We start from the raw sequence: 288,358 nt of genomic DNA, 5'->3' as shown, positions 1-288,358 counted from the left end.
GAGCCTCTAGTCAGCTCTGCACTTCTCTTGGCTTCTATTTGATTTTTAGACTGTTTCTAATTGATTTCCATTAATAAGGTAAAAACATAGGCTGGTGGTTTCTTTTTATTTCTTGAGCAGAAAGAAACAAGAAATATAAAACATAAAGTTTATTTGGATTTTATCCAAACAGTTAACTCAGTTTATCCCCAGTAGAGGTTCCTTTGGGATGCACTATTATTTCATCAGTGGTTCCTCTTCTGTTTCTGTATTTCTTCAATTAAAACTCTGACCATAGGGTGTATTTTGCTGCCTTTTCATGTTAAAAGAGTACCCCATTGTCATGGTTTAAGTGCAGTCAGCAACCCATGAAGCCCACTCACTCACTCCCCCCAAAGGAAGAGAATACAATACCACCCTTCGATACCCAGCCTGACAGAGCAGTGATCTAGCCCTTCCGGGTAACTCTCAGTTTACATCCTGGGCATGATGTGTTGTGGTATGAAATACCTCTTTGGCTAGTTTGGGTCAGGTGTCCTGTTTCTGCTTCCTCCCGGCTTCCCCTCCTCCCTGGCAGAGCATGAGGCTCAGAAAGTCCTTGGACAGACTAAACATTACTGAGCAGCAACCAAAAACATTGGTGCTATCAGCACTGTTCCCAGGAGGAAAGTCAAAAACACAGCACTGCATCAGCTACGAAGAAGGAGAAAAAATGACTGCTACTGCTGAACCCAGGACAGTATCCACCCCTTATTCCATCCCATTCACATCATGCTCAGATCCCACATTTTCAATATACCATCATTCTTATATCAGTGCACTCTTATCTTAGTGCATGAACCATATAAACTTAGTGCATGAACCTATAAAGCTACTGAGTCCATCTGTTCCATGATGTCAGGCTCCATCTCTTGTAACAGTCTTTCAGAGCAGGAGAGACTGTGTGCAGTGTTCACACCTGTGAATAACCTGGGCAATGGAGTACATTGCTAAGTTCACCCCTCAATCATGAGTCCATCTCTATGTTGCAACTCTGCCCAGATGGCCTGAAGTGCCATGGGCCCACCAGGCTCAAAATAATTCACTGTCCCCTTAAGCAGTCTCTGCAACTTGTTGTTGGGGACTCCACACAGCTGCCTTCCATCTCTGATGTTTCCAAAGCACTGGAGGGGCCCAGTGGACTAGATACTTGCCCATATGTCCCAAACACCCTGCCACTCATGACTGTCCAGCCCTAGGGAAAACCTCTTGGTCCTCCTACATCATCATCTAACCTCAGGCAAGACCAAACCCAACCTTGTTTAATTTTTGAGATCAGACAAAATGGTCGTGGGTAAAACACAGTCTGCGTGTGCGCCAACATGCTGATCCCCATCACAGTCAGCAGGCAGGTCTCAAGGACACCCAAAGGCCATTCAAAACCTTCAGCACTCTCAAACGATGTTGCTGTACTTGTCACTGGGGCTGGTGTAGCTGCTGTGCTTGCCGGCTCTCCCACCGCCAGCTTCTCTTTTTCTGAGTCCAGCTCTTCCTCCTCTGCCTTGCTGGGAAATGCTGCGTGGTCTCCTGCATCCTCCACTTGTCCTGGGTGCCCAAGGCTGGACCCAGCAGAGGCTCCCAAGGTGGAATCTTGCTCTCTGCACCCTTCTGGGGCTCGGGCTGGCATTGCTTGGCAGGTGTCTGCCAGGGGATGCTCTCGGCTGCTGCTGGGCTGGGCTCGGCTCCTCCGCTGCCTTCTTCCGCTGCTTGGCAGCCGCCTCCTTCTGCTCCTCAACCGCCCCGACCTCCTCCACTGGCAGCCACTCTCTGCCGGCCTCTGGCCCCACTCCTGCCACCGCTTGCTCCCTGGGGCCGCTCTCCTGGGACACTCCCGGGGCCGCTCCCCTCAGCTCCCCACAGCCTCACAAAGATGGAGGCGAGGACAAGAGCCAGGACAGCGAAGAGCAGTGGGATGGCCAGGTACAAGTCCATGGCCATGTCCATCTCGCCCTGCCGGAGCCCACCCATATTACAAGCCATTGACATAAAGCACAATGAAACAAGAACCTTAGCCCAAGGCCCCCAGCCGATAAACACTAACACAGCAAATGCCGGCTGTAAATAAGGTACAACATGCTGAAACTGTGAGATCAAGAGAAACAACTTCAAGAGCGAATAAGTCAGCATTGTGATGAGTGACTATTAATCTGAAACAATGAATGCTTATCACAAATAGGATTAGACACACTCTGGTCAGATCTGTCGTTATCTCAACCCTTCGAGCCCCATGTTGGGCGCCAAAAAGAACTGTCGTGGTTTAAGTGCAGTCAGTAACCCACGCAGCCTGCTTGCTCAGTCCCCACACCTTTCTTCCCCCACCCCCACAGGGGCAGGGAGGGGAATCGAAAGAATGTAACTCCCACGGGCTGAGATAAGAGCAGTCCAGTAACTAAGGTATAACACAAATCACTGCTGCTACCACCAACAATAATAATGATAAAGGAAATAACAAGGGAAGAGAATACAATACCACCCGTCAATACCCAGCCTTGACAGAGCAGTGATCTGGCCCTTCCGAGTAACTCTCAGTTTACATCCTGGGCACGACGTGCTGTGGTATGGAATACCTCTTTGGTCAGTTTGGGTCAGGTGTCCTGTCTCTGCTTCTTCCCGGCTTCCCCTCCTCCCTGGCAGAGCATGAGGCTCACAAAGTCCTTGGTCAGAGTAAACATTACTTAGCAACAACTAAAAACATCAGTATTGTTAGCACTGTTCCCAGGATGAAAGTCAAAAACACAGCACTGCACCAGCTACTAAGAAGGAGAAGAAATGACTGCTACTGCTGAACCCAGGACACTCATTTACCTTGATAACACTCCAGGGTTATGCTATGAACAGAAATTATGCTGCATTTTGCATTCTGAGCGCATTTTCTCCTTCTTGTAAATCATACATGTATGTATTTATTTGTAACTTAGTCCATGGTAATTTCCAGATATCTGCATAGCCACAGAATCTTAATTTTATTCTTGATACCAAATCATCCTTTTTTCTTGACTGCTAGAGAGGGGAAATTAGAAAGTGGACATGATCATAAGTGTTGTTTCTCGGCAGAACTCAATTAGAGCAAATGATGAAACATGACGTTATAAAGAAAGGATTGCAAACATGGTGTCCTGTTGATTTCTATATATTTTTAAGCTGCTGTTCACTTTCATGCTTCAAAGATTATTTTACTAGATATTTCTCATCTGGCACCTTGAGTTAGCACTTGCAACAGATAGGTTTGCTCCAGCATTACTCCTGCTTTACTCAAGACTAGAGGAAAATCAGGTTTATTTGGGGAAATAAGTTTAGATAAAACCAATTTTCTCTTCTATGTATGAAATCCTATCTCTGGCCCTGGATCATTCCGATTTTAACCTCTGAATTATGTGAGACAGGCCTAGTGGAAAAGTATTTCCATCAGTAAACAAAATGTTTTCCTAAGTGTGGATATTTGAATGCTTTCTCACTTCAGTGGTGCACCATGCTCTTTTTTTGCAGACTGTCCACTCCAGTTTCACCACAGTGCTAACGCAGGCAGCATCCACACCGGATCAGTGCTGCGTGCAGAGTGGCAGAGCTCAGCAGGCAGACAGGTCTCCTGCTGCACCACTATCCCATCACCAGGAAGTGAACATGTCGCTGACTGCAGACAGACAAATCCTTCCCCCGCCAGTCACTGCAGTGCCAATCCCCCAGCCTCAGCGTCCTCTTTCAGGATCCCCAGTTCAGTGCCTGTGAGTACCTCTGCTCCACGCAAACACCACCCACCACCTTTTTTAACCCCGAGAAGGCATTTGTTACTTCTCTGCACTTGTGGAGGGAGATCATTTGGCAGCAGCACAGCACCATCAAAAGCTCACTTGTGAGTGCCCTCTGTGCCTTTCCTTGTAACAGTAGGAGCTGGGAGAGAAACAGATTTCAGCCGTGCTGGCACAGCATGTTCAACCTGGCTGCCTGCTCCTCGCTGACCTATTCATTAACAACAGGCACTCAAACTCATGAAGCTCGGGTGCTGTAATTCATTGCTAGCCTAGCAGAAATGTTTGTTTACTAGTGCATGGTGATTTTAAGCTGAGAAATAATGCGAGCACTGGGCATCAGCTTACCTGGTCATGTCCTTGAGGACTATCCTGGCTGACACATTGAACGTGGACAGGAATCATTTGCATTGCCACCGACCATTTGGTGGAGGATATCCATAACTGTGCCAGACACGGTGAGGCTGCAACATGCCTTCTCTCAGCATGCATCGGGACACAGCCTTTTTCTCTCTCCAGCATGGGCTGCTTGTCTCCTGATCATCAAAACCCCTTCTGCACATCCCTACTGTTCCCTGCTGAAGTCCCTCATTTGGCAAATACTAATACTGTTTGACAATGGGGTATTCTGATTTTAAAGCCACACAGCAAGCTTCTCATTTCTTCTCTGGTTTATTTCCCAGAGCGGTTTATTTATTTATTTTTTTATTTATTTTTAAATGCTGATGGTAATTTTGTGTTTATAAGGTTTTTATAGCCTTTGTGATGTATCATGTGGGACCCCACAGCAAGGCTATGTGTGCTGTTCCTCAGTGTGATTAATTATATTAATAGAGGAAGGAGAGAGAAAACGGGGAATTTGTGGATAGTGGTCTGCTTTTCTTGGTGCAGGGAATTTTTTCATTGTGGGTCATTAACATTCACTGTAGCATAACTCAGGAATAATGTGGTTAAAAAGTCATGTGTTTTTGTAGGTTGTGTGAAGTGAAACCAGAAGCCATGTCCCAAACTCTGAGTCACCTGCGCTGCTTCCCAGCACAGCCGAGTGCCAGGCAGGAAGCTCCAACTGAGCTAACACAATGCTTAAAGCCATCTATTCCAGACCTCTCACTGTGTGCGCTCCTTGGAAAACTGTCCATAAGCAATTTTAGATGGGTAGATTTAATGAATGGGTTGAGAAAGGCATCTATTTTTCCCCCAACTGACACTCCTCAACCCTGGATGCTTGCTTCAGGCTTGGGAGCAATTTCTTGCTAATCCCTGCTGTGCCTGCATCCACCCCTGGCTTTTTACTGTCTACACTGATGGAGTCATTTCCACATACAAACTGCAACTCACTCTGTCACCTTCTGGCTTGAAGGCTGCAATAATCTGTAGCTTCAGAATAGCTTTTGCCCATCCCTATACTACTACGATAGAAGTAGTAGTATTGCCTACTACAATTGCCTGTGTTAAACTTTGCTACTATAGTGGTGACTATGGGCAAGGCTGAAGGATGCTCATCAGCATTACACTTCTAACATGCTGTGCTGTGGAGACACAAAGGACCAAGTTCAGCTCTGAGTTACTTATACTTACAGAATATTCATAAAAGTGTGAGCGTAGGAAAATATCTGAATGCAGAAATGGTGTATGGATCAAATGAATAATGATATCAGTCTCAAAACTGATCTGGTCGTTAGCACTCTGCTGTAAAATATAATGCCAGAAAATCCACTCTCCAGGGTTCCCATAATTCATCTGCGCAGCGCTACCTAAAAGAAGCTGAACTTTTATTGAACAAAAAATTGGCATTGCTCTGGCAAGGAAATGAAGAATGTAATTTAAAATAAAATAATATAAAATAAAGAAAACAAAGCAAAACAAAGAAACAAACAAAGAAACAAACAAACAAAACAAGCGACAAAAAAAACCACAACACAACCAACAACAAACCAACACCAAAACAGCTACCAATGTTTCTAGAGAATTTGTTACTGTTACCTCTGTTCCTAATTCACAAAGTGTGTGTGTTTGATATATGGCCAAACTACAGAGCTTTTCAACAATTTGGACCCCAGCAACCACTTTTTTTGCCACATACATCCTGTCATCAGCCAGGCTAATGGCCTTCCATGCATGGGCTTCTGGGCACAAAACATCCCACTGTTACTCCCATTCATAGCAGAAGAACATACCTGTATACTGAGGCAATGACCTGCAAAGCCATTGTTTTTGGTGACTGTCACCAAATTAAGTTTCTCAGCCATGGTCTTGCGCAGGTACACTGAAAAAGTGCATTGTACTTCTTGTTTTTCCTGGGCCATTGCTTTCAGGAGACTAGATGTTAGGCAAGGTGAAGTGGTGGTCTGATAAAACAGGGCTGTTCTTACAGAAGGATGTACATGGGCAGCTTAGTCTGTGATAGGAAGGGAGCTCCAACATCTTATAAGAAAGCTTGGCCCAAGGGCAGTTGCTAGACACTGAAGAGACACTAGCTCCTGTTTTCAGTGCAGGTTTTATACAGCAGTGGCACTAAGGTCTAGAGAAGATCTAATTTTAGATCACTGAAGGCAAGGCTGAATGCACAAACGTAAACATCGTCTCACCAAACAGCATCTCTGCTGAGTATTGTCATGCTGGGTATGAAATTTAGTTGCTATATCCATACCAGATCTGTTAAATACCTAGAAATTATTCATCTGTGGTAACTAATGAGGAAAATAAGATAATTAATTTCAGTATTTTTTTTGCAACAGGGAAGCTGTCTGGCAAATATGCCAGACAAAACATCCATACAGAACCATGTCAGTAACTTACGTTTAGTTCATTTACATTCTTAACCATGAATAAAAGGGAGAAATTAAATGAGAATCTTTAATTGTCTGTATAATTCTTCTTAATGAGTACATTCTGGAGAACCATAATGATGGTGTAGGTTTATGAAAGAGAGATCTATCTTCCCTTAATAAGAAAGAACGAAACAATACTGTAATACTGGCTAATTATTGGATACCCTTTCAATGTGAATTAAAGGTCTGTACTAACTCAAACTTGAAGAAGCAAAAAACCATAATACTTAAAAATACATATATTATCAGCAAACTGAGAGGGTTAGGGGAAAAGGCTGGGAAGTGAAGGGAAAACAGAGGTGAAAAGTAATAGCGGTAAGTGTGGTAACAGTAGATCCATTAAAGAATATATTGTACGAGAATTATGAAGATAGTGGGACTTCTGGCCTGCTTAAAAACAAACACAGAGAAGTGCTTTCCTGGGTCAGGGCAGAGTGCTTAAGCCTGGCAGAGTCAAACTTATGGCCAGTGGAGATAACAGAATCCAAGTCAGTGAGAGTCCTTAACTCTGAATAAAAACAGAGATGAGAAAAAGTATGCTTAGAAGCTGAAAACTAAAATGTTGTGAGATCTCAGTGATACCTTTTACTCCAGTTTGTATCACTATAGGCCAAAAAGCCTTGCCAAAGTTCTTCAGCCACTGCCTAACTTGAGGCATGCAGAGAATTGCACTGACTTGAGGCTTAATCTTCCTTTCCCCCACCTATGCATCCTTCCATTAATTTTGTGGCTGTGTGTTTTCATGCTGCTTCTCTGCTGATAAGGATTTCTCCCCATGTATCTGCAAAATTCCACTTACTGCCTCCTTCAGACTGTGCACTGGGGTGTCTCAGACAGGCTATGAACGTGCTGAGGCCATTGCTCATTGGATTCATCTATAGGGTTCATTGCTTATGTGTCCTCACCTCTTTGTCTCTTGTTTTACGCTTGGATGCAAAGATCTCCAGGAGAGGGCTGGTAGAGAACAATGAGCAGTGAGGATCAGAGTCCTTAAGGCTCAAATGCAAGTAAAACAGTGGATTGAGTGCCTTGTTAAGTTTGAAGCCTAGGTGACTGCACAAAGTGATTCAGTGAAAAATTATGGCCAGTGTGCTCCCAGGCTTGTTTAATATGATGCTTTAAACTTAGACAAATAGCTGTTTCATTAAGAATAAACCAGGAGTCAGCAGGATAGCAGAGATGCTTGATTTCTTAGGGAAAGGTGGGTGAAGAGGTTCTTCTATCTGTGTCATAGATTTGTACACACTTCTCAGACCCCAGCTTTTACTTAGCTCATAGTGGCAAACCCAACAGATGAGTTGTGAAGGGGCTTCAGTTCCTCATGGAACCTTGAGCACCTCTGGGATGGTTCATCTCAAGTGATATCTGTGCTGCCCAGTTTACATGCCAGTTTCACCAGTGTGGAGTTACAGCCACACAGTGATAGCTTGTCTTGCTGGACTTGTCCAAAACACCTTTCACTGAAACATCTTTTGCAGGTGCTGGAAAGCTGTAAGGCATTTTAATCTAAAACGGAGGAGAATAGAGCAAGGATTTCACAACTGGAAATAATTTTGCAAAACTTCTATTTTCGCACACATTATTCCCCTCCTTCTGTGTTTTGAATCAGGCTATGGGCTAATGTTTTTGGTATAACCCCAGCCAGCAGCTTATCACCGCACAGCTGCTCACTCACTGCCCTCCACAGCAGGACTTGGAGGGGGGAAGAGAATTGGAAGAGTGAAGGTGAGGAAACTCACGGGTTGGGATAAGAACAGTTTAATAATTGAAATAAAATGCAATAATGATAATAACAGCATTAATGGTAGCAATGATGATAATAATAATTTGAACTTGAAAAGAAAATTAAAAAGAAAAAAAAAAAAGGAAAGAGAAATAAAGCCCAAGAAAAAGAAGTGATGCAAATGAAAAAAAGTTGCTTACCACCAACTGATCAATGCCCAGCCGGTCCCCAAGCAGTGACCCTCCAGCCAATTTTCCCCCAAGTTGATATATGTGCTGAGCATGACACTTTATGATCTGGAATAGCCCTTTGATCAGTTGGGGCCATCTGTCCCCTCCCAGCTTCCTGTGCACCCCCAGCCTACTCGCTGGTGGGGTGATGTGAGAAGCAGAAAAGACTTTGGCTCTGTATAAGCATTGCTCAACAACTGCTAAAACATCTCCGAATAATCAACATAATCCCATACATACACACTAGCTACTATAAAACAAATGAACTTTATCCTGATGAAACCAGCACAGTAAAACTGTGGCCTCTCTGAAGTCAGTAGAAGCTTTACCATTGTCTTGACCAGGACCAGAACATCCCACAGTATCTTCTTTGCTGGCAATGTTTTGAACAGGACTGGGGAGGGAAAATGAGGAAGTGAAAAGTAAAAAAAATTGAAAGTGTTCAAGCACTGTTCCTATGACCTGGGAGAAATCACCACTCTTCTGCTATGTGGCACTTTTTATGTGCTTTTTGTTATTTTGGAATGTAATATTTCAGTGGGAATTAAGTGGGAACAGGACATAAGGAAATAATCACAAGGCAGGAGGACATTATTTAAGAGTACATTCTGGTGACATTTCTGCTTCATTAATAAAAGAATAAGTGCAGCCTGACTCAAACTAACATTTCATGCTTTCAGCAAATACAGGTACCACTGCAATCCCACCACAGAAAAGAGACAGGGCTGAGTGACCCAATACGTAGTCTCTCGTCTTCTCATTTCTGCTTCTTCACCACTTATGGCTTATTGATCCTTAGGGATGATGTAGATGGAGTAAGCAGGCTTGTGGGCCGGAGTGGCCACACAGACACACATATGTGTAGGTCCTTGGGAAGACACCCTGAAGGTCAGTGCTCTATATAAAGATTTTCACTGCAGTGCTATGATGACTCTAAAACTCAAAGCTGGTTTCAGGCTTGGCGCTGAGCCTGGCTGAAAACTTCTAACTCAGTTTCTCCTTCCAAGCTATGCAGTGTCCTACTCTTGCTGGAGGTTTTGCTTGAACAGATCCAAGCTACTGCTGACAGGTATAATTTCAATAATTTAGAATTTAGTCAGATAAAAGTTTTGTGACATACTTTGAAAATAAAAGAGAAAGTGAAAAAATGGTGTTTTCTTTATTGCTGAGAAGCCAGCTCAGGATTGCTTCCAGAAGGGCACAGTGTTCTACTCACTTTGCTGAAGCAGCAATATATTTTGTTGAGGTCTGAGCTGACTCCCTGCAGCTTTGCACCATTACTGAATTAGAGCTGATAAAGACCATGCCCTCTTTCCTTTGCCTGCAAGTCAAATCCTGGGGTGGCTCAGTAGGACACCCAAGTAATCTCTGATCAAATTAGATTTCTCTGAACAGAACAGTCAGGATGTAGCGGATGGCACAAACCCACCCTCTGAACAGTCAAATACCACTTCCTAGGAAAATCATAGGCAGTAAACAATGGATTGCCACAGAAACTTGAGAGGCAAAAGGCCCTGTTATCAATTTTCACTTACAAATGCTTCACCCACATTAGTAACTAGGAGGAATGGCTATCTGGAGGAAAGTAGTGCAATTTAATGAGCATATTATGAATGCGCCCCTATAAGACTGGCTTTCTGACCAGCCTCCTTGTGTGCCATGTACCACAGCAGCACCCAGCCTGCTTGCTGAAGCTTATTAATGTTCAAAGGAAGCAGTTCCTAGTGTTTATGTTCCACATTCTTCCACTGCTCAAAGTCCAAATATTTCACAATGTAGATCCAGTTTCAAAAGTTCATTTAAGAGAGAATTCTTGTTCCAAGCTGAGTTTCCTGTTGCAGCCTAAATCCCAGAGCGGGTCATGTGCAGCAGTTGGCTCATATCTCTCTGGACATGCTGTACTTATGATTTTATAAACAATGCAAAGTAGGGAATGGATGAATATGTTTCTTATTTTAATAAATTAAATCCGGCAAACGTAATTCCCTCCGAAAGAATGCCTACTGCTCATGGTTTCCAGAGCTTGCTGTGCAGCTCTCCCCAGGGGAACCTGGGGACAAATCTGTCCCTACATGAGCAAAACTCCCTGCATGTCTGCTGGAGTAGTGCCAAATACAGACAAGTGTCTGAAGTCTGTTTCCCCACCGACCAGAGAGCAAACTCTGATCTGAACAATAGGTAGCAGCCATACTGCATGTGGGGAGCCTCTGGTGTGGTAAAAGCATAAACTTTCAGTCCTGTCAGGAGCTGCTGCCTGGTTTGTCTGGTATGCGGGAGAGAGGCGCGCAGCTGCACTAGTGATGGTTCAGGGGAAGTTCGCATCCCTGCTCCTCGCGGGAAGGCAGAATTAATTCCTGCCAGGAACTGCCCCCAGCAGCATTGGAAAGCTGTGGCCAGAGTGTGGGATTACGCGTGTACATACATCCCTGAGCATGCTTTGCTGGATCTGGGCCTCTGGCCAGCATTGCACTCAAATGGTACTGCAGTTAACAGGGATGTGCTCAAGGGCTCAGAAGGGTAAATCTTCTTGTTGGCCTAAGCAATACGTAAACCACAATTCAAAGGGCTGTATTCAAATTTCCTTTTGGGGATGTGAGCACATTGGTCCATAATGACTAGCTCACTGCCATTTCTCCAGCACCTGAAGATGACTGTGGAAGTATCCAAGTGCAGCATGAGCCATTTGGCAGCCACATTTTGGAAGAGCGTGATCACTCTTGGCTTTTGCAAGGCTCCTCCATGTGATAAAGTGTAGCAAAATTGAGATTTTTTTTTTATCATTACCTGGTCAAAAGAAAAACGTATTTGTGCTCCAGGACCTGGTGCTCCAGTCCTGCTCCTGCCCAGGCTCCCATTTGCCCACTCTGCTTTCTTTCCAGGACACAAGCAGTTTGCTCCCCATCAGTGTGTCTCATTGCCTGCAGGTCTGAACATTGTCCTGGCCTGTGAAAGTTAGGAAATCTCCACAGGCTGTGAATGCCCCCAGACCCAAGTCTCCTACATCCACAGTGAGTGCACAAGCAGTGAATGCATGGCTGGCACCAACAGTTTCATGTCAATGGAGATGCCTTGCAGCAAACCCAGAGATGCCTCTTCTTCTACCAACTTAGTTGATTTTAATTTAATTTCCTGGCTCTGCCTTGCTTCACCCTCAATATATGACTGAACTACATTGCTTTAAAAGAGGTATTTGACTCCTTATATCGTCAGTGAGGAGATGTATGCTTCTTGCCAGCTTCTTTAGAGATTTCAGCTGTAAAGGGAGTTTGTGTTGTTTCAAAGTTTGAATTTAGCATTAAAAATAGTAGCTAGTATTAAAAAGTGTTCATCTGAAACTTGGGCATGGTTGTGCTGTGGTTAACCCAGCTTGGCTTTGCTGGGGAGCTTGGATGAATGTGTCAGTGCTGGAACTCCAGTGACCCTGGGGGACTTTATCCTGAAACAACTGGGTGTAAAGGTGGTCAAAATGATGATGATGTCCTACAGCAGCCTTGTGCCAACCAAAGATCCTCCTGCTACCAACAGTTTCAGTCCTCTGACTTTCCCAGGACTGCTTATACAGTCATGGGTCTTGTGTGACCACTGCAACCTTGTGATCAGCTTTTAGTGAGATGCTGCAACTCCCAGCACTGGGAAGGGTGAGGAGAAACCTGGAACCAGCAGCTGGACAGAGTGGCAGGCCACCACTTTTGGTGGCAGACTGCTCCAAAAGCAGCTTCACTTTTCAATAGCTCCTACAGCTTTCTTCTTGTTAATTTTCTATTTTTAAATCACCAATACAACATTCTGTGTGTGTGCCTGTGTGTGCAGCTGTGTGTGTGCAGCTGTTTGTGTGCAGGAGGGGGGTTCTAGCTGTGTAGTTTGTGCACGCACAAACACGCACACACACAAACACATACACACACACCCCCCTGACCCTAATTATGCCTCAGGACACATCCATTCACCCCCATGAGCCCAGCTTCTCTCTAACTCCCATGAACACAAATCCAAAGCAATTCCACTCATAAACTGTGACTTCAAATAAGCTGCACAAAGTTGAACTGGGCAAAACAAGACCCAGTGGAGTCTTGTTTCTTGAAGATTGTCTGAAATAGAATAACTCTTTAATCTTTTAACAACCCAGCTTTCGGCCTTTGAGCACTGTAGCCTGTGCAAATGCACCACCTCCACTGGCAAATTTAACTTGCAACAATTTTCTACTCTTTCCCAATTTTTTTTTTTAGGCATTGAATAATATAGACTTAGGGAATGGAAGAAAGAAAAGCCAAGTATCTCAGTTAGCATGGCCAGTTGTCTTCTCCATCTACAGAAAGCTGTTGCCTACAGATAGTGGTGGCTTGCAGCCAGTGTTAACATGACCTTTTGGCTCACAAGCCTATGGAAAGCTTCTTCCGTCTTTCCCAGGAGGTGTCACTATAAAGTATCACTTTGCTGCCATGCAGTTCACAGGCATATAAGGCTTGGCTCATGGATGAAACTGGCTGCCAGGGATCTGGCATGTAATTTTTCCCCAGCTTTCTTTCTGATGCTCAGAGAATGAGGGAAAGACTGAGAGATGAGAAGTCCTAAATATTTATCTTTCATCTTGGCTTACATGGGTTTGCAGTTCAGCTGGGTTTCCCAGATCCAACAGCCTCTCTGCACTAGGGAAGTTCTCTGATTATTTAAGAGAAAAGGAGAAAACTGCTCAGTGTCTGAGACAGCATACAGAATCCCCACAAAAAGTGATGCAAGTGCAAACCCATGCTCCAGTTCTCTATTGCAAACTTGGGCTCTCTTACCCATGCTTCCTATTAACTTGTTATTGAACTTCACCTCTGCTTCCCTATTGCCCCTGTTTCTGTTGAAACCTGGAGTACTGCAAGTACGCATGCCATTGAAACAGGAAAACAGGGCCATGACTGTGATTGAGATACTAACTAGCCCAAGTGGTTCCTAGCAATAATGCCTTTAGGTCTGCATCTGCAACACCTGAGGAGCGTAGCTCAGCAAAAGACATCTTCCTCCAGGCAAAATTGAGTCCCCTTTCCAGCACTGAACAAGGGACCTACTTTCCCTCACACAAAAGAATGAGGATTTGCTGCTCTGCTTCCTTTTTTGGTTCCTATAAGCCCACTGCAGGAAAGTTCTGTTGTATTTGAATACACCATTGTTTATTTATAATTTTGTTCTAGATGTGTGACAGATTCAGCATGTACAACCCAGCAGGGAAACAGTAGTAGGCTGGAGAGTTAACAAATGCACTGCAGTGAAGCCAGATGGCCTGTTTTCATAAGGAGCCTCTGAAAGATGCTCTGTTGCATAGATTTTTTGTTCTTTCTTTGGTGCCCAAGATTCTCAAGAGCATTGTACTGCATATTAACTCATCTGCCAAAGCATCATGGGGCTGTGCTCCACTCTGTATTTCGTTTAACAGCCTCTGTGATCGGAAAAACATACAAAATGATGCACTAAATCAACCCATCATCCTTTGTCCAGGAGTGGAGTCAATAAACAAAGGGCTCCCAAGTACCCTCTCAGTTTCAGTGTGCCTGGGGTACTGAGGTGAGGGTTCAGGGTGCTTGTGTTCACCATGGATACCCACAGCCTGTCTGGGGGTCCCTTGCACAACCAGGTCCCTGCCTCTGTAGTCAGCAGTAGTGGAGTGCAGCCCTGGGTGTCTGGAGGGTCCTGCTTGATTCCCTGGGAGCACCTGTGCTTGTTAAAACATCCCCACACATCAAGGGGCCTTTACACAATGCTTAGCTCCTGGGAAGCAGTTCACTTGAAAGCAATCTCAGAGAGTGTATTAATAAAGAAGACGTTTGCTGACAGAGTATGTAGCTGTGCTTACATTTTTCTCAAAGGACCGTATCTTAAGAAGCAGAATTTTTCCTTTTTTTCTTTTTTTTTCCCCAGCATATCATTAAAGAATGCTCCATCTTCTTCCTTATTCTCTCATTTTTTTCCTCCCTCCAGTTCCCTGTTGGGATGTTTCCCAGTTTCAGAGAGCTTCATGCAGTTTCCTTTGGAAGCTGCTGGTGCCAATTTCAAGTCCTAGCCTTGACCTGAATAAGATGGGGAAGAGTCTGTCTTTCACAGACACTTTTCAGGCTTGTGAAAAATAGGTCAAGATCTGAGCTGATCAGTTGCTTGCAGTATCAGCATACTGGAAAGCTAGGGTATCAAAAAAGAGATGGTCAAACAGATTGCTATTATACATGATATAGCAGCATTTGTTATGATCAGCAACAAAAATGTAGACGTTATTCAACAGGAATTGTATTAGAGATGGCTTTTTTTTCTCTGCCCAGTTTTGAATTGCCTGTCTGAACACAAAGGATTAAATAAAAGGAGACTATAAGTGGCTTTTTACAGAATAAAACAGCTAAGGATAAGTGATTTATTACATTGATATTAATCACATAGGTTTGAGGGAGATTTTGTCATCTTTTTCCCATCTCTGCTTCAGGGGAGAAGCTATCCACCCACCCAGCTAGCCTGAGTCACTCTAGAAAGTATTATTCCTTGCAAGGCTAGGCATAGCCAGCTAAAACTGAAATTACCGTGAAAAGGGAGAGTTTTGAGGCAACCAAAAGGGGTTATCCACTCCAGGTGTTGGAGAGCCTGAGACACAGGACAGCAGGAGGTTGTAGGGATGGCTTCAGTGAGATGCAGAGATACCAGAGTTAACTTAAAAGGGCTTAGCCACTCCAGGTGTTGGAGAGCCTGAGACACAGGACAGCAGGAGGTTGTAGGGATGGCTTCAGTGAGATGCAGAGATGATACCAGAGTTAACTTTAAAGGGCTTAGCCAACACTTTAAACAGGCAGCCTAGAAATGGAAATAGCTCTCTGCATCAAAGATTACTACTGTGGTGTCAGCTCAGGGCCTCGTAGGGCATCTCAATCTGTGGAGCACAGGCACTACAGGCACTATAAGCCACTTCCACTTGTCAGAGGTGAGTTTAGAGAAGCCCAGAGCAGCACATGTGTAAGAAGTCTGTGCTATGGATTTAAACTTCATTTTAAATGTTTTGAGGAAAAACAAGTAAGGTGTTGTTTTGAAGATGTGGGCTCTACGTGTACACAAACAGACTGTCACAGGTTCTTGATGAAAGGTCTTTGAGGGAAAGGACTGTGTAAGTCAGTAATTATTTCTTATTTTTTAATTTTTTGAGTTTTACAGATAAACAAAAAAGTGTGTGTAAATATATATATGTACAGATATGGAGATATATATGAAGCATGGAGATATGTATGAAACTTCAGTCTGAAATACTGGCCAAACCAATTTGAGGAGATACATTTGAAATCTGGAACCACTTATTAGAAACAGGCTTTTGCTCATTTTCAACTTTTAAAAAGAAAAGCAAAGGACTAAATTCAAAAGGAATTTAGCTGTCATGAACAGAACAAGTAAGGAGGACACAGTGGCTCTCCATAGTGATGAAGAGAAAAAGGCCAGAACTGATCCTAATCACTAAAGTTTAGTACCACCAATTGTCTTCAGTCCACACTGTTTAGGGTTACCCTTTAAGTAGATTTATCTTAGAGAGACCATTGGAGACAAAATGAACCCAGGAAGCAAGATAGCTACTTAGCATTGTGGATGATCGTAGCTTTCCTAGGTCTTATTGTATTTGGCTGTGTAGTTGCCATTGTTACCTTGCTTCCACTTGAAGCCTTATAGTAAATATATTTAAATTATTTAAGTTAATTTAAATAATTATATTTAAATATTTAAATACTTTTAAATTTATTAATTTAATTTTATATCAAATAGTATACATTTGAGTATATCCTAGGTATTCAGAAAATGCCCCAGATCCCTATTGTGGGGTGAACCATTATTTCTTTCCTGTTGAGTCTGCTGCTGCTTGCATTGCAGACCTAGGTATTTGATCTCAAAATAAATCCCAACAAAACAAGCAAATAAAAAAAATACATCAACAAAAAACAAACAAACCAAAAAGAATGATACAGTATGACCAAATGGGGAAAGCAAAATGTTGAGTAACACGAGTTCTTGGTAGGAAAACCGCCTTAGGCACAGAAAACTATTGCACTTCAGGTAAAGATCTTGAACATGGGACTATCAAAACCAGACATGGGAATGGCTAAAACAGGTCTTCAAACATTTTCAAAATGTTAAGGGGGTGAAGGTTTTTTTTTTTCTTATTTGGGGTTTTGTTAGTTTTCTTTTTGTGAGAATTCATTCTAGATTCCTTGGCAATTTCATCTCAGTTTAAAAGGCATTTAAAAATCAAAATGGCATTGTTTCAATAGTTTAGTTATTCACTCTGTTCCCTCTTCTACTACATATTGCCCAAACTTGTTGCAGGATCCCTGATAGCCTACAGTTTTCCACTCTAAAATACAGGGACAGGACTTTAGCCAAGGTTTTGCTCCAGGCAGAGGAGAATACATGATTGCACTATAAGAAATGGAAGACCCTAAGGGAAAGATCCCATGTACCCATGTGTGGGAGAATCTATGATGATACATCCAGATCTACAGACACTTATCCATCAATATGGATACAAAATCACCAGAGTGGAAGTTATGTGATCCTTTCTTCCCCTGAGGGTGATGTAATCCATATGCTTCTTGATAGTTTATCTAGCTGATAGTTAAGTACTCTTTACTTCCATTAGCAATAGTGATTCTGCAAGCTATTCCTGTTCCTCTATCTTCTCTTCTCTGGGTTTAATTTGATTCAGACCAGAGGTCTGTGCTTGTAGGTCTACTTTTCATTCACCCTTGGTCATTCCCAGTGTTTCTTCCTCAACAGTCTTCTCTTCGATCACCACTTTCACAGTGTGTGGCACCCAACACTGGGCATTGTACACCTTGCCAGGGGTAATGAGAGTGGAAGAAATCCTGGAAGTATTCTCCATCCCTGTGTGCTATTTTCCTTTTCTGCACAACACTGTGGCCTGTGTTCAAAGCCTTCTATAAACTTAAAGATACTACTCATATAGCCCAACTTCAAACATAAATACTTAAGCTTTGAAAAGATAAATGTTTAGGTGAGCTTTGAAACAGATGTTTCCCTTAAAGTACACATGTTTATGTTGATCTGGTCTATGTAATTGTCAAAGCGGTTTGGAAATGTCTTGAGGTCATTTGCATATATAGGTAAAAATAATAGAAGATGATAGTTCCTAAATTTTTCAGCAAGCTCACCTCTGTTTCTATCTCTGGCTGGGAGGCAGAGGTGCAAGAAAATGTGTATTAAGGAGAAAAATAAAACCAAACCTTTAGGTGTTTATCATAGGTATGTGAGCTTGTGTACATATTCAGAGACATATGAATTTCTGATGCTGTCAGAGCCAGATGATCAGTTTCTAGTTTGTCTTAAAAATAGGCAGCTGCTAGATTACAATGAAGAGAGAAAACCTAAAGTGATTATTTCTTTTTTTGTTCCTTTACATATAGATATATACTTACATGTATATACATACGTATAAAAATGCACACGTGTTAACGGAAAGGACTTGGGCTATTCTGTAATGTGCGTTAGTTCATTCAATAGCAATAGCAGGTATTTGGTTTAGCACACAGATGTGCAGAAGTCTTTCTGCATCTTCGCTGTAGGCAGTCAGACAAAAAGTAAATGTATCACAGGTGTGCTGATATTGTAGACCATAAGAGTATTGTAAAAGCTGCTGTAGTGTTTCAGGATAGTGTTTCAGGCATGAAATAACCTTAGTCTAATTTAGTTGTATGCTTAGCTGAGTAGAAGAGCTCTGAAAAACTGCATTTCTAAGAACCAAGGATCTTCCTGGGAAACATGAAAAAAATACTGTTCAGACTGTTGATCAGGTTTACATTTACATGACTTCTGTGAGTCATTCTGCAACACCACAGTCATAAAATTATCCACAGAAAGGTAGGAAGACAGAAGTCTTTGGACAGTATGTATTAATATGTATCCCTGAGGAAAAACCCAAGTGTTTATGATCATGTCCGTTCTGTACTAACTATGCTATTGTATTGGCTCCTTGTAACACTAGGACACACGATTGAAACAGTGGCAGGCAGTCTTACCTGCTGCCTAGTTTCCCCTAGTTTCTTATGGTTTTCGTAAGAGCAGAGGCTCACAGTTTTACACAAAATGATGCAGAACATGCAGTAGAGCAACTTTCAAGGATCCACTGTATTGCATAGCCAGCTGCATGTCTCTGAAAGGCATGTAGGGTGCATCCAAAGGCTGAGACAGGCCACTTGAAAGCACAGAGGTGATCCCATATGTACCAGTATTCCTGCAAATGAATTGTGAAAGAAGTAGTCAAGATGTCTTCCTTCCTTCTCATGCTTAATTGCTCAAAGTAGAGATTCTGCACAGAGTTTGGCTGTGTCTAGTACATTTGCAGTTGAAGTAAAGCCATAGAGAGAAACAGAAGTTTAACTTCTGTTATCTAAGTTACCATGTAAGTATCTATAGTAGGTGCTTAAACATAGCTTCAGCTGATACTAAAATGCACAACAGAGAAGATATACCTTTTCCTCTTCTTGAAAATCTGTGAAATGAAAGGCTGAGACAAGCAAGGACAACCCATCTCCTTGATGTCACTGAAGCCACCAGTTCCTTTGCCTCCAAAGGGAGCCTGATATCTGTAACCAAGCCTGGTTCCTCTCTTTTTGCATGAGTTTATTAGACTGTGATCTTTTTCTGCCTTTTTTTTTTTTTTTGCTTTTAAGATTGCTTTCTTAAAATTATTAGGAAAGAGGCAATTGGAAGGCAGTCAACTGCTTCCCTCTTTTAGCTTGTACAGTCAAGTGCAAAGGAAATGTCTAATTGCTCTGGGACTTTACTAGGCTCTGGATAAGTTTGTCATGACTATAGACTGCAAAACTTCCCCTTACACCTCTGCAGGAGACCAGAAGGTGTGTACATACTGTACCAACAAATAGTCTGGTTTATAACTGGTCAAAGGTGGACACCAAATTGCTGCTCACTGCAGGGAGGACAATCACCAGTGTGGGAATTTCCAGCCTGGAAATTCTTTAGTTTTGATGTACCTGTCTTTGCTTCATTATTCCCCCTTATCCCATGGGCCTGGAAAGTATATGTAGTAAAAAAAAAGGATTCCAAGTCAAAATGGCATTTGATACCATACGGATATTTTGTGCTAGCATATAACAGTTTGTTTATTTCATTTACTCCCTGTAGGTAGCACAGAATTGCCATGTAGAGCCAGTCTGCATCTCAAACAGGACACAGGATAGTGTACGATGCCTGTATATGATGTTTCAGCAGATAGTGCAAGAAATCTTCATAGTAGGTAACTGGAGAATACTGGTATGGTCTCAAAGTTCTATAGTCAGCTTGTATACTTACTCAGAGATTCCAACTAAAAGCAAATTCTGGAGGTGAAGGTGTGTAGTTCAATCCAAATGTGGTGGTGTAATTTAAAGAGAGAACTCTGTCATTAAGGAACAGCTTCCTGCGGTCTTATCTTTTCCCTGTTCTTATGTTAAACCAATACATTTCCACCTAATATAAAATACAGAATAAATATTATATCAAGCTAGTACATATACTCTGCCTATTAGAATTTGATGGCAATCATTGTTTTCAAAAACTCACCTTTTTATGAGAAATTTCTTTTTTCGGATGGTATTTTTTCTAAACACAGAACTGTGAGTGCATTGTGTGAAAGAGTAGGGAAGGATAGGCAGAAATTATTCAGTTAAATAGTTTTTCTTTAGAAACAGCCATACATGTCTGATGTTCATTTCATTCCCTCCAACTAGAGGAGTTCTACTTTCTGTAAATAAATCAGTAATATTTACTTGGTAAGAAAGCAGCTGTCTCTAGAACCTGGAGGTTAAGGCACACATATGAGTTGAGGAAAATGTCCCTATGTCAGTGAATATTTAATTGGTTATGCAAAGTGAAATAAGTTTGAAACAGATTAAAGTTGCTCTGCAGGATGGGAAAAAAAAAACAAAGCAGGAAAATATTAATGAGGTACGAAATCTGCTTTCTACATTCCTTGCAATACAGCTGTTCCCTAATGGCTTTTGAAGCTCACAGGTGCTTATAATAATAGCCACTTTCTGAACCCGGAACCTGAAAAGATCTTATTTTAGATATAACAGTTGCTTTAGAAGTGCTAAGTTATGCACAGGCACAGGCAAAAAGGATGTACTTCACAGCATGTTTTGTATTTCCATGCCCTGACACTGTGAGCTGAAATAAAAGGTAAACACAACAACTTGAACAGTTTTAAACACTGCAACTTTCTTCAAGCCTCTCCACTCTACCACAGTCCTAATATTTATTGTTACCTCCATTTGAATGCAATCATTAGTCTGTACTCTAAAGCCATCTTCTGTTCACCTGAGATGTGTGGATTGCAGCAAGTAGTGTTGAGGGAACAATGAGCAATCTGAGACTGCAAGCCTGGAGCTCCTACCAGAACATTGCAGGACTTCACTGCCCAATGCTGTCTTGAGAGAGGGAGGACAAAGTTATTGGTGAATGTTTCTTTCTCTTGCAAAAATGTAAGTTTTACCTTAATGGTACTCAGTGGTGGAGGTTTTACTCTCAACAGAAAAAAAATGACACACTATGCTTCCCAGAAAAACTGCTCTCTCTCAGACTATTGTACCTGCAAAATGGCTTTCTGCTCAAAATAACATGTTTAGGGGGGTTTATTGAGTACTATGGCAGTCTGGAGCCATAATATCTGTTTTCCAGGTTCAATCTAGGCACATGGTGTAACTACAAGATTTTTCAAACTGTTAGCCCTGTAATGCAGCACGTCAGGCTGGATTCCTTCCTTTTGTACCTAATTAACCATAGCAGAGGCTCTATAGGGAGCTCTGTTGCATGTGTGAGAAACCAGTCCTGTCTTGTAGCAGACTAAAGCCAAAGAACAAAACACAGGTAAACTCTGGGCATCATTTGTGTCTTCAGTTGCCACCCAAATAAGTTTTCATCCGTATAGTCTGGCAAATGGTGCAGTGCTCTGGTTGCCATATAACCAAGACACTTAAGACACAAAAGATATAATGTTAGGTGCCTAGATAAGTAATTTTCTGTATTATCAAGAGGAAAAGACAGGTTTCACCAGAAGGCAATTCGGAAGAGCCTAGTATTCCACACTGCCATCCAGAGAATTGCAGACTAGCCTTCTAGGCTTTATCATTAGGTACATACAGATAGGCAGTATGGAAATATTTTCCCCACTGGGAATTTGGCACCACCTGCTATAAGTAACTGAGGTTCTTCCATAACATACAAACATACAAGCAATGCATAGGCAGGCTTATCCCATGCTTCAAAATTGTCTTCAAGTTAGGCGGATGTCCAGCCTTCTGAAAATACCTATTTCTCTAAATCACATGGAGAAAACACCCAAGTTACTACCAGAGATCAGATGCAGAATTTTTCCATGGCTAAACTGAAAAGAGATGAATCTCCCTAAAAGACAGCTTTGTTATACAATTCAAATTAGGTGGGCAGCCAGCTGAATATTCAGGGTAAGACTATTCAGATTGCAAAGGCGTATTTTCCATATGGGAATTCCTACCTCCTCACAAGTCACTACTGAAGTTTGAGTATGTTGTATGTTTATCATGGAGATCTGTTGTGCATTGGACTTAAAATGATGTAAACATTAGTGGGAGAGGAGTGTTTTGTCTTCCAAAGAGAATCTAAATAATTCTAGGGCCAGTGCTCTCTAATGTTTTTATAAGGGGTCTGGGAATCGAATGTACATAAAGTAAGTTTGCTGACCATACTAAACTAGGAGGTCTACTACTGCAAGGGTAGACAGTCCTTACAGAGACAACTGAATAGACTAGAGAGCTGGGCAATCACCAACGATACAAAGTTTAACAAGGGCAAGTGCTGGATTCTCCAGCTGGGGTGGGATATTCTTGGTTATACATACATACTGGGGGATAAGAGGCTGGAGAGCAGCCCCATGGAAACAGATCTAGGGATCTGAGTTGATGGCAAGTTGAATCTGAGTCAACAGTGTGCCCTGACAGCCAAAAGGATTTGCTGTGTCCTGGGGTGCATCAACAGGAATAGGTAGCTGATTGAGGAAACTAGTGTTCCACTCTGTACAGTGCACTGGTGCCTCAAGCATTATATGCAGTTTTGGGGCCCTCAGAATAAGGATACCAAACTATTAGAGTGTGTCTGGAGGAGGGCAACTGCGATAGTGAAAGGTCTCAAGGGCAAGAATCACGAGGAGGGGCTGAGGTCACTAGATTTGTTCAGCTTGGAGAATAGAAGGCTGAGGGGTGATCACATTGCAGCCTACAATTTCCTCAAGGGCAGCAGCTGATCTCCTCTCTCTGGTAACCAGCAATAGGACATGAAGAAATGGAATGAAGCTGCATCAGGGAAGGTTCAAATTGGGCATTAGGAAAAGGATCTTCACTGAGAGGGTGGCCAGCCACTGAAGCAGGCTCCCCAGGTAAGTGGTCATGGTACCAAGCCTGTCAGAGTCTGAGGATGATGCTCTTAGTCATGTGACTTAGTTTTAGGTAGTCCTGTGAGAAGCAGGAAGTTGGACCTGATGATACTTATGGGTTCTTTCCAACTCAAGATATTCTATGATTTATATAGTTCTATGAACAGGTGTTCTTTTATACCTAGGAAGCTGAGGAGAAGCTGTGCCTATGTGGACATGCTGGGGTTCAGCATGGAGGGAATAAAAGGGTGTTCAGTTGCTTGGGGAGGAATAGGAAACAAAGAAGGGGATTGGGCAAAGGCGTGTGTGGTTTGGGTTTTCTTGCAAAGGTGTCATTCATCGTACTTCCACAAACAAGAGGTACAAGTCATATCTCTGAAGAACTGTCTTCTGGACAGCAGAGACTCCAAAGAAGTGGGGTCACAAAGGGCAAACAACATTAGTCTCCAAAACTAATGGAAAACAAAATGAATGCAATATTTAAATGCATAACTTCAGCAGAGGAAGACAATTTTATCTCTGTATAAGAGCTTTAAGCTCTGGCTTCATATTTATGTTCCTTCTAATGCCAAAGTTTTCCGCATCACTGTGTTTAAACAAGACTTACACTCAACATTCAGGAACTGTGATATAAGGCATGTGAGTTCCCCTCATCCATGTTATGAAGAAATGCTTGGCAAGTAATCTCTAAGTGTCACTAAATTCCTGATAAGCTGCCATACTTAGCCCAAGGACAAGAAACTGTACAGACATATGCATATCAATTTTCTTACTGATGGCTTTTACAATAGGAGCTAGAGTTGGGCAGCCGCAGCATACATTTATAAAGCTTACAGCTGTGCTTGGTGATAAGAGATTCTTTTGTAGAGACCACAGCAAAAGCTTTGTCAGTGACAGAAATGACACTTTTATCCCATCATGAAAGATGCACCTTCCAGTGGAAGTTTAGCTGGCATGACATTATCATTTGAACTGTTTCTTTTTCCATAGAAATGAGAAGGAAGGATCTTGCTGATTTATGAAGTAGTCTGGCCTTTTTTATAATTATTTGTAACATTAAAAGAAAATTAACTGCAGCAGAAAGGTTTTACATCCATCTATAAACTTAGTTATGAGCATTCCACAATTATCCAATAAATAAATAAAACAAATAACTCCAAAGCTGGAAATGGAATACTTAACATCATGGTGCTACAGTGGAGATTCTTTGGTAATGGCTGAGCAGAAAATTGCATTTTAAAGCTATTTTTTAATATTATTTTGATGTTTGTAATTTTATGAAGCAGAGTTTTTCCAGGTTTTCTCTAAACCCACAGGCACCTTTGGGTGTTAATTTGTTAAAAGTATATAATCTATTTCTCAGTTGCTTAATACCAAAGGGAAGGACTGAGAAGTCACCCCATAAATGCAAAGTCATCCATTAAGGAAGGATTTTGTGGTTTTGATAAACCATACAAATTTGTTCTCACGTAGCTTTAATCAGGCACCTAGTTAAAGCCCATCATGTAGCTCTACCACCAGTGAAATCCTAAGAATCTTTTCTCCCATGCTGACACCTATTTTCCATTCACTTTTGAAATCTCAGTGTCCAATTTAGATGAGCTAGTGACTTAATACATAGTTTGAATTAAATGAGATGAATTCCAAGCAGAATATAAAGAATGGCTTTAGTCTTAACTTGTGGGCAGAGGGTGCAGGATTCCTGTCTACATAGTCTATTGAAGATAAGGCAAACAGTGATACAATCAAAGTTTATATGGGCTCTTAGGGGATGTAACCTTTGGTATGTTCGCTTCAGCCTGTCAAACTAACATCTAATGGCTGGAGGGGGAAGCTGAGGTACAGTTTTTAATTGTAAGTAAGGAATGGAATGACTTATCAAGGGTGGTGATCAGTTCTTTACTACTGACATTTTACATTGAGTTCTAATTGGGGTGGGGTTTTGTCTGTTTTGTGTTGTAGGTTTGTTCTTTCTTTTAACTGAAACAATTAACCCCAGGAAGCCCTTTGGTCTTTTTTTTATACTCTCTTCCAGGTTTTATCAACCTACCTTAGCATACACATTAACATCCAAGTTTATCTCAGCTTCAGCAGCTTAAGGGTTGGACAATCTATGTTATCTATAGGCAACAGAGCAAAATAGGTACTTCCATATAGACATTCTGAATATAATTCTTGATATAGGCGACTGCTAATGAGGGTGACTGGGCTTATCTGCATGGGTATCTGTGGAAATAATAATTCATATGGGTAAACTTTATAATGGCAGGGATCCTAAATAAATGTTAAAGCTTATGGTCATGTAAAGTGCTGAGAGTCATTCCCAGAGCACTTTCACCTACTGGCAGATCAGCTGGACCTCTCCTCTGTGCTGCTTTCCAAGACTGCATTCCCTTCATGTTATTATGAAATTCAACATATGATCCAAGAAACAAAACTTACCTGTGACACTACAAAGCAAATCATGATAAACTCAATCAAATCCTGTCAGTGCAATTCAGACAAAATTTCTGCTGAAATCCACATGAGAAATGACTAAGGAAAGGTTATGTGCAAAAAGTAGTAGAGTATTCTGATACACAAGTCAAAGATTCTGATTTTTTTTAAATCCATGTTAATTCATATTCCTTGCAGTAAACACAGCACTTGCAGCCATTAGTCAAGTGCAAAAACAAAGGTGATAAGAACTGTGCAAATCTTTTCTTTTAAATGAGTTAAAGATATTATTCACTTCCAGATTATTAAAAGTACTTTGCCTAAGTAAAAATATAATATTGCAGGATATGCAGCTAACAATTGTGTAATTCAAATGACAAGTAACAGCGTGCCTCATTATTATGTTCTTACATTTGGTAACAAGATAATTTACCAGCTGTGCTCTTCTGCTGTGGTCCTCAGACTGTAATTAATCTATGCATCAGAGATCAGACCAGACATCCTGCCCTCTAATTTTGAAATCTTGGAATTCTGTTCAGGTAACTAATATCTCATTGGGGCAGGTACTGACATTTCATCCGTAGGTATACAGGAAGAAAAAAATCCATCTTTGCAACTTATCCAACAGCATAGCTCTGTGTGGCACAGATTTGACCTCCTTTACGCTGAAAGTAGGGAGAATCATTCTTCTCAAAACAATGAGATTAATATTGTTGAGACCTAGAACTCATACTGCAGCTAACAACTGTTTTTCAGAAAGTCATCTGTGAGCAATTTCAAGATTTCTTCCATTTCCCCCATGAGTGCTCTTCCTTATGTATAAAACAACTGCAGTCCAACATAGCATATCAGTGGGATTTTATGTTATACTCACATGGTCAACATCCTACAGCATTTTCTTCACCAAAACTCCCAAAATACTGTGTAGATTTTGTTAGGATAAGGACAGTGAGGTTGGCAAGCAATGACACCTTAAAACAGACACTGAACTAGAGCTTGAACAAAATTCAGAATTCCTTTTCTACCAGTTCTGACACTTTTTTCCCTTTTAAATCAGGTAAAAAAGCTGAAAGAGAATAAACAGCTCTGAAAATTATAAAATTTTGGATTTGGCTGGGGTCTTTTTGTTTGTTTTATGCTTATAAGGGAAAGGTTCTGCTGTGCCCAAATTAAAAGCTTTTATTTAAAATTAAGGTGACATTGAAATACACCTACCCAAGGAGCCATGACACACATTGCAATTGCATTTACAATGCTTGAGATCCTCATTCTTCCCTTGTATGAAGCTACTGGGCAGATTATGAGAGCCCTATCTACTAAGATCAGACACAGAGCTCAGTTAAAAAGAAGATTTACATTGCGATTTTACCTCAAACTGCTCACATCAAAACATTTAAGTGTTTGACAGAGTTTTATTTTTGAGTATAATCAATTTTGACTAAACCCAGTATATCTGGGATGTATTTTTTTTGGAAGAAAATGAAGAAGGCAGAAGGGTGTAACAAGGAAAGCCAGACTTTCACAGGAAATCTATTATTTTTCTGAAACAGCATTATCACTAGAAAAATCATTTCAGTGGAAAGTTCACGATATTCAGAATGACACAGAATTTTTTGATGCTCCCTTTCCACAAAGAAATGAGATACTAATTCATTCTCAAGAGAACTGGAGGGATTTGTTGTTCACTTTGTTTTGAAAGGAGAATGTATATTCAGTCCCATTGGAATTGAAAGAACATCTCAGACCTGAATAAAAATGCATTCCAAAAGATGTCAAGAGGAAAGGTTTTGCAGAGCCAGCCTGTTCAAGAGCTTGTTACAGCCAGTGCTTTCAACCAACAGCTGTAATAAGAGCTGAATTTATACACAAACATTTAGAAAACAAATACATAAATAATGGGGGGGAGGGGGGGGCATGTGGTTAGGGGGAGAGAAGAGAACTTCACAGCATTTGGTGTAATATTATGAGCACAGCATTAGAGAAAACCATGCTTTTGTTTTATAGTTGGTTTATATTCTTCTCTTGCGTGTGCATTTTATGCACATAAAAATTAACAACCTTTGGCTATCCATTTGTATTTATAACATCTGCAGTACCAATGGGTGCACTTCTAGTTTCTCTGTCTCAGGCTTGCTAAGCATCCTAATTCAGAAAGAAAATGCCAGATAACTCTCCAGAGGAACATTCACAATGTCAATGTCTCTTAATTCCTAGACATCCTAATGTCACCAATGGGAAGTCTATAATGAAGGAAATCCCACTGGCAGTGAAGCAGGGTACAGATAGAATTGCTGGTCTTTGTTTTTTCTGTTTGAATCCATCAAGGTGTAACTAACTACAGTCTGAAGCTGGAGTGGTCTTTCTGCCTTGGGGTAAACAACATATTTTCACTATGTAAATGGAAAATATCATTGAAAAAGATGAGCACGGAAAACTATATTCATACTATGACTGATCCCTCAGTAGCCCTAATCAGAGTTGTCTGGATTACCCTAGAGGCCTGTTGTCCATGAGTACATGGACAGTAAGTGCTTTCTACCCAAGTTTCTTCTCTGAGGCCTCTGGAGTTCACCACTGCCGTACAGAAAAAAAAAAAACAAAAACCAACAAAACAAATACTCAAGCAAAAACCAAAGAACACAACAAAACCACAAGGCATCCAGAGGGCCACTGGTACAAATCTCTGAATTCAGCTCAGAGACTATTTTTGACTTTTAAGAGAGAAATAAAAGAAAGATCATTTTCTCCTCTGCTACGTATTGCTGCAGTGAAAATGCTCCAGGTGATGTGCAGCTGGTTCAATTCAACTATTTCCATTTGCAGATAGATTCTCTAGCTGTGAGGAAGCTGCTAGGTTTTTCTGCTGATAAATTCAAGATTTCTTTTGAGTCAGCTGCACTGTGGGGAAGCAGGGGAGTATCTCCAGAGGGAAAAAAAAATAAAAGTTTTTGATGAACTGCATCCAGTAACACAGTGAAACTGCATCTGCCTGGGATTGCCTGTGTGTACTTTTGATGTTAGCCCTTCCTCACCAAGAACAGGCAGAAGTGAGATAGTGGATTATAATGGAAAGCTTTTTTCAGAGAATTATTGGTGAGGAAAAGGCCATGTCACAATCTTCAGGTAAACACTGAGTCAGTTGAGGTGGGAGATCCTCTTCCCAGTCTGTGGGGAAGTCCTGTTTACTCAAAAAGTGCATTGCACAAAACAGAACATTTGAGAAGGGTGTCTTTGAGACTGCTGTCAAGACTGGCTATGCCCGAGCCCTGTGCCCGTACCCAGGCATCAGAGAGCACATTGGGGCTGTTCATGGAGCACAGAACACTGTGAACATGGAACGCTCCAGAGGAAAAGCCAATCTGGAGGCAGATCTTCACGAACAATGAGGGTATAGCCAAGGCATCCATGCAGCAGAGAAATAGGAATTTGTGCAGAATTTCCTTCCCTTTAGTCCTTGTCAGCCATGAAAACCCTGTAGTCTACTTAGTTGTTATAGAAACTCTCCTCCACAACACCGATGGCTCCTTTGCAGATTTTATGTTACAGAAAAAAGAACTGTATTTCAGCTTGAAAATGTGTTTTGCCAAGCGGGGGGTTCTGATTGTTTGTTTGTTCCAGCAAGATGAATAGCACCCAACTTAAAAAAAGCCATAAGCTTCATACATTTGTTTTGTTCATGTTTGCTGTGCTGTGGGGTGAGTTTGCCTTGGCTAACACATGATCACAGGAAACGAAATAAAAACTGCATGGAGAGGAATATCTCTAAAATGAACAAAGCTATAGAGATTGTTCTTAACGATCAATACTTGTGCACAAGAATGGAAACGACATAGGGTTTGGTGCTACTGTGTTATTTCTTGTCTTGGTCTGACTTACCAATAAGTTACAGGAAAAAAATACTAAAGGAAAATAGTAAAGGAAAGGCATTTTTCTCAGGAAAAATGGAAATGTTTTTTCTGTAGAAGTTAAATCTCCCCAAATATTAAAAAGCAAAGAGAAATGGCTGCCAAAGAGACAGCTGACAGGCAATATAAATTGTCAGGAGCTGAAGTTAGAGCCCACAAATGCTTTCTAAGAGCTCTGTCAGTAAAAGCTGCACTCTCATCAAAACTACCAAGCCCCTCGTTCTCCTCCCCACGCTTCCTCATAGCAAATTAATCAATTTTTTTTTCCTTTCCTTTTTGCCACATTAATTTTAATTTGGAGCAGTTCCTCCCACCCGCTTCGGACCCAGGCTGTTGCAGGGATGGAAGAGCTGCAGGGCTGGGAACGAGCAGCAAGGGGCTAGTGAAAGCCAAAGGCTGCTTTTTGAGCTGGACCCATTTATGCTCAAAGTGTTTGTCAAACACAGCTTTACTTCCAAAGTCTCACAGGCTTGCAGTGACTCTTAATTAGCCTGAGTTTCTTTCATACTTCTGCAGCAGCACAGGGCTCCTTTACAGAGTGAGAAAGTTATAAGGAGCAGTTTATCCTATGACAGAGACATAGAATTTATTTTTTTTTCCATCAGTATTGGAGAATTCATGTTTTTCATTACAATAGTGTTCTCCAGATAACAGTGCAGAGATCTATGTGCATAGGAACACTAGTTTCTGACTAGACCTTGGAGAATACTAAATGTGTTACTTTACAATAATCTTCAGCAAGCAGGAAACTGTTGCCAATACAATACTTCATTTTTTACAGTGATTTTAGCAGTTAGCAAAATGGATATATTAACAAAATTACGAATATGTTATCAAAATGAGTAACTATCAGAAAGAATCTTCTTTGTGTTACTCAATACATCTTTGGAGGGTGCCATTCAAATAACCTGAGAGAAATTCCATGCTCATTTTTCTATTGAAGTAGACAAACTCAGACTGTACCTGGTCTGATTTGTGTTGCAGAATTCTGGGAGTCCCATTGAGAAAACTTTTGCAACCTTGAAGAAGTATTATACACAGTTACATGGCATAACAGCTCTGCTTTTGCACTTACTGCATTTCTGCAACTGGCTGTTACAGAAGTGCAAAGTTGCATTAAGTAACAAGAAAGTCTGGTCATATGCATGCAGCTATTTCACTGTAATTATAATTTGTTGTCTTCAAGATGTTTACTTTAAAATGTAAGATTCTGTATTCTGGTCACTAATACATCCAGACACCCAAAGTCTGCTTTTGGTCCCAGATTTGAAACTACTTAATTCTTTTTTCTATCCCTTTTATACCAACTTTAGCTTCCTGACAACAGATTTGAAAAGACTAAAAAAGTTGCAAAACACAAACATACCTGCAGGGCCATCCTGTGCCACTAAACTTTGTCTCAGCTTCAGGGTATTTTGCCTCTCATGTATAATAGCATATACAATAGCCTGCACCAGTAGCCTGGGATTAACAGTTAAAGACAAAAGCTCCTGAAAGCAGAATCCAGCATGTTATAGAAAAGAAATACCACTAAACCAGCTTCAGAAATTTATTTTTTGAAAACAAGAACTTCTCCTAGGCTTTCCTATATATATACACTCATGCTTTTGAAAATTCATGCTGTCAGATTTTCTTATTCCAATGCAAAGTTGATTAACTTTGCCAGACTAGAGTTGGCAACTTCAGCAATTTTCTCCATCCACTGAAACCAGAAAGTGTGAAAGCAGGGGAACTGGTTCCTTTTAAAGTCTGTTTTTGACAATTCACATATGTGGTGTCAAGATATGGGCAGAAATCTGCTTCGCTTAGCTGAATATCAGCGCTGTGCCTCCTGCCACCATCGCATCCCCATAAACAGGTTTGGCTCAAGGTGTAGCACTGCTGAAATGGAGGAAAACAAACCTACTTTTACGTCTTGTGAATTAACACTTGACCCTGTGTCTTGCTTATACTACCCAAGGCTGCAACCCGTTTAAATCATGCAGAAAATCCATTAAGTAAATTATAATTCCTCAATAGTAATTCTAATGTGGCATATTCTTCTTCATTTGGCTGAAGGCAGAAAGTCCAGTGACGGTCTTGAAAAGCAAGGTTTTGCCAGTTCTATCACATGCTTCTCACATTTTTGATGACTGTACTGTACATGTGTCAGAAATAAGCACAAGGAATGTGAGTACCTCAGGCAATAAAAGAAAAGTTTTCAGGGGGACCTACAGTAGCTTTTGGAACAGAACCATAATTCTAGTTGTGTGCCAGCTAGCAAAAGTTAGTTCACCCTTCTCCCAAACAAGGGTTTTAATTACACCACGCTGTAGCAGATTCAGCTGAAGTTTTTGAGAAGACAAAACTCTCACGCTTTAAATAAGAAAGGCTCAGCTTGGAGGCTGAAGCCTTGCTGGAATTTACGCCTGGTGTAGACTGAGATCCTGATTCCATACAATTTGGAAAAAACTTTTGACATGATGCTTCAAAGGTCTCCTCTGTTCTGGCAGCATGTCAGATAAAAGAGTCCATTAAAATGACTGTGCAGTTCTTTGCATGCTCTGCAACGGGGAGTTTACTGTAGAGTTGGTTCTTGGTATACAAAAAAATCTGTCTTAAAACAGTAATTAAGATTGAATCTAATTCCTTTCAGTACTAAATTCCAGGGAAGGTCCTTCCAGGGAAGTCATGTTTTGCTAGAGGAATGAAAAATAAATAAACAGAATTTTTTAAGTATTAAAAAAACAAAACCAGGGGCTAGCATGACAAGGTGGCATGTGGCACAGATGGGTATCTCAGCCCCAAAGGCTGCTCTTACATTTGCCAGCAGGTCCATGGCTGTCCCATGCTTCACCCACAGAAGGCCCAAGTAAACTCATCCTTCCTTAGCATGATACTTAATGGCTGCGTTTTCAGCCCCTTCTCCTGAAAAATGTAAGTAGTTTCTCTACTCTAATAAAATAATAATTTTGAATTAAATTCAAGTGTGGACACAAACTAGGTTGCAGTTGTACTTCCTTTCCATCTGCCTTCCAGGCCCCTCTCCACTTCAGAGCACCTGGGATTGTAGTTGTTTTTTTTGTAGTAGTCATCCTGCTGTTGATTCAGCTTCAGCTTCATTTGTTTAGAACCCTCAGACCATTCTGCAAGAAAAACTGCCTGCTGTTCCTGTTCCAGGATTTGCAACTTTTATTGCTTGAGTGATACTTGTCCTTACTGCAATCCATCCATTCTATTTATTTGATATCTTCAAGCACAATTGTCAGGATTTTTTGGATGTTAATATCTTCCAAAAATTTTGCAGCCCTTCTCAGCTCATCTACAAAATGTCACAGTCCTATTTTATAGTCCATTATACAGGTCACCAATGAAACCTTTGAGCAACTCCTGAGACGCTTCACTGCAGAGCCCTGATCATCCTTCCTGACAGTGAACCATTAAAAATACTGTCCACGGATCATTGTATGGTTCTGCTCCCAACCTGTAGAAGGGTCTTCTAGGTCATATTCATTAGGTTTTATTTTATGGTTGAAAACAGGAAGCTCTGATACCCCAGACCCTTTCTTATATTTACTGATCTTGAGGCCATGATAAAGCTTTTACTTCTATCTGTCTCACCCAATGTCAGAGAAATGCGGGTAATGCTATCTTATCTGGTGCCTCACAGATGTGCTATAGGGCTTCATGTGCAGCAGTGCAGAATATGAGATGCTCTGAAAAGAAGAACTTCAGCTGTAAGTGCCCCAGATTGATATGAATCCTAGTGGAAAGCATCCATCAATACAGAAGGAAAGAACATTTCATCTCCTATGAAAGCTGAACTATCTAATTTCATTACTTCAGGGAATACCATCAAGAAAACAAACATGAAAAAAATTCTTAAATCAAGACAATATTCATCCCCTCCCTACCAGCCACAACTCAGGTCAATTGCTGAGTTTGCAGGAACTCTAAACGCTTTCCTTTGCCTCAAAACATCACTTCAATTTTATCTCTCACAATTTTAAGATACTCCTCCTCAGTGCATTTGCAAACACCTTGCAATGGACTTCCCTGCCACCCTCTGTCTCTGATTTAGAGCATAATTTTATGAATGATAAGAGATGACCTCTCACTTGCTTCCTTTGTGGGCTGTTCTCAGCTGGCTTGCTCAACACAGTTCTGGTCTTTATTGCATAGTGCTTCATCTTTATAGCTGTTATTAGACATTTATATCACTTTTTTCTTATGCCAGATATTATTGGCAGAAGGTCCATTCTACAATGCAAACATTACTGGAAAATGCTTTTGGCAATGATTATGGGTTTTCTTGTGTTGTTTTGTTCAGCAAACAGGCTGTACCACACATCATTTGAACTTGTTGCTTTGCTTGGGCTCGGGACTCGAAATGCAGAAAGGCAACTATGCCTTTCAAAACACAAGTCTCCAGTCTTAGACTGGTATGACTCAGAATGGGATCAGATGTGCCATAGAAACATCTGATACCCCCCAAATATCTGCTATATAGATTATAGTTTTCATGCACACAGGGAAACTTTCTTTAAATGTAAGTCCTCGCCATCTTGTAAATCAAAAATAAAACCACTGAAATTGTACCTGCTCCTTCAGCACAGCTATCACCCTCACAAAAGTACTTGCTGTCCTGTTCTTTCCTGCTCCCTTTGTGCCACTGCGGATGAAGAGAACACATTGTACATAACATAACCCTGAATATCTTGGGCACTTGAAAACACTTTCAGCATAGATTGGACTGCTTCCTCTCAAACCCTGTGTCTTCCCTGTGGCAGAAAACCTTGCCAGAGTCTTAGACTGTGAGGTTGGAGGGAATCTAGGAGATGATGCAGCTAAACTTTCTGATTAAGGTATGATTGTCCCCTACTTCCCCTCCCATGTGAAGTCTACCACACAGTCTTACTGAGAGTTGCTTTAGAACAAAACAGCCTTTTAAGAAGTCTAAGGCAGATGTTCCCATGTTAGTTTGTCCTAGCAGTTAATAATTTTACTGCTGAAAATCCATGTTTTACTCCTAACTTGAATTTGATTGGCATTAACTGACTCACATTGTTTTTTTATTATGTTTTTCTCTGACAGGTTAAGAAAAATAATAACTGGAACATTTTCTTGTCATATTAGTATGTAGGTTGCCTCTTGGCATTGTATGCAATGAGCAAAGGGATGCCCTTGCTTCTTTCATTATAAGACATTTCCCTATTCCTCAAAAGTTATCACTATTCTCTGCATTGTTTCCAAGTTTTCACAGCTTCTTTAATGTATAAGCTGCCTATATGGCTGTTTTTGAGAAGCATTTTTCACAACTCAAGCAACGTTTCACATTCATTGTCCATCCTCATTGTGTTGACTGAAGACAGTACTAACTGTTAAGGAGATGGTCACAAATTATAGTAGTTCGGAGACTGTGCATCTAGGTTATTATGAACTGCACAGAAGCATTAGGAGGAACAAGGATGTCTGTCCATAGGTCTTTCTCATCTTTGTTCCAACGAGTCAGGCACATCATAGGAAGAAATGAGTCACTGATACATTTCCCCTTACCTGCGCCTTTTCCTCATGAGGGAAAGAGCCTTGGATCCCTGCCTCACCTGGGAAGGAGATTAGCTGCTATGCTTAAAGGGTAGGGAGTCACAAACCACCATCAGGAAAGACCAGTACCCACCTAGATCAAGAAATCACAGATAATAATACTTGCTTTCCAGGTACTGCACTCCACGAAAGGTGCATTGTATCAGCACAATTTGGTTTCACACATTACATCACAAAAAGTGAATAAAGGCAATACATTTAAAATATTCTACTAAGTGGTGTCCCAACCTGCTCCCTATTGCTTTTTCTCTCTTTCCCCTGCTACTTCCATTACTTTGCCTACTCTAAATTTTGGTTGCAAAGTCTTTTGGAGAGGTGCTTTTTTTGTAGAGTAGCTAGCACAATAGATGTCTCTGATCTAAACAAGGCCTTTGAGTGATACTGCAAGGCTCATGAATAGTGATTATTGCTTCCAAGCACTAGAGAACTCCACAGCTTTTTCAGAGAAGTTGACCTACTTAAATTCTATTTCCAGGTAGTGCTTGCAGCATTTTGTTAAATTGTTCTAACAGTCAGAGAAAGAAATGTGGAGGATACCCAGCTATCCTGCAGGTCAAGATGTGTACCAAGAAATGAGACCCTGCAGTTACAGCACAGGTTTTGTACTGAGACACATTAGTGAGAGCCTGAGACTATCCTTATGGGAGTTGAGGTATCAAATGTGGAGTACTAACGCTGGATTTTTTGCTCAAGACAGGGACTGGTTTGATGGACTAAAATAGCTGGGAAATTTACTATTCAGAGCATGTCGAAATTATCAAGCATTGTTAATGTGGCCCAGATTTAGCACAGACCCACATGGTTTGACAAGGATTTGGCTTCAGCTCAGTATTTCTCTGACCCTCTGTCATTCATTTCAAGGATTTAAGATTTTCAGTTCATCTTCAAGGCCCTGGAAGGAGCTTCTGAGATTTTTGGAAAAATTATACAGTGGTCCAGATCTAGGGTTTAAGATGCTGATAGACAGAAAATCTACTTACTTTCAATCTGCTTTTCTGATCCTGAATTTTTTTGGAAGACATGGGAAAAAAAAACCTATAAATAGTAACCAGTAAAAAGCAAGATGCTAAAGACCTCCAGTCTATGAATGAGTAAATTTTCAGAAAGGTAGAGGTAAAAAACAAGTAAGAAAAGGAATAGTCAAACACCTGTTTTCCCTCAAAAAATTGAATATAGATTAATCATTCTTGTGCATGTTATAGAAACTCAATGGAAGAAAGAAATGAGTCAGATGACATACTGAAAAATAAACCATTACGGTGCTTATCAAAAGTGACAATAATCCTACAGAAAAATGTTGCTGCTTTTCTGCAACAGACATTAGACAATGTTCCATAAGCAAAAATAATTGTCTTGATATTTAACATCATCAATTTACCACCTCCTACAGAGATGTCAGCAAATTTATACCTAATCCAAAACATTTTACATACGAAAACAAAAATCCAAGTTAGGAAAAGAAGTATTTAACCAGATGAAATGTAATGAATAAAACACTGTACTAGAAAAGAATTGTTATTGAACCAAACAATTACATTTATATTTACAGGATGGGACACCTGGGCTACATCTATGCTAGCAAATAAAACAGAGCAGGAAGATACGGTCATGGGACGAAAGGGATTACACCCTTGACATTCATATCATTACAATCTCTTCCTCTTCCAAAACAGAAAGTTCTATCCACTCCACCTGTTGGGAACAATCCTTGCTATGTACTGTTTCCTGAGATGTGACTCAACACTGCTTGGGAGGGTGAGTTGGTAGGGCTGAAGATGGGTGAAGGAGTGTGGTATCCATTAACAGCACAGATGTTCTTGTGCAGACATTCCTGACCTTCTAAACCTAATGTTGAATTCATAATCAAGGCCAGAGCTCGACACTGATGTCTGCATTGTTATTCAGTAAAAAGTGTCTGTGCAAAAGACCTACAAGTGTAAAAGTGAAAAGGTCATACGAGAGCTACCTCTTAGACTGCAGAAGTATAATGTAGATGTCCATCTTTGTGCTAGTCCTTCAGTGTTCCCTTCATAGTCAATGGAGTATCTGCAGATAGCTGCAATGCAAGATCAAGTCAGGGTCTGGTGGTAACTGGGGCTACTGGTAAAAATTAAATAGTATACTACATGCTCAGCTACAGATCTGAGTGTATCATCACAGAATTGTAGAAAGGTCTGGTTTAGAAGGGACCTTAGAGATCATGTAGTTCCACACCACTGCCACAGGTAGGAACTCCTTCCACTAGACCAGGCAGCTCCAAGCCAGGCCCAGCCTGGCCTGGAACACTGCCAGGGATGGACCAGCCACAGCTTCTCTGGGCAACCTGTGCCAGTGCCTCACCACCCTCATAGTGAAGAAGTTCTTCCTAATGTCTGATCTAAGTCGGTCAGTTTAAAGCCATTCCTCTTTGTCTTGTCACTGCATGCCCTTGTAAAAAGTCCCTCTCCCCCTTTAGGTACTGGAAGGTCACAATAAGGTCTCCCTGGAACTTTCTCTTCTCCAGGCTGAACAAGCCTAACTCTTAGGCCAGTATCTATAATAACAATTTTGTCACTCTCTCTTCTTTAGTGTCCAATGTTTGCTTTTACAGGAGTGGGAATTTTAATGAGTTTTTGCTCATTAGCAAAAACCTGAGAGATAAAACATGAAAAAATTGTTGCTTGTTTCTGCAAATCTTACTTCAAAACTGTAAGTGAAATGCCTTTTTTGTGTATAACAGTGCTCCTCTGTTTCCATAATGTGATAAAATGTCAGCCCTATCTTTCTATTTACAATAGTTTGACTCTATTAAATATGTAGCGATATGTCTGAGCCTTTTTGTTACAGAAAAAATGTAAAACCATAATCAGCAGCAAGTGATGGAAAAAAGTTAGCAGAAGGGGATCAGCAGAAGGGGAATTTTCTACCTTCTAAATATGCAGCTAACATATTAATCACAAGGCTACGTAACCTCTGGCCAGGATCCAAGGATGGAAGATGCATTGCTTTAGCCAACAGGGGACTCAACCTCCCCTGGGCATGAATGCTACAAAAAGATGCCGAGGATGGCTCAAAAAATATTAAAAGCAACACGGCTGTAATAGATTTAATGTATAAACATGAACATCCATAGCACACATCACATCTTAACAGTAAATATTACAGTTTACTTTCAGAAAGCAATTGAAGTCTTTAACTATGTGCAGATCATTCTTACTAAACAAAGATTGTTAACTGTTGGGAGTGCAGTGATCTATTTTGCACATAGACAATAAAAGATATGGAAAATTTCCAATAACATTGTAGTTTTCAGTGAAGTTTGAATTTGCTTTAACAGCGCACAGTTTAAACACTGGTGCTGGAAGGTCAGGTGCTGCTCTTCTTAGAAAGAAATTTATCAGAGTAAATGGAATTACTCTGGATTTGCCTCAGTGTCCTGGGTTCAGCAGTAGCAGTCATGTTTTTCCTTTGTGTTAACTGGTGCAGGGCTGTGTTTTGACTTCCAGCTTGAGAACAGTGTTGGTGAAGTCGATATTTTCAGTTGTTGCTAAGTGATGTTTACCCTGACCAAGGACTTTGTGAGGCTCATGCTCTGCCAGGGAGGAGGGGAGGCTGTGAGGAAGCAGAGACGGGGCGCCTGACCCGGGCTAGCCGGGGAGGTATTCCATACCACAGCACGTCATGCCCGGGGTGAGGGGTGACTGGGAGTTACCCGGAAGGACAGGGGCTTCCGGGTGGAACTCGTTTTCTTGGCCGGTGGTATCGTATTCTCTTCCCTTGTTATTTTCCCTTATCATTGTTGTAGCTGATAGTAGCGGTGGTGATTTGTTGCTGGACTGCTCTTGTCTCAACCCGTAGGAGTTGCACTCTCTCGATCCTCCTCCCTGTTCCTCCGGGAGCGGGGAAGGGGAGAGCCCCAGTGCGGAGAGGCGGGGGGGAGACGGACACGAACCTCGATTGTTGTCAGCTCGGCACCACTCACTGGGAGTGAGTGAACAAGCTACCTGACTGGGTTTAAACCACGACAGTTCGTTTTGGCGCCCAACGTGGGGCACGAGGGGTTGAGATAAGAACAGATCTGACTGGATTGATAGTCACTCATCACAATGCTGATTTATTGGCTCTCAAGGTTGTTCCTCTTGATCTCACAGTTTCAGTATATGATATCTTACGTCCATCCGGTACTTGCTGTATTAGTGTTTTTCAAGTGTGGGGCTTGGGCTAAGGTTTTTATCCCATTGTACTTTATGGTAATGACTTGTAATACAATAGAATCATTGATTATGAAACTGATCTGGCTTATGTTCCCAGTGTGGTCACCACCTTTATACTTTGGGAGGTATATGATGGAGGTGCTTAGCAATTACACATCTTTTTTCTCCTTCTCAGGTGCTCAACCTGTGAAGGAGACATTCTTTTACCCTCCCAGTTGTCCCCCCAGACCATTTACATTTGAGAGTTTTGAATTTTTTGAATGGCCTTTTAATGCTGTTGAGACTTGTTTGCTGATGGTGATGGGAATCACCATGCTAACACGCATACAGAGTGTGTTTTACCCACTACTGATTTCAAGAGTTAAGCAGATTCAGGTTTGGGTCTTGTCTGGGGTCAAACGACGATGTAGGAGGACCGAGAGATTTTCCCTGAGGCTGGACAGCCATGAGTGGCAGGGTGTGTGGGATAGTATGGGCAAGTATCTAGGTCAGTGGGCCCCACCAGTACTTTGGAATTTCACTACCGAACAACTGCAAAATCCAGAAGAATTAGTAAAACACTTAAATGAGGTGTGTGGTCATTCTGGCCATACCAGAGATGGACAAATCACGGCAACGTGCTGGGGCTTGGCCTATGCTTACAGGGCCTTGTTCAACACTATCCAGCACCTTCAAAAGGAAAAGAATGTCGGCGGATCTGAGGGCAAAGCGACAGTTGCTACTCAAACTTTGGCTGCAATGAACAGCACAGCTACCCCAGTGACAAGTACAGCAGCTGCTCAAACTTCAACTGCAACAGACAGCGCGGTTACCCCAGCTCCAAGCACAGCAGCTGCACCAACCCCAGCGACAAGTACAACCGCTACTCAAACTTTGGCCTCAATGAACAGAGCAGCTACCCCAGGGGCAAGTACAGCAGCTGCTCAAACTTCAACTGCAACAGACAGTGCGGTTACCCCAGCTCCAAGCACAGCAGCTACACCACCCCCAGCAACAAGTACAGTTGCTACTCAAACCACAGTGATAATCACTGCAGCCAAACCAGAGGACCAATTCGTACCAATATCAGTTGCCCCTGTACGCAAGAGAACAAGCAAAAAGGAGGCAAAAAGGGTGAAGCCAGATGAAGAACCAATGAATTCACCACCCGGTCCAGAATCTGATCAGGAGTCATCATCACATGACAAAGAAGAAGAAGAAGAGGTAACTTCTCGACCTCGGACCTCAACCGAGCTGCGGAATATGCGAAAAGATTTTACCCGTCAACCAGGGGAGCACATCATCACCTGGTTACTCCGATGCTGGGACAATAGGGCCGATGGTCACGAACTAGAAGGTACAGAAGCCAAGCAGCTGGGATCACTTGCTAGAGAAGGGGGAATTGACAAAGCAATTGCAAGAGAGAAAAAGTCCCTCGGCCTTTGGAGGAGGCTCTTGGCAGCTGTGGAAAGATATTGCTGCCAGGGTGCAGAACCTGGTGGTGAAGGTACGTCATGTAGATGCCCATGTACCCAAGAGTCGGGCCACTGAGGAACACCAGAACAACCAACAAGTGGATAAAGCGGCTAAGATTGAAGTGGCTCAGATGGACTTAGATTGGCAACGTAAAGGTGAATTATTTTTTGCCCGGTGGGCCCATGACACTTCAGGCCATCAGGGCAGAGATGCAACATATAGATGGGCCCGTGACCGAGGGGTGGACTTAACAATGGACAGTATTGCCCAGGTTATTCATGAGTGTGAAACATGTGCTGCAATTAAACAAGCCAAGCGGTTAAAGCCTCTTTGGTATGGAGGACGATGGTTGAAGTATAAATATGGGGAGGCCTGGCAGATTGACTATATCACACTGCCACCAACCCGCCAAGGCAAGCGCCATGTGCTTACCATGGTGGAAGCAACCACCGGGTGGCTGGAAACATACGCCGTGCCCCATGCCACTGCCCGGAACACCATCCTGGGCCTTGAGAAACAGATTTTGTGGCGACACGGCACCCCAGAGAGAATTGAGTCAGACAATGGGACTCATTTCCGGAATAACCTTATAGATATTTGGGCCAAAGAGCATGGCATTGAGTGGGTATATCACATCCCCTACCATGCACCAGCCTCTGGGAAAATCGAACGGTACAATGGGCTGTTAAAAACTACACTGACAGCAGTGGGTGGGGGAACTTTCAAGCATTGGGATACACACTTACCAAAGGCCACCTGGTTGGTCAACACCAGAGGATCTGCCAACAGGGCTGGCCCAGCCCAGTCAGAACTTTTACATATTGTAGAGGGGGACAAAGTTCCCGTGGTGCATATGAAGAATTTGCTGGGGAAGACAGTCTGGGTAATTCCTGCTTCAGGTAAAGGCAAACCCACTCGTGGGATTGCTTTTGCTCAGGGACCTGAATATACTTGGTGGGTAATGCGGGAAGATGGGGAAGTCCGATGTATACCTCAAGGGGATTTGATTTTAGGGGAAAACAGCCAGTGAACTCAATTGTATGCTGTTGCCTGCTGTGTAATGCTTTTATAGCCCATCAACTAGATGTCTCCAGGTCACCAGCGACTGGCCCTGACTTCCCTCCAGCCATCATCCCAACAGAGAATGAACTTTGAACATCATGGACCGAATGGACTCGGCAGCATTATAGGGATTGGTCCATGCACTAAGAAAATGATTTTTCCTCTTGGTCTGTATGTATATGGATGTATATATGTGGGAGAGGGATGGTGTATTGAAAATGTGGGATCTGAGCACGACGTGAATGGTATGGAATAAGGGGTGGATAATGTCCTGGGTTCCGCAGTAGCAGTCATGTTTTTCCTTTGTGTTAACTGGTGCAGGGCTGTGTTTTGACTTCCAGCTTGAGAACAGTGTTGGTGAAGTCAATATTTTCAGTTGCTGCTAAGTGATGTTTACCCTGACCAAGGACTCTGTGAGGCTCATGCTCTGCCAGGGAGGAGGGGAGGCTGTGAGGAAGGAGAGACGGGGCGCCTGACCCGGGCTAGCCGGGAAGGTATTTCATACCACAGCACGTCATGCCCGGGGTGAGGGGTAACTGGGAGTTCCGGGTGGAACTCGTTTTCTTGGCCGGTGGTAGGTTATTTTCCCTTATCATTGTTTTAGCTGATAGTAGCTTGATTTGTTGCTGGACTGTTCTTGGTAGGAGTTGCACTCTCTCGTTTTCTTGGCCGGTGGTATCCTATTCTCTTGGGAGTGAGTGAACAAGCCTTGTTATTTTCCCTTATCATTGTTTTAGCTGATAGTAGCGGTGGTGATTTGTTGCTGGACTGTTCTTGTCTTCTTCTAGATTTCATCAACCAACAAAGCAAAACCAACACTGGTTTAAAATCTCTCCAGACTTATCCTTCCACTCAGGTCAATATCCATTTTCCTCCAAAGACAAGGACAGTGGGGAAAAGCCAAACCAGTGTCTAGAATTTTCCAGCCTTTAGATTCTGATTAAAATCCCCTTGGTCCACTTTTAACCCTTGTTTGAAGAAGACAAAGGATGCAAAGCTGCTTATTGATAGCCAGTGACTTCCTTAAGTTCTTTCTGCTTCTGCCCAGGGAGGTGCTCAGCCAGGCCCTAGCTTCTTTAGGAGAAGACTTTCTCTTGTTCAGAAAACCAGACACTTACAGGATATACTCTTGAATAGTGCAATGTGATGAAATGAAAAGAGGAAGACCTTCTTTTTGAGATACAAATGCTAGTCTCTCCAATTCTGTTTATTTGTGATGACTGTCACTCAAATATAGAGGGAGGGATCCTAGTGAACACTTGGCCAGTTCCTTCAGCTGAGGATAATTGTTATTCATATCCTGTTAACTGTGGCATGTATCCTAGGAACTACCTACTGGAGTGTTACAGAAAATGTATTCAAACATTTTAAATATATTGATCAGATTTGGCTCTAAAGCTCTTTTGAAATGGATCTGGATGTCAGTGTGATATGACACCGTCTGGACTTTTCTGCTGTTTGGATATAGAGTGGGCGGATGTTTTGGCACTGGCAAAGTAAGAATGTTATTGGAGCAGTCCATGTTGATGCTTCCCCAGTGAAGCTGATGCCAAGTTTCTTTGGGTGAAATCTTGTCCCTTCTGACATCAACAGGAGCTTTGCCATCAACTTCAAAAGGCACACATTTTCAGTCTATCTTGAGTTAGCAGAAACTCAAGCCTCATATCTGGAATAATCTCAGAGGACAGAATCAATAAGGAATGGATCATGATACAGCTTTTTATGTGGTCTTCTGGCACAGATAAGACAGCACGAAGCAGTATTCTCTGAAAACATACAAGTGTAAAACACTTATTTGAAATAGGCTTATTGTACAGACTTTCTGCAAGCAGTTAATTGTGTGCACTACCTTGAAAACTATTGAAAATGGTCATAACTGGCTGAAATGTAAAAGTTTGTGTTAAAGTCCTTTAGAACATGGGAACTTGATGATCTTAAGGTCCTTTCCAACCCTAACTATTCTATGATTCTATGATTCTATGACTAGGAAGACAACAAAACAAAAGAAAAAAATGCTCTTACATTTCATGACTGATGACAGAGTGATCTCCAAAAAAGATGAAACTGACAAATACTACAGTGTGTTCTGCTTCTCCAGTGTCCTGGGTTCAGCAGTAGCAGTCATGCTTCTCCTTCTTGGTAGCTGGTGCAGTGCAGTGTTTTGACTTTCGGCCTGGGAACAGAACTGATAGCGATGTTTTGGTTTGGCCAAGGACTTTGTGAGCCTCATGCTCTGCCAGGGAGGAGGGGAAGCCGGGAGAAAGCAGAGACAGGACACCTGACCCAAACTGACCAAAGAGGTATTCCATACCACAGCACGTCATGCCCAGGATGTAACGGGGAGCTAGCCGGAAGGGCTGGGAGACTGCAGGGTTGGAGGAGGTATCGGTCAGAGCTTGGTCGGGCTGGGGGGGTGAGTTATCGGTTGGCTGGTGGTGAGATGATGTATTCTCTTCCCTTGTGATTTCCTTTATCATTATTATCATTGGTGGTAGCAGTAGTGATTTGTGTTATACCTTAGTTACTAAACTGTTCTTATCTCAACCCGTGGGAGTTGCATTCTTTTCGATTCTCCTCTCCGTCCCTCCGAGAGCAGGGGGAGGGCAAGAAAAGGGGGGGAAGTGAGCAAACGAATTACCTGACTGGGTTTAAACCACGACATCCAGTTACATTTTCTATTTACTTTGGCTATCGTCACCTAGCACCAAGGAACTTGTGGCAGACAAACAGTAATGATTAATGGATGCTAAAGCAGGTGGTATCCATTTGAACTTTCCAGGCATCAGATCTTAAATAGAGTTGTAGAAAATATGATAAATATAAAAAAAATCTGGAAGGTCCAAACATCTATTAGAAGAAAAATAACTATTAGGTGAAGCAAGAAGCTCATGTAGAATTCACAAATCAAGTAGATAGAAAGGAGCAACTAAATAAAAGGAGATTGATGAGAGTGAGAATGGTTATCTGCCTCAGTTTTAATCACCAGAACAGCAAGCAGTTCCCCCCATCTGCTCCCTGATAGCCACAGTGAGGTACTCCTGAATAAGGAGACAACAGAACAGGGAATGGAATAAACTCAATATTTGCATGCCCTCCAAAAGGAGAAGCCACTTCTACAGAGGACAGGAAAGTAGTAGACATTGCATACATGTTAAAGTTGGTTTTAGAAGTGATTCAAGGAACTACAGTTAATGACTTAGATGGGAGAATTTGGTCAAGCTGATCATGAATCACCTGGCAGCATCTGCACTCCACATCACCCAGGTTATGGGAAGTTCAAGAAAGGATGGTAGAAGACCATCTTTTCTTGGACAAGGATGTGCATGGTCTGAAATACCCCCTCACAGGGATGTAGTGTTCCGTGTATCAAACCAGATCAGATGGAGAGCTGCTACAATTTTAGATGTGTTTTCAAGAAATCCAAGTACATAAAAAGCCTCTTCTAGGCCCATAAATGAAACTGGCCAGAAGTATATACAGGCTCTTAGTCCAAGTGAGCTGCTATGCCCACGTCCATGCAGGTTCACCCTCTGCTTCACTACGCTTCTCTTATCACCATTTGAATCCTCCCAGTGACATCCCCATGACCATGTCAGTCCCAGAACCATGCCTGAGCAAAGTCTACTGCAAAGTCAGCCTGCTGACAAAGGGTACGGGCAACCACATATCAGTGACTGGAGACATGGCCTGGCCTAGATTTCTTCATGTGTGCAGATGGAAGGGCTGTGACAAGGTACAGTTAATCTGACAAACACAGACAAACACATGTTTTTTTCAGAAGCATGCACTTCCAAGGAGAATAGATCAGGTATAATTTAATCTCATCCTAGAGTAAGGACCTAAATTAAGATCAAGCCCTTGAAAAGCCTATTTCTCTTCACCCACATCTAAGAAAATAAGCTAAGGAGTAAACGTCTGTAACTCAGACACTTACTGTTAAGTGACATGAATCTTACAATGAGGCATCTGAATCTGACTGCATGAATCAAAAGCATGAATTTCCAGAACTGGCTGCCATGCTGATCAGTATGCATTGCCTCCTCAGTTTATTTACCCATAGTTGTAGTTAGGAGCTATTACATCCTTTGCAGCACTGAACCATAACAAAGATTAGCTAGTGCATGTGGCTAATAATAGTTTTGGAGAGAAAAGAGATTATTAATCAAGCCTGATTCTTAAACCACATCTTTCTATTGTGTTTTAGCTATAGGAAAGTACTTAAAGCAACAAAAGGTAGGGAAGCTGCAGACATGCCATCAGCAACTACCAGTACATTTGCTCTATGTGCCGTGGCAACCTTGTTATTGTGAGTGTTTCTACCTCTCATGTGTGCCTGTTGTTTCAAGGTTTACATTGTCACCAGTATTTGATTGCCAAGCTTCAGGTTCCTGCCTCTAAGTGAAGGCATCCACTCTTTTTAACCTGACCTCTCCCATCCAAGTACTTGTTGGTTCTTCCTAATGAGCCCATCCATCTCTGTTTGGTGACAATTCAAACATGTCCATTCTTTGAGGAGAGAGGAAGGATCTTTAAAACACTAGGAGTGATTACAAAGCACTATGGTATTTTATATGAGCTAATAAATACCCAACTAATTTTACAAAAGAATCAGAAGAAAAGGAAATGTGTATACACAGTCAGTGATGTCTCTAATTTTTTTTCATCTGTGGGTAAAAATGGTTTTAGTTTTTTAGAATTTTAGTTCCAATCAAGAAGTATTCTAAAATGTTTTTGGAAAGTGGAAAAAGTGATTAATCTTGGAGAGAAATTTATGGAATATATCTGCTTGGTAGGAAACGGGAAACCATCCTTATGTGCCTCTCACCACACGTGGCCCATAAACATGAGAAAGGTGGTAACAATTGGGAGGAGTGGCAGAGGCATTGCATTTTTCAAGTCCTCTGAAAGTTCCAGCTGCTTGGATGTGGGAGGGTGTTTGTTCATGGCTATTTGCAGAATGCTGCCACTTGTCTCATGATGATTTGCCTGCCTTTTTATGAAAAGAAAGACCCTCAGTCGAGAAGCAGAGGAGAAATGAGCCTGAGTCCAAGTGGCCTGGTTCATTTATGTTGATAAAATAATAAAATTTTTGGAAAAGCTTCACTGAGGAAAGGCAGGAGAAAGACAGCTCTGGTTTAGAGGTGAAACAGGAAGAAGAAATGTTTTCACATAAAATTATTTGTAGAAGTTTTTTAGAAGCACTGGCTAAAGAAGTTGTGCAAACAAGGTTTGGTGTTTTGTTTTGAGCATGGATCAGTTAGGCACAACCCTCAAGGAGATTCAACTTGTCCAGGAAAAGGAAAGTCCTACCTATAGTCACCACAATGTAGATATGTTCTTCCACAGGTTGCTTACATTACCACTGAAACTTCTGTGCCAGGAGTTTCCTCTTAAGAGACCTCTAATAGACCTCTAATATACTGCATTATTAAAGAGATATTTTCTTCTGCAGGATGCTGTTTTAATGTACAGAATCTTCAACAAAATGAAAAACACACATCTAACTACCTCTTTTCATATAAAATCATTCTTCTGATTGCTCAGAAGAAAATGTGATTTGTCTGTGTCTTAAAATACTGCAGGAATTGTAAACCTTATTGATATTTCTGAAGCCATAAAGAATAAAGACAGTATTATATTAAAGAATTTGCAAGCTAAAAATACCTTTTCTTTATCAAGTACTTGCAGAGAGAAGGAACCTTTGTGAATATATTCTTTGTGAATTCATTATTATTATTGCCATTGTTGTTTTCATTGTTGTTGCTGTCATATTGTTATTCCTGTGTCTATTTTAAACCACAGTCAGGTCTGAGGTTTCACTGTAATTTGTATAAGTGATCCATAAAATCTACATAATAGATTACTGTTACTGCAAAACATTAGGGTTTGCATGAAGGGGGAGCCTTTTTGCAGTGGATATTTTCTCAAAGGAAAGAAATTAAAGGATTATGGAAGTGATCACAGGAATAAAGTGTGAGCAAGCCTCCTCATGTGGCACAGCTGTGTGGCTGCACAGAGGCCATGTGGGACAGCTTGTGAGGCAACACTTTCTCCCAAAGTTTTTCAGTCATTAAAAAGTCTGTGTTTGTTGTAGGCTTGTACGGAGGTGGAAAAACAGAAATCTTCTCTGCCTGCCTGAGCACACATCAAGATATTAGAGCCTGGGATTTCAGCAGGAGAAGGATCTTCTAAAGGGCTCAACTCAAAGAAGAGTACTGACTGAATTCCCCTTTCATCAAGATGTGTCTTCCAACTTGGACTGCTGCCACATGCACCTGAGTCCTGCTGTCTCAGTCTAGGCTGGCATGTGGTCAGTGTGTGCTGTCACTCCTTTCGAAGGTGGGGTGTGAATTCATTTGAAGAGGTAGTTATAATACATAGAAAAGGGAGGAATGTGCCTGGCCTTTCTGGGCCCAGTATGAGTTCAAGACATGGTTTGAACAGCTACGTGGAAGGGAAGGAGCTCCCAAACATGCAGGCTGCAGTGTAGGCAGCCATTTCAACGCTAATCATTCACTGAAAGCGTTAAGATAGAGAACTTCTCCCAGAAATCCATTTCCTTCTATGAGAGTCAGACCAGACCAAACCCAAAGCTAATCAAACCAAACCACTTGGCTCTGACCTTGCTGCCAAACTTTTGACACCAGTGCATTGAGCATGTTGCATTCTCCAGTGGGAGGCTATAGATCAACCAAATTCCTTTGCTCAGGGATAGGCCAGGGCCCTGGCAGTGTTACAGCCCTTCAGGCTTCATTGCAAGAAAAACATGAAGAGAAAAAACAATCTGGTGCTAATATATCTGTGATGCAAATATTTCAAATGGGAGCATATACTAAGGCCAGTTTTATTTCATGTATTGCTCAGTCTTAGGTCATATAAAACCCCTCACACCTAGGCCATATAAAAGCCCCAGATTCTCATGAACACTTCTCTGAGACAGGTGAACAGCATTTCTAGTTCCTAGGTGGAAAAAGCTATTGTATGGAGATTAATCCCTAACCATGCAGACAGAGTGAGGAAGGATTAAAATTGCTGGGACTTTGCCAGCCTACCCATTTCTTTGAAGTCCAGAATCTCTGGGTTACTTACTGCTATGAATCCGAATGTCTTCAGTGTTGATTTAGCTCCTAAGGGGGGCAAAAGAAGCTCTACTCCCTCTACGATGCTTCTGAATGAGAATCTCTGTGTTTTATCTCCAAGCTAGTATAGAGGCCTCCATGGCACTTTCTACAGTTACCTGCTTCACCCAGATCTCACTCCCCTCTGTGTGCATCAAAAGGGCAGAAAAACCTGAGACAAATTGAAAGACCCTCGCTAACTTGCCAAGGCTAGAGATGGAGGTGAATCCTACCTGCAGCTGCAGAGCTTCACACAGAGGCAGGATGTGCCCTGCCATGGTGTCACATAAACTTATAAATTGAGACAAATGCTATACTCAAATGAGATTGATTTTATAAAGCAGTTAAAGCTCTGTCAACATTGATTGATTACAAATTCAAGATGTTAAGTGGAATTGCTAATAAACAGCTGGCTTAGAAATTCCTAAGTTTTCAAAGGGTAACCAAGAACGTGTAATCATTCACCCAATAAGGCGAGGGCTCTCTACCTCTAGGAGTTATCTTGGGCAGCCTCCCAACTAATGGGAGAGTCCCCTACTGCAGACCAGCTGCTCCAAGGAGGGACAATTCATCTGGCCCTCAGGTGGGGCTCCATGTATACCCTAGTTTAATCTCATCTGTGGTCAAATACAGTCACAGTAGTCCTCATAGGCTGAGGGTCTTATCTTCCACATGGCAACAGTGGGAAAATGGCCTGCACAGGATGAGTACATCTGCAGTCAGCGTTTGTTACGGTTCAGTGCTTGGAGGATTTCAATCGTTGCCACGTGACCACACAAATCTGTGCTTACCTTATTTCAAAGCACAATGGAAAGTGTGTGGTGCTCTCCGAGTACAAACCCATGCATGATCACAAAAGGAGCTGTTGCTGCTTTCTTGGGTGACCAGGGACAGAAAGGAAATAAAAAATTAAGAAATGGCAAGAATCATCCATAGGGGTTTTCTTAACAATATGCTCCTCACAAAGCTTCAGCAAATTCATGCTGAAGCTGAGGACAGAGATACGTTTCCCAAGGCAGAGAAAATATTTAGAGCACAGACCAGTGTCCAGCTGGTATATCGGAAATGTTTGAAAAACATCACTGTCACATCCTTCTGGTTTCATTGTGAGGTCTTGGCAATGTTGTTATTGTCTAAAATACTGCCTGTGTCCTAAGAAAGGAAAAGCCCTTTAGGGGCTTTTAGGAATTCCTTTGAGGAATGACAGTCCCCACTTCAGCCATTTTTAAAGGTGTTTCTTTTTTCAGTCCCCTGGACACTATTCCCAGATCAGACACCAAAAGCTGTTTTCCTTCATAGCTACATCCCCATGCTCTTTTCAGGTCTGCATCTCACTTCCTCGCCAGGCATCTTCCAGTAGCTTTTCCTCCTGGGTGTTCAAACAGTTTCTGACAGGTAAAAATACTGTGAGACCCAATCTGACAATGAAACTCTGCTGACCTGGGAGCACTCACCTCAACCAATGACACAGGAAATATTCAGGAAACAACCTATGAATCTGTTGTTGGTAATCTGGATCACACTTACAGGCTTAGCATTCCGTCTTCACGAAGATGGTACATTGGCTCTGATCCTTACCAGCCCCAGAAGCAAAGAAACATGATCAGCAATGTTCAAACAGATTTAATTAAACATATCAGCTGAGGGATGATCAGAAAGACTTGTCTTCGCTTGGGAGCCAGCCACCAGAAGCAAGAACTCCATGGAAGTTTTGCTCTGTTTGAAACCTGGCTGGAGCAGACATGGGAAATAGTTGCCAGTGACACCTGAATTGCAGTGAGTTCTGAGCAAAAGCATGATCTGAGAAAGAGCTGCCAGTGGATGGATGGAAGGGCAAAGAATCTAATCCTTGTATTTGCTGGCAGCTGAAAAGGCAGCAGACGTCTTCATAAAACAGCTTTCCCCCTCCTGAGTTGACACAGTGCTGTCAGCTCCAAAGGGCACAAACACCAATTGCACTGCCTGACATGCTTCAGCAGGGAGAAATGTTGCAGCCTGCATTTGGCAGGGTGATTTGCTGTCAGAGAATTTGATAGCCTTGGGGTGCAATTACCAAAAGCTCTGGTGCCTGCTGCATTCAATCTGTGTTTAGGTTCAGTCAATAGATGAGTACCCAAGGGGTATTGAGAGAGAGGCAGGAGGGCAACAAGGCAAGAAGAGCATGTGCCCACCATCCTGCCCCACACAGAGGGAGCAAAGTCAACACTGGGGTTTGGACTTAATGCAGTGGCCATGGAGCAGGCAGGGGAATTGGTGGGGTCAGGTTTGGCCCAGGTGGCTGCTAAGCCTCACCAGCTGCATGCAGGGCTGGGAGATAGGGGCTAAACAAAGACCATACGCAAAAAGGCTAGCCTGAAGGTGAAAGAGGAATAGGAGAGCAGAATGGGGGATGGCAACCTTCCAAGGGAAGGGGTTTTAATCTGGGGCTTTTGTTTTATTCAAAGGACTTTGATCCTCTGGTGGGAAACAGATAAGGGGATTGCAAGGTTTCCTGTGGGTGCTATGCATGTGGAGCAAGTTGTCATCCATAACAGCTGCTGGGCTTGACAGGTTTGGCACCTACTGCTCACCAAGACAGTGAAGAGGCTTGGAAGTGAAAGCTGGAGCTGTGCTTGCCTTAAACTGGGATATCACTGGGTTGTAACCACATGAGGCTTGTCAAAGCATCTCTATTTTAGGCTAGTCTGATACAGCTGATCCGCTAAAGTTCTATCAATTATCTTGGCCTTTTACAGGTGTAGAGAACTGCCAGGAAGATATGAAGACAATGCTGGTTTACTTCACTGTAAAGCTACAGTGAGACTTGGCTTTCTTTTGCATCTTGCAAAGGGGCCTCAGGATAGAGCTAATTCCACTCTGTCCTCTGTTTAAGTTCTCAGGTCTAGTATGCAAAATCCAGAGCTCATTTAAAAGCACACAGCAAATAACTTACCAGAGTATGTGTCAGATACTTTTTAACCTGAGAGTTTGGGAAATGTATGCAAAATCAAAATGAAAAAAAAATATCACATAATTCAGTTTGCTTGCTTATGAAACCTCAGTAGAATATTTTTCTCTGAAGTTTGTGCAGAGAAAACACACAGGAACAGCTGAGGAGCTTTTTTTTAGACTTCCTTTACTGAAAAAATCCTGCACTGATGAGTGATGTTACTAAATATAAAAGCAGATCTCTACAGTGGCCACATTAACAGATTGCTAAGTATTATGAGGCAAAAGTGTCTGTGCAGAACTGCAAAGAGCAGAAGATCCTGAAACTTTGGAATCAAATAGAGGTGACCAGCAGGACCTTGAGTCAGTAGTCACAGTACATGGATTCAGAGCCAGCACAATCTGGAAAAATAAAACAAACACTGCAGTATTTTGGAAGGGGAAGGCTGGCAAGCATAGCTTTACCTGGGCAAGATGAAATGCACCAGATGGGAAGATCCTGAGAGGGACAGAACTCAAAGGTGGGAAATTAAGCCTCATGGTCTTTGGCAGTCAACCAGGAAGTTGAGAAAACTCAGTTAAAACTCTATGACAGCAGCAGTCACTTTCCCCCACACATGCACACCCTGAAGTCGTGCCCCAAGCTGATGTAGCAGTGTGCAGAGATGCAAGGGACCAGATTTGATGGACCAGAAGCTGTGTGTTGCTCACAGAACTTGCTGGGAGATAGGGGGGGCAGCCATCCCTCTCCTCCTTGGCAATGGAAAGATTCTTCCTAAAAGGAGCTTTGCTCACTGAGATACAATGAGAAAGTCGGACTCCAAAAGAGAGAGTCATGGAAGAGATTTTTGTTTTTCTTTCAAAGACTTAGGCCATCCACCCAAGTTGCCAGCAGTTAGGGAGAAAGATCCTTGAGCAGCTGACTCTGGTTCCTGGCAGGGCAAGCTGTTGGTTTAAAGGAGCCAGATTTGTCTTAAAACTTCTGAAAGGGATAGAAGTGGGTGAATGGCTGCTCCTACTGTTGGCCATTATCTCAGCTGACTTTCTCAGTAAAGATAGGGTGATATTTATCCTGAAAGCTAACCTGTCCTGAGAATGAAAACAGGAGAGTTGCAGAACTGGGGTGGCCATGAAAGTTCACGAATGAGCAAAACATCAATCAGCAAGGAAGGTACCTGAGTCAGGTATCCAAAACAAGGGATCTGGAAAGGGAGGATGAGTGGAGCATTGTCCATTGCACCCTGGTGGGCATCCAAGGAGATAGTCAGCTTTGTCCAGCATGGCTTTGCCCAACAGTAGTGAAAGCAAAGTCACCAGAGTCACTGGGATGGACTCTCTACTCCCCTGAATCCACCTTGCATCGATTTCCTCCCTTTTCTGTGAGTTGAGGGCAAGGAACTCAGAATTACCATGGAGACTGTGGAGACCAAATCAAGAAGAAGGCAGAACAAACTTAGAGAAGTTATTAACATGCAGATCAATGCAGATAAGTCAGGGGGCAAGGGGAATCTGAGTTTAATTCGTTTAACAGAGTGGAGATGCTAGAACTAGATCTGACAAGAATTTTAACAGAGATAATGCCTATGTGAGCGTTATGTGTGTGCTTCAAAATGGCATCGGGGACAGTGAAAGAATATATATCCCTGTGGGCTATAACATTTGCTAAAATAAGTTTTCTCAAAACCTTTAAGTGGCCACTCCTGCACACACATGCACTTTCCCAGCCCATCCAGCACCCCAGCTCACATCATTGGAAAATTACCCAGCAGATTTTTTAGGAGGAAGGTTTATTGTGACTACTTTCACTTAAGAGCACTTAAGCTGCATTTATTTGCCAAGTAATGTTAACTTCCTGGGTTTTATGTGAAAGAGTTTTTATTTGAAAGGCTAGCTACAAAAGTAGATTCCCCAGTCTCCCTTCTCAGTAGCCCAAGCAATACAGCACTCCAAATCTGTCATAGACTGAGGTGGGGTTATTTTTATTGAAAACCTGTTGTTAAAATATTGGCAGCACAAGGCTGCTTTAACATCACTGATTCCAAACAAAAGGAGACACAGAAATGAGAAGATTAAAGGACTAAAACCAGAAACATATTTTGATTTACCAGAGAATACAGGATATGCAAGAGTTGTGTTTGTGGAGGATTGGCAGGATGAGGATTTGCAGAACTAGGAGCAGCTGTCATAGCAACCGCATCCTGGCAGAGAACCCATGTCAAGTCAGACATCACCTGGAAGGAAATTTCCCTGCTCAGAGGAACATTGTTATAGAAGGAAAACTTTGGAAACTGTTGGTTACATCACTTTCATAAATCCTGAATGATGCAGTAGAAGAAGTCCCTACCAGAAGGCAGTGGTGCTTCATGAGAAGTGAATAGTTTGAGACAGAAACCTGGGTCACATGCCTGGTTCTGTCTTTGACTTGCACAGACAGCTCTCAGCAAGACTTCATAGCTCCCAAATGAGGAGACCCATTAACCACCTTTGCAAAGTCCACTGAGAACTTCCAATGGAAAGATGCCATATATGGTGACATAAGCACCAGGAAAGATGCTCAAGCTTCTATAACTTCCAGTTTTCTAGAAGATGCATACACAGACGTATATTCAGCAGGCTCCTTTGCATCTCTTGATGGGTAGCTTTTGCACAGTCCCACAGTGTAGCAATGCTAACAGCTGCTCAGCAATGACTGCAAAGTGGGGTGCCTTGCTACACATCCTCTTTTATATGTTTAATGGCATAGGGCATCTCCAGAGCTCCAGCAGACCTGCTTTCAGTATGAAGTGCCTGGGCTAAGTGAGACAGAAGGAAAACAGTAAGATGGATGCCACTCCCCAGCACCCATCTGCACCAAACCCACTACAGTCCCACACCCTGGAAGAGAATAGGGCAGGAGCTGGGTGGCTCTGGTGACACATGCTGTTGTGAAGCTTTCCTCATGGCAAGAGAGGCTGGCATTGTGCTCACCACATGGGAGACAGCACCTGCTGGGTATGCCTGGCTACCCTGGGAACAAAACCAGCCCCAAATCAGCCTGTGTCTGTAGCTTCAGCCATCCATGGTCTCACATTTGTGTACACTGCCCTGGCTATGCCTGGCTAGTGGTGTGTAGATCCTGATACTGCTGTGGGTTGTATCAGCCTGGCTCACTTTGAATTTGCATGCTCTGGTCCTCTTGCAATGCCAAACAACAAATAAGTATCTGAATGGTGATTTCTCCAGGCTACATTATCTCACTTCCCAGAGTGCACGTACCCGAGGCCATGATTCACTATTCAGGGATGTCTTAGTATTGTTCATTTAGTGTCTGTAATTTAGTATAACTGAGTGTATAATATATATTCTTATGAGAAATCTGGTTGCTTCCCTTTAAGTTCAGCCCTTTCACACTGAGAACAAAAATGTTGTCATTGTGCTGAATAAGTGGGCACTTTGTCACCAGCAGTAACACTGTGGAAGGCAGTTCAATTTTCTTCTTGCCTCCCTCAGGTTCCTCCTCCATTGCTAAAGCTCCCCAGTGTGTCCCTTCATCATGTTCAGCTATTTTAAGATGCCCCTTCTTCACAGGCAATTGATCAACAAAACAAACAAAGCTATGGAGTCTCCCAGTGTTACAGAGATTTTTGGATGGTTAGTCCTGATTTCAGATGACATTTGAGAATTCCTTAACTTTTTTCCATTAGGCATGACTCACAAGACAAAGCCTATGTAATCCAAAGCCTCCTTAAACCTCAAGTTCTGTCAGGTCCCAGAAAAGAAACATCTGCAGACCTAAGGGGTAATAATTCTATGGGACCCATCATCCTGAAGCCAGCTCTAATATACTGCACACAAAGTGCAGGTTTCTACTAGATTCTGGTTTTAATATTGGCAAAGTTAACCACGACATCCTTGAAATGCAGTAGCATGTTTAACATGTTTTCAGCAATTTTCTCTTTCCCTTGTATTAATTTTCAATACAGCAGGTGCTAAGAAGCCAAGAGATAAAATGGAACACTGACAGTGTGGGAAAGTCATATGATATCCTTCAGCTGCTTGAGGTGACATTGTTTTCATACAAAACAAATTGCTTATCACAGACCCCATTACTCAGGATACAGTAAACAGTTTCTACAATGTATTCCTCTGAGGCACAAAAAGAATCTTTAGGACATCTGTCAGCCTCATTTGATTTTCTGGGGAAACCTTTTTTATGCAAATAAGATTAACTTCATGGAACATAATGAGCAATATAAACGGGTTTCTTTTTCCTTTTTTAACTCATGAAGAAAACATAGGTGGCTGTAGATGCTGGTGGGGATTCAGATGATTGAATTAGTAATGAGGTTGGTGAGGGGTAAACAGATGCAAAGCTAGAGGTAAGCAGACTGGGAAAAAAATAGTATTGATATGGAAAACAATATTTCCGTATTTGGAGGAAGATCTCTTTTTGCATTATCCTGAAGATCGGGTGATACTCAGGGAAGTTAGAATGGCATTCAGGGTCCAAGTCCATTGCCTTAATGGCTTAGCTGTTGGCATTGTCAGAAATGCTGTCCAAGTTGTACAGAAAAGTTCTCAATCACGTCTTTTTAAATGCTCATCTCATATGTGCCATGGTTCAACAGTCTGCAGTCATCAGGTGCCAGGTACTTGGCCTCTCTTCAAGCCCATGATGTAAAGGAGAAAAAAAAAATCTCTATTTACCACTGTTCCGGACATCTGTCCCCAGCCACAGTGTTACAGCTAGTTAAAGCATCATCACAAGGTGATCACAAGGAAGCAATACCTGTGCTACCTAAACCACTGGACATCTTAAAACCACCTGGCCCAGAAGCTAGGTTATGAATTGTTGTATACCCTGAGCAATGCATTTAAGGACTGTCAGTGCCTTCACTCTGCATTGCTATGACAGGAAATAAATGTTCAGATTGACTGAAATGGCTCCAAGCAGCTCAGAACATTTAATAATTGTGCTCAGGCAGCTCTGAATAGTTCTCCTGTCTTAGAGGCAATGAAAAAGGAACAGCGTGCTTTGCTGCTAAGTACATTCACTTGGCTGTTGAAATCATCTGTCTGAACAAGGCTCAGGCAGCAATGTTTCCTAATTATGAAGGCCAGTGAAGTACCCTGCACTGAGTGCAGCATTCACAGAAGTTTTACTGTGGCTCCCAAAGGGAACTGCATAAAAACTAGACTGCTGAGTCTTTTGTGAAAAGAAATTGCCTATTTCAAAAATACAGTCCTGAAATGTCTCTGTATGGAGTGAGAGCATTTGCACCAGTGAATGTGATGGCTTACACCAAGAAGATCAATATCTTATAAGAGTAAAATTAGAGGGGGGAGGGAAAAAGGGAGAATTGTGAGGCTTAATGAGACTTAATTAGACCTCAATTTTGCTAACATTGCATAAGCTGGAGACAAAACCAGCTCCATTGCCTGGAACAGAAGTTGCTGAAAAAACAAGCAGCAGCAATCTTTTACTTACGTACATGAGCCTTCTGATGCAGTTATCAATTATTCAATACTAATTATTTTCATTCAAATGTGTTATCAATATTGCTTAAAAACAAGTTTTCAACTTATTTTATTTGCAGATCCCTATAATTTTTCAGCAGTTTCTATGTAGTCATCTGTTAGGTTTCTCTGACTGCTTTTTTGATACCTGCAAGTTAAGCATAGCTACATTGCAGACTGCAGGTCACACAAAATCAGGTGTGCTTCAGTGATCTGACACAACTAGCTAAAATCTCTTTCAGATTCCACTTGAGAGACAGACTGGCCCCAAAACCTGCCCTATAATTCACATTCCTTGATGTTGGCAGTATGTGCAGGTGGAACAACCTAAAGACTGAGAGGCGTTGAAACAGCTCACCAGTTCATGATGAATCCAGAGTCACTCTTCAGAGATGAATTCCACTTCTACACACATTGACAACAAATGCAGGTTTCTTAATATTTCATTGCAGTTCTAAACATTTAGGTCCTCTTTGAAATGTCACTGTATATCTGGGCATGGCTGTCTTTATTTTCTACATGCTACTTGTAAAAAGTCAACTTCTTCCCTCTTACCACAGACAGGTCTGTCGCCTGTGGTATAACTTCTGGTACAGTTGCCTCCAGGACCTGGAAAAGAAAATTAGTGATGGCTAACTACCACATTAACATTGTTGAATGATCTGCAAGTGAGTAAGATGTAACAACAAACTTGGAAATGAAACAATTTGCTGTGGTGTACTGTGGTATCTTTTCGTAACAGATTCTCCTGAAATGAGTACTCTAATCAGTTAATAAGAAACAGCTTGAAAACTTCCAGAAGTGACAGCTGTACTCTGCAGCAGCAAGTTGTAGCAAAGAGTTGGAAAGTGTGATATGGAGAACAGCAGCAGATATCTCTCACACAACAGGCTTTTGAAAAGAGACAAGGTCAGGGACTTCCTGTGGTGGCTGTAAGGTGCACAGAGTTGCTGAAGTCAACATGGAAGAGCACGGTGAAACAGATTCTGTGGAAAGGAGTTCTGATTTTAGCCAGAGAGATATGTGTAGTAATGCACTCAATCTTCTTAATTCATGTGTGCACCATAATTAGGTATTAATCCCAGAAGTAAAGAAAACAAATTACATGTTGACAGCTACTAAAAACAAATATCTCACACTTCAATTCTTAATATGGCTTCTGAGCTCCAGGCAAGAAGTATTTCATCATTTCAAATGTATTGTCCTAATTGTAGCTTGTGTTTTAACTGAGATTTCCCTTATCTATTTCCCTACCAAATGATACTACAATTCAATAAAAGAAAACCCTTTACTAACCCTTTTTCTTCCTATATAAAGTGGAGTTATTTCACTTTAGGAGAGGACCCAGGGGCTCTGCTGATACACTGGGAAATATGTCCCCTATGTGCTGTACAAACAGGAAGTTTACTGATATTTTTAGATAAATAAGATGCAGGAGAATAACCCATGAAGAGTTACCAAACCACACTGAATCATAGGTGTGGAGCATCTGCTACCACCCTGTAGTGGAGTCCATTGTAAACCCCCAGTATAAGGCTACATTTCTACTTTCTGTTCTTTTTCCATTCCATCTGGCAGTAGAAAGAGTCTCTTCGGACCCACCTGGCCTAGCAATATCAGCTAAGAAACGCAGCTTTACATCATATAACAGATTTTACTTTATATCCTTTGAAACATTCATTATGTTAGTTAATCCACTTTCAGTTTCCTTCCTCTGGAACAGGCAAGATAAGGACACAGAGCTGGCTTGCTTCAAAAAATAGGTGTTTTACTATCCAGATCCAGCAGCTTGTTTGCCTGTAAAATAAATGCAAAACTTTTTTTTTTTTAAGTTTCTGATCTTTGAAGACATAACTCCTAAATAAACACTAATTGACGGTATTAAGTGCCGTATAGATTTTGTATTTGTAGTATCTTGTTTCAGTTAATTCTCAGATGACAAGGAACATTTAGATGAGTACAAAGCCAAGAAAGATATAGGGATTTTTGTGCTTGCAAAATGTATTTTGTGCATGTGTGTGTATTTTGTTCACAGGAAAAAATAAGATAGACAGTTTACCAGAACATAATACAAAGCCAGATATAAAATAGTTATGGCATTTTGCCCATTGTTTCTGTGCCTAAGTTAAGCCAGTGGATTACTTGCCATTGGCTCCTATAGTTTTTGGATCAGGGTCATTGCGTTTGGTCCAAGCCCATTGAAATGATTGGAATCCTTAACAGAAAACAAAGTACTCACATGAAATATTTGCTTTCTCTTTAGCAAATACCATGCTTTCAAAAGCCCAAGGTTTTGAAAAGTGGTCACATCTGGCAGAGGTTTAGGGAACAGAATAAAACCATTGGGCTGAGGGGCAGAGGAGTTTGCACAAAACCACCCGTGCAGGAGTCCTCTGTAGGAAGCTGCTGTCCATTACTTGATGAAGCATTCAGTTCTTTGGTGACAGGCTGGAGCAAAAGTTCTTTGCAAAGTGACCCTCTGCGCAGCCCAACAACCTTTCTTTATTAAGTGTACTTCAATATTGATTTTGCTGGCTGGTGTGAAGAAAGTCAAAACTACCTTTAGCTCCTGAGAATCAAGAAAGGATGAAGACATTTACGTATGCAGGAGGGCTGCATGCAGTTTTCAAAAGCACATGGATCACCTTGGTTGTTGCCATTGTCTTTACCTCTGATGGTGGAGCTGAAACTTGCTTGGTGCAGGGGTCTCACAGGACCTGTACTGCAGGAGCTGTACATGAGCATTTCCTTCTGACCCAGGTGGAACTGCATCTGAGATGGACTAGAAAGATGGGGTCACTCTTTATCTTTAATATGTTCTCTTGGGAACTCAGGCAGTGGCTTCCATGCGTGTCCTGTAAGAAAAATATCTGGAAAGTTACCTGAGTGGTTACAGATTCACAGACTCACTCCTTGGGCTTCTAAGTCTTGCTGCAGACAGGGACTAACAGCTGCTTTCCATGGTGACAGCAAACTTTCCTCCCATCTCTATGGATGGTGTGAGGCAAAAGCTTTCTGTCTGCTGATGTAGAGCTGTATTTGCTTTTGGCTTCAGGTAAGAGGCAGCTTTTCTGTGCTCTATCATTGCTCTACCATTCCCACTCTGACAAGCCAAACTGTTTCATAACCACTGGGGTGACAGTCATGCATGAGGCATGTTCAGATATGATCATACTTCTAGTGATGCTCAGTATGGTCCATAGTGCCTGTTGAGGACCACAAGATATCCCTATGTGATGGAGGATGCTTAAAGCAGTGTAACATATAGATTGCATAGTTCATTCACTCTTAGGTACTCAGGAAAGCAGGCAACAATAAGCTGGGCCCTGGTGATGTAGATAATGAAGCTGTGTCACATGTTCCATTCTGATTATAGTTTTCCTTGTGATAGCTTAATTTAATATACGTGGCATAACATAGTGTCATGGTTTAAACCCCGTCAGGTAACTTGTTCACTCACTCCCAGTGAGTGGTGCCGAGCTGACAACAATCGAGGTCCGTGTCCGTCTCCCCCACCCCCGCACCGGGGCTCTCCCCTTCCCCACTCCCGGAGGAACGGGGAGGAGGATCGAGAGAGTGCAACTCCTACGGGTTGAGACAAGAACAGTCCAGCAACCAATGTACAACACAAATCACCACCGCTACTATCAGCTAAAACAATGATAAGGGAAAATAACAAGGGAAGAGAATACGATACCACCGGCCAAGAAAACGAGTTCCACCCGGAAGCCCCTGTCCTTCCGGGTAACTCCCAGTCACCCCCCACCCCAGCCATGACGTGCTGTGGTATGGAATACCTTCCCGGCTAGCCCGGGTCAGGCGCCCCGTCTCTGCTTCCTCACAGCTTCCCCTCCTCCCTGGCAGAGCATGAGCCTCACAGAGTCCTTGGTCAGGGTAAACATCACTTAGCAACAACCGAAAACATCGGCTTCACCAACACTGTTCTCAGGCTGGAAGTCAAAACACAGCACTGCACCAGTTAACACAAAGGAAAAACATGACTGCTACTGCTGAACCCAGGACACATAGAATACCCCTAACATACTGATGTTCTTAGCAAATACTGCTAGCAGACTAAAAGGTCGTAAAATTGTCCATGAAAAGAGCCAGAGTCTGTCTTTACTTGGCTAAAATATCTACATAAATTTCAATGAACATTCTGTTTCTTGGTGAGGAACATGAAACATGGTCACCTATTTATATGTCATCTATTAACCATCCTTCTTACCACTAAGAGAACTGAACTTAAAACTTTTTCCAAAATGTCATTTTCTCTGATCCCTCATTATTTAAATAATAATAATTAAAACACTTAATACTCGAAAGCATATATTTAAAATCCCGTCTGCTTAAGGGATTACACTAAAATGTCACTTCTAAAAAAAGACATATCTAATTTCACCATTGTCTCTCTGAAAGGTTAAGTATGTAGAGTAGAATTAATGCTTATGTTCATGTACAGATTATTTGTCATGCCGTTCAGTTTGACATTTTTCGTAGACTATTTGAAACTCTAGAATGACAGATAAATTGCAGTTGCAACTGATTTCTGAATTTTCTATCAAGTAAAAAAGAAATAAAGAGGTTAAATCACCTCAGGAGCTATCTAAATCTCATTTCAAAACATTTTTAAAGTTTTTTTTTTCATATACACATATTTGCATTTTGGGGAGGGAGCAAACTCTACAGCAGGCAATGAAAATCTGACTAATTTGTTAACATGTAGGTCTTGGAAAGTAATGACTTTTGTTTTTTTTTTGGTTTTTATTTTACAGAAAGAGCATAATGCCCTCTCAAACTCCAGACAGGGCCTTCACAAGCCTCATATTTATGCAGAAAAGCTTCTCCCTGACTTAATGCTTGAATGGTAGTATTTGCATTTTCCCTCTCAATAAATACTGTGTTAACGCTCAGGCCAAGAGTCTTGGCACTGTACACGGTGCTACACAGGCAAAGAAAGTCTCCAGCTCTCTGGGGTTTGGGTGGGAGAATTTCAACATGTGTTCTCCTGAAGTCATTCCCAAGACCAAATTTATGTAAATAAGATACTGCATCAAATTCTTTGACCTTGACTTGCCTCAGTCAAATTTATGTCTGAAGTAAATTTCCGACTTCCAGTGCTCAGGTTTTTTTTGCTACTCTTTGTATTTCTAGATTTGTTGTTGACTGCTTTTTTGTTTTTTTTTCTGTATTTAGCCATGCTAAGCAAACATTAGCCACACAAAGGCATCAGTAAGTATCCCAACACCTTATTTCCACTGGTAGTTGCATATAGCTAGATATCATTTCAGTGACTGCTAGCAGTTAGCACACATTTATCAAGAACAAACTATGCCTGACCCACCCGTTGGTTTTCCATGGTAAAATGACTGGATTTGTGACTGTGGGAAGAGCAGTGGTTGTCCTTGTGATTGTATCACAGTATCACAGTATGCTAGAGATTGGAAGGGACCTCAAAAGATCATCTAGTCCAATCCCCCTGCCGAGCAGGAACACCTAGATAATGTTACACAGGAATGTGTCCAGGCGGGTTTTGAATGACTCCAGGGAAGGAGACTCCACAACCTCCCTGGGCAGCCTGTTCCAGTGTTCCGTCACCCTCACTGAGAAGAAGTTTCTTCTCAAGTTTAAGTGGAACCTCTTGTGTTCCAGTTTGTACCCATTACCCCTTGTCCTATCATTGTTTGCCACTGAGTAGAGCCTGGCTCCATCCTCGTGACACTCCCCCTTTATATATTTATATACACTAATAAGGTCACCCCTCAGTCTCCTCTTCTCCAAACTATAGAGACCCAGCTCCCTCAGTCTTTCCTCATAAGGGAGATGCTCCACTCCCTTAATCATCTTAGTTGCCCTGTGCTGGACTCTCTCCAGCAGCTCCCTGTCCTTCTTGAACTGAGGGGCCCAGAACTGGACACAATATTCCAGATGGGGTCTCACCAGGGCAGAGTAGAGGGGAAGGAGGACCTCTCTCGACCTACTAACCACCGCCCTTCTAATACACCCCAGGATGCCATTGGCCTTCTTAGCCACAAGGGCACAGTGTTGGCTCATGGTCATCCTGTCGTCCACTAGGACCCCCAGGTCCCTCTCCCCTACACTGCTCTCTAACAGGTCGTTTCCCAACCTATACTGGAACCTGGGGTTGTTCCTGCCCAGATGCAGGACTCTACACTTTCCCTTGTTATATTTCATCCAGTTATTCCCTGCCCAACTCTCCAGCCTGTCCAGGTCTCACTGGATGGCAGCACAGCCTTCTGGCGTGTCACCCACTCCTCCCAGCTTAGTGTCATCAGCAAACTTGCTGATAGTACACTCAATTCCCTCATCTAAGTCATTGATGAATATATTAAATAATACCGGTACCAGTACTGACCCTTGAGGCACTCCACTAGTTACAGGCCTCCAACTAGACTCCGCCCCATAGACTACAACTCTCTGGCTTCTCTCCTTCAGCCAGTTCGCAGTCCACCTCACTACCTGATCATCCAGTCCACACTTCCTCAATTTAGCCGTGAGGATGCTGTGGGAGACTGTGTCAAATGCTTTGCTGAAGTCAAGGTAGACCACATCCACCGCTCTGCCATCATCCATGCACCGTGTTATTTCCTCATAAAAGGCTAAGAGATTGGTCAAACATGATTTCCCCCTGGTGAAGCCATGTTGACTGCCCCTCATAACCCTCTTATCCTTGATATGCCTTAAGATGGCACCAAGGACAAGGTGTTCCATCATTTTCCCAGGGATGGAGGTGAGGCTGACCGGTCTATAGTTACCCGGGTCCTCCTTCTTGCCCTTTTTGAAGACTGGAGTGACATTCGCTTTCCTCCAGTCCTCAGGCACCTCTCCCGTCTCCCAAGACTTGGTAAAGATGATGGAGAGTGGTCTAGCAATGACTTCCGCCAGTTCCCTCAGCACCCGCGGGTGCATCCCATCTGGACCCATGGATTTATGGATGTCCAGATTGCTCAACTGATCTCTAATCCATTCCTCATCGACTAAGGCAAATCGCTCCGTCGACCTGACTTCATCTAAGGTCTCAGGGGTACAGAGCTCTTCAGGACTGCCTGCAGCAGAGTAGACAGAGACAAAGAAGGCATTCAGTAACTCTGCCATCTCTGCATCTTCTGTCACCAGGGCACCCATCCCGTTCATCAGTGGGCCTACATTGCCTCTGGTGTTAGTTTTGTCTGCCATATATTTGAAAAAGCTCTTTCTGCTGTCCTTGACCCTTCTTGCCAGGTTTAATTCTAAGGATGCCTTAGTCCTCCTAGCTGCCTTCCTACATCCTCTAGCAGCAGCCTTATATTCCTCCCAAGTGGCCAGCCCCTCCTTCCATGACCTGTAAACTCTCCTCTTCCACTTGAGCATACCCAGCAATTCCCTATTTAGCCACACAGGTCTCTTGGCCCTCTTCCTTGACTTCCTACGTGTCGGGATGCTCTGATCTTGAGCACGGAAAAAGCAGTCCTTGAATATCAACCAACTATCTTGGGCCCCTTTACCTTCAAGCAGCCTTGCCCGTGGGATTTCCCCTAGCAATTGCTTGAAAAGGCCAAAGTTTGCCCTGCTAAAGTCCAGGGTTGCAATTCTACTTGGTATTCTACTAGTCCTACCACACAAGATCCTGAACTTCACCATCTCGTGGTTGCTGCAACCAAGGCAGCCCTCAACCCTTACTGCTTTGACCAGACCCTCCTTGTTAGTGAGGATGAGATCCAGCAGCGCTCCTCTCCTGGTCGGCTCATCCACCATTTGCAGGAGGAAGTTATCATCCATACACTGGAGGAACCTCCTGGACTGCGGCTGGGTTGCCGAGTGGCCCTTCCAGCAAACATCAGGGAAGTTAAAATCCCCCACGATGACCACGGCCTGTGACTGTGAGGCCGCTCTCAGCTGCCTGTAGAAGGCCTCGTCAACTTCCTCACCCTGATCCGGTGGTCTGTAGCAGACACCTACAACAGTAGGCTTTTTGCACAGGCTCCTATGGGTTTTTTGTGCTCAGGCTGGGACTTTATGGCCTGGATGGGTAGGCAAAGAGATGGGTAAAAGCCTGGCAGAGGCTCAGAGGATCATGGCTCCTGGCCAGCCCCTGCCGGGGTGCCTGTAGTGAGCAGGGTATCGCAGATCTATCCTGGAACCTGTCCTGTTCAATGGCTTTATCAATGACCCAGAAGGGCTGGAGAAGTGTGCTCTCATCAAGTTTGCAGATGACACCAAGCTGGGGGGCACCAGTCAATGTACTGAGGGGCAGGAATGCCATTCAGAGGGTTTGAGACAGGCTGGAAGAATGGACAGCAGGAACTTTATGACAAATGCCAAGTTCCACACCTGAATTAGCCTGTGGTCCTAAGATATCTTCTGATAATGAACAGTAGTCTGTCACCATACAATTTATTTCTATGCAACTCCTGTGTTAGCTAAGTGTGACAGGCAAAACTTTCTGCTTCCAGAGTATTTGTTGGAAGTGAACTGTGACCTCTGACATCTGTGAGCTCCAGAACACAAGGTGGTCTGTAACTTAGAAGTGTCTAACCACCCAAAGAGTGAGATTTTGGAATAAATTTCCCATTGTACTTGTCAGAGGAAAACTGCTTAAATGGTTTCAAAATACAGCTTGACAAATATATGAACAAGATTATGTGGTATGATTGCCAGCAATGGGAACGACAGAATTCAGTGACCTAGGAGCCTGTGCAAGTTCATGCCTTTTGTTTTGATAAATGCAAGGCCAAGCTCCTCATCTTCAAGAATAAATAAATGGAAAATTAAATATAGTAAATATTGTAAATATTTCATTGACACTTCATTGTGTGCAATTGAAAGCAATATTTTACCCGTTTCGAAGTTATTAGAGTTTGCAACTGTGAAGCTTGATAACCATGATAATAAATGGTATTTATATTCTAGTGCAAAATGGGTATCAGAACCAAAATGCACAAAATACGGACAAATCTAATTAAGCTGCAATTGGTTTATTCATATGAGAGCAGCTGAAGGCTATATGATAAACAGCTACAAAGCAGGTGCAGCATATATCATTGGCTCGTTTATTAAAAATTGACACTTTATTAAAGCCCAAATTAAAAAAAGATTGTTTACAAAATCAGAGAGTCAGTCATGCTGTAATTGTACCGCATTGTAACAAAAACCTAATTTACTTCATGAAGTAATTGCATAGTTCCAGTTTATCATGATAAATCAAGCCCAAACCTGAGCGCAGGAAGAGCTAAAAAAGTGAAAATGTTGTCCATGGTGCATAGCCCAGGATGTAATCTGAGGAGGGTCAAATTTAGAATAGTAACACTCATATTTCTATAGCCAAGTCACTGAAATTTTGTATAGCAAAACTGCAGTTTCAGTGGAGGGAAAGGCATATTCCCACATCAGCATACTGTACAAAGGCAGCATTTTTCTATTGAGATATCTGCCAAAGTTCTTACTGAAACCATGGGGAACCACAGCCAAAGCTGTGTTTTCATCTCCTTCAGTTTTAATAAAGCAGCAATCCACAAAACTAACAGGCATATTAATATTTACTGTGAGGGTATATGGAATGCCACTGACCTCCTGCAGCAGGTTTGGGTACGTTCCTCAGTGCTCACAAGAAGGGATGAGACCTGAAAGCTGAAGGCAGAAGAGCTCCATGTTCCACTGCTGCTGGTGCCACTGGAAAAGCGTGCAGGAGGGAAAGTCCCCAGGGGATGATTGGTGTGCTTCTCAGAAGTGCAGTTGGATGTGATAGGGCTATTATGGGAGGGGTAAGGTACAATTTTATTTTCACTGCACAGCAGCATAAAGCAAATAAATAGTGCTTAACCTATAATGAAACTTCATAAAATTCAGTTCAGCAGTATCAGGATTAATCACTGCAAGCTGACATTGCTATTTCCTACATACCTCCAAAAAGCCGCCCAGCATAAGTTACAAAGCAACTGAACGATTTCAGAGTTGCAACAGCTACAAATGTTAATAACCAGCAGAACTGCAACGAGAACATAGGCTGCAACTTAGAAATACACAACAGAAATATATTGGGAAAACAAGAGCAGAAAAACAGGTCTGAAAGGGAATAATGTTAACTAATGTCGTGATTGAAAACCCTGTGCAAGTTCCCATGCTCTAACCTCCCACTGTTTTTGTTAAAGAAAACAGAAGATTGTTTTGCAGTTTTGTGTAGTTTTGCAGTATCTTGTGCAGTTTTACAGTATCTTGTGCAGGGAAAACTGCCTGGTAGGTATGTAATAAATGTCCGTGCTATTAAGAAAGTAAGGGCTTGTTTTAGTCGCTTAAACCATGGCATGCAGTGATGTGTGAAATTCCTAGTCCACAGCAGTCAGGACAGAATGGGGAAAACCTCATTGAAGTCCTGCAGGACATCTGACAGCACCAGGCAAAAATGTGGCACATGTCAGAATGCCTCTAGTGGCAATAGATGTCTGTCCTCAGGCAGTGTAACTGAACCCTAAATGTATGTGGTTTACAGGGAAAAAGGATGCAGCATGGTTGTAAAAGTCATGGTTATTTCCAAGGATTTTTCCAATGGGGATCTGGGAAGGAACTTCTTAATCCATTGACATGACCACGTGTTGCAAGTATTGATCAAGGAAATATTTATTTACAGGGATTTTTCAAATACAAACATAAAATAGCACATATAATATATATATATATTTTACAAAAATGAATATGGAAATAATAAACATGGTACAGCACAATACAACATCAATGAGCTAAACATAACTGCAACAGAAATCTATGTCTGGAAGAAGTTTCCTGTTAGTTGTATATAACCAACAGAGCTCTACAGTACCGTGAGTGGAATTTCCAATGGACGGAAAAACGTCCATTTACTTCACTCCCTAAAAGTACTATAGGGAAACGCTACATATGCCAAGTGATTATGTTGCATTTTTGTAATAATGCTGAAAACACAGGCTTAGTAAAAGTTATATAGGGCTGAATAAGCAATGGCTAAATGTTTGGGGAGAAAAAATGCGTAGAGAATATACAAAATACTGATAAAGTGGCTTACTGGTCCTTTTATTAAGTTTTATGTACAGATTAAAAAGTGTTGCAACACTGAATTTTAAACCACCAGAGAGAAGTGTAAAAAAAAAAATAAAAAATGGAAAAGAAAGGAGAATCACACCAAAAGATCCTCTCTGCTCATTTTGTGCCATGGTCAATGTCTGTGCGTGCATGTGTGCTTTTGGGAGCGCCGCACCAAGGGGCTGATACCCCAGCCTCTGGGCACCGCCATCCCACCTCTCAATTAATTGGTGCACGCAGGATTTCACCATTTACCAAAGCGGAGTTTTCCTTGCAGAGCAAACCACAAGCATGGGTGAGAAAGCCCATCCCTGTCCAGCCCGGATGGGTGGCTCTGCAGTGCCAGTAACCTCCCTGCCCTCCCTGGGGCCACCCGCCACCCTGCCCATACCCACTCCAGAGAGAAAGCACTTGAAAACGTCTTGTCCACTGTGGTTATCCAGAGGAGTCAGCAAGCCCCTGTGGCGCCTGGTAGCGCCTGCGGCTGGGGCTGCTCAGTAGGGGTACTGCTTCTGCTTCTTACCCGAGAAGCAGGCCAGCCAGGTGCACACCAGCATGGCTGCCGCCGCACCACCACCCGTGCAGTAGTAGGCCCAGCCGATGTGGCAGGTCCCTGCAAGGGAAACACAGCAACATGGCACAGTGTTAGCCAGGGGAGGAAGTACCACCACCACCCTCCTTGATGCCCACCCAGCGGAAAACACTTGTCTAGGTTTCTGCTCGCTTGTATGTCCACCTCAGACAAGGAATGCAGGGTATAATTCAAGCAATTAGAGAAGCCAAGCTCGTTAAATGGCTCCCCTTAATTTGTTATATACTGGTTAAGCAGACAGGCCTCTGGGATGACTTCCTTGGCCAGTTACCATTTCCACAAGGGGGGAATGACATTTGAGAGCCAAAGCTGAGGCTGCTGGCTCAGCCATGGGACAGGCAGGGCTCAGCTATGGGCAGGCATCCCTCTGCCCGCCTGGCCCAGGGAGCACCCATGGCACTGCTCTCCACAGTGGCTGTGGTCTAAACTGGATTTTCCCCACACTTCTCTTTCTTCCCCTCCTCCAGGCAGTATTTGAGCATATTTTAATTATTTTTGACTGAGATTTTGAGGGTTTGCAGGTAACTTGGGCCAGGACCTGCTCCCTTCACAAAGAGCTAAGTAGGCCCAGCTCCACCACTGCAGTGACAGGGCTCGAAACCAGATCTGGCTGCAAGCTGCTAGAAAACAATAATCCAGGTCATAGCTGTGACGAACATGTCTCCCTCAAATAGGCACCAACCCTGAACATCCACAAAGCAGTGTGGTGGCAAGGGACCACCTGCATGGTGGCTGCTGTGGGAACAGAGTCCAGAAATATGAAAATACAGAAATTTTCCTAACCCCACCAAGGTCATAACTCATTACTGAAAACTTCACTGATCTTTTGTCTAATGTGTTTAACAGTGTCACATTATGCCTTGAATATATTTAATGGCCTCAGTATCTTTTATTGGTATGAGCCAAATTCATCACTAGTGAATGGTCCTGGGGATTCCCATGGTAGACCATGAAGTGATTGTTCCCCTTACAGGCACCACTGTGCCTTAAGTACAGGAGGAGATCAGGAAAACAGCAGCTGCAGTAGGGAGGAAGCTTCCTCCCAGAGATCTCCAAAAGCAGGGAGATGGCTGCTGTTAATCCTCAGGGTTTCAGCCTATCTCAAAAATAATTTTCACTTGGGCTGCATGACCTTGGTCATTGTGATCTTGAGTGTTTGGGACTCCTTTACCACTGAGGCTCTTGTGTTATAATCTTGGGTGATATCACCCTGCTTTGAGCAGTAAGTATTCTCAGTAACACACAAGCAGCAATACACTTCCTTCCCACCCTCTGGAAAAAGCAGCAGAAACCATTCTTCCCTCTGGAGAACAGAAGGTAACAACAGAGTTTCCATCCAGGAAGACAGAGTTGAAACAGGTGGCATGTCCGTACTTTGTTCCAGTGGCATCCCTGAGGGCCAGTCTTTGGGTTCAGCTAATCCTGCCTTAGGCACAAGACACACAAGATGTCTGTACATCTCAACATGTCCAAAGCATTAGCATTCTTCAAGGCAGACAGAATGTCTCTTGACTGTCTTCAGGGTATTATCAGGCCAGCTTTGTAAGGAGACATTAGGGAGAGTCAAGACTTAGGTTCTTGGCTGCTCTGAAGATACCAGTTTGACACCACAACAGGAAGTATAGTACTTGTTGAATTTTTTTCTTCACAACCCTTAAAGCTTTTTATTTAAAAAAAGTGTCCAATAAAACAAAAATCCTAATGTGACGAGAGGACTTGAAGAGCTGTGGTGTTGGCTTGAGCTCATTAGCCCCTCTCTTCAATGTGCTGGAGCAGGCAGGGAGATTTACTTGGTTTTGTAATCTAGTTATGCTCTGTAGATCAACACTTTTCTTGGCTTCATTACAGAAGACCACCCAGAGTCTGATTTCCTAAAGAGTAGACCATTGGAAACCATAGAGAACTGCCAAGTGCCTGTCAATGTCTCTGATGTTCAGAGACCTGTGTCCAGGCCATCTACTGCTTTGCCTGTGTACACACACTGTCTATAGGTTCTGCTGGGAATTTCAAAACCAGAGATAAGCATACACAAGATATTTAAACTAGATTGCTTTGAATATGATCACATTTATACAAAGGTGGGGTGTGCTAAAGCAAGTCTTATGATACGATTGACTCTATTTGATTGGTCTTTTTAAGTTGCTAAGTATTCATAAAGCTATTAGCGTATTGTAGGTGCAGCTTGAAAAAGTAAACCTTTCTCTACATAATGCTTCCAGGTAGAGAAAATAAATGTCAAAATGACACCTTTAAGAAGAGTTTAAATATTCACCTGCTAGCATTGCCCAAAGCTGTGATCTAAGTGGGACAAAATGAAGTAAATTTGAACTTTTGCATGGCATGATTTCAACTTTTATGCCTTGGCAGTGAGAGAGGGGGAGAAGGTACGTGATATACTTCTTAAGAAGAAAGAACTGTTAAATCGGTGTCAGAGATGCGCTCAACAGGTATACAACATGCATGTTCAGTCTTGGCTGAAGAGAATAACGTTTATTTCTCCATACCATGCTCCATTTACCCTAAGGACCAGTGCCCTACTTAATGCTCTGAGGCATGGCAGGCAGTCTCTTGATCTAACAAATGCAATGTAGTTCAGAAGTGTGAGTTGTGTCAAGATGAACAAATGAAAGAATGGGAGAGTGAAGGAGAATGGATGAAAGAGCCAGGAGCCTGACCGTACAGCTATAATAACACAGCAATAAACCTGGCCATTATTTTGTGCCTGTGTCAGAAGCAATGGGAGGCCTTGGATAGAATAGCCTGATCTGTACTCAGATGATGCTGAGCAGAACAGCATTTCAAGCTACTGTGATGAAGAGCCTCCAGCAGAGAAGGTGTCTCAGAGTAAAGGACTTAGCTATACTTTTCATTGTCAGTATAGGTAAGTCCTAGGTCCGTAGCTAAGTATAGCTATAAGGCCAGAGATAATCAATCTCAAGGTACCTGTTGCAATGAATGATTGCCTGCAGTGCATAGCCCCGTGTCAAAATGAAACAACACCGCTCCTTTTATAATTCTGTATTGCACAAGGAGAAAAAACATTTTAGGAGTTAACATTTTTGCTCTGGTGTTCTTATTTTACTACATATATGACCTATTTTATTCCACTATACCCTAAAGAAAGATTTTTCGTTGTCAATAATTGGGTAACAGTTGCACTTTAAATTGTAAAATGACTTCTGCTTCACTTTGATATTAAACACAGATTTTAAGAGGAACAGGAAGCTTTATAAAAAGCAGGGTTGATGAGTAATTAAATGTAACATCAAATGAAAAGAAAAACATCTTTAGAAACGTTATAAGTTAGAGAAGACAGATTTTGCTTTCTAGCTTTAGATTTTTTATTTTATAATAATGGGTCACAGAAGGACCCTTTTCATGTTCTAATTTTATTGCACTAACATCAGTGGGAGTAGCTGTATTCAGAGCTTAGCACACAGTTAAGAACTCTGCAGAGCTGGGGCTTAAATTTAACCATCAGGTAGAGCAGCTCTCCTTCATGGAGCCCATCATACCAAAGATTAGAAATGCTGCATTGCAGTTTCTGATATTTTTAACATCAAAACTCTAAAATGAAGAGCAGGACCAACTAATTACTTGATTGAATTAAAACAATTACTAAGAACACGTCAACTTTCACACACACATAAAGGCACAAAAAATTGTTGTTTTCTTAAGGACGCACAGGAATACATGTATGCTGGTAGAAGTGTGCTAGTCCACTGAAAGTGTGGAAATGCATCCGAGAATATGTACATGTTCTTGCTCATAAGAAGGGCTGGATCTGGTTTCATGCCAAAGAAAATTCCCCAGCAGCTGAAGTACACTTTTAGCTGATGGAGATGACATGCATCACAGCAACTTCTTTCTCTGCACACAATTGGTGTTGCTTTTAACAATACAGTCTTTACTTGAAAGGTCAGTATGGTGGGAGAAGCTATGGCTTCAGCATTTTGTTAGTTATGAATCTTTGGGGGGATTATTTTGGTAAAGGAGAGCATAAATAATTTGAGCTCTTGGTTGCTCAGTGAAGCAAGACTGTCCAAGTCAGCTCAGGTAAATTTGTAGTCAGCCATCAAGAACTTTGTTTTCACATTTGTTTTACTGGGATTGGCAGCAAGAGAGTGTCAGGATGAACACTGAAATCATAGAATAACAGACCTTGCAGCTGTATGGATGGATGGCCACTTTCCAAGCAAATAAAAGAAGGAAAGCATGGAAACATTATACTCCTCTGTTTTGTAAAAGGACTGAGAGAAATTGCGGTTCCTGAAGATAAAGGACAAAAACATGGTGATTGAGGACACAGTAGAAAGAAAATTCAGGAGAAAAGAGTCTTATCGAATATAAAACAACATTTCCTAAATTGAAAGATCAAAGATTGTATAATGGTAGTTTTGCAGTGATGAACGGGCTTATCAAAAAACACTTCCTGTTTTCTAGCCTTTTCCTGATTCTAACGTCATCTTCAAGGCATGATGTATGTCTCTTAGCTTCCCCCTCCTCTTCAATATGTAAATCAGATAAAGATTAAGACAAATTTGGGAGTGAGTGAAATTTGGCAACACAAAATCTGTGGATACTTGATCTATTGTGGAGCTGTGCCAGGATCCAGTTGCTGAAACAGAATTCTACTAGGACTTCTACTCATGATGTCTTACAAATAATTATCACAGAGTTATCAAGGTCCTCAAAATAACATATGATTTTAATCTAAAATAACTAATAATTGACACTTAAGAAAAAATATCCAGAATATTAAAGTGTCTTGGATGCAAACTTGTTAACTGCAAGACTTCGGATCCTAAATATTTGTGCCTTCTTTGCTGTTAAGACTATCCTGGGCTTGAAGCCTGGAGTATTTGGCAAACTGATCATTTAACCTTATGTACAGCCTACTTTAAAAGATGAAGGAAAAAAGGTTTCAGAATTAGCTGGGCTGAAAAATACAAATTACATACCTTCAAAAATAAAAACTACAATTCCTACTTGCAAAAACATTGTGCAGAAAATCTAATTAAGAGCTTCACATGAGAGTCCAGTACTACAGGGAATGTGAATTCACATAATCAATCAGGGTGTTGGAAAAGTAATCAGAGAAAAAAAGGAGTGTGCTGTTAAGGGATATAGAGGGATTTGGAAATATGAAAGCCACAGATGAATGTTAATCACCTAATTAATAAGAAGGCACAATTATTTTGAAACAAAGTCAAGATAAATTAAATAGCTGAAGATTTTTTTTCCTTGACAAACTTACAATGAAAAACCATCATGTGAAATCACCTACAAAAGCACGAAAAGAAGTTAAAACTTGGAATGCACCCGGAAAGGATTAAAGTAGTTAGGTGAAACACAGAAAGAACACTGTATAAGGTAAAACTGCAGCCAAACAAACAGTTGGATATCAAATAAGGCGTTTAGTGAAGCTGGTTTCTTTGTCTGCTGCATGGCTACGACTTTCTTAATAGATTCATTGGTTTTTAAAACATATGATTTTTTATGCATGCACAGATCAAGCTATTTTGGTTATTTATAATTGGTCAAAGAAAGTGTATGAGCATTTCGGCTTGCAATTAAATGCATAAAATATCATAAAATTCAGAAGTGTAAAAAAGCAGAAAAGTGCCAACTTGAAATTCTTCAGTTCTACTGCATGCAGACACTTACTTATATGACCAAATCCTCCTTCCTTTGGAGGATCACATTATTTTGTTTAATTGAACCTCATATTTGCTTAGGTGTGCATTTACCACGGAACAATGAAGAAGAAACCAATACCTTATGTCAATTAAAATGCTGAAATTCCTAACAGCTTATGTCCTGTTAATAAGGAGCTTTCCCAGACTCCTGGAAGAAGTCAGCAGAAAGCCCACCTATTACAGGAAGTGAAACTAATTTCACCTCTTTTTGGACATCCACAGTACAGAGATTTACACTGGACTAGTCTCTCAGACTCCCTCTGGAGACAAGGAGAAAAAGTCACAGGAGTGTGTTGCATTTCATCTTAAAGTAAAGTATAACAGGTGAACCCTGCTCTAGTAGCATTTAATTCTCTCCCCCTAACTACGAAGGGATTCCAAACAACCAGTTTAGCTGCCCTTTGCAGGCAATAAAGAGCATCAGGTACTTGCTTCCAGGTGGTCTGAGTCCCTTTCTGGATGTTCCTGGTTATCTCTATTGACTGCAGAGGGTCCTTGCATATCCATGTTCTAACTCTAGCAATAAAGGCAAGTGCCTTGTGTTAGAGGAAATATATGTTGACCTTGATGTAGTCACCAAAGGCTTACAAAGATTTAATAATGGAAGCTATCCAGGTGGCACTAAAGAGGAAATGTTCCTTGATGAAACACTTTTTACTAGCACGTAGACTGACTCATTCATTTATCTAAGAACTCAGCAGCTGAAGCTCAGGTGTGCTTGTAAAGACTGTGCTTAGCCGCACTCAAAAAAACTGAGCTGGTAAAATATCTGAGCTGTTTGCAGAAGATCTGCAAACAAGAAAACTGGCTTTGTCAGATAGATTGCTCATCGAAAAATACGCCTTTGAAGCCTTTGCCTTTAATAGGATTCTAATAAATTGTCCTACCCTCTAAATCCTTTTCTTGATTGTTTTGGCACTGTATGTCAACACTCAGCCAGATGCTGAAATGATGCCACCTAAGGCAAATTAACTAGCTGATAAAGCTTTTTTTTTTTTTTTATATCCACTGCTTTCTGTGGGGGTTTTATGTTGTTTTAGTAACTGCACTGTTTGCTTTTAAAGTGCTTTAAAGATAATTGACTCTAATATTTCTACAGCAGAAGTAACTATCAAGTCAACAGTTCTCTTTAAGATGCTTCAAGCCCTCTAAAAGTGGCAAAGAGGAACCTTAAGAATAATGATCTTTGGAAACAAATACCCCTCAACAGAGAAGTTTCTGAGGGCTTTTGAGGGCAATTCAGCGGCTTGTTTAGCTCAGGATGGGAGCCAGCCTTTTAAATTGCTCTCCAGATGGCCACATTGGCTAGGAGAGCCCTTCCACAGTAGTTCACAGATAGACGGACCACCACAGAGGGCAAGCAAAGGTGTGCATTTGGAGCCACCTGCTTTGACTGCTGCTGCAGCTGGGCCCCCAGACCTAGAACGTCTCTGTGTACGACAGGTAGCAATAGAGCATGACAGCCAGACAACATGAAACAACTGCAGAGGTTCTAGGAGGATGTGTGGAAGAAACAGGGCAGGAGACTGCTCCCAGCCTTATAAGGATGGCATGAACTCAAACAAGCATAGAATGTATTTTTGGGCAGGCTGTGGCAGCAGCTGCCAGATAGGTAGGCAGGGCACAGTGCGCCAGTGGCCATACCTGAGCCACATGAGTCCTCACTTCCAGACCTGTGATTTTCACTGCCTTTAATAGCAGTTAAAAGCATAACGAAACTCAAAGATGAGCTCTTAAGATAGTTACAGCAAACACCAAGTCACATTTGTAGGATGCTTCTTAGCACAAATGATCATCCTGGAGAATAAAAAAGTAAGCCCTAGGCAGGAAATGCATGACATAAAAAGTAACCTCTCACAAAAAGCAGCAGGATGTAAAAAGTTCTTGAGCACTGATGATCCAGACTGAGTCCTGACTGCTCAAACACACCATATTTCTTCAAAGAAAGACAAGTTTATTTTCCAAGCAGTTCAATTAAAAAAAAAATATTATTCTTTCAGGTTAATAAGGTACATAATATAATTTATAAGTAATAAGTAATAATATTAGGTAATAAGTACATATTATCATTTCATACATCTTGTGGTAGGAAATGGCAACTGGAGTTTCCTCTAGGGCACCTACAATGGCATGAATCATCTACATTTAGGTAAATGTATCTTACTCTAGATAATAATTTTGCTGTTTGGACTCAGGTATTGGTCTGGTAGCGTTTCTGGAGCTTATTCACTAGGTGCCAACTGAGGCTTGATTTTAGGAGTTAAACTGAGCATGCACTCTACTCTCTGGTGCCTTTTGTGGGATTTAACTGCCCTTGCGACCACCGCAACAGAAATGAGCATGCAACAACTAAGCAGTCTCCACATGTACATCAATGCCTAAAAATGAAATTGATGACCTAAAATGAAGTCTCATTTGATATTAGACATTTATTGCTCAAGGACAGGCTGGACAAAGCCTTAGGTGGCATGGTTTAGTGGGAGGTGTGCCTGCCAATGGCAGAGGGGTTGGAACTAGATGATTTTAAGGTCCTTTCCAACCCTAACTATTCTATGATCCAAAACCAATACTAATGTATTCATATGTATATGCTCACATTGCCCTTAAAAAAAAGGCATGCAAGTTCAGAATATTTCTTCATACAATTCAAGTTTTGCAAAATGTGGTTTTTTTTTCATATGTCTGATGGTTGCAACCTTTAATGCATGTTCTCACCTTAATGAAGGGCTCCTCAGTCTAATGAATTTCCTGCTAAACCCCTTATTTTTCAGCTGTTATTCTTGTAGGGTAGATTTAGAAATGAAAACAAAATGGTATTAGTGCCTCTAGCTCAGCAAAACTGAATGTGTGGTATGTGCTTATATGTGTGATACGCTATAAAGATGCTTGCTTTGGGGAAATTGCCTGTTAATTCCTTTTTCAGACCACGGGATTGTGTAGATCTGACTCACTTTCACACTCTCAGTGGCTCAGTTCTCCTGTGCCACATCAGTGCTGTCAGGAGGCTCACAGGCAACTCCAGGGTGTAAATAATGCATCATAACAGCAACAGCTTGTGTGATGACAAGAGATTAACATGATTTTGATCCATCCTCAGACATCTGGTAAAAGTGAAAGGCAGTCCCTTTGAGCACTGCTGGTTTATAACTCCAGTCTCCACCTCAAGCATTAGCCTGTGGCCAAATTAGACTAAGCACTTTGGGTCACTGAGCTTGGTCACTGAGCAAACTGGTGGCTTAAATCATAAAAATCACTTTTCTCTTGCCCCATTTATTTATATCACTGTACTTCTAGGAGTTACCACCCTAAAAACAGCAGCAGAAGACTGCTCCAGTTCACAGTCTGGTGTTTCAGTAGGAACGGTGTTCCATCTATGATCTGAGATGGGGTGCTGCAATGTGAGTTTATACATGTGAACACATTAGTATTCACTGGGTATTCTTTTCTAGAAAATCCAAGCCAATATTATGAAATGACCAGCACTTTGCTTCTCTCTTTAAAATTGGGTATTTATTTGTCATTTATTAAGTGAACTATGCTCAAACGGTTTACCTAAACATTTATGCATTGAATTGGGCTAATTTTTTTCGATCAAATGAAAGCAGTTGAGCAACTCCATCTCTGCAAAGAGGTGTCATTCTTTAACTGATGATGCCCTGCTAAGGGTAGTACATGATGATCTTAAAAGTCTTTTCCAACTCAGTTGATTCTGTGATTCCATGAACAGAGAGCAGGACCTCAAGACCTCCATACAGGTCCTGCTGACCACAAGCAGAGGAACACGACAGAGATCTATCACTGCCTTAACCCCTCAACAACATTTGCAAAGGTCATTTGTCAAAGCCCCAATATATCGTTCTGTTTCCTTTTCATGATGACAAAATTAGATTGCTAAAGAAAAGCAGAGAGCAGCCCCCTTTACAGGTGTATCAGCCTCTCTCTCTGTCTATTTACAGAGGTTACTCCCCATCCTCATTAGCAAAACAGCTCATCCATTGAATGTAACTTAACTGACAAATGGTGTTGTCCTTGGCAGGGTATCTTCAGTTGAAGAATGATGCCTCTTTGTAGAGATAGAGTTGCACAACCACTTTCATTTGATTGGAAAAAAATTATCTTGATTCAATACATAAATGTTTAAGTAAAAACCCTTTGGACATAGTTCACTTGCTTAATAAAAAACAAATAAATATCCAATTTTAAAGATAGCAGAGAGCTGCTGGGCATTTCACAAAGATGGCTTAGGTTTTTGTCCTGGGTTCAGCTGTAGCAGCCATTTTTCTCCCTCTTAGTAGCCGGTGCAGTGCTGTGGTTTTGACTTTCAGCCTGGGAACAGCGCTGATAACACCAATGTTTTTAGTTGCTGCTCAGTAATGTTTAGTCTGACCAAGGACTTTCTGAGTCTCATGCTCTGCCAGGGAGGAGGGGAAGCTGGGACGAAGCAGAGACAGGACACCTGACTCAAACTGACCAAAGAGGTATTTCATACCACAGCATGTCATGCCCACTATATAAACTGGGGGCAGTTACCCAGAAGGGGTAGATCACTGTTTGGATCGGGCTGGGTATTGGTTGGTGGGTGGTGAGCAGTTGTATTCTCTCCCCTTGTTATTTCCCTTATCATTATTATTACTGGTGGTAGCAGTAGTGGTTTTGTGTTATACCTTAGTTACTGGACTGCTCTTATCTCAGCCCGTGGGAGTTACATTCTTTCGATTCTCCTCCCAGGCCCTCCGGGAGTGGGGGGAGGAAGGAGCGGGGAGTGAGCAAGCGGCTGCATGGTTCTGGGTTGCCGGGCTGGGCTTAAACCATGACAGTTTTCTAGAAAAGAATACTCAAATCCACTTATAGATAAATTCAAGGCATGGTTATTTTTCCTGCAGCCTTTTTAAATATTGCTTTGGAATGCACACAGAAATGTGTGTGTTTGGTGGGGGTGGAAGGAGGAGGCTCCCTCTTCACAGTATGGGCTATCTCAGCACTATTTGGAGTACCTGTTAGTTTAATGCCTTTTCAGAGACCCTGAAGACATGGAGAAGCACTTCTTGTCTAACACACCCAATAAGGATTAAGCTTTTTTTTAATGGTTTCTTAGCGTTGCTATTTATTTACTCTATCTAGTTACAAGCATGTTACAGGGAGTGGGGGTTTTTCTTGTTTTGGTAAAGCAAAACTTTTCATTCAAATGCTAATCCTGGAATACTCCTGGTTAACACTGCATTTCACAGTGCACAATTCAGCTGTTTCTCAATTGAGTTCTTGCAGTCCCTCCTCTGCATCTGCCTCTTGTCCTCCGCATCCTCCTATAATGCATATTGAAGCAGCTGGCTTATCTTTTCTACCTTCAACCTCAACCATTTTTCCCCCCTCACCTTTTGTAAGTCCAGAGCAAATCTCAGCGTTGAACCTCCACCTCTGCTGGCTCTCTGGTCCACTCATTCCTAACTGCATGTGTATGTTGCCTGTGGTTCACGCTGCAGCAGTTACTCTGTCATCCTCATAAAAGAGGCTGTACACTGTGTGCTGATCAGCATCCCTTTGAACACCAAACATACTCCTTTGAGAGTAACCACATGTGCTAAGTTAGACTCTCAGTGTCATACTCACTAGCACCCACCACAGCAGAATGTGAAGGACCAGCACTCCCACTGCCAGCATTTCTCCCATCAGCAAACGCGTACAGGGCTCACGGCAGTTCAGCTTTTCTGAGGGCAGAATGCAGCCTGTATATATGTGGTTCTTGAGACAACTCATTTCACAGATTCACGAACAGAAAGCATATCATTGTGGCTTAATCAAATTAAATATTTAAATGAAAGCAATAATTACTTAAATTTGTCTTGAGACTTAGCAAGATTAAGTCTTTGAAACATCATTTTTGGCCTGTAGGCTATAATAAGTAAGCCAGTCTCTAATGATTCAGAAAAGACTAGAGGGTTTGGGTTATCACCAACCAAGAGGTATTTATGAAAGACGATGAGCCCGGTGGTTATTAAATGGCCCTCAGACAGTACCTCTTCTTTACAGATAACTTTGCTAACACAGCATCAACCAGGCATTGACATTAAGTAAAAGAAAAATCCTAGCCAAGCATTTAAATTGCCTGCCAATGTATCTGGAAAAGAGATGTTTAGTGACAGTGGAAATCACTACAGCAAATTTCAGCTCTCGTTATAATCTGTTAATTAATGTGTTAACATATGATTGCAGCAGATCAGTGAGACCAGCACTCGTGTCAAGTCTACGCATGCATAACACATGGCCGGCATACTCTGGGTCCAGAAAATATAGTAAAGGCACACGCCTTCACAGTTAATGTAATAAATCTCATGGTCCTTATGTGTACCTGGAAGGAATGCTGTCAGCTGAAATTTTTTACATGGGTTTCCTCGCTGATGTCAATGACAGGGTGATCGAATTTATGCAGGTATGACTCACGAGTCATGAGATGGTGAAGGTGGTCTCAGAGACTCTGCCTGATTGCGGACACAACTATGTTTAAGGTCATAGCTTGTAACTGCCTAAGTGCTGTCTTCAAGGAGCTCAGGCTGGCATGACACCCAGCTTCTTCTTAGTTTGCAGAGAAATAACCTGGAAAGGTCACGCTTTTCTGCACTCTGGGGAGAGCAACGACTGAAACCTGGGAACAAGCAGGCTGTCAGGAGACAAACAGGGACCACAGGAGCAGAACTGCATGCTTGGTGTGGAAGAGCAGCATCAGTATGCACCCACAAGGGGCTAGCCACCCCTTCAAATGAGGGAGCTGCTAAATGGAATACCTAGGAACTACTTCAGGCACAAGACTGATCATGGGCAGTGATGAACCAGACTGTTCCCTGCAGCAGTTACTGCTGTGTTTTATCTAGTCTTTCTCTTACATCCTTTGAGACACCCTTCCATGGGGTTGGGAATCTTAGTTCTGAGACACGATTTTTCTGCTAGTTAACTTTCTGTTAAATTTCTGTTCTCATTGCTCTGTCTCCTTCATGTTCAGTCTTTCAATTATTAGGTGAATAAAAAATTTGCAAGAACTTTTTATACTTCACTGAAAAGAAAATCTAATATCAATAGCACAGAAGGATATTAGAGTTCAAAATAATAAGGTAAAGCTTCTAGAGCATGTTGCACACCCCTTGGGCAACACCGTTAGTGGCTGCTGATAATAAAATCACTGGTAGGGGTAGAGATGGGGCTGATATTGGTAAAGATAATTTCTGGTCATATGCCAGATGAAAAGCACTCCAAAATGCCACAGGAATTGGCATAAGGGAGGGTGACCTGGAGCATCTCTCCTAAACCAATATTTTTAACTTTCAACCTCAATTTATTTGCATATATTTGTAAGAAACATCTCTGAAACAGAAACATAATTCCTTATTCTTGAAGCTTGACAGAAATATCAGTGCAAAAATAAAAGATAATGCAGCAAGTTTGTGGTTAACCCTGGGACACCATTTACATCCACTGTTCTTTGCACTGGGATTGATGCCAGGCTACCAGAAGCCCTGCACACACAGCTAAGGAAAGGATTTCTAACACCAACCATAAGGCTTAGCACACAGGGGCTGGAAATAGGAAGCTCTGTGTGTCAGTGCTTGAGAGTGGGAATTCTCACACCGGTGGAGGGTCAGTCTTGCCTGCTGAGCACTGAGGGTGCTCAGTCTTGCCTGCTCCTTCAGAAGGAGACTTCCCTCTTCCTCAAATGACACATGGTCAGAAAGCACTTATAGAATAAGGTATCAGCAGCTGCATCAATCCTTCTAGCTAAGAAAGAACCAGGATGTGCATTCACACATCAGATCCTGATTATCTACATTGCTTAATCCTTAGGTCACTGATGGGCTTTTGTTTTCTAGAGACCATTGTACAGGCAGCTTGCCCCATACAGCATGGATATGAATCCGGCTTGGCCACATCGCTGACTCTCATTCAGTGCTTAGTGCAGCCACCAACAGTAAAACCAGTAGCTTCTTTGTGAGAAAGCTGACATAAGGAACAAGTGTTATTTACCAGCTTCCCAAGGATGTAAGTAACCAAAGCCATACTCTCCAGGCTTGGGTTAGAAAGCCATAAACATGCCAGACTTCAAAGACAGCTAATTGCACTCACTGTGATTTGCCTTGATCTGTGTTGTGATGTGATGCCTCTGCCTACCCTGCCAAGATCTCCAGGAATGTTAGCTCCCATATTGCAAGACTATTAAATACCATGTCTTAAATTTATACATACATTCCTTCATTTTCTTTTATAATGTTCTTTTGGAAAACATTTCCAGAAAGCCTATCTGAAATCCCTTGCCTTAGCACCATACCAGAATGATGCACTATGAATACGCCCACCACACACAACTGGGTTGCTTCTCCAAGCCTGCACTTATGTCCTTTTTTACTTTTATGGACAACACATAGAAGAGTATAATGTGGCTGAGGTGATCTGATGATGACTCACCTAGTTCAAACTGGTTGGAAAGGTTACCACAGGTTTGTCTGACTTCTTCACTGTCCCAGCCAAGAGGATAGAGGGCACAACCAGAGCCAATCAACAAACCTATGGAGAAAAAAGAAAATAGAAGTTTATACAATTGGCTTAAACACAGGCTGCCACTTGCAAGTGTCAAACTGACATTTGGGAATCTCAGAGAAAAAAAAGTACATCTTTTTTTTTCTCCTAAAACCAGTAGAACGTCATTTGGACTCCTACTGCTGCATTCTGCTATACTGCTTTTACATATGGTCTGTGGCCTGGAGGCAGCTTTGGTGGTTAAGCACCAGAAGCCATCCTCATCTTCTAGAGCTTCTACCTCAGAGCTTTTAGACTTCCCTTCTACTCTACATAACTACTATATACTCTGTTTGGAAAACTCAGCCAGGGTTAAGTAGAAGATGTGTTAATCACAGCAATTACAAGCTGATTGCTTCTGATTAATTAAAACAACAGTCAACCAGGGTCTATCAGGGTTCTAGCAGGAAAAGTAAACTGACAGTTGTGTTAATCTGTTGTCATCTTCCTTTGGTTTTCGCCCTTTTGAAAGCCAAGGAAGAAAGGTTTCATGTCACACCACAGGCACACACTCCACAATGTTTTCTGAAACATTTCAGCCAAAACAACCAAGCCGTTTTCCTATTGTCATGTTTGACTTAACACTCACAACATTTTTTGCTTTCTCGAGCCCTCATGCTACCCCAAGCAGATGTGTTTTGGCTAAGTCCTTCCCTTCACAAGATCTTGCTGAGAATCACCCGATGGGCCATGATTATTTTGCAGAAGTGGCATTTTTTATCAAACTGCATTCTCAGCTGTCACTGCAGCAGCTGCCAAAAAGCAGGGTGTTGCTGGCAAAGCTTCTTACACAGGCAGACTGTGCTACAGCATTTAAATGTACCTCCTTTGTGCCAGATCTTATTTATAAGATTGGAAACAAATCACTATGTAGAAAATGGGCTCGTTGCACCTGAGTTACCTGCAGGCTGTAAAGGCAAACAGGTCCTCAGAAAGTTTGGAGTGTGGTTTTGCAGTGTTGCCTTTTACCTGTTAGGTAGAGCACAGGACTGGGACAAGGTTTCAAGCCCTACAGCTGTCACTCTGGGCAAGTCCCTTGACTTGACACCACCTCACTTTTCCTCTCTTGACAATGAGAATAAGGACAATGTGCTCCCTGGCAAAGCACTTCTGCTGCCGTGTTCCTAGTGCAGAAAAGCCCTGGGTGTGATGACAGGCACTATGGACATCACACCAGTTGAAGAGGAGTCCTGGGAGTCGTAGGAATGATCCTGACTCAGGGCTTGGAGCTAGCTATGCCAGCTATTTCTACTATGTCCTCAAGATGCCTAAGTTTCTTATATTTCTGATGCTACTGTAAGATACAGATATCACCTTATTATGTCTTTGACTTGCTCAAAGACACACCTGAACAAGGCACTGAAGTCCAGAAACGTATCTCATCTTCTTCCAAAAGACGTTTAATGATCTTAGCATCTTAGCTCTTAGCAAAGTACCACAGCCATTCCTTTGCTGGTCCTCTGAGCACATCTGCCCCTGTTTTGGCCAAATCTTCATTCCTTAGATTTTCACCCACTAAGTTCAAATATCTTCTTGCTGCTCAAGTCTACTTCTTCCTTTCTTTGTTGAGCAGTAATTGCTATCTCCTCTCTCCATATCTACAACACATAATGGAAAACAAATCCCTAAGGCAGCCCCCTCTCAGATGGGGTATTCACCCAACAGCTGTAAAGGGGGAAAAGCAATAAAGGACTGAGACAAGGAGGCAAAAAAGTACAAAATGTAATCAGTTCTAAGTAATGTTAAGTTTGATGGCTTTGTAATGGAAAATAACTGCGGTGCTTGGAGGTAGTTGACATAGTTTCAGGCTCTAAGGGCCTCAGTGCAAAAGATGTGAGAAAAGCAGAATAAAAGGACAGGACCTGGGATGGGGAGTATCCCGGACTAGCAGATGTCCAGGATGAGAGCAGTTAAACTAACTGGTAAGTAGAAGGCCAGGATGATTGCTATGTCTGTAATGTTAATTAAGCTTGTTGGGAAAAGTAAACGACCCTTAAAGACCACCACATTTTTGTATGCATGCCGGAAACCTTTTGGAAAATGATGTAATATACTCAGTAACCATATAAGGATGACCTGTACAGCAATTCGGAGACACGTTAGGAGGAACTATCCCCCGTGTCTCCCGTCGCCGAAATAAAGAACACCTGCTTGTCAACTTGAAACTCTGTTGGCAAGTTTGTTCCTGGAGTTTTCTCCGAATCAGGACACATGAATGCTAGGTATTTTCAGAACTTTGTCTGACCTGGATATAGCTGCTTCTAACATCCTCGCTAACGGCTTTCGTAGTATCATCTGATTTTTTTTCGCCCAGGGCCACGGAGACAACACCAGCTCGTAGAATCCATGTAAATAAGAGTCCCTTCTAATTAAATTCTCAGAAAGGATGTATCTCAGACAAGAGAACTTAGGACAAAACTGGGTCTACATTTGTTAAAGATAACTTCAGACTCTGAAAAAACCTGACTGATTCTCACTTGAATTGTTAAAGCAAGAAGGGCATTGTGAAGTGCTGACAGCACAGGTGATGTGCTTGGGATCAGCAGGACCCAATGGGGCAAGAAGGAACATCACCACTGATGATGAGAATGGCTGGGAAAGGGAGGGAGATCGCCTAGATGCCAGAGAGGACAGTGGCAGCCCCAGGCAGTCCTGATGTGGATCTGACTATTTCCCACACTGGCCATGGTTCCCATGACCTGCCTGGTGCCAGCCCAGGCAGACAACAGCTCAGAAGCTGCTCTGACTAAAAGTGAACTGGACTGCCTGTGCTGGTTTCAATCAACTTGTGTCCTTGAACAGACTCTCTGGAGACCTTGCAAATGCTCAAAGGGCCCCACTGCAAGGGTTAGGGAGATGCAGGGGGTAGGAGGGAAGGCAGACTTGCAGCTGCCTGCACTGGACCAGATGAAACAGCAGCCAGCCCTTCCTCACAAGTAGGTCCTGGGAAAGCCTCTTGCCCAGTTCTTCCAGGAGAGCACAACAGCAGCACTGCAGGCAAGTGAAAGGACTATTAGCATAACAATGCTGCCCCTCCAAACCCAGAACAAGCTCTTGCCAATTACTCTCCTCAGGTGGTAATAGTATCTGGTGGCCACTGCATTCACAGAGGACTGTTTATTTAGGTTTTGTTGCAGTAACCAGGTTGTTGTTTGTTTTTTTTTTTCCCACGAACGCCACTCACAGCACTTTCCACTGCCACCTTCCAAGCAAAGCCCATCCTCTTCCAAACATGGGTACCTGTTCACTCTGTCTGCCTCTGATGCTACACTGAATACAGTGACCGCAAGCCTCGATAACTTATTTCCTTCCTTAGCCAGACCTTTTCATCCCCCCGTCACACCTTCTTTCACATTTCTGCAAATCCATCTCTGTAAGTCCAAAGCCCAGTTTCAGTGAAAATAAATTATCGGGCTCAGTCAAAAATTCATTAGCAATGCAATATTCTGTAAAGTTAAATTGCTCCAAAGGAGCAACTGCTTCACTTAAACATAGTGCTTGTCCTTAAAGCCATTCTGCACTGTTCAGCTCACAGCACCCCCCAGTGTGCCTCACCATTACCTGTGCCTCCTAGAAATAAATAAACCAAATAAGGGAAGTCTAGCATGCTATGTTAGAAAACCTCCCTACCCCAGCAACATCTGGCTCTCCAGTTAGCTATGGGCTTTAGCAGTGCTGTTTCGGTTATGGAGTAACAGACATTGAGCACTGCAGCTTTTTTTCTACTCACAGCCTGCACTGACTGTGATGATGAAATCAAATGGGAAACTGCTACCTAACGCCAGTGCTGATGCCCCATGGCCCCAAAGCACCAACAGCAGCATGTTTATGTGTCAAGGACAAGGTATAAAACCACTGGCAAGCTCACATACTTCGTTTAGTGAACACAAAACCTGCCAGAGACCAAAGGTGCAGCCAGGAGAACAAGGTACATTCCCATCTGGGAAAAAGGTTTTGCCACAGGTACCAACTGGACACAAGTCTTAAAGCTGTTGTTTTGATATCTCCTTTGATGGTCACTGGTTTTCAGCTGGTTTTGGATCACCTTCAAATGTTTTCCCTGTAGTGGCACATAAGTGCCTGTTGTTGATTTAGGTCTATTGGCAAACCAGTTGTGTTCCCCAGTACTTCTTGAAGGCAACAAGCAGGCCAAACTCAAAGACTTACCTAGTGTAATGCTTCCACAAGGACTGCTAGACAGTAAGAAAAAAATAACAAGTTTTGGTTTATGCCCTGAGGTAAGTATGAGTGTGTGTGTCTAATGTCCCATTGCTTTCAGGAGGATTCTTCATGATTTTAACACGGCTGATGCTGCCTTGGTCTTCACGGACAGTGAAGTCAGAAACTGGCATTTCAGCTCCCTTATTTTATGCACTAGAAGTGTGGAGTATGCCTCAAAGCCCATGGTGCAAATGGAACCTGGACAAAAGCCCCGCAGCCCCTTCTTTCTCTTCTGATCAATACAACCCCTGTTTGTAAGCAACTGAATGTGTGGATCAGACCCTGCAAAGCAAAAAGACTGCACACTATTACAGCTAATAATTCATATACCAATGTGTTTTATCACAGAGAATGTAGATCCTGCTGAACAGCTGCAACCTCCATTTAAAAATCTAAGCTAAATTCAAGGGCTGCAAACCCAATGGAAATCTTTAAGCTAATTTTGCAGTTTCAGTAAAGAGCAGTTATTTGTTGAGCTCTAGAGTCACATCCTGGCCTGCCCAACAGTTATTGTATTTAGCCAGCTACACTACCCAGGACACCATACTCATATTGACAGCTGCTTGAAACACTTAGGATGCCTGTAACATTTCTTAAGGAAAGTAAGAAAAAACAAAAAACCAACAAACCCAACCACCCTGCTGTAATTGCGATCATCTGTCATCTTTCATTATCCAGTACAGACATTAAAAGAAATAGGGGAAGGAAACATGCAAGTCCATAAACAGCACCCTCACAAAAGGGGCTGTGGCTTCCAGGTGCAAGGGACCCAGGCAGTGGGACAGAGCCAGCCAGCAGTAAAGGTGCTGGTGACATTTGGCTGCTGTTTTGGGCTATGTGCCATGCACCAGCGTAGGTGTTGGCACTTCCAGAGACCAGCTCTTCTGGAGCAGTCCTGCATTTGGGATTGAAACAGTCTCCTTGCCCTGATCCATGAAATATGGCTATTGCAAATGCTGAGGCTGACTCGATGTGATGGTGAGGCATGTGGGAGAGAGCCACAAGGCTTACATAATGCAGCCAGCTTCAGCAGTGCAAAACTGGAATGAAGTGCTTGGCTTTAATACTCAATAGGGTCTCATTTAGCCACTACACTCTTTGTATAGTCCACGCAGAGAGCTGGATACCTTTAAAAAGTGAGTTAAAACCAGCCCGTTTGCTAAGTGAGGAGCTGCCCAGACCTACAAGTTGCAAAACTATGAGCTAGAGGATGGATGCCTCAATAGTAAACTACCCAGAGTAATCCTTGTCCATCCCACAATGCCTTCTCTTTCACCCTTGCTGCAGGTAACATGCGACCATATTTCAGTAACACCTAGTGCTTGCAAGATGATCTTGTCTGTCTGGAGCGGAGCTTGTGATTGAAAGTAATTGCATATAACAGGTTCTGCGTATGGTGGATGCAGCAGAGAAGGGACAGTAATTACATTAGCGGCTTGGCACAGATCTAGGGTTCCTCTTTGAAGTGATAAATGATTTGTGGCATGCAGCAATCAGCTTATTCCAAGATGTAAAATATTAATCACTGTTACTATCTCCAAGAATAGCTTGGATATAGGCAAGTCTCAAACAACAAACACAGAAGGATTAATAAGCCAAGAGATATTAACCAAATTTTGCCATGGGCAAAATGACTGCACTCAGAAAGACCAAGACTCATTGGCAAAAGTCAATGCACAAAAAGATAAGCTTGAAAATCCCTGTGGAGGGCAGTCCTCAGACTGCTGAGTTATTGGCCACTGAATATGGGACATTTGACTGATTCCTTATTGCTGTGGCTTTAATGGGAGCCTCCACCCATAGATCTGATGTGCCTTAAATAACCAACATAGACATCACACCATAAATTAATTGTCTGTAGCTGTTCTGACAGCTCATAGCTAGCAAGTCCTGTTTTACAGACTCAGCTTTTCCTCTCACTAGAGGTCACAGTGTGCCCCTGATTGCTATATGGCTCACTCTTGTTTTTGTTGTCGGCCCATTTGATCATTGCATCCTCAAAAGCCTGTTAAATAAAGCCAAACCTTCCCCAGTGTCCTTCCTTTTCCTTTGAATAGGGTAAACCTAAACAGATTATTCAGATAAATACAATGGGGAAAACCATCAGTTTGGTCAATAAAGAGAGGTAGTGATGGCAGTGAATTAGGCACTTAACTTTGGATTCAGTCTCAGAGTCTTGCTGCTAGAAAATGCATTTTCATTTGAACAAAACCCATGGTGGCTTTCCTTGATTATGGCCTTTTTAGGAGCCTTCTAAATGGGCACTGGAAATTGTATTCCTTTTTTTGTATGTCCTCAGCTCCAGTCAGAGTTATACCCCATGAATGCCGGAAGGAGCCCAGTATCATTGTGAAAACTCAGTTTGTATTTCCATCTAGAAAAGTAATAGGAACAGGTCAGACTTCATATATGTACTGCAGAGTGAAAATAAAACCAGAATCAAATGTTGCTTTTTGTACAGTTACGTTTAGTAAGAAAAATCTTCAAACTATCTTCCTCCTCACTTTCCCCCCATCTTCTACTGTTTCCCCTTTAATTTTCTGACCTGACCAAAAAGAAACCTTGCCCTTTTTATTTTTTTTTATTTTTTTTCTAGGCATGTCTAATGAACACTGCTCATCTGACAGATATTCAGACCATCTGGAGAAGCTGACAGACAATAACTTGGAAGTCATCCCTTTGAAGACCATTTTAATGATGATTTTTCTTTTCACATTTTTTCTCTATCAGCCCATTTGAATCTTCAAGGATGATAGAAAGTTTTCACATTCCCATCTGTCACTTGAAGGTACAATAATCTCCACATGCAAAACAAAACCAATTTTAAATGCAGCACAGACTTTGACTTCCACTTCTTGTGATTTAAAAACTCTCCTTGATGTAATGGTCTTAAAGCGTTTACCTGATATCAAAGTGAGCCTACGGTATGAAAGTAAAACTGAACTGGCACAAGAAGTTGTCTGCTGCTTTCACACATACCTTGGCCAACGAACAATGGGGTTAAAGAAGAATTGGTTAAAAAAAAATGTTGTGAAATACTTCAGAAGACACAGCTTCTGAAGTGTGTGTTCAAGAAACTCTCCAGGAGCTTCAACCAAGCAACTGCTGAGTGATAGAAATGGGTCAGAGCAGGTTCAGACAAACTTCAGAGGCTGGGCAAAGCAGCAGGACCCAATGGAGCAAAGACGGGGATGGCGGGACCAGGGCCATGCTGGCTGCAGTCAGCCCGGCTCCCATACCCGTGGAGTCCAGCCTCATTTCAGTGAGCGAGGGACAATGTCTTTATACTGGCAGCTCCCAGATCATCCAGAAGCCTTCCTTCTTTAAGGTCACATTCCTACTGTTTTTTTTTTTAACACCATCACTCTGTTCTTCGGTTCCTCTGTTGTTCTGTTAGAGAAACATTACCATACTGGTCCCTTCACACTGCTGTTAGTACTTGTCCCTCAGGAAAACCAGATAGGCACCTGAGCTGGGATTTTATCAGGCTTAAACATGAGATCAACACTTTGGGCAAAAGTTCTCTGTTGATTTAGTAGTCACTGAACAATTGCCTAGAAAGCGAATGAATGCAATAAAGCACTCCCCCTTGTCTGGGTGTCCAAGCAGAAGTCCTCAGAGGCACACAGATAGAAACTGCATTTATGTTGTACCAAATTTCCTCCTACTCCTTCTCACAGGGGTGAGAAGGGGAGACAGCTAGTCAGTTCAGGGCTTTACTCAGGTCAAGTATTTCTGTCATAGACTTTGCTATAGCAGGACGTTAGAGCGAATGTAGACACAAAGCAAAACGAAACACAAGAACAAAAAAAAACCTCAGAGAATAAAATGCTACAGCCTTCAGTTTCTTAAATCCTGCCTCCAGTAAAACTTTCATCTTGAGTGTGATGGAAATAGTACTCATGGGATTTCAGACAGTGGCAAAACCCCACCACACTTCCCTTCTGATTCTGATCTCCAGGTTTAATTCAATACATTTGGCTTTGCTTAGCTCCCCTCCACTTGACTGTCAAGCCCCATCCCTCAAATGAGACTTTTTCTGTTATTTTAGGTTACTCCACACCATGAGCACTCACTGTCTGGCAGCTGCTCTGCTCTGAACCTCGTCAAACAGCCACAGTAAAGAGCTGCCACCTGCCTGCTACCACTTCCCAGAGAAAGTAGGAAAGTAGGGCTAGTGGCAGAGGAAGCCTAAAAAAGGCATTACAAATGCCTGCCAGCATCCAGCACAGCAAAATGCTATGTCATGGGAGAGTCACAGCTCTTTCTCCCTGACTGCAGGCACAGGGCAATGGAGGGTGCAGATGGGAGTCTTCTGACTGATGAAACATCACTTTGCTTTGATCTTCATTTGATCAAAGGTAGTGTGCTCATTACTACAGAGGTGCTTCAGAGGTGCTTCAGGCTCAGAGGGCGAAATCTCCCCACCCAGAGATGCTACACTGCTACCCTAAAAGCTAATGGCTTTGCTCTGTTTGGCCCTGGGCATTTTTAAAGCAATTCTGAAAGCTGCAGGAAATGGGGCTGAGGGCTGAGAGAAACCCAAAAGAAACACTGAAGTAGTAAGAGTGGAGAAATCACAGAGCTGCCACTAAATGGAAAGTGACTTAATAAGAGCCATTTGGTAAAAGGACAAGTGACAGGACCATGGCAGTTGCTGTGAGGAAAGGAAAGGTTCAGCACCAATTTCAAAGCCCTGCAAAAATCGGTGGTGGTGCAAGGGACTGCAGCTCCCAAAATTCAACCCCCTCAGAAACATTGAAAGTACTTCTTTTAACAAGATTTTATAAAGCAGCAGTAAACAGGCTTGACAGTCTGTGAAGGCTGGCACTAGATATTAAGAAATCCAAGAGTTTAATCCTATTCTATGTACACAGTAGGAGGAGTAATATGATGTTTGAGAACTAGTTGAATTACAGTGTGTAGCTGGGTATTTCACTGAAAACTCCTTTATTACCATTTATTATACAGCACCATTCACATGCAGGGACAGAGAAAGAGGTACCTGCTTGTGCAATTTATATCTTATTGGTTATGGTTAAGGGAGGCTAAGGCTGGCCAGAGTCAAGGTGGTGTTTATCTGGAAGATGTACCAATTGATTAAAGAATGAATATTCACTGAAGCAGAGGCTCCAGGATAATTCCCTTACCACCAGATTACATAGTCCCTCTAACATTTTAGTTCTCTCAGCCAGTGATGACGCAAGTATTTGGCACAAAGTACAGCACCCTTCAAACAGAAGCTCCTGAGAGACCAAGGTTCAAATCAGGCCAAAAAGAAAAAAAAAAGGCTTTCGCCACAGCTATTTCTCCCAGGCATGAGTGTTGGGTGCAGACAGTTGGATATGAGAGATTCCAGCATCACTGGGTTTTCTCCTTTGGGTCTCCTGCAATACATACCTGTTGTGTGCCCATGGACGAGGCAAGTCGGGAAGTATGGAGATCGTGAATCCTCCAGTGTTCAGATACAAAGCATAGCACTAAGCAGTCTGGATAAGCCCACACCTGGCTGCTTTTGTTTGCCTAAGGGGATATTTGGAGGCATGAAAGTAATTATTGTAGTCATGATTCAGGGTTGGTCCTGCTTGAAGCACAAGGTTAGACTATATGACCTCTCAACATCCCTCCCAACATGAAAGACTTCATGAATCTCTTTTCCATCATTCAGGAACCTCAGCTGAGGGCAGCTACAGCTCAAGTCACATGCATGCACATAGGACTACTTGCATTTCAGCTGGGCAGCCCACCTGGAGACCAGGTCCTGTTCCAGAACAGCATGGGTCTTCCTTTCTAGGTGCTCAGATGGCACAGGACATATCATACCTATGGAGATGCCTCTGTAGCAGCAACTGAATTGAGACCCTTGCCAGTAGAATTAATGGAGTCCAGAAGATATTTTTCTCACCCTGAAGAATACAGACACACAGGTCTATGACTAGGACACATCTAAGTTCACCTAACTCTAAGATAGCAAAGACATTCATATGAGACTAGCAGACATGGCACATTGCCAGTAGGGAAAGACAAATGTTCCTGGGCTAGCAGCTGGAGGTGGGATAGCTGAGAGCATCTCAAATGGCACTGGACACTTGTAGGTCAGTGACTGAACTGTGCTCCACTGGCAGTATTGATTTAGAGTGGAATTTAGCCCCCCAAACATGTCACCTTCTGTCAGGTTAAGTGCTGTTCATTATCCTGCTTGGCCTCTCCAGAGTAATGCAAGATTCCTGTAAGTCCTCTGTCATACTTGCCAGCCCATACAGAGGTCTTGATGACCTCTAACAGTGTAAAGCATCTAGATTCAGGCTAATGAGTTTCACCCTAGATATGTATTGATCTTAATATGAGCTTAGAAACCTACCTCAAGGGGCAATTTCTGTATTGTAAACACCTTTAAAAAGTATATGAATCTGTAGTTGAATCAGCCAAAGCTACCTACACTTTATTTTATCCCTCATCTTCTATCCTTCTGCCCTCATTCTGCCCTTAAGATGCAAGTGTCTCAACTCCTCTAATGAAGTCTACCTTCCTTTATGGGAAATGGCCTGAATGTTAGGGAAGAAAAGAAGATGAAAGAAAAAATCATCTTGCTCCTGAGTGCAAGCCTGTATGCTCTACCTTAAAAAGAAATTATCTGTATGCTGCTTTAAAATGGCTTCGGTCTGCCTCAGTTGCTACCACAGAGCTAGATACCTCAGGACTAGCTTTGTGAGTCTCTGTGTCATTCCTCCCAGAGTTTGTCACACAACAAAATGATTGACATCACTTGTTCTGAAAGGGATGTGACATGGTCCAGTTAAAGGCAGACTGAATCTGCAGAGTGGAACTGAAATGCTTGAAGAATTCCACAGAACATGGTGGAGTTTGACTGTCAGCTCATTTTTGTTTGGCAAGCCATGATCACTGCTACTACAGTGTACGCTTTATGAGAAAAAAAAAAAAAAGAAAAAGAAAAAGAAAAAAGCCTAAGCGTTATCACATGCCATCAGACTTCTTTATGTGACAACCCATCTGTGTGCTCACCCCATCGTTTTGTGGCTCAGAATCAAATGCTTGACAGTTCAAAGAGTCTAGAGCAGCATATGGCATATGACATGGTGTATTTAAATAGAAATCACTCTATTAGAAACACAAGGGCACCTACTATAATTAATAAAAGATAGTTTAATAACTAGCTTCCCAAAATACCTAATTCGCATAGTAGTCATAGTAGATAAGGCATATTCCCTTCTGTTAATACGAATTTCAATAGCAACTGAAGACCGGACAAAACTAGCCAGAGCTTTTGCAGAAGCTCCATATTCAAAGCATTTCCCAGTATGTGAACTTATCTCACGAAGGACTATGAGGGGCGAATGAAGGAGATATATCCTATGTTGGTGAAGATGCCTAAGCAGACAAATGGATAAATGGACAGGCATTGCCATATCTTTTCAACACAAACTGGGCAGAGCATGGTTGTTATAAGCATTAATGAAAACTCTGCAGCAGCCCGACTCCTGAGACTCCTGAGCACCACTCCAGTCATTTTGCCTCAAGATTGTCCCAGCCTTTGGAAATATTCAGACATGGATTAAATACCAAGGAATTGCTTTTCTATGTCTATTAGTTCACTGAACTGTGAAAAACAGTAGTTTATAAATGCTGGATAAAACAACAAAATTATCCATCCAACTCCTTCACTTTGATAACATATCCCCAAAGTGACAGGGGAACGGGAAGTGATGCAAAGCGTATATCCTGTGGGGAATACTACACCTCAGGCTTTTGCCATTTATTTATTTCTTTTAGTTTGTTTCATGTCAGTTGAGCTGTCCAAGGACTGATGCAAGACCAGCCACTGCGTATCTCAGTACAACTTCAGCCATACTCAAAGTTTCAAAGTAACATTTTCAGTACATGGTCTGCAGACCCTCCGGCAAATCAAGGAGTACTTCCAAGCAAATTTCATACACGCTACTAGACAATCTATAACTTGAAAAAAAAGATTGAAAAGGTGTGCATTTCTACTGAAGAGTCTGCAATACTCCTCAAATCAAAGAAGTTTGGAAACCACTTCTCCAGATAGGAAATATGGCGAGATAAACTGCTATAACGCTGTAAATGTCAGCGGCAGTCACCAAAGCTGAGAATCACTTTTCCCTTTAACCTATTCTTACTGGTGCTTCCCAGGTTTAAGCCTCCCTCTACTCTGCTGAAATATACACACCAGCTTTATTGATACACCGGCCTACAGCCATCAAACACATCTCCCTCTCTACAGTTTAGAGCTCTCTGATAGGTGAGTCATAGACAGCTAAGTGTTATGAAATAAATGGGAACTAGTAAAGGAGAAGTCAGTTTAATGTATAGTTTGCTGCTGTAGCTGCATCACTTTTTAGCAGCTTTTAAAATGCCCTCCACCTTCACAAGGATCTTTGCCGATCATACAGCTAAGCACACAAATTAATCTATGCATGGATAAAGTATATTCAGTGGAGTTTGCTTTTGTGCTGAATTACAGTATAAAATCAAAAGAAATGGAGTAAAATCTAAGCAATAATAGACTCCATGTGGAATTGATTCTTTGCATGGCTTCCTCAAGCTGAAAAACAACTATTAACCTATTCTCAGCTACTTTGTTTTCAGTAAGAAAGATGGTAAGGTTCAGCACAGCTCCAGTGTGAACAATGTGACCCTCAGAATACTGTTTCTATGCTGTCAGACTGTCTGTGTTTTGTTTTGCATGATTTTTACATGCTCTAAAGTTTGTTTTCTGTGACATACCCAACAAAAGGATACTTTTTATAAAAAAAATTAAAAAATGGAACTTTCTGTGCTTTGTATCCAAAGACATTCCAACTCACTGACCCAATTTGCAGAGGAAAAAGCACTCTATCAAGTTAATTTCCCTCAAATAGGTCCCACTTTTCAGTTCGCCACAAAATGTGATAAATCATAATATTGGATTGGAGCTGCAGTTTGTTACAAATACATTGCACATCTGCCGCTCAGAAAATTTTGGCACTGCTGCTTATCCTCTCCAGAGAAAATCCATATGGACAACCTTACCAACACGTCAAACAGACTTAACCCTTACTGGTAATGAAAACCAGTGTGTAGAGGGTATGCTTCTCCCATGATGAGCTCATGAGCCCACCTATGAACTCATTTTGAAATCTTCTTCTCCCCACCCATCTGTGAGTTAACCCAAGGCAATGAAGGGATGTCTCAGCACTGTCCAGCTCTTTATATTGAGAGTTTTTTGCTTCCCATAATTTATTAAATTCTTTTATTCAGAGAGCATACTTAAAACACAAAAAAAAACATTTTGGAAACAGGTTGGAAGGGACATCAATGTATCTTATCCATCCTTCAGCCTCAAAGTGAGGATAAGCTGTACCTGTACCTTCCAATAAAATTATTTGAGCTGTCTTAAAAATCCTCTCACAATGGAGATCACACCAGCTTTTAAGACAATGCATTCTTCTGGCTCTGTGTCTCAAACAGGAGCATTTCATATTGTCTAACATGTATCTTCCCTTAAGTTCACTCCTTAAATCCTGGACTTTGCTAAACCACTACCAGGGCTCCAAGACAGCATTTTATTTTCTCCCCTCCTTTGAGTATTTTTCTCTCCAATGGATTAACCACTCCCAATTTATTCAGTTTTTCCTGACAGAATTGGCCATTTCATGCAGCCTTCTCTTTCCAGAGGATTTCTGTGGCTTCTGGTTTTGACAATGTGTTGGAATTTTTCCTTTAAAATAGAAAAAAAAAAAACAATAAAACATGGCAATGAATGAATCAAACTCATTTTCAATGGAGAGAAACCAAAAGGAGGGTTAAATCAAGTTAAATGAAGACCTTGGAGGTGATGGCAATACTAACAGAGGTTTCTGGCGTGCAGGCTGACCCAAGCTACCTACAGAGGCTGCTCTTAGTTCATGCAGTTTGCTCCTGCTTTTTGTAGTTTTCACACAACTCTGTACATACAAAATGCTGTTTTACTCATGCATTTCAAAGCATTTTCACTTTATGGCTTTGGGCAGTGGCTGGTGGACAGGGGCTGGTGGAGATATTCAAGGCTGAACGGAGTGTGACTCTGAGCAATGTGAAGATGTCCCTGCTCATTGCAGGAGGATTGGACTAGATGACCTTTGAAGGTCCCTTCCAGCTCAAACTATTATATGATTCTATGGTGTAACTAGGGCACCATAAAGGCTATGGGATACATTTTTAGACTTGTGAAAGTATTACATTTAACATACAAAAGGATGCTTGACCTTTCAGGCCCAGTCTTGCAACCTTACATTCAAAGAGATCTAATGGGGGGCAACTGGCCCATGTGAAATCAACCAGTTTTGCCACTAATTTCAGTGAAGCCAGAGCTCTAGCCACAGCCTTCAGGTTGCTATTTTCACGGGTAGTTTCCACTGCTGGAAATAGTTTAGAACCAAGCATATTGTGACACGAGAGAAACTGTCCTTCCTTGGCTTTCTAAAACTAGAATAATACCTAGTAACTTCTTTAAGGGAAGAGTTATTCCCTTCTTCCTGGATCTGAAAGACTCTCCCTTGTCTAACTCCAGGGGCACCTCCACTGTTGCACAAATTATATCCAGAAGCATCAGAAAAGCCCCACAACTAAGTCAGAAACATGGCGACCCCTTTTCTCCTGACTTTTCTGAAACGTCAATGTTCATTTTAAAATGATACCATCATAGCTTCCAGGCCCAGCTGTTCATCCTCTTTTTCTTTGTATTTTACTGTCACCAAGTCCTTGTTCTCAATTATGGGAATAATAATTAGATTCAGGAAGGAAACGAGGATGGGGGGTGGGGGGGAAGGTGGGAGCCATTCATATCCCCTGAGAAGAAGAGATAAAAGTTTCATTTCTGTAAGCTGATGTGCCAGTGGTGGATAGTGGGGAACTGGGATTCCTTCTTAACTGCATGGGAGAGTTCAGTAAAGTTTATGAATAAAATACTTTAGATAAACTCCATTTATGCATTATTTGTACAAGTATCCTGGCAACTGCTTACTTAGCATCTTGAACACATCAGGAATTTTAAAGAGGAGGACTGAAATCTTCCCTCAAACTGTAAAAACTTCGATAGAAGTGGGTCTGGGAAGCACTGAGGGGTTTTTCTTTTTCTGCCTCTCCTTTTTCTTCCTCTTAACTAAAAAAAAATTTCTAATATCCTTGGCATAACTACTATAATGAAGCATAATTTATTTGATCCTCACACAGACCCCTCAGGATTACTTCTTGTAGATAGCCAATTATAAACTCTCACATACTTTATAGCCCTCATTATGTGTGACAGAGGCACACTAATAAATAATGCAAAACCCCTTTTATACCCAGTTACCTTGTGAGAATACAGGGGTTTGGTGTGGAGGGAAAAAGCAAATTGTGATGCATTCTTATTTCCAAATGGACTGAAAAACTTTCCAGCTTCAGCTTGCTTCTTTGGGACATTCTTTTTTTCCCAGACTGGACTCCCATGGCTTGATTCATTACTAGATAAAAATCAAGTTCAAACAGAAGTGGACCATGACACACAAACTGTCACTGCCCTGTCACTTCCTTGTGACATCCTGTCAGCTGCAGACAAGAAAGGAGTTATGGAAGCAGAACAGCCAGGTTGAATACAAATGAATTGATATTCAGTTGTAGGCTTTTCATGGTAATGAAGCAGAAAGGGCCAAGGCCCAAAAAGCACATTTCACCCTGCCTGCCCTGCCCTGCCCTGCCTTTCTGCTGCAACTTCCAGATACCACCAGTGCTCAGGTCAAGGCTCTGACTGTCCCTCAGCTGGCAGGACTCAAAGAGTAGAGTGAGGAGCTTAGGAAAGATGTGGGGTCAAATATACACATTTAAGGCCCTGGTGAACTGCTGCAGTTTTGTCTTTAATTGACATGAGGCTGCTTTTTGAAGCAAAAAAGCTGCAACTATAATGACTGAGAAATGTTATCAAGATCACTACAGAGACCTGGGGAGTCACAAAGGCTATATCTGTCCTCACCAGGGAATTCTGTGTAACTAGTACGTTATTCATACTGTCCCTTGAAGTTTTCTTTTCCCTATATGAAGAAGAGGGGATAATAGTTCCAAAAGGCTCAGGCATTTCTTGCCACAGTGTGGTGTTTGAAGACCTTGAGGGGCAGAATGGGGAGGGAGGAAAGTGTTCACACGAGTTTTGCAACCTGCATCAAGAGTAAAATGAACAATGGGCTGAATCATATAATTTTATTGTTGGACTTGGGCTTGACTCAAACTCATTCAAATTTCTTTTCTTCTATCCTCCTGTTTAACAGGGAAGAGGAACACTTTCAAAAATCAAACCAACAAGCAAACAAACCAGCCCAACTTTTTCAAGGGCAGAGCCCACCACAGCCCTTGTTCCCGGAGTGGGAACAGCTATTTTCACAGCCTATGACATGGTCTGTAGAAGCCTGAACGTAAAACTCTTGGCACCAAAACTAAGCATTATCCACTAAATGACACATCTCTTCAGCTAGTGTCTAGATGTCCACAGCTAATTACACAGTCTGAGATTCCAGCAGACATCTGGGTCTACAGCATCTTCCAATATCCCCATGTGGCTTAACACAGATACAGAATGAGTGCATATAGAGAAGGAAGAAGAAAGAGTGGCTGTGTAACACAGATACCTTAGATACAGTTATGTTAAAGCCCTGCCACTGAGTCCCTCAAGATTATGCTCTACATAGCTGGCTGTGGGGATGGCAGCAGACAAAAGAAACAGAGACATTTGCCTTTGTGTGCAGCTACAAAGAAATTATCTGACATTTTAACTACAGGGTTTGACTAATGTACACTAGAGCACTCACCTACAATTAGCCATTTAACCTAGCAGATCACGCTGTGATCTGAAGAGGCTGAGATACGTTTAAGTGTTCCTCTTGCAGAAGCCATACAACTGGCCAGAGCATGTGATAAGCAGGTACAATCCAATAGGCTGACAAATCCAGCCTTTACAGGAATGAACAAAAGCAACAGTATCTATCTTTTCCATTTTGTACACTCCTCCACTTACGATAACCTCAGTGGCTACCTACCTCAGTTAGGAATAACACACCCGTGGGAAAACATGCAAAGCTGTTAAAGATATGATACTCTACCTCACAGTTTATGAATGCATTTTTGTTTGCTTTAAATAAGTGAAATAAGCATAAATTAAATATGAGATCATTTTTGCACTTTGCAGGCAGCAACAACAAACCTGATAGAGTGAACATCTGCTGTTCTTGGTTAAAATATCACCGAAAATCAGCTTTTACATAAAAAGTAATCAAGACAAGGTTTTGGTGTCTACAGTCTGGGTCTGATTCTGGTCCCTGAAAAGCATGTTAGCAGTGCCAGGATAACTTCAGCAGGGTCAGCAACACGAACCAGAATAATGCTATCAAAAAAGAAAAGAATTGTGCCACTGTACCCTGCAGCAGGTCACTGTGTTCCAGGCCTCTAACAGACTCATCAGAGCTGCACAGATTTAAGATGGAAAAGGACAATTTGCACCCAGTTCCCCCCTCCCCAGGGGCAGTTCACTCCCTGAGGTAGTCTGCTGTGCTTTGCTTTAATCTGTGCTGAACATCATGGTATGTCCAAAGTTCCAAAGGTCTCTAAGTAATAAAGGCTTATGGCTTTCCTGGAGCAATTTTTCCACAGCCAAATGGATCGCTCTGGTTTGACTGCAGGGGTGCAACTAAATGGAGGCTTTTCCTCCTGTTTCACCAGGAACACTTAAGAGGTCTCCTAGAACAATTTTTTAAATATACATATAGGGGTAGTCAGACACGGTATACATTCCCAGGTATGCCTTCTTGCCCGCTTCTTGCCCCTTCCTACGTGCAATTTCAGGCTAACATGAACCAGTTGAGAGAGTAGCATAGGCAAATAAATAAATAAATCACTGGTTTCTACAGGTTTATTATTCTGTTGGCATTAACTCTCCAAATGGGCATACTGATGGATAACATAAGTGCCATGCCAAGGGCAAAGGGCCACCTCCTCCCAAGTAGCCAGCAAATCAGGTTGGGCAAATAATCAAACCTTGGTTCAGGTCAGTTTGTTTTGAGCCCTCCATGCAATGACCCAAACACGTCAGGAGTCCAGCCTAGATACATCAAGGGAATAAGAGGTGTCCAAAGAGCGGTCTGGCACCTGACCAAGTCCTGGAAAGGTGGGCAGAGCCAAAGGGACCTGCAGTGCTGCCCATGGCTGAGAGCGGCTGTGGCGCAATCAGATTAAGTGGGGCTGAGGAAAAAGGCTTGGAGACAACTGCATAGAAATGAGAGAAAGAGCAATGCGAACGTGACATTGAGGGATATTCCAAGACACATGAAATAGGAGCAGGTTGAAAGCTGAAGGAGCAAAAACTTTCAATACGAGAATAGCTTCTATATTAAAGGCAGTTAAAAGGCCAAGGAGGAAAAGATCGTGATAGAAGCCATAAACTTGGATTACTTGCATCAATAAGAGAGAATAAAGTGTTGTGTAATACGAAGGGGCCTTGCAGTCAAAAGCAGTTGGAGCTGGAAAGAGGTTTCTTAAGAGATAATCCCTTCTCAGTTCCCTGATATACAGCCTTGCTACTGTACTTCTCGCGTTCATTTGTTACAATAATCTGCCTACCTGCCTAATAAGCATCATTCCATCTGTCATTGGAAAGGAGTACATGACTGGCAATAAAAAGCTTGGATACAATTCAGCAGTCCAAAACACCATGGCTCCAATTTATTCATTCATTTAGTTTTCAGTGGTGCGATGACACTGGCCACAATAGTATCGCATGAGGCTGGTTTAAGTATCCAGGAGAGCTCAGGGAGCGGAAAATTCAATTCCCATTGCCATGGTGAGCAATGTATAGCACTGAAGAGAACTTAACTCCCAGGGTAAGAAGGGTGGTCTCCCTGCAATACTCCTTTTGAGCTCACAAAGAGCATTATCAAAACTCTGAACTCATTACTCTGACTGGGGGTGAAGATCCCTCCGAATCTCATTTGGGTGGAAGATCCTCCCAGCAAGTGGCAGTACTGAAAATGTGCTGCTGACAATCATCAAACAGATTTACTGCATCTCACATCAAAAAAGTCCCCTGCAAAGCTGTGCAAGGGCAGTATTTTCTACTTATGAACTGTCACAAGGTGAGCCTTCTGAGGACTCCTCTGTCACTACCTTGCCACTCAGCTGGCACTAATTCATCTGATTTTGAATATTTCCCAAAGGCAGAACACAAACAACTTCCTTTATTGACTCTTAACACCATAAAAAGTAATTAGGTGGACAGTTTGCAACTTAAAGTCCCTGGTGTAGGTACACCTTGTCTTTCCTCTGCAGAGCCTTGGTAAAGGCATCTTTAACACCCACCCTCTAGTGCTGGCCATAACATGGTCTGTCAAAGCAGGGGTGCACAAAGCACCACACAGCACTGCTACTATGCCCAGAGCGTGTGATGCGGTCAATTAGGGGGAGATGCTTTGTACCCAGCTTTGCAGAGCTCCTGACAGGCCTCTGAGCAAGACTCAGGACAATGTTATTCATATAATTGTAAAACTAACACTGGCTTGCAAATGTTTACACGTTCAATTATATATAAGCCCTCTCCAGTGAGTACATCTGTCTCTTTTGGCTTTTCTTTGTCACTAAGAATGCCTCCTGAATGCAGAAGGTGAATGCTGCAAATGAATGATGAAGATGAATGTCAGTAAAAATCTGCTGCCTGTATGATCCACAAAAGTGAGAACAGAGAAATTGGGATTTGTATTTTCTTCTGAAGGGTTCTCCAGGCTGGAACTGGCTCAGCTTGCAGCCTGCCCTTTTTAAGAAGTCCTTTTGCTTTCATAAATGCTGTGCAATTATTTTTTTTCCTCCAGCATTTGAAATCAGGGACACTCCTTCGTCTGTTACCAAAACCAGAGCAAATCTGGCAGCCAGACCTCTTTCCTCAGACAGATGATGCTTTTACAGGCAGAGCCATAATACTGATACTTCTGAAGGGAGTAAAAAGAGAGAAAGGTGGCATTATAATTTACTAAAATACCAGTCTGAATCAGAAGGTAGGAATGAGCTGCCTGCAGGAAAAATCTGCCTCATACCAGTGGGAGAGACAACAAGAGAAGGTCAAGAAGGTAAGTCAAAGTGTCTTGCATTTGTAGTGCAGTGCTTGCCATGGGGCTACCACAGCTCAGTTGATATTGAGCAACTAAAGCCTTGCATATCTGATGGTCAGTCTTATTCCTGCATCTCATGGGTATTTCCAGAGAGTCCACTCTGCAGCCTCTGGGGTCGTCACAGAGGGGCTGACTACATGCACAGCCCTTGCTAGACAAGAGCAATTTCTATGTTCCGTCTTTGTACCTACCCAGTCTTCACTCATCCTCCCCTGCTATTAAAGGGGAGACAGGAAACTGGATGATCTATGTAACAGTATTTTTCAGATGAAATGTCAAGGTGGATGCGTCCAGAAACAGGCTGACTCAGTCCTTGCACAGGGGGGGTGGTATTAGGCACTGGTGGCTGCTACTTGTCAGCAAGAAATAAAATGCTTAAGACATTTGCTTAGCAGAGGGTCACGAAAAACTCCAGTTTTGCCCACAGAAGAAGAAAAAGAAAATCACCACAAGGTTTCCTGCCTTAACCTGTCATTTTAAGTTTAATAAGACTATTTTTTTCTGAGTTTCAGTGCAGGAAGATCTTAGCTGACACATTTCAGGTGAGCCAGTGTGACTGATTTAATACAGATGAAAGAGGCTAGGGAGGAAAAGTAGAAAATAATAAGACATTAATATACAGTAAATCCTATTTCAGTTCCTCAGAAGAATATTGCTTTCTCCAGGGATGTTGTGGTTTAACCCCAGCCACCAACTAAGTACCACACAGCTGCTCACTCACTCTGTCCCTGCCCTGGTGGGATGGGAAGGAGAATTGGGAAATGGTAAAACCCATGGGTTGAGATAAGAACAGGTTAAGAACTGAAATAAACTAAAACATCATAAGAAGAAAAAGTGAGAAAAATAAAAGCCAATGAACACAGGTGATGCAAAATCCAATTGTTCATCACCTGCTGACTGATACCCAGCCTGACCCAAGCAGTGACTGGTCCCTTCTGGGTGACTCCCCACAGTTTATATACTGGGCATGATGAGCTGTGGTATGGAATACCCCTTTGATTACTTTGCATCAGGTGTCCTGTCTCTGCTTCCTCCCAGCTTTCCGTGCCCCTGCTCATCGGCAGAGCATGAGACTGAAAAGTCCTTGATCAGGATAAGTGCTACTGAGCAACAACAAAACCATCAGTGTGTTAATCAGCATTGCTCTCAGACTAAAGCCAAAACACAGCACTGCACCAGCTACTAAGAAGAAAATGAACTCTATCCCAGCAGAAACCAGGACAAAGCAAATTAAAGGATTATATAAGGAAAAAAAAAGGTCCACAGTTTATTTGTGGGTCTCCTTCCTCACCTCACCAGCCAAAAAGAGTTAATGCTGCTGGTTGGTATCAATTTTATAGTCAAGAAAATTATCATGATCCTCTTACAGATGTGGAGCACAGTAGCGCCTCTCCTAAAAGGCATCAGCCTGCAGGCAGTGCCGGGGATGGGACAGGCTTGGTGAGCAGCCCTGCTCTCTGTCTTGTGAAACTGTGGGTAGCCATTTGATGGACAGGGCTAAATTAGGTCAAATCACTGCATCAGTGCCAGTGCAGCTGAGGAGCAATTGTTATGTGACCAGTTTTAGGGGATGTTGCGGTGTGTGTGGGGGTTGGGTTAGATTTTTGCCCAAGCTCTTGAGAGAAATGCATTATTTATTGGCATTATTTTGCTAATTATTATAATGCAATATTTATTACTACATTAAACAATAAGCCTAAGATCTTTGTAACAGAAGAGGATGACATTTGCTTGCTCTCATGCAGAACACCCAAGCACAGCCAGCTCCCACTTGTCCTCCCCTGGAAGTTCATTACTGAATGAACTGCTCCCAAGAGCTCACTCTCTCTTCCCTGCCCTCCCCCTTTCCTGTCTTGAACTTCCAGTAGAGAATTGAGTCTTTGTTATCACTCAGGCATTGATGAACTATAACCCCCCCCCAGCAGCCTCATGTGCCCCCATGGATGCTCCAGTCCAGCAGTGGGTGGAAATGGCCCTCTCCATCCCACAAGCAGGATCAGGCCCACTTCTGTGTGGATATGTTTCAAGGCTCTTCAGCACAGGAACATGATGTGGATTTGCAGCCATTGAGATGGTATTATCAGAGGACTTAGAGCGTTACTAGGAGGAAGAACAGGTTTAATGGATGTTCCTTCACTTCTAGGTTCTCTCCAACATATGTAGCCCAGTCTAGGTGATACACTGACAACAAAACTGTGGGAAGAAGCAGAAGAAGGCTAGGTGACACTGAAGTTTCTCATTAATAGAGTTTATTTTTTCTTTCTGATCTTCTCTAAGGACATTAAGATATTGCATTGGATCATAATCTCCTTTTCTAGACATGAAAAATGCTGTGAGGGGTACCTGCTATGCAACCCAATTACACTACTAAAGCATCTGTGAAGTCTAATTTACAGGCACATTTTCAAATACAAGCCAGAAGGACCAAAATGCAGTTTATTCAACCTGTAAGGGGAACATACTGTGCAGTCAGGTTTTACACTGTGGTAGCTTCAAGTGTTCAGTAGCAATAAGGTGGACTACAAGGATGGAGAAGCTTTTGTCAAATGTTACTGTGCTTTGGATCATGCTTGTGTTAAGAAAGAGATCACAGTGTTTCTTATCAATGGTTGCGGAAACCAGATGCCACTGTTTGGTTATTACAGCTTTATTTCCAGGAAGCATGTAAATCCTCTATTTTATCAATGCATCTCCATTTTATAATGTGAGTGGCAGATGGAGTAAGTGGAAATTGCATAATAAAATGAGCAGAAGCTGATATCAGTTTGAATTTGTTCAGACACTGATGATTATCTTGTGCTTTGAATAACAGACATCTGCATGTCTCTCATCAAATCAGGAGGCTTTGACCTACCATGTCACAGCTGCGGGTTTTCCTAAGTTTTCCAAATGAAATAACTGCTTTAACCACTGAAACCTCAGTTGTGTGGTATGTCAATAAAATTAAACAGCCTTGACTCTTCAGGACCCACAGGCTACTTTGCATTAACATCAAAGTCCCACAAAGGCAAAACCCACTGTGGGATTTATAGTATGTAAACAGACAAATTAACCCAGAGCTTGGTAAGAGATGAGCAGAAAAAAGCAGAAAGGTGCAAAGCACAGTTTAATTAGATCATTATATTCCACAATGACCAGCACATAGATTATGAAGATTCAGCTTTATAAAAGCCCTGGACTATGGTTATTTTGGTAGAGAGCTGATATTCCCATGTAATACCAAGTTCACTGAATAATAATTATAATTGCATGGCACAGATCCAGTGTGATCACCTTATGGGGGAAACACCCATGTTTTACTTTTCCAGCGCTTAAAAGCACCGAGTAGAACTAATTTAGTTAAAGTAAGAGGTAGTGTTTTGAGACTGTGGAGAGAGAAAGAAACACACCTGAACATCACCAGACTCATTCAGTCCTAAATCAGATCGGCTTACACTGGATCTTGGCCTAAGTTATCATCACCCATGAAGTCCAGCTGTGATCAGTGGCTGATAAGCAATGAGCTTCATTACAATTTCTTCATCTCTTGAGGTCTACAGGCTGATGGGGCTGGGCAGTCAGGCCAGCCCACAAGCTAGGTGGGCTTGCTGGGCAATTCTAAGAAAGCTGTTCTTCAAAACAGCCTTAACCAAATGTATCAAAAGTCACAAAGAACAGATAACAGTTTGAGAAGGAGTAATGGGGACAAAAGCCAAAGTAATGGCTGAAATAGGAACACTTGTAAACCAGAAAATACAGCTTTTGTGAGCTGAATAGCAATGAGATGTGAGATTACTGTTGTGCGTTAGGAAGGACAGGTAGTGATGGAGAGGAGAGCTCATATGGGAATGGCAGTGCGTATGCAGGAACAAGGGATCAGCACAAAGTGTCTATTCAGTAGATTAATGAAGAATCAAGAAAGTAAAAAGAAAATGATGTCTTTTTGCTCAGAGGGATAAGTAAAATGTTGTTGTCCCATGGAAGTATTCACAGGCTTAACTGTGCTGTCTAATAAACCCCACGTCAGGATGCAGGGGCACTGCATGGTGGGTGTCCACATCATCCACCACTCCAAAGCTTTAAGCCTGCCCACCTGGGCTATGTTGCTGTGCTTAGCACGAACTCAGCACAGTCTGGAGGATAGCCATCTATTCAGAAGCCTGCACAACAATTCTGTTGGCTCAGGAGCAATTTTAACTGATCGTAGAGGCTCTTTCTGCCTAACTTGCTGCTCCTCAAAATGGAGGAAAATACTCCTAATGCATGTAAAATTCAGACCTGAGCTTCTTCAAAGACCCCGACAGCTTAGCTGCTATGAATCACTCTGTTACGAGTCATTATGAAACATGTAAGGCTGCTTTTTGTGTATCTAAGAACAATCAAAACCTTCATCATAGGACTCCCTTTGCGCAAGATCAGTTGGCGTATTGAGCGGCTGCATATTGTCACACAAAAAGATTTTCTGAGAATGCTTTTGTCTTGTAATAGAGTATCAGCTGCATTTATACAACACAGAAGCACATTATTTTCTGCATGGTTTTGTTTTCCAGCCACATTACTAGGCAGAAAAAAATGCTTATCATTCACAAATGTCAGTTCTGAAAAATAATTCTAAGGCATGATAAATCATACAAGAATGCTCCAAGAAGGCCTCTTACTGCTCCATTCATGCCCTAGAGCTGCTGATCATTACATACAAAACACATGGATATTCTAATAAAATGCATTAAGATTTTACGACACTGTCTTGAAATCACTCAGAAACAAGCCAGAAATGTCATTAGTGGGTGACTGTGCCATGTGAATTATAGCTTTTGGCCACTATATTATTTCATACTTTGAGAAATTTGATGTACTCAGATCATAATTATTTTGTTTTCATCTGAACATTAACCCTGCTCCATCTATGGGTGAGTGACTAACCTGGCTGCAAGTTCATTCCCCTTGGAGAGCAGAGCACACGCCAGCAAATTACGAAAACAAAGAGCCAGTCTCTGTTTCATGTTAAGCTGAAAACATCTGGTAAAATAGTTCTTTTTATATTTGGTACACCCTGAGAGGCTACTTTGAGATAGCAGGGCAAGCACCAGTATTTTAGAAGAAAAAGGGTAACAATGTGTTATTTTCTCACTTGGCAAAGAAGATGCTAAATAAATCATGTGAATTATTCAGTGCTGAAGGACAAGTTATATTTTCTATTTCTGCTCTTTGCTCAGTCTGACATGACTTTAGTACATGCAGAGGTGAGAAGAAAAGGTCTTTCTTAATCTCTGAAGTATGGCTTCCTCGATATTGATTGTAAATTGCGTTTTTCTAGGCGAATGGTCAGAATCTGGGGCAGCTGGAGCAACTGCGAGGAATAACAACACAAGGTTAGATCAACATCTCTGTCATGCTAAAGCTTCCTCTACAGCCACCAGGTCTTCCCCATTTTCTTCCTTTTCCTTTCTGCACCTTTCCAATGGTGTGCTGAGACAAATGCTTGTGTTGGTAAATCTCTCTGCATCTTTATGTCACCCCAGAAGTCCCAGGGGGAGGATGTTCACCAATGCTATGTATACATTCAGGCAAATCCTGCTGCAGAGAGCATGTGCCGTGTAAGCAGTCTTCCCCTGGATATTTATGCCTCCCTGCTTGCAGCTCAGGTCTGACAAAAGTTATGATACCTGAAAGTACTCTATCAGAACAGCGATAGACATTCACTAATGCAACAGAGTGCCTGACTTTCATGAAGCCTTTCTTCACAGGCACTTTAAACAGAGGATTACAGTCCCCTTGATGTAGCATAAATCCTAGGTGACATGTTGGATTGCCATGAATCAAATCTACATTCTAAGGGCTGCAGCCAGACAGTGGCTGGCTCCTGATGGCAACGGGAGAGGACCACAAGAGGAATACTCTTCTCTGCCTTGCCATGCTCATTTTGTGTAAGAGCTATGAGGCCATCAAACTAATCAGCGTCGGAAAAACCTGATTTCAATGTCTCTAATGTGTGGCAGCAATCTTTGTGATGCTGCCCTGCTGATTCGTCTCAGCTGTCTTCAGCCTTCCACACTGTGATACTAGATTGGTGCTCAGCATCTCAGGTAAATCAAACCTGCCAGGATACCTGCCTTTTGTCCTGGGACATGTGTCCATCACCAGATGAACCAACCCAGCAACTCCATTCATATCTATCTGCAGATCTACGCTTTGACTGTGGGACTGCAAGGACCTTCCAGCCTTCCCCTCCTCTCTATGTGATTTTTTCTGTGTCCTGACTATTTGCTGGGATGAAGATGGGATTGAGCACCCCCTGGTTTAACCCTGGAACACATGCAGGGAGGGTTAGCTGTGGGACAAGGACCTTACACTGCATTGGAAATACTGCTGGTCTGCCCATCAGAGAGGATAATCCCAGAGAACTGGGAGGGCAGGAAGTGGATATTTTTATTGTTTCACTGATCTTTATTGTTTTCTCATAATTTTCCAACCACATTCACAAATGCAGGCTTGCATCTGGGGAAGAGGAAGACCTCAATCCCTCTCTCAAAGGTAAGCATTTTGTCTTACATGCAGCATGCACTAAGAAATGGATGTTTTGAATTGCAAAGTTAGACCCAGATGTAAACTTGGACCAGAGACTGCAACTTCAGCTGAGAAACATTCTCTTCAGGTGTTCTGAGCACACCTGATTTGGCTAGCTGGATAGCTATGAAATCCTAACAAACGAAAGTTCAGCACTTAGAAATATGCATCTGTTCAAACTGTCACGTAAAATCTTTTGCCTTTAACTTCTGTTATATCAAAGTTTCCACTTAGAGCTAGTGCTACAAAGTCAGATTGAGTGACAGTGTTAGAAATGGATGAATCCTTTAAAAGCTTCTGCTTTAAAATCATTTTACGTAGTCTTCAAAGCAATAACATCAGAGATACTAACAGCCCTGAAGGTTTTATTTTAAAGACCACATAGAAAAAAGGAAATATTTTAATATTAAAAAGTCTTTTATATAACCTCCCCCCCTCCCATCAGGAAGACAGGGAGAACTCTGCTAAACCTCTTCAAAATACATGAGTCAGCTTTTGCTGCAGATCCTGGACTGTCTCAGGCTGAGTGTCAAATTGTATTAGCTACCCTTCCGTTGCTCCATCCACGAGACAGGAAGCTGAGGGTGCTACTGCTGATGGTATATGGACTGTGACAGCACCAGTATGGGAAGGTATATCTTGGAATGTGCAGCAGTCAGTATGCAAAATATAAATTGATTACATTTCTTTGTAGCTTTAATAGCTGTTGCCTGCCAGACTGAAGCTGTTCAGTCTTGGTTACACATTCCTGATAGTGCTTGGATGATGTATGAGGACTTGCTTTCAATAGACATTACGTATCTTCTGTCAAATCAGCATCCACATGAGAGGGCCTCCTCACATGCCCAGTGATAATGTGGAAACTAGCTCTCTGCTGGTTTGTAGCCCCTTAATCTCATACTAGGTATCTCAAAGACATGGAAATTGAACAGGATGGCACTGGTCTGCTTTACTGCAATGCTCCAGTAATTTCTGTCCTGGTTTTCCTGACTGAAGCCACCCCTGCACAGATTTATTTCTCCTGTCCTTATTTATTGTTGGTTCACCTTGCTTGAAAAATGGATGCTACCCCTCTTTGAAAGGTGCTTAATGTTTTCTAATATAATCTAATGGAAGTTCTTATCAACTGCTGTAATATATTTGGCTTCTCCATAAAAAAGCATACCTTGCTGGACCAAAAGAGGAAACTACAGACTTGTAAATATGCCTGTCTTCTTGTGATTCTGCATTCGAAGGATGCATCTCAGAGGCACAGTGAAGGCAAGAAGCTTGCCTAGGTCTGGACATATGCTGGGAGGTGGGGAAAGAAGCAGGGAAAGATAACTGTGCTACCTCTGGGGTCTTCTTGTCAGAGCTGTCATACATTCAACCCCAATTTCAAGTGCATATGAGACAAATGTGAGTGCTTAGTTGTGCTCCTTAAGCAAGCCATGTGTTACATGGGTTTGTTTTGAACTGGAAGAGAAAAACTGGGTGCTAGGCATCTGGGGCTTTCCCACTGATATAGCAATGCATCACCTGGGTCCTTCCCTGATTCATTTTGTTTTAATTCTGCTGCAAAATCTGAAAGAAAAGTTCTAGTACATTTCTGATAGATGCATCAGAAGAACTCCCAGTTCCACCACCTGACCATCAGATATTGAAAGATTAAGCTTCTTCCCTTTTCCTCCCATTTCCAAGGCTTTATTTGTGCCAGAGAACGTCACAAAACACCCACAAATCAGTCACGGCAAAGAAACTTGTGCGAATGCTCAAAGCTCTTCTCTAGCAGGTTAACAGGTTACTACTGAAGTAGAGTATCTCCTCCCTCTCACCCCACTTGGGCTTTAATAGAGGTATAGCTCATGTGCTGGGAGCAGATGCCACAGAAATGGTAGGAGCTGTAGCCAAGGTGAGTAAAATGCTTTGTCATGCATTTTCCCAAAAGAGAGGGAAAATATGGCTCCCAATTGCCTGAAAGGAACTTTCAGACCTTCACAGATTCCTAAACTTTGTTCCAGATGCAAAGAGTACTCTCAAATATCATACTCTAAGAAGAAGGACTTGAAATATAATAAGCTTCTATGAACAGCTTTAAACTCAGGAACTACATTTATGACACTTTAAATACAACAGATGGATCCACATAATTAGCATTTTATCTGCATATATTTGTAGATAAGAAAAGAATACTCTTAATTAGCAGGTGGGGAGCCTGTATTTCCTAATATTCCGAAGTCTTTGGGCTCTCTCTTTGCACCAAATATGCAATTTCTATTGGAATCACAAGGAGCAGTGCAGGTGGAGGATGCCTTTGAAAGTGAAGAAGGCTTTTAGACACCCTGCCTTCCCACAGCCACAGTTTCTATAATTCAAGATATGAAAGGAAGAAAAAGAACAACTTTAGGGAAGAACTAACACTGTTAGACCATCTAGACTTAACTTTTTAAGACCTCCACTAATTACATGGAGCTCCTGCTATGAAAAGTCATACTCAGGTTTCTACTGTAGCCAGTAGTTTTCAGAAAAGATAAACCATTTTTGGTTGTGTCATGCTGGAAGCTCCAGGCACAAGAAATACCAAGGACAGATCATCTTATTTCTTTTACAGAGATCAAAATTAATCTTACAAAAAAGGAAGAGAAGTCAAGAGATTATACAGGCTTATAAAAAATGTATAAAGGAGAACTTATCCTTGATTTTTGAACATTCAACTTCTGTGCTTTAAACTGCCCAGAGTTTGGGCTCCAGTATTAACATCATTCATTCACTGACTAAAATGAGCCTACAGTTAATCGACTTTCATTTATCCTTCCCTGAACTATTTAAGCAACTGAACCAAATGTCATACATCAATAAACAGTAAGTCAGTGGACAAGTAAGAAAATAGTTATAATGTTGTCTTACCCTTCTCAGATAGAAAGAATATCCATCTGAATGTTGGTTTAGGTCACTGTTGCTGAAACATCTCCCCATGAGCACTGTAAAAGAAGTAAGTATTGAGGAGACACCAGAGGAGTTGAGAGCTGTGGACTGGTGAGCAGCTTCCATGAGTGAAAGGTGTGAAGGAAACACTTCTGATAGTTGGAAAAAGACATGGGAAGATACAAGTGGAACCAATTAAAAAATGAGGCCTATCACTCTTGTAAATCCTTTTAAGTTGTTTTTGTTGTTGGTTTTGTGGTTTTTTTTTCTGTACTGGCCCTGTATACAGCAGAAAAAATCTGAATTATTTTTGTATTTTAACCTGGAAACTAAGCCAATGTCTTTAATTGATGTTTTAGGGAAAAAAAAAAACAACAAACAACAACAAAAAAAAAAAACAACCCACAAAATTGTGAATTTGATGGTTTCTGACAAACTTTAGAAGTAAATTCAGATATGAAGTTCAGATTTAAATAACGCAAGTACTGAGCAGCAGGGACAAGCAGTTACAGACATAATGTGTTGAAGATGATTAAAGTCATAAAGACGTGTCTGCAGCTTCAGCATAGCAATTCTTCTGCCATTTTTTTAATTTGAAGAAACTTAAAGTTGGCACTGTATGCCAGCAAGAGGAACCACAATAGACCTATGGCCAAAACACAGTTTCATTTCCTTCTTCCCTTCCTCCCTTTTTCTCCTGCTTCCCTCCCTCCTCTTCTTATCCTCTCTCCCTCTTCTGCTCCTGTCTTTCTCAAAAATCCCTTTTGTTAAGAAATTTCACAAAAGAAACAACTGAACAAAAGAAACCACCATGCCAAAACTATATTAATAACAAGATAGATGGGTGGCATGGTTTAGTGTGAGGTGTCCCTGCCCATGGCAGGGGGGGTTGGAACTAGATGATCTTAAGGTCCTTTCCAACCCTAACTATTCTATGATTCTATGATAGATAGTTTTTGTTATTGATTCAGCAGAATTTGAACCTGTTAAAAATATGATGTATTCAGATTTTATAAGTTTAATAAATCTTTCTTTTGTAATTGTTTCATCTCAGTATTTTTCATCCCTGATACTGTTCTAAGACAGAAGTGATCATGACTATCTTTTGCATACTGAATGATTTAGCGACTGTACTGACATATTGTCAACATATTGCCAAGGATATACCCTTCCAAAAGAACATTAAAACCTACAGCTAATCCACCACAGGAAACTACTACTGAGCTTAAGAGGGGCATTAGCTAATACATTATAGTACAGAGACTGCTGCTTCTGCTGAAATAAAATTAAAGCACCTATTTTGAATGGGAGCTTTTTGACAAAACCAGACTTATTTCAGGCCTGTGCTGTGCTCTGCTGGTCCCTTGGTGCAGGACAGACTCAGCTGGGTGATGGTAATGGATGAGCCCACAGGCAGCCCCCACTTGGTACCAACAATTACACATCTGTGTGGTCTTGATTTTATCTAACAGTGCAGAAACAAGTTCTCATGTGGATATCCTCTCTGTTTGGCAGTAGAAGTGATTAATGAAGTTGTTTTCTTGTAACAAAACCCTTTAAGAGCTTAACTGACCAAAATGGGGTAACCACTGCAGAGATGGGGTGTGTGTAGAGTACTGCACCCAGACCAGAGCTCCATACCACACTACACAACTCATCATCCCCAGCTTCTCACAGCAGGCAAGATTATTTATGCTATTACCTTTCTCTTTCTAGTGCTGGATCCAGCAAATGGCACCTGCATATTATGCAGAGCCTGAGTGCCTTCCTTACCAGGGTCATAATGAACCAGTGCTCCCAGTTCAGCACAGGTGCCCATTTCTATGCCACCAAGGACATTCTCCCCAAAAGATCTATCTTTAAAAAACTGGGTTTGAATGAAGCTATAGTGGGTCAGTACCAAAATGCAGAAAGGACAAAACTGTTCAGTGGTCTTATACACACAGATGCTGTTAATGTTACAAACCTTATTTCAAAGTGAAAAGATCACATTTACCATTTTACCCTCTGCTCTAAATTCCTATCATTTTTTCTTATCTGTCTTTTCACAAACAAAAGAAAAAAAAAGTGTGATGAAAACTAGTGTAAAGAAAATAAAGGGAAAATAGCAGAGATCAAGCTGCTGGAAAAAAAACATCTGCTGCTGCTGGAAAAAAACATCTGCTGCTGGATTTCATGTTGACGTTTCTCCCCACAGGGAAAGTCAAACTCTTTTCGCCAAGTCTCGGTGAGACACAAATAACGGTTAGAGGAAAACAGAGAGTCCATGTGTTATTTCATTTGGCAGTAACAATTGTGTTACCCTCCGCAGGGACAGTAAGACACCTGGAGGGAGGTTCAGCACAAGAACTACCTGAGCTGAGCCAGCCTGCAGCTGCATGCATGGCTTGTTAGGGTTCAGGAAGGGGTGGATTTAGTGGTAATTCCTTCGGATTGGGTTACAGCCTCCCCAGTTTCACTCACCTCGGGGGATCTCAAACCAAAAAATGTCCATGGCTTAAGTGGAGAGCTGACCCTCCTGCCTGATTTCACTTGGTAGGTTTGCCAGGGTAAGTAAATAAACGTGACCAAACTTTACAAGGTGGTTCATTCTGCTGGTGGATGTTCAAATAGGAACCCAGAGCATACGCCTCAAGCCTACAGCACTCATTGCTGCCCCTCAGCTGCCTTGGACTCCACCTCTAAGCCTTGGACCTCATTTTTAGGCCCAGATATTCCCATTCTCTTAGGCATGGACAGGATACAACACAGAAAGTAACATCTGGTGAACTTCCCAGCTGATGGCTGTGTGCTTGAATTAGGTCTTCTTGTGACTTTGTGTAGCTCTCAGCTTCCCAGTCTACTACCATGCAAATGAGAGCTGACTATTTGAGGGCAGTTCCAGGACAGTCCAGTCCAAGCAATGCCAAATGCCACTGAGGATATTCTGGTCTTTATGAGGCCTACTGACATCTTCAGACACTGCCAAGTCCATTAAAGAAGTGTCATAATTAACCGGGCTCAAATCCACCTATAGCTAGACTTATCTAAAACCTTCCCTTTACTTCAGAGATAACTCTCTGCCCCAACAGTGACTGAATGACAGTACAGCATTTACTGTACTGTCATGTACATACTGTACTGATGGAGCACTTCCACAAAATCTCCATCATTCATGGCAAATCTAATTGTGAAAATTTTGCCATTAAAACTGGAAAGAAGTTAGAATCACCTGATATTTCATCTATGACACAGATGAGCTACATCTACGAAGGAGAGCTCAAATGAGATAGAGTAAGCAGTTTCCAGAGTTTCCATGTTTCATTCCATTTTCCAGCTGGTCCTAGTCAAGTTCAAATCAAATAATTTGTCAAAAGGGATCAGACATGAAGGAAATCAGTAACTCAGGTGAGGCTGAGAACCAGCTCCTGGAGAATCAGAGTATTTCTCTCTGTTGAGTAAAGAACTGGCTAGTGAAATAGTGATGTAGGAGTCATGAAGAAAGAGGAGCTGCTACATGAAATACACCTAATAGAGATTTTTCCAGGCTATAAAGAGTATTGTCCAGAATATTTAGCATGTATAAGCTCCCAAAAGCCAGAGATGCTGACAATGATGTTTGAAGGAGTACAGAGTTTTAGCATTCCCTTGCTGACTGATGTATTTTCCTTTCAGCATTCAGTTTCAACACAGGCTGGAGAGTCATTAAATGTCAGGAGAGATCCTGTTTTGGAAATGAAGATGTCTGTGTGGGTGTAAGATTAAACGTTCCCCCATCTTTCAAATGACTCAATGTCTGAAAGACCCAAATGCAGTATTTTGGATGAAATGCTGCTTAACCCAAGCCTAGCCATAACCATTCATAAAGATCTGCAAAAGGGCAGAGTATGCTATCCATCATTATGCTGAATTAGAAGATTTCACATCCCTTCTGTTCACTGCTTGGTTCTCTTGGCTGTGTTGTGAAGATTAAGCAAAGTGACACCGACAGCAGGATTTTATAACATCCTTGACGTGGCTGCTATCACCTCTCATTATTGGAAAGCTCTTTGTCTGAAGTTACAATCTGTTTAGCAAATGGCAAAAACATAAAGTTGGGAGAGAGGAGAGAAGGAGAGAATTTTCAACTAAGAGAGTGAATTGTGGCTTTCGGATGCAACTTGCATATTCAGAATATGAAGTATTCTGTGGAATTAAATGTGGGCACACGTCCACAAGATTCTGTAGACAGTTTTAGGGTGTCTTCTATCACAGCAAAAATTGCAATACACACAGAATGTAAAGTACTGAACAGGCAAAAAATCACTACAAAGTTGATAAAAATTTTGAAAGCATTGACCTTGTTTCAAAGGACTTAAAGTACTCTAACTTCAGGCTGGACCGTGTCATCTGTACCCAACAGCAGGCACAAAACTCAGCATGGACCTTGGCAAATTCAACAGGAATATGACCATGGCTTAGTGCCTGTCCTGGATCCTTCTGGTACAGTCAGGTGATTTTGCAGTGCAAAGATCCATAATTAATGAACACAGAATGATGGCCTGATTTCTGTTCCAATAACTGATTGGTGACAAGCGGAGCTGTTCCCCCAGAGCTCCTCTGGAAGCACACTCTCCAGCAGACATCACTAATGAAAAGAGGGGAGCTTAACTCACTTCAGCTGAGTCTATCCCTGGCATTAAGCGCTCAGCCTCTGAAATTTAGCCTTCTGTAAGATCCCCACCAGCAGTGAGGCAACATAATCACTGGTTACTTTTGAAATCATTGACCATGGGTTATGTTCCCTGGATTTCAGAAGAGAACACCTGTGACTGTGATTTGTGGTGAGCTTCCTTCACCGAAACCACTGCAACCCATGAAGATTAAAACAGCATGCCTCAGAGACTTAGCAATTCAGCCTCAAGGTATTTGATGGATAGAGTCCATTCTTGTGACTACAGCCTGGTGTTGAGTCCCATCCACCAAACTCCAGCAGCTACTAACATGAAGTTGCGGAGAAGGGCTATGGAGGTGGGAAGAGACTTTCCCCAGACTGGAGGAAAGCCATGAAGATGACATCCCAAACTCTTGACATTGACAGCTCTGAATGAACATATAGGGATTTCAGGCAATGTTTCTGCACAAAGAGAGACACAGGAAGTTAGGATCTTCATCACAGCATGCTCTGGTGGGTGTACCAGCTCTGGGGTGGAGCTGTGCTCCCCTTTCCCCATCAGAGCACAGGGTTGTGCTCCAGACCTTTCTACCTGCTGTGGGAACGCAGTGGAGAGAAGGAGCTCAGCCCCACAGACTGTGAAGCTCAAAAGTCATCAGGCAGATGCATTATGGAAACAATTACCATTTCCTTTCACTGCGGAACAAGGCTCTCAAATATTGTATTACCTTTCTCCTGGCAAACCCCACGGTATTTATTTTCTGTTACACAGTGTGTACATTATCTGCATGAATCATTAGTCCTAAAGAGTGCTACAAATTGAGAAAGCAGATGATAGTGCTGTTTAACAGCATTAAGATACAATATCAAGGCTGCTTGTCAAGTGAGCAAAACATCAGAGTTGTTCAACAGTTCAACAATGCAAATGCAGAGAGAAACAATTATTGAGTAATCCACTATATAATTTTGAGCAGGGTTATGTCATAACTGGCCTCTGAATTGAAAATGAAAACAGCACTGTCTTGTTAAAAAAAAAAAAAAGAAAAATCTGAAAAAGCCAAAAATATGTTTCATTTTTTTTTAAGTATTTGTCAGTGAAACAAAAATCCCAAACAGATTCATTTCTATGTCAGCACTTTGAACAACAGCAAACGCCATGAGAAGCTCATTTTTGGCACACTCACACCAGGGCTGTGCCAATAGCCCTCAGCTCATGCATCCACCCAGGGCACTTCAGCAGCAGATTTTGTCTCCTCCTGGCCACCCATGCCCCACATCAGGGTCAGCCCAGCTGAGTCCCAGTGCTTGCACTTGCCCCCCTTTGCATGGAAGAAATAATTATTCGATGAGACAAAGAGTGAAAGAGCCTGTTGGGAAGGGAAACTCCTATTTTTGCATCCTAGGACAATGACTATTTAAATACTTTATACTTATTAAAACAGCTTCCACAAGTAGGACTGAAACCAGCCCCTTGGGAGTATTTTAGATTCCCTGAGGACAGGGGCTTTAACCCCCTCCTGCAGAGAGGGTGCCAGCTCAAGCTCTCAAGTCCTCTTAGAGACCTCCTGCTCCTCACCATCTCCCTTAGTGATCCTCATCCTGAAAACATCATCAACAGTCTCAGGGCAAGATCCCAAATACTTTCAGGATGACTAAAAGCCATGCTTCTCAACACAGCAACTACTCAGAACAGGGGAAGAGGTAAGAGGAACACTGCTTGGTGCAGAGGCTTGCACAAACCGGTGAGTGCTTTACATGCCTGGTTTTGTCATCCTCTGGTTCACCAGCTGTGGGGTTCCACTAATCAACGGGAAACACCGTCCTTGAATAATTAGGAAAAGTCAATCTGTTATGAGCTTTCGCTTGCTAGAAATGATCCTGGATGAAGAGATCAGCATGGTGAGAGAGAGGTTTTTAAATAGGCTTTCAGCAGTAACCTGTGTTGTCAGGTGTCAGACAGCAGAGGAGTCCCTTGCTAATGTATTTTACAAGTAAATCCTTTTCCCACACAGCCCTTGCTGTAGTATCTATCACACTATTATTGTTTTCCTGACAATTCCTCTAGCTATCCAAAAGGAAATGTCCTTCTGTTCCTCTGAGTTTCCTTCTGAAATGTCCTTCTGTTCCTCTGAGTTTGTCCTTTGAAGCCAATTAAATCTTATTCAGCTATGTATACCTTAGAGAAAATAAACTGCTATGCCATGATTAATCATCTCAGATCCAGATATATTTGAGAGGTGGAGATGCACTGAGAATGACTGAAGACACTGAAGGCTATTAGAGCAAATTGAAGAAGAAAGTGAAAAATGAAAGCTCCCGTGCACTAACTAGAGGGGGGAGGGGAACAACAGAAAAACAGGATTAAGGAAAAAACAGAATGACAACCCAAACAGAACCTCTTCCTACTACTTGCAAAATGATGTCACTGAACATCCCACTGCTATTAGAGAGAGGGTGAAAACACATGACATAGATTAGTCGCGCGGAGGAAGACACTTGGATACTACAGTGATGAATACTGTGTTGGGAAAGGAAGATGATCTATAAGGGAAAGCAGAGCTTCTGGGTAAGAAAGGAAAGGAGAAAATGATATAAAATTCTGGTACTTAAAATGAAGAAGGAATAGTATCTATAAAGATTGGATTCTTTTCCTTACAAAAAAAATAAAAATCTTGGTTTAATTGTGCCTTTCTTTTAAATACCCTGGGTGCAGACCGCTATCATCCTAATTGACTTTGAAACTGAATTTTCCAAGTGAAAACCACTCTTGTAACAGCTGCTTCTGAAAAATTTATGTGCCTGGAATGGCATATACCTACTATGCAGTTCCAGTGGCAGTGATCTAGCAGGGAAGCCACCGTGGAGTGAGACCAGATGGTAAGACAGAAATAGGAAGTTTCTGCAGGTTTCTTTATTTTTTTTATTTTTTATAAGGAACAACTGGAGAAAAAGCAGAGAAAGTAAAAGGGAAACTGCAGAGTAAAAAAGAAAAGAAAAGGGAGTAAAGCTTGGAGTAAAGGTGGAGAGTGAAAGGGGATGCAACTTCAAATCAGCGTGAGACAACCACTCCTGGTCTGCACACAATTAAAACATTCCCTACAGATAACACAGACATCAAAGGCAATCTCTGCTTTTTGCAGTTTACATGTGCTTGTTAACACAGGTTTCGTCATTCAGCGACTTTTCCTCAGTTTGACTCTTAGAAGACACCATCCTATTATGGCTTTAGTACCAGATATTTGAAATGAGAAAATATTAAATCCTACCTTTTACTTATAAGGTTCCTCTCACCCTGCTTTCCTTGTTAGGCAGTTTTGATACACGTTTTACCCCCACAAGGGGTGCTGCCGCCAACTGATTTAAAAGGGGTTTCTATGTGACCAAGCCCTGAATATATGATCACACAAACACTGGCAGTGCTATGGTGTTGCCCCAGAAGGAGATGCAGTTCATGTTAGGCCAAAAAGCCAAGAAAGAGTTCAGAAGTCCAACACAAACCTCCTCTGAGGTGGCACGACCTGGTCTTTTTAAATCTTGTTGGTTTGCCTCCTCTTTAGGGAGAGATGGCCACAGCCTCTTGTTTTTATAGTCACTTTTTCAACAGTGTGCAGTGGCGCCAAGGAATCCGAACTCCAATCAAAACTATGCTGCCACTGCTCCCAGAGCGGATGGCAGCAGGGAGGATCAGTGGCAGACGCTGACCACACAGTGTCTGGCACAGCACCAGCTCCATTTGTCTCATTTTGTTATCTTCACAAAGGGCTTGGGTGCCTTTCAGCGAGAGTCACGTCACAAAGTAAGATCAGATTAAAAGGCTCAGGACTGGTGTCAAAGTGATATTTGAACTATGCTGAAAACCTGCAATCAGCTTAAATATTATAAAACAGCAAGCTGCATCCCAATCTCCATCCCCTCTCCCACATCATTTATTTTACATAAAGCAGTAAATTCCTTAAGTAACTACTGAAACCCTTTCTCTGAGCACCCTAACTAATTAATCCCTCTGGAAACGGATAGTGTTGTTCCAGAGGAACTGCAACTACGGTGCTTGTCAGTTCATTTGATAGTGCTCAATACATGTGGCAAAGTCTCAACTTTGTGATCAAAGTTGCATCAACACTTACCCAAATTAAACCCCTCTTAGATCTACAGGGGAAATATGTCAAGGCTATAAACAAGCATATGAAAATTACTCTGATTTTATTGATTCTCTGTGCTGGCACTCAGTCCCATGTCTTTCACAGATACACTGCCATTTTACATTACAAAGACTTCTTTGGTTTCACCTTCCCCTCAACAACAGCTTTCTTGGCAGTAAAGAGAGGATGTAAACATGAATCCTATCACACAGTGAATGCACATCAGCAAAAAGGCATTGTCCCCACTGGCCATCATGTCACAACTTTCAAGAAGTTCTAGGAACAACAACAGCATTTTGAGGCCAAGAATTGCTAAATGATTAAAACTCAAACAGATGCAGTGTGTAGCAGCAGCAGCCTCTACAGAAAATTCACGAAGGTTATCCTTTGAAACTGCTAATCAAAAGAAAAATGATTCGCTTTGGTACCAGCCACTCTCTAAAATAACAAAGAGTGTGCTCATTTGGATTGCAAGACTATCTGTGTAAAGACAGGAAGAACATCGGTTTAGCATAATGATGAGGTCATGTTGTCAGAAGCCAACCCAGGCGAATGCATCCCCAGGGGCCACCAGTTTAAGGCAACAGAGAGAATCAACACGCTGGACTGCAGGGATTGTTTTTCACTCTGCAAACAGCATGCTTCACTCTGACTTAGCAAAAATGAAGGTAGAGAGTGCTTTTTCACCATTCAGCAGCACATGGGCTTTGGCACTGCACTGTCCATGTCCTTCTCTAAAACCCAATGAATAATAGGTATTGATGAGCATTACAAGATATACACGCACACAGTTTCAACCAAATGCGGTTGGTTTTGAGATCCAGGACTCTAGTGGAGAATAAGTCCCAAAGCAGAGAAGAAATCTTACTTTTCTAGCAGTTCATCAAGAAATTCCCAGCTTCCTTCCTGCTTGTCACTCTTAGAGCTGCTACCAGCAATTGGAAGAGAAAGAAGATGCTTCTCACACAGATCAGAGCTTGACAAATATTTGGAAGTTACTTTTAACACAGCGCTGCTGTAGAGAGCACACATTGGTAATATCTTAGGATGTGCACAGGGCATGATACAGCCAGAGCCTGACTTCACCGATTGTCCAAGGAGACAAAGCAGGTTTAAGTGCAAAGCTCTTAAAGTATGTTGCTGTATGAAAAAGTATTGCTGGGAGAGTGCAGTCCTCAGAATACATCTCTGCAGAGATGAAGCAGTGCCAGCTCAAGCTGCAGGCTTGCTCCATTCCTGGCGGTTTTCAAAACTGACCTGGGCACAGCCTGCACAACTTGCAGGATCTGCTTTGAGCAGGGGCTTGGACTAGAGACCTCCAGAGGTCATTTCCTATCCACATGAGCCTGTGACCCTCTTAAGCCAGCTTGGAGCACAAGCAGAACTGTCTGCAAGTACATGTACTTGTGCAGACACATCTGTTTAACAGAGGAAAAGAAAAAGAGGAGAAGGTGCCATTTCAAACAGGAAAACACTCACCCCTTAACCTTTCTGATTCCATGCGAGCAAGGTAGGCATTAACTGCACTTTACAAATCAGGGAAATGAGCCACAGAGGGATGCACTACAGTATCCAAACCCACACAGTAAATCAGTGCACAGTCCTGGGTCTTGGGGCATTTCAGTCACTTATCTTGCCCTTAATCCTTTATTCCATACTATATATCGGAAAAATGAGGGACTATCACCATATATCAGTTAAACAGAAAATGGTTCATATTTTGACCTCATTCAAAAGAGTTCTTTGCAGTGATTGTTTGTTCATTGTAATTTCATTTACACACAGTTCAAAGGTGGAGTGTTCTCCTTTTTTATGGAAGCAATTAGAGCCTGTCCTTTTTTCCAATTAAGTGACCCCCTGTCTTCTTCTAAGTGGTTGTAAACCAGAATTAAGACAATTCTAGGGGGGGGTGGAAATCTATAATAGTAATTCATACTAGTTGGCCCAGATGAAGTACTGAATTCAGATGATGAAGTGAATTCCTCTATCAAAGGGTCTTATTCAGCTGAGGTGTGGGAATACCCTCCTGTGATAAAAGCACATATTAGTCAAGAAATAGCTTTCAAGGATGGCTGCTGCCAACCAGCATAAATCAAGGACTGCAATTGATTAACTAATTTAAACACTAAAGACAGCTTTGGTTGCTATGGCGATAAAAGAACGGTCAAAACCCTGATGACCTTGGAGGCTCATGATCCCCTGGAGATTTCAGAAACTAAAGTCTGGAAATATATTAAAAGATATAATGCTAGCCAGATTGCCTTCTAATGGCTTGGCTGTTTTGTCAGCTGGAAGACAGACTTCTCAGCATGCTTCACACTAGTCTCCAGTGTGCAGCTAGCTCTGACTATATGATATCTTTTCATCATCAAAAATCAGCTGGGACATCTTAAAGCCTCAAACATTTCCTTTGAGCTTCATTGTTGGCCTGTTACTTTCAAATATCAGTTCTCTTTCTCATCGGCACTTTATTAGCAAGTTCTTATCTCTAAGTTAGCTTCCCGGGTAGCTGCTCCTAAATTCATTGTACTTTTCATCTTACATACTCCTTACAGGTTTGATTCAGAGCCTTTAGATGCATAAAGAGCCACTTCACAAAGTGGCAGAAAAGCAGTGACTGAATGTCCCAGGAGAAACCCACATGGCCCACAGAGCTCATTGGAGCCCCACCAATTTTGCAGCACTTGAGGATGTGGTTGGTGATACCTACGAAGTACCTGGCCAGGTGTTATACCCAATTGCTGTTTGATCTCAACTGCCTCCAGTACAGCTTCATTGGGATCCTCCTTTTACCTACCCGACTCTTGAGAGAAGCAGGGAACTTGGAAACTCTGTATCAGGTCCAAATTCAGCCGTCATGTTTTATTAACAGACATCTGTGAGAGGCGAGCAAAGACAAGATGACTGTGTGACCATAACAGCCTTCCTGTGTGAAGCTTTTGCCAAAAATGCCTTGAATTTCAATAATTACAGAGGGCAGCTTATTAGCCTTTTTTGGAAAACATGCTTTTCTCTTCAAGACATACAAAATAGTCATATGTCTTGTGTTTGAGTACAAACACTGATTTCTTTTGTCAACATGGCAGGCAGTTATTCTGAAAACAGGATTACTTCTGTGCAGAAGGGCTTTGCTGTTTGAAAATAAAAGCTGTTTCCAAGAGAAAAGCCTCAGAACATCAAGATTATCTGTTATTCCCCACTGCATTCATAAAGATTCAGATTACATTCCAATCTTACTTTCTAGAAAATATCTAAGCATGCTTTCCTCAGTTTTTAATTAAGATGTTTATCTATAATTGGCATTACATTAGTATTGTATTGTACATTAACCAGGGTAGCATCCACACTTGTTCTGCCTAAAACCACAGCCACCAAAATTACCACTGCAGTTGCAAACTGGCAAACCCCCTGAAATAAATGCATTCTTGAGCACTTAATTTGTCTTTAGATTAGCCACTTCAGATTATGTGTCTGTTTACTGGCTTTAACATATTTTGACTAATATATGGGAGGTGTTTGCTTCTTACCCACCAGGGGATTTTAAAGACTTCAGGAAGAGCACAGTAAAAGAAAGAAGGACAAGAAGGAATCACTCCGTTCATTGGCTTAGGGAAGATGATAAGATTCATGGTGGGAGGACAATGCTTGAGGTTTTGTGTTATAATGATATTCCAGACAGTGACTGATTTACCTTCAATATAGCAGATATAGGGTGTTAGAGAGCAACAGTTCAGCTGCGGCGGTCTCTTCCTTTGTGGAAGGGAAAGCATCCAGTTGGCTGGCTTTACTTTTCCTAACAAGAAATCACTCTGGGTCAGCTCCATAGGACATCAGGCTCATTTGAATATTAAATATTTTAATTGCCGCATATCTTTATCCTCTCTTTTTTCTGCCCTGAATCCATGAAAGCTTTTGTGACAGCTGTATGCTGCTTATTTATGTGAGAGCAGATTATGACCCCCTTGGGAATGTCAGTCTTGATGCACAGAGCTCCTGCAGCGTTGCTCCAGCAAGGGTAGTGGGACTCATCCTTCTGAAGGGTGCTTGGGAGGGGTTCACCTGTAAACTTTATAGCTGTCAGCGTATCTACAACCTTCAACCTTACTTCAGGGTACTCATATGTTACAAACCTCCACCTCCATCCACAGGAGAGCTGCTGTGACAAAATGAATTAAGTTTTCTCTGATGTCCACCCAGATATCCACCTCTTTTTCCTCCTGGATAAGAGGGTTTCTGAGGAGGAACAGTAGTCACTGCCTCTGGTCCATCTCTGCACACACATCCCCAAACTAAGCCTCACTTCACTGCCAGGCTGTGGCCATAACAAGCCTTTGCACCATGAAAGCTGAAGTTTTCACAAGGAGAATGGGAAAGCCCTGGGGAGCTGGATCCCTAAATTCCTCATGCTCTTCCAAGGTATTAGCCACAATTCCTTCTCCCTATAACACTTCACAATCTCCAGCTAAAGAAAATACCTAAACCAAACCAAACCAAACCACTCAACACAAAATAGCCTGAGTCTTCTTTTACAACATCAAAAACCTTGCCTTGTATTTCCCATTGAAAGGAATATGGAGCAAAGGCAGGGGAATCAATTTCAGGGTAGAGAACCACTGCTGACCCCATGCCTGTGCCTCCCCAAGTGCCTGGTGATGCCTGCCCCACACGGGGCTGTTTAAGATGCCTTTGGCCCTTCGAGATGAAGTCTTCCTTAGGCTGCAGCACCAGGATGTGGTGCAGTGTATCACCCCCATGAGTGACTGTATCCACAATGGGGAAGGAATACAGTGACAGAAAACATAAACACACCAACAGTTATCTGTGTTTCTCTAGCATTCCCCCTCTCCTGCTTTTTCTCTCCATCCAATTTCCTACTCTTGCCGTTGCTCTCTTTTTCTACCAGCAGCAGATGATTTCCCTGCCACCATACACTGATGTCCTATCATGGAAATAATCCCTGGGTTTCCCCCTCCCTTTCCCCACCCGCTCCCAGCTGTGTGGCACTTGCCCAAAGTTTACAATGGAGGAATTTTAATAGGAAAACCCAACTGAACCAGGCAGACATGCAGCAGATTTTCCACCCTGTGCTGCTGGCAGAACTGAACATGGAGCTGGTGGAGCATGGGCTGTCGATGGGGGTTCACTGATGCCTGGACAGCCTAAATGGGGTGTATTTTATCTTCTTGCCAAGGCACATCATGGCAGGAAGCAATTGCTGTTGCCTGGCTGCTGCCCACACACACTGTTCCTGTGACCCAGGACTTTCCTACCTGCCCACTATTGTGCACTCTGCATCTTGTGGCTGTGGAAGTGCTATAACAAGTTTAAAGAGTGAGGTTTTACAAAATGAAGGGTGAGTTTCTATACCCTTTATAGCCTTACTCATGTTCTTCAAACTTTTTCTTCCAACACATGTGGTCACTGTAACTGTGAACCTGCAGATCACCCAGTTTCACAGAGCCTTTGGTTGTCATTTAGTTGATCTTACTGAATTTCAGATTCCAGAAGCCTCCCCTCAACCAAAGTTTGCACCCAGTTCTGTGAGTGCATCACCAGAGGGCTGAAGCCCCCCTGCAATCCCAGCCAGTCCAGTGTCTCTTCTGTGGTGGCCTCAGTGAGGATAGACATTCAAAGCCACCTCTTGCCAAGTGCTTAAAGAAATGGGGAAGAAAGTCCACCCCACACCTCATGCACCCTTCTCTGACTCATTCCTATGAAGCCAGGATGGGTTGAGAGCCATCCTACGTCACCTGACCCTTTCCCTGAACTTGGCACAAACAAGATGCTTTGCACAGGCCCCAAGAGGAAACACTGAGGAACAACTGGAAGCTGCTTCTTACAGTGAACTCTGATTGAACTGTTTTTCCTAAGCATTTTTTTATTTTTCTTTCATTTTTATTCCCCTCTCATTCTTTTGTATCCTGTATGGAAATGTTAAAGACACTACTTATTACCATGGACCACCTGATCGCTTTTATTTGACAAACATTGCTTTCTGAAGAAGTCAGTCCCAGGAGGGAGTAATACTCAGTTGTTCCCAAGTGTTGAAAACAGTCTCTGGTTTGATGAAGGAAATACCAGTGCCACAAGCTTGCTTTTGTCCAGCACATGCCTCAATCCCACCAGCAAAAGTGGCTCATGCATATTATCCTCCACTCCTTAATTTCTTGACATGATTCAGTAACCCTAAGCAAGGGCAAAATGTTATAATCCGTTACTTAGCCCTTTTCCTGTCAATGCCAAACTGTTATAAATTATCACTCACCCCAGGCATTCCAAGTTTATCCCATTTGATATGCAGACTGACATTCACAGTCCTGGGATATTTGATGGGTTTCGCCTGACTTTTCCATTTTCAGAATATGTTTGGGCTATATATTCAGCTGACAAATACAGTAGTAATATTAAGACAGAAGTCATATACAGTTTGGGCACAGTCCAGTTTATACAGCAGAATCTGATGTGTCTAAGCCTTGATTGATCCCACCACATAAATTCCCCTAGTAATTAACCTGGACTAATAACTCCCAGCCATGCTTAGGAGACCACCCTTTTGCCCTCGCCAGCTATAGACTCATCATTTAAAGCCCCATGCCTTAGTGGCTGCTCCTGGTCACTTTCTGACAGAAAGAGAGAAAGCGGTGAGGAGGGAAACCACACATCAGTGAGTTCCCAGTTGATATTTTATTTTGGGGAGGATGCTTTGTCTTGCTCACTTTGCTGATGTCAATTAGGGAAATGGATGTGGGATGCAGAGGGTGAGATGATGATGAGGATGGAGGAATTCCAAGTGACAGAGACAAAGCAGCTCTGAAAATGTCTGGTCCAATGTTTGATTTGCCTGCAGCAGTATAGCAGGCTTGATTCCCCATTATACTAGAAATGTTGTCCTACAAACCAAAGGGAGCTTAGCTCACTAGCATGAGTTGTATTTTCAGAAATCCAAGAAAATAGAAAATCACAAAGGTATTTACACCCAGGAGAAACAACCCTCCTGCCACCTCGGCAGGACTCCCCTCCCTTCCTCCCTCTCTGCCTTTTGCTGTGCCTCCTTAAGGAGCAGGCAGAATAAAGGGTGTCACGCTTATGGTCCTCAGGATAAGGAGTGTATCAAGGGCATAACTGGAGTGTGCTGCTCTCCTGTTACTTGTTTCCCAAAACTTGTAGGAAGATAAGCATAAATTAGAGGAGCTATGAAGTAGCTATCTTCATATCAGGAGCTGGCAGGACTTGCAATACACCCTGGAAAACACTGGACCCAGTAATTCCCCGCAGTAGCTTATGCTATCTTTACCTTTCCATGCCTTTCCCTAGTACAGAAACAGACAATTAAACCCAGTGCACTTAGCTCATCAGTGTACAGCTGTGTTTTTATGATTGGGGGGGGGGAAGAAAGCAAAAACATGCTTTAAAAAGCACTCCAAACACACTTTAAAAGAATAAACATAGGATTTCGCTCCTTTCGCACACCAGTCTCCGTGTCACCTATTCTGACTTTTAGCAAATGTTACAATTTTTATTAACCTCTCTTTTTAGGGAAGGAGTGGAAAAAAGAACCAATTTTAACAGTACCGTGTGCCCATATAGTTAAACCTGCAAGCAGCAATATGTGCACGTGGAAGATTAAGAAAATCTTTCAAAAGGTTCCAAGCTGATCCTCCTTCAGATGGGTCTTTGAAAGAGATGCAGAGGGACAGAACTCTTCCTGAACTTTAGGACCACAATTACGGATTTACCAAGTCAGATTAAGGAACCATCTAGTTCCCTATCTGGCCATCTGAAGAATAGACTAAGCATGTACAGACGCTTCTCCAGATCATTCCTCCAGGCTTGCAGACTTTGCGGCTCAAGGACTTCCCAGGCAGAGGCAATGTCCTTATACTCAAAGGCCCTTGGGGAATTTTTCTGTCATGAATTGTCTTACAAAAGAAGCAGTTCAGCATTTTCAACAATTGCTATGGATGTTGCTTACTAACTGTGTGAAGAACACCTCCTTTTGCTTTTTTTTTGTTTGAACTCACTGCCTGCTAATATCCTTTGATGCCCTTCAGTTTCATAATGAAGAGTCTGCTATTCACTTCTCTTTGTAACTCAGTATTTTATCAGTTTTTCACATAACCTTTTCAGTAACCTCTTTTCCAGGCTGAGTAGTCCTACCTACTTAGCCCTTACATAGAAGCGATTCTGTAACTTTTAGCAAAAGTTACAATTTTTATTAAACTCTCCTTTTAGGAAAAAGAACCAGCCTTAAACATAATATCCACAACCTCTGGAAACAACAGCGTGAGGGCCTGTTGTGCCCTGGAGTCTTGTTACTAATAAATCAGGAAGGGGCTGCCCAGCCCCTTCATCGTAAATATGTTCCCAGCACCTCACCAGGTAATAGCTCTTAACGAAAAGGAATACACTCAGCTCTTGCAGAGGTTTAATCCATCTCCTTCTTGGGTTCAAACAGCTTTCCCACCAGGTACCCCTCCCCACAGGCCTTGGGTTCTTCCACCAGTTGTGGTCTCCTCAGCACAGCTCTGAATGTACCTCCAGGAAGCCTTAATACTTCTCCAGGTTCGTGTCACAGCCAACGACCTACTGGGTAAGCTCTGTGGTGCAGTGGAGCCATCTCTCCTCCAGACACCAACCACACAGCTTGTGTCCCCTCCATACATGTCTTCCATCCAGGCACATTTGCAGTGCTTATGGGGTGAGGAAAATGAAACAGAAAGAAGGAGCCATGTCTTTGGACTTCCAGGTCAATTTATCAGTAAGCATGAAGAGGAAGCCAAAGTCCCTGCTAAACACTGAACTCAAAGTAAAAAGGGAAGATCACCCTCAAAGAGTGTTTCATGGCTCTGCACCAGAATGTAAGGCCAGAGCTGTCAAGAGCATGCCACTTCTCATGAATGTCACCTAGGGAAGCTGCTGAAGCGTGCCCGATGCAGAAGCAGCACAGACCCTCTAAGCAGAGGCAAACACACCGGGCACTGTGGAGTGTCTGTGAGCCCATCCACAGGACCTGCCTCCTCTCTTTTTGTAGGCATTTGAAAAACAATGATTTTTCTGCCTGAAAAATCTGCTCAGCTAAAAAGAGATTCCCACTGCTGCCCACACATTGTCCCCCTCTCACCTTCAATTAGTACAGGTGGAATTGCTAAGACAACTGAATGTGTGAGCGTCTGCTGGAGCTGTTCCACAGCATTATGGAGAATCAGGGATTAATGAAAACAAGAAAGTGCAATAAAACAATATAGATGGCATATCAAAAGGGAGTATTGGTTGTGCAGCTGAGGTTAAAATATTTTAAAACTATGGGTATTTTCTATGCTTGAAATTGCCCGTCACCTAATTTTGAACACAGCTTTTATTAAAGATCTTAGCTGAACATTCTTTTTGCTGTTTGTGATCAGCTATTTCTGCTTGTGTTTGCCTTAGTGCTGGCTTTCAACAACAGGGGTAAAAGCCAGTCAGAGCATTAAGTATTATTAGTTATTGCTGTGGCTGTGTAAAGAGATTTGGGGGCTGAGGTTTGTTAGGGTTTTTACATTTAATTGTGTTCACCTTGAGAAGGAGAGTTATACAACCTCTCCACTTCCAGGCAGGTGGGATTCCTAACTTATGAGCAGGAAGTGACACTTTTTGGGGCTGCATTTGCATAAAGGCTAATTAATAAAATCATTTGATCAGAAAACTGACAATCTAATGAAAGTAAATTCAGGTGCTGTGAGCAGTGTGGATTCCACCTTGATAAATCACCCAGCTCCTTTCTCATTGATTTAGCACTGTAATAAAAGAAAATGGGCTACTTTTTTTTTTCTCCCACTGGGTTGTAATGATTTACAACTGCTTTTTTATTTCCTTTCACACAGTACCCTGGAGCTGCCTCCAGCCTTTTCCCCATAAGCACTAAGAATTTGGATCCTTTGTTCCAGGAGAATAAAAGGAGAAAAAAACTGCTGGGAGGCCATTTGGACTTCAGGCATTTGTTGCCTTTCCTGCTCATGTCATCAGCAGTTTGCACTGTCCTTCATGAGACTGGGAATAAAATCATCCCTGCCTCATAGGGACTGCTTTTTCCCTTTCACAAAGAAACCAGGAGGTGCTGGGATGTGCCCTGGGAGATGCCCTGTTGTTAACTAATAATAATTTAGCTGCCCTGTTTTTAACTAATTTGCAGGAGTGGGGAACCCATAGTGGATGGGCACAGGCATCTAGAAGCCCTCTTCTATAGTTTGCCAATGACACCAAGCTGTGTGGTTTGGTTGATAAGCTGGAGGGAAGGAATGCCATCCAGAGGGACCCTGATACACTTGTGAGGTGGGCTGATGCCAACCTCATGAAGTTTAACCATGACAAGTGCAAGGTCCTGCACCTGGGTCAGAGCAATCCCAGGCACAGCAGAGAAGAGATTCAGAGCAGCCCTGCGGAGAAGGACTTGGGGGTGCTGGTTGATGAGAAAATGAACATGAGCTGCTTCAGTGTGCGCTTGCAGCCCAGAAAGCCAACTGTGTCCTGGGCTGCATCAAAAGGAGCGTGACCAGCAGGTTGAAGGAGGTGATCCTGCCCCTCTACTCTGCTCTTGTGAGACCTCACTTGGAGTATTGTGTGCAGTTCTGGTGTCCTCAACATAAAAAGGACATGGAACTCTTGGAACAAGTCCAGAGAAGGGCCACGAGGATGATCAGGGGACTGGAGCATCTCCTGTATGAAGACAGGCTGAGGAAGTTGAGGCTGTTCAGCCTGGAGAAGAGAAGGCTGCGTGGAGCCTCATAGCAGCCTTCCAGTATCTGAAGGGGGCCTATAGGGATGCTGGGGAGGGACTCTTCATTAGGGACTGTAGTGACAGGACAAGGGGTAACGGGTTAAAACTTAAACAGGGGAAGTTTAGATTGGATGTAAGGAGGAAATTCTTTCCTGTTAGGGTGGTGAGGCACTGGAATGGGTTGCCCAGGGAGGTTGTGAATGCTCCATCCCTGGCAGTGTTCAAGGCCAGGTCGGATATTGCCTTGGATGGCATAGTTTAGTGTGAGGTGTCCCTGCCCATGGCAGGGGGGTTGGAACTGGATCATCTTAAGGTCCCTTCCAGCCCTAACTATTCTATGATTCCTTGCAGCAGCTGAGGGAAAAGCAACATGTTCCCCAGGGGCCTCTTCAGAGATCTAAGCCCCAAAATGACCTGCTGCTACGACATCCTGCTGCCAGGGATCCACAGTGACACAGCTGGTAAGTGAACACTGATCAAACCCATTGATGTCTTTGGGGCATGACTTCTGGAAGAGGTCCACCTGGAAGTTAGATGGCATATCCCAACCCAAATGCCTAAAGATAGCAGTGAAGCTCTTCCCCCTCCTTTTCATATGCACCTCTCCATGTCTCACTTTTAGAGAGAATTTCTTTAAGCACTAAACAAAACAAGACTTCCATCACAGCATTGTACCAGACAAGGCAGAATAAGTTATCACTTTCATTTGCATCAGTCCTTTGTCCCATATTTCCATCCTGTCATTGAAGTCAACCAACCTACCACTGTTAGAAGCCAAAGGGTTAACAAGATCACCCATTTTTGACACCCAAATGAAGAGACTTGACTTTGCAATAGGAGCAAGAATCAGAAGGGGTTAAGCAGATTCCACAGCTCTAAATATCAAGTGGCTTTGATTTAGAGTTTGAGGCAGTATCGGATTTTGGATTAAAGCTGCCTAAGTCCATAAACTCTGCAGGTGAAATATTCTCACTGGCAAACAAAATAGAGCCAATGGAAAAGAGCAAAGAGCATGCGCTGCTCGCATAGTGAAAAGAGCTTGCGTTCTCCTATGTTTAAAGCTTGATACACCATCCCAGTTGTAAATAACTGTAAAATCTCAAAAGCCTACTGCTCAAGACAGGAAAACCCTGCACTTCTACAGAAGGGAAAATCATATTCAGCTCTCAAATGACTGAGTACGGAATTGTTCCATAACATGAATTTGCAAAGTTGAAAACAAGTTAATCTCACAAACAAAAGACAAGGCTATGGGAAAGCAACTCATCCCTGTGCTGTTACTAATGATAAATGTGTGTGCTCTCAGCCTTGGTAATACAATGCACTCTCACCAGATGAGTTATGTGCTGAAACAACCAGCCTTAGAGACAGGAAATGGGACAATTTATTTCATCTTTACTTACTGGTCAGCTAACAACACATTATAATTAAAGCAAGCCCCATCTTCCATGGCATGCCCAGGTTTTTTAATCAAAGGGGCCTTCCACGGATACACTGCAAAGCAAGCGAGAAATGTCTAGGAAAGGTCATTAGTAAATATGTCCTTTTGCAAATGAATTAAAATGTATGTGTACAGACTACGACTATTGCTTGGACCACACACTCCTCCACTCCCTATTTCCCTCTTGTGGCTTATGCAGTCACAGAATAAAAGATACCCCCTTCCTTTACAGGACTGGTAAACAGCCAGGAATGGAACAGGTGAAGCCTTCAAATACACTGGTCAGTAACACAAGATGCTTTACTGCTAGTTCAGAGCAGCAGCAAATTGCTTCCCAGGTGCACAAGCAGACTAATTGCTCTTTCTGGGGATGCCTATAGAAGCCACAAATGCATGCTCACATCACAGATTATGTTCAAACTAAGGGTAGCAATGAGAAGAGAGGTGCAAATCCATGAGTCCTCCCTCAGCACTTTTGGAGTCTATGTCTCCCTTAGAAGTTGTCCTTTTTTTTATTGTACAGCCACTAAAAAGTAACTTCATTCAAGGATAATTTAAGCTATTTTTCATTTTTTCCAGCCACTGGAACAAAAAATAGGGGTGGGTTATCAGTTGCCCCTAGCTGCACTGGTTCTAATTTGGGTTTTGGATTCTGCTCCCCATTACTCCCTAGTAAATAGTCACTGAGCCCTCCTGTGCCCAGCTCCAGACCACGTGATATAGGCTAAGATACAAAGTCCACATGTGTGGTCTTTGCATGTACACACTGACAAGAGACCTTCACATACTGAGTTAAACAAAATTAGATGTAAGTGTCTAAAGTTGAACTTTTAAAGCAATTCAGGTGCTCAAACACACACATCTAGTGCCATTTTAAACATTTTCCAGACTCAAGATACCTGTACAGGCCTGGCAGGAATGACACAGAGCTTACCCTCCAGAGTGTCAGTCAAAGGCCAAGAATGCCCTAAAGCACATGATGGGCATTAGGCACCTATGTTTTGGCACCTGAATGGCTTCCTTCATCTCAGTTAGCTGATAAGCCTGTATGTATGGCCAACAGGAGAGAGACAGGCACCTCTGGAATGTGAATCATCCCATGTTATGAGATTCGTACCTGAAACATCAGTTTACAGTTTTGGCAGTGGCAGCACACAGTATATCCATCCCTGGGGTAATGGTTGGACTTGATGATCTTAAAGGTCTTTTCCAACTTAGTTGATTCTGTGATTCTATGGTTCTATGACATTGCTATTTATCAATGAAAACATAAGCTTCTCTACAGTGATTCCTCAGAAATCCCAATTCCTTCAGCTCCAGAGGCTGATGTAGTCAGACCACATCACCTTGGGGTCTACCTACTTTGCTTCCTAACAGTATACATTTCTCTTCTCACTCCATATGTCTGAAAATGTGCATAAACAGGATGTACACACCTAATGTTTTATCATAAATTAAAATTACATCAGCAGTTATTGACAGGCTTGGAGCTTTTTAGAGAATACTTCATCAGTCTTTGACAAAATGCAGATGATTTTGTTAACCTGCTGTACCACAGTGCTTATGGATTGTTTTCCTACAGAGGTAAATGATGGGAGAAGAAAATTAGATTTCTTACAATGACATTTTTCATAGGAAGTTTACACACAGCAAAACTATAGGCACAAGGTTCAAGAGACTCTGCCCAGGAGTATGACTTTGGGGTTTTTTGGTCACCAGCTCCTCTGCCATAGGAAAAAGTCAGGAGATAGATAAGGACCCTCGGGGCTTCCCGCATCAACAGTAAAAATACACAGAGTAGTTAAACATATTTGTTTGCTATGGGAGCCTGAAAGCAGAAAGCCTTGCCTGAAAATCTCCATGGTCTGTGAAAGCACAGAAGACCAGATAAAAAACCAGTCACTTGATATATTTTTTTTTTCCTGCTGATTTTCTTGGACGTTGCTAGGTATTCATACAAACTGCAACATTTCTAGTGCTGGTGCATAACAACTGGTCCTTCAAAATCCCACAGAAACTAAAACGTTTATCATCTCCTCTGGTTTTGTTTATTACAAGTTCACTTTTACTCAGATACCGATGTAGCATAACAATGAAGACTAAATGAACAAAACAGGTATAGTGATATTTACAGCAGAAAAGAACCCAGTAGCAAAGTTCAAATCTCCTTTAAGGAGTGAGCATAGGACTTTGGCACTGGGCCATGACAAATGACAGAGAAAGTAGACTTCATCACACTAATGGTGGTTTTCATTTAGTTCTTTTGAACAACACTCAACAGGATAAAAATAAATAAATTGTGTGATATCTCTAACAGATTTCTCAGTCCAGTTCAGTAGATGCCTTCATTTCTGATGTCTCCATCTCTCCAAGCCAGTCAGATATAATCTGGAGGCTGTGTAGTCCCATTAGTCTGGCACAGTGCTTGAACTATTTATGTACAGAGACATGGCAGTTGTGCAACTTCCAAGTACAGATGGAGAATCTTCAGCTGGCTCAAGGCTGCACCTACTGACCTTTCTGCACACTGGTAAGATACTTCAAACAAGTGGAAAATGTTGCAACATATACAAATAGCAGAGAGGAGTATTAGTTTGATTGGCTTCACATTACGCAGAAACTTAAAAGCAAATATCTTACCTGGCAAGGGTTTGCATTTTTTAGTGAAATGCTCATAGGAACAACAGACTGGACCTATTTTCCAGGAATCTGAAGAACAGGCCAGCAGTTTTATATTTGTCTTGGTGCTTTTAAAACTGTGAAGTTTCCTCCTCTATGTTCTTCCTCCAGCCACACACTGATTTTCTCATTTCCTGAAAACTAGTTGAATTCAAGTTTTTACTAAATTTGCTGGGTGGTAACACTGATTTCTATGGAAAAGAATCACTTTTCCCTCACACACAGAAAGGTAGACTACACATGTGTATGTGTGCTGTGGCTGATGTACACTAGGAGAGGATGCATTTTACCTCCATCTGGATGTCCTCATCTGATCAGCTCACCCAGTCTTCTCTTACAGTCAGATGAGAGAAAAAGAAGTTTCTGTACCAAAGCAAGATGATTAAAGTCGGCCAGAGGATTTATAGCCCAGAAGTGACCTATTCTTCCCCTTGGGTATAAAGGGTGTCTAGGTAACTATTTCAGACACAATTATTACACTGTGAGCAATCAAACCCAGGATGATGAATCCCAACCGTAATATTTTTGCCCTATATTTTTGTAACTTACTTACACTGTTTCTAGGACCACTGATTACTAGTTTGACTCTACCCCATAAATGCATGACACATTACACCTCCTTCTGATGTTAGGTATTCTGAGTGTAAGAAAGGAAATTTGTGAGTAGGTTTATGTCAGACAGCAACACATTGGTCAAATTCTGATACATACTGTGACTATTTTGGAAATACCCTGAGGATCAGCAAATTGTGGAGGTGCTCTGCTGCTTTAGATCCTGTTCTGTCCTAGACACTAGGTCATGTTGTCTCCTAGACACTGATCTAGGGATGCAGTTCATCCCTAAAGACATAATGAAAGGTAGGTTATGTAGAAGGTAGGTTAGCTGCCTTCTGGCCTTCCTCATTCAAGATGTACAACATCTGGGCATCTAAGGATATAGAGGAATTTGCATGGCTTCTTGGTGCTATCTGAAAATAGCTTTTCATCCATCTTAGAGCTTTCAAAGCAATTCTTTCAAAGCTGTCAAAGCTTGAAAACTTTTCCTTTTGAAAGACGCTTTAAAACAATCTTTAGAACTTGTCATCCACAAACTTTAATTGCTCAATCACATGATATGTTCATTTGCACCAGCATCTACCACAGTGCTTTCTTAAATGCTATCAATAAATAATGGATAACTTAGCCATTGCCTTTGTTCTTTTTAAATAAGTGAAGAGGCTCCGAGCATATCAAATTACCACATCATTTGTGATGTCCTAATGGAGTCCCCAACCGGCCAGAGAAAGGAAACCAGAAAAGTGCAGTGATCAGCTGAGGTTTCCTAGCATAACATTAACATTAAAAAACAGGCCCAGGAGTGAAATGGCTTTATCATATCATAAAAGGCTTTCCCTGAGCCTTTTGAGGCTACACTAGCCAAGCCTTCACAATTGCTGCATTCCGAGCTTTGAGCAGCACTGATAGGTAGCAGCTTACAGCAACACTCATGTTGTCAGATTTTAGTCATCTGAAAGTTAGTCATTTAATCTAAGCTACTCATCAAGTCTCCCCTACAGTCAGCGAAGTGAAATAGTTGCCTGGAGTGAACAAAATTGCTCCAAACTATATAAAGGTTGCTCAGCAAGATGCTGACTGCAGCAGCAAAAGTGGTTTATAAAATTTTCATTCTCTACCACTCTCAATCAAGTTTTCACCCTCTCATGGTTCAGTTTGCCACTTCTCAATTGTGCCATTTCAACTGTTTATGGGACCAGGCTTTAAAGCCTACCGCTGACCTTACGAGCATAGAAACAGCCTTTACGGAGGGAACAGTCCCTAATCATGATCACAGTACTGTTGAGGTTGTAAGGTACCACTTGAGATCATTTAAGTGCAAATGCTCTATTCAATCTGGGCCAGCTACACAAAGTTGCCCAGGTCTGTGTCCTGTAAGGTTTTGAATATCTGGACCCAGTCTGGGGCAACCTGCTTTAAAGCATGACATAACCTTACCTCTCACCCAGTGACTTACATACTGTCTGGTTTCTGAGTTATTTTGCATCCATGGAAATACACACTACTACCAAGTGGTCTGGCTCAACCTCCTCCACACTCTCTTCCCTCCCCATCAGTGCTACCATTCTGGTAGGTGCAACAACAGCAAGATCAAGGACATAATGTAGCTAAAAAAAATGCTATGCTTGGCAGTGCTTACTTTCTGTTTCATGATTTCTCTACAAGTTCATTCTGCAAGTACAGGAGCTTGTAGCAACACAGAGAAAGACTGGAAACATGCTGCTGGGAATGTAAGGGAGGACCAGACCATCCTGTCAGAAAGAAGGAAAGAAGACAACTCAAACCTTCACTTTTTAGTGTTAATTAGCAATTAAATCACCTCAGCTGAAATCATATCCTTAATTTGCATTAAAGTCTCTTGTGAGGTTAAAAATGAGCCAAATTTACTCAGTTTCCCTGTTCTAGCATGGTCCCAGCAACAGCTGTACCACCACATCGAAAGGGAAGGAATTGCAAATTCAGGAGCAGAAGCTACTTAAGCCAGACTTGCCATTGAAGTCAGCATCTCAGGAAATGAAACCTTTAAATGCATCTTTTTGGGATTAAATGTATTGCCCTTTGGAAGTAGTTCTCTCTATAGTGAATGAAGACATAGCCTTGATAACTAACTTGGATTACACAGCTGGCATGTAGACAGCTAAAGGCAGCTGAGATGAATCCCCCTCCTGTGGTTGTACCTTGCTGGTAAGAAAGCCTGGCCTTCAAATATTCTTGCATTTCACACATTTCACATGGAGAGCTGAAATACCCTGTCCCTTAGCAACCACCAGAGGGCATTTAAACTTGGAAAAGCTTTTGACCAAGTCCCTTGCTATATGCTCTTACAAAAAATGAGTAGTCATGGGATGAGAGGTACGCATTAGAAAGTGGCTAAGAGACTGAGATCAAAGATAGTCGGGTTGCTTTTACTGTGGCAAAAGATTAACAGCAGGATGCCCACAAATTCCATGCTAGAGCTGCTGCTTATTGAATTTATTTATGATAAAGAGGCAAAAGCAACAGTTAGCATGGATGAAATTATTCATGCTTAACCTTTCAGCAGCAAACAAGGCATGGGGAGGAAAAGCATAAAGGATTTCGTATCACATACATGTGCCCAGCTGATGCAGTTTTTAAAGTGATCTTCCCATAAGCACCTATATGGAGCATCCAGAACTGTTTTTAGATGCACTGACTGTTACTAGTGAGAGGATACTAGATTAAATTCACTTACAGCATCAGAACTAACAGTTCTTTGCTCCTGCATAATGTTGAAATGGGCCTCTAGACAGAAACATAAGACTTTGGCATGGGAAAGATATCAAGAAACACCCCATAAGCTCTCATTCTACTATTCATTATTTAATGGAGTACCACTAAATTAAGTAACATTGTGAAGCCTCCTGTGAAAGCCAAACTGCTTTGCCTTCTGCTGGTTTGCCATCTAATCTAGGTGATCGTCATTTGAGTCTTCCACTACAGCCAGCACCTTTTTCTTTTAGTGTTCCCTAAGGTTTATCTGCTCTGGGGGAAATAATTAAGTGTTGCATGTAGTGGTGTTCATAGGCTGGCCTAGTCTCTAAAGCTCATAATATGCCTGGGACCCCAGGAATGAAATTTTTACAGATGAAATAGCCCACTACAAGGAAAAATTCACATGCAGTTCCTGAAGCTAAAGAGCAATCACAACATAGCAATGGCCAGTCTATTGCTGAAAAATGGCTAAGTAATAATATAGAGAATGTTTTTCCCCCTTAACATGGATGGACACCTCTAACGCATTCTTTTCAGAGGCAAAGACAAAGCTGCAGAGCTGCCTATAAAGTATAATTAATCCTACATCATATTAAGCCACAGGCGTAACAAAGTTATCCCAGAACAAAAAATTAACAGGCTTTTTAAAATACAGTCTGTAGGTGGCTACATGAAACCTTTGCACTAAAATGACAGGGCTTTGCACCCTGAAATGCATAAGCCTATACAAAATCTAACTACCTGCTGTAAATTGAAGCACTACAAAAATAAAATTGAACAATTAACTTTTGTGGGCAGTGTAGACTGAGCTATATGTCAGCTTTAACATGACTCCAAGAGCAGTAAGCTCCCACCAATTAAAGCTGACAGGGTCCCAGTCAATGCCCTATTTAAACTTTGGGCTGGGGGTACAGATGGGGTTCAGGGGACCATTATCAGAGGGATCATGGAAGTAGCAGGAGGCAAGGAAATCCACTGTGTCACCACATCTATTCAAAGGTTTAAAATGACTGGAGGAGTTGAAAATGGAAAAAAAAAAAAGAAAAAAAAAAAGGGAAGCCACAAATAATGAGACCCAATGCTGCTGCAAGAAACACGCACAAGACTCTACAGATTTCAGTGCTCTGGATGAAGGGAAATGAAGCTGCTCATGCTTTACAATAGCTCTTTTTTCTTTCACTTCTTCCTTTGATATCTCTCCTTAAGCTAAACTGGGACTGGACAAAATCATTCTTCTTGAGAACAATACCAGGACTTTAGAGATAGTTCTCTATTGTTAGGCAGTTCTCCACTGATTCAGAAGGTGCCTCAGTTTGTTCTTTTTCCTGGTTTGTAAATTATATTGACAATCCTGCTTAAGTAGAGACAGTAGTGGCAGAAAGTGGTAGAGTTTAGATGGGATAGTTCTGGGGAATTCCCTGTGGGCTCTCACCTGGCTAGAAAGAGTATTTTGTCACTGCAGGGGCACACATCTCCCAAGACAATGATGTTAGGTGCAATCTTGTCTAATCTTGCAGCAGAGTGAGATGTTTAGTGCACATCTAACAGACAAGTAGTCATACCCCTGAGAGCTCCACCCACTACTTCTGTTATGAGCTGAGAAAACTACTATTGCTCTGGTCTGAAAGCCCTTACAGCCACATTACTGAAGTAATGTGCTTAAACCTCAATCTTCTTGCAGGCCTTTGAGTTAATATGCAATCAAAGAAGGCATGTTAGACTCAACCTGGCACTAGAGCAGCTTTACAGATCCTGAAGCCACGATGAGATTATGCATCTGGCCAAACCAGAGTGAAGGCACAAGACCTTGTGTCAGCCTGCTCCCACTTCCATGAAAATGTTCTTCCTGTCCATTGAAATCCAATGAGACAATTAGCCCAAGGAAGGCTTCCTCACAGGAGTAAAGCTTGGCAGAAACATCCTTTGTGAAGCTGAGATGACAGCATCCCTATCACATGCCAATGTGGAATAATTCTCATGTTGGCCCTTGATAGTCTACTTCCAGCTGGGAAAGTCCCTGATCCCCAAAGCGCTTTGTCTAAGACAGCATCACAAAATGAACACAAGCTACCACCCATAGTCAGCTGCAGGCAACTCCAGTTTTGGCCCACATTTACGAAAATATTTTCATGCCAAAGTATGCAGTAGACTTTTTGTGTTGTATCTCTTGGCCAAAGATAATCAAAGAGGGGGGAAATAAAATCCATGTGTGCATGTTACCACTTATTATCACTTACATTCCTCACGGCACCTAAAATTCCTATCCCTCCCCAGCCTTTTGGCTGTTCAGGAGTAAGCTGACCTGGAAACATGTTTTTTCATTCTCAAAAATTTCTGGGATTTCAAAAATGCTTCCTGTTCTTTAGAACTACCTCAATATTGTTTCCTGAAAAAAAAACAACATGAAATGCCCACACCAAACCCCTAAACACTCTTTCCTTACAGCAGACAGCAGACAGGTTGGTTGGAGCTTCTGTCTTGGTTAGGAGGTTGCAATTGATGGTCCAAAATCAAAATCTCATGTCTGATTCTGATGAAACAAATGAAAGCCCCCAGCCACTTCTGCTTTCTATGTATGTCTCTCATGTCATGACAGAGACAGGCAAGTGTTTTTACATCTATTTCATGAACAATCTGCCAAGATGCAAGATTCAAGGTTTAACTTCTCTAGAGTCATCTTGGAAGATAATGGTAAGGAGTTTTCTCAGCTAGAAAGATGCTAAACATGACTTTGTGACCCTTTTAGAGACCATTGCTGCTGGTGAGCACTCATATGACAGTGACCTCCAACTGACTTGTCATCAAGCAGTTTGACTAGGTCTCCATGACTGCAGAAGCTCTGTTCAAGGCCACTTTAGCAAGACAATGAAGACTGTGACAACATTGAAGGGCTTCACCCTGAGGCTGGGGCTAGTCAACCTGTAGCAATGTCATTTAAGCCAATGTCCACCTTCTTTGACTTGTGTCTGCCACACAGAGAGCAAATGCAGGGAATCCAATTACCTTCATTTCTTCCCTCCTGCTGCTATTTGTTTCAACCAGACCAGTTCCCTGGCTCACTTTGCTATGTAGTTTTACAGACATCAGCAGCAACACAAGGCTGGGACCACCAAGAGCTGCGGATGGGGACTGCTCAGTACCGGTGAAAAAGATTTATATAAAACAGTTTGGTCTGGAGAGCATTTAGTGCAAGAAGGGGATGTTTAAGCCTGATAAAGAAAAAATTCCAATGGCCTTTCAAACGTTTGAGGCACTTGGATATACAAGGTATAATTTCTGAACAGCAGGGTAGACTCTACAATATAGTGGACTCTGGCATCATGTTTGACTTTGGAAGTTAGCTTGGAGGTTTTTGTTAGTACAATCCCCCATAAGCCATTAAATCTACTAAATAGTGGTAGACTCTATGACCTGCCCCTTAGAGAACAGGGTACTTAATAAAGGTTGTCTGAGGTGCTGTCTTGCTTGTTATGGGTTTAGGTAGCAATCCAGAGACCTATAATAAATACATTCCAGTGACTGCACCCTATCACAGTTCCCTTTGAAGATACTTTTACAGGAATTAGTAGGTTTCAATACTATCACAACTATTTAAGATTGTGTTTAAATGCCTCAAGGTCAGGTCTGAACTTTTTCTCCCATGTAGGAATGTAAGACCTCAATCACAACCCAGTGAGGGAATGCACTTTTTTTTTCTTACTTAAAAATCCATAATACCATTAAAAATGGATACATTCTTGTTAAATAAATGTATGAAGCTCAGATTAAAACTGTTTGTATTTCCTGCCCTCTATCAATTATTAATATTGCCCATAATAGAGAGATTAATGCCTATACAGTGGGGGAAAAACATCTAGAAAACAATATAAGCTTTCAGTTTGGAAAAAGAACTATTTGCTCAGGTTTCACACCCAACAGGAAGCAATTCTGAAGCAAGAAGCCTGCTTTTGCACCAGTCAGCACATGACTGAGCAGAACAAGTTGCTGCTCAAAGTCTGGTCACAGAGAATTGGGAAGGGCACAGCCCATCAATGGATAAAACCCTGTGTGTTTGCATCCACAAAGTCAGTATGGGAGAAGAAATGCATTTCTGACAACAAGAACTGGAGTCAGAAGCTAAGCAATTAACATTGCTTTCATGCCCCTCTGTAATTAACATAGATCAAAGAGGACCTGAAACCATCGATTCCACCAGAAACAGGAGACAGCAGAGTAAACACCCACAGAAGCAACCCCACAAATGTGGGAACAAAAGCACCTATTGCACCCACAGGCACAGGGCTGTAACACTAACACAAAGCACAGAGACAAAAACCTTCACATGAAAGAACAGAATTCTAACACTCTGAGGTCTGTCAACATATGGACAGAGTATTAGGAAAGCTGTTGGTTTACAAACAAAGCTAGCAAGTAGTGTTTATGCTAATTCAACTTGTATTCATTATCAAGGATGTGATAAGGGACAAAATAGTATGAGATGCTCATTCTATAGGCAAAGATTATAAATATAAAATGCATATATTCATGGACAGGACGAGGGGAAAAAAGGAAAATGCATCACAGTTCTTTTGACTGCATGTTTACAAACTGATTTTCTTTATTTGCATGCCTCTGCTGCATTGGTAGCAGTTATTTTGTTTCTGCAAAGAGCGTGACATTTACATTCAGGAGTGATGAGTTTTGTGCTTGGCACCAGTAAATGAATACGTTTTGACTTCCCATTTGTTTGCTCATGAGAAACCAACAAGTACAGGGTGCTTTGAAATTAAGAAGCATAAAACTCATGAGATTACCTTGAAAACAAAGCAGAAGACATTGCATAGAACACAACTAATAAGTGAGAAATACCAACTCAAACCAAAGCAACAAGCAATGTCCATGTTTGTACAAATCATCAAAGCAATATAGTATATGTGAAGCATAGAACAGGGAAAATTCCCATCAGGAGATAAAGGAGAACAAAACAGAAACTGCTTTTGCCTATATCATGCGTTCTTCTGTTGATACCGCTTCCTGGTGTCACTTTATCTTTCTGCCCTTCTTGATCTTCAAGGTGAAATTCTCATCTGCTCCACTATATTCTTCCACTGACTTCGCAGAATCATAAAACATTGGTTTGGAAGGGATCAAAGATATGACCCAGCCCTTGTTCCAAGGCAGGATCAGATACATTTTATAATTTGCGCCCATTCCAGGAAACTTTGGGTTGGCAAGTAACTTGTGGGCTGAACTTCAATTCCACCCTTCTACGTATGGCAGGTCCAATATGTGCTTTTTTGTTTAAACACAAATAATCATAATGGATATCAATCCTCATCGGGATCATTCAATTTCAAGAATCGTTTTTAGGGTCTACTATTATGAAGCTGCGTCACTGAATCAAGCAGTGGGCTCTGTTGGCTTATACTGTTTCCTGAAGATCAGCCCATTGCACAGTGCACACCAGGAGACTAATAATGGGGTTTATACTTAGTAAATGATATGTTGTTTGGCACATCCATGGACTTCCATTTACAATAAATGAATATCATAGCAGTAAATGATAAATCAGTCAGATTACTCCTGTGCTTCGCTTGAGCATCTTGCCACAGATAATATTAATAACCAAGATAAGAAATAAAAAGATTTTTAAAGCCTTTAAATTAATTTCTATTCACTGAGCTTTACAAAGAACTGTGATCAGTTACAAACTGAATCTTTTATATTTAGATACCAATAGTAGTTTCCTTTTGATCAGTCTGCCTACAAATGAATTCAGACCCACTGAGAGGCTTTAGACCTAAAGCTCCTGAAACTTCCACTGAATGCTGCTACTGAATGTTTGCATGTATCTGATCAAAAATTACCATGAAATATTTCTGATAAGTGTTTATTAAAAGATGGAGCATGGTAAATTGATGAGCGTACTGGTATAAACCAGTTTAAGCAGAATATGGCTTCTTGTCAGTGTTACTTTCATGCAGCTATTCCAGATGAAGAGATCTGAATAATCAGAGAGCTTCAAACTCAGAGAACAACCAGTTGTGACACATAACCTCTTCTCTCCTGTCTGTTGCCTGGGCTGAAGACAAATGCCAATGGCTGGCACTTTAACTATCAAGAGCTCAGCCACTATTTTCCCCATTAAACTGTGTTTCTCTTCTACTCAGAACAATGCCACCTATTTTCATGAAAAGCTTGGAAGAGGCTTCATCAGATAAAGCACAGTGAAAGTGCAGCTGGCTCATTCTTGTCTCTTGTGAAGACTCACAAAAGAGTCAATTTTAATGCTGCAGTAAAGAGTCACTTTAACTTGGCTTAAATGCAGATTGCCCAGAAGAGGTCTTCTGGCATTCCCCTGCATCAAGGTTCTAGCACCAGTGTTCATAGAGCTGCATGGTGGGCCTCATCAAGTCACATAATATTATTCTTTTCTTTTTTTCCTGTCCAAGTTGGCTTCCAGCTGCATCGCTTACCTAGTATGCCTAGCAATGGAAGTCTATGAAAGCTTGCACTGCTCAAGGAAGGTGGCAAGAATGAGCGACGTGAGGCAGAGAAGGTAGGCTCACCACTCTGGGAAGCTGCAGTAATGTCTATAGCATGAAAGAGCGTGTGTAACTACAGCTTAATCTGTACAACTGCACCTTAATGCTAAAAAGTCAAAGTCCCATGATGAACATATTGCATGATTCTCAGCAACGTACTTTCCTAATTTAAAGAGGCAATCAGCTATTTCAAATGAAAATATCTACCTTTTATATAAGGTTTTGTATGATGTGATCATCTGTGCTAAAGGAAGACTAAACTCAGTGACTCAGGAGTTTCATTTCAGTTTTAAAATATTATTAATAATATACCATTACTGACTTCAGGATTGGTGGTTAATTCTGGTAATGACTGTACAGACTCCCAAAGACCAAATATAATTGCAATCTGCTAAATAAGAGGGGTAGGAGCTGTGTGGAAGTTCAGGGATACTGGTTGTCCCCACTGCTAAAGTTAATCCACCTCCCAGCTCTGTTTTTCCCATCTCCAACCAGCTTTCTCCAAAATAAACCTATTCTAGAAGTCCTAGGTATCACAGAGGCAACCACCCAACATCATTTACGCTGGGGACCAGGGATTTAGCAGAGACAGACGCAGAAAATCCCTGCCTGAAGAAACTATGGTCTGGGGTCCCTGTTAACTAAGAACCATGCCAGTCGGTGCATGGAGCCTCTCTAAAGTCCTGGGAGCCCTATGGGGGTACCATAAAGTGTGGAGTTTGGATCAAAACTGGAAACTAGGAACTCAGGGCAGGCCAGGAAATGAACGGCCTATGAATCTTTGAGGATACACAGGCTTGATCATAAGGAAGATTTAAAGGAAAAGGGAATTAAGAAGCATGGAAAAGAACAGAAAGGAGAAAGTGCCAAGAAGTAAAAAAATGAAGAAGTGGGCAGAAAGGGGGTAGTGTACAGGAATGAAAAAAGAAAAGGCTTAGGGGGAATAAAAAGAAGGATTTGGGCCAAAAAGTTTGTCAAGCACTCTATAAGGAGAAGCAAAATTTGACAGTAGTTTGTAAGACCATAATGCAGCAATCTGATAGGGTGGATCTGAGAGCAGCAATAAGATTCCGAAGAGGGTGAGCATCTACCTGAGTCAGTCTCTGTCCAATTTCACACTCCAGAGAGAGTAGAGAAGCTCAGGCCACCTCATTTTCCACCCAACCAAGTCAGGCTGACACCCTACAGCACGGAACTCTCCATGTTGTAGGCATTTATTCCTTGAGCTTGTCACCCCATAATGAACAAGGACCACAGCTAGTCATTTGCTTATTGCAGGGAGTGCCGGGATCCTGACAGCCTGTTAAGCAAGCAGCAAAGATGGGGAGGAGTGGAAAAGGTGTGGAAAGAAATGTGAGAGATCTCACAGATAATGTGGAGCGGAGGCAGCAATGTAATTATAACCCTAGTTTTATTTTCACTTGACGGCACAAAAAAAGAAGGTGAGGAAAAGCTTTTAAATGAAACATGACATTCCCTTATTAAAGTCTGATTTAGACTTCAGCAGTCTTGCTGCTTTGTATACGTCCCAGTGCTCCCACACCGTGGGTAGCCAAACAGTAGAGGTTTAATAAAATGAAATAAATTTAAATGGTAATTTCCTGAACAATGAGGACTTGTTTTCTGAGCAAAACAGCCCTTTTGGTGTTGTTATCAAAAAATGACAGAGCTAGCCATGTTGTAAATATAAGGAGGAAAGATAACGGTCTCTATAAATGAGACTTTAAAGTCCTGCATATGCACCTTTGTTTCCTGAGCAAACAAATCTCTTGTGATGACTGCATGGAAAATCCTCATTATAGAGTTACAAGTGCATTGCTCTCACTGGAAACAACTGTGTTTCTACCTGTTTGTTAAAAGCACTCTTGTCCCGCGTGGTCCACTGGAGGCCCTGCTGAAGTCTCAGTATCCATCATTGCTGGCTGATCTAAACAGCTTCCATTCATGTCAAAGTGAAGCCCAGACAACAGTCCCTGACACATCTTAGGGTGACCTTGGGTGGCAAATCTGCTGCACTTCTGGCCTGAGCACCTGGGAGTTGCAGGGTTTGTTTGTGTCCAGATACAGAAGTAAGTAATCCCTTTCAATCATTCACAGTAATCTGTTTTACACACCATGAAGGACATCTCAAGCAGTGCACTTATATTAAACAGGACACATGGCAGGTGCTACATTTTAGAAAAACTCGAAAATAACTGAACCCTCAGGAACTTTATTAATAACTCCTTCAGACGAGGAAGTGTGGGTTTCTCTATCTCATCAACCTGCCACTGCAGCCACAATAGGATTCAAAGCTCCTCCTGAGATCGTATCTGCCCTCAAGGGTAAATAAAATCAGAGCTGGAACTTTCTGACACAACTTTGTCACTGGCTTATTAATACTGTCAGGCAGTGACCACAGAATGGGCAACACCGGCAGCATAGCAATTTTAAGGGAACATTTTCTATAATGAAAGTAGCGGCAGTGGCAGCCAACAATTGCACAAATGCTGTTGTAAGGCTTTTCCTCACTTACTTTTCTATGGACCCCACTTTTCTCAATAATGTGGAGAGGGAGACTGCTTTGTTGCTACTGAGTTCAATGGAAAATACACAGTTGCCACATAATTTGGTATTATATGCATTTAGGGCCCAATCCAAAGCCAACTGACATCAATGGCATGACTCCTGTTATAACTAGTAAGGACTGTGGTTTGAGGTCTCCCAGAGAGGTCATACAGAAAGCCATACAGAAGATTAACTAACTAACAATAGCACTGGAGGGATGCTGTTTGGAAGGCAGCATTAAGCTTTCAAAACTACTCACTTTACAAACTGGGGTTTGGTTGAGGTTTGTAAGTTGGCCTCTACCTAAGGAGTGCTATGGGCATTCTTTTATCCGTATAATCCCTTCCAAGTCAACATTTCTAAGGATGCTATTCTGGTCTCTCCTCAGGGAGGTTTTTGGGCCATCTCCCAAAACTGCAAGGTAGCAAGTGCACTGCTTTGAAAAAAAAAAACTGTCAGAGGTCATGAGTTTATGCTTAGGTATTTGAAAATGCTTTGTTATTCAGTGCTGCAGTAAAAAAAGACCTGATGGTTGCCAAACTGAGAACATACTGCAGGGTTTATAATGGTTACCTGGGGTGTGGATTAAAGAACAAGCTACTGTAGGTCCCAAGCCACGTCTTCCACTGTAGCTGGTTCTGCATACGCTCTTCTCTCCATAGTAATGCCCTGAGGTGCATCAGAATATCTGTCCTCAAGGAACAAAACAAGGTACCTCAATGTCACAGTCAGGTACAAAAGTAAATAGAAGTCTGCCAGCACAGTCTGGGAAAGGAACCAGCTTTTCTTTCTGGCTGAATAGCCATGAAGATGAGAAAGCAGGACAGTACTGTTGCAAAAGTGACTCTGCCAGTGCCCCTGGCTCTTGCTCAGAAAAGCTCTGTCTTTCAAAGCTAGCATTCCTTTTAGATATGCAGTGCTCTTCGCAACTGCATAACAAGATGTATGCTGCGAGATGCCAAAGCTAATTCAACCCAACATCATCCAAAAGCTCATCATAGCTCTTTCAGTTGTAGGTCCTCTTTGCTTCTTAGTTAAGGAAGAAGCAAATCCCTTCATCCAGTGGGATTAGACCACAGTGTCTTCCAACAACTCCAATTGAATAAACAAGCCCTCTTAACAGCAAATGTTTTGAAAATCAAGGAAGTAAAGAGTTCAGGATGCTGAGATATGCCACTTTTGTAGTAGCAATCTGATAAGAAAATGATTTAATATAGATATGCAGTTGCATCGACAACTAGCATCACACAGAAGCCCAGCTTGAAGCCTAAATGTAATAAAGACTTTAAATGGTACTTACCTGGTGTCTATCTGGTCTTGGCCATGTGTTTGGAATTAAATTATAGCGAATGTGAGGGACTTTGATGATAAGTAGGTTTTGTGCTGGCTCGAATGCTGAATTTCCCCCAGTGAGGAACATATAGCATGATTGTTTTTGAAAGAAACAGAAGATGTCCTAGAAGATTTCTTTACTAAAGCAGACAACATCAATTTTAACGGGGTCATGAAAAGGGTTTAATTTTGTGATCTTTGTCACAAAACCCAGTCTTGCAAAGCAATTCACAAAGGGTTGTGCAGGACTTTGAAGGAGATTGAACCAGTCATGTAGCACTGGTCTTCCTTGAAAACTGCAGGTCGGCCTCCATGAAGCTTCCCTACAAGCTCCAGCATTTCATTCTGCCACCAGACCCACAAGATTTGGGGCCCACAAACACAGAGGCCTTCCCCAGAAAACACTGCAGGGCAGTTTGACAAAGTACCGATGGCAGAGCTGCAGAGACATGAGATCTGCTGCAGCCTCTCCCACAGGTTCAGATGCTCAACAGCCCCACAAGCTGCATTCTCCTGAGCTGCTGCATCCTCCTGAGCTGCTGCATCCTTTTTTGAAGAGACTAGGTTTCTGCTTCCCCAGAGATACAGAGGAAGGAGCTATATGCTCTGCACTGAATGACCTAATGCAATCTGGGGACAAAGCAGCTATTGATCACTTTGATTGATAAACAGTAGCTTTATTAATAGAAAAACTGCAAGCAGTGTCAATTATTCATACACATGCGAATGTATATCCAATACAAAGAATGGAAAACAGTTCCATCTTCTACCAGAACTGTAAGTGGTAGAATAACTTCTGAAACGTGCACTTAGGTTTTAATACTTTTAAAATATTGTTCTGCATCACTCTCCCAAATTTATCTCTGCCAGGCAGCGAGGCAGGCTCAGAGCCACCTGAATGCTGTGATTAACTAGCTTGCTGACTATCTGTGTATTAACATCAGATCTGTAATAGTTTCCCAGTGCCATGTTACATACAGAAGCGGAGAAAAAAATGTGTTGATCATAGGAAATTATGGACCAGTTCAATAATAGATGGACTGCATATCTTTCCCCACATCTCCCTTGCACACAAACTGCAGCAGTTGGTGTGATTCAGCAGTTTTAACCTTTGTCCTCCTCCAGCTGTGAGAAGCTGCCATGCTCCAGGCTGAGCCCCAGACTCTTTCACTACCTGGCAGGGTGAGTGGGTTGGAGGAGGCATCAGGGACACATTCAGGTTCTGGTGAGCAGCTCTCCTACCCCAGCAAGCTCTCTGCACTCCACATCCTTTCGCCTCCTGTGCCATGTTGAGGAATCGATACTGCCAGTGAATGCTACAGGTTCCATTGGTGCCAGTGTCATCATACCATACAGCTGCTTGTGATAGCAGAGGGCTGGATTTTGTGACCCAGGTCCCCTTTTGACCTCGTATAAGAGATGAATGGCATTTAGGTATGGAAGATGTTCAAGAACAAACCTGTCTTCTCTATGAATGTTGAATGCTGTTCACTGACTGAGAAGCCCATCTTGCCTCGTTAAACCCTTGATTTCAAAACACATAAATAAATTAAAGACGCTCCACAATGCAGAGGTTCCTGAGGAACTAATTACAAGCTCTTCTTTGCTCACCGCAGGTATTTTTCCACTAAAGTCACACCAAGTTTTCCCTGTGTTAACTTACACACCCCAAAAGCCCAAATTCTGTGGAGACTTACAGTTTCACGCTGCCAATTCCCTTTGGTGCTTCTTCTTGTAAGTCGCACATAACATATGTTATCAGCAAACTTAAGGCCCTGCAGCAACAACAAGGACTCTGAACATCTATTCTGCACATCTAGGAGCCTCCAGAACATTTCCAGCCAGCTTTCATACCATTCAAATGATGTAATTTATTTACAAGCCATCTTGCATTCTTTTTCTCCTGCCACAAATACCAGGCTGCAGACAAGGAGGTATCAGCCCAGCAACATGCTTCATGCAAGGACTTCACCAGCACAAGGTTATGCATCCTTTGGATATATTTCTGCTTTGTTACAAGCCTTGTGACTCATAAATGTTTCTCACCTTTGGACAAAAAAAAGCAGAAAGAAGGTTTTTTTATAAAAAAAATGGGCATGATTTCTAAATGAATCCACACAAGCTTTCTTGCATTATTTATTTCCACACAAGGCACAGAATAACATAGCTGGGTGGGAAAACACCTAGACTGAACAGAAAACACCTTTCTGAGCTGTCCACCCCTTGAGAAGAGAACTGAAAGATCAGTTTGGTGCCACAGCACCCTTCATTTTTGTTATCAAGTTGAAGAGGTGAAGAATTTGATGGTTACACAGATAATCAATTGATTAATTGATTTGTAGCTGCTGAAGGTGGATCCTGACCAGCTGGAGCAATAGTCTTACTCCATATGACCATACTGACATCCTACTATGATTTTTGACTGACGTTGTTATCATAAATACCTGTCTGTATTATACAGACATATATTGTATTATACAGCATAAATACCTGCTGTTTTATACAGCAACCATCAGGCAATATCAAAGCAGTATAGCTCAAAGGAAGTGAGCAATCCTGAAGTCTCAAATGCTGTAAGAAGTTTCCTTCCTAGAAGGTTAATTTCAGAACTCCTACAGTGAGGTCAACAGGATTAGTTTTCCAGTTGCCACTGACTTTGCAAGAGTAATACTAGATGAAAACTGGAGGGAGAGAAGGAGGGGGGAAAGGGAACTGTGACTCTTCAAAATGCTGGTTAATTGCAAAGAATCTGCTACTGCTTAAGATGTGACTTGCTGACGGGGAGAAAAATATATCAAAGCACAAAGGATATACATCAAAATATCAGAATTCAGCCAAATAAATCTCAAGGAATGACAGGCTACATCGCTTAGAACTCATATAGGAGGATTTCTCATCCTGCTGGCATTAAGCAGCCTTTTTTTATTTCTTTTTTTTTTTTTGTTTGTAAATTTGGTTCAGTTGAGTCCTATCCCAACAAAGTGTGAACAGGTATTTTTCAAGACCTGTCAGAAATTATTGCATACAGACCAGGAGTTGGAACTTGAAGGTAACCGTTGGTGCAGATAAAATACCCATAAAATAAGGTTAGGGAGTTGCATATCTAGTAGGGATGGGAAGTGGCTGATTGACTGCCTTTGGAGGTGCACTACATTATCCATGGCAAATACTACTCTGAAGGCAGATGAACTTCAACAGATCAGAAGTAGGTGCTTTAAAAGTATGAATGTGACATTGCTTCATTTTCTGATGTGAAGGCTGATTCCCTCCCCTGAACTCCCTGCCCTAGGCTAGGGAGAGGCAGCAGTCTCATGCAAACCTGCTTCAGAGACCAAGGGAAAGAGAAGGTAAGACGTTTTCCCTAGGGAACTGCCTTTGCAAAAGATGTACACAGCTAAATGCTAGCTAGGAAATTTCCACCGGCCCGAGTGACACTTCCAATATTCTGAATCAGCTCAATTTGTTCACGCAAAGTTACAGTTCAACCTACTCATTAGCAATCAGCAGAAATCAATACTCTGCATTGGCAACTGACATCCTGCGTCTAAAGGACAAACTGTCATTGCCACAGTGGCTCAGTAGCATCTAAGGAGACAGCAACAGACAAGCTCCAGGCATAAAGAAAAACTTGCTCATTTACAACTACTGCCAAAAAACCTCTCCTTAAATAAAGGCAGGGGAGGGCTGGCCTCAAGTGTGCTGTAGAAGGGTGTCCTGGGTTCAGCAGTAGCAGTCATTTTTCTCCTTCTTAGTAGCCGGTGCAGTGCTGTGGTTTTGACTTTCAGCCTGGAAACAGCGCTGACAACGCCAATGTTTTTAGTTGCTGCTCAGTAATGTTTAGTCTAACCAAGGACTTTCCGAGTCTCATGCTCTGCCAGGGAGGAGGGGAAGCCAGGAGGAAGCAGAGACAGGACACCTGACCCAAACTAGCCAAAGAGGTATTCCATACCTCAGCATGTCATGCCCAGGATGTAAACTGAGAATTACCCGGAAGGGCTGGCTCACTGCTTGGTCTGGCTGGGTATCAGTGGGTGGTGAGCATTTGTATTCTCTTCCCTTGTTATTTCCCTTATCATTATTATTACTGGTGGTAGCAGCAGTGGTTTGTGTTATACCTTAGTTACTGGACTGCTCTTATCTCAGCCCGTGGGAGTTACATTCTTTCGATTCCCCTCCCCATCCCTCCGGGAGCAGGAAGGGAGAAAGGGAGGGAGTGAGCGAGTGGGCTGCATGGGTTTGAGCTACTGACTGCACTTAAAACACGACAAAGGGCATTTGCTATCTGCCCCCACCCTACTTACCACCATGCCCAGGTTGGAATTTGCATGAAAGACATCTTGGAAGCAATACAGAAAAAGCTGGCAGGGAAGAGTAATTTCTGACACCATAGTTTATCAGAGGGGCTGGTTACATCCCAACAGCTTCACTCAGTTCTTGGGGAGCAGCAAACCCTCTGTCCCCTAGAGTTTCTATCTGTACATACATCCAGGGGTTCTGCATATTCTGTATCATAGAATCACAGAATAGTTAGGGTTGGAAAGGACCTTAAGATGATCCAGTTCCAACCCCCCTGCCATGGCAGACACACCTCCCACTAAACCATGTCACCCAAGGCTCTGTCCAACCTGGCCTTGAACACTGCCAGGGACGGAGCATTCACAACCTCCCTAGGTAACCCATTCCAGTGCCTCACCACCCTCACAGTAAAGAACTTCGTCCTTATATCCAGTCTAAACTTCCCCTGTTTAAGTTTTAACCCCATGTAGCCCTTCTTCTAAATCTATCAGAGAACACCTGGGAAAGATGCTGAACAGGGGCTCTTCATCAGGGACTGTGGCGATAGGACAAGAGGTGATGGGTTTAAACTAAAACAGGGGAGATTCAGATTAGATATAAGGAAGAAGTTCTTTACTGTGAGGCTGGAACAGGGTGCCCAAGGAAGTGGTAAATGCTTCATCCCTGGCAGTGTGCAAGGGCAGGTTGGACAGAGCAACATGGTCTAGTGGGAGGAATCCCTGCCCATGTGAAGAGGGTTGGAACTAGATGATCTTAAGGTCCTTTTCAACCCTAACTATTCTATGATTCTATGATAGTTTCTCACCGACACCTTAGCCTTTCAGTTACCAGAGACCAGGTAACAATTCAGAGACACAGCAGAGCATTCAGATACACATACACACACAAAGACCCAGACTGAATCACCTGGCGCAATGAATAAAAAATGATGGAGCAAGCATAGGCCATTCGGTTCATCAAAGTTCAGTTAGCTTTTCTATTTAACACTCTTATTTCCTCCAAGAGGGCAGCCTGTGATTTACCAGATAACACCAGTGTGTTTCTACCTCAATGCCTTTACCTTGGAAAGCCAACCAAAAATATGTTTTACTCTGCACATGCATAGATACCTATTTTTGTGGTGAAGACACTCGGTATGCAGCACCTCTCCTTCCATTCTCTACCTTTGCCTACCCCTGTTGGGGGCTACCACCAATTTAGGTAATAATACATATTCTTACTTTTACCACCCTTGCTGCCTTGTGGCCCAGCACTACATCCTAACACAGAAATCCTTCAACATTGGGCTAAAGGAGAGGAATGTGCAGATGCGTTCCCTGCTCAGCCTCCTCATTATTGATGAAACTTGGCATGCAATGTCCCACCCACTTGGAAGAAGTGTCCTGAGGTTACTCCTGAACTCAAACGCCATGATCTGGAAACAAGAAGGGGGAAAAACATTTTCTCAGTTTCCACTTAAAACTAATTTCCCTGGTTTTCCATTCCTACTCTCCTCGGTCACACCCCAAAGAGCTTCTTGACCTGCAACTGCCTATTCCTATTAGGATGTGTGTACAGCATCCCCAAGCACCCCACAGTGTACCAGAGAAATCTGCCTGCTTAAGATCTGCCCTGTTTCCTCCTCCCAGTTCTCTGGAGCATCCAACAGATTTCAACAAGGAGCTCTTTGCTCGATCAAGTGCTAGACTGGATATTACCAGAACTTCAGAAAAGGAAGTTTTAAAGTTCCCCACAGCCTTTGTAATGGGGTTTCTCCCAGGGCCTCCCAGGGTCTTTTCCCCTTGCCCTAATGGATACAAGTTTCTGCAACACTCCCCAGAAGAAGGATTAAATTCAGTTTTCCTCACACCTCCAGAAGACTGCCTAAAATAGCTGAAAATGAGGAAATCCAACGAAATCAGAGCAGGCACCACATCCTGTTTCTCTGTTCTCTGGCCATAGCCCACGTGATGGAAACAATGCTCCCACACCAAAGAGCCCACTGCTGTGGCCAGGTATCTTAGCAGTTTCTCAGGTTTTGATTTCTTTTCTGGAAACTGATTTCTCAAATGCTCAGTCCTTTTAATAAATCAGGCAACTGCTATTCCAAAGTCTTTCTTTGTGAGCTGTTCTCATTAACTCCCTTTATTTCTTGTTTTTACCTACCATTTTCTTTCTATTTTCACATTAAATTCCATTTGCTGTGCAGTGACCCAGTTTCACAGTACATCTGACATCCCTTTTATTTTTTTTTTTTTTTGCTGTCAGCTCTTCACTTACAGGTAAGAGCAAACACAAGACGTCTGCAGCTGGTTTCTTTGTGCGGGTCATTTAGACAGATTAGAAACACTGAAGGAAGTGCTAACTCTTCTTCTGGCTTCAATCAATACTTCCTCCAAATTTGACACAAGTCCTTTCTATTTTTAAGTGATTTTTTTGCTATGTGATACACTGACTGCCTGATCCCTTTGGGCTGAATAGCAACCTGGCAAAGGGCACTCCAGTAGGTTGCTGCAGAACTCAAGTATCATGTCATGCCAAGTCCTTTATTACCCACCCTTCTTTTTTATGTATGTGTGCATGTGCTTGTTATGCCAGAGGGACTAGAAGGGAGAATAAAGCTAACAGAGGGGAGAGGACGTGTCATCCTTAACCATGCTTTCTCTTGACTAGAACAACTGAACAGCTTCCAGCAAAAACATTTAGTTATGGTCATTGTGTGCAAGCTTCAGTGCCTTCAAGTCTCCACACGTTTCCTAAAGTTCCCTCAGTAAGTGGATGCATCTGCATATTTATTTACTTCAGCTGAAACGTTCTGGAGTCTCTAGCATTATTAATAACCCTGAGCATGAAAAAGCCACCTCTTTTATTTCCTTTTCACTGCCTGGTGAGAGGTAGGAGCCTTGGAGGCAGTGGTGGCTGCATACAACCCCGTGATCCCACTCGAATCAGCCCTGTAGCAGGGGAAGATCAGAGGCTCAGCCATCTCAGGGCAAAGCTGCAGCTGCTCCAAAGTGGATGATCCTGGAAACAGGAGGAGACACATGCAGGCGCCTGGATTGAAACGGGTCTGGTACCTCCCTGGTCTGCCGCCCTTGATGTGCGAGCTCCAGCTTGGAGGCCTCTGTGCTTGCCTGCCACGTGGCTGCAGTTTTGTCACCCCCAGGTTTGCTGTGGCCAGACGGGCTGCACACCGTGGCTGACACACTGTTAGCCTGAGCCCCCTCCGCGTTCAGCTCCACCTGCTGGCATGGGCAGCACGTGCATGGACAACACAGGGAACGAGTTGCCTTGGGTTTCCCTCCGCTTCCTCTCCCTTGCTCTCTCTCTGGTGAAGCTGCGTTCATAAGAGTGCTTTGCATTCTCCTCCCCCTCCACATGTTTCCAAACTCCCCTGCAAGTTGTCCCTCGCTTTAGGTCGTTTTTGATCTGCCGGGTTTCTGGAGCTTTGTGGATCAGCATTTGCCCAGATGGAGATTGTACAGCCAGGATAACACCACACCGCTCTGCCTTTCCAAGCATTTCCTCTGGGGCTTTCCTCTCCCTGCTTTCAAGATCTCTCATCTCTGAAAAAAACCCGGGCCTTTTTTCGCTCATAGCTCTGTATTCTCCCCACTTCTACTGCAAGTGTGAGTCAAATTCTGTTCTTTGTCACTCCCATCTCTAGACCTCGAATCACAGATCAGCAAAGTTACACTGGATTTACAGTGGGATAATGACAGAAAAAAATTGGCTCTTTCTCTCTATATTTTAACTTCTTCCCATCATATTTTTTATTCATGGCAGTGTTATTGTTAGATTTACTTTGATGTGCCTGTTTGAAATTCATTAATTTACAGCACGCTTTAGGAACGCTTTTTATATTTGTTCTCTACTTGGAATATAAAATTATTCCGCTTTACAAAGTATAATATTCTAAATTTATGACATTACTATTATCTGAGGAATCTCCAGCTATTCATGCATATTCCCCCTTTGTTTCAGGCCCTTCAAAGCTAGTACAGCTAATTCTACATTTTCTTCTTTTTGGCATCCATTGCACATTATTCTAAATGCTATTAAATTACAGATCCGTGCTGCTTTTCCTAGAAACTTGCTGGTTGACTGAGTAAGATTACATCTGGATATTATATGCAAGGGTTTTACAGCTTAGGTTTAAGATGCAGATAGTATATGAACCTCCAGTGCAACATTAAAAAGCATTAAAAGCATTTAAAAAATTACATTAAACTAAATTACGTCATTTCTAATCAGAATTTTTATCCCTTTCTTTCCTGATTAGTGCAGCCTATGTAGATTTACTAAACATTTACTGAACATCTCTGCTAGCTCCAGCGTCTTCACCTCATGGCATCTTGAGTCAGCATTTCTGACACCAAGCACCACCATCAAGTGAAATTCGTAAGTAAATTAGCATTCAGCAGTGGGACCGAGGAGGTCATTAGCAAATGCTTCCAAATGACCTGTGGTAATGCTACCTCCTTACCACGCCTGCATGGAGGAAAATCTTAATTATTCCTGGAGGGAAGGGGGAAGTGCTTCCTGGTGTTCATTTGGACAGCTGGGCAGGAGCCACGGCAGCAGCCATGCTGTGCTGTGCAGGGTGGTGTCAGCGCATCCCACTGCGGGCTATGTGTGCATCTCTCCATGCCCAGCAGTCCCTGTGACAGCACACCACGCAGTCCGAGAGGCAGGGAGACACTCCCGATGGAGAGCACCTCTCACCCCTTCAGAGGAGCAGGGGCTGACACCCTCCAACCACTCCCCATCAGGAAAAACCTGGATGACCTCATCATGGTTGGTTTCCTAATTCAATAATATAATATGCTCAATATAAATTATAATGGATATTGCAGTAATTAAGCGATTGGTGTGACCTAGTGCATTTGTTAATTATTGGATCTCTGAGAATTTTCTCACTAATTTTACAGGTGCATGCCTGTATATGCCCATGTCAAAACTCTTATTTGTAACCTGATAAAAGCAATAGAAACCCATCTTCAAATTTGCATCCTACATATTCACAGCCTACAAATTCATTCATATGTAAAGTGCATGCAGTTGCTTTCCCAGTTTTGTTGCCTTTGGAAGAAAATATAATTGTAATTTTTAAATATATAATTATATACAAATACCCTTTGAAACTTTTAATATCATCAGTGAGCTCATTAGCTATTACTTGCTTTGCCAGGGAATGCCAGGTGAAGAGCAGATTGTTTGTCCTTGACAAGTTGTGTCAGAAAGTGAAGGTTCATCTAGCCCAGTACTCCATCAGATGGGCCAAAGGAGGATGCTGTCAGACTGGTATGACTTAAGAGGAAACATACAGAGATATTTGGGCAGAAAACATCTCCTAATCCTGTAGTGAGAGGTTGCAGCTCAGGGATTTCCTGCATCAGAAGGGGTGTTGACAGGAAGGCTTATGATTAATTTTTGCAGCATCACCTTTCACCCACCCCTCTCCCAGGCAGCTCTGGCCTCCAGGCACCCCCACGCTGTCAGTAGCTGCCTGAATAAGCAGGTGCCTGGTAAGATCAGCCCCTGTGCAGCAAGAGAGATCAATGGGATTTCTCCCAGGACAGGTTAAGACAGATCAGGGTTCCCTGCGCTGTTCCCCATCAAGCTGCTGACAGCCTGGTCCTTTGCAGTGGTGTCCAGTGTCCAAGGAGAGTCTCCCAGGGTGATATGAAATAAAAATACTGTCTGTGTGCTGGTGGCTGTTTCTCATGGTGCCTCTACCAGACCCAGCCAAGGAGCAGTGAGTTACCAAAGGCAGCAGTGGTGGTGGCAAGGAGAGATGGGCTGCTAGCACATGCACCCCACTGCTGCTATCAGTGTGGGAGCTGCTCTCACCAGGGCTTCTTGTTCACAAGGGTGGGGATGAATGTAGATTAATTTTAGAGGTTTCACCCATGGCCCTTGTTTGAAGACTGTGCCAGACGCGGGGGTGGAAGCCATGCAGGAGACAGACAGCAATTAAGGCTGGATTTTGAAGCCAAGGGATTTCTTCTCCTCTCACCCTCCCCTCCAGCCTAAGCCCCGGGACTCTGTTCCCAGAGCACAGATAAAAGGGCAGGTTCCCTTCCCCGAGTTTATTAAACAAAGAGCAAAGGTGGTAGGACAGGATCAGTGGTGCTGCTGAGCTGCCAGGTTGCACAGGCTGGCTTCGGGATTCCTGCACGTGCTGCCCATCTGTGCTCCTCCATGAGCAACACCGCATCTCCCATGTGTGCACAGCATGGACCCAGAGCCTCTCACCCCACCAAGAGACATCAGAAGAACTTGGTAACCAGCTACCCACAGGCAGGAAAGAGACTGCATACCCTCTTGCATTACTTGCTACCTTACAGCTGGGACCTGGGACCTAAAGGACTGTTAGAGTCCTAATTAAATATGAACAATGTAAAATGATCCTGTGGCTTTGAAGAGTTATGACAATTTCATACACATGGCAAGATAGGAATTAGCACTTCCTGCAGCACCCCGACAGAACAGATGCAGTACATGATTAGGGTCAGACAGCAATGCACAGAGTAATTCTCTTTGCTCTCCCAGCAAACACAGAAACACTAAGTCACTGTGTCACTGCAAATTTTGTTGCTAGAAACATGATGAGTGTCAACTGTCAAGGTAAATTAGTAATGCTGCATAAGCAGAAGCTGGATGTAGAAAGGGAGCTGTGAAAGAGGCAGCTCTAGACATAATGCTTCTTAAAGCAGTTCCTCTAAACTCTTTCTTCTCCCTTATGCTTATCACTCTTATGAGATGTCCATAAAGTCAGTAACTCCCTCTGAAATATTTGTTTTGAATTGCTGATAGGGAATATATTAAGTTAATTAAAAATTGTTACAAGGGCAGTAATTCATGAGGCATTTAACTACAGAAGAATTACGCACCTACCTGGCTACCTGTCTCGTTGGTCCATTTCTTTGTGAATTACAGTATTTTGACTCATCACATAGTAAAACATCAGAGCAAAGCAATGGGAAGTTACTCCATGCTTAACTGTCCAAGAATTTTCTTTTCAGGGAGTAAAAATGTGTAGGGATAATTTGTGAGCAGGTATAAAAATAGATCTTGAGGCATTATCTGAACTTGGGAAAAATGTTTAAGTGGCTGCCTGGGGCCCTCCAGTATTTTCATCTTCCAAAAAGAATTACAGTATAGTCATTATACAATAGGTGGCTACAAGTACGGAAGTGTTCCTGTGCATTCATTCAGTGGTTCATTCACAATCTAAAGAAAAAGCCAACCAGGTGTAATGAGGAATCCCTGTTTAGGTGGTTGAGTTTCTTCTTTGTTCTGCTTTTTTTCTTTGGAAGCAGTATTTGAAACCCAGATCTGCATGAGTGAAAATCTTCCTTGGGAAAGCTAACTCGCACTTTGGGCTTCTGCTGCCATGCCAAGTAATTCAAGCTACTTAAATGGATTTGCAAGGTGGATACTCAAATGCAGATTAAAGTGTGAATCCACTTCCCAGAAAATCATCTAACTTATAAATGAGGAATCTTCCTACCCTGAGGTAGCCAAAGTGACTTGGCTTTTAAAGGAGATAGATTACTTCCAAAAGACTCTGGCTACCAATCTGCCAGAGATTGGCTGCGGGACTCTTAAAACCCAGAACAAAAGATCAAAGACTGCCTCAGTCAAGCCAAATATATTCCATTGCTGAATAAATATCTCCTGCTCTGCAAACAGCATTACCAGTATCACGATTCAGATCTTCTGACAGGTGCAAACACAGGCTCAAAAGTGTGAGAAAAATCGTCCTGTGACCTACTGACTTGTGAGAATGAATTGGTAACCAGTGCTCTCAGCACCTCTGAAAACTGGGGTACAGGCCCATAATGCTCGTGAGAGTACAGGCGTAAGGTGGTGCTAGTTAACGGCAGCACTTTTAAGGCAGGAGCCTTCAAGATGGATCTTTCAGCTGTCCAACCACCATCCAACCCAAAAGGGGCAGATCAGCCGACCCGCTCCCCAGCTGTGCCCCTAGAAATTCATCTCCATATTCTCACCAAGACCCACTCCACTGAACAGAAGGTCTGTCCCTGGATGGAGGGGACGGGCAGAGGGACAAGGCAAGGGAATGCTTACCCAAGAGACCTCTCTGGTGGGCATGACCACTAGCAGGGACAGCCTCGCTCCTGAGAGAGGCAACGAGTACCCAAAGGACTTATAATCTGCTACGGCTGCCAGGGGGCCTTTGCACTTCCTTGCATCACCCCACGAGCATACAGACCTCAGTGGCCAGAGTCCTAACACATGGTCTGAGGCATGGTCAAGTTTTGCTGAGTAAAATGAGTGCCAGAGGGGGAATAAAATGCAAGTGAGGTTGTAATTAGCATGAGGCATGAACAATATCTGGCCACTCTTCTGCTTCCATCTCTATCAAGTGCCAAATATAATTATGAGGACAGGTAATAAATAGGAGTATCAAGAGAGGAAGGCAAATCTCTTGCAACCTGAATATGAAACCACAGCGCCTTCATCCTTCAGAAGCACAGGCAGTCCGGTAAAAAGGAGCCACATCCACGAGACTTTGAATCTTCCTCTTGTGACATGTACTATCAGCTTAGCATGGAGCAACAGCACTTGACATGGAAAGCAATTATTTTCCCAGAAAACACCACCAAAGAATTGTGGAAGAGTACTGGAGAAATTAAACAAAAAAAAAAACATTAACTGGAAAGCTAAATCATAAATCCTGCAGTGTTGACACAGTCTTCTTGTAGCCCCGAAAAGCACATTCTGCATTCCAGCTGACTCAAGGTATGTCCTGGGTAGCAGATAAGAGCACTCAGCATGCCACAGGGAAGCCTGACTTTGAAACAATGAGCTCTGATACTCACTGGAGAACTAACATGTCTCCAGGTGAAGGAGCACAATGGACCCTTTCTGTACTGCCCTGCTTTTTTGCTTTCTATCTACATGTGCTCTCAGCAGTGGTGGAGGAAAAATAAAAGGAAGAAGAAATTAGTGAAGTAAATGGCAGTCAGCCTTACAGCATAAAGGTTCTGTATAATCTTCACATCCTACCACAAAACCATGAGATGTGGCACAAAGAAAAGCCATTTGGCCCACTGCACCTGCTGGCTTTTAGCTTGCTCTATATCCTTAAAGAGAAAAGAAAGCAAGAATACTTAAAAGCAGCATGACTTATAGCTGAGTGTACAGGAACAGGTTAAATCATAGAGTAAGATAGTGCAGTAGTTGCACATTTTCTAATGATTTTTCATGCTTTTCTGCTGTTATTCACAATGTCTTCCCTAGAGAAATCATTTCATCACCTCTCTGATGAATGAAGACTGACCCCTGCCTAAGGAAGCCAGATTTATTCATGTTAGGTGACTGCATCCATAAATTAAAAGCCATCTTTTGCCAGGATTCCTGAATGGCACACTTTTATTCCCTCTTATTACTTATGTATTTTTATTTGTCGCTATCTTCATCAATTAATTTGTATTTTACCTTTTATTTTATTGCACGCTTTTATATAAATCTAACTCTCTAATTTTCAGGCTGCATCTACTACATCTCCGTGGATGCCAAAATTTTATCTTTATATTAAATAAACTTTGGCCATTATAGGCCAGAAGTCTCTTTTCATTTACTTTTACGCTAATCCAAAATAATCCACCAACAAGCAAAATTTAGCCCCTGGACTGGACATGTCTGCTTTGGTGTTAAATAGTTTTCTTAGATGCAGTGAAGAAGTAACTACCTTGTCTAGAAGGTGAAATTCATTTCTCCTACACCTAGCCAGCAAAATGTTCTGCCTAAAAAGCTGTTTATAGACCCCCCATAGGTAGCAAGGAAGGTGTGTAGCATCACAGTGCAATTATCTCCTCTCTCCTGTCATGGAGGTATCCATTTCTCCTCGTTGGCTGTCAAGGGAGTCTATCCCAGTCAGCTTAAGCAAGATACGTACTTTTTATATGTGCAATACATCCCACTAGTAAAAAGCCCCTGTGGAGAGTTAGCACAAAGTACTGAGAGCACTGTAAATTTGTGCCTGAGCCTTATCTTGCCTGGGCAGACAAAAGCCTTTTTATAACCTCCATTCCACCAGTGAGTCTTGCCTACCAATATTAGTCACACAGCACAGAAGAATCAATTTTTATGATGGTGACAAACTACAGCACAAAATTGGGCATTTATATGCAGGTTGCCTTTGGGCCATTTGATGAGTCACAAATTAGTCCTGACCCTCCTGGATCTAGCTTTAAATATTTCACTTCAGCCTGTAACATAGCTTGAATTTGATCTGCCTACCACTAGGAAATTATTTAACTAGCTTCTGAGTACAGAAAAATACCTGTTTTCAAGAACAGATTCTTTTAGATCCTGTATTCAGGAAGAACGATTGGGTTTATTTAATTTCATGTTGTAGGGACAGATTTCTTCACTTCTATTCAGACTGAGTAGTCCTTTACTTTCCAAGTTGCTCAGTTAAAATCAAACAAAGATTGTTTGTCTTTATTCTGGTTTAGGCAGAAGCATGCTGCATAATCTGAATTATTTTGGTTTCACATAGAGATGTTCCTTCTAATGGCATAATCTGATTCTTCCCATTGTACTAAATCACATAGGCCTGTGTACGTTATACCGGAGTTCAAGATACATCACTTTGCTGGAAAACAAGATCGGTCACCCTGACTTAGTTTTAGGATGTTCTGGGTGGATCTTTGGCAGGTACAATGCCTCTCTGAAAACAGTAGCAGCTTTTCTGAGTTTCACAGTTTGGCAAGAAATAGACATATATAAGATGTTTGCCTTTCTTTTAGTGGGATGTGATTTCACTTCTCTTTCCTCCACAAAGCTGGACAAGTGCAAAGTTATTTTTCATGCAACTTTGGGGAGAAAAGATTATCAAGGAATATTTTGTTTGGATTTTTCACTAAAAGCTTTGTTTTCAAGGATACAGGTATTTAGGATATGCTTGAAAGCTTCTTCCTGCTCGTTCTGGTTAGGTATGATAATTTTCAACCTCTGGTTCATGACTTCATTCCCTAATCAGGGCTACAGCACATGTCAAGCTCTTCACTTTGAATGAAAAGCTTCTCCAGACTGAAAACTCAATTTGCCCCTGCTAGTGACATTAAGATAAGCTAGTCCCTCAAGGGGTCCCAGTCCTTATCTGATACACTATGTTCTTCACAGGCTCTGGCAGAAATTAAGTGGAGCTTCATGTACACCCATCTGGGACATGTGTACCCTATTGAACAGAAACTTTCATTTGCACATCAAATGAAGCTTTCCAGTAGTCCAGTCACTGAGCTTGCTGAGTATCACCCCTGCTACAAGAGCCTATAATAATGGCATGCTTATATATCACAGAGACAAATGATTACTGCACCACAGGAGGTGGCTATCAGTCCACTGCCTATCATCCTGTAGAACAAGTTCCCTATAACAAGTGATTCTTCATATATCATTTTTGACAAATGAGTTATCCCCTAGGAAAGCTTCATTAAATGCCCTCCATCACAATGCTAAGACCATTTATGTTAGTAGCTCCTAGGAATTTGAGGTAGGGTGCCATGCAAAGCCAAAACATGCATGCAGGCACACTATGCACATGTTGCTGTATACTCTATTGGTGTATGCCTCCTACTATTTTCTTTCTCTCCAGCTGTTTAACCTGATCCAGCCCTTCTTTTATCTTCATGCTATGAATATGCATGCTGCTAAGTATGAGCAAGGCTTTGCGCAGATTTTTTTTTGGAATCAAATGTAGGCAAGTCTCTACAAGGGCAAGGTTCCTACTTGCAGTTAGTTAAGAAGCATCTGAAACTGATCACTGAAATTGAAGTCATTAAACCAAATTAAACATATATGTAGGAGCTGCCCTTTAGACTGGAAATGGCCTTCTTTCCACTTAAAGAAGAATTAGCTGTGAAGGTTATCTACCACCAACACACCAAGGGAACCAGGAGTCTAGAGAACATTATGCTTAGAAAAGTTTTAAAGGACAAAACAAAGGATTTCTACTCAGAAAAAAAAAACACAACGCACTGGGGACCTGGACTGATGAAACCTACACATGCTCCAACTCACCTCCTAAACATATTACCAGAAGCATCTAGAATATGTGATAGAAAATAACATTTTCCTGGGGATTTTTAAATACTCTTCCTGCAATGAACTGAGATTGATGTCAGTCTCATGGCATTGGTGCAAAATGGTTCAAACTACCCTTGAAAATTGTATTTTTATTCCTTAAAATTGCTTCCTAATTTTAGAATAATTTTTGTAGAACCATATTGGACAACCTGGTAGAGTGTTAACTTCATCCCTATGGAAGGTTATATATGTCTCCATAAGGAGGCAAGATCAAATGATGTGTGGAAAATGAGCTTGGCTCTACATTAATATAGTGAGTATTCCTGACAGTGGTGGGGGTCAATGTCCTTTTTGATAAAAGAACTGATTGTGTTAGGACTAGATAATATCCGCTCATTTGGCCATGGGAAATCTTAGGCTCACCCTCTAGGTGATTTGTCACCTAGAGCTCAGGATGTTCGCTATAGATCATGACAGCTCTCTGTGGAAGAATTTGAGTAACAGAAGGAATATATAGGTTTCCTAGGTAATCTGGCAAAGACAGAAGTAGCGAAGGACTGAACCACAGCAGAAGCAACAGAGAAATTAAATTTTTATTCAAGATGGGCAAGGACTTTACTAGGTCAATGTCAGATTATTACATATGCTGGATCAAGCTCTATGACTACTGTGATGGGTATCAATAACAATCCCATCTCAGAGGATCTGTGGGTTTACTTACAGTCATAAGCTGTGACGCGTTTCTCAGAGTAACAGAATGCAGTATTCTCTTGACAGAGGAGGAGATCATGCATCCGCAGCACCATCTTGAAGCAGGGAAAGTACATACAAGATCTACCTTTTTCATTAAATATGCCAGTATAGTTAAAATACTGCCTCTTTAGGGTAAGATAGATGACAAGCACTCCCCAAAATCAGTCACATAGTCTTTTCCGTAATATGTCAAAGCTCCTGAGAAGGGATGTCAGTGTCATGACCCCCAGCTATGGAAAAGGAAGCTGAGGTACAAAGCTGTGAAAAGATTTGATCAAGGGCATCCAGGAGCTGACTAGAAAAGCAAGGAATCCTGATTTCCAGGCAATCCTTTCTCCAGCTTGCATCCCAAGTAACTGGCAATATAGAGGGTTGGGACAGGGAAAGGGAAATGGAGTTTACAGCAGGTTTTTGAAGATCTTACTCGAATCTGTGTTCTTATCACAGAGCTCTTGTTCTGAGCTCACTTCTAATTCCATGAGAGATTCAAGAGATGACCAACATACTATAAACAGCTAAGTGGGTTAGCCTATGGTGACAGAAATCAGTCACTCTTCACTGTGCAAGAAGTAAAAGCTATATTCAGACCACAAACTTCAGATTTTCCTCATTTCAGGTTTACCCTCCCAGAATTTGGGAGTCCAGTTGATCAGACCTTGAATCAGTTGCCTAAACATAAGTCTTTTCTTCCATCTGAGACTCCCTAGGCTATCTCAGAGGCCTGGCATGTGTGAGATAAGATCTATGCGAAACCCACACAATTCTGGAGTGGCAGCTGGAGGCCAGGTAAGATTGCTCTGGGTATCTCAAATTATGCTAAACACCTGTGTTAAAGCAACTGAATGGAGCTTTTTATGCCAGAGCCAGGCAGAGTTACCTGCAGATATTGATTCAGCTCATTTTAGGTGAGAACTTCCCATTGCAGGTGACCTCATCATTGACTACAGAGGAAACCTATGGCAACCACATGCAAAAGTTCAGTTTTAAAGCCGGGACGGATGAGGCTGAGCTATAACCCCCCAGGTCTCTGTTCCTTTATTCCTTCTGCACTTCTCAGCTCCTCTGCCAATTGCATGGAAAATCCTGCCATCAGTATCTGGAAGAACTTTACATCCACTTTGCAGAAGTATAAATAATTACACAATAAGGCCTGTTTCCTCCCCGCCTCAGAGAGATATGAGAAAGACACTGTGAAGAATAAAATAGTTGAGTCAGATTAAATTTACCATGTCTGCAAAATTTTCTACTAAAAGGTTACCTTTTATTTAGTGCTTCAGCCTCCAGACTTTTTCTTCCTAGCATTAAATTCTGTTGTAATAAACTTTTACAATATGCATCATTATAGGAAACTTAAATAGGCTTAGCTCTTGAGTGAGACTCACAGTAGAATAGAGAGAAGAAATGCAACGTGTCTGGCTTCTTGAATATCTAAGAAAGATTCTTCTTTATTAAATAATTCATATTTGGGGATTTTGAATTCTGAATTTTCAAGGTCAGGGTGGAAGGAGGTCTGTCTGGAAAGGCACAAATCCCTGATCTCAACTCCTGCCTCTGCCTCTGCCTTTGCCATATGGCCTTGTGCAAACCAGAGGACAACCCAGCCACTGAGACCCTCAGTTCCAGCTAAAGTTGAGCCCCTGGGCAAATGGGTTGTTAATACTCACCCCCCTCAATGAAGAGCCATGTCACTTGCTCTTTTTATTCTTTACATTATTCTAACATCTGTGAGGAAAGGCTTAGAAAATATAAATATCTCAGCTTTATACCAAAAAGGTTGCAGGTGGTTTAAAAGTAAAATCCAGGGTCACTTTTCTGCTTATAATGAGCATTGCAGTGCAGGATGGGCAAGTGCAGAGACCCCAAATGGGAGAGAATCAGTCTCCTAGTTATTACAGTGGTTTATGGAGACATTTGGCCTCAGGTATATTCTCCTTCCTATTCTGCTGGTAATTCATTTGTTTAAAATGTAATATAATTGTCTGCAAAGATCATGCTGCACTCCTTCCTAAAGCTCTAAGCATGTTGGTTATTTAACAGACTTTCTGTAACACATGAGTGAAATGAGAGTTTCAGTACCTTGTACATTTGTTTGTGAAGAAGAGGGAATTTATATCCTGTTTTGTTCTTCATACACTCTTGGAATATCAACTATCAGCCCTAGGACAGCCAGGTAGCATACATCAGCTAATGCTGCATTTCATGACCTGGTGTAAACACAGAGAAAAATAGTTGATCCTCACTATGTATAATGTGGAGCTAGACAGGGGCTGAAATTTGTCCATGTTCTTAAAATAACAAATCCTTCATCCTGTCTGTACAAGGAATGGGGCAGAGCCACTGCATCGACTCCAAAGTCTTCTGAGATGCAGAAGGAGGGGAACATTAAGGTGGAAAAAACGCCTTGATACACTCCTTTTCAAATTATTATTCTGCCAGCCTACAGAGAATTGCCTTAGAAAGCAGTGCCCTACACTCATCAAGCATTAGAGTCCTCAGAATTTTCTCTTTTCCTGTTGCTCAACAGCAGATTTCAGCTAATCAGGAGTCTGTGACTTTGCATCTGGCTTGGCTGTCTGGGGCCCCTGTACACGTCTGGGAGACCTGATTCCTTCTCTTAAGTGAACACAGAGAGATCCCTGGATTGGGGAGAGGGAAACAAAACAGCTTGAAACATTGGCTCATGATTTGCATTGCAGTGTCATTTGAAATAAACAAGAGAGTCCAGTACCCTCCATTTAAGACGCCGGCTTTCTTCCCACTAGACTCAGTCATGTACTTAATTCTTACAACACCCTTACACTTTATTTTATTTCTGGCAGTGCTTATTCTAAAGGTCAAAGGACTCACTGGCTTTCTCAATTGGCAATACTATTTTATTTAATTATGTTTAGCTGCAGAAGACACACCTCTCATCTGTCCTGAGGCGTATCTGCAGACACAAAGTAACTACAGTCCACAGGGAAACCTTTGCTAATGAGTGTCAACAGGATTCTACAAACTAATTCTTCAGAAAAAGCAACAGCAAATGAACAGACCTGCTGGTTGAGAAACTTAAACTCGGAGTCGGATGCAGGAGTGATTATCAGACCAAAGTGTCCCACAAGTTCCAACCATGGAGGCAAAAATATGTCACAGAACCATATAATTACAGAATGGTTTGGGTTGGAAGGGACCTTAGAGATCAGCTAATTCCAACCCCCTGCTACCAGCAGGGACACCTTTCACTATACCAGGCTGCTTCAAGCCCCATCCAATCTGGCCTTGAACACTGCCAGGGATGGGACAGCCACAGCTTCTCTGGGAAACCTGTGCCAGTGTCTCTCCACCGTCTCAGTAAAGAACTTCTTCCTAGCATTTAATCTAAATCTATCCTCTTTCAGCTTAAAGCCATTCCCTCTTGCCCTGTCACTACATGACCTTGTAAACAAGCCCTGTCCAGGTTTCTTGTAGGACCCCTTTGTGTGCTTGAAGGCTGCTTTAAGGTCTCCTCAGAGCTTTCTCTTCTCCAGGCTGAACAACCCCAACTCTCTCAGCCTGTCTTCATAGGAGAGATGCTCCAGTCCTCTGATCATCCTCGCGGCCTCCTCTGGACTTGCTTCAACACATCCATGTCCTTCTTATGCTGGGGGCCCCAGAGCCGATTGAGATGGCCCTTGAATTTGCAGGAGATGATCCTTGAATATTAACAAGATTTCTTGGACCCTTCTTCCCTCCAGGGGTTTACTGGGGCAGATCCCTGAAGAGACCAAAGTTTGTTCTCCTGACATCCTGAGTAGTGAGCTTGCTGTGCGTCCTCCTCACTGCCCCAAGGATCTTGACCTCCATCATGAACTTCATGTTACCCACAAGCCCCAACTTGTTGATTAAAAGGAGGTCCATATAGCATCTCTTCTCACTGGTTTCTCTATCACTTGGAGAAGGAAGTTATCAATATAAATTTTTACTGTGAGTGATATTGTGTTTGGCCCTGACTAAGGCAAACAAGACAAGAAGTAGTATTCATTAAGAACTTCACCCTGGTTTTGTAACTTCACTATAAATTGAAAACACTGCCTGTCAACAGACAGGGAAAGAAATTCACTGAAAGGTAGACTATGCTCTGTCCTTAGATACATATGAAGTGATGCCACTGAAGTCAACAGAGCCTAGAATCTGTCCTTGTAAATCTTGGCAGGTCCTAAACTGTTATATAATTTATTGTGAAAGGAAAACTTCATTTTCCCTTTAGCTTTGAAAAGGAATAAGGGTTGGCGGCCATTGCAGATCCTCTCATCCCTAATGGTGAGATCCAGCAGGTCTTGTGCCATGCTCATCATAGCCTATACTTACTGGAGACCTCAATTTTGACATCTGACATTGATTCACCTGAGAAGGGTAATAACTATTCAAAGAGTATGTACATTACAATAAAAGATAAGCCAGTGAAAACTCGAATTTACTCTCATAGGTAAATAAAAAAAGCTTTCACTTAGTACAATGTGTCAGTTCTTGCAGCATTCCCCCTGCTATAGCTAGCAGAACACATGAAGAGCTATGCTCTAAAAACTGAGGCTGGGGGACAAAAAACTGGGGGCAAATACTGGGTCCCCTTAATGGGCAGGTAAGGATCACCCAAGTCACTCCATGTTCCCATGTTCTCATTGCTTGGCAACTTTTTCCAGGACTTTTGCTTCAAAATGGAGTACATTGGAGGTTTATTCATGTGGAGGTGCTATCTCAGGCAAAGGAGGGGGCAGTCCTTTTTTTAAACACATACAGGGAAAGAGTTCCTCATCCTCTGCCAGGTTTGCAAACCAGTTCAGTGTTTACCTTTGGCAAGGGAGGAAGGGAAGAGTGTTTGCAAGCCTCTGTTTTAGTGCATTTGCCTTCCTTGCTGTTGGGAGGTGCAGACTGTGTTCTGACTGTGGGCTGAGCAGTTCAGTACAGGTTTGAAGAATGCCTTTCTTCTTGGCCAAATTCATTGTCTGGAAGCTGGCAGCTGCCGAATTTATTGCTGCCCAAAGCAAATGAATGAGTAGGAGGAAAAGTAGGAGGAACAGAAAGTGCCATTAATCTACTCTTTGCTGAGTTTGTGGGAAAAAAAATAAGACAAGCATAATTCCTCTAGGCTTTCAGTACGGAGATGAGTGCAGCAAAAGCAGCTGGATATTAAATACTAGCATATTAGTAGGATGAAGAAGGCAAAGAAGGTCTCATGTCTTCACAGTACAGGAAGCCTCTTGCCAGGCTGTTCTGTACCAGGATCTCACTCAGGGCTGCACTGACTCCCTGTCACCCTGCAGATCCCATGGCAGCACCCAGACCCACACTTACTCCATCACCAAGTCAAGATGTGGACCTGCCTCCCTGCAAAGCGAGAGCTCACTTCTGCCAAGCACAGAGAGTCAGGTCTAAAATACGTGTATTAAATAAAAGCAAGAAGTATGCAGGTAGTGCCTTTTCTGTAATCATCTTTGCTCCTAGACATGTTTGTTCAGAAAGTATGAGGCATTTTATGAGCTCAAATTGTTTTCCTGGAGCACACTATCAGCACTCAGTACAAGAAGGAAAATGCAAAATACAGAAATCTATCTTTTACTGTAAAGGCCACTGAAAATACTTCTTCAAATGAAGCAAAGTTCATAAAAATACAAGCTCATTTTAAGATCAAAATAGTTTACAGAAGTGTTTTTTAATAAGCCATTGACAGCCTTCCTGCTGCAGTGGCCATTTCTCAACATAGTTCTACAGTAAAGACCATTGTGAGATATCATAAAGGCAAAGTATGCAGGAAGAAACATTATTTTTTTTTATTAAACCAACTGATCTAGTTGGGTATACAAGCAAGCTTTGAGTATCCCCAGCTTTTCTTCAAGTCATGTCCAGAGAGAAGCAAAGTGGTTAACCCAGCTGTGGAAATGCCACATGATAAAAAATGGATTTATTTAAGAATGAAAACCTAATGTGGAAGGAAGCCCACAAGTCCACTGTAAAATTGTCAAGAGATGGGAATGACAAAAGACAAGGCAAGGGAGCAGGAGGCATGACAGGGGTAATTTTTTTGCTTCAAGGGAAGCACATGATAGGTAGAACTCCCTAATCCAGCAGGTTTCAGACTCCTATCTCTGTGTAACTTTTAATTACATGATTTATTAAGGAGTTTTTTTCTTGTTTAAGTTGACAGGAGATAAGCTAGGTCTTTGAGATTCAACAGCCACTTCATGCTCCGGGAGCATATCAGGAGTTGTGGCACAGGAGTCCAGCCAGAGAGGAAGTAGACCTATTTGTTTCTGTTCTTGCTGATTGAATCTGCTGCTGGGACCACCGTTTAAAATGTGAAGGGTATTTAAAGTGGAATTGACTCAAACAAAACATTCAGCAAATCCCCAGAGATACAGATGTAGAACAGTGGCAAACTTCCAGCCTGCCATAGCAAGCATTCAAAATCCTCTGGAAATAAATAACTTCAAGGCTTTAAAAGGACAAGAAAGGACAGCCAAGCCAGACAGATCTCCAAGCTTGTTCCTGAATGCCCCAGACATGCATAACTTCAGCTGATTTCCAGTCGTGTCATCTTTCCAGGACAAGCATTAAGAGACTGCTGCCTTTGTTCAGGGACAAGTATTGCTGCTTCCATCCCAGCATTGTGGTTTACATGAAGATGGATGTATAAGTGGATGTTTTGGCTCAAACAAAGAGTCTGTCTAGACCAGTTCTAGCAGCCAACAGTGGCCATAAGCCCATGTCCAGTGAAAAATAAGTGGACATACATTTACAATATTTCCCCACATACAACCTCTTAGTATTTTCAGCTGAGCAGATTTTCTAAGCCTCATGTGCTTTGCCTGTTTAATAATATTTTGTAAATCTTCTCTTTCAAATACTTGCCCAGGCTCTCCTTTAACTTGTTCATTCTTAACGTCCTTTGGCAGGGAGTCCCACAGGATCATGCCTTCTTCTGCATCCTATTACTTTTGAACCTGTCTCCCAAGTAGCTCCATCTTACAGACATTCATCCTTGCCTGGGATGAAATAGCCCTTATCCACTCTCTCTACATCCAGGATTTTGTAGTTCTTTAGTGAATCCCACCTTTTCCAGGCTGAAGAGTTATAGTCTAACAGCTGCTCTCCTATTCCTTGGCCCCACAGGCACTAGAGCCAGTTATTTTGCCCTGGTACCTGCCAGATGGGTACAGCTGGTACAGGTGAGTTTAAAGACGGAAAGAGGCCTCAACATTGGGCTGCTGCAAGGGAGAAGTGATCAAACCCAGTCCTGTGCTCAGAGAAACCCTGCTAGGTAGAAGGGGCACCAGCCATGAGCCAGCTCTTGATGATTCCTGGTCACAGGACACAGAACCACACATCTCCTGCCCGTTGACAGAGGAGGCAAAGGCTGTATTGCTGCAGTATGACCCAGTGTGGCCTTTCTCCATGTGGCTGAAGACCTTTCAGCAACTGAGCACAAGGCAGCAGCAACTTCTAATAGCTGGGAGCACTCTGAGATGCTGTTAAGATGCCACATGGTGGGATGGTCCCAAACACTGCACAGTCTAAAGTGGTGAACAATGATGGGCTGGAGCTTACAACTGAGTGAACAACATCGCCTATATTTCACGTTACATGATTTATATGACATGAGATATGTATGACACGACTCATATAGATATATATCTCATATTTTGCATGGATACATTTTGCATTCCAGACCTATTCTAAATACCTTTGCCTTAGCATAATAATCTGTTTTGGTCACATCCTATATTTTCTTTTCATAATTCCCAAGAAAATTAAATAGGAAAAGTATTCTCATTGAACAAATCAGCTTTTCACATTTAAAAAGGCAAGTATTTTCTATAATACAAGTTTTCAGAATCATTCTATCTGTCATTTGTTAAATGACTGTACTTTCATTACACAAGACAAATTACCTAGAGCGCCAGGAAAAATTAATTTCATGGGGATGCAAAAGATTGAAGACCTATTGGTAGAGTACAATATATGCTTGGCAGATGTCCCCTGCCTAAGGCACAAAACTGCCTGACTATTATCTTGTCTATGGTTCAAAAGTAATTGTACGCATTGCACACAGAGCAACACACACTCACAGAGCAAATACCTAGTGATGATGGATATCACTACTGATACAATTCCCACCTAGAAACTATAAAGGCTAGAAAAATATTGTAAATTTTAAAAGGTAATATGAATTAATTAACTGCAAAGAACACACACAGTTGCATTCAAGGGAGTAGAGCTGTGACAGTAATTGCGGAATTGAGTATTTTTAAAAAGCCCTTTTGTTCTTATTGGCATCAAAGCTATTGTTGAACTGTGCTATACTGTCAGCATTGTGAATATTAGGGGGTTAGATCCATGCCTGCAAAAGATCAAAAGCAGTGATGAAGGATTCTGTAATTATTAGTAATTGCTTCCCAAGTGACCATTTTTAAAAAAAGATTCTTTATAACAAACTGTTCACTAAAGACCATGGGTTGAACTCATATTTTCACAGCAAGAACATGAGCCCATGGAAATTATTTCACACATTATCATCATAGCTGGAAACTACCACTAACAAGAAATACAATGCTACATGAAATCTGGATATCATTATTACAATTATTACTTGTAACTTTAATGCAGATTGTAATGTTACTTTACAATTAGAAAAATCAAAGCCATGGCACTATTAAAAATAGCTCATACATGACAATAATAGTCCACTATGTCTTATTAGAAAACATGAAAAACATTTACGAAATTATTGTGTTTTGCTGTCCAGATGTAGGCTGAGTTGCCTTTCTCCTATCCTTTGCTGAGGATGGAGATCACCTGTGATTACATGACCTACACAACGTCTGCATTTCAGTCAAGACAAGCACCAGAAGGGAACAGCTCCCCCACGAACTTCTAACCGCTGCCTGTCATCCTCTGGGGCATTTTGGAGTGCACAGCTGCAGCTGTCCAGCTCCAGGACTTTCTTCCTACACGTCAAAGGCCAGTGCAATGGGTCAACACACCATACAGTATATGAGACACTGACAGGGAAAGAAGGAGTTTGGGCTTTGTTGGGGAGTGGCCCCTACCTCTCCTCTAGATCAGATACTGGAAGCAATATGTATTTAATATATTCAGTGCTTGAAATGTTCTGTTAAAATCACTGCTAGGATTAATTACAGTCTTATGCTCCTTAGGGAAAAAACTTACTGTGTCTGTCTGCAAAGTGCCTGTTTGGATGCTGTACAAATTAATAAAGAATAATAACAGTGGTGCCTGCATGAAAAGCCAGCCCTTACAGATTGATCTCATTCCACTGAAACCAATGGGACAACTCAAAACCTTCCATTATGTGCAGAAAGCAACATTCAGTATGTGGTTTGTTTATGACCTCTGAAGAAAAACACATAGAAAACCCCTTCAAGATGTCCTTTAATGCAGCCAGGGTTTTTTTTGCTTCAGTTATGTAGCTTTGTTCAATATGCTAAAGCACCCTACCGAAGTCATCATGTGGTACTCCTATCTCCTACATTAAAATTAAAATCTGTTATCCCTTACATTATAGCCCCCTTTACCATGAAAAATGGCTTAATTCCCTTGCGGTTTCCTTTCTGTCATGGTTCAGTCTCCCATCTCACTCATAAGACACATTGATAGCATAATATCTATGTCTGCTCCAGGATAAATGCTAATGTTATCATACAGGGGAAGTATGAGTTCTGCCCTGACATACAAGGCTGTAATAGGAGACTTTAAACAGTCAGTCCAAGAGCTCCATTACTTTCCAACAACTCCCTCAATATCACCTCCAAAAATAAAGCCAATTTTTCTTCACTTTCATCAGTGCGATTCAGGAGTAACACAGTGAACTTGATGCTTCCCCTCCAGTAAGGAAGAGTTAGGGCTGGTGTCTCCTATTCATGAGGTAAGTGGGGAAACAAATCATGTCACTATTTTATTTACGTTTAATCTAATTATTCAAGGCACAGCTCACATTCATCCTCCTTAGTGCCTGTCTGTATTCTGCACTACCCCACCATAGCTTACCCATTCTTCTGTATGGGTTTTGATATCTGTTTAATGTACCTTGACTTGCACCACATTTTCCATGCACTTTCCATATACTGTGTCATGGGGTGAGGGGAGGGGGAAAATCCAAAGGAGAAGCGTTAAGAAAGCCTACCAGGATGACATTTTAAATGGCAAGAAACATGCAGGGCCATTCTCTTTTCAGCACAAGGGAGATTTACTCACACAGTTCCCATTACCATTAATGGGCACATGTACATGGTACATGTATAATTTCTCCCATACACTGAGGGGAAAATAAACTTGAGAGAGGAGAAATAGAGGGCATTCAAGGGGAAAATATTTAATATGTAAAGCTTGTGGCTGCCTGTTGGTAATGAATGTGGTAGGCATAATAATGGTAATAATAGGAAAAGACATATCTGAGTTAGGGTTATTGTAATATGGCATACATACAGAGAAGAAACCATCAAGGAAACCACTAAACATCATTTTGAGGAGACAGTAAGAAAATATACATGAAAATAAAAAGGAGAGCAGAAGCAGGACTTGGAACAAGCCAGCAAAAGCAGCAGGAAATCAGGGGTGTTTTCACCTAAGGAAACAGCAGCTATCAGCAAGAGTACCAGGAGGACTGGGGAAAGGGCAGAAACAAAAGGGATGACAGCAGCATGATGCAGAAGGCACAAAGATATTACCATCCATCAGAAGACAAAAGCAAACACGTTCAGAAGAGACAGGAATAAATTAGTTTACAGGATGATAAGTGACTCAGACTGTTCAATGTAAGAGTCTTTAGGTAATGAGATTATGGACCAGAAATAATCACAGAGGCTAAAGCTTACAAATCACTATTAAAAGGGGCACTCTCAAGTGGATCCTGGCGATTCAGATACTCCAGTGGCTCAAACAGTATGAAACACAGACAGAGGTGCTGGGACAGCACTGATGCTACAGACAGACAGACATACATATGTGAAATCATATATCACAGTATATCACCTTCATTTCTTCCTGGTGCCAAACTCACTGGCATTTACTGCTCATTTAAAGCCCCAATAGTCCTTTTACATAGCAGCAGCAATACAGATAAGCAATACAGATAAGCAATACAGATGTAGCAATACAGGTAAGATGCAACTGCAGCTGTAGTAGGAGTTACCAAAACACAAATGTCACTGACTTACACAAATAATGAATTTTTAAATGGTTCCAAGACTTGAGAAGTAATTGTCAGCAGGGAATTACCACCAAAGTAGGGTGGCTTTCAGGCTACCCTGACCTTCATGGAGGAGCACCGTGCAGCCAGAGCACCAAATACTGAGCACAGACAAATGATTAAGCCTCTGTCACCTAGGACAACCATTTTAGGGTAGAATTAATAACTTCTAATTGATGAAATGCTCTCTCCTTTGACTTTAGAGAGGGTCCATGTAAGAAGCTTAAGGCAGCTATCTTGTCTGCAGTCTGCAAATCACCCTGAGTGATTTGGTCAGGATAAGAAGAGAAATTTCTGTTCTGAGTCGTGGTCTCAGGCATGTCCACAGCTGCCTTGTTCTGCCTCTGAACTGTTTCAAGCCTCTTTCACATGAATGGGACTACATGAATTTTAAGTAGAAACTTAGCCCATTGTATGCAAAACAGAACATAAATCAGGAATAATTATTCTGGTACAAAATGGAGACCCCATTTAAAATACTGGTGAATCTTGGTTCTGTAGAAGGAATATTACTGAGTTTAAAGCCTCTAGCTGAGAAAAAGCAAAGTAAATCCAGGTTTTTGAAAGTATAAATTATGAGGAAACACTGATCAGATGTTGCTTCTATAAATAATATCAGCTCATTAATTCTCCCTTTGCTAAGCCACACATTTAAAGAACTCACCAACCCCTTTAACCCCAAGGGGACTCATCCCACTTCTCAGAAGAGCTTTAATTTATGTTAGTAGCAAGATCTCATATTTCTAGGAATTCATTACTTTTAAAAAATCCCATTACAGTATGTTTATTGGCACGTTCAAAGATATTATCATAAATAATTGAAACTCAAGTACAGCTGTTCAAGGCATTAACAAACTACATTGGCAAGGCATCATACCTGAATCTTTTTTTTCAGGCACATCCTTTTATTCATGGCTCAATTTCATGCATATGGAGTGAATCCCAAAAAAAGGTCTACTTAATACAGAATATAGAGTTTACAAGCTGCACAGTGTCCTGAGTGGTCTGCTGTACCAACACAAGTTTCCCATTTAATTGCCAGGCTTGATTAGTGAACAAAGGATTCTGTCACCACCCATGTGAGAAAATGCAGTGTCTCCCACCATTTAAATATACAGACAAGGGGTCATCTAGTGAAGATCCTGAAATCAAAGTAAGAAAATTAGTAATGTGAGCCCTGATGTAAAGTAAGGCATGACCTGTAGTGCCAATATTAGCATTCATCAGGCAGAGCTTTCTCATGCAGGAGTGATCTGAAGTATGAAATGCAGCTAGGTAATCAATCAGGGAAACAGGCCTTCCACATGAATGGCAGACAACCACTTCTTTCCAGAGTTGTCCTATGGGATGTACTCAGCGCAGTGGAGCATAACAGATGATACAGGATTATGCTGTGGTGTCATTAAACTGATTCTAAAAAAGATCATGAGGTGTCTTCATGCCCTACAAAGCCAGCTTGCAGGAGGAATACCACATCGGTATGTGGCATGGGTGTACTCACGGATCATCCCTAGTCTTAAACTAATACCAAATAAGGTTGTTCAGAGCAGGCAGGATTCATCTCACCAAACTTTAGCCACCTAACAGTGAATCATCATATACGTGCTTATTTGTCCAGACTCTCTCCACACTGACCAGAGGCCCCTCTGGCAGACTATTTATTCTCACTTAATATATGTGGGATCTAACACAGGTGGGACCAGGTCCTACTGGAGGTGCCTATCTCCCTTCTCTGAATGCAGGGAACCTCAACAGCAGGCTGAAACCATACCCCTGAAAAACCGAGGGCTGCCAAAATTAAAAACAGAACAAATTTGTGCAAGATTGTGACAAGGACTATCAAGGTGAGACAGATGACTGCAAATTCTTACAAGAGGAGGTAAAACAAGATTAAAAAAAATATACAGTGAAAATTAAGTCTGAGTGGAGATTGCTGTCTATATAAATCAGAGCAACTGATGCAGAGAGGAAAAAATAGCTATATAAGCTAAGGGTCAGCACTGGCTGAAGAGCATGTAAGTATGTACTAACAATATGTAAATTCATCCTGGAGGTATATCAGAAGACTTCTAACCATCAAAGGACTGAAGATCTAGAACAGCCTTTCAGAGCAGTGTGATCTCCTATTTCTGGAGTATCACTGCTTGTAGAGAAGCTGCTCTGCTACATTTATGTCACACTTTAAAGACATTATGATGAAGCATTTAAAACTGCTTGTGTAACCATTGCTGAATTACAGGATACGTAAATATCAGACAACTATTCTGAACCAAGAAATGACCCGCTCCAATGTGAGATGTACACATGTCAAAAACAGCTCCACATTTAACTCTGTTAGGATAATTTAGCATGCGGGTTTAAAACTGGGCTCTTTCTGTTTGGCTGCCAAGTTTCAACCCCAGCTTTCCCGCATGTCAGGATCCAACTCTTCATTGTTATCGCTGTCACCGAGATCATGAGTTTCCCCTCGTGCCCCTCTGATTCCATAGAAAAAGCAAGTGATTGTGGGCACTGGTTTCACAATGGGCAGCCACGTGGTAGAAGCTGACTTCAGCATCGCATCACAAATTAGAGATGGGAGGAGAAGGCTAAAATAGAGCACCCTGAATTCAGCTATAATTATGGTATTGTGGTTTTGATATTTATGTTCTTCTTAAAATTATATAGTGACCTGGCACTGCCAGACATCAGACTGGACTTTAAGAAAGCAAATATACAGCAGACCAAAGGGAGAGATGTTTAAAGAAATAGCATTGCAATGCACTTTACATGAGAGATCTGAAATCCACTGGGTATCTGCAAGGGGGTCTCACATGTGCAGGCACTCAGAGAGCAGTGGTCCTAATCGCTTAGTAACATACATTGTGTAGATTCAGTTCATTCTGGGACACCAATGCAATTATTTCTAGGTTGGCAAGATTTCTGGAGCCTCTGACACTTTCTGCTCCATTACCTGGAAACAGAAATCTTCCAGAGAATCCAAGTCCCTGGGAATACAGACACCTCTGCCATTCTTCCTTTGTAAATAAAAAAATCTCCAATAATTAAATCCTCAGGAAGCTTGTTCCTTGTAGGTTTTACAGCCACAAATTAAAGAGAGTTATATGTGGAGGACCATGTCTTAAGTTTAAAATGTAAGACAATGAATGCAAGGCAGATTAAGTAGCGAAGCTACTATCATGACATGATGCATCAATTTGGTGTAGCATGCAAGGTGGATGCTAACAGCATCATAAAGCAGCCAAGCATAATAACAGACACACTTCAGCTGACACAGCTCTGAAAAATGCCTTTTTTAAGAGCGTACACTTTGCAGAGAAAAAGCTTCAAATTTTCACAACCTGGCTGCAGGCATTAAGTAACAATCAGTTCTCAGAGAAAAGTGTTGTGATTTATTACAGCATTAGGTCTTGCTGAGGAGGACAGACTGCATCATGATTGTATGCAAAATCAAACCTGAAAAACTGTATTAGAAATATCCATGAGTTTAAATTTCAGATCTATTTTCTTCCCTCCAGAAAGTACTGTTTAAATGTTAGGTACAGGAATCCCACTGACAAGCACTCCTGAGTACAAGCTTCATACCATCCTGGGAAGAAACAATACAATTGCTTCACTTGTGTTCATTAAATATAGAGTGCATAAACTCTGGCTTTGGAAATCTCATTGGCAGAAGGCTTCTTTCTTCTTTTTTGTTTTTCCCCACCCCTTGAGGATTACTGAAATCTCTGCATTATCCACTGAATAATGACAATGTTCTGCAGCCCCAAGCTGTGACTAAGGTTTTGGTCATGCATGCTGCAAGGTAGGGAAACTAGAGGCTGCCACTGCGAAATGCATTGTAATAGAAATTATTTCCTTTCTAAATAATTAAGCACCCAACCTTGTTTATCACATGTACTTCTCACTTTGCACTATGTACTCAGAAAGATCTGGCTACAAGAGACAACCTGCTGGTTTTGTGATGATACTGTTATGTTCATTGGAAAAAAAAGCCATCAGAAGTTCAGCAAGGTTCTGTTAAAACTTCTTGCTCTGCAATTCCAGCCACTGCTTCTCAGACTGTTCTGGCCACCTCATTTCCATGAAAATGTTCACTTTCCATATTCATCATCACCTGCACTTACATATACTGTTACTCTTAAACTCTAGTCGTTGTAGGACTCTCCTGATATTCCCACTGACTTCAGGCTACAAGTTCATGGACACTTTTTTTGGTGATGCAGACAGTTCCTTGCATCCTCCTCCTCATATCTGTGACTGCTCATTCCCACTCCCACGGTATCCTTTCAATTGTGCCAGCACAAACATTTGTGCAGCCGTGCTGGGAATCAGATAGGGGAATTGATCCAGCTAAAAATAACTTCTATTTTTCCCCAAGTCAATTTTCAGGCAAAGCAGTTCCTGATGTGGCAGGGTGGTGGAAAGCTGGTGGCTGCAGGAGCAGGAGGTGGGACAAGGAGAGCAGGACGCCTTCCTGACACCCCAGCATCCAGTTACGCTGGCTTCAGGTGGTTGGAACGTAAGGTGCAAGTTTGCAAGGCTGACAGTGTTGTAAGAATAATAGCATGGTTTCCAAGCCTGCTATCCAGGGGCTCTTTCGTGCTCTGCTCCAGCCAAATGCAGTTATTAACAACAGTCACAGAATACAGACAACTATCAAAACTGGCAGAAGTCCTCAGGCCTGATGCAGGCATCTCAAATACCTTCACAGGACAAAGCTACATCCAGCACCCAGTCTTACCAAGGGAGCAAAGGGCATCAGCATCAACTTGCCATGTGAGATGAGGCCTTCTGTAGACTTCCTGGAGCATGGGCCTTGCTATGTAGTGCAAAGCTCCATCATGATGAGATGATACCTATGATTTTTCTCCCTTACGAGGAACACAGGCATTGTCACACGGCCTGCTAGACTAAATTCTTATGCTTACTATTTATTGCACTTGTCCTTCAAGCAATAAATAGCTTGAATTAAAAAATACAACATGAGGAGAACTACTAGATGCCCTAATAGTTTTCTGAAGCATTACAAAGTGTATGAGGAAACCCAGGCATGGCCTGAAGTGCTTATCTCTTGAAGATGACAGAAAATAATGAAGCATATGCTATAATCTGGAGCACACAGGTACAAAAAAAAAGCAGGTGATATTGCTGATCAGTGCAAGCAAAGGCATAGAAATGATGTCAAAGAGAACATGCCTTTAACCGCTTTAGAACAGACTGAGGAGAAACAGCAGAAGTACAGCAGCCAGTGGATGAGGTACAGAGGAAGTAGAACCATGGTGAAAAATGAGCAAGGCAACAGTGGCAGTACTGTAGGCATCGGAAAATGTTCCAGTGATTGTGGCAGGTGAGGGTTTGCTGAGCAGATGTGGTGCCAGAGCTTCCAGACTAAATGTCTCCACAGGGTTGGCGGAACAGGGCTCAAGTACCAACTGATGTCTTGCCCTGTCCTATGGTCTCAACTGCAAACAGTGCAGAAATAGAAACCTGGAGAGACATGTGAGTGTTAAAGAACTCAGAAAGAGTCTCAGACAGTAAAGAAAAAGCTGAGCTCCCCAGATACCAGCAGGTCTGCAGCATACCAGGGATACTACAGACATTTTGCTAACAGAGCACACTTTTCCATTATGAGTCTTGGGGCTCATTCTTACTGCCACTTGCTAAGCAAGATTCAAAGATAGCCAAAAATCTATCAACATGTACTGATTTTTTTGTCTTTAGGGAGGAGGATGTTATAGTGCTGTCAGGTGGTCCCCTGGCTTAAGAAGAGGAGAAGTAGGTGTCTGGGTAAAATAGCTGTGTGCAGTGTGTGGAAACGTGAAACAAACTTGGTAGAGCAGAAGTACTCCAAACCAACAGAGCAAGGCAAAAATATCAGCATAAGTGCTTCAGCAGGAGAGGAACCATACACAGAACAATGCTTTGCCTCACACAGAAAGGAGTATCAAAATGACATTTTGGATACTGTTTTATTACTTGTACACTTTCTTGGTTTCATCTAATTGTTCAGACTATTCCTCCTGGAATAATTACTCCTCATGACCAAAATTAAGCTTTTCACTTGGGGAGATGGGTAATTAAGCCCCTCAGCAAGCCTGGAACATGTGAAAACATGTTCTTTATTTTTCTCTCAAAAATGGACTGAAGTGATGGGCATCAGACCCCTGGTTGTCTCTTCCCTGCAAACCCAGAGCCGGCTGGCCAACACGACTGTTTGGGGATCAGTCATCAGGGTATCCAGGCTTCAATATGAACAGATTTTAGCCACTGTTACAGTAATTAAAATGTTTGCTTCTTTAAATGACAAAATAAATACATTTTTGGAAATGGTTAATGGCTCAAAGTCATAACACTGATTTAAAGTACATTGTTCAGAAAATAAAAAGGTATAACAATAAAAAGATAAAGCAAACTGTTGCCTTTGTGGATACACACTACAGAAATTTTCTGTGATAAAATTGTCAATAAGCTTGTAATTTAATATTTTATTTCCTTGAGCTTAGTAACTCTGTAGGTCCAAGTCATCTTCATGAAGAGTCACGATACACACAAGTCTGAGGGAAAAAACCCTACATGGGTCAAATTCCTTTCCTTGTAAATGGAATTGGGTTGTGCCTATGCAGCCCAGAAAACAGGCAGGCACATATCTGTATTTCAGCTACATGGGGAGCAAACCTGGAGAAATCCCACAGGAATCAGTGGCATTGCCCCTGCAGTAAACAAGTGTGTAAGAGTATAATTTTAGCTGACAGACATACACAGGCTCCTGTCATTCCACCACTGTTTACAGCATCAAAAAGGCTGTATTAAATATGGTAGAATGATAAGGAATACCTTTCTTCTCTAGAAAACCCTGCCTTAGAGAGAAGTTGAAAGCACTCTTGAATTTTCAGCAGCAATAACTTCAGTAGGAGGTTCCCTCTGGCAACAGTTGAAAAGGCTGAAGAAGACATTCACACAAAAACGCATCAAATCCCAGAAACTTGACAAGAGCGGGTTATGAAGCTGAACAGGATTGTTTAAAGCATCTGCCATCTCTGTAATTTATTTCATTTGTCCTTTTCATACTGCCAGAGAGAGTCTGCCGCACATGTGAGAACCAAGCCACGTCACTGGATGCCTGATATCGCACCAAGCCTCATGAATAGTGACAAAAAGTGCATGGAAAGCACTCTGTGCAACTGATCACCTGGAGAGAGTTATTTCTGTGGCTGCTGACTATACAGTCATAATTAAATAAAAGCAAACGGAGGAGGCACTGAATAATTATGACTGCAAGATAAATAAAATGATGGGTAAGTAACTTCAGAAGTATAATTTAAGCCTCTTACTAAATAAAAAGTATCAGCATCTTCTGTGATATGTTTTCACAATTAAGTAGTTCAGAAAATTAAAATAAGAAAACAATGAAGTAAGTGAAGTGTTAAACTAAAAATATCAAATATATGTGACATGCACATAATAGGCAACAGGTACAAAGTCATTCTGACTCACTCTTCCCACATGCAAATGCAAATTCTGTGTCCTCTGCAAACTCTGTGTGCCAATTAATCTTGCAATCACATTATCACAAAACTCTGTTGTCTGGCACTTTTTCTTATTTCACAGCACATAAGGGACCTGCCCCAGTTCTTCATGGGCACAACTGCATAGAGACTCCATCATTGGGATATGCCAGAAAGTCACTTTAACCATGTTAGACCTTGCTTGACAGGCTCAGCTATATAGGATTTCCTGCAATTTTTACAGTGAGGTGTATCAATGCCTTGGTTCTTCTGCAGGTATCAGACACAGACCCCATGTCACAGTGCCGCACAGTGTATCAAGGTCCCACTTCCACAAATGGTAAAATTCCCATCAGACATCCAAGTGCTGCTGTTCCCAGCCAGTGCAGACACCAAACCATGGTAATCCATCACATGGCTGTGCTCCTCACACAAGAAACTCGTGGGTCGCACAGAGGCTGTCAGCCTGTCTGTGGGAAATTTCCTGCTATTCCCCAAAATGCTATGAGGGAGAAAGTTTGTTTCTCTTTGCCCTGGCAAGGAGATATGGGGGCATACTTCCATGAGAGATTGTTCACCCTTGGATGAGGTATCCAGATGAGCAGCCCTTCTGAAATCAGAAGATATGAAAGAAAGAAAAGCTTCTCCAATTCCGGCAGCTTGAAGGTTAAAATTCATAAAGACAGTGTGTGTGAGGAGAGCTTTTGCTCTTCCCACTTTTTGTTTCACACCTATGTTCCCCTAACACAGAGCAGTTAAGAATATGTAGGGCAGTACCAACCTAAAAAGTATGTTCCGTCCACCACTGGTCTGAAATGTTTCCTTCCTTGTGAATATGATGTCATATAGTCTGCTGCAAAGTACTATTTGTTCAGTGCCACATAATCTGCAGAGCTAGTAATTGCTCATTTGAAAGATCCAGTTAGAAAGTGTGGTGAAACACCCTAGTAACTACTTTGAAAAATTTTTAATCCACATTTCATTAATCGTCTAAATACATATTTGCACAACAGATTAAAAGTGCAGGAATTATGTATTTTTCATACACAAAAGATGACCACATAATGGCTTCATGAGATCTTCGATCTAAAATCCCTTTTCTGGTCTGCGTAGCAGATCTGCTCCTTGTTTGTTTGTTTGCTTGCTTTTCTGGCCAAAAGCGTACAGGATTATTGTTCTTTCTATGCAGGGAGAACGGAATGTCCTTAACAAAACTCATCAAACGCAAACACAACAAAGCAGCTCTAACCTACAAATCTATCCATGGAAAATTTCACGTATTTTACAGTGGTCTTTCAGTTAGTTTCAGCCTGTGACCTAAGACCATAGGAAGTGTCATGGACCTTTGAGGGGTCCACAAAAGGTAACCAAGAACAGCAAGCTTAGCCATGCCTTTCAGCAGTCTAGGGAGTCAATCAGTCAGGAAAAGTTGAAAACCAGTCATCTAAACAAGCATATATAATTTTTGTACATAAAAGAAGCTATGACCTCTTTTGAACCATGGAACACCATTTATTATTACAAGAAGAGCTTCACAGAAAAGAAAATTAGCTGTGTCTTTCAGTTAGGACATGCCTTCTGTACAACTAGACTAAAAAAAGCCATTTAATTATAGCAGCACAGAGCTCAACAGCGTAAATTGCCTTGAGAAACAGTGTGTGTTAGCTTGTCACTGACGCTGTTTGCACAGTCACCCACCAGCTCAGGCTGCACATAGTATAAATTTCTGTCTGCCTCAAAAATGCCAGGCAGATAATCCTTTAGTCATAACTTTGTGTAAGGATGAGGCACATTATTATACCTTTATGTTTTAGTAGTGTCGCCATATGACAGCTGGCTCAGTGAGTGCTGAACCTGAGACTTGGAAGACCTCTACTCAACACTTCTTTAAACATAAGTTTCACATGCAATCTTCAGTAAGTTTCTAGCCTCCTATCTGCAAAATGGAAATAATATTCTTTGCATCTGTGCTTAAATACTCTGTGAAGACAAATATTTTATGGAAAGGTACTCTTAGAATATTGAATTCTGTCAATCAGCTTTGCCAGAGATGACATCAAATTGAGTACTCCAATAGCGAAAGGGAAAAAAAAACAACAATTACGCACTTTTAAACTCCCTCAAATCTTCCTTTTTTTGCCATACTGTTTTGCCCTCATCATCCATCTTGAAGACTGATTATCTCTGTCAAAGATGCACCTGGCTTCTCATTTTACTTGTGAATATTTGGAGACAGGCTGCAATGAAAAATCTGATTGCAACTTGTGAATTCACATTTAAACCTGTTGAGACCGTAGGCATGTGTCAACATTTGCTTTCCATTCTTGTTTATGTACTGTTCAAGATCACTGAAAACCACACCACCCTTCCCTTTGGTTTAGAGCAGTCCCACTCCATATTCAAAGCGAACTTGTATCCCTGATCTTCAAGCAGCGCCTCTCACCATCTGTTAGCAAGACAGAAGCTTCTCCATTGTCCCTGTATCTTCAGAAGTTAGGAAAAATCTGTGATATTTTAAAGACGATCTGAGCAGTCTGGATTTAAATAGGAACAACCACTACCACGATGACTAAGGAGCGCTTGCTGAATACAGCATAAGTACTTCAAAGAGTGTCCTGGGAGGAAAGGGGAAATGTGAAAAGTAATGGCTTCCAGATGGAAGATTCAATCCAGGTTCACTGTGTCAATGGATGAGGACATAGGTCACCATGTACCAAATTCAGAGGTAAATAGGAGTAGTGGGGGCTGTTATACTCTTGCCAAAGACTAAATTAAGACAACTTTCACAATGAGTAAGCAGAAAAATATAAAAAATTGGAGGAAAGAAACTAATCCAGTCCAAACCACCTTCCACGCCAAACTTCTTCCCCTCCTAGGTCTTTTCTAGCTACCTTGCCTTTACTGGTTATAGTGGCAGCTGATTCTATGCAGTCTTTTGAAACATGCAGACTATTGCTGCCCTATTTAAAACAAAGATAGGATACACAAACAAACAAACAGATAAAAAACCCTCTCTATGAAAAATTCATTCTGCTTTCTTATTTTTACTACAAAGTCATACAGCCTAAAATCACAACACAGTATAAATTTTGACTATCCTCAAGAGGGCCACTGAAATGAAGCATTTGCTTCCTGAGCCTCATTGACTGAAAAACATCTTGACTGGGTACATTTAAAACTGCTGCTTATCTGAACTGTTTTAAGAGATTAGTTTTCATATTTAATATGTTAATGTTTCACAAGTAAGAAGATTTTCAAGTGACTTATTATAGCACATATAACTCGTTAGAGCCCTGAGCCATTTAAGCTGGTACCTTAGACAGTAAATGCCAGTTAGACCACTGCACACCACCTCAGAGTCTGCCCATGGCAGTAAGCAGTTTTGCAGATCCTCTTCCAAAATCAAGTTAGATTCTGTCTTTCAGTAGGCTATTTCTCAGTGGTTTATAATTTCACTGTCACTAGCATGTCAGTAAGACAGCGTATCTTTTGAGCACTGATTAATTTTGCCCTGACACTATTGAAATGTCAAGTATAAATTTTAACTCAGGTTCAGAAACGTTAATCAGTTTTGAAATATCCATAGATTGCATATATATCAAGGCCCGTAAATACTCAGAGACGCCTGTCAGAATCCACATGACATTAGCAGTCTTGCTTCTTTCTTGCTGAAGGCCCACCAAGCTAGGTGTTCATCAGGACTGATAATGAAATATATCATCTTGAAACAAAAGGACATATTCTCATATTAATGTCTTCTAAGATATCAAATATGAAGATATAACTCCTCTAGGATTTACATTTACTTGCATTCTTAAATGATCTTTTGATTATTTACTCTCTCAGAGCTGCCACTGGCCACACTGGTAAAATGTTTCTGTAAATATTGATGTCTAAAATAATCCTGTGTATTGCATGTATGCGTAATTATAATCATAATATGCTTTTCTGTGGTTTAAACATCAACCATTACGCTAGGTATAAAATTTATAGGAATCTCCAGACTTTAGGATATAAACTAATTGTTAATTATGTGAAAGAGGAAGAAACTTCCCCCAGAGCTATTTGACTACTGAACAGTCTGCTATATTAGGTCTGCTGCTTACATTGGAGCATTTTGTGCTGGAAACACCGAGTAAATATCCTGAACTTCATGCCCTCATTCTAAGACAAAGAACAATCCATATTCTTCCATTCAGCTTAGTAGGAAAAAAGCTACAGAAACTCTTACTTATGCCTTCATCCATGAAACCAGTGTACTCAGCCAACCTGGAAAACACAAGCAAGATTTCAGTCCATACCCAGAGGTCCATACACTGAAACTGTACTCTGGAAAGATGTTTTCCATCCCCAGAAGAAAGGGTGAGGCCACCTTTTTCAGCCAGATCCACACAAGGGCTGACTTCAGCGGCACCATGCCAATTTGCACTGGCTGCATACCCAGCTCGCTCTTCAAAAGTGACACTTGAAGCACAAAGCACTCCAGCAGCCACTGCTGTCTGGAGACACGGGGGAAACCGGAGAGCCTGTGCTTTCCTGGCAAGACACCCTTGCTTTCTTGGCACAGCTAAGCTGCCTCCTTCCCAGTAAACTCAAGCCACTGACTGAGATGTAAACTACAGTCAGTCTATCCACCAAAAAGATGCTACATATGTGAATGCATACAGCTGACCAGTCCCGCCCCATGGGAAACCTCCAAGGAAAAGGGGCACTTTGGGGAAGACTCTCAGTGGGTCTTCTCCCACCAGGAGCCACAGAGCACAAAGGTCCCTCCTGCAAAGGAGGTAGGAAGCTGCCCACAACCTCCGGCTTTCCTGAGGGGCTTAAGGAAAACCTAAGGTGTTTAAGGAGGCTCAAGACTGTATTTGGAAACACTGTCTGTGAAGGGACTATGGATACCTTAGGGAAGATGAAAGCAAGATGCTCCATTAGTTAAACTGAAAGGACTTGAACCAATACCTTCTAAAGAGTATAAGGAAAAGTTTCATCAACCAGAATTCTCATTCTGAAAATGATTTATGGTCTTCCAAGCCTGGCTGACCTTGGCTTGCAGTAAGGCACAGGTCTGTCAGTCTCTGAGTTGCCTCTGAATGTGGAGCTCACTTTCAAGAACTTTAAAGCTTCACTTTGAATTAATTTTTAATTAGGTACTATTTAAAATATTACTGAGAAACCATAGCACATTATTTTTGGATATTCGGTTTGGCAGGCTGAAAAAGGGATGGCATTTGAAAAGGGCCTGCAGTCTGCAAATAAAGGCCCTTTAGAGTGCACCTCAAAACCACTTACACAAAACCGTTTATACTTGCACAAATCTGCATCCAGCATCTGCCTTAGACACAAAATTGAGAGAATGCTGCTCTGCACTAAGGAGGAGGCAGCAGCAATGTGGACAAGAGATGCCAGGCCCACACTGGGGTGATTGCGTTTCTTCACTCCACCTACCAAGGACTGAGTATAGGATACGAAAAGGAAAACAACCATGTTTGCTCTCTGCACTCACATACACACACACACACACACACACACACTTACACACACACTTTCCTAACAAAGCAGCTTCCTCATCTGTATTTGAAAAGAAAACTCACAGAGACTTACTAATCAGCCGGGGTTGCAGAAGGTTTGTCTCACAACCTTGGGTTGTCAATCCAACCGTCTACTAGCTCTCCTTTTAAAATAAAGCTGTGATTGGCCTGAAGGAAATGAAATTTGTCTCTTAACAGCAAGCATTTTAACTGCACTTTTGACAGTCATCAATGAGAGCACCAGAGAAGGAAGGGAAGCAGCTCCTTTTTTATCATCATGTGAAAAACACTTGCAAGCTGTCCTGGCTTCCCGTATCTTAGTTTTCTACATGGATTTGCAACAGTGTCTGCATCATCATCCCCCCACCCACTCTGCCAAATTCTTATGATACAAGCACTTCACAAAAAAAGCGCAATTGCTTGAAATTACACTAGAGTCAAATGTTGATAAAAAGGTGTCACAGAGGGAACGAAAACTAACTGCTGTGAAATTTAATGAAACCCACTGTGTGCCAAGGGCACAGGCAGCCAAATTGAATTTAAAAAGGTGCCAAGCAGGGAAGCTTATAATCAGACTAGCCACTATGTTAGATGAGATAAGCAGAATGACTTTTCTCTATCACAAGATCAAAACAGACTGCAATTCTTATGCATGAAATGAAAAGTTACATTATTTATCCTCCCAGCTTCCTGTGTTCTTAGCACCGGATCTCTGGCTTAGTGGCCTGAAAAGGAATTTGCCATCTCCAGCATAAGACTTGTCCCAGCACTCACAGGGCTCTTTCCTGACACAGTTTCTATTGCAAATTGTTATGGAAAAGAGGAACAAGCTAAACAAAGTTGTGAATAACTCGCCAAAAACTGTCTTTAGCCAGTGTCCCCTTCCACAGCCTGGGGAATAAATAGGAAATAGAAGATTACACTAAAGTAGGAGAAGAAAGAAGCAACAGACTGTTCATCAGATAGCTCAGTACTCACAAGGAGAATGGTTTGCCAAGCATCACTGCAGTGTAACCTGTTAAGAAATCATTTTACTCCTTAATTATTATATCACCATTATTTTGAGAGTATTACAGAAAAGCTTTGTCTCGCAAACAGAACTGCGTTTGCATTCATTCATGCCTCAAACTCTGGTTGAGAACAAGGAACAAAATAGATATGCATTCCATCTCTGCTGGAAATAGTTTCAGCTATATTCTTTATTTCAAGTGGCTTGGGAAGCTATCAGTAGTTTGGGGGACACATGGGAAGAGCATACCGGTATTTGCCTTGGCCCTGGGCCACACAGAGAGGCTCAGGGGGTCTGCACCTTTGCCTCACTGATGGGTTTCAGCACCACAACCTGCTCCAACTTGCTGGACTACTTTCCAGAGAAAAAGTTTCTAGTTAGAGATCTCCAGTACTGAACAAAGCTCTCCAGAGCCAGCCATTGGGTTTCTTGTAAAAGAACCTCTTGTAAAAATGTCCTGACTTTTATAACAACCTCTTGACTTTGCAAAATGTGCCTGTAATGGTTTGGGGAGTTGTGTTGGCTGTAAAGAGCTTTATCCCAGTATTTAGTGCCATTTACCATGTTTTTACTGCTGTGCCAGAAAAAGGACTTGAAAACTAACATAATCCTTGAAATCTAGGGCACACTACAGCACAGAAGTCTTAAGTTTTGTGTTTTCCTGCATGTAACCCATACAACATCTGAAAGACCCTTTGTGAGTCAGCATTAGCAGAAAATACGTATGTCTGCAGGTACAGCAAATGGCACTTTACAACGGGATGAAGCCCCTTGCAGCCTCCTCCTGTACCCCTCTGCATGCTTTCTTCCCTCTGCAGCATCCTGCTTTCCTCAGTCAGCTTTGCCTATTGTAATCCTGGCCTCTGACTGTTCCCACCTCCACCCATACCTTTCCGAGTCTGCAGTCAGTAAAAGAGCTTTTAAAGGGATGCAGGTTATCTGAAGAGGAAACCCTACCCATGAAAGTAATACATTTGTCATTTGTTACTAAGCCAACATTTAGAGGTCTCCTTTTACTTACTCCTCTACAAAGCACACAATAAATTTGTCAGCATAGGTTTTTACCATAGCAAAAATGCACTAAACCTCAATCTCCCAGTCTGACTTTGTTTCAGTCAGGACTCCTCTGGAGCAGCAACTGTCTCTGTCTCTTCCCCCAGCACAATGGATTTCTAGAATTTCCTACATTATAACAACAACCACAACTGTACAATTGAGGATGTTGGTACAAATTTCCTAGGCAGATGTACTAATCTCCAAAGGACATTTAAAGCTCGTAGTCATGCACAGTGTCTAGGCTGAGTCACAGCAAGATTCAAAACGAAGTTTCCTCTCACACATACACTCACAAAGGTCCCTCAAAATCATGCTAGCCCAGTTTCTACAGATTCTCAAAACTAAGAACTTTGTAGTATGTCCTGATAACCCTTCACAGTACCCAGCATTCAGCTATATTGTGCCTGACCTGAATTGCTTGTGATGCTCTGAATATCAAGTTCATTCTCATCTAAAAAAAAAAAAAAAATTGAAAAAATGTTTTCATATATAGGCTTGCAGTTACTGCAGACTCAGACAAAAGCCTGAACTTGTAAAGTCAGGTAGCACACTCCTCAGAAGCCATAAGGCTATTTCTTACACTCTACTATGTTAGCAGGTTTCATATCCTTCCACAGGGTGCTGTATTTCAGAAGCAGCTTTTGTTATTCCAGAAAGATCATTCATGGCTTTATCTCAAATCCTGTCTCCTCAATGAAAGGGACAAACTCCATATCCTTTCACATTTATTAGAAAACCATTCTATCAAATCAACAATACCGCTTTATATTACAAAGGCATCTTTATTGGGAGACAATGCAAGACAAGTGAACTGTCAGATTGAAAACGAAAGGGTCAAATCTTTACATTACTACAGAAATTATATAATGTTTATCAGAACTCCGCATTTTCTGCTTCATTCTCTCTGGAGCTGTTTGGATCATGCTACATGATAAAAATGATTTCTAATAGGTGATTGTTTAGGATTTCTTTCATTACCATTTTCTTTATATTCCTCCATACTACTGCCAAGCTCACTAAAAGACTAAAAGTCTGTTAGCCCCGTCAAGAATTGTACCTGCAAATCGATTCAAAATGGTCAGTCTTCATGAAAGACTGGACTTTGTCAGACTTACGCAAGAACACATGGACTCAGGTCATGGTACACCAACCCTCTCAAAAGTTTTGTTCTAAAGCTTTAGCCCTGCTACAATTAATATTCCGTACCTGGTGAATTAGGTAGGATCTGGCATCCGATGATTGTCTTTGCACTGCTACACAGCAGCAATCTCCTCCAAATCCCACTAGCAACAATGAGTAGCAACAGCACTGAGCTCCAGGTCCTGCTCTCCCCTGGGTCCCATGAAGGAATATTGTGGTTGATGTCAGTAGGTCAGGCTCTAAGAAAAAGCCAGCCTGGAGGGAAAAGAAGTCTGTCTCTGTTCCCAGATGTACCTGTGACATCAGAGGATTGACAGTGGAACAAACAGTGTAAATGAGATCTAATCAAGCCTAGTGATTCAGCCTTATCACCAGCACTGTCAGGGTGCATTGACCATGCCCAGTATTTCATGCGTGAGAAGATACAGGACAGCTACTAGAAGGGATCTGTCAAATGCATGCCCCTGTGACCTGTGATGTCTTGTGGTGGCAGAGTCATCCCAAAACCAAGTAGAGGATGTTCTCCTTAGTCCTCTGTGGCTTGAGGCCATCCTCACATGGTCTGAATGCCACTTAAGACCTTGCATTTGGGAAACATAAAAAGCTTAACATTGCTTAAGTCAGGAAAGGCATTCCACAGTGCCAGAGGAAATCCTTGACCAGGGAGGACCCAGCATGATGGCCACCACAAGGCATGCAGCTATCAGTGGAGTTTTGGTTTAAAACTACAGTCCATTTCTTAATCACAACATGCTGCTTCCTATCTCCTCACTGCATGAAAAGAATACATTGGTTGCCCTCAAGTTCTATGCCTGAGTTCATTGAAACGATGAAGGAGATTGAAAACTGTCTTATTGTACTTTATAAAGAATAAGTTAAAGAGCTTAGAAAGTAAAAATTTGTATAGGAAAAGTAAAAGGATGTCAGTGAGAAAAAGAGAATGAAGGTTGAATATTGTGACAAACTTCCAAGTCGGATGCCTAGTAAACTGAGTTTCCTGAGGTAAATGAATAAAATCCAAAACACATTACATAGACATTTAACACCAGACTGGACAAAATCCTAGAAAATACACCACTGGGAACAATCCTGTCCTGCCTGTAGGGCATATGACCCCATCCACACTGGAAAGTACTGAAACATTTTGATGCCTAAGTGAAGTTCCCAGAGATACTCAAATACTTCATGGAGCTCAGCAAGCAAAACAAACCACATCTTTCAATGCAGAAACAAAATTCCTAACTCCAGCCCAGATTCTGGTCTAATCAACACAAATGCAGAGGATCTCAAGTAAAGTAATTCTGAATTTACTTTGACTCTACACCAGCAAAATAGATTGTTTGCTCCCCTGCCTCATGTTTTCTGAAGTTTCATTAGGTCAGGCAAGCAGCGCCTTTTGAAATGAAAAGCATCACAGAAGTGCTGAGCATCATTGCTCCTTTCTAACAAAAGAGGGGAGAGAAAAAGCAAGAAGTCTGAACTTCATTCTAGAGATAAATAAATCAGCACTCCAGGACCTCTTTAGATCAAAAATTCTGCTCCTTACTGAAAAATTCTGCTTAAATACAACACAGCTGCAGCAATACTCAAAATACCACTTTTACATTCAACATCAATATAAAAACAAAGACAAGCAAAGAGATCCTTCCCAATATTTTAGCAGCATCTTTTATTTTTAATAATACATCAGCACTTGCATTTTAAATGTGCTTCCAAAGCACATAAATTCTAACTTGTAGTATTTGCTCCAGACTGAAACTCTGCATAGGTTTGGGTTTGGTTAGGTTTTTTTCTGTATTTAGCCAAAATTTATATTGGAGTAAAAATTATAGGTGTTTCCAAGCACAATTCAGTATAAACAAGTTAATTTACAATTTACCAAAGTAAGTCTTCAGAAGGAAACTCAGCCTCAGAACCACACCCAATTTAGGCTAATGTCACAGTCAAATAATCTTATCTCTAGGATAGAAATATTGATGTAATTTGTACTAGTGTCTCTGACTTCAAAGGACACAGAAAAATATGCAGCCTGTAAGAGCTCTGCTGCTGTTACAGTAAGATTTTGAAATACTGAAATAGCCAAGATACCTGAAGTGGTTGGCGACAGAAAGAAAAAAACAAAGGCAGCAGGGTGTGATACGATGGTTACTCTTACTTGTCTTCTTCAAGTTGCATCTCTACTATTCCAACAGCATTACAACTCCCTACTTGCTCTGTGCTGCTCGTGACCTTGCTAGCAGGGATGGACTCCTCAGAGCTACTGATTCTGCACTTCATGACCAGCAATGTTTATTACTGATTCTTTCCTGCTCATCTGCTCTGTTAAAATGGTTGGTGTTACTTAAACAGCAAATCTCTGCTAACTCAGGTCTCCTTCAGTGGGACTCCTAAGGGAACAATCGCACAAAGAGCTGTGCTGTTAGATCTGTCGGAGCAGCAGTCTTTAGCAAGGCTGCAGTCAGAACTTCTTCGAGCACAGTGAAAGCAACCACAGGAAATGGGATCCTTTTAAGAATCTAAGGATCTAAGTCTGTACCTTTTGTTTACCTATTTCAGGTAAGTACCTGTTGACTTTTATTCCGCTCCAATCCAACTTGATGGCCCATGCACAGAGAAAAGATTCAAGCAATACAGGCTACATCTGATTAAGAGTGTAGGAATCTAAATAATGTCATTTATAAACCGGGAGTGACAGAGGACATATATTCCATTGGTTCAGTTTCCATCCTGAATTTGTCTTATATTTTACATCCTGTATGAATACAGAAGAGAGAAAGCTGGCTAATCTTCAGTAAAACATATGCTACAAAATCTGTTAGGATAACATCACTGTCTAAATTCCCTTGTTCTGATCATCTTCCCAAATGCTCCCTGCCTTAACTCATCTGGACTCCAAACCTAAATCCAAGAATTTGACTCTGTGCTGTACCATAGTATGGGAAGGTATTTCATAGTGCAGGAAAGCAGATATTGAACATAGGCACTAGTAGCTGCAGGATGCAGTTTAGCAAGTCAAAGTCAAGCCAAAAAGGGATGGAGCTGCAAAACTGTTCACTGCACTCATCTTCTGCTGGATGCCTATAGAAAACCGAAGAGATAACTGGTGTGAAACATAACAGCTATGAATCAGCTTCTATACAGGTTGTTAAAGAAAACACAACATAGCACAGCTTAAATGAATTAAAATCAACATAACTTTGGATCTTAAAAAAAAAAAGAATATTCATAATGATCCTCAAGAAAATGTAATTTTGCAATTATATATTCTTGGTACTACATTTTTAATATTTGAAAGAATGATCTGGAAGGAAAAATAGGGTAATTCACTGAACAACTTATGAAGATCCTGCTTTTCTGAAGTTTATTAAGCTCAGACTAGAAGTTTTTTTCCCACAGATACACTCTTGTTCAAACCAAAATTACATGAATGCTGTCCTATGACCCATGCTACAGCAGACTTCAGCTTAAATACAGTGTTCTCTGCTGACCTTATTATTGCTGAATCTATGAGCCTATGACATGCCATGCAGTCACGCACTAGCAACGTTTAACAGCGCTCTGTTCCTTGTGTGCTCTTCTTCTGCTACCTCCTGGTGAGGCATCTGTCACTTTCATATGTCCCTCTTGCTGCGTCTTCATATGTGCATGTATACACTGGATTACTACCTAGCCTGCAGTTTGCCTTTGTCTAGGATGAGGACTGCCCTTTCGCATGCCTACATGAGCACAGCAAGGTCACTGAATCTTTGCATCTAACAAAAGGAAAGAGAAAGGAAGATGTGGTAGAACAGGCCTGAGCAGCTAACTTGCAGGTGAAGAAGAGGGCTTGGTGTTGGATAGAAGAAGGTGCCCCTCCCCAGCCTCTCCCCAAAGTTAGCCTTTCAAAAAATGTTTTTAAGCTAAAGAGGATGAAAGAACTAAAAGGCCATTTTTGCATGTTTTTGCCTGTGGTTTTTCCAGGTACAGATTCTGGGAGGAGTTGGGAAGAATGTGTATAGATGGCCAAAATGGATGAGATAGGCTTGAGGAACTGCAAAAGAGTCTGGGGTAACTGTTTCCTTCCTGGAAGTGTCTTGATCATCTCAGGTCTTCCCTGTCCCTGGCAAGGCTCTTCTCAGTTACATTTTCTCCCTATAGGCAGAAAATGATCCTGACCTTAGTTTTCCAAGCAGAAAGCAGAGAGTCCCACTTCAGCTGTCAGACAACATAATCGTTACTGGTCACTGCCTGCAGCTCAACAAAAACCTTTACCAGGAGTTTCTCATCCCTGTAGTCAACTAGAAGTAACCTCACCAAAGCCCCTCCTTACTTTGCCAGTCTCAGAACCAAAATTGATCCACAGGTTGTCTCTGACATAGTTCTTGAAATACGATTTAGGTCCAGCAACTCCTTCTCTCCCAAGAGCCTCCTCTTCTTTAACTGTTTCCCAAGAATTTCCTTTGAGGAACAGCTTCTCTACCTGCTGCCACAGTGCTATGACTTGGTGCTCTTCCCTTCTCTGCCCTCTACATTTTAGACTTCAACCTAGAGTCACATTCAGCTATTAGTGTGTTAATAACCTGCAGATCTCCCTTGTATCTGTCTTTTTAAAACCTCCAGCCCAAAATCTCAAAGGCTTTCTTTAAGATTTTATCACTGACAACACAAAGCCAACACCCCACACTAGACATTCTCCTTATCTTAATGGAGCGCTTCTTATTCCCCTGCCCTCTTCACCCAGCATACACTTGTCCTGAGCACCCTATGGGAGATGGAAACAATTACGGCCACTATGGGGATAGGAGATTTGGAGAAGGATTCTGCAGTGATTTCCTGTGGTGCTAAGAGCTTTTTCCAGAAAGCCACTTTTTTTTTCTTTCCTGAAACAAAATCAGAAGTAGTTGGGATCTGTGTCCCCTTTTCCTCAAATAACCAAATGCTCTTTTCATCACCCCCTACTACAAGAGCTCCACAGATTTTCCACCCAGCAATTCAACCATAGTTTCAGGAGTTGCAGTACTCCCATGAGACATGAGGGAAACAAAATAATGAGAGGAAGAGAAGGCACTGCTGAGTATTTTGCTCATTTACCGAAGGGAGTAGCAAAACTTGTGCTTTACTTGAGTAAAATCAATGAGGGATCAGTACTGAAGCTGACAGTATACAAACCCCATGGCTACCCAGTAATCACGGAGAGGGCTCACTTCTCACATGCCACTCAGAATCAGGGCCAAAGTGTGAGGTTCGGAGAGGTGCCTAAGTCAGCAGGTCATTACATGCTGTGTTCCTTTGGATTCATACCCCTATGAGCTTGGATTAGCTGTTCTATGCAGCCAAAGGGAGTTCTGAGCTAGCAGCTAGCATCTGTAATTCCTGTGTGCTGACCATATTAATGAAAAGCTTCACCTTGCCAGCATAACGCTCCTTAAATTGACCATCTTTGCAGTACTTGTGTCTTTTGATCTACTGCTTCTCATAAAACTGGATAAGCTTTAAGTTCATTATGTTCTTAAAATTATTGCTATGTTCTTAAAATCATTGCTCTGCATTCAGAGAGCAAAACTATTCACCAAATTAGTATGTCGTATCTGAGCTATCTACCTGCAAATTTCTAGTCTCCCCATTTGAGTGCAATTGACTTGCCAGAGCACAATGAATCAGTAATTACAGGCTCCAATTTGCAATAGATTTGTTAAACTTCACTTCCTGCTGTCATGGCCTCAATAGTTATGGACAAAGATACATCCTTGTAATCTGTTCTAGACACATTATATATGCCTCAGTCCTCCAAACATTCAAAGGAAACCAGCTGGAAACACTGCACTTATTGCTATCAGTGAAGACTGTATCCATCTACATAACTGTGCCCTCAAGAGGTTACAGACAGCATGACTTTCATCTCAGTTGTCAGTTCTTTGAAGCAATCCAACAGAGATGTCCGTGAAACATGTTCTGAGAAGCAGCAGTTTGCCAGCCAATGGACTGCAGACCACTGACAGCCACTGCAGAAATGGCTGGCTTTGGGGCGTTGCCTACTTCTTGTTGCCCACCACCAAACTGTGTTAGAAAAAGCTAAAATTAGCATTGTTTTTCATCTAAGCAATTGCTGTAATGACTACAGAGCTGCCACATGACCATGCATGGGAAAGGAAGCGGTTCCCATAATTGCAAATGGGAGGAAAAGTCTATGATGCAATCTTCCTGGTAGGAACAGAAACTCAGCGTGTATCATCCCCAAATCATCTTAAAATACATGCATGCTCTGTAGCCAGGATTATCTGAAATAGCAAATACAAACTAAGTGTGTAAGATCAAACGATATCTAAAGAGCCGTTCTGACTCTGCATGGAGCTGCAATTCTTGCAAGTTCTGCCATCCAATTTTTACGATAAGAGCAGATTTATGGTATAAGCATGCATGAATAATTCACTCCCATGAGCTTCCACATACAACTCGGGGAAATCCCAGCTGTAAAACCTTGGCACCGTTTCTGTAGTGCGGGCTGCACTGCCTTTATACAGGTGTTATTCCACTGACCTACCTGGAGTTACTACTCCTTCATACTGCTAGAAGGAAAGGATCAGGCTGCTTGCTTACCACCTCTGGTAAGCAAACCTCTCTGCCACCTCTTCCCAGCAGTAAAAATGCTTCCATTGTGGAAGTTAGTTTTAGCAGCCTTAGTGCTTTGGCTCACCACAGCTTCAGAGGCTTGCAAATCTCACCCACTCATGGGCTTCTCACAACACTCTACTGTCAATTGGCTTAGGTCTTCACCAAGTCCGTGTTTTTAAATCATGCTGAGAAAATTACTTGGATCCTGGACTCATGAAACACTACTAAAGCCATAAACTAGCTACCCTGAGCATGTCTTTATGCTGGTTTTTAACTTCAAGAGAAATATAGTTTATTTCAGTGCTCACCCTCCACCACTAGAACAGGAGCAGGGTCTTGGTACAGGTGACTCAGACAGAAAGAAAGTGAAACTGCCTAGCCGTCTCCTTGCCCTAACACAAAATAGCATCACTCAGTGGGCTGCTTATTACCCCAGGGTTTTTTCTTCATATAAAGATAGGACAGGGTTCTCCCCCCCCATCAAAATGCATATATATATATATATATATATATATATATATATATATATATGTGATAGTTATATTTGGTTAGATCTCCAAGTGGAGACCAATCAGAATTAGTCACTGTACTGCCACTGAGACGTATTCAAAGCACACGCTGTGGTATATAAGTAAACCTACAGCTGTAGTACAGGGAACAAAGAGCTGGCATTCCTGGGTAGTAAATAAAGTGAACAGCTTGTGGCTATCTTGACATAAAACAACCTAATAATTATAGTGTGTGTTAGACATCTGAATAAATGTAGTCACATCACTTAAACAGTGATACTATACTTATTTATAGCAGCTAAGGATCTGATCAAGGATGTAAGGATCTGATCTTTACCCTAATATGTCCCTTCAGTTCATCCAAGTTACTGGCCTTCACCACCTGGCCTCTCCCTCATGTCCCCACAGCTGTTTTTTAAGCAGGTTAAGAACGGAAAGGTTCTCACTTGGTTCGTTTCATACACACTTCCAGCAGTGCTGAGTGAAATGAGAGACAACCATAAAAGGCAGTAGAGGAGAAAATCAGACATGCAAAGTTGTTGGCAATTTTCATATCACAAGTTCACATTTCTTTGATATGTCACCTACAGAGGACAAGCACTGCCTGTTCATGCCCCTCCAGGCGGGATGGAATGCTGCCTGGTCAGCTGGGAACAAGCTCTGGGAACGCATAGTACAGTCTGAAGGGACCTCTAACCTCCTTGCACAGCAGCCACCATCCCGCCTCAGAGAATGGTGCATGCATCCAGCCTACACCATGTCATGGGGAGCGGGGTTCCTCCCATGTCCCCCAGCCAGCCGCTCACCGATGGAGCTGCCATGTTTGCTGGGACGGCCGTCAGCAGACACAGGATTGGGCGGTCCCGCTCCATGGGCAGGCAGGAGAGCACTGCCCCCAGAGAGAAAAGAGCTAAACTCTAAACCAGATGAGCCAAGCCAGCAGCTGGAAAGAGGGGGGTGGTTATAGCACAAGCCTGTGATGGCTCTGAGTGAAAATAGCTAGACCAAGTGGGCTTGCAGAGTGTCACCAAACAGAAAATCCCCTCCATCCCCTGGATGCCTGCCTGGATCCTATAATGGGGCAGGCTTCAAGAAGCTGTAGCTCTCAGCAGTTAACTCTCCAGCAGCTGTTGCACCTTCTAATTGTCAGACAGATTAAACACAGGAAGGCCTGTGTATTGCAAAGCTGAGGGAAGGGTGAAATGATAGGGTTGGCTTGCTCTGAAGTGCAGAAACTACTCAAAAAGTTGGAGGCAGAGCTGCCCATGGCCAGGAGTGAACTGTGCTGGCATTGTCTGGAGGCTTGGCACAGGGCCCTTTCCTTGCCTCATTTGTCTGCCCTGAGCGGGACAGTAGCAGAGTTTTTGTCCTGTGCTTCCTCGGGGCTGCAGACTTGGGATGTATCCACACTGCCCTTGTGGGCAAGTTTCTGTTCGGTCCCTCTGTAGCCTGCTCCTGCAGGGCATGAGCCAGGGTCCCTAGCTGGGAAGAGACACTGCAGGGCACCCAGAACACTGGCACCTGCACCCAAAGCTCAAGGGAACACATCCCTTTATGGGAGCAAGCACACAGGGGTGGTGGAGCACTTGCACCAGGCAAAAGTGAGTGCCAGCGAGCCGCATGTCACCAATGACAAGAGAGTGATGATTTACTGGGAAAACTGCCCTATAGAAAACACACTCGAGGATCCTGTTTATTGTTTCATACTCTTCAAACACTTCACAGTTACAAATACTCTGTACAATTACAAGCTAAAAAAAGGAGAGGAGGCAATTCTCTCACGCTCATGGACTCAACAAACCTGTGGCACCATCAGAGCACAGCATGGGTCAGGCAGCCTGGCAGGGCTCCTTCTGGGAGATGGTGGGACACCCCTACCAGGGATAAGCAATCCTCCACCTCAAACCCTGGCCACGGACTTGTGTCAGATCTATGCAGATGCAGACAGCAGAGGTGGAGGGAGCTCTGCCAGGGATAGGGTAGGAAGGAGAAAGATGTTCCCACATAACACAGCCTCTCCACTCCAAAACCATAATGCTCCATGGAGCTCTGCAGTCCCATTGCTTCTCCAGGTACTGCCATCCTGGCAGAGCTCTGCTATAAACTACAGCCCACAAAACCACTGTGAAGATGACGGCCCACAGAAGTCAACTTGCCATGCAACTCTCAAAGGCTGCACAATGACCAGGCACGGACTTGAGCACAGGAGAGTGACCAAAGGTGGCTGTGTCTTTGGGCCACATCCAGACAACCAGCTCAACCACCAAGGGAGCCAAGTGGCCTCACTCACCAGCAGAAAGTTTGGCTCATCCCCTCCTTGTCCCCAAGCACCAGTGGAGTCTTCAGACACCCTCATCCCCTCCCCACATGAGCACTTACCCCCCAGGAACTGGATGCCTCCTGCCACCCTGCCCACGGTCCTGGAGATGAGCTCGGACACACAGCATCCCATGAGTGCTGTGAGGGCCACCAAGAGGAGCAGCCCACAGCCCAGGCCCGTCACCACCGTGCAGATCCTCCACTCGGCACTCGGGATGGCCTGGAAGGAGGCATAGCGGCCGCACTGCTCCACCATCACGGTTGTCTGGCGGCTCTCATCCCGCACTGGGTAGGAACACCTCCGGAAAGTGCCGAACGAAACCGATTTCTCCAGCTGAGACCCCAGGAGCCAGTAGGGCATGAAGAAACCCACGCAGGAGGCAGCGGCACAGAGGAAGGAGAGGAAGGCCCAGACAACACCGGCACAGGTGAGGCTGGAGGCCATCTCTGTATTTCCTCCAAGACCCCTCGTGATGGGGAGACAGAAAAGCAGCTGTGTGTTTTAGAGCTGTTTATGGATAATCCGAAGTCTCTCAGCCTTGACAAATCCTCGCGCTGGGAGAAGCTCGGATCCTTACAGCCAGGGGGATGTTTCCTCCCATCATGAAGTCAAAGGTCCCTATAATTAAATAACATAAAAAAAAAAGGAGAAAAATGCAAGTTCAGTAATACATTAGAGAAAAAAATTGTTTACCTGCCAGAGTGCTTTTCCTTCCCACATGACTTTTCATTAAGACATTTCATTTACTGCCCCATCCTTGCAGGCAGCAGCTAGTATTGATGTCAGTGATACCAGCTGCTGGGTCGGTGGGACAGTGGTGGGAAGCAGCCTGGCTTGCACAGGCTGCTGTGTGCATCCAGGAACGCTCTGCAGCCACCTTCAGGGGCTCCCTGTGTACTTGCCTACTCACTGTTCACTGTACATCTTGATCCTTTTCATACGGATAAAGAAAAAAGGCGAGGTCTCATTTATCCTTAGCTATCAGGCCTTCCCCTTGCGATGCCTGGGGAACGTGCTTCCCATTATACCTGTCCCCACAGCTTCAGTGCAAAACTGCTTGCAGTGCCTAAGGCTTTTCAAGATCAGACCTTTGTGGCTGAGGTAAACCTCATCAACACACCCCAAGCAAAGTCTTATGAGGTGACATTTTTCCAGCATTCCCTTACGTTGCTTGCATCTTAAGTGCAAAAAGGAGCCTTTTATCACTTGATGTCCAGAAGTGCCAGGAGCCCAAACTGGCAGGTGAAGACACCACCACATCTTTTGGATTCGCCCCCACACACCCTCAAACAGCACATGATCAGAACAGAAGGGTCTCTCAAAATAGTCCTGTTCACACTCAGCCCAGCTCCTTTGCTTCTTTGCCTCTTCCTGCTCAAATCCAGGAGCCTTAACCTCTCTGCTTCCTCCTCAGACAACTCCCAGCCTCTAAGCTCAGTACCAGTGTGACTAAGTGTGTTTGACTGCCACAGAAACCCACGTGCTACTTCCCAGAGGTTGGGGGTGTTTCTCTTGTTAAATCCACGCTGGATCATTACTCCAACTGTATTTGTAAATTTATGATCATTTCTCACAGTTGCTGCCAAATTAATTCCGATAGCTATTTATACAGGGGCTTTTTCTTCTAAGCGTGATTAGACACCAATCAGTGAATTCAATTCATGTACAGGCAATAAAAACAATACTACTTCAGCACAAGGAGGAAATGTAGAGAAGGAGTCTGTAAGTGAAATTAAGCATGTGCACCACACAAAAGTTTTGTTTACTTTTAAAAACTAAGAAAGACTATAATGTTAAAAAAGGCCTATGCTGCTACTCAAGAAGTATACACCTATTTACAGAAATGCCTTTCAACCTGCAAAACACCAAAACCCTGGGGACAAAAACTTGAGAGAGGGGCATAGGGTGCTTCCATCCTTCCAGAGACACCTTCTTGAGAAGAATCTGCCTGTGTCTTGGCGTGGGACCACATGTCTAAGGCAAAGTGGGTCACGGCACTTGGGGAAGATCATTCCCTAAATCAGGGGAGGAGGTACGGCTGGAAATAAGGCACAACATGAAGGCTCCAGGGGTAGGACTGCGCAACCCGCTGAGTGCGGAGGGGCAGCAGCTCTGCCTCCCGGAGGCTGCCATCCCGCAGCCGGGCGTTTTGCGGGAAGGTGGGCTCTACCCTCCGGTCCCGAAACCCCGCTCCCGGCCCTCCAGGGGTAGGAGGGGGCGGCGGAGATATCCGGCTCCCCCTGAGGGAAGGCGGCGGCCGGGAACCAAAACTCGCTGGGGTGATGCGAGGGGAAGGCTGCGGGGCGAGCGGGCGTCGTGCCCGCGGGACCGGGAGGGTGCGAAGGGGAGCGGAAGTGCAGGAGATGAGGGGGCAGGGGATGCGGGGGGGCGCCGGGGGGGGGGGACAGGGAAGCAACTGGGGGAACTGGGGGTTCGGGAGGAGCAGGCTGGGAGGGGAAGGGGGTCCGGGAGAGAAAGAGAGATGAGGGCGGGGAAGGGCTGGGAAGCAGAGGTGCCGGGAGGGCAGGGGGCCAGGGGGGCCAGGAGGACGTAGAGCCGGGAAGACAGAGGGGCCGGGAAGGGAAAGCGGTCCGGGTGGCAGGGAGATCCGGGAAGAAAGGGGGCCCGGGAGGGGTACGATGCGGGAAGGCAAGGGGATAAGAGGACTGGGGATACGGGAGGAAAAGGGAGTCTGGAGGGTCCAGTGGAACGGACAAGGGATGCGGGGAAGAAGGATCCGGGAGGGGCAGGGGGTCAAGGACTGCAGAAGATGTGGCCGCGCAGGGTGATCACGGGTCGGGAAGGAAAGGAGGTTCTGCGGGATCAGGGAACCGGAGTCATGTAGGAGATGCAGCGCGCAGGGAGTGCGGTAGGTCAGGACTCCGTGACAGGAAGAGGGTTCAGGGGTCCGGGAGGAGCAGGAGAGGTTCGGTGACGGGAGTGCCGCACGGGTCCGGGAAGGTGCCGGGGTGGCGAAGGGCTACTTACTGACACGCCGTGCGCGAGGTTTGCCCGTCGCGGCTGCCAGGAGCACATGGGCGCGGAGCCGGGGCGTGGGGCCGGCGGGTGGCGGCTGCCCCAAGCGACTCTCCCGGCGCGAAGGCGACGCGGGCGCTCCGAGGCGGGCGGGACGGAGACCCTCCCCAGCCCAGGCCGGCCCGGCCCGTCTTCCCCTCCTCCGCACGTTCCTCTCCCTCCTTTTGATTCCTCGGGAGGCAATGCACTCCGCCGCCTCTCCTCCCCCTTTCCCCACCGCCGCCTCCCCGGGCGGGACCTGCCGCGGACGGCGCTGTTGAGGGGCCGCGGACGGGGCCGGGGACTAGCGGCCGGGCGACGGAAGCAGCGGACACACCACGGCGAAGAATGGGGTTCCCCTGAGCCCTCCCGGGGCCGGGTGAAGGTCACTGCTCCGAGGGGTCGGAGCGGGGTGGGGGTCCCTGCTTCCCGAGCCCGGCCGGGGCTGGGGCGGTGGGTCTCGGGGGCCGGAGCGGTGGGTCACGGCTCTCCGAGCCCGGCAGGGGCTGGGCTGTGGGTCTCGGTTCTCGGGGGCCGGAGCGGTGGGTCACGGCTCTCCGAGCCGGGCCGGGGCCGCTCGGTCTGGGGGCGGGAAGCACTGCGGCGGCGCCGGGCTCCTCTCCGCCCGCCGCACCTCGGCGGCTGCCTGCGGGGTGTGGGGAACGGTGGAGCCGCTGCTGGAGCAGAGGGCAGAAGAGGAAAAAGGCGGCAGGGCAGGAGTGTTAGAAGGCCAGAGGAAGGCTGCAGCCCTTACATGGGAAAATACGGCCTAATCTCCTGATGGGGGTGGGCGTGTGTGTGTGTGTGTCTGTCTGTCTGCATTCGAGCTGCTGATCCAGCATTTTGATAGCAACAGTTCGGGAGCCTGGTAGACTACAGCGGGAGTGAATGTGACCACACCACCCAGCAGCTCATCCCGGCTGGGTTAATGCGAGCGGAGAGACAGGAGCTCCAGTCCTTTCCCAGAGTGTCTTCAGTGGGAAAGTTCTGGGGAGGGGTTGCCTTCTGGGGGCGAGGAGGGATGGTGCACATAGAGCCTCTGGGAGAAAGGGAGATTTCCTATTCGGCTTTTTCTTCTCCGCCCTGCAGCTTGAATAAATTCCTTCACAGAGAAGACATTTTTATGCTAGGTTTAAATTGTGTCAGCACCAGACATGCAAAATATCTTTTGTAATGTTTCTTCTTCAGTGCTGGAACATGGTACGTGATTTAAGTACTGATCATTAATATTATTAATGCTAAATGGAAATGAGGTTTATTGCACTCAGCCTGTGTTTACACCATTTAATAGTAACAACAGTCATGTTCAGAATTAAATTACTTAACCACTTTATTGGTTTGGGTTTTTTTTTATAAGACTTTCAATTTTCCCCCATAATGCAAAGTCTTAAAATCAGAACACTACTGAAAATGAATATTTTCTCAAGGGATAAAAAATGGATTGGAATGTATCTAGCAAGATCGAGTTTTCCATACCGACATATCAAGCGTATTCTTTAAGGAAAAGTGCTTCAAATCAAAGAATTAGGTTAAATATAGGCTGAGTGCTAGAATATGTGCAATAATGTGTTTCACAAGGAAGACAATGAAGGCATACTCCCAAAACAGCCATGCTACCCTGGCTACCTCTAGGCTATATCCTCATGGTATACACCTGTATTAGTGAGTAATGTGGATTAGTCTGATCCAATCAGTTGGTGTTGAGGACCTGAATATGTTCACACTTTTCCACAGGGTTTTATTTCTCAGGTTTACTCCAACCTGGGTCTATGGACTGAGGGCCCCATGAGCACTCACAACACGTCAGATGCAGTCCTGGAGCTTGAATTCTGCCTCAGTGCCCTCTGCACCCACTTTGTGTACTCACCACTGCTCAGTGAACTGCAGCCTGGTGAGGCTGATCTGGAGATTTACTTCAAAAGCGTGCCCTTGATCCACACCAAAACATGAATGTGGATGTGCCCACAGCGTGGTGGGCAGAAAGAGAGCTGGTGTGACTTTCCCAAGGCTGAGAGCTGGAGCCTGCTCCACAGCATACCATTCTAGCACCCTCCCCTCAAATCAGCTTTCTGCCTGGTGCCAAGCCTCCACCTCTGAGAGCACATTGGCTCTCAGGTCTTTTCTTTGGCAGGGAGCTGTGCAGTGTTCCATGAGTATAGACACTTCATTTACTGCTTGCATGCCTTCACCTAGCTCAGTCAGGTGTTTTACCTCCTGCTCTTCATTGTACCAGGGCCTGAAATGGCAGGGATACTAAACTCCCTGTGTCACTTGAGCTGTGCTATTGGTGTAAAGAAGGAGAAAAATCAAGTACTGTTATTAACCCCACAATTATTTAAAGACCCAGTCTGACATTCTTTCCTTGGCCAGGGGCCTTGCTTATAATGGAATTTTGATAAATGTGTCTAAATTAGGCATGTGTTGGGATTAGACATGAGTAGAAATTGCTTGGCGTTAAAATTGTGGAAAAACTTTGCTTCACACATGTGAACAGTGGCTCGGTTAAAACTGGCTTTATAAACCTAGGGAGAAGCAAACCAGTATGCATTTCTTTATGCAATTTATACCTTCCATGGTATACACCAAGGTCCCCAAGTCAGTGTTTGCTTGGCTAATGGCATCTCTACAGCAGTTCATTTACTTCCCTTATATGGCCTTTACATTCATGCCCTGAGCTGCTGCCATCTTGCATTCCCTCACAGAAACTGTACGCTGAATTCTACATCTCTCCTGAAGCATCTTATCTTGCCAACTGTCTCTGAATGCCCCCACAAGCTGGCTGCATAACTTCAGCACTTGTAGGGCAATAAGCATTATTTCACCATCCATTTTCTCTCAGAGAAGGAGTTTTGTTTTGATTAGAAACAAACACATTGTGTGTATAAATTGACATCCAAATTCTCATTCCATTTTTTTCCTAAGGTTTACAACACAGCACGCTTCAACTGTATCTGCATTTGCTCCCCTTTCAGAGAACATTGTTCTTAGAAGTATTTCTGCTGGGAAAGTTAGCAGAAATATTTCAATCACATCTAGCCTGTCTGAAAGAAAACGGGAGTTATCATGTGGTGCTTCAGGATCCACAGTCTCTTTTGTAACCACGAAAGCAGATAGACCTCCTCAGAGCAGAGCGATAAAAGTCACGGTCCCCAGGGTCTTCTCTATACTGAAATAGCAGCTGGTTTAAAAACTGGTTTTAGTGTTTTGAAATTTAAGAGAATATGCTTCAGAGTTGGTCAAGGGAACCTGAGTCCCAGATTCCCCACTGCTGGAGCCACTGGAAGTCAGAGTGGATCAAACACCCATGAATACACTGTCAAGAAAACTACCCTGGCAGGGATACGGGGAAATATGCCTATAGATTTTGCCATTTCTCTTCTCCCTAACCCATTGACTAAGCTGCTGTTACAGCTGGGGCCCTACAGACTTGATGGAGCTAATCAGAGCAGCAGAATAAAGGCAGAAAATCCTGTCACTGGACCTAACTCAATCCTCACATCACAGGGAACAATACACATCACAGGCTCGGCCACAGGCTCTTTCATCACAGCATATCCTGTAAGACAATCCACTGTCTATAAAATGCCATAGGGAAATATGTATGTTCCCAAACTATGAGGAAAATGAAGCAGTTACCAAACCTCCATCTTATTCTTCAGTCTTTGACAATAAAAAGAAACAAGACGTTTTTATCTTGCAGACCACCACCTGGTTTTCTCTTGTGTGGTCTGCAGGAGAGTGATCATGCAGACATGGTTCCGAGCATCTTACAAAACTGGATCTTCAGGTCATGTCTGTACTTGATTTCAAATGAAAAAGAAAGGTGTAGGCACAACAATAGACTTGAGGCTACATACTGGGAGCAGCAGAAAGTCAACCCAATTATTCAAATACAGTCACTAAAAACCAAACAGACAAGTATTGCTAGGAAAATCATCTGATAATTAATATATTTGCCTGAAATACGTCCAATCCCAGCAGCTGGGAAAAAACAAAATCAACTAAATAGGCAGAAAAAGAGAACTGCAAGTCTAACACCTGCAAATTTCTCTGAGGAAGGTAAGAACACAAATTCAAGTCAGCACATCCATGTAGTGTCTTTTCCATGTCAAACACATTGCATGTTTTCTACTGTGGAAGGAAATAGACTCCCAAGAACTGGGGCTGACATCGAAACCTGAATCCTGACCTAAAAACTTAGCTCTGAGCAAAAAATCCTCTCTCCACTTCCATTCCAAAAATGCATTATGATTAGTGCTTATTTTTGTGGTGACAATTTTTATAAATCATCTTACTGACAGTATATGAACAGAACACATTTCTGGAGGACAGCTGTCTTACTGGATGTAACGCTGTTGTTAACATCAGTCTGTTAACCAACACACATGCACATACAAACAACTTGTCAGTGTAACATAAGAAAAAGGAAACATTCTTTATTATTTGCCATAAACCCTCCTTATGTTGTTTCAGCTTTAGAAAATTATTACTTATTATCTATTATATAAAAGCCACCAGGTGATCTGCATTTTACAAGGCTCTAAAATAGTAGCTACAGCAAATCAAGCTACTGATTATTTCTTTTGTGCCCTTCTGCTGACAAGCCTGGTGGCTGTGGGAGAGGCCAGAGAGGTTTATTCTGCACCAGCCTCACAGCTGAAGGAAGGAATGCCTGCTCTGCTCTCGCAGACACTGCCAAGGTGACAGCTCTGGGATGACAGGTCCCAGACTCATCCTCCTTCAACAGGGAATTGGCTTAGTCCTGCACAAACTCAGGAAAAATGCAGATGATTTCAATCCTAAATTTCCACTGTCCCCAAGTGGACTTTGAAAAATAATGAATGTCTGGATGATGAATGAGTAATTTCCTGGTAAGAAACTGACAGCATGTTTTCTCTGCATATAGAACCAATACAAATAATTTAATTGTGGCATCTTATTTACCAGAGGAACATCTGTCTGTTTTCCCTTGACACTATTAAATAAAGATGTGGGGAATGTGCCGCAAGCAGGTATTGCCACAGTGTTTTCTTGCATTTCATGGCATGTGTGTTCACAGAAAAAAAGATTTTTTAAGGACGCATGCAACCAGAAGATTTTTCTTTTTAACTTAAAGCCTCAGTTAGGGATCAGCTTTAAAACCAGGGCCAGAAGCGGGCTGCTCCTCAAGTTAGCCCCATAGCGTGCCCAGTGCAGTAGAGGCTGTAGTGGCGCTTGGTGCTGCTAAAGTGGCACTCGCTGGGTGTCCAGGACAGGGAGGGCATGGAGAAGTGGTGGAAAAGGGGACAGGCCAGCCTGCAAGCACAGGGAGGCTTCACACCTCCTGGGCTCTGTGGAAATAGCAGGGGATTTGGTCTTTCTTCCTGCTGAAGCATTTGGTGCAGGCTGCAGACAAAGGCGTGCACATGAAAAGTAGGGGCAGAGAGCAGAGCTTGTTTCTGTTTTACACAAAGTTTGAATGATTTCTAATAGCCCTGTGCCATTATCTTGAGTTTCCTGAGGTGCATTTGCACAACCTGCAACAGTGGCTTTAGTGTCACAGTTTGCATAAACCATGTGTATCTGAGATGGGGATGGAAGGCAGGGCCATGTTCCTCCCCCCAGCCTTTTGCCACAGAACTGGAGCTGAGCTGCTTCGCCCCTTGAGCTCTAGCAATCATTTGCATCTAGGTCACTATATTAGATCACATTCCCAAGGATGACGCTAATGATTTCTGGGGTTTTTAGAAAGGGAAGATGAAAATCCTTTTGTTGGGGACAAAGGCCAATTTGTTCTACAAGTGGAAGCTCATTTACTCCCCATCATACCTCTGAGGTTTGTACAGCTCTCAGGTGGTTCCATGCAGGGTGAACCCTGTCATCTCCCACAGGTTCTTTCACAGGAAAATTGGAATGCCATCTCTTGTCAGCTGAAATGCAAACAGTGCCCACTTTGCCATGTATCAATGTCCAAAACATGTTCTCAGTGGGGGAAGAGCTAAGCTCATTTTTTAAAGCTTTCTAAAAGACTTGTCAATAGAAAATCCAGTATATATAGTATTCATATACCTACATGGCTATGCATTTTTGTATTATAAAAATATACCTCCATATATTACAGATATTGCACAGGGAGTACCTGAGACCCAGACTGGGTTGTAGAGCCCAGTCTACCTGTGCCTGGGGAGCAACAGGTTCCTATTCAGCCACAGTGGGTCAAATCATGTTCTGGCCATGCCTTGTGCTCCCAGGGAGGCTGCAGTGAGCTGAAGCGAGGTGTATCTTGGACTGTGTGTCTGTGTTAAATCTTTTGCTTTGACTCATGTTATCCTTCAAATTAGAAGTTGTTCTTCCTATGTCATTCAAATGCATAGTTTCTTGTTTCCACCAAAAGCTGCATGCTCTGGGAAGAGCTCTTCACTGCATGTAGAAGGGTTCTCTCTGTATTATGTAGTAGCAAAATAACCTAGTCATAGATTGTGCTTCTGCAATATAACTACATATTTCAATATTTCCTGCTGAAATAGCTAATTAGCAAGGTCGTTACAGTTGCCACTTATAAGGGGGAAGATAGTAATTCCATTAATGTGCTCACAGGAACTTCATTTATATTACCTCTTAACCTTTATAAGGATATTATCATTTCAATAATTAATTGCTTTTTGCCATTTAATTTGCAGTTTACCATTTTCAAGGGAAATTACCCATTAAACCAAGGACTATTTTTTTTTAAAACAAAAATTCCTTCACTCAAATATACACCATAAGCTGTCCTTAGAGTAGGTAGGTTGTGAATTTGCCCAGGGAGGTTGTGAATGCTCCATCCCTGGTGGTGTTCAAGGCCAGCTTGGACAGATCCTTGGGTGGCATGGTTTAGTGTGAGGTGTCCCTGCCCATGGCAGGGGGGTTGGAACTAGATGATCCTAAGGTCCTTTCCAACCCTAACTATTCTATGATGCTATGATTCTATATTTGCTAAGCCACTTTCACATTTAAGAAGAGAGGACTCTCTGGTAGCTCTGCATATTGAAGAACTGCCTATTGCTGAGCTCTTTAACCATCTAAAGGAAAATGAGGCAGAATGTGGCAGAGGCAGTGATGAAGAGGACAAATTCAGGAAGGCATTGCATCCTTCCTATCTGATGCAGTGAGAGTTGTCTTTCCTCTTTCTTTGCAACCATCTTATTTCTTCTAATTTACACTGCAATACCCATCCATGAATCCTTCTGTTAACTTCAGTGACTGAAAAAAGAAAGGAACTTTGGTTCAACCATGTAAAACACAAAAACTCTGGCCATGAATCACCAAGAGCTTAAGCACATCTTCAGGCCTTTGCCCAACACTTTGGAGAATGGAGCTCAATACACATATTCCTGCTCACACACAAGTCTCTCATAAAACAGCTATTCATTTCCATGAATCAGACACAATCTGATATCCCTGTGGTGGTATGCTGGCATAATATCTCCACTACTGATAATAGAAATTGTGTCCAAATCCCATCATGCTAAAAGAAAATTGGATTAATATTGGTATCTGAGAAGGTGAGTAATGCATCCCAAGTAGACGTATCTCTGGCAGAGTGGAACATATATCTCTGAGAGACGGATTTAGAATCATAGAATTACAGAATCGTTAGGGTTGGAAAGGACCTTAAGATCATCTAGTTCCAACCCCCCTGCCGTGGGCAGGGACACCTTACGCTAAATCATATCACCCAAGGCCTCGTCCAACCTGGCCTTGAACACTGCCAGGGATGGAGTATTCACAGCCTCCCTGGGCAACCCATTCCAGTGCCTCACCACCCTAACAGGAAAGAATTTCCTTCTTATATCCAACCTAAACTTCCCCTGTTTAAGTTTTAACCCATTACCCCTTGTCCTATCACTACAGTCCCTAATGAAGAGTCCCTCTCCAGCATCCTTATAGGCCCCCTTCAGATACTGGAAGGCTGCTATGAGGTCTCCATGCAGCCTTCTCTTCTCCAGGCTGAACAGCCCCAACTTCCTCAGCCTGTCTTCATACAGGAGGTGCTCCAGTCCCCTGATCATCCTTGTGGCCCTCCTCTGGACTTGTTCCAACAGTTCCATGTCCTTTTTATGTTGAGTTCACCAGAACTGCACACAATACTCCAGGTGAGGTCTCACAAGAGCAGAGTAAAGGGGCAGGATCACTTCCTTCAACCTGCTGGTCATGCTCCTTTTGATGTAGCCCAGGATACAGTTGGCTTTCTGGGCTGTGAGTGCACACTGAAGCCGGCTCATGTTCATTTTCTCATCAACCAACACCCCCAAGTCTTTCTCTGCAGGGCTGCTCTGAATCTCTTCTCTGCCCAACCTGTAGCTGTGCCTGGGATTGCTCTGACCCAGGTGTAGGACCTTGCACTTGTCATGGTTAAATTTCATAAGGTTGGCATCAGCCCACCTCACAAGCATGTCAAGGTCCCTCTGGATGGCATTCCTTCCCTCCAGGGTATCAACCGAACCACACAGCTTGGTGTCATCGGCAAACTTGCTGAGAGCACACTCAATCCGACTGTCGATGTCAGCGATGAAGATGTTGAACAAGACCGGTCCCAACACTGATCCCTGAGGGACACCACTCATTACTGGTCTCCAGCTGGACACTGAGCCATTGACCACAACTCTTTGCTTGCAGCCATCCAGCCAGTTCTTTATTCACCAAGTGGTCCATCTATCAAATTGTTGTCTCTCCAATTTAGAGACAAGGATGTCATGGGGGACAGTGTGGAACACTTTGCACAAGTCCAGGTAGATGACATCAACTGCTCTACCCCTGTCCATCAGTTCTGTAGCCCCATCATAGAAGGCCACCACATTGATCAGGCAGGATTTCCCCTTGGTGAAGCCATGCTGGCTGTCACCAAGCACCTTGTTGATTTTCATGTGCCTCAGCATGCCTTCCAGGAGAATCTGCTCCAAGATTTTGCCAGGCACAGAGGTGAGACTGACTGGTCTGTAATTCCCTGGGTCATCCATTTTCCCCTTCTTGAAAATGGGGGTTATATTTCCCTTTTTCCAGTCATCGGGAACTTCACCTGACTGCCATGGTTTCTCAAATATGATGGACAGTGGCTTCGCAACTTCATTCACCAGCTCCTTCAGGACCCACGGATGGATTTCATCAGGTCCCATGGACTTGTGCATGTGCAGATTTTTAAGATGGTCTCGAACCAGTTCCTTTCCTACAGTGGGCGCAAGGTCTTCATTCTCGCAGTCCCTGCGTCTGCCTTCCAAGACTTGGGTGGTGCAGTCAGAGCCTTTGGCAGTGAAGACCGAAGCAAAGAAGTCATTCAGAACCTCAGCCTTCTCCAAATCCTGTGTAGCCAGTTCTCCTGAGAGCTTCCTGAGGGGGCCTACATTCTCCCTAGTCTTTTATTTTTTGCATGAGAAGATGGAGAGATGACAAAATCAATAAAGAAAGGAGGCACATAAGAAGAGGAAACAGAAGTAGCAGGTATGAACTGGACAGCACCATTGATTTATGAATGAAAAGCTAAAAGTTTTTCTGTTTCAGGTGCAAAAATCAAATAGCCTTGGGCAGTTCTACCTTTGCAGCTGAGAAGTCCATGGTATGTCACCCAAAAAAATATACATCTTGATGATATGTCACATGCCTACAGGTGCCAAGTAGATCATTTTACTGTGACAGACATTTCATTTATTTAATTGTAAAATAACTCCCCCTTCCCCATACGCATAAGGAGAGTCTGGGCTTAAAACAGGATTCAAGCACAATGTTTCATTTCTGCAGCACAGAAGCTGGGACATACGCTCAGTATTATTTGCAGAGAAATCAAAAGCCACAGTCAGACCAATAAGGATGGAAAAACTTAAGTGTCTAGTTAAGTACCCATCACACAGGTTTTCTATGAAACCAGTTTAGAGGACTAGATAGGAATCTCAGGATGAGGCCTTCTGAAAGTGCCTTTCTTTTACTCCTCCGATAGGATGGTTAACTATGGGCTTCACCCTTGACCTTTACATGGTAGAAGACTGGTGAGATGTACCCTACCATAAGTACTTAATTTTGTCTTCAAGTCTTCAGGTATCCAAATTGAAGACAGCGAGAAGAGATTCAGACTTAGTATTCAGAACTTCCTATATCAGATGTGAGTCAGCAATCACATCATTAGTAGAGCAGCAAAATAATCTTTTTGACTGGTGAAAGGAAAGTCTAGCTCCATGCCACCATGGGCATTTCTTGCCATAAGCTTTCCACAATGAGGCACAAATATTTCTTGGAGACAGTCTGTTAGTTTTTGCCAGTTAGTGCTGCAATCTGCGATCTGCAAGCTGGTTAAGGCATCTGATGCTTCTCTTTAAGGTGTTACTGTGTCAGTTTCATTAAGATTCATGGGGTTATCACACAAAATGCTAGTATGGAAGAGAAGTAGAAAGAAGCCACTGATCATCAAAATTAACATTATAATATCCTTTCAATACCTCCAGATTAGCAGTTCACTAAACATGACATTTGCTTTTTGAAAGGCATGTGCTCTGCATGAACAACGTTTTCATGTCTCGTTGTTTAAGGGAAGTTGACAATGATAGGTGATGTATAAACAGGCTGAAGATATTCTGAAGAGAGCTCTACCTGCATGGACAGGAAAGTCCTTGCTAATTGCATGCAAAGGAAGCTCAGGGCCTCCACTGGAGAACTTACAGTCTTTTGTAATTAATGCTGTAATTGGAGCTTGCTGGAAATGCTCCTTGAGCTCCTGCCAGGGAATGTGAGTGCTTCAGAAAGCTGTTGACGCCATGCCGTACACCATCTGAAACAACCTCCTCAGCTGCAGTAGATGACATAGAGCTCCTGGGTTGGCAAAACTCTCATCTGAGCAGCGAAATGCACAAAGCTTTTCCCTTCCAATGTTATCACAGTGACATCAGTACCATTCAGCCATCTGACAGCTGCATCACCCAGGGTGGCAAGGCTGAGCTGTCCTCCCTCTACATTTTAGTGCAGGCAGCCCAACATCATGCTCCTGCCAGCTGTCCTAGAGCCACCCAGCAGGGTCTGGGACAGGCTAGGTCACCACCATGATGTCTACTCTTGGCAGAGGTGACCAGGCTCATTCCAGCCCCACTATTTCAGATTGAAAATGGATAAATATACGCCAGAGAAGTCGAAGCTTAGAACTTCCTGTGATCTTTGCCTTCACTTGGGAACATAATTATTGGCTTCCAGTGCACCAGCACTACTCATGGGGATGCCAGTCATGTAATAATATCATGAAGGCAGAAATGACCACCAGAAAGGGGTGGCAGGTAATTTTAGCTAGAAACCGCAGGCTTAAACACATTTCTTCTGGAGGTGAGCAGATCTTTGCAGAGAAATTATTTGCAACTCATCTGCAGTGACTGCGACCAGTGTCAGCTGTTAAGTAATAAGTTATTTTTATCCACTGCAGCTCTACAGCATCTCTGAGGGTGATGGCATCTCGCCAAGGCTTTGGAAGTGCTGCATGAGCTGACACACAAAGACAAATGGTGGAGGCAAGCCTGGAGGACATTTCTGACTCAACTTTACAGAGGAAATCAAATCCAAATATACCAGGTATCACCACACTGTTGCTGCTGAGAAGTTGTTTTGCTTCTCTCCTGATAGGTGTCAGAGAGTGTGACTTCTGGCATTTTGGAAACTTTTAACTTTTCCTGCTGTAGCAATAAAGTTCCATTAAATTGACCCAAACAGAATTGGTATGAACGCTATGAAAACCTGCTTATGACATCCTTACATGTAAAATCAGGTTGATATTGTAAGGCTGCTATGAAAATTGCCATGATTGTCAGTATTTTTATATGACTTGCACTAGCAACATCCCTAAGTTGCAGTTTCACAAGATGATGGCTATTGTGGTGAAGCTGCCCCATCTTTGCCTCTCTGCCGCACCATTGCTTGTCCCCTCAAGAGTTCCTTGTGCCCTCATGGTTCCAGATTCACTTTGCCTGATAAAATTGATAGCCACCATTTAAAAGGGAAGTCCTATCCCCCAGTATTGCTGGCAATATACTCTTGTCTCTCCTGTGCCAATATGAACATTTGTGCAGGATTTGCTGGGTTAGCAAGATGAGAAATCTATCATCATCTTATGCAACTACATCTCAAGGAACAACTACCAGATCCAGTACAGCAGTTATTAATGCTAATGACTGTACTTTGGATAGTGACTATGGTAAGGAAATAGGCTGGAGCTGAGAGAAGCCAGTCATACTACCCTGCTTGTGTGGCAGAAGTGTGTGTGTGGCTAGGTACATAAAGGGCAAGATGGCAACAACAGGAGTTTAAAAGAAGCTTTGGAAAAGACAAATAGGTTTCAGAGACCAGCCAGTCAATGAAATAGAGAGAATGAAATGGAAAAGGCTACAAAAATGTACTTCGTTATAGATTTTGTTACTATATACGTTGTCTTGCAAAGCAGAGTAATATTATGTTGAAATTCTGTATTAATCCTGAATGGCAGAAATATACGTTACATTTATCATGTGTCTTCAGTGACTTGAACTATAAACACAAAGCAACATGGTGATTGGGTTCCTGGGATAACAGGAACACCTAAGCTATGCAGGCATTTCAGTGAGAAGTAGCCATGGTTCACCACTTGCTGTGGTGGCTTAAGGCAGTGGTCTGGATTTCCATTAAGGGATCGCAATGTCACAGAACTCTGCTAAGCTTGCATCAATCATGGTTTGTGTTAAAACTTGTGCTGCTGATGTATTTACTCAAAAGGCATTTTTTCTAATGCCATAATTCCTATGATTTATTAGTTATACCTTTGGCTTCTCATGATCCATGTCATGGCCATGTCATAATCCCATAAATGGCCTTGTGCTGATTAGCTGATATGGAGGCACTGCCCATTAATTTAGGTATTCATCAGATTTTCTTCACTAGAGACTGACCTCATGTGAGATCAAGACATAGCAAAGTGTACTGTTTCTCTGCATGATGGTGAATAATTGTAATATTTGTTCAGTTGTTTGGGTTACTTTTATTTCATTTGTAAAACAGAACATGTTCCAGAGATGTTTTGCCAGCAGGATATAGGCAGTCATTGCTTGAAGAGAAAGAATAGCAGGCCTGGAAAACACCATTACCATTATATCATGTGTTAATATATTTATAGATAAATATATTTATTCTATATATATAAATATGTGTTAATATACCATGTGTTTGCTTGTGTCTGGCTTTTACTTTTTTAATTATTATTTTTCCCCAAAATATTCTTCATCATTGCTATATTGTTATTATAATCATAACAATAATCTCCTGTATTACATATCTGCATAGTAATTAGCACATGCAAACTAAGATAAGCTTTATACCTCAGCCACAGAGACACAGTGTCACTAAGGTGATGTTGTCAGTCAGCCACAAGCAGATATTAGTTCTTCACCATCTAGGCTATTTGTTTCCTTTTTTCTAGGTGATAATTTGGACCCTTACTGAAGTGAGTGGCAGTGCCATCACCAAGGCTATTGACCTTGCCCAGGATGTGGCCATGTAGTTGGATGACCACTTCCTTAGAGAAGTCCTGTATCCTCTAGAGTTCTAGGGACACATATATTTGGATCAAACCCTATTAGTTTTGCTGACACAGTGCTTCCCTTGAAATCAGTGGTTGGGGGTATCTTTAGCAGAAGATGAACAGGAAGATTTCATGGGTTTGGTATGCATTAAAGTGCATATTGTACTGCTTGTGTTATCTTTTCAGTGAGTTATAACAAACAGCCCTCCAACCAGGTGGCTGATTCAGCATCACATATATTATAGCCATTACTGCTGACTGTGAGGCATGACAATAAATCCTCAAGTGAAATAGCATGAGCTAACAAAAAATTTGAGAACTGTACATTCCTCTGGACCTTCAAGGGACACAGACAGGTTTCACTACATGACTACAGGTTGCTGTCAGGGTGACCTTTGGCCAAATCAGTCACAGAGTCATACCTTAATTTGCAGAATGGGATCAGCACTGTCTGAGCTTTAGAAAAACTGTTAGCTCAAGGAATGGGCTGATGTGGTGTGGTGGAAAGTATCTACAATATTAACCTCTCAGAAAATAAATGATCAAAAAATATAACTCTAATTGACTTGAAGACACAGAACATTTTCCTGTACTCCTGCGTATCAGCTGGATTTTCTAGCCCAACCACAGCACACAATGCTGGAAAAAGCTAATGAATAATTTGACGGCAGAGAATCAGTGAAGAATGTAAGGCAATGATGGATCTCATCTGGGTTATGTTGTGTGCAGTGGAGAGCCTGGCAAAGCTGATTTCCACTCACCTGACCATCTATACGGCCTGCAGCATAGAGAGCTATTATCGCTTTCAGAAGGCTAGCATAGCTGAGCAGCAAGCTACTGTAACCAGCTTCCTGCAGATGAGGATTTTTTTCTGTAGCTGCATCCAATATTCCTAAAAGAAGAACAAAAGATAAGCCTTGGTGTCCTCATGCAAATACTTCTTTCAGTTGTGGGAGGTTAAAAAGTGCTCCCATTATTACTTCTTCTTATGCACACATAAATGCATGCTGTTTCAGAATCCTATCAGTTCCTGATAGCCCTATGTTACGTGAGCTAGAAGCATTCTGGCTCATGAAACACATTCTTGCAAAAATGCACACCGTTCAATGAGCATCTGAAAGCACAACTGGGTGCTTAAAAAGAAAATTCATGTCCCAACTGATAGAGGAGAATATTTGTTGCTCCTTGTATATTTATAGTATAACTTGCTGGATGAGCCTCAGCAATGGTCTTCACTTTTCTGACACCTGCGGTTCAGATATTCAGGTCTTGTTGACTTCAAAGTGTGCCTTCCCTCTGTCAACTCATTCAACAGGTTAGCAGCATTTGAAATGTTCAAACTACTAACAGCATCCAATTTATAGCTCAGAGGGAATCTTTCTAATAATAGGATTTTCTTGACATGCTTACATACTAATTGCTCACACTTGTGATGACTGCATACTGTTTTATCTCTTCTGACATGGAGAAGGGAGATCCTGTCTCCCAGAAGCTTAGTCAGAAGTAAAGGACATCTAAGAGAAAATAACATCAGTGTAATGGGGTGGAAGAACAGAAACTAAGGGAAACAAGTGTCTGAAAATACTTGAAAACCTGCTTGCTGACTAGCTGAGAGTAGAAACAAGTCACTGCACAGGCTGTTCAGAAAACCTGGCCTTTTATGTAGTGGATCCATGTGAGGAAGCAAACAAAAATAAAAATTAAATAGAAAAATATCCTATCACTGTCCCCATCATGCTAAGATTTTAGGAAGGCGGCTCTGATCATATAATTTTTTCATGGATAAATGAATCAAACTAAAAGAAAAAGTGAATTAAAACATTCAGAAGATCAGTGCTCCATCTTGGGCAAAGGCTACTTGATCTGCTTGCAGTTCTTTTCAGGAAAAGCCTACAGAAGAACAATGTGAAGTCTCCAAACTCCTCAAGGGGTAAGCTACTGCTTGAGACTGCTTTTTGATCAACACACCATCAGACAAACGGAAAAAGACTTTAATTTGCATATGCAAGGTGCTGTTGTTTTCAGAGCTAATATCATGGTGGGACCCTTGTGTTTTTATGTAAGAGCTGTGTGCTGTAGGCCTTCTATGATGGGGCCACAGAACTGATGGATAGGGGCAAAGCAGTTGACATGAACTACCTTGACTTGTGCAAAGCATTCAGCACTGTCCCGCACGACATCCTTGTATCTGAACTGGAGAGATATAATTTGATGGATGGACCACTCAGTGGATATAGAAATGGCTGGAAGGCAGCATGCATAGAGTTGTGGTCAATGGCTCAATGTCCAGTTGGAAAACAGTAACGAGCGGTGTACCTCAGGGATCGGGATTGGGACCAGTCTTGTTCAACATCTTCATCAGTGACATGGACAGTGGGATTGAGTGCGCCCTCAGCAAGTTTGCAGATGACACCAAGCTGTGTGGCTCTGTTGATACCCTGGAGGGAAGGAATGCCATCCAGAGGGACCTTGACACGCTTGTGAGGTGGGCTGATGCCAACCTTATGAAGTTTAACCATGGCAAGTGCAAGGTCCTACACCTGGCTCGGAGCAATCCCAGGCACAGCTACAGGTTGGGCAGAGAAGAGATTCAGAGCAGCCCTGTGGAGAAGGACTTGGGGGTGTTGGTTGATGAGAAATTTAACATAATCCAGCAGTGTGCGCTCGCAGCCCAGAAAGCCAACCGTATCCTGGGCTGTATCAAAAGGAGCGTGACCAGCAGGTCCAGGGAGGTGATCCTGCCCCTCTTCTCTTGTGAGTCCCCACTTGGAGTATTGTGTGCAGTTCTGGTGTCCTCAACATAAGAAGGACATGGAGCTATTGAAGCAAGTCCAGAAGAGAGCCGTGAGTATGATCAGGGGACTGGAGCACTCCCGTATGAAGACAGACTGAGAAAGTTGGGGCTGTTCAGCCTGGAGAAGAGAAGGCTGCATGGAGGCCTCATAGCAGCCTTCCTGTATCTGAAAGGGGCCTATAAGGATGATGGAGAGTAATTCTTCATTAGGGACTGTAGCGATAGGACAAGGAGTAATGGATTCAAACTTAAAACAGGGGAAGTTCAGGTTAGATATAAGGAAGAAGTTCTTTACTGTGAGGGTGGTGAGGCACTGGAATGGGTTGCCTGAAGAAATGGTAAATGCTTCATCCCTGGCAGTGTTCAAGGCCAGGTTGGACAGAACCTTTGGCAACATGGTTTAGTGTGAGATGTACCTGCCCATGGCAGGGGGGGTTGGAACTAGATGGTCTTAAGATCCTTTCCAGCTCTGACCAATCTATGATTCTATAATTCTTTCCATGGCACCTGGCCTTCATCTGCATATCAGGTTTTCGTCCTTTGGAAACGCTCACAGATATCCCTTCATTGCACCTCAGTGCTTGAGATGGGACATGTCATGGCTGCAGAACAAAAGCGGGACATGCAGCCAGGCTTCAGGGGATGTTTGCGCCAAACCATTAGAGTGGCAAGGCTACAGGCCTCTGTCCAGGCTGTCCTGGGGTGTGGAGGCTGATGCTACTATGGCAGGGGATGTGGATCCCACCACGACCCTGGTTCATGGAGCCACATCTCTGCACCATGGTGAAAGGCAGCTCTGCTACTCTTAATCCACAAGGAGACCTCAGAGGTAGAACCTCTGTGGCAGTAAATGCACAGGCAAAACAAGACACCCTCCTCATTTTGACACGTTTTTCCTGTCATTGCTATTAGCTTCTGCAGTAAAGAATCAAAATGATTTGGGTTGGGGGGGACCTTAAAGATCATTAGTTTCAGCTCCCCTGCCATAGGCAGGGACACTTTCCACTAGACCAGGTTGCTCAAACCCCGTTCAACCTGGCCTTGAATACTTTCAGAGTCATTTGTTTTTCCTTTTTAGTTATGATTGTAACAAAAGCATTTATTTCATGCATTAAATCACAGAATCACGGAATCAACCAGGTTGGAAAGACCTCTAAGATCATCAAGTCCAACCAATACCCCATGAATGCCAAGTCCACCAGGTCACTAAGAGCCTCCTCTACAGTTTTTGAACACTTCCAGGGATGGTGATTCCACCACTTCCCTGGGCAGCCTGTTCCAGTGCCTGAGCACCCTCTCTGTAAGAAATCTTTCCTAATATCCAATCTAAACCTCCTCTGGTGCAGCTTGAGGCTGTTACCTCTTGTCCTATGATTTGTTACTGGGGAGACCAACCCCCACCTCATTACAACCTCCTATCGGGTAGTTGTAGAGACCGATAAGGTTTCCGCTGAGCCTTCTCTCCTCCAGACTAAACAACCCCAGCCCCTTAGCCATTCCTTATCAGACTTGTTCTCTAGACTCTTCACCACCTTCACTGCCCTTCTCAGGACCCACTCCAGCAACTCAGTATCTCTCTTGTATTAAGGGGCTCAGAACTGAACACAAACCACAGCTATCCGACCTCAGGAAGTGAACCCTCTTTCTTATGACCATTTCAAAATGATTTATTTAGTCTCCCAAATGCCACCTGTACCAGCGATCCAACCTCCTCGCATTCAACGGCCGCGGGCCGACGCCTTAGGCCAGGCCGGAACCAAAGCGTTAGGACCGCGTTTCCGCCGGAGCCGGTCCATCGCCGCGGCGCTGAGGTAGCCATGGCCGATACTGCCGCGCCGCAGCTGCCCGCCGTCCCCACTCCGGGGCTGCCGGCTGCCCCTGGCAGCAACCCCCTGTCCCGCAAGCTCAACAAGATCCTGGAGACCCGCTTGGAGAACGACAAGGTGGGGCGCGCGCGGCTGAGGGGCGAGGCGGGGACCGGGGCCTGCCCGGCGGGGAGCGTCCTGCGGGGAATCGGCCGGATGAGCCGTCAGGGGCAGCGAGCCCCGATAGGCTCCGGGGCTGGGAAGCGAGCCCGGTCGTACCCTCAGTTCCGCTGCGGAGGCGCAGCCTGACGTTTGCAGCGTTCGTTAGCAGTCGGGTTCATTTCTGCTGCTCCGCTGACATGCCAAGTACCTGCCCGATCCCCTCGGATCGGAGGGAGGTTTGTATTGCTTAGCTCAGGCGCGGGTGTCAGGCTTATTTGGTTTAAATATTTCGTAACTGTGGTTAGCTCATGCTTTAACCGAATGTGATCTTACTGATGAAGGTTATTATAAAATAGTAGTCAAAAGTTTTGTGTTACAACATGCAAATATATTCTTTGGATATTACAAAAAAATTGGATATTACAAAAAATCTCTTCACAGAGAGGTAATCAGGTATTGGAACAGGCTGCCCAGGAAAGTGGTGGAAACATGGAAGTGTTCATGACTGTGTAGATGAGGCCCTCAGTGGCGTAGTTTAGTGGTGGTCTTGGCAGTCCTGGGGAAATGGTTGGACTTGATGATCGTAAAGGTCTTTTCCAGCCTAGTTGATTATGTAATAAGAAAGACTGAGCAGTTATTTTACTTGTTTATGAACTGATGTGGATTGTGTTTAGTTAGTTCTTTGTCTAAACCCAGTAATAGTGTTGTTTGGGTTTTTTTAATGAGACCATGGGTTTGGGATGGTTGCACACAATGTAACCAACTTCTTTGTAACTGTATGGAAAGTTAAAGTGTTTTTTGGTTTATTTTCTAGGAAATGCTGGAAGCACTCAAGGCTCTCTCGACCTTTTTTGTTGAAAACAGTTTGCGCACCCGAAGAAACTTGCGTGGAGACATTGAACGACGAAGCTTAGCCATAAATGAAGAATTTGTTCACATTTTCAAGCAAGTTAAAGAGGTAGCATTTTTTACAGTGTGACTAGCTGTCTTGCAAGAGTGCTGCTATGTAATTTAAAGTTTAAACAAAGAAAAAAAGATTTAAGAGAGATTTTGACTTTCCAGGACAAATGTACTTTTACAATAAAACCATTTCACAATTTATTTCATTTGATGAAAAGTCTTGCGCAGAGAGAGATGATGTTTCAAACAGATTAAGATCCCAGGTGCACGTTGATCTTTAGAGGTACATTCTCTCCATTAACAGGGAGTCTAGAGCAAATCTGTTCCTTGTAGCTTGGGTATCTTGTTTTGGTGGGATGAAGCTCGGCCTAGGCATGGCATTTCTGATTTAAATCACAGTTACTATTATTTGAACTTATTTAGGAGCTTGAGAGTATAAATGAAGATGTACAAGCGATGAGCAGCTGCTGTGAAGATATGTCCAGTCGTTTGAAGGTAATATATGAGTAGATGTTCTTTGTATATGTTTTGTTTTGACATGCAACTATTTTCTTTTAAAAGTTGAAGTACTAACAGTGACACCAAGATGTTTCCACAGTATGTGTGTTATATTACTTTAGGACATTAATTGGTTTCTTTTTACTTGTTTAGAAAATGTGTTAATTTCTTCCAAATTGCACTTCAGTATGCAGCAATATACTTATTTTGAGAATAGTGGTGTGAAATCCATTTCAGGAGTGGAGAGAAAATATTTTATTAGATTGGATGTGTGCGAGACCAAACGTTTACTTACATTTGTGTATTTAAATTTAAAATTTGTGTACCTTTCATATTGACAACCTCTCTTGTGTTATGTGTTCATATAAATACTTCAGTTATATTCATAAGAAAGTATCATCTTATCCAAAGAGGGAGACAAGTCTAGTGTGTCAGTATGTTGATATGCAACAAAAACAATTCTGTTCCATATTAATCCTGAATCCACAGCATTTGGGGGGGGGGGGGGGACGACAACAAGTTGTGTTTTAGAATGTGTTACTAAATCTGGCTTGGGTTTAGTGTACAAGGTTTATGTATACTGAAGTGTGGATGTTTTGCTAAAGCAAATCTGTTCTGAATATAGCACATAAGCTGTAGCATGTGAATGAGAATCCTTCAGTAAAAAATCCTGTGACAACAGTTGTTTTTTCCCCTCCTTATGTGTGTGTGGGTACATTAGGTGTCCTCCTACTTAGATGAATAGGTTTCATAGCCATTGTCTATAATTCCCATAAGAATGATTGTAGTTTGATGAACTTTTTCCAGAAACGGTGAGTGTATAGTGTAGCTCTCTGCAGTACTCAGTTTTCAGTTGTGGTGGCAATAGATAAGGCACCTCAGAGGTCTCAGATCTCTTTGAACATTGTTAATGTGGTTGTGTTCCCTCCTGCAGTTCAGGAACTATTTGGTTGAACTCTTAAATGTGGAAATGAGTCAAGCGTCCATGCAGATTTTTACTCTTGTCTGTCTTCAGATCTTGAATTGTAACTATCATCTGTGATTATTTTTCCAGAGTAGAGCCACCCTGCAGTGATTTTCTGTTAAAGTCAGTAGGTACTTTTGTTGTGTGCCCTGCAGGAGATTTCCTCTACAGCCCTGCAGAACTTGTAACTTGTATCAGTTCAACCCATGTTTTCTATGTCTGCATGAGTGTAAGTTAAGAAGCCCATGAACTAGCACTAGGTTGTCAAATACTCTGGTATTTTATCTGTAATAGAACATGAAGACTTGCAGGCATGTGCTCAGGCTGAATGAGAAGACAAAAATGAATTAACTAGTGCAAATAGAAGGTGCAAAGACAAGAATCTATAGCATGTAAGGCAGAAAGGTGTGCTAAGATAGCGGTGTATTAAGAGAACAGAAAAAATACAAGATATGAAAGGGATTATATATTGATAAGCCAAAAAGCTTTTAACCTTTTTTTGTTTTGTAAGTTTATAATATCATGCAATCCAAATAACCAGTCAGATCTGATTTCAGGACAATGACTTGATGCAGTCAATAATGCAGTGAAAGGGAGAGAAGGAAGCAAGTGCTGCAATGGAATAAAGAAAGGTTGAAGGATAATGCAAGTTTTAATTAGTATACTGAGGTGGGAAGGAAGAGAAAAATATTTCTATTTTGGATCTGCAAGAAACTTCAAATACCAGCCTTCTGGGTTTTTTTTGTTTGGCTTATCTGACTCTTTTCTAGCAGTTACCTTGTTTTGATTCAATGTAAGCTCCTGCATCACATAGGTACAATAACAGCAGTATCTGGCCTGCATTTGAATGCATGGAAATAAAAACCGGCTTCCTGATATTTAGCTAGATCTAAAAAATCCTGCTTTTCCTTCATTACTGCTGTCCTACAGTTAGCATTCTTCTTGGCAATCAGTACTTCTGTCCAGAAAGTACTGGAAAGGAAGCAAATTTCTTCTGTCTTTCTGGTTTATTAAAATCTACAGCTCTGAAGGAAGAGGGGGAAGAAACCAGTCTGGAATTAGTAGGCTTACGTACTGAATTGTTCAGGTCTGCTCTTTTGTTGTAAGTCTTTTTTTGTTAGGCTGAAACATTGAAAATATTAAAAAATGAGTTTAAAATACAAATACATTAAAAACCACCAATATTACAATTTATATAAGATATTAAAAGCTTAAAGGTAAAGTATTTTGGAACTACTAAATGTTCAGTAAATTCTGTTGAGTTTTTATCAAATTTGCATGCAAGTCCATAATAGTTTCCTTTAGAAAATTCAGCAAATGCACCTTAGTGGTGCCCACTGTCTATATTCATGGAACAGCTCAGGCTCCCTCTGATGACCAGAGTTGTACTTGAGTGGTTGCAGTTCTACTTTCACCTTTCAAAGCGTTCCTGTACCTTGACTGCTTTTCCACTGTAACTAATGAAGTGTGACAGATAGAAAGGCTGAAGCGAATCAGTGTGTGTATATTCTTGCATTAGACATCTCACGGGTTTCAAGACTGGCATCTTCATTTTGGCAAACACCATAATTTAGTGAAATTATTCATGCAGAATATCTTTATAGCTGTTTCCACCTCTTCACTTGCAGTATTATTCCATGCTGAATGTGTTTTGATTTCAGTATTTTTTGTTTGGTTAAATCTTCTTATTTTTCTGTCTAAATGGTCACTGGTGGTATCTAGTGGGAAGACAACTCCTGATGTCTTTTATCTCCTTTCAGAGTGATAAGTTTCAGAACTCTTTAACATCAGTTGCAGCAATCCCTTTAGTCATGCCTTCTATCTGTAACAAAATTGTTTCTGCATGGGTTCCCTTACATTGTCATCATTGAACATTTAGTACTGTGATGAACTAAATGTTCATCACATAGAATGTTTTAGATTGGAAAACCTGATAGAATAGTTTAGGTTGGAAAAGACCTTTAAGATCATTGAGTCCAACTGTTAACCTGTCACTCCCAAGTCCACCACTAAACCATGTCTCTAAGCACCACATCTACATGTACACCAGTGATGGTGACTCCACCACTTGCCTGGGCAGCCTATTCCAATATTTGACAGCCCTTTTGGTGAAGAAATTTTTCCTAATAATCCTTCTTGGTCCTTACAGCCCTGTAACAGCCCTCTAAGCTGTTTGGACAGTGGAGGTAAACTTGCTTAGACCAGCAGAGCTGTATTCATGTTAAGAATGTCTGAATGAACAGTGGTACTGGGTGGTTTAGCATCTGAAGGAACTTGTTTCATTTTTCAGTTTGTAACAGCAAACAATTTGTAGTCAACAGACAAGTTAATCAGAACAATTTCCAATGTTTATAATAATATTTTTGTGTTAAATTAATCAGTGGTACGTGAATATAAATCTATGAAGAGATGAAAATATATATGGACAAGTATATTTTCATGCCTGAAAATAGATAGAGTTAATGAATACTTCGTTCAAGAAGGCCTTATGGTCAGAAAGCTTCAAAAGTATTACATATTTTAAGGGTTGTGTAATACATCTGATATGTTTGTGGTTTTCACATACTTAATGGTTCTAATTGTATTCTAGGCAGCAAAGGAACAAACCCAGGACTTGATAGTAAAAACCACAAAGCTCCAGGCAGAAAAGTATGTATACTAACTTATTTATTTCTTTAAGATTTGATAATACTGATGGAATTACCATATAGATCTTATTCTGCTACTCTTATTTTTTAGTAATAACTTTGAAGGTGTTGGTTTTCTTTTTGTAATTTGTTTTTAACACTATCTGAGTTTGTAGCTCAATTGGAATAAAAATACTGAATTCTTAGTTTATTACAGGAGGTACAAAAAGGTAAGGACGTGTTAGTGCTTGTACCAATAAAAATCGGTCTTTTAGAGAAGAGAATCAATTATAGTGGTAAAGCATGCTGAAAATGGTTGTGGTTTACCTAATTACAGTTGGTAATATAATTTATATTGTTTTGTAACAGATATGGACCTCCTCAGTATCTCATCAGTTTCACAGGCTTCTTGTTAATGCATCATATCCAGTGGAAATCACTCTCTTGTTCAGGGACTATATGTGGGAACAGAAAGTTGGATTATAACCTACTCTGCCATATTTAAAGCTAACTGTAAAATACATAAGCATTGTTCAATGAGCCTAACACAGACTACTTTCCCCCTTGGCTCTTTCAGCCTCTTGTGGAAGAAAAGATTAGTATTTTGCTCTTTTAAGTATTTTTATTCATAGGAAGGGGATAATAGCCTGTGACAGGTTCAAGTAGTCTTTATTGTTTTTATGGCTTGGGTATTTGGTTTTACAGCTTTAGGCTTTGTCAGTGTAGAAGAATGAATCTCCTTGCTTTATGAGCTTTCTTCTGAAAATTACATACAGCTCACTGGAGACAAGAAATAATTATTTCCAGTGATAACTTTCTAGTAGAAATCATGGCTTTGGAGAGCTCTGGGTGCACTTGCAAAATCAGTAGGTTCATGTGGACTTCAGCAGGAAGTGGATTATGCCCCGTGAGAGTCTGTGAAGTTATTGTGTAATCTGTACATGTTTTAGAAGTTGAATGTAGAATAGCTGTATAAAATACAGTGCTGGTTGATACAAAATGAAGAATTTGGCAAAGTCACAGTTTAATAAGTGAGCGGAAGTCAAGTAGTAGAAAACTTGTGAATTTAAATATAAAAATGTGAAGTAGTAGGACAGAGAGGTGGTCATATTTTTTGTAGTCTCAAGAAAAAGCTACTTTGATTGCTTGTTTTGAAGCAGAATGGAAGATACCAAGACCAATCCCAAATGGTGTATGTCTGATTAGCCTTGATTAGCCTTAAATACCGTTAAAGGAGATTATGCAGACTGTACACCAGTACTTCTATAATATAGTCCTTACAATAGTTTACTTAAAGGACCTTCTGCTAATTCCTTTTAAGAGGCAGAAATCCCCCTAGCTTGTGGACAAAAAAAGGTTTAGGAAGTAGCCTGTCCTTCTGAGGGTCTCTATAGCCTCAGAGAGCACACGGTTTTTAAAGCATATCATGAAGTACTCACTAGCAGAAGCCAAACAATACTTGTCATTTTACCATATAATGGTTATGGAAGACTCATAGTGTCATTCATTAATAAAGTTGTTTTTTTTAGTTTTCTTCGCTGAACTTAAGATCACAAAGCTACAATGGGAAGGCTGTTTTATTCTGTTTGGGACATTTTAGTCACCTTTTATTCATTAAATTACTTTGTTCTGATGCATCGCTCTGGTTTACATCAGGCACATGAAGAGGTGTCTGCAGCTGAATGTTAGGGGTTTCTTGAGAAGCTGAAGTTTTGCCTACAGTCAGACAAAATACAGGTCTTAAACTGATGACTCCTTCAACTTAACCGGTGACATTTCTTAGCCAATAAAGGAGTAAAAGGTGATACTGAGAGGGCATGGCTTCTCTGTCTTTAGGGCACAAGGGTTGTCCTAAAATGGCGATTGAAATGCAGAGATGAAAATTGGACCCATTCAGAAAGAATGCAATAGAAACAATGACCCTGAAGCAAGAGCAGTTAGTCCTGGACAAAGCAGTAATTCCTGAGTGTAATAAATTTTTTGGAGCTCTTCCCGTAAAAAAATGTCTGGTTTGTTACCATGAACACAAAAGTTGTCTTCAGATTTCCTCAGTGCCAAATTCCTATTCTACTCTCTCTGGTCCTACCAGCTGTTTATTTTATGATAGGCTTTTCACAAGAAAACATGAGTCAGGTAGAAGCTTCTTGAAATTTAGGATAATGGGAATTTGTATTTTAATAGCACCAATATAGTAGATTTTTCTGTGTAATTTTTTAATATAACATCAAAATATTTTTCAATTTAAAAAATCCATTTTATGTACCACAGTGTTAGTGAGTTCTTAAATCAGTGCTAAGTAATGGTATGGTTTTAAACATTACCCTGAAAAATCAAATAATATGTTCTTCCTTTTCACATCAGTTATGTTCTTTTTCACAATGATCAATTACTGAACGTTTTGAAATAGCAGAGAGAATACATTATGCCATTTTGCTGAACCAGTTGTTCATAGTGTCCTTCAGGAAAGTTTTTTTGACTTTCCAATTCACTGCATTAAGTCCTCATCTGTTTTTATGGCTTTTAGCCATTTTTAAAAAATAACTGTAGAAATTACTCTGATTTGCAGTAAATGATCTGCTGTACTAGTTATTGGTCAAAAAAAAGGGTATTCTATTATGCTTAGCATTTACCTGTTTACTTTAGCTGGCTGTGTTTTTGTTGGAAAAAAATGTTAGGATTTGATCAAATGTTCTAAAACTGAAGGAAGACATTACACTTTCAAATGCATTTCATGCATTTGCAGTAACTGGGGATTTAGATTTTTAAAAATACTTAGGTTTTGTATTTGAAATCTTAGGAAAAATGGGCTGCTGTCTTCACTCAGTATAACAAAGTTACCTTAGGCAAATACTTGAATTTGTATTTCACAGCTTCTTATTTACATCCCTGCATTTTCTAAGAATACATGTTAGCTTTGGCTTTGATCAAAGATATCTGGCTGTCTTTCTGTAATATTCTTAAGGCTGTTTTCAGTAAATGGCAGGTGGAACCTTTGGCTTAGGGAAACCCTCTTCATGCCTGGTCAGTTCTTGTGGAAAGTAAATTTTGTCAAGAGGAGTTAGAATTAGTATCAAGTTTAAAGCAAACTGCAATTAAAAGAACAGAATGTTCACTTAAAAACCAACCAAAGAAAAGTCAGTAGCCAAAGTCTTTTTGATTGGAGTTGTAACTTTATTCCCCTAGCTGTACAAAGAATAGATTGAAATAGTAAGTGAACTGTTTTTTTAGATTGCAACATTGGGGTTGTAACTATATCTTCAGAAGTTTTTCCCTATGTGGCATTTGAACCCGTGTAGTGTTTTGGCATCTTTTTAATCAAGAGCTGCATGATGGCAGTGAAGAAGAGTTTCCCAAAAATGTAGAGTGGCTGTGGGAATCTGAGTATGAGGATGCACATTTTAAGGTAGAATATTTGTTCATGCTTTTATCCTTTTATAGGTTTTTGGGGTTTTGTTTGTTTTTTTTTTTAAATATTTGGAGTAGAAAATAAGATGTTAATCTCAGATTTAAGTTGAAACTTCTGCATTCTCAGGCTGTTGCTTTGCAGCATTGTTTTTCTTGTAACTTTGTGAGCTTTAGACATGATTTGGCATGAATGCTAAGTAATCTATAAGCATAATGGAAAAATAATTCTTCCATAAGAAAAAAAAATTAACTCTCCCAGCTGAAACCAGGACACATTAATAAAATTGTGTTTTATATTTATGTCAGAGTTGGTGCATTTCTTTAGTCAGTTAGGTTGCTAGTTCTGTTTTTATTTTCTCTATAAAGACTGGTTAAAATTATTGTACATTAGAAGCAGAACAGTTTTCCTTCATGTTATTTAAATTATGAAATCTGCCTAACATGGGAACTAGGTTCTTCCCCCCTCACCTTTCTCTCCTTAAAATTGAGACTTACCACAGCTTAATAGATGTGAAATGTGGTGTGAAATAAAGTAGTCCAAACCATTCAACCCATCTCTCTATAACATAAGGTTAATTTATTGCTATTCTGTAATGCAGAATCTTGAATAAAATGTTGGGGATTTTTAATGTATTTCATAACCAACTTTGATAATAAAAAAAAACTGAGGTAGTTAATTTAGACAATTTCCATGAATTGTTAAAAATCCACTTCCGTATCTCCTCTAAATTTCTGTACGTTTGCTTGAGCACACTTTCAGGTTTCATTAGTTTTTTTATAAACTACTTCACCTTGCATTGGGAACAAGTGCCCCGGAGTTCAGTAATTCCCAAACCAGGGAAATAAGAGTCCAGTTCCAAAATGGTTTGTGCAGAATGTCAGAAGCCCGCTTCAGAGCAGTTCTGCCAGCCACTTAATGGTAAGGTGTCATGCAAGATTGCTTTTAAGGTTAGCCACAAATGACAGTTGTGGATCTAACAATCGAAGAAAGAAACCAGTAGGTGATAGCTGCAATATTAATTCTTTGTAAAACTAAAAAAGAGCAATTATGTGTGTGTATATGTATGCTGAGGGAGATGACAGAAAATAAGCCTGCAGAAACAGAAAATTGGTGAGAGTCAGAAGTAGTTTTCTGGAAGTAAAGACCATCCGTGCTCTGAAAGAATGGGAATGGTAATGCCTTGGACAGGTATTTTTAGGGTCAGGCTAAAGTTACAGAGCTTTCATTGAGATTATACACCTCAGTACTTTTACACATTATCTTGTTTTACTGGCTTCTATTAATTGTGTTTTTAAACAGAGCAAAATGTGTTTTGATATCGGAGTCCTTAGTTACATTGATCAGGGAAACAATTTCTGTAGCACTAGCATTGTTTCACTTTTAAAAAATACCTTTAAATATGATTTCCAAACATAATTTGGGATGCACCAGTGTGTACTTCAATGTATTTTAGTTGAATTGCATCCAGACTTGCTCTTAATTTAAATTCAGCAAATGCAGTTCTTGGAGGTCAGTGAATGATTTCACTGTCACTTCTGAGCTCAATACAAGGTCAAAAGTCTTTGGAAAAAATGTTTCTTAGTGAACATCTGCTGCTTCAGTAGTGCTGTACTACAGATCTCTCATGCTTGTCTGTTGGTGGTGCTTTTTTCCTTTTTTAAGAAACACCTTTTTGTCGTAGTCAAAATAGAAATGATCCAGTATTTGTGGTAGGTTAGAGAGGTTTGCCTTTGCTAAGAAAAGTGGTGAACCGGTGGTTTGCACTGATGAGGTCTATTTCATGTCTTGACCTTTTGAAACTTGTAATTATGTTTATTCCTGTGAATATGCTTCATGAGAAAAAGCAGTGATTGCCTAAAGTGAATTATAATTCAATGTGGTGGAGGGTGAAGGCTTGAAAATCTGAGGTAGATTTTTTGTCCTCATTTGTACCAAAGTAAAGCATAGGTAACTGGGCATAACACAGGGATCAAAACAGCTAGAATGGATCTAAAAAAAAACAAAACAATCCACACCTTGATTTGCCACGTTCTAGCTATTTCTCTCTAGCAGGGAAAATGCAAAACCTGTTCTAGCTGGCAACCATGTAGTCTGTTAAGTCATGGAGTACTCCTTGATCAAGAGAAATAAGGCATGGTGTTACGGGTTGAGAAATACTAATGTGAAGTGCAGAATCAGTTACATGATACCATGCCTGACTGATGTTTGTCTAATCTGCTCTTAGAAGAAAAGCCCAGGAACAGGAAGCCCATGATCTTCCTTCGGAATTGGTTTTTGTTCTTTATTGTTTTCCTGCTATCTGATTTAGTTCTCCTTTTGCTGCTGGTTAAGCTCCTTTGTTCTAATCTTACTCCAGGTGGATGTAGAGAGCAGTGTGTTATTTTCATGCCTGTGGCAGTATTTTTGGATTTAATAGTAAATTTGAAGATAGACTAAGCTGGCCCCTTTCAAGTGTCTTTATATCAGTTTGTATAAAAGGTATTCTGAAGTTATTAGTCTGTTTGGTATGACAGCATCAACTAGGTCACCTCTTCAGGATGGAAAAGAATCTGTTCACTGGAAATATATTCCTTTTTAACTTGATCTCTGTTTGCAAGTTAGAAACCACATCTTGTATTGTAAACATTGCTGAACACTGACTCACCTAGTAAGTATATATATTACGATTGCTGTGAAGTTTTGCATGTGAAAATTGCTTATCCAGACTACTCTCTAGATGCATATCAGTGGTGCTTGTAGGAAGCCTGATCAGAAAATTACTGAATTATATGATTTTTTTCACAGTATATAAGCTTTTTTAATTATAGTGTTTAGTAATCTATTTGACAAGATTTGAATCATGTCAATGCAGTTAGTATCCTCTCTTGCTGAACTTTTTTGTTTAGCCTTTTTGATTTTTACCTATTTATTTTTAGAGCAGAATATATTATATGGTAGGGCTGCAGCACTGAAGGCTAGTATCTTTAAATGGAAATTACAGATGGGAGAAACCTTCTAAGTTCAATCATACACTACTGCTGCTCACTATCATTTGCATGATGACTTTCATAAACTAACTTTTCTAGAATATAACTAGTGAATTATTTTTGCATTTTATAAGTGTTGCTTTTCTTGGAACATTTACCTCAAAAGCTTGACTTTCCAGTAAAAGCCTTTCCCTAATTTCCAACCTAATTCTTGGTTATAAATTGTCTATTTTGTTACGTTGTCCTTTATCTTAAGAGCTTCCTTCATCTCTTCTCATAAATTAGGTTCTCCATTTGCATCATCATCCTGCTAGCTCTGGTCTAATGGGAATCTGTTGTTCTTGAACACAGATGATCAGGATTGTGATCTGTTTTCCAGATGAGATCTCACTAAAGCCTCCAGTAATATTACTGCTATTTTCCTGTATCCTGGGAATGTCAGTTCACTATAATTTTCTGTGCCCTCCTTTTTTTTTTTTTAATTAAGGCGAAGATTTCATAATTATATTCTGGGGTGGAATTGGTCACTGAATACCTTCTCTCAGGATTTCAGTTCTCTCTTTAACAAAAGTTGTTTGACTGCAAAATGTAGAATAAAAACCTTTGTTCTCAGCATTTACAAATGCATGTTTGCACCTGGTACTTATTCTTAAGAATGGTTTCCTAGCACTTACCAGTGCATATAGTCTTGTATATTTGCCTTCCAGAAAAAACATCACAGAAAAATAATTTTGCCAGCTGCTGCTGAAAAGCATTTATACATGTCAGTTAAAGATGGTTGTTATTTCTTTATGGGTTAGAAATACTCCATCTTTCTGAGGCTTTAAAAATATGTAGAATCCTAAGTACCACAAATTAAAAGTAACTTCAGGACATGCCGATGTGACTTGTCCTAGGTACAGGAAGCTCACAGGTTTTTATGCTGTATTTGGTGGCAAGATAAAACTAAACTTTTGAAAAGCCTGTTTCTCCTCTGTCTCATTTTTTGAGCTGTCTAGGTGATAATCCTAACAAACAGTGCACATTTGTATTTGATTCAAGGGAAGAGTGCATGAAGTGCATAGTTTTCCCAGCCTTTTGAGTTCTCTTGCAAAAGAATTCTGTCTCCCTGGCAACGATTAAAACTGGGGAAATTGCTCTTTGTTGGATTCCCGCCCCCCACCCAAGCTCCAGAGTCTACCAGAGCTTGGCACTTCCCCCTTTGCATCAGTGCAGTGTTCCCATAATCTGTTAGTTTTGTTCCTTTATGCAGGGATAACTTTGGTAAAAGGGAAAATAAAACACCAGACACCTTTGGGATAAGAGCACAGTGTGTCCCTTTCCTCTGCTCTACTGCTCTTGTTTAGACGCAACTTAGAAATGATTATGTTTACAGAAAAGCCAGTGGGTCTTGTAATGTTGAGGTGTCTGCACAGGTACTGACGGCTGTAGATTGTATATAAGATGGCCTTACTCTTGCATTTGTTGTTACCTGCATTGTTTTTTTCGTAGCACTTGGTGCAGTAAAATACCTATAGCAAACTTGAGTAAGGCTGATGAAATCCTAGTTAAATATCTGTTACCTTATGTCTGAGGAAATACATATTTATATGTAAAATTAAATACCTATGTGAATGTGTTGCTTTTATTAATACTGTATACTGCCAGGTAAAAGTCCAAGCACTTAACATGTTCTGTTACTGATCCATCATCTAGGATATAGAATCTCTCATGCAGATTGATAACCAAGGCAACTTTCATAGCCAGAGTCAGCAGAGGTGGCTAACCTGGGTTTTGAAACTGAGTAGCTTGTTGAACTCCCATGTGCTTTGTAAAGAGCCCGAAAGAAATAGCTTTATCAAATTTCAGACACATGCTTTTAGGTTTAGGATAGGTGTTTCTCACCGCCTCCGAATCACTTGTCTTGAATAAGATAGGTAAAACGTTGCTGCCACCTTGAGGGTGTTATCTTGTGTTTACATTGTGAAACTTTCAGCTTCCTAGAGTGCTGGAGTTTAATATATTTGCTCGGTTTTATATAAGTTAATTATTGGGAGTGTGTAGAGGGTGAGCAGTTACAGCAGATATTAGCCAAAGACACAGCCAGAGATTAGAATGACTTTAAAGCAAGATGTTTTATTGAACCTTGTTCTCTGTAGCAGCAAAAAAAAGCAAGAGGATGGACTGTGCAGAGTGAGGACTTGCAAGCAGAGAGAGATTGATTAGCAAGATTTTCTGCCATTGTTCATTTCTCAGGAGTGACGGGAGCTCAGAATTCCAGCATAGACTAATGAACTTGCTGTTTGTACAGTTCCTGACTCTGGTCCTTGTTCTTTGAAGTGATTCCAGCAAAATCTGCAAAGCAAACTGAAACAACTGTGTTGCCCAGTATATTGCATTTCTTAAATACGGGGTTCTCCCTGCTGTCAGTTTGGTGAAAGTGTACATTCAAATAATCTGAAGAACAGGATGTAATGGTAAATGGAAATTTTCTGTAAGAGAACTTAAAATTTTATGCACTCTGGGAATACACGCATTGACAGAACAGAAAAGTTTCTCAACATCCCATCTGTGTTTGTGGAAGATCTTGTTTCAGTCAAAACCAAAGAAATCTTTTATTTGTTTCTCTAGTCTCTTTCCTACCTTCCTTCTTTTCCCTAAAGGGAGGGATAATCCACTGTATTTCCAGCTTTATGGTTTTGTATTGAATTGAGATTTCCATCACAAGAAGAGAGACTTGGAGCAACTATTGCCCCCTTGTTTTGGCAGCTCACTGTGCTGGCACACCCCTTACAACAAGGAGTGGGCAGAACTTAGTACCCCGCAGTGCCTTAGTACAGGCCTGTGGTAAACCGAATTAGAGAGTATGTATAACCTCCACCCCCCAAAAATAAACAAAATAAAAACTTTTTTTTTTTTTTTTTTCCTTCCAGATTTGTTCCTTGATCAGATTCCAAGGGAAATGTACCTTGGAAAGGGCATTATAGTGGAGGGATGAGTAGGGATTGCCAAGGCAGCCTGAGCAGCGTGGTTTAGGCTGCCATGGCATCAGTGTAATGATGAAATATGTCACTGCAGAGCAGATCTGAGCCATCTTTCATCTCTTTTATGAGAATGATGAGTTATCATCAGAAACTCTCTCACAAACCTAATATTTAAATACTCTTTTGTCTGTTAAATCCTCCTGTCTGTTAATTCTCTTAAGTATGTTTTGTAGACAGCTTCTGTTGGTATTATCTCTGTCTCCAGCTGAAGTTACATCATGGCTTCCTCTCTTCAGATTCTGTTGCCTATTCTTCCTGCTGAAAATTTATTGAATGTCTTCAAAATGATATTTTTCCATGCTCCTTGCACTGTGTTGAGGTCTACCACAATTTCTGTGTCAGAAAATTTCATCAGTGAGGCTGGAGAACAGTGCCAGCTCTGTTTAGGTTTGAAAATAGGCTTGCATGTCCTCACCCCAATATGAGAGATTTAGGTAATAAAGTTATTCAAAGAGAAGACGGGGCAACTTCAGTCCCTTTAGACCCATCACTTGACATGTCTCCCTTCTCTGCACCCAGAGTCTTTTGGTACTTTCTGTTCTCTCTTAAGTCTGTCACTTTTCCATGCCCCCCCATTCCTTGTGCTTAGAAAACTGACTCCATGTCCTTGCTAAACCATCATGATGCTTCTCAGTCTCTTGCCTCTCTTCCAGATACCTTTCATTTTTTCCTGTATCCTCATTTTCTTATTTCTGAGCTGTGCATGCACTCTTGAGCCCTCCCTTTTAGACTTCTTTCCTGTTCTTCCTCACTTATAGTGAGCTACCACAAGATGGCTTGCAAATTGCTATAGTTTTTCATTGATGCTTTGCCGTTCAGTATGCTAGAGCACTGACACTTGCAAAATATTTGATCTGATTTCTAAAAGAGTTTGTGATACTGCAGGATGGGAAGGTTATCCATGTCTACGGAAAGGAAGCTGGATTTCCATGCTTCTTCGGCTGAATGAAGTCCAGACACTAGTTAAATAGTAGAGAAGGAGTAAATAAAAGCAAGCTTGCTTTTCAAGCTTTGATCGTGCAGGGAAATTTAATTATTGCAGTCAGTATTAGAAGTGTCCTTGCCTGTCTTACCACCCTATAATAAGTGTGTTTATCTAGCAGTAACTACATTGGAAGCTGAAATGATCTAGATGTAATGGAGCCTTATTCTTCTACAGATAACTAGTGTCTTCTCAATGTCTTGAAAAAGTAGTCTTTATTTCCTGGAATGCTGTGTGCTCAAACCACAGTTTGAGCTAATTTTCTGTTGCTACAAGAATTACAGACCCTTCCTGTGGAATAAAACTATATTCATTCAGGTCCTGTGGTTGTAATGTGTATGACGAAACGTGCAAAACGATACTGTCCACAAGATGGCGTTGGCATATTACATCCCTGCTGTGTTCGTTTCAGGGGGAGTAATCAGCAAGAGAGTTAGCCATTACATTTTGATTGCTTGTGAGATTGGTAAATTTGTATCCTGACTGTATGTTGTTAAAAAGAAATGGGTCTATTAGATGATTATTTTCTCATTTAGGATGCTACAGCCGTTTGTGTGTCTCAGAAAGTGTGACTTGAAACCTTACTCTTTCCTTGATGAATTTGAAAGAAAATAACTGCAACCATTACAACTGTATGAGCACAAAGTATCTGAATTAGATAATTTGTGATAAAAATGCTAAAGTAATATTTTTAAAAGAACTCACTACTTTTCATATGTGCAAACTTACCATTATATTGCCTTTACTCAGTTATCTAGGTAAGCGTAATAGAAAATTGTATGTGAAGATGTAACTCAAGTGTTTGGTGGCAAGAACATACTGTTATAATTTAATAACACTGATTTCTAATGCTAATTCTATTTCCAAAAGTATGAATATGTAAAGTAAATCTGAAATGAGCATAAAAAAAGTAATGTCCTCTTCACTTTGTTTTATTACAGTCAGAGACTAGAAATGAAAGCACAAGTTGCAGATGCATTTATAGCAAAATTCCAACTGACAGCAGATGAAATGAACCTCCTTCGAGGCACAAAAGATGAGCCAATTACTGAGGTATCTCAATGAATATTAAAAGCTTTGCCCTGAACTAAAATGTAGAATCATCCTAGCTGAATTGTACATGAGATCTTATTATCAGTTTGTAATTTAATTTCTTATAGACGAGCTTACCTTTTAACAGAATGGTGAATTTCTGATGAGTTGGAAATGTGTCATGAAAGATTCAAGGAACAAGAAAGAAAATCAACATTAAATTCTAGTTTATATGATGAGTTAAAGAGGCAAATGAGTTATCATATGGTTCTTCATTTCAAAAAGACCTTTATGAACTCTGAATTTTAAGTGAAAATGTTTTAAAACTTCATCATACTCAAATAAAGCAAATGAGAAATTTGCAGCGCTTCACCTTTGTGCCTGTGTGCATTTTGCATATGGTTGATGAAGATGTTATGTGCTGATTCATTTTTAGGCACCTTCCAAAACAAGTTTTTGAGTGTTTATGGTTTTAATAGAAAGGCATATTGTTCTGCACTAAAAGCAGAAACTGAATAACCAGAGAACTGAGTACACCTAACAGATTTTTATTATTGTAGTTGCATAGAAACCTTCACTTAAATGTAGGCTACCTGCTGAGACGTACTATCTTGTTTCCACAGGCATCCTGTCTGTAGTTGCAGTTATAGCATTATTAAAGACATGGAACAGATAACCATAAACAGTGCTAATGAAAGCATAAATGGAATGTGTTAAATGATTGTGCACTTGAGTAATTGCTGTGTGCTTTTGTGCCAGCTACTACTGTGAAAGAGCATTCAGGTTTCTAAAAACACATGTTGCAGGGAACAATGACAGCAGTGCTGTGCCATTTATTCAGTGCTCAGCTTGCAGCAGAATGAGGATTAGTCCTTTGATACTTTGATCTGTCTAAAAAATGTGCAGATGTAACAGAGATACAGTCATAGTTGTGCTACTGAAATGGCAGACTTCAGTAAAATTGTGTGTGTGCATTTTCCCTATGATAGAATCAACCAGCGTGCTTAAAACATTTTTAGTCAGGCTTCTTTTGGCAGTTTTTTAAAGTTTGTTTTGTTTTGGTTTGGTTTTTATTTTTCCCTGAAGGAAGAAGGATTTGGGTTTTAATAAACATCATCTTCAACACACTTGATGCAAGGCAGTAGGTTCAGTCAGTGTCCTACTTCACTTAAAATGTATATATTTTTATGTGACTTATGCTGGAATAAAACTCTACTTTCCTGAGGCAAACTGTGTTCAAATCACAGAAGATATAACAGTTATATCTGCATTAACTAGTCCCCTCCATGATGTCTGAAAGATGTCTTCATTGTAAGACATATGTTTGAAAATGTTAGTGGATTTTTCCATTTGCTCATATGTCTGTGTCTTTTCGGGTATTTCTTTTTTCTTCACTGCTGCTGCTGAGTTATACAGGGAGGGAAGATTGTCCTGAAAAAACTTGGTTTACTCTACTGCAAATGTTTTCTTTTTCTTAGAAATTGTTACCCCATTATATTAAAACAAAAAAATCAACCTGTAGTCCTTGTACTTTAAAAAGCAAACTGAAACATGATAGTTGCTAACATTAATGGGGAGAAGATGATGGAATGCATAGTAATGTCCTCAGAATCTCCCTGAAGTGTTAACTAATAAATGTAAAATACACACATGCTATGTAAAAGACAGGTTAAAAACACATCTTTGCTGCTATTGTTACTTTTTGGGGTTTTGTAGAAGAAAAGCATGATACAACAGGAAAGAAAAAATTCCAGAGGCTTTTAAGGTGGAATGAAAAATGAGGAGTGGCAAAGGGGGGCTTGTATTTTAAAAGCAGCACTTGGTACACAGACCTGTAAGGAATGTAAGTATGGAATTGAAATGGGGAGTATAGAGTGCTAGAGATCTGGCTAAGAAGCTAATGCTTTTGAACTCTGCTTTTATTTTTATTTATTTATTTATTTGTTTATTTATTTATTATTGATTTAGGATTTTTTCAAGGCTTTGGGAAGAGTAAAGCAAATTCATGATGATGTCAAGATTCTCCTCCGGACAAATCAGCAAAGGGCAGGGTGAGTGCCACATAAATGAGTGTAAGTTAGCCATTTACTATTTAAAAGCAGAAGTTACAGCAAGGTTATATTCTTTACTTTCTATGACTATAGAGAGTATTGCACAAAACACTGAAGAATGGTAGTATCTTTTAAAATTTTCATTATTTTAATAATGGTGTATTTGATTTGCACGTCTTTGCTAGTACTATCTAAAATAGTACTTGCAAATAAAATCTTTCTGTCTTGTAGTTTGGAAATTATGGAACAGATGGCTTTACTGCAAGAGACATCTTACGAGCGACTTTACAGATGGACTCAAAGTAGGACTAAATGTTTTTATGTTTATGAAAATTATTATGATGATTCCTTTAATTCCTTCATGTGGATTGAACTCAGCAAAAACTCTTTCCAAGATTCATTAACAAGGCTTTGGGTTTCCTTCTTAGTGAAAGATCTGTTGTGAATAAAATAGTTAATTGGAGATTCTCTCCTTTTTGGGGCTAATCTTATCTCTGTTAGTAAAAGTCTATTATTTGTATTTTTAGATGGTTTTCCACAGAGAACAGCAACTACAGTTTGGTAGTCTAACCAAATTGTTAAGTGTGTGGCATTTCATTTTCTTGCAGGTTTCAGGGACATTTTCAGTTTTGACAATCCGGTAGTAAGATCGAGTTTAGTAGGAGGAGTAGGTTATTATCTTTAAAAAAAGAAAAAAACTCAACACAACCGTATTTTATAAGGATGCTCTTTTGCATGATAGTAGGTGATTATTTTTTTTGCATGGATCCAAGCATCAGTGTTTGATATTACATCTTGATAGTGTAAAATGTAGATGCTTTTTTATTGTTCTCTGTACCTGTACCTTGACAAGAAGATTTGTTGGAAAAAAAAATTATGCTGCAGTGCGATACTGTATTCATTAGCTGTTGTTCAGTGCATGCTGAAACCTCAGGTAATGGTTGTGGTTTCACCTTAATGATAAGTTAGTGAATTTTATGCTGATGTTTGATTTAGTTTGCGTGATTTCTACATTCTTGCATGGAATGTACAAGATTATAAAGTTAATGTGATTAAAGTAAAAAATACCAAAACCAAACAAAAAAGAAACAAACAAAAAATCCCAACAACAAAAAACTTGCAAACAGACACCAATAAAAATACCCAATCAAAACAAACCCACAGCTTGCTTAAATAATCGCTCCTTTTTTTCTTAATAGTTTATCTGGAATGTAGTAAACAGTTATAAAGGAGCCTGACAGAATTCTGATGGCTGAATGGTTTAACATTTGCACGTGGGGGTGCAAATAGATATTAAGCTTCCTTTAATATTTATTCTTGTTGAAATTTATGATGGACATCCATTTTGCAGTGAAGTATTGCTTTATGCTTTATTGCTAATTTAGTTACATTAACACAAAGTAGGCCAGGTAGCATATTCTGAAGGCTTCAATTCAAAATCAAAAATAGACTCTTGAGTTTTTAACTGATTTTTGTGTTTGACAACTTGTTATAAAAGGTCTTACAGTGTAAAGAATGCGCTTTTATCTGTGTTGGTGTTTTATAGATGAATGCAGGACTTTGACACAAGAATCATGTGACATTTCTCCAGTGCTCGCTCAAGCCATGGAAGCTTTAAAAGATAGACCTGTCCTGTATAAGTAAGTAAATGTTCACTATTATCTCTAACAGAAAGGAGTATTTCCAGCCCATAAAATTTAAAGATGGGCATGAATTACAGTACCAAGGATGGTGACAATATAGTCCTGTGGCAGATATTTTTTAAAAATAAAAATATAAAAAAATGATGGTTCAACTCCTTTAAATTTCAGGAGTCTGACATAATTATGGTACAGTAAATGTCACTGGGCTTTTTCCAACTTAATGGTTTCTAATTAAAGTAAAATGTCAGACTGTTTTTATTTAAGGGAATTTTGAATTTCTGCTGCTGTCATTGTAGGGTTTTTCTGAAGAAAAAAAAAAAAAGCTGTCCAAAGCATGTGATTGTCTCATTTACATACCCAAAGATTAAAATTGATAAAGGCTAAATTAGCTTTTACTGAAATTCTTCTGGTAGTAAGAATGTTTTCCATTATGAGTTGCACAGTAACCTATTAAAAAAAATCTATTGCATATGGGCATATAAAGCATAGGGGTGCATACATATATATATGTGTATATATATATATATATATATGTAAAAACCACAATTTGCTGAAGGGACTTAGTAGAGACAACTAAACCACGAGGTGGCAGTGTAAGAACTACTTTTATTTGGGGTGACTGCAGCTGAAGAGGTACTTCCACTTCTTTGCTTTTTAGGGTTTTGTTTTGAAAACTGCATTCATCACATTTTGCAGCTATTGCAAATTACTTTCAGCCACAGGCATCCAGGACAGCAGAATCCTTAGGCAATTTGTCAAAGGCTAGCCTTGTCTTTAAGAGTGTGAAATGTGCAAAGGTGTGACAGTGTAAACCTCCATGGAGCTCTTCATGGGGAAAATGCATAGCGCAAGTGGACCTTAAAAATACTGTCAGTATGCGAGAGAATGCACATCTTGACATGCTCAGTCAGTTCTGCTGGTTGATGTGAGGGAGGTGGTGTCACTTGACCTCCCCAGCTACTACATGTGGTGATTGCAGTGCGTTGTGTCGTAGCTGCGGACCACGGAGTCCTTTCTTGCTTTGTGCCCTCCAGGCCCTCATTCACAGCTGCAAGGGATCAATCACAACTGTGTTCACAACATTTTATAGGGGCATTTATGGAAACAGTTTTATTTTTCTGGAAATATTTATTTTGTTAAATTATGTTGCTTGCAAACTTCATAAAACCATTATTTTGATTTCTGAACATTTAGGGGAAAAAAAACCCAAATATATTCTGTATAAATCCACAACTGTCCAGGTTAAAATGAATCTGCGAAAGAGACTTTATTTTTCTTCTGACACCTCTCTCACTATCAGCAGTACTAGTGTTACTGAAGGTAGCCCTTGGTAGGTAGAACTTCTCTCTTGCCTAAAGTGCAAAATTAAACATTACTGTAGAAGATGTAGCAATATGTCTCTCATCATAGATTATTGTGCTTAACTACTTTGCTACAGAAGTATTGTGAAAATTGCAATACTGATGCTTTAAGATTTAATTTATTGCATTCCAAAAATTTTTGTATACCTTCAGTACATAACAGAGTTTAAAATGTAAAAATTATGTCATACAAGAAAGTATTTAAATTGTATGAGCATTGCTGTGTGATTTCTCTAGATCATTGCCCTTGCATCTGATAAAGATTGTGATTTGATTAGGTGAAAGTGTGTGAGATGGAGGAGGCAGGAGTTTAGAAACAAAGCTACAAATTCTTGTTTTCTTATATGGACTTATGTCTTGTTAACTTGGGATGGCAGAAAGGTTGTGCCATGGATGGACTTTTGGGAACTGCAGTCACTAGGGCTGTGAAATAAGCATTTCAGTTTGTTTTCCTCTTCCTGGTTGTAACACAAAACTGTTTCATAGGAAATACATCGTAGCTCAAAGCAGTGTTCTCTTCCATCATCCACTCTGGTTTTCAGAGCTTTTACTTCATCTTCTTCCTCTCCCCCCAGCGATCATTGCTTTACTGGGGTTTTAAAAATTGAAGCTGGGTTGAAAAGAATCCAAATGTTAACAAGTGTAAATTCAGTTATTACCGAATTTTTTAAGATGCAGGATTTTGTAATATTTGTACCCTGTTCTACTGAGAGCAAAACAAAGACTAGTAGTTTTCTTTTTAAAACAAAATTATCATTATTATATGTTGTTTTCAAATCTAATAACAAGAACCCAAGATCTGTTTTGCTGCTGTATTTTTAATGTTTTATTATATTGCTGTTTATGAAAGGGGAAAAAAGAAAAGCTTATCTGGTTTCTACGAACACTTCACTGCACTGCTGCTACTCCTGGTCTGTGGGTAGTTGGCAGCTCCCAGATCTTTCCCACTTTTAATTGCATAATTTTTGTAAATAGCAATTTATTAAAGACTTTTTCATTAGACTTCTTTTTTTAACTTAGCTATTTACTCTCTGAGTTAACAAGTACAGTGTATGAAGGATTTAAACAGAAATTTGTGAATTCTTCAGTGTGCTTCCCCCCCCCCCCCCCAAATAGTAATGTTGATTAAAAAGAGCGAAAGTGAAGGATCCCTATGACTTCTTATAGCATAATAGAAATCTAATAGAACTTGTTACCTATTTAAAAGAGTATACTATTTTCTTTTGGGTTTTGGTTGGGGCTTTTTTGTTTGTTTGTTTTGTTTTTGTTTTCCACATCTGTTAATTGTGAATGCAGTACTCATTTAACTTTAGTCAGTGAATAACATGCTTTTTGTTATTATTTTTCTATCTGTTCAGCTGCTGGGTGTCATTGGTGAGTGACACCATGCTTATGCTTTGGCATTTATATTGGAAAAATAAACTGTCATGAGTATTTTCTTTTTCTCCTTTGTAATTTATGTGTTTTGTTCAAAATGCTTAAATTTGTTTTTGAAGAAGTGCTACGTGGCTTGCAGAAATCCTGTTTCTAAGCAGCAGTAGCAGGGATGTTAGTAGTGCTCAGTTCCCATCCTTCGTTTGCTATCATGCATCAGCCCCAGTAGGAAGGTAGCCTGCTCCAAAAAATGAGCTGCATGTATGTTGTTGGTATCTTCTCTACTACCAGAAAGCCATTTGAGATTGTGCACTCTGGGCTGTAATTGTCCATTGATTAAATATCTAAGACTAATTTGATTAAAACCAGTGAACAAGTATCAAATGAAAGTAATTTTTTTGCTACTAGTCATGTACACATGTCTAAGTGTTTATATGTAGAAAAATGTAAAAGCTGATTTTTCATTTATGTATTTGCGTGAGGTGAGAGAATGGGAGGGTCAAGAAGTAGTTACCTTTAGTATCTTCTTAGATTAGATGGGAAAATCAGATAGTTTTGAATGCTTTATATCAGAAATATTGATGCAAGATTCCTAGAACTATAAAAATGGTTGCTTGTATTAACTGTAAAGTTGAGCTAGTAAACTGTGATAAGGTGAACTGTTTTGTTTTACCTATTTTCATGTTTCAATAACAGGTACACGTTGGATGAGTTTGGAACAGCTAGGAGGAGTGCTGTGGTCCGTGGCTTTATAGATGCTCTCACTAGAGGAGGTCTGGGTGGTACTCCCCGCCCTATTGAAATGCACTCACATGATCCTCTGAGGTACAGTACTAGCAAGAATGTATGTGAAGTAATTCTTCTTTTGCCTGTTGGCATTTCGAATCCCTGACACCATAAACTTCTGATTTAAACAAATTTCTGTCTGTCTTTAGGTACATAGGAGACATGCTGGCCTGGTTGCATCAAGCTACAGCTTCTGAAAAAGAGCACCTAGAAGCTATGTTAAAGCTTGTAACTATTGAAGGTAATACTAGATTTTAAAACATAAATTGGGAAGTGATAGAAAGTTAAGTCTGTGATAAGTCTGTGATTTATCTGTGATAAATTTCTTGGGCTGTGCTACAGTTACGAGAGTGTGAGCTTAGATTTCCTGGGAATAATTTCAGAATAGGTGGTGACTGCAGTTTATCAAAAGAAAACCCTTAACAAAGAATATTTCGAAATGCACTCTTCTCATTTTACTATGCTTGTAACAGATTTACACTAAATTTTCAAAGGGACATTTTAGACTGTAGCTGAGAGTTCAAAAAATTGTCTGTAAAATGTATGAATACATATGTCTCCAAAAACATTGCCGTATAGGGTTGCTTATTGATATGTTGAGTATTCCTATTATGCCTTGCTCATTTGTTCAGTAATTTTGAAAAATAGAATTCCTTCTCTCTGTAATTCTTTTTCTTCTATGCTACAAGTAAAATGTAATTTTTTTTCTGTCATGTGACATAATGTAAAGTTACAGAGGTCAAAGTAGGCTGCTCTGTCAGGGTAGATTCTCCTTTGTCCTGTCACTACATGCCCTTGTAAAAAGTCCCTCTCCAGCTTTCTTATAGGCCCCCTTTAGGTATTGGAAAGCTGTAATGAGGTCTCCCCAGAGACTTCTCTTTTCCAGGCTGAAAAAGCCCTATTCTCTCAGCTTGTCTTCGTAGGAGGAATGCTTCAGCCCTCTGATCATCTTCACGGCCCTCCTTTAGCCTTGCTCAAGCAAGTCCATGTCCCTCTTGTGCTGGGAGCCCCAGAGCCAGACACAGTACTGCAGGTCAGGTCTCACAAGAGCAGAGTAAAGGGGCAGTATCACCTTGCTTGACCTGCTGGCCACATTTCTTTTGATGCAGCCCATCATGTAGTTGGCTTTCTGGGCTGTGAGCGCACATTGCCAGGTCATGCTGAGCGTCTCATCAAGCAGTTGGCTTTCCTAATTAACAGTATGAGAAAGGAGACTTTAGGAAATATTGTAAATCTAACTGAAGCAATGTTGAGTTTTATCTACAGTTACACAGAGTACTATAGAAGTGAATTTAATATTGTTTACTGACTGTCTCAGGGAGATGGGAAAGCAGGCCTTGTGATGGTTTGATGGTAGAGGAAAAGACATAGACGTACTTTGCAGGTGAATGTCTGATGCTTCTGCTGTAACTGGGGAGTCCTTCAGGACAAGTTGGCCTCATGGAGCCTGTTACCGTATATGGTTCTGCTGTTGCTTGGGCTACTGCTGCTGCCTAGGCCTTCATTCTATTATGAAATTTTTCTACCTTTTCATGCAGTGATTTATTTAGCTATTAAATCCCTTGTACTTCTGTCAGGGCATTAGTCTGAGATGTTATGACCATGTAATTAGATGTATGAAGAGCATTTCAGTCATAGATCAGAGTAAATTACTTCAGAATCCAGAGCATATAAACGTTTTGAGGATTTTTTTTTTTTTTTATTTAAATCACCAGGTCAGAACTTTTTTTCCCAAGAGATGAGTAGGAACAAGAGATTCAGTATTCCTGTCTGAAGGAAAAATATGTTTTCCTAAGCTGTCCAGGAATGGGTTTGCCATCACTGTTGTACAGTTCTGAAGAAACGTAAAAAAGGATTCTTAGCTTCATACTGGAAGCAGCAAAGCCTGGGAGGTGCTGTCTGTTAACTATACCTCTGCATCTTTGGGAGATTTGTTTTGATGACAAGGATGATTATGCAATAAGATCTGCAAGACAAAGCAGTACTTAATGGGATACCCCTAGATTTAATAAGAAATATTTATAGGAACTGTAGCTGGATGAAGTACCTTGAGATTATATGCTTTACATAAATACAGATTCTGAGTTTGTAGTGGCTAATCAGTGAGTACAGTGTTTCTAGTACTGAGAGGTTCAAGTTGAATTCCCTGCAGTCTTGAGGTGTCTTGTTGTGCAGGTTCCAAGCAGAGATTGACTTAATTTTACATAGCCAGTTTTAAAAGTGGACATCGTTTTTAATTGCAGTTACAGTTAACAACAGAGATTTGCATTTCCAGAGGGCAGATCTTACCAAAAGTTAGATCTAATGTAGGCATTTCTGGAGGCTTTCACCTCAACTGTTCGGGGGTTTTTCTTCCGTTCCCTATAGAGGAAGCCCAAGCAACTGCTATAGATAAGACACCTAACCAGGGTTCTAAAGTTAGGTTAGTCAAATGTTTTAACTTTAATTTCAACCTGAGTAGCTTTTTGCAGATGGTACTGGTTTTTTTGTACTGTTTTTTTTTTTTTATTTTAATTCAGGGGTGAAGTAAAGATGGATTTGGTCTTAGTGGAAGAAAAACTGTGAATGCCACATTGCTGAAGAAGTGTTCCTATCCCAGTTTTTACTTTAAAAGAGAGCAAACTATGTAGCCCATAATTGAGTATTCGCAAATACCTTTTAAAAAGTTTTAAAATGTTCAGCTTTCAAATGTTAACTTTTTAAAATTAATCTGACCAAAAATGCTATTAAAATTTTAAGCACTGAAAACAAATTCAGAGAAGTTTAACTATTTAGCATTATATTGGACAAGCATAAAGCATCTGGTTCTCTTCTTTGGAGCTTGGGTGTTCTGCTGACAGGAGCCTTCTAGTCTTACAGAGATCTTGCACTTGGAAGGAAGAATTTCAGGCATTCTATTTAAGGGATGCCGTAGAAACCCATTTTTTTTCATGGAGTTATAGGAACCCAACTGGAGAGCAGAAGCCAAGCAAAGTCCAAGAAAGATATCTCTCTTACAGAAGGGTACACAAACATGTAGGATACACAAATGGTGTAGCAGGCAGGCAGAAGCAGAACTTCAGTAATGAACTGTTTTCTAAAAATGATTTTGGGTCTCTAAGAGTTGTTTATTGCATAATTCCTTTATGTCAGTGTGGCATACTGAAACTTGCAAGAGTTACATAACCCATTGTGATGGAAGATTTCTTCTTACTGTTTGCTGAATCTAAAATACTCTAATGGGACATGAAAATACGTGTGAAGGCACAAGAATGCGATATATAAAGGTTCCATGTCCTTTGGTATTTGAACTTTCAGCTAGAACTTTCATACACAACTTGTTGTTACATCAATCTGGTCTAGATACACTAATGCAAATATGTGCTAGGTGCTTGTTATATTGATGAACAGTGAAAGTGTGACTGTTCCTAGTAAAAAAAAAGCGTAAATTGCTAGGGTGTATCTGGCTGTTGCATAACAGACCATACGTCTTGTGGTTTGTCATCTTGGTTTCTGTCTTGATATCAATACTTGAATAGATAAACATATTTTTATTACCTTGCCAATTTAATATGCTGGAATTCTGACAGCCACCACACTGAAATCAGTTGTTACGTGGTTTTTGACATAGCTTGGTGTAAAGGGCTATTGGCAAAGATCTCTGATAATTTTTACTCTCAGAGGTAAACTCTTTTAGTCTGTTATAAGATCTGTAAAATATAGCTTCAGGTCACCTGATTTCTATCACATGTCACAGTCAGTTTGTTTACTGTTCATTGCATGGGTCCCATCTGAAGATGAACTCCTGTTGACAAGTTTTAAATTAGAATTAAAGTATTGCTTTCTCCATAAATCTATTCTGAGTTGTTACTGAAGTGAGAGCTTGAAGATCTGTTGCTTTCAGTTTGATTGATTTATGACAGTACTCGTTGCCATGCAACAATTCATTTGTGTTCCACGGTAAGTTAGGACAATATTCTCTTTTGTATATAGTTCTGTAAAAGATGAGTTTCAGTTGCTGCTGGAGAGGAAGCATTTGCTAATGCTGCAGCACGTGGTAGTATGGAGGTACATATGTCGTTTAATTGATAACAATGCCATGAGCACGTCAGCACTGAATGCTGACAGACACGTGTATTTATGGTTCAGACCTTTCAAAATGGGTTTGTACTGTTGCTCCTTGAGCATCTCACTGGCCTTTTTTTTTTTTTTTCCCCTCTTTAATCTCGGGAAGTGCTAATATTGAACGTTACTCTGACAGTTTCTTGCGAGATCATTTTTGATTTTCCTGGCTCCTTCTTCCTCAAATCACCAGGCACTATACTGTGCTAGAAAGCAGTTATATAGCATAAGGTAATGACTCTTCAGGACTCTGTTTTGTCATGCAGCTATTTCTTAATGGTTAGATTTGAAGTTCAGTGGAGGTGTGAACTAGTCTTGTGGAGGAAAAAAACATGCAGTTCATAATGCTTTTTATGGAGGAGTAGCTTCTACATTTGTTTATTTGTTTTATAGTCTTGAAGAAAAGAGAATTACATTTGCATAATTTTAGTATGTGTTTACATTAACTGTAGGTGTGGAAGAAAATATTCAAGAAGTAGTTGGACACATCACAGAAGGTGTCTGCAGGCCTCTGAAGGTGAAGTATTTTGTTTTCTTAGCATTCTGAACATGAAAAATGTTGTGTTGTGGTTTTTTTTCTAGAACCTGTGTCCCCATCTCTGCAGTGTATTTTCAGTACTCTTGGTTAAGCATTAGATTTTCATCTAATTAGATTATCATCTAATAAAGAAACATAAAGGCCTCCAAAATTAAAGACTGTGTAATTCATAGATACCTGGATTAACTAGCCATATAGTGAGAGATACTAGGATACTAAGTCTGTATCTTGATTTTGTTTTCTTTTTCCTAAGTTTGGGAATGCTTACATATAAAAGATTGGTTTTGGGATAAGTCAATAGAAATGGCAGTAGTGGGTCAAATGAAATGTCTGTCTGATTTACTACCCTGTTTTTCATAGCAACTGTCATATGCTTAGGGAAAAGAGTACAGGCTACGCAGGTGTGTCATGAAACTTTGGTAGAATAGTTTCCTCGCCTGTTTGTGGGCTTCTAAAGATTCACTGAACCATAGCTACTGTGTTTGTATTTAATAGACCTCAGCAGATTTTTCCTGCATGAATATGTCAAGTTGATATAAAATGTTGGTATTAATAACATATCCTGCGGGAGGGAAGTGCACATTTTAACTCTGTGGAAAGCCAACTCACTTTGGTTTTGTTTTATTTAGCAACTCCAGCTCTTGTATTGAAAGAGACCATGAAAAATGTTTCCTACTTGCAATATTCATGCTGCCTTGGCTTGCTATATTTCTGTCACATCCCTCCACAGTTGTCTTTTTTTAAGTTACAACATTAGAATAGGCCCGTTTGTCTTTTTTTAAGTTACAACGTTAGAATAGGCCCATTTGATAGAAATCCTTAATAATGATTTCCATCAAATGATAGACTGTCTTATTTATTGAATGTGCTTCATGTAAGCACAAAATAAAATACTCAAGGTGAAGCTGATACCAGTAATTGTCTGACCATGCAGCACATAAATCAAAGTGGTTTTGAAGTAAAATCTACTCTACTAAATACTATTACAATAAATTTCTCATAGGATGCTGTAGCTATAACAACTGTGTCCAGCTGTCAAATACTTAGTCTCAAATGTTAATAGGTAGGTTCTGAATACTCTATGTAAGTTCTTGGTAAGAAGAAAGTGCCATTTAGAATGTCACAGGATCACAGAAGGGTTGAGGTTGGAAGGGACTTCTGGAGGTCATGTGGTGCAAACTCCCTGCTCCAGCCAGGCCACCCAGAGCTGGTCGTCCAGGACTTTGTCTACACTGGTTTTGAACTCCACAGCCTTTCTGGGCAACTTGCATCAGTGTTCTTTCACCCCCACAGTAAAAGAAGAGTTTCCTGATGTTCAGACAGAGCCTCCTGTGTTTCAGTTTGTGCCTGTTGCCATGTAATTGTGGTTGTCCTTCAGAGCTTTTAGGTTTTGACCTGTTGAAAACCACCCATCATAGACTCATAGAATCATAGAACAGTTAGGGTTGGAAAGGACCTTAAGATCATCTAGTTCCAACCCCCCTGCCATGGGCAGGGACACCTCACCCTAAAACAAGCCACCCAAGGCTCTGTCCAACCTGGCCTGGAACACTGCCAGGGATGGAGCATTCACAGCTTCTCTGGGCAGCCCATTCCAGTGCCTCACCACCCTTCCTTACAGTAAAGAACTTCTTCCTTATATCCAATCTAAACTTCTCCTGTTTAAGTTTTAACCCATTACCCCTTGTCCTGTCACTACAGTCCCTAATGAAGAGTCCCTCCCCAGCAACCCTATAGGCCCCCTTCAGATACTGGAAGGCTGCTATGAGGTCTCCACGCAGCCTTCTCTTCTCCAGGCTGAACAGCCCCAACTTTCTCAGCCTGTCTTCATACGGGAGGTGCTCCAGTCCCCTGATCATCCTCATGGCCTCCTCTGGACTTGTTCCAACAGTTCCAAGTCCTTTTTATGTTGAGGACACCACAACTGCAGACAATACTGCAAGTGATCTCTCATGAGAGCAGAGTAGAGGGGCAGGATCACCTCCTTCGACCTGCTGGTCACGCTCCTTTTGATGCATCCCAGGTTGGCCTTCTGGGCTGCACACTGAAGCCGGCTCATGTTCATTTTCTCATCAACCAACACCCCCAAGTCCTTCTCCACAGGGCTGCTCTGAATCTCTTCTCTGCCCAACCTGTAGCTGTGCCTGGGATTGCTCTGACCCAGCTGTAGGACCTTGCACTTGTCATGGTTAAATTTCATGAGGTTGGCATCAGCCCACCTCACAAGTGTGTCAAGGTCCCTCTGGATGGCATTCCTTCCCTCCAGCATATCAACCAAACCGCACAGCTTAGTGTCACTGGCAAATTTGCTGAGGGTGCACTCAATCCCACTGTCCATGTCAGCAACAAAGATGTTGAAGAAGACTGGTCCCAACACCGATCCCTGAAGGACTCCACTCGTTACTGGTCTCCAACTGGACATTGAGCCATTGACCACAACTCTTTGCTTGCAGCCATCCAGCCAGTTCTTTATCCACCGAGTCATATCAGACGAACAAACTATTATCACAGGTTGCTTTTTATTTTATTTTTTTTTTAAGATATTTACCAGGTTTTCTGTGGTCTGTTAGTGCTGAATGCTGATGTCTTGAGTTCAGTATTTCTGTGTGTTCCAACAAAATAATTAGGGATAGAATCAAACCTTTGTTTAAATCAGGGAGTTTTAGTCTTGATTTGAGTACTTGTGGTGTGTACAGTTTGGTACAAAATACCTTCCATTTTGATTGCCAAACTCTTTACACTGATGTGCTTCTGCTGTCCATAGAAATATCCCCTGAAATGTTGTTGGTAGTTACTGTACTAGTAAAAATGAAAAAAACTGAAAGAGCAGTTAAAAAGTTCTCATTATATTCTGTATTTAAAGAGAATGCAACTTATTAATTCACTGCCAGTCTAGACTTCCCAAAATAAAATATGCAGTACTTACAGTTTCTCCTGTGAAAATGTTTCATAAGGAAAAAAAGCAGAAAAAAAAAACCAAGCAGAGAAGCCTTCATACAGTGCAGTTAGATAATTGCAAGCCGTCATGTTGAGAGGAAAAGCAAAAATAGACTCACTTTGGAGAAGTGTTTTCTACAATACATTGCTCTGAAGATTGTCCACTGTAAGAAAAATAACTACATTAATTTCAGGGAAAGCACTCTTTCTTGTAGTTGTGTGGCACCACAGTATATTGCTTTTCTAGTGGACTTCTGCTGATGTTTGCAAACCTGTCACTTTGATTTGAATTGATGTTGAAGTATAAAATAATCTGATAAAAGCCTAGTTGTAGAATTTCCATGAGGACTTTTAAATACTTAAAGAGTTATTCAGAATTTTTTTACTGGTTTATGCTTTTCCATGTGAATGTACTATTTGAAGCAGTTCTCTTACTTTCGAAGAAGGGTTATGCTTATATGCAGTACAAATTATCCACATTTCTTACTGATAGTTGCTTTGAGTTTTAGGCATCCAAGTGAATCTTGAGTACTCAGTAGTGGTATATTTTACCACAGGACTTTCTCTTCAGAAGGAAGATGAGGTCAAACTAAGACAATGTTTTTGATGCGTTATATAGACTTTACCTAATCTTTTATGGTCAACTGACTACAGGATGCATAGGATTAAGAAACAGTAAGAACTTCTAAGTCCAGGACTTCCCTGAGCAGATTAGGTTGAGTCACTTGCAAATTTTGATTCTCCTTTTCAGTAAAGACTTCTGTATGGGAAGCAACAATGCTTCTTTTCCTGCTTTGCTTTTTTTTTTTTCTTTTAATTCTCATTTTTGTCTCCTAACTCCAAAATCTTTTGTATGTTATTCCTCTTTCTGTCTATTCTGTCTTTATCTTTTTTTTATTATTTTCTTTATTGCTTTTGCTTTCTTTTTTTTTGGGGGGGGGGGGGGGTTTTAAATATTTTGATTTTCCTCTTTTTCCCTTGACTGTACTTGGCACTCCTGCCCAAATGACCTTTTATGCAACACTGGAGAGGGGTGTTTGTACATATTCACTTTTGTATATACATACACATTGAAGAGCAAACTTCACGTGAGTGTTGAAATCAACTTTGTGCATTGAGCATTGTGAATGACTGTCAAAAGTTATTCTTTGTTGTTGGTCTCTGACTTAGATGCAAAGGGAGGGGATTGAGGAAGTCATGATGTTAGCTAATTCTTCCTGCAGCTGGCTCTGACATGAAGGCACTGCTGCACATCGCATTCCATTGAACAGCAGACAGATAAATTCGGAGGGTGGGTGTCAGCTGGTGATTTTGTGTGTAGGCCTTTCAGACACAGGCACATGGGAAAACAGTTCAGTGGTAAGTCACTGTCTGTCGCTGCTTCATAAGTGCCCAAAGATTGACCCTGGGGGCAGCCTTTTATGAGTGGATTGGGAGTGTGTGTACCATGGAGACAAGACATCAACTGTTCAACTTGGAAGAGAGCACTGTTTTGGTCTGTGTAGCCAGTATCTCCTAGTTGAGATAATCAGTCAACATAGCTGGTTATTAGTTATATCTTATAAAATACTGGTAGGGAGGTATGTAATCTCTCCTTCAAGTGAAGGGGAAACTAATCCAAGTGAAATTGTCTTTTGGGTAAAATACCTAGTGCTTTGCATGTTCTGACTTGCTGCATGATGCTAATGATCAACTGTTGTAGTTTAGGGATTTTGCAGCTTTGCAGCTGTTCTTGCTATTAAGTGCTGGGGAGAATTCCAGTATGTACTGGTATTCTAGTCTATCAGATCATCTCTTTATTTTGAGATTTCCAATAATGAGTTGCAACAGCAATGTATTGGTAAACAGGATTTATTTTTTTTAAGAATATATATACCTGCTGATTTTCTACGCAGAGGCTTGGCAACCAAGAAGCATTTTGGTTCAAGGAGAATGTTGCCATTAAGTTGACATTCTCTTCTTAAATTTATTCCTGTTTTTTTTTTTTTTTTCAAAAAAGAGACATATTGCATGTAAAATCATAGACATTGGCTTTTGAAATGTATGACCTGAAGGAAGTTTGTATTTCTTTATTCTGCAGGTTAGAATTGAGCAGGTCATTGTTGCTGAGCCAGGAGCAGTTTTACTGTACAAGATTTCTAATCTTCTCAAGTTCTATCACCATACAATCAGGTATGCATAATTACAAAGCATGTTTAAAGATGCCTTTTTTTTATTGTTTGTATAAAGATTAAAGTAAAAATAGTATTTTGTGGCTTAGTTCCTGCTCTGTACTATGGAATCAAGAAGAAACGTGCAAGATGTCAAGCAGATGCCATATACCTGTTGTCATTCCTCATTTGTATCAGATCTTCTTTGGAAAATAGCACCAATTTGCCACAGGAACTTTCCTTATTGTTCTGTGTGGATACAGATAGTATACAAAAAACCTATATAAAACATTTAAGAAGACAAAATCAAGTCCTTTTTGAGAAAATGTTAGAATTGAATTGTCTCTAGAACTTCAGGTGTTCTTCCTTAAACTATTCTGTTTTGATACATTTTTCCTAAATGCACTTGGATTTTTTTTGTTGGGAAGATGCTTGCCTCATTCTGTATCTCACTCTTGAAGGTACACAAACCATCTTCCAACCTTCCAGGTTCTACCAGGAGCACAGAAACTGGAGAAAAGCCAGAACTACTGGTTTTATACATTGTAACTCTTGAGTAGTTCGTGTTGGTTAGAGACAGCAATAGCAGAAAAATCTACCTCCACATCCCTGGATTGAATTATTGAGAATTTCAATCACAAATATTACTACTTGAGCTTTTCTGTCTGAAGAGGTATCTAGATGTTGGGCAGATTGGTTTAAGTGGTTCTTGTGCACCTCCCACCGTATTTAAAATCCTCTATGATGGCATTGCAGATCTATGGTAGAATGCTTGTAAGACCTAATCTTATTGTAAAAAAAAAAAAAAATAGTTTTTTTTTTTCTGTCTCCAAAGTTAGTGTTACCCGTTAGTGTTACCCAACTTCTGGATGCAGTTGAAAATGTGATGTTAAAATGAGAGGTGTGTTGCATTCAGTCTTAATATTACATTAAAGACCATCGAAGTACCTTAAGTGAAATAATTTCCTCTGCCTAGAGGAAGTGCACCTGAAGGGAAAAATGCAGTTTTCTAGAGAAATGATATATTAAGTGCAACAAGACTATATTCTGGAAATCAAGATACTGGTTTAACTTAGTCCTATTATGATGCTGTGAATTTTCACTGCCATTTTCGTAACTCAGAAGGATTTTTATTTTAGACAGAAGGTGTATCTAAAAGAAGCATGGTCAGGTAGTGTCGTTAAAGGTTTGTGTGATATTTGTGTTTAGTGTAATAGCTTGACAGTGAATAGAAAGGCATGAATTCTTGTATTTTTGGATTCATCATGATGAAGAAAGAAGAGAGATGATGCTATCCCTAACAGACCGTATGACAGACTAGTTAACAATCCTTTTTGTTTATGTAATCTTTTTTCTATAACATAAATAGATTTACAGAGTAACAAAACATAAATCCAGTAAATTTTATAATTCTACTAAAAAGGTTGTGCAGAGTTTTAGATAGCCTGTACTTAATATCTGCTTAATGACATAGTTGATAATGCTTGTTCTCACAGTCATCTTATGACTGAATCTCTCTGCTAATATGAAGAACTGTTCTCTGCAATTATTTGTTGTAAATTTTCAACTTTGAGAAAAACTGGATTTGAAATGCACTCTGAAGTATCTGACCTTGTCATGTTTGCCCCACCTTCACATTATTTAATTAATCTTAATTTTGTTTCCAGTGGTATTGTAGGAAACAGTGCAGCCACACTGTTGACAACAATTGAAGAAATGCATTTGTTGAGCAAGAAAATATTCTTTAATAGCTTGAGTCTTCATGCAAGTAAACTAATGGACAAGGTTTGTTTCAAAATCATACAGCTTTCATGTTTCAAAATACACTTCATTTCCCTTTCATCTAGTAAGATTATTAGACAAATAGTTGTTTCATATGCCAGCTTTTCTAAAACTGAAGTTTTGTGGTTTGTATGTTTTAGCTATGAAATTATATTAAAAATACAGTTTAATTGTTTTAATAGTTTGATTAAAAAAAAAATGGCTGAACTCCTCTTGTTAGGAGTATTTGTTTACAGAGCAGTTTACATATTTTTAAAATCTATGAGAAGAAATAAGATCAGGAAATTTCCCTAAGTGCAATAGAGCAAAGTCAGCTGATTGATCTAGATAGTTTGTATTAATGCCTCATCAGATCAGTAGTTAATTACTCGTGCATAATTCCTTTCTTGAAGTTAAGCAGTATATCCCAAGAGGGTGTGCTAAGTAAAAACAAAACTTGTTTTTTTTCTGTCCTTTGTAGAAATAGTTTTGCCACATGAGCATTGCTGCTGTTGAAAGCGGAATGTACATTTGTTATACCAAACAGTTGTACCTAATTCAGCATCACTTTCCTGGTATCTTCCTTTTCTGCTGATTGCTTTCAATTACGTTTCAGTGAACTTCCTATTGTTCAGTAACAAAGACAGTTCTTTCTAATTTCTCCCTGCTGTATTTGTATCATGTTGCTGTTGGTGGAGCTATACACGAAGTCTCACCTTGATAAAATCTAAGCAAAGACAAAGAAAACTGTTAGCCTGCGCATCCCTGCACATCTGATCTTCATCCATCATCCCTGTCTGAAATGTGATGTAGTGACAGGACAAAAGGGAATGGCTTTAAACTAAAAGAGGGTAGATTTAGGTTAGAGACTGGAAAAAAATATTTACTAAGAGAGTGGTGAGGCACTGGAACAGATTGCCCAGAGAAGATGTGGCTGCCCCATCCCTGGAAGTGTTCACTGGCCATGCAGTGATGGACTTTAGCAAAAATACATGAGTGCTCTTTACTTACAAAGAATGTGCAGTCAAAGTATCACTTAAGGAAATAAATTTTCTTGGCTTGAAATTGTAGGACTGCTCTTTATTAATCTCTGTTGTATTTAGCTCTGTTGTATTTATTCTGCTGGGTCTTAGATCTGTACTCAAACAGGATCCAGAATAATTTTTCTACTTGAATAATACAATCTTCATACTTTTGTTTTGGGTGCTATGCTGTTTTCTCTTTGGAGATGCATAGAAGAAGGGATGATTAAGGAATTGTATTCTCCCAGTTTATAGTGTGTGTTCCTTGTATTATTACTATGGAAGGTTGTGTGATCCTCCTTGCCCTTAGTTCCACTTCCCTCAACCTCTGGCCTGAATGTAACTGGCTCTAGATGCTGCCATGGTTTTAAAAAGGAGTTGAATTTGGTTTTACTAATGTTAAGGCAGTAATTGCTCTGCCACCTTCAGTGGTGTTTTATTGCAAATAATGAATGGCATACCGAGCCTACCGTGTAATGTAAAAAGATCATAATACTGCTCTTTCTCATAAACACATTTTACAGATTAAATTTGAAGCATAAACGTTGCATATATGCCCTATGAAGATCTTTCCTCAGGATATAATTGAGATCAAAAGCTTAAAGAGACTCAGAAGAGGGTTAGATATACAAGTAACTAGGGCATCCACAGTTATTGATTAATCTCTATGCTTCAGGAATTAACAATGAGGTAACTGTGGCTGAGAGCGAGTCATACTATACAGGTGTGTAGTTCTGTTTTAGACAGTCCTTTGAAGCACCTTATGTTATTGTTCATGAGTGGACTAGTGAATTGATAGAGTGATGTCTTATGACTGAAATTAGTTTTACTTCACAAAAATTAATAGGCTGAATTGTACTCAGAGAAACATTAGTTTCCATGAGACAAAGACCCCTTTCAATCATAAATCTAATTTTCTTGTTACTTAGTTTATTGTATGTTAATATACAGATAACCAGCTTTTATGCCTTTTCATGTCTTCATTAACATAGGAGTGAATGTCGCAGTGCTTTCACATTTTGAGGAATCTCAAGGTTGCTTTTAACCATCCTTTTTATTAATGTGTGTTCAGACCAAAATTGCATATATGTATTAGGAGTCTCTTCGCATCTAGCCTTTTTACCAGCATTTTGCTAACTGTGTACACACTACAGCTGCTTCCAAAATTACTTTTATTTTCAGAGAAGATTAAAGCACTGGAAAGCAAACTCCTAGTGCTTACATATTGCAAAGACTTCCTTGCTGCTCCTGTTACATACAAAGAGAATAGTCACTTGTAAAATTAATAAATTACTTTTCACTTGGACAGTCTGGAAATCATGGTTCCTTATTTCTGCTTCTATTTTGCATCTTAAGGCATTGATAAGCCTGTTTCAAAGAATACCAGTTGTCCTTTACTTGGGTTGCAATATGATTCTTAAGGAAATCTAAGTAACTTTGGAAATAAATGAAAATGTAAATAGGGTGCTCTTAAAGAATATTTTTATTTCTAGAAATGTAAATGCCTCTTTTGTTCAGATCATTGGAAAGTGGTGAATACAGTCTTTGTAAGATGCACCATTTTAGTGATAGCTTTCTCTTCGTATAGTCAGTTGTTGCTGTTAATGTGAAAATCATAAACAAGGAATTCTAAATGGAAATCAGTTCTCCACTTTTTATTCAGTTTTAAAGAGAGTTCAAGAGTTTTCTCAATTGCTCAAAAATTCTACAAGACTTAGTCATAATTACCAGTGAATTTGTAACTTGACAGGAGTCTCTTTTAGCCACATGCAAATTCTCTTGTGCTGTAGCATGGGGGGAATGGTCTAGAAACACTGGTGTGTTACTGTGTCTTGCTGTGGTATGCCTAATTGGCATTTACAGTCTACATACTGGTTGATAGACCAGAATAGTATTTAAGCAAATCTTTCTCATAAGTATAGCTAGTTGGGAGCTTTTTTTAAAACAAACCAGGTTTCATTAAATACTCTAACTCTTCAAGATCCCTTCCTGTGGATAGAGATGAATGTCAGGATAGTAATCTGACTCTGATGTCCTCATCACCACAGCCAGTTAAATTCCCTCACTTATTAGCATGCTGAGTTAAGCAGTGCCTTCCAACTGCCTGGGATTTCATTTCTGAAGCACCATGGGAAACTGAGACTTCGCACTCTTCTTTCTAGGACAAGAAAGATTCTCTGTTTTTGAGAAGAGTCCTACATAAGGAGTGTCAGAGGCATGGAGCTATATGGAAACTTAAATAATAACTTTTAGATCAGGATTCTCCCAGTTGGTTGTCAAGCCATCAGTGTGAATGATACAGGGAAGTCCCTAGTTGCTTCAGGGTTCTTACTGGCTTGCTTAGAAGCATTTTCCTATGAACAGGGTTTTTTTTTTCATTACATCAGAAAATCTCAGGCATCCTGAGAGTAAGGTAGTCAGCAATCCTCACAACATTAGACTGTTCTGACTGAGAAACCCTTTTTTGTGGCATTCTCATTCAGATTTCTCAAGTAGCTCTTCAGGATCTGAAATCTGTGGAACAGAGACGTTCAGCACACCTCCTGAAATTAGGTCCCTCATTACTAAAAAAAGGCAATACACAAGGGAGTCTCTTTTGCTGTGATACTTCTTGAAACCTGTCATGTTAACAGAATCATTGCAAAGCCGCTTTGTTTTCAGAGTTTAAAATGCTGTTTACAGCTTTGAGGTTCTCAGGTCATTGCAGTGTTCGGCGCTGATATCATATAGAAGGTGTGCATCACCAACTTTCTTCTGTGTCACTGAAGGTTCAGTGCATCAGCTTTTACTGCAAATACTGTCTTTCCTTTGTATTTTTGTTCCTTACCCTTCAGAGGCAGTGTTGGGCAGTCTTGCCAGTGCTGCTTAGCTCTGGTAATAATTGATTTGTTCTGGTTGTTGGTTCATCCAGAATATTTTTTTTGCTAATGTTAGTGCCCTTGTGCTGAAAATCATGTTTGTATTTGTCTCTCTTTAGCTTTCATGGACCTAGCCATGGGCCTACCAGCAATGCTAGTAAAGCAGACCAGAATTCTAGGTTCAATCCTTATCTATCCTTTTATGTTTCCTTTGACCCTGTGCTAATAAATATTTAGGAATTTGGGATTCTGCTTACATAATTCACTGTTTGGATCTAACTAAGAACAGCCTGGTACAGATTACCATTTTACAGGTGATGATAATTCAGGAGAAAACAGTCAATGGAAATAATTACCAGAACAACAGAAAATGTTCCAATGAAACTGGTAGCAAAGGTCAAAGCACCTAATGCACTGGAGTGGGTGGACTGCTCTTTCTGTTCTCTCATATTAGAATTGTCGGTTAAAATCGTGAGTCCACTGGTGAGGCATTTTAACAAGCCTATTAGACTAACATAAGCCAGTATGTTTTAGTGGACCAGCTAATACATTAGGAAAGTGGGAATTTTAAAGCACATCTGTCCTTCAGTGTTACTCCAGAACAATTGTAAACATTGAATTAAATGGGATGAGCGTTATCATAAGGGAGCTAAAGAGAGATTACGCCAAACTAAACTGTCATCTGCTGAGCTGTTAGAAGACTGTTAGTAGAGTACCCCAAATCAAGTTTTGGGATTGTTATTCCTTCATGCTTTTCTTTGTAGAGTAAATGTATGCAAATTAAATGCTGTGATTGCATTATCTGTTAATTTTGTCAGTGGGAGAGGTATTAAAACATTACAAGGGAATGACTGTAATCTTCTCCCTAATAATTTGGTTCCTGTTAGAATGAAGCATATTAGGTTTCTGGGAAACCAGATATGGGACAGATTAAATGAGGCTGATGTGATCAGATTGCTGTGATTTTTGAATGCATCCATGTGAGCAAAGAAGAACTAGCAAGAATCTTTCTGTTGTCTTTTCTTCTAAGACTGACTTGATAGCTGGAAAGCATGCCATTATGCATCCTGCTTTGGTGGTCTCTGAAGTGTCCTAATAATGCTTTGAAGAGCAGCTTCTCTGAAACTTCTCTGGTAGACCTGGGCTCACGTTTCTTACTCTGCTACTGTTTAACTATGGTTGAATGTTGCCTCAGTTTTGTAGAGGGAACTCTATAATCAGTTGTAACAGACAGGATGATACATCCAGATACCTTTTTACAAGGTTCCAGGTTTGTAGCACTTTGTCTCCACAACCTGCCAGTGAGTTTTTCCAAGTCTGTATTTTGGGAGAATTCTTTTCATTTTTGTATATTGGATTTTAAAAATTGGGAATTTCTTCTTGTTTTCTTTAAAAGGCTGAAGATATGGTTGGTCTCATTTCTGCATGACTGAACTGCTGGTTATAACTGATTAGCCACTTAATACTGGTTTAGAGTAGGTTCTAATGCTGTTGAACTAGCTGCGACAGAACATTATGTTTGATAATTTTTTAGTTAGCTCCTGTCTGGCTTGCATCTGAAGCAGGTACTTCAAAAGTAGAATTCCACATGCATTTCAAGTTTATTTTTCTGGAAATAGAATCAATTATAATAATCTTTTAGTGCACATAAAACATTCAGGTTTTTTTTTTTTGTATTAGAATAGTGATATAGCTCACTTGAAGTTGGAAGGTGCCTCTACAAATTAGGTATATCTGTGTTCAAATTTTCCTCTTTACTCCTGAAAAAAATCTATATTAATGTGCCAAAAGTTAGAATTTTCAAAATGAATATAGCACAGCTTTAATTTTCCTCCCACTTACTGGTAATTCTGCCTCTGTTGCAGTAGTCAGAATTTTCAGACTAACCCCAATAGACTCTTAACGATCTAAACCTTTTTTTTTTGCCATGTTTTCTTCTTCCATAATGTTGTTTCTTGCTCCCGTGTAGAAGACAGTGGACTTAAGAAGAGCAGATTAAAGGAAAAATGAAGCTAATTTAGAGGCTTCTGACCATCAGCTACTTCAGGAGACAAAAATTCTGTGCAAAGGAGCCTGAAATTATCATTGCCATGATCTGTGTGTGTGGGGGAGGTAAAAACTCCATCAAACTCTAGTCTCAAATTAGTGCCAAAATATCCCTGAACACGGTCCAGTTCAGGTCTGAGAACAGTGTGTTCAGGATGCAATCAATATCCCTAAATAATAACAAGAATAACAAGAAGGTCACTCAGTGCTGTAAATGTCAGTAAACTTTACTACTGATCAGCACTGAGTAAGTACCTCTTTCTGAATTACTGTTACTTCATTGCTAGAGTACTGATTTTATGCTTTCAGTACTCCTTAGACCAAATAACCATTTTCTGAACCTGTTAGATTTAGTTTTGCATTAGTTCCTTAAATTGGAAAAGTGAGAATAGACGAATACTTTATATTCAGAAGGATGTAGAAAAGTTTTAGTTTTGTCTGTCTTGATAACAGTGTAGGGACATAGAATCATAGAATCAAAGATTACTTAGGGCTGGAAAGGCCCTTAAAATCATCTAGTTCCAGTCCCCTGCCATGTACAGTATCTCAGATATTCCCAGCCGCACAAAGCATGAAAGCTAAGCCTGGCTCCAAAGAGAGAGAGTTGTTTCTTCTTTTGCTGCTGGAGTGTTCTTCATTAGGTACAGATTTATTTCCAGAAGGCTGTGTATGCTCCCCTCTGAAAATATCAGTTATGTTCTCCTTCTTGGTTTTCTTCGGCTGTCAGCCTCTGCCTGTTTGACTGGGATTTTGTCTTAGTTTGTTTGGGATTTTTTACTCCCTTGGGGACTCAAGCCATCCATGTCCTTATGCTGTTTATCAGTAGTGCTCATTTGGGAAGGTGTAGAACATGTTGCCTGTGGCTTGGAGGTCCATCCAAAGCTGTTACTTTTTCTTGTTAAGCTGGAGTCTTAAGAGCATTGCAGAAGAGCCCTCTGCCTTGCTGTGCTGCACTTAGACACCTTGAGTGACATACAGGCCAGTCCTGGACAAATTTAGTTCTCCCTACATGCTTCTGGATTGATATGATGCCTTAATCCCATGTGATCCAGCCAGATCTATGTTTGCCCTTGGATATAGGCAGGAGACAAGTGGGAAGAGGATTGTTGGCAGAAGAAGGCCAGCAGCCTGGATTATAGTAGGGGTCTGGAGGCAGCAGGAAGCCAGTTTGAGGTAACACTGAAGACAAGAAGATGCAGCTATGTTTGGAGTAGAGACTGAGGAATGTGGATTGAGAAAAAGAGTTGTGCTAGGTTTTAAATTATATAAACATATTATGAAGTGTTTAAGGAGTATTTGCCTGTTACAAAGAAGGGCTAAAGTAAGTGAGCCTGTGTTGAAAATACCATGGAATTTCAGTCCATTTCAGGTGCTCCAACTTTCTAGAATTCAACTCAGAAAGCCTGTTTTTTCTCTGACGTATGCAAACTTTTATTCTTTCTGGTTTTTAAACATCTGTGGTTCCTACGTCTTATCTTTGAGGTAGGCCTGCATTCCAGTTCTTGTAGTGTCATTGTGGCTTAGGTAGGGGTAATTGAGTTACTTGTGCACAATTCATTATGTAATTGTAAATTAAGGTAAAAGCTTGCTATGAATGATGAGTGTTGCATCTGTGACTGCAGCTTCCATACCCAGTATGACAGGGGCTGTGTAGCCTTGTCAGGAGCTGCTGCATTATGGCCCTAATATCCTTAATACCCCAGAGTTCTGCCTGCGCTAGATTCTGGAGTGTCTGCAGAAGGTCCTGCTGAAAGTCAGCTCAGCGATGCCAACAATGTGGCTATTCTTTGGCACCTAATCTATCAGATATCAGGCTTTTTTTTTAACTACCAAAACTGGTAGCGTTGGGGTTTCTCTAGCTCATAAAAAAGGCATAGTCTGAATGAAAGGAGAAATTCATATTGCTTATTTGTCACAGAATAGGATGGTTATGCTGAAAGTTGCAGACAGTTGTTGTCTGAAACACGCTAGGTTTGTCCGGTGTCAAGTTGAAGTTCTTCTCTGCATGGCTGCATGTAATTTTATTATTAGCTGGTTGCATTTGTGCTAACAGATTCTGTGGTGTTTGCTGTAAATGAAATAAAAAAAAAAAAAGCAACAGCCACAAACACAGATAATCTTGTTCTTCAGGTTGAACTCCCACCTCCTGATCTTGGCCCAAGCTCTGCACTGAATCAGACACTTAACTTGCTACGGGAGGTTCTGGCATCACACGACTCATCTGTTGTTCCACTGGATGCCCGTCAAGCTGATTTTGTGCAGGTATGAGAATGTTTGAATTCTCTGAAGAGAAGTGGTGGGGGGAACTATATGTAAATTAGTCTTGGTACACAAAAGATGGGTGAAACATTAATCTTTTTGTCTGGTTCCATTTTGGAGCTTTCTACCAAACCCGAGTTTGTAATGTGAATAAGAGGGCAACTAACAGATTACAGTACACTATGGAGTACTACTCTTAATGCAGTATCTAAATTCTGTTATCCAGTTACTACTCCATTAAGTAAATATACCCTCAATTACCAATTATCTAATCTGGGTTACTCTTCCTCCTGCTATGTTGGGATCTGTCCTTCTCAGTTTTTATGCTTTTCCCAACACTATGGTATCTGATAACCTGCTGACAAATCCAGCAGAAAACTACTTTCACAGTTGGAAACTCTCATTTCTCTTTATTCTGCTTTGGGGAATAAGTACGAGATTGAAACAGAATGAGCTTAGAAGCCTTGTGTGACATGATTTCTTCCCCCCCCCCCCCCTTTTCTGTGTATTTGCTATTTTAGGTTCTGTCTTGTGTGCTAGATCCATTGTTACAGATGTGTACTATGTCTGCTAGTAATTTGGGCACAGCTGATATGGCAACCTTCATGGTAAATTCACTTTATATGATGAGGACTACTTTGGCTCTCTTTGAATTCACTGATAAGCGTCTAGAAATGTTGCAGTTTCAGGTAAGCTTTAACAGCCTCCAAAGAAAATGAAATTATTACTGATTTTTGTGGATTGTAAGTTATGATGTGAACATACTTATCTTTGATAATGCTGGCTTTGGCTCCATTCTGAATCAGGGAAATGGGATAAAAGGGCTTCTTATTAGAGACCATAAGCAAATAGCTGGTATCAGAGTTTATGGTACAAAGCATCTTCCATTTTAAACAGGCAAAAATGTTTAAAAGATTTGTTTTCATTTAGTTTAGTTGCAGATAAACCCATATAAGTGAATATTTTTATTATCATAATCATGCTAATATTTATCTGCAAACTGAGGAGAAGAAAATGGAAATTGAAAGCGCAAACAGCCACATGGCCGACTATGTTCCATCATGTAGTTAATACTAGGTCATCATCTAGTTTATACTAGAGTATTGTATAGCTGAAGTTATTACTTCAGTCTGTCATTCTGCCTTTCTTTTCTCATTTGTTTGGTTTCACCTGGTGTGCCAGAATAGTAGTTCATATGTGGTACCATTTTGAAATGGAAATGTATGTTTATAAACAGTTGACTTGGGAAAACTCAGTTGCTTCCTGTTTATAGTTTTGCTGCATGAAATCTCTGCAGTCTATCTCGGGAGAGCTTTTGGAGCTGGGGGGCTTGGAAAAAAGTCACAACTTCTTACTTGAAGGCGTCAGTAAAGATTGGCTGTGAGCCATTTCTTGCTTTCTACTCCTAATCAGGATTTCTAGCACCTTTTAGATCTGCAGCAAACAGAGAACTCCACCAAACTGTCTGGGTCATTTTTAATTTCCACTATCAGTTCCTTTTTCACAGTTAATGTTGCAACTGAATTATTCTTCAAATAAGCAGTAGAACTGAAGGTTATGCATTTAATACCATTTACTTTCTTCAAGCATTTTACAAATACAAGAACAGACTGAAAAACTATCTCTTAAGATTATACATAAGTAGGTTATTAAAGTGGAGATAGAATGGCATATTTAATAAGAGAAACATTTTTCGTAGAAAAAAAAGAATTGTATTAGGACAGCTAAAAATCACCAAATTAAGATTTCCCTCCTGATTTAAAACGTGTGTTTTTCTAAACAATTTTAAAAAGTAAAAAGGTGAACTCTTAATCAGACATGGAAGTATTATATTTTACTAGAATTTGATGTATTACCAATTTTCGCTTTTCTTTAGGATTGGAAGAAAAAGAAATGAAATGTGGGCTAGTTGTAATAAAAAAGTAATAGTGTGTTTATTCCCAAATATCATTCTAAGACTAACAAAGCTAAAAAATGGTTGCTGGTGCTGTGACTGGATTTATTGATTACGTTTCTCTGCAAAGTGAAGATTATACTAAGAATGTAAAATATGTTTATGATGCTTTTCATATGAATTGATAGCTGTAATTTAATTGTCTATTGTTCTTTCTGTTAACTTTTTTCAAATACATATTTATCAGAATTGAATTTAGAATCACTACTGATTATTATTTAGTTTCAGTTTTATTTTCCTTGTGAAAGACTTTGTCTCTCTGTTTATCATAAAACTGCGATGCCATTGTCAGTATTTTCAATAAGAAAGGCTCTTCATGGGGGACTGTAGTGATAGGACAAGAGGTAGTGGGCTCAGAGGGTAAGTTCAAGTTAGATGTAAGGAAGAAGTTCTTTACTGCTTCCTTATGTGAGGATGGTGAGATGTTGGAAGAGGTTGCCCAAAGAAGTGGTATATGCTCCATCCCTGGCAGTGTTCAAGGCCAAGTTGGAGAGAGCCTTTGGCAACATGATTTAGTGTGTGGTGTGCCTGTCCATGGTAAGGGGGGATGGAACTAGATGATCTTAAGGTCCTTCTCAACCCTAACTATTCTGTGATTTTCATCATGTATTTTCAAAGAACTATAGCAAAATATAGCAATTTTTGAGATTAGAGTTTAGGTATTCTTTTTTTTTTTTTTAATGCTGTTTTATTTACAAATACAAAAAAAATAGGTTCTTCTGTCAGGTGTGAAAGAAATATCTGTATTTTTGTTACTGGCTTCTTGTAATATAAAAGGTGTAAATGGATAAAATAATTGTGCTTTATGTATTTGTGCTTTTTATTGTTTGTTGATCACTCTCATTTGTGCTTCTAGACCTTTTATCCCCATAGCTTGTTCGATTTAATGTTCTCACATACATTTTATAAATACCTTGCACTTAAAATTTCAGATTGAAGCTCATTTAGATACACTCATAAATGAACAAGCTTCCTACGTATTAACAAGAGCTGGTCTAAGCTACATATATAACTCAGTGCAGCAACACAAACCAGAACAGGTAAGCTTATTTAATGTTCATGTTGAGGATATACTGCATGCTTGTCTACTAGAAGAATTTTGTCATTAATGTTTTTGCAAATGAAGCTGCTTCTGAAGGCAAAAGCTCAGTAGTATCTGTTGATTTTTCACACGGGACCAGGACTATTAGACCTGACACATTGCAGCTAAACATTTCCCCTGCACTGTGTGTTCTGCAAGCCTAGCAGGTTTAGGATGCAACAATCCTGTGCAGCTTATCTGTGTGCCATCAACAGGCTCCATACACCACAGACATCCTGTACATTCTCAGACTGACTGTATAGGTAGTTTAATGTGCCTCAGAAAGTGTCAAACTGGCTTTAAAACAAATACTGAGTAGGTATACTACTTCCATTGCACCTAGAACATAGTGGACCTACATGTGTGCATGAAGCATTGAGGTTTCTCCTATTGCATGCTATAGCGCCATACATGGAGTGGATAAATACCCTGCATGCAGTAGGTAATTACTCCTTTTTTTTTTTTTTCTGTGAAAACTTGGCAGATGAGTTTAGTCAGAATTTGAAATAGGTTCTACTTTTGTCATTATTCACTGCTACAGCTATTCTAGCACCAAGACAGTGAAAGTCTAAAAGTGAAAACTTGAGATTTCTTTGAGCTGAAAACTGGAATTCAGATTTCATGCTCTTCTTTCTCATGAACCACAGTTGTTATGTGATAGGAGTTAATACAGCCTTTCTTCTCTTCAGCTGTGCTTATGTCCTTTTGTGATCCTCTGAGAATGTGAAGAACAGTGTTTTCTGGAGAAAGGAGAACTCTGTTGGATAGCTTTATGTTGTTTCTTCAGCCAATAATTTTGCATAAAGTCCCCAAACTCGACAGATTTTTGTGTATAAAGATGAATAAATAAATATATAAATAATAATGATTAGTAATTTGGTTTAGTTTCCTATTTATGAGGCTATCTCCTTTTCTAAAACGGATTTCAGATCAACCAGGGCAGATTGTTAATGGAATGTAGCAATTTTCATTTATACCTGTACAATTGCCTGGCTGCAGAGGTGACAATTCTTACAGAATATGCTAGGGGGTTAGGGCAGCATGTACGTATTGTATGTAATGCCATGCCAGTGCAGAAGATTTATTGGGAAGCAGCCTTTAATTCTGCACAGATGAATAGAGGGAAGTTGTCCTCTATAATTTTGAAACACCACTGGGATGTTTCCAGTTTGCAGTTCAGTTTTTATCCTAGATCTTGTGGAATGCTTTGGGGGGGGGTGTATTATTTAATGCTGAAGAAGGAAGGAAGGAAAGGACTTGAAAGGACGTATTAAAATTCTCTGAATTTTTCATATAAGAAAGCAGTAGAAATCAAATGAACTGTTGCAACATCTCAGTATTGATATGGTGATTCAGTTTCCAAACATTTAAGATTCTGTAGCACAACCAAATAACAATTTAGTACTGAACTGAATATAGATTTTATTATTTCATGTCTTTTTTCCATATGCTAATATGACCTTTTTTTCCCTCCCCCTTTGACTACTTATTCTTAGGGCCCTCTTTCATGTTTGCCAAATATGGATTCTGTGTCCCTAAAGGTTGCAATGGTAAGCATTTTTACGATTTCATATTACAGTGATGATGCTGTGACATGGGAAAGAATACTTGTCCTGGGTTCAGCAGTAGCAGTCATTTTTCTCCTTCTTGGTAGCTGGTGTAGTGCAGTGTTTTGACTTTCAGCTCGGGAACAGAGCTGATAACAAGCGATGTTTTGGTTTGGCCAAGGACTTTGTGAGCCTCATGCTCTGCCAGGGAGGAGGGGAAGCCAGGAGGAAGCAGAGACAGGACACCTGACCCAAACTGACCAAAGAGGTATTCCATACCACAGCACGTCATGCCCGGGAGGTAACTGGGAGTTAGCCGGAAGGGCTGGGAGACTGCAGGGTTGGAGGAGGTATCGGTCGGTGCTTGGTCGGGCTGAGGGGGGGCAAGTTATCGGTCGGCTGGTGGTGAGGTGTTGTATTCTCTTCCCTTGTTATTTCCTTTATCATTATTATCATTGGTGGTAGCAGTAGTGATTTGTGTTATACCTTAGTTACTAAACTGTTCTTATCTCAACCCGTGGGAGTTGCATTCTTTTCGATTCTCCTCTCCGTCCCTCCGAGAGCAGGGGGAGGGCAAGCAAGGGGGGGGGAAGTGAGCGAACGAGTTACCTGACTGGGTTTAAACCACGACATTAATTATGTGATGTAGTAGATAGTCATCTAACCAGTCTCTTTAAGAATAGCTAAATTACATGTCTGGGAATACTTTCTTCATTTGTAGTAATTTGACCACTCAAAGTAATAAATACATAGATTATTTATGAATGGGTAGTAGTAGAAGATTAGTTTCTGAGTCTCAAGAAACAGAACTTTACTTACAAGAATGCTATCCCATGAGTCATCTTAAATTGCTGAAAGCAAATACTTAGCTGTAATTACTTTTAATCACCAAAGTTTCTTTTTTGCCTGTATGCTTTGAAATATAGGTTCTGCTATCATTTATAATTTTAGTCCTAACACTTTGATTTTATGCAAATAGTTCAGCTAAAGTCAGAAATTAGGTGCTGGGCATGTCACAGTAGCATTTTTTAAGTTGAAAGTTATAATATACTTTAAAACAAATTATCAGCTGATACTTTTTCTTAAGAGTGTGTGAAGGCTATTTTACATAGAGATAGCAATATCACAGTTCAGGAGGCAATAATATATGATCTGTCATTCTTCTTGCTTAGTTTAGCTTCATTCTGAAAATCTTAACTGTAAATAAGGCCCACTCATCCAGCAGTACATGTATAACTCCATGAAAAAAAAGCCTTTTAAAAATTATTTTTCTTTTCAAACAAGTTTTTTTAGAAAGTTGTGTGTTGAATCCATCCTAATGTTGTCAGCGTAACCTGGTTTCCTCTGTTCAAGTTTTAAACCAGTGATTCTGAAGCTGGTTGGATGAACAGAGCTCTGGCACAGAGCACTCAGTGGTATACTCAGATTGCATGCATTCTTACTAATATAATATTTATAAATTTTGCATTTAAAGTATCTTCTATTTATCATGGTCTGTACACCAGCGAGGAATTTAAAGACTGCAGTTTGGGAACCATCTCCTTAAATTATATACATGTAACTCTATTATCTATAGTGGTACATAGTAATTTCACTTGAACACTTAGAGAAGACCCCAACTGTTTTATTTTCTTCATTACTTTGTTCAATGTGTGCTTGTGTCCATACACTTCAACCAGAATGGAACCCAGTATGCTGAAATGAAACCCACAAAAGTCCCAACTATCACAGTAATCCGTTGGCTTCCCAGGATGTAAACCATGTGGAGGGAGTACTTGCAAGCAGATTTACTGCCTCCCAGTTTAACCTGAATGTTTTCCAGGTCCCATCCTTTTGAGTTGCTCACGTGTGCTTGCAAATACTGTTCTAGTAAGTCCATATCCCCCTTTAAGCTAAAGCTCTATTGCTTTCCAAACAAGGGTAGATAACCCCAAAAAGTTAATTTGTGAGAACTGCAGCTTCATTAGTCATTCTGCCCACATTTTGCCAATTTAAGTGATGGGTAGATGTGGATTTTAGGGTTTACCAGCTTGAGAAGATTTATCCAGTGTTCGGGAAGGTTGCCATCATTAGATAAAGTTGCCTAGGACCTCGCCTGAGTGAGTAATTCCAAGGATAGAGCTTATACTGCTCTTCTGGGCAACCTGTTCAGTGTTTGATGACACTCCTGGTGTGAATTTTTCCCTTAGTATCTGATCAGAATTTTCCTTAGAGTAATATGTGTCCAGTATTCCTCATGTTTTCACCCATGAGAAGCCCTGGCTCCATCTTCTGTATAGTCACCCATTTGATCACAGAATGTTTTGGGTTGGAAGGGACCTTAAAGGCCATCTAGTTCCAATCCCCTGCCATGGACAGGGACATCTTTCACTAGATCAGCTTGCTCAAAGCCCTATCCAACCAGGCCTTGAACACTTCCAGGTGCGGACCATCCACAACTTCACTGATAGATAGGTGAAGACAGCATTAATATTCTTTCTTGTTTTCTTCTCCAAACTGCTAGAATCAAAGCAACACAACTCTGTTATATGGGGGAGGAGAAGTAGGCTTAGAAGCAGTTCAAGGAGCCTGAATTAGGTCCCTTGCTCTTGTTTTTCCCAACATAAGCGCTCCTTATTAAGCAGTGACTACTTGCCAACATATCTAACTTGAACTGACTAGATTTGTGTCTGAAGGCTACTATACTCCCTCTGCACCTAATAGGCAAGGTCCAGGCTTTAGTGATGCATGCATACCTGCACTAGCTGCATAGGAAACTTAGATGGATAATTGTGGAAGCTGGATTCTCATTACTTACCCTTCCACCCTTACTCCTCAGAGTCAGAAACTTAAAATTTTGGTGACAGAGGTGCTGAAGTTAGCCATTTGTTTTGCACAAGTAAGTTCTACCTTAAACATTTGTAGATCATAAGGCTCTATCTTAAATACATAAAAAGAGGAAATTTTATCATATAAGAGAGTGCCATTTTAATGTAATCACTTTTCAGAAATCTGTGATTTTACCTATTTTCATATAACAGCAAATTCATAGTATGTTGGTCTCATACTCTCTTCCCCTCTGCCCTAGGCTCAGTTTGATCGCTATCTGTCTGCTCCAGATAGTCTGTTAATGGCCCAGCTGAATTTCCTTCTCAGTGCCACTGTGAAGTAAGTACCTTACTTTTGAATTTCTGTTGTGCCTGCATAATCAGAAAGATTAGATCAGAAAGACGAATTTGATTAGGATTTAGTGGATCATGGTGACATATGTCAAGGGAAAAATATTTATTGTTCAGAATTTATTAGACTAGAATAGTTCAGTTGGAAGAGACCTGCCATGATCAGCTCATCCAACTGCTGCATTCTCCTGCTGTATTGCTCAGGTTCTCCTCATCCAAAGACTTCCAGTTTCATGCCATATACTTGGTGCATGGCTTGGCATGGGGGATGTTGGTGATTTTCAGTAGGTTGTTGGGTGTCTCTGCTTGGGTTACCATTCCCACCGAGTGGACCCTGGTGTGTGAGAGCTGCTCTCCTCCAGTACAGATCAAACGGGGTAGCTTGAGCAGTAATGTCAGTGAGGTGTTGCAACTTCTGCTTCTAGGTGTCAAGCTGTTAAACCTGTATTTTAGCTCTTGGTGTTTTGTTAATGTAGATCTATTTAAAAATCATAACAACAGTAAATGTATTTCAAAACCTTCAACTTCTCTCTGCTAACACAGAAGCAATTTTTCAGGGGTAGACTTTACTGTAATGACTCAGGCACAGTGAAATTACTTTGACTTGTTTCTTCTTAAAATAATCCAAGATAAACTGGTCCTGTATGCACACCTAGCCTTATCCCATTGATAAGCTTTTTAAACCTCTCTTAGTGCAGTTTAAGCTGAATTCATGTTATCTTGCAAGAGTGGGCAGCTGAGAGGGGAGCCTGTGTGAGGGTGGTTGCTATAGGTGCTACAGCTCAGCTAACATGCAGGAGTTTGTTAACCTGCTGTAACTCAGTGCTATAGGTCTGGTTCTGCTCAGAATTTAAAAAAGAAAGAAATAATCTGTCAGCCTTAGACCATGTAGTTTTAAACATAAACAGTCCTTTTGAAGGTAAGGTTCCAGTTTATAGAGCTGCATGCTTGTAGAATCATGGTCTTAAGAGTCAGTATATTTTGTAGTGAATAAACCTTCAAAATCCAAAAGTATCTCAAGATTTGAGCAAAACATTTAACCAGTACTATAATTTTAATCTTTGGCTATAGCAGTTGAAATTTTTGAGTAGTTTTGCAGATGTTCAATGTCAGTTTTGAAGATGTCTTCCTTGAATTCACATAATTGTGATCTACTGTGCTAACAGTTGAGCTGCAACCCAAGAGCTCTTTGGTTCTCAAAATCAGACCACACACTTCTGATAAGGGACTAGTGTGTGAAATACTCACTGGCAGTATCATTTATGCTTTACAACTATAAAGAACATTCAACATTTGGCAGTGCATGCTCTTGTCTTTCAAATTCCTTTGCTCATTTAAAAAGTTTCAAGTTACTAATTTATGTCACTGTTGGTCTTGAAAAGCTCTTTGCATTTGTGTTGGATCACAGAAACTGAATGCTGGAATTACTATTTTTAGAAGGTGCTGTCATTTGTGTTTGTGATAAAATGTATCATGTTGTTATGGCAACTGAAATCCTAATGTACTGATTAATGACACTGACATTATTTGATGGATTTGTGAAGGGCATCATTTGATGCTGTTCACTCCTCTGGAATATTTTAATGAACTTTTCCTTTTAATATTATTTGGTGCAGTACAGTTAGTTTTGTACGAATTCTGTATGCAGTACTTTCTTGAAAGATTGTCATGTTATAGTAGCTTAGTGATCCCAGACAATGATCGGAGGATTACAGGTGTTTTACCTGAATGCCATGAATATATTTCCCTTGTAACAGTGTTTCTAGATTTGCTATTGTAAGGCCAGTCTTTTTTTCAGGTATTCTAAAATCTTAGTAATACTGGCAGTTGATAGTATATCAAAAACCTGGATACCATGCATCAAACTACAGTGCAGGTTTTGTCTCTTAGTCTTCTTTCTCATAGCTTCTGCTGCTTAACTATTTCCTGAAAAGATGAAGTTCTACGCACTTTGTCTTTGAGATTTCTCATTTCCCAGCAGCTGGTGAATTTAGCCCTGATTTTTGTGGATGCAGTTTTGGTGTCTTTGTTCCTTTGCTGTGTACCACAGCAGGGCTGAATCTGCATTCACGGTTACCTTGTTTTCCTCAGCTTCTCCTGGTGTTCCATTTGCATGGGTTTGGCTGTAAAACAGTTGCAGCTACCCTTTCTGATAAATAAAAATGAGCCTGCAACTATAAACACATCACCATGGTTATTAAACTGATTCAGTGCAGTGTAAAACAAAAATATTAGTTGATCCTCAAAAAATATTAAACTTTCCAGTTGAAATTAGCATGCAGTTTCCATGCGTTCTTACTCATTTGGATCCAGTAAAATAACATGACACAGACTTTGTAGGATTGTTGGTAGAAGGCTGTAGCAATTTTTATATCTCTGTCCATTATCACTTTCAGCTCTTCCTTTTTGACTATGGAATCAGGTGCTATTGAGATAAAGCAAAGAGAATATATTTGCTGGTAGATGAAAAAGAGTGAGTCTGTTTACAGAGGACAGTGAGAAGCCCTAGGAGGCAGAAGGCAGATCACTAAGATTATCAGTCTTTTAGGAGAAGCAGGGGAGTGCAAATGGAAAACTAATGTATGCAAATTAAATCCTTCTACTATTTTTTACATGATTACAAAACTTAAGAAACTAATTTCTTGGTTATCAAGATCATATATGTGACTTTAGCTGTGTACAGTGAAAGGAGATGAAGAAGCCTTTTATTTTAAAACTTTTAAGATGCTTTCACAGTCAAAGTAAAAGAGCTTTTTAATGTAACTGACACTGGTTTTTAATCTGTATTTTTAGTGTGTATCTTTAATTCCTTGTATGTAGTACAATTGTATTCCTTGCAATTTTCAAATTATGTTTTTGGTTTGTTTTTTTAGAGAGCAGATAATAAAGCAGTCAACAGAACTGGTCTGCAGAGCTTACAGTGAGTTATATGCAGCTGTGATGGATCCTTCAAATGAATATAAAGATCCAGAAACCATACTACTCAGATCTCCTCATCAAGTTCAGGCACTCCTTTCATAATCTTGTTTCCCCCAGATTTTTCAGAATCCATAATTGTGTATTTGTTAGGTATTTGCATCGAGTTATTTTTCTGTTTTGAATTTTGATGTGTAAAAGTACTGTTAAAATGTGTAGGAGTGCAGTTTTGTTTAATCTGCTTGGCAGAAGTTGTCTTTCCTGTGTCTTTGAATACCTTCTATAGGCCAGACAATAGAATATAGATTAAAAATTATTTTAATGTGTTTCTCTTATGGAAATGGACCTTGACAATGTGCAATCTCTTTGAAAAAGAAAAAACTTTTTCCTTGCTGTACATAATCCTTTCAACTAGAGGGTGAACCAGTATCTCTTACAACCTCACCAATACTTTTATTTGCTCTTTTTCCTGTTCTTTCACTCTTTTTCTCAGTTTATCAAGAGTAAATCCTGATAACTGTAATTTTGATTGAACTGATATACTTAGAATGTCTCAAGTGCATCACTTTTACAGCTCATAAATCATTTTGGAGTATTTGATGCTGTTTTTTCAAATCCTGTTGATTAAATCTTTGAGGCAAAATTTGTGTGCTTTATTGGAATCCAGTATCGTTGCTAGTTCTGGTGGTTTCTGTAAGAAAAAGAAATATTTTATCTACATGCAAGTAGAGAACCTGGAACTTAATGCTTTCAGCTATTTGTATAAATTTGTTTTACTTGAAGGATTTTGTTTTAATGCAGTTGTTCTGTAGCATTCCTTTTACCGGTTGAAACTTGTTGATCTCTCAAGGCTGGAGCCTTAAGAAGGTTAGGAGAATGGCTGGCACAGCACTGTGGCCATTCCTCATGTACATGGGTTTTGTTTTGCCTTTTTTTAAGTACGGAAAAGTCCATTTGGTCTAGTACAAGCATTTATTCAATTAATAATCCACCAAAAGCGTCATGATTTAGATATCTGCAGTGTTCCTTGCTCTTAAAAATTATAGTTAAGTTCACCTATGGCAGCCACAGTTTGTCCTGGGAATTACATGCGAAAGCCGGGGCACAGTGATGTTTTAGGCTGATGTGTAGAAAGCCATGAGTAAAGGTTTAACTTCTTTTCTCATTCAGTGCAGAGCTGAATCGGCTTTGTGTAGAAATCTTAATTATATGGAGAGTTATGATTTTGGGGACCCTTGCTTCCAGTAAAATGGAAAATAGATAACTTAGGACACTTGTTCTCTGTTGGGCGTTATGATAATTCTTTGCAAATTCCTTAAATGTATTATTCCTTCAGGAAAGCCTTGTTACAGAGAAACCTTAAGGAAAGAAAAATAGTAAAAGGAACTTGGGGTGTTTTGGGTTAGGTTTTTTGGTTGGTTGTTTGGGTTTGTATTGGTTTTGGTTTTTGGTTTTTTTTTTTCTTATGATAATTTAAGGTAAGTGGGGTTTTTTGGAAGCATTTCATGATTTTTTTTCCTTCTCTTTGTGTGCCACGGAGTTACTACAGTTGCCTGAGTTTACACTCATATTGGACATATCTTATTTATGTACCTCAGGGGAGAGATGAGCAGTCATTCATATTGAATAACTTACATATTTCATTTTTATCAGTAATAATATTCTTATATGAAATATATACTTAGTGGCAGCCAAGTCTGCAGTGTAGTGTATGCTTGCAAGAGCAAGAAATAGAGAAGAGCAGCAGCAATACATTTTAGTCTCTTGAAAACTCATTGCACAAGATATATCCAGTGTGCTCAGAAAGGAGCTTCCTTGGTACTACCGCAAAAAAGCAATAGCTCCTTTTCCAAATGGGCATAATTTGTCGGTATAATGGAAAAGGATTTGAAAGTGTAAGTGTCCCTGGAGTTCTTGGATCAGGCATAATTTTTTCTATAAACATCAATGTTGGATTTACTCTGTTTAAAACCTCCAGACCTGTAAGACAGGAAACGTTCTAGAAGCTTAGAAAAGCTGTAATGGAAAATTATGCTCTTATATTAGGTAAGGCACTTTAAATTACTCAGATTTTGCATTATTATAGTATAGATTCGGGTGTCTGTTCATTGTTGTTTAATAATGTTAATATTGCTTAATATGCCTATAATTATTATCTAATATATGAAAATTACATCAGTTGTGAAAGGTTTATAAATTAGCTTGTTATTAGATTAACATGCTCATAAGAGGGAACTTTTTCCTGAAATTACACTCAACCTCAGTCTCCAATAATCAGTCAGTAGTTTGCATGAGGATTAGTAAGAAGTTGCTTCCTGTCTTTGAGTCCATGTAGAGGCTTATCCATGATTTTATCTTCTCTTAAAAAAGCTATGCAAATGTAAAAGCTATAAAAATTGTAACTTACAAAAATAAAATCAATCACTAATGTTGGTCTGTGCAATTAAAGTAAATGACAAAGGGTCACAAATGAGAATGGACATTAATAAACGTATTTGGTTTGATTTCTGCCTTCCATGTTGTTATTTCCTTTTGCTTGCCTACCTAAGAGGAGGAAGGAAAAGATTAATAGATTTTGACCTGCTTCTTCTAGCTGGGCATTCCTGACCTTTTTTATTTTGCAAATTCCCAGGATTCACACACCAGGAACTGTGGCACCACAGTCCTGTAATTGTTCAGTGAGAGGGATGACCCATAAATACTGCAGTAAATGGAATCACTATGGGTGTCAGTACCGGGCACGTATTCAGTTACTGCAGCTCTGACCGGCGTGACAGTGCATGAAGTGGTGCTCAGCTGCATGGCTGAGTAAGTCAGCACTCCTCCTGTTGGTCCTTTAGCACTTCATTTTGAGGGGCATGCTTTCAAAGAGTGAGTCCCTTACCCTGTTGTGAGCAGCAATATGCTTGGGAAGAGTGGGTAAAGAGAGGTGTTTGAGTACTGGCTATAGCAGGCAACACTCTTAGCATTTGATACTGACAACCCAATTCAAGAACAGATGCATACAAGGCTTCTTTTTGCATCATTGTGTGATGCAAAGAGCACTTTTGTGGGAAGTGGGCGAGCTGGGTTCTGGGCCAGAGGAGTTTGGAATAGATAGTTCCCACCTTCCTGGAGAGCACCCAAGCCCTTGGCAGTTGTGTAATACGACATGGGGTAGCTCTGTTTTTTCTCTTTTGAATTTAGCAGCTGTGCATAAACCAGTACAAAATGTAAGAGGCATGAGACAGAATAAGCAAGGAGTTTGGCCCTGTGGCATATATGTGTGTGAGGGCTCTTCTGAGGATTCCCAAGTCTAGATCTACGTCCAATTGTTACGTAGGGACCTTATCATTGACCTCCAATATATGAGTCTCCAAAACAGAATCAGGATCCTGGGACTTCACTGTGAGGGTGCTAGGACACTGGAACAGGTTGCCCAGAGAAGCTGTGGCTGCCCCATCCCTGGTAGTGTTCAAGGCCTGGTCTAGTGGGAGGTGTCCCTGCCCATGTCAGAGGGTTGGAACTGTATGAGCTTTAAGGTCCCTTCCAACCCAAACCATTCTACAATTCTGTGACACTATTACCCACAGAATATCCATCAAACAGCAAAATGCAGAGCTGACTTCGGGTTAGACCCAGTGTAGTTCATCCATACTGGTAACGATGCCTCTGTGTTCAATCCTGTATATAGAATTTTCTCCTCCCCTCTTTATAAATGCACACACCACCATGGAAATTAAATACAAAACTGGTTTTAACTGCAACAAGCCCACAGCAGCCCAGCCACAGTGATTTGTTTTCTATCATAGGAAGACAGAAGCTTGAGGAGGCTTGGAAAGGTGGCAGTACGTTCATTTTGCAGCGTTTCAAAGTGCTCTTCCCTCTTCTCAGAGAGTTATGTCTCTAGCCCTGCTTTTTGTCTGTTAATACACTCAGCTGTAATTATTTTCATTAACGTTTTTGAAATATGTGTTGGAGGAAAATACTTTCAGAACCGCTAAACTTTTCCGTTCACTTAAAAACCTCAATCTGTCCTTTGATCCCTTTGCTTGCCTTGCTGAGTCACTTCACAGGCAACCCTGGGGGTGGGAAGCTTATAAAACACTGAAAATCAAACAAAGAGGTTAGACGTATTTCCATGAGTAAAACACACCCTCCAGAAGCAACACAGACATGGGTGTGGGTTTATTTGAAATATTCTGCCACCTGCTTCTAAAGGGAAAAAGCAGACAGAGACACTTGCTTATGATGAGGGCACCCATCCAAAACAGCCATACTAGGGTTAGATGCTGTAAATTGATGTCATGTTTGTATAGTTTGGAGAATCTTCAAAATGTGGATTAGAAGCAACTGGCAGTAGAAGTGAAAGGTATGTCATGTAACTGAACTCCCTCGCATACTTACTCATTAAAGGTTTCCAGAACCTGTGCATTTTTACCCCCTGCTCTTAAGCAAACTAAACTTCAGCTTTTGCTTTTTTGGTCTTTGCAAACTAGTCTTCCAAGACAATCCTGCAACTGCTTCACCAGTTCTAACCCTCAGGTGATTCAGAGTAAAATGAGATGCTTGGCATCACCCAGGGGCATACGAAGCAGTAGCTGAACCTGGAGCCAACTTCATTCTTGAAATAATTAAAAGAAAATGGGAAATTAATATAACTTGAACTTGGATGTTCATCCAGAAGGGCAGGACAGGCAATGCCCTTTGTATGGCAGGGCAGGTCTCTCTGGCCATCTGCTGCACAGCAGGAAGCCAACTTCAGTTTTTCAGAATCAAACTATGTCCGCATTCTAAAGGTGAGCACGTGCTCCTGTGCTTTTCTAAACTGGGTGTCCACTGCCCAGCTAGGCTGCTGGGCTGGTGCTCTGGTGGGGATGCACAGTATATGTAGTTACTGAATTCTCAAAACCTGGGCGAGCCTTTGTCTCACAAAGGTCACCTTCTGATACCGCAGCTATCTACATCCTTGAGTAAAGAGCCACTTCACATAGAACTCTGGTAGGGCTGAAATAAACTCAGACATCGCTTCCATCTTTCACAGGCTGTTGATCCCCTCAGAGATGATGTAAGTAAATCTTCAGTCATCTGCAGAATTCTGCAGTGCAAAGCTATGGAGAGACAAAGTGCAAAGGAGCACTTTACACCTGAAAATGCACATTTATCTTATGCACATCAATGTACATCTCTTACATACGACACACCCCCCTCACACTACACAGACCTTGCATACAGTGGAAAGATGGACCACAAAAGCTGTTCTCTTAATGGAGAAAGTTTATTTCTACTTTCTTGCTTTAGCAGTAAGGAAACCTTGATTGAGCAAGCTATGGCTGAAAGGTGTTTGATAGATTATTGCAGAGCAGCTGACAAAAAAGAAAGAAGGCTGTTGCATGTTTCATATTCAGACAATGAAGCTTTCATTTGCTGCCTAGTTCACAGATGTGGTATTGTCAAATTGCAGGAAAATGCCTGGCAGACTGTATCACTGACTATATTTAGGGGGAAAAAAAATTCAGAACACACTATTTATAGAAGCCACACAAATAAGCACAGAGTTCTTATCAGCCAAAGATAACATTAGCCGTGATTTATCAAAGTAATCTTTATTTTATGGAAAATGGATAATAGGGTGTAATTTAATCCTTTGTGAATGTAATGTATATTTCAAAGGGTTCTTTTTTGTCAATAAAACCATTTGTTGTACTTGTTAAACTAATTAGTCTTGTTGCTGTTGCTTAGGACAGGATAAAATGTGCCCTTTAATGAAGAAAAAAAAAAAAAAAAAGGAGGAGTAGACGGGTTTGAAAGTTTGCGAAGTGTTTTGTACTCCTTGCAAGCCAGCTTTCTGACCAAAACAGGTTTTGCCTCTTCCATTGCAAGCCTGCGTTAACCAAATTTGTGCAGATGATGCATTTTCCTCCTTTAATTCCAAAATGGATTACTCCAAAATTCATCTCACCTCTGGGTGTTTCACCTGACACAAGGCATCGGGGCTCCTGTGGCTTCCCTTGGTACTGATGCTGGCATGAGCCGCTGTGCCGACAGGGAGGGTGACAGGAGAGTGACGTTCCTGGCCGCTTCTCCCTGCTCTTGCATTTTTTCCACCATGTGCAAACACATTCCAGGAGCCATGGAGAAAGCAAAAAGGGAAGAAAACAGATTTGCCTGGGTGCGTCCTGCGCTGTCCCTGGCCGGCCATGCTCCTGTCGCTGGGCAAGGGCAGGTTTCACAGGGGCAGAGCTGTGTAGAGTCTTGGCTCTGCAGTAGCTGTGCCACACTGCACAGGCAGGACATGAGCTCATTCTCTGGATCTGCAGTTGACTTTGAAAGATCAGAGTCCTGAGTTCATAAGAGTCAGAAGAGGACACACAGTTTATTATGCCTTTTTTCCCTTAGAGTTTTTGGTGTCCTCATTTGTAGCTTAGCAGCCTCATGAACTTTTTAACAGGAATTTATGAATAATTCTCGGAATATGACACGTAAAAGACTGTCTAAGCTCTTACAGGTCCTTCTCCCTTAGAAATGGCTCGGAAAATGCCCCCCAAAAGGACCAAGTTATGGGGAAATCCATATGAGACCCCACCTAGAATACTATGTCCAGCTCTGGGGGCACCAGCATAAGAAGAATGTGGACCTGCTTGACCAAGTCCAGAGGAGGACCATGAAGATGCTCTGAGGACTGGAGCACCTCTCCTGCAAAGACAGGCTGAGAGAGTTGGGCTTATTCAGCCTGGAGAAGGAAAGGCTCTAGGGAGAACTTAGAGCAGTTTCCAGTACCTAAAGGGGGCCTAAGAGAAATCTGGAGAGGGACATTTTCCAAGGGCATGTAGTGACAGGACAAGGGGAAATGGCTTTAAGCTGACAGAGGGGAGATTTAGATTAGACATTAGGAAGAAGTTCTTCACTGTGGGGGTGGTGAGGCACTGGGGCAGGGTGCCCAGAGAAGCTGTGGCTGCCCCATCCCTGGAAGTGTTCAAGGCCAGGTTGGACATGGCTTTGAGCAACCTGATCTAATGGAAGGTGTCCCTGCCTGTGGCAGAAGGGTTGGAATTAGATGATCTTTAACACCCCTACCAACCCAAACCATTCTGTGATTCTATGAACTGTTTCACAAAGAGTGTATGATTTAGATTGCTGCATGAGGAGTGCTATCAGTTAGTACTTCTAATGGGAATTGGTGTCAGGCCATTTTCAAATCACCAGCTTGGGTATGCAGTCCAGATATAGTAATGCCTGAACATAAATGTTTAGGAGTAACGCAGGGCACTCACAGAGTGGATCCTGGCATCTTACTGGGTCAACAGCGAGAGTGGGGTGGCTCCTGAAGGCTATGAAGGGTGACACTGTGGGTGCTTTGCTGTTTGGTTGCCAGTAGCATCAGAGCCACTGTGGTTGCACAATTAGAAACACTGTACAGGGTACAAGCTCCACTCCAGGTTTTCAGCCATTTATTATATGCCTTTCCCTCACCTAAAGGACCTATGCTGTGTGTTTTCTATACTGGAGGTGAGACCATGATGGGTACAGTGAGAGCAGTGACTGTGCAAGTCAGGGGGTGGTCACTCCCCCCCCCCCACTGCAGTGGTGTGGTCAGGGAGGTTAAGCAGGATACAGGCTTGGGACACAGGCTTGTTGCTGCCATGGGGTTTGCTTTTCCCTCTGATTCCTTTCTTCCTTACAAAGATCAAACACTGCTGAAGCAAGTAGCTGTAAACACGAGGATGGCCATCACTTCCCACCTGTATGTCCAGCCACCTCCCCATTGCTAAGGCAGAACCTGCTCCAATAATCCCTCCTGGGCAGAGGAAAACAGCAGCTTTACTTTTTAGCTTTCATTTTTATTTCAACACGGGATGTTGTGGGGTTTAGTTCAGGGAATCAATAGGGACTGAGGAAATTGCAGGGAAGTGAGATGCGGTGTTTTATGCCAGTATTTTTTCTGTCCTGCATATCCCGTGTTGTCTTTCGTAAACAGGTGAGGAGGTGTCCGTGGCTCTGAACATGTTCTTCCGTTTTCTTCTTGGAAATCCACTCTCAATTAGTCTGGAACATTGGATAAACTGGTGCTAATGAAATAAAAGGGTTTATTAGGTTACACAACGGTATGCAGTGGCTTAGGGGACAAAGTCAAATATTTACTCAGGCTAACTTTAGAAGAGAAAACAGGCAGGGAGATCACAAGTTAAACAGCTGAAAAATCAAAATTTCATCTATCAATCAGGCAGATTCCAAAGTTTAATAAGGGGATAAATAATAAAACAGTGTTACATGGGGAATACAAGGGTGTTATTTGGAGACCAACTCATTTTCTTCTGACTCTCCATTGCAGGTCTTTGCAGTTACCACTTTGTCTCTAACCACCCACTAAATGATTGAATTCTGTCATCAGCCCTGCAAAGCTCTTCAGCATATGATTAAAACCAACTTCACAGGAACGTAAACATGTCCTTAACTTTAAATCTAACAGGTACCTGAGACCGAAAGACAGCTCTTGCTGCGGGCATAGCTCCCAGCAATGTCAGCAGCACAGGACTGGGTGCTCAGAGCGATGCATTTCTGAACAGGTAGAGAAAACTGCTTCAGAAGACATTAACTATGCTCTAAAAGTGCTCATCTGTTCCCCTAGACGGTACAGTGGGGACCAGTTCACAGCCATCTGCACTGGGTCTATCTGAGCCCCGGGTCCTGCTTTGTTCTTGCTGTTAAGTAAGGAAAAGGCAGAATCAGAGAAAACCAAATAGAGCAAACTTGGCTTCACACAGAACCACCTGGGTACTGAGTGCTTGGGTTGGCATAGCTTTAAGTAATCTAAGATCCCAGCATGGCCTAAATTACCCTTAAATGCCACAACCACATGAGAAATAAAACAATTTGGTGGGCACTTTTAACCAGCTAGATGCATACACACAC

At 41.5% G+C, this 288,358-nt stretch overlaps 2 protein-coding genes and 3 long non-coding RNA genes across 8 annotated transcripts; 2 read left to right on the top strand and 3 right to left on the bottom strand.

Annotated features, from left to right (window-relative positions):
• Positions 1 to 49,034: 49,034 nt before the first annotated feature.
• Positions 49,035 to 50,054, bottom strand: LOC134161809 (uncharacterized). The gene is made up of 2 exons (XR_009964100.1): positions 49,514 to 50,054; positions 49,035 to 49,416 (listed from the first exon to the last, which is right to left on the bottom strand). It is a non-coding gene; the product is annotated as an uncharacterized LOC134161809 (long non-coding RNA).
• A 379-nt stretch (positions 50,055 to 50,433) lies between these two features.
• LOC134161808 (uncharacterized) lies at positions 50,434 to 67,325 on the bottom strand. 2 transcript variants are annotated; one of them, XR_009964099.1, is made up of 4 exons: positions 66,687 to 67,325; positions 59,707 to 60,001; positions 56,049 to 58,943; positions 50,434 to 53,022 (listed from the first exon to the last, which is right to left on the bottom strand). It is a non-coding gene; the product is annotated as an uncharacterized LOC134161808 (long non-coding RNA). The 2 variants fall into 2 exon arrangements; XR_009964098.1 differs by lacking the exon at positions 50,434 to 53,022 and having other exon boundaries at positions 53,275 to 58,943.
• A 417-nt stretch (positions 67,326 to 67,742) lies between these two features.
• Positions 67,743 to 207,548, bottom strand: LHFPL6 (LHFPL tetraspan subfamily member 6). Its single transcript, XM_062614976.1, has 4 exons — positions 207,204 to 207,548; positions 204,275 to 204,833; positions 82,938 to 83,036; positions 67,743 to 68,811 (listed from the first exon to the last, which is right to left on the bottom strand). Exons 2-4 carry the CDS (start codon positions 204,657 to 204,659, stop codon positions 68,693 to 68,695), a joined length of 603 nt encoding a protein of 200 aa, XP_062470960.1. The 5' UTR covers positions 204,660 to 204,833; positions 207,204 to 207,548; the 3' UTR covers positions 67,743 to 68,692.
• A 190-nt stretch (positions 207,549 to 207,738) lies between these two features.
• On the top strand, positions 207,739 to 210,118 carry LOC134161806 (uncharacterized). The gene is made up of 2 exons (XR_009964097.1): positions 207,739 to 208,430; positions 208,965 to 210,118. It is a non-coding gene; the product is annotated as an uncharacterized LOC134161806 (long non-coding RNA).
• Positions 210,119 to 225,325: 15,207 nt separating this feature from the next.
• On the top strand, positions 225,326 to 280,285 carry COG6 (component of oligomeric golgi complex 6). Of its 3 annotated transcripts, none has more exons than XM_062614973.1 (19): positions 225,327 to 225,501; positions 226,340 to 226,483; positions 226,849 to 226,920; positions 230,478 to 230,536; positions 241,833 to 241,944; positions 243,892 to 243,974; positions 244,206 to 244,276; positions 245,521 to 245,614; positions 249,049 to 249,177; positions 249,288 to 249,379; positions 253,692 to 253,756; positions 258,795 to 258,886; positions 260,532 to 260,649; positions 268,682 to 268,813; positions 269,332 to 269,499; positions 271,697 to 271,804; positions 273,342 to 273,395; positions 276,460 to 276,539; positions 279,424 to 280,285. In XM_062614973.1, exons 1-19 carry the CDS (start codon positions 225,376 to 225,378, stop codon positions 279,569 to 279,571), a joined length of 1,947 nt encoding a protein of 648 aa, XP_062470957.1. In that variant the 5' UTR covers positions 225,327 to 225,375; the 3' UTR covers positions 279,572 to 280,285. The 3 variants fall into 3 exon arrangements, with proteins under 3 accessions (XP_062470959.1, XP_062470957.1, XP_062470958.1); XM_062614974.1 differs by lacking the exon at positions 225,327 to 225,501 and adding an exon at positions 225,573 to 225,761; XM_062614975.1 differs by lacking the exon at positions 271,697 to 271,804 and having other exon boundaries at positions 225,326 to 225,501.
• Positions 280,286 to 288,358: the final 8,073 nt, after the last annotated feature.

Source organism: Pezoporus occidentalis, unplaced genomic scaffold (genome assembly GCF_034315485.1).
Source record: "Pezoporus occidentalis ecotype Australia unplaced genomic scaffold, CSIRO_AGI_Poc_V1 ctg18, whole genome shotgun sequence".
Taxonomy (NCBI): domain Eukaryota; kingdom Metazoa; phylum Chordata; class Aves; order Psittaciformes; family Psittacidae; genus Pezoporus; species Pezoporus occidentalis.
This window is presented reverse-complemented; position numbering and strand designations above follow the sequence as displayed.

Coding starts and splice junctions, on each gene's coding strand:
- COG6 (XM_062614973.1), top strand. CDS start 225,376: ATGGCCGATACTGCCGCGCCGCAGCTGCCCGCCGTCCCCACTCCGGGG. Junction 249,178..249,287: donor CACTCACATGATCCTCTGAG/GTACAGTACTAG, acceptor GTCTGTCTTTAG/GTACATAGGAGACATGCTGG. Junction 249,380..253,691: donor AAAGCTTGTAACTATTGAAG/GTAATACTAGAT, acceptor CATTAACTGTAG/GTGTGGAAGAAAATATTCAA.
- LHFPL6 (XM_062614976.1), bottom strand. CDS start 204,659: ATGGCCTCCAGCCTCACCTGTGCCGGTGTTGTCTGGGCCTTCCTCTCC. Junction 83,037..204,274: donor AGGCATCCAGTTCCTGGGGG/GTAAGTGCTCAT, acceptor TTTTCTCCATAG/GTTTGTTGATTGGCTCTGGT. Junction 68,812..82,937: donor TTCCAACCAGTTTGAACTAG/GTGAGTCATCAT, acceptor TTTCCCTTGCAG/GGACCTGCCACATCGGCTGG.